General features: G+C 43.7%; 4 protein-coding genes and 1 long non-coding RNA gene across 9 annotated transcripts; 4 read left to right on the top strand and 1 right to left on the bottom strand.

The window, feature by feature from the left end:
- The first annotated feature begins 6313 nt into the window (after positions 1 to 6313).
- On the top strand, positions 6314 to 14944 carry DUSP5 (dual specificity phosphatase 5). Its single transcript, XM_026117507.2, has 4 exons — positions 6314 to 6979; positions 10581 to 10723; positions 11801 to 12020; positions 14282 to 14944. Exons 1-4 carry the CDS (start codon positions 6586 to 6588, stop codon positions 14680 to 14682), a joined length of 1158 nt encoding a protein of 385 aa, XP_025973292.2. The 5' UTR covers positions 6314 to 6585; the 3' UTR covers positions 14683 to 14944.
- Positions 14945 to 23475: 8531 nt separating this feature from the next.
- LOC135328742 (uncharacterized) lies at positions 23476 to 26851 on the bottom strand. The gene is made up of 2 exons (XR_010389765.1): positions 26797 to 26851; positions 23476 to 24994 (listed from the first exon to the last, which is right to left on the bottom strand). It is a non-coding gene; the product is annotated as an uncharacterized LOC135328742 (long non-coding RNA).
- A 2027-nt stretch (positions 26852 to 28878) lies between these two features.
- Positions 28879 to 57031, top strand: SMC3 (structural maintenance of chromosomes 3). The gene is made up of 29 exons (XM_026117466.2): positions 28879 to 29097; positions 32651 to 32726; positions 34519 to 34557; positions 35422 to 35489; positions 35876 to 35947; positions 36150 to 36229; positions 36805 to 36883; positions 38198 to 38315; positions 38867 to 39042; positions 39231 to 39311; positions 39711 to 39875; positions 40360 to 40481; positions 41070 to 41283; positions 42943 to 43046; positions 43258 to 43357; positions 43868 to 44028; positions 45717 to 45858; positions 47090 to 47240; positions 48254 to 48406; positions 50949 to 51100; positions 51540 to 51698; positions 52392 to 52499; positions 52941 to 53049; positions 53722 to 53969; positions 54108 to 54320; positions 55017 to 55208; positions 55377 to 55554; positions 56129 to 56235; positions 56557 to 57031. Exons 1-29 carry the CDS (start codon positions 29083 to 29085, stop codon positions 56626 to 56628), a joined length of 3654 nt encoding a protein of 1217 aa, XP_025973251.1. The 5' UTR covers positions 28879 to 29082; the 3' UTR covers positions 56629 to 57031.
- Positions 57032 to 87679: 30648 nt separating this feature from the next.
- RBM20 (RNA binding motif protein 20) lies at positions 87680 to 190300 on the top strand. Of its 2 annotated transcripts, none has more exons than XM_064514212.1 (14): positions 87680 to 87885; positions 163240 to 164419; positions 166266 to 166327; positions 166485 to 166576; positions 166904 to 166995; positions 169802 to 169945; positions 171249 to 171380; positions 172626 to 172705; positions 173675 to 174359; positions 176248 to 176346; positions 177800 to 178469; positions 180953 to 181072; positions 182089 to 182210; positions 186237 to 190300. In XM_064514212.1, the coding sequence occupies exons 1-14, from the start codon at positions 87752 to 87754 to the stop codon at positions 186345 to 186347; spliced, it is 3723 nt and encodes a 1240-aa protein (XP_064370282.1). In that variant the 5' UTR covers positions 87680 to 87751; the 3' UTR covers positions 186348 to 190300. The 2 variants fall into 2 exon arrangements, with proteins under 2 accessions (XP_064370282.1, XP_025973304.2); XM_026117519.2 differs by lacking the exon at positions 87680 to 87885 and adding an exon at positions 110818 to 111035.
- Positions 190301 to 200654: 10354 nt separating this feature from the next.
- PDCD4 (programmed cell death 4) lies at positions 200655 to 219990 on the top strand. Of its 4 annotated transcripts, none has more exons than XM_026117446.2 (13): positions 200657 to 200818; positions 204510 to 204652; positions 205854 to 205950; positions 209686 to 209985; positions 210528 to 210622; positions 212412 to 212525; positions 212780 to 213001; positions 213273 to 213370; positions 214669 to 214783; positions 215562 to 215669; positions 216729 to 216839; positions 217804 to 217943; positions 219209 to 219990. In XM_026117446.2, the coding sequence occupies exons 3-13, from the start codon at positions 205911 to 205913 to the stop codon at positions 219267 to 219269; spliced, it is 1404 nt and encodes a 467-aa protein (XP_025973231.2). In that variant the 5' UTR covers positions 200657 to 200818; positions 204510 to 204652; positions 205854 to 205910; the 3' UTR covers positions 219270 to 219990. The 4 variants fall into 4 exon arrangements, with proteins under 4 accessions (XP_064370283.1, XP_025973231.2, XP_025973230.2 ...); XM_026117445.2 differs by lacking the exon at positions 200657 to 200818 and adding an exon at positions 203424 to 203564; XM_026117447.2 differs by lacking the exon at positions 200657 to 200818 and adding an exon at positions 203865 to 203884.
- The last annotated feature ends 13229 nt before the right edge of the window (positions 219991 to 233219 follow it).

Genomic DNA, 233219 nt, shown 5'->3' on the forward strand with positions numbered 1-233219 from the left:
GGAGAAGGCAGCCGTCCCAGCCGGCACAGTTCGGTGCACAAAGGGAAATCTGTAACAGGCTGGAAGTGACGGGGAAGTTTTGTTTTGTAAAGATGCTCAAGTGGGCTCTGCCATCAGAAGGATACAAAGTAGAAGCCACATCCTGCCGACTTGGCTAATCCATAAAAGAGCTTTCAGTGTTTTCCCTTGGAGTAAAAGCTTTAAATTTTAATAAGCTGTAGTGTACTTTCACCGGATGTCATAAGCTGATACAAAGTTTAAATGGGGTTAAGTAAGTGGGAGCCTAGGCGAAACAAACATAAGGGATGTAAATTATTTCTTCTCTTTTACAAGTTTATTTCCCTAGGATTATTTGGGGGAAAAAAATGATTGTATTTCAAATGATTTTTTTTCTTCTCTGGATGATTCAGATGTCAGTGGAGGGGGACAGCCCTGGAAGTAACCATAGGGCAACTGGAGCAGAAAGGACAGGCAGTATGTTACATCTATAATGTAATAAATTTTAGGAAAATTACCAAGTCACACACTTGCATGCCTGAATATGATCCACACAAGCCTATAAAGCAAGGATTTGTAAGAAGACTCCTCGCAAGGTCATGCAGTCCATCACTGGCTGCCGGGCAGGATCACTTCTGCATAAGTCTTTCTGGCCCGACTTCTGCTCAGCCTCTTCTGGGAGCCCTCAGAGGGCGGAGAAGCAGCGCCTGCCGCGGCAAGCGAGTCCAGCGCCTGCGGTCGTCACCGCCGAGAAGCTTCCCTGGTGTCGACAGCAGATGTACCTCGCTTCGGTTTGAGCCTGTGACCTCTTGTGTCACCCCTGGTGAAAGAGAAGGACTGTTTTACCTCCTTCCTCTTTGCTGCTCTTTGCTGTATTTGCAGGCTGTTATCGCTTCAGCCTTCTCTAGACAGCCAGCCCCAGCCGTTTCCTCTTTCCCCACCGGCCAGTCCCGCTGCTAGGTACACTGCAGCGGACACAAATATTGCACAGAAAAACAGTGATATAACAGTGATATAAAGTGGTGGTATTCAGAGGACAGATCAAGGCCTAGATCTACTTTTTGTTTGTTTTCTCTTTACAAAGGTTGGCTAAAGCGTTTTTCCGGCATGGGGTGTGTGATGCCGTGCGCCTAACGGGGTAAGGGGGGGAGCTGCTAGCCTGCGTCAGGACCCGCTCGCAGCCCTGGCTGTGCGGTGCCTGGGGACCCCAAGAGCATGCAGAGACTGTGCCTTGCTTTTCTCTACTTCTGGCTGTGCTACAGAAAACAGAGGTGCAGCACTTTTTACTGAGCGTGATGATTTTGTTTGCTTATATCTGTGTAGCCCATCAAAATGACTCAAAAATATTCCAAGCTAAAAGCATGAATTGCTCCATTTTGAGCTTGAGAAGTCAATTCTGCACCCAGGAGCTGTACTTGCTCTCTGTGGAGTGGGCATAGTAACATGCGCTGTGCAGTGGATTATATTTATGTGATTATACCCTCTAGGCAACAACCTGGCGCTTAAGAAATGAGTCAGTCAGAAGGACCAAGGCAAAGAGAATCAGATTTAGCGATGATAAGATTAGCTTCCAAAAGATCTGTGCCAAAGTAACCAGGATTTCTCCAAGATATTCTTGTCCTAATAGTCAATTAGACTGCAGAATAAACAATATCTTATGTCATCTTATGGCTCCCCATAGTCTGCAGAAACAGTAACCGAACAGAACGGGTGCAGATGGGCAGGAATACCAGCGAGGTGCGAGTAAAAACCCAGCCGGGCTGGTGATGACTGCGTTTGTCGGGGAGGATCTGCCTGTGTGGAAGAGGAGCAGGTTCCTGGGAAATATATCTGGGGAAAAGGAAGAGCTGGGACACGAGAAATGCGTGCAGGGGAACAGAAGCAGGAAGAGGAAAGAACAAATGAGAACCGGCAAGTTGATAAAAGAACAAAAGGGCTTTGTCTCACATTAAAGGCAGCTAACTATACGAATAATTTTCCCATGTATGCAATTACTGTAGCTACCCCAGGGATATTATGTGGTTGCAAATAGGAAGACAAGTTCTTTACATTCATAGCTGGTTCTTGCAAGTACTCCATCGGTGTGGCTTGCGATGCTCTGGGCCACGTAAGGCAGGTGAGAGAAATTCAGAATTGACTGTGCAGGTAGCTGCAATCCCTGTTTTAGAAATTGTCTGCCCATCTGTAAACAAAAGTAATCAGCTTGTGGAACGGAAAGAACAGCTTCTGAAGGGAGGCAGGAGGCTTGATTTATTCCTCTCTCAGTGCTGTCAGTGGCTGTTGACAGTCTGTGGCAGTCAGTGGAGTCACGTAGGCATGAGTCAGGTAAAAATCAGACATAAGCCGTATATTCACTTTCAGCCTAATTTTCACAAGTGCTGAGTGCAGACATCTCCCATTTGAGCCATTGCACTGTTCAACTTGACTCTGCCTGTAAGTCAGAAACGCATTTCAGCCCTTACACTTTGAAGTGCTTAACCAGCACAGGGCAGCATCACCGCCTCTGCTTTCCAGAGGAGGAAACTGAGGCACAAAGCGTCTGGGACTCACTCCAGGATTTGCAGTAGCAGAGCTGGGAACATAAACGAAGTCTGAGAGACACCCAGGCCACCAGGAACCTCAATTCAGTTGGTTCTTCCTAACTGCATAGTTTGTGGCATGCAGTTTTGTCTAATTCTTTCAGAAAAGTCACTTATGATTATGAATTTGTTGCAGACTGTAAATTTTAAAATAAAAAAGTGTATGAACTTTTTATTGAAAATGCTTGAGCAGCTACTAATCTTTTTTTTTTAGTGGCAGTTTTCTGGGAAAAAGGTTCGAGTTCAGCAGCAAATCCCATCTCTGGTGCCATCCCACGAGGGGGATGATTGTCATGCCGTGGAGTCTGTTTCAGATACTGCATTTCACCCTCTAGAAAGGGATTTTGACAGTGGGCTACTCCACTGAGACTGAGGCAAACTCATAACATGCAATGTGGTAGTTCATGAGCCGATCTCTTTTGCTGGACTCTGTCAAGTGAGATTAAGTCATGACATTGATGGGATCTGAGCTTTACAATCTCATATTGGTGTTGCTCAGCTGTCCTGAGCCCTGGATATAAATTTATCTCTCTTCCAGCTCACCATTTACCAGCACAAAGTTATCTCACTGCTTGTGCTGCGAGTGTTTTGACATCAACCGCTCCAAAATTAGAAACTGAGGTTATGGAAAACTTAATAACATTTAAGAAATGCGAAGCTGTCTTCTCTGCTGTCTCGTGCTGTGCTTTGTTCCTCGTCTGAAGAAGCCCTGGTGCTTCACAGCCAGCCGGAGGTGCAGGTTTGGGACTGTGCCCCGGCAGGGACACGGTGCAGCTTGAGCCCCCAACTGGCACTCCAGACATTTAGGGCATTCCCTATCTACCGCCTCCCTCGCAGATCCCGTGTGTGACCTTTTCTGCCATCCCCGTGGTCTCTGCAGCCAGAGCTTGGGGCCTTCGCCTCACCTTTGCGTGGCCGAGGCGAAGGCTCAGCTCTTTGGGGCGAAGGGCACCCGTGCAGCACCCAGCACAGGGCGTCCCTCGTCTCAGCTCGGGCAACCCTAGTCCCAGGCACCCGCTTTTGCTGCCAAAGAATGGGCGTTCATTTATCTGCTTAAGCCCTTTCTAAAAGCCCTTTTTGATTTTTACTCTTTCCAAAAGGCAGCATTTTACTCTTTACTCTTTTACCTGTGAGCAGAGGTTCAGCTTTATTCTGCCACTTTTTCCAGCAGGCGCCGGGGCCACCTCTCCTGACCTGCAATGGGAAAGTTTCTCCTTGTGGGACTGGGAACTGGCAGAAACAGGGAGCCTGGAGGAGGTGGGAGGGGGAGAAGGGAAGAGGGGCATAGGTTAAGGGAAATACAGCCCGAGAGAAAAGGCAAGAGAGCAGCTGATGAGAAAACCCTCATAAAAAGCCCAAGACAAAGGAGGAAAGAGCCCGGGAGACGATAGAGGGGAAGCGGGAGGAGGAGCAGCAGGATGCCACAGAACCTGAGTGGGAATGGTGCGAAGTGGCCGCACGGAGGAGGGGAGCTTCCTACCTAACCCAGAGCGGTTTCCAAGTTGCACAACAGTCCCCGTTTACGGGAATCCAGTCCCCCTCTCCCTCCTCGCCGCGAGCACCTGCCGGAGGGAGGAACCGTCTGGGGGCCTCTGGCTGCGGGGGAGAGGGCGCAGTTCAGCGCTGCAGCCCAGACCGCTCCGCCCCGGCTGCTCGTCTCCTTGCACATGCGGCCGAGTTGCTCGGCCGGCGGGCAGAGAAGCAAGGTGCTCCTGCGGCCAGCCCTGCCTGGGCCGCCGGCAGCGTAAGGGAGCATCAATACCACTGTTATTAGTGACGCGGATTTCTTCGAGTCACTCCATTAAGAAACAAAAGCAAAGCTGCAATGTGCTGAAAGGCAGTTGTTTGGCTGTTCAGCATTAGGTCAGCTGCCGATCGGGTCTCCTGGCACCCACCCCGTGCCCGTACGGGGCAAACCTCAGCTCTACCGCACACGGTTTATTTTCTGGGCTGGTAAACGCCACCCTCCTTCAAACTTTTCAGCCAGGGGACCAGGGGGAAAAGCTCCCTTTCGCCCCCCTCCACGTTTTGCTTAGGTTTCCTGAGAGGAAACGGTGCTCTCGCATGCCCGGGCTGCCCCCTCCTTCCCCCGGGAGAGCAGCGCGCCAGCATCTTCCCATCCGCCAGGCCGCGGCGGGCGAGCTCGGCCACCAGCTCACTGCTCTCCTTGCCGGCTTCGGCGGGGGCGAGTCGGCGGGAGCGGGCCGCCGAGGCGCCCCAGTTCCCCTCCCGGGAGGCGGCGGCGGCCCCGGCGCCAGGCCGGGCGGCAGGAAGCGCAGGCTGGGCTCGTGCGGGGCCGCGGCCTTCCGGCGCAGCAGCAGCGCATCCCCCTCCCCTCCGCACGTGCTGCCTCCCCACCTCCCAGCAGAAAAAGGGGGGGACGGGCCGAGAATTGGCCTGCCCAGGGCATAATGTGAAGTGATGGTTTTTGACACCGCTGTGGCAACGCTCCTCATGCCGCAGATCTGGTCACGGCAGGGACCGTGCCGACGCGTGGGACCTCCAGCACAGCAACGCGGATGGGGCCGCGGCCCTGCCAGCTGCCCGCGCGGGGTGGGTGCGGGGAAGGGAAGGAGCCGGGCTGCTGCGGCGGCGGCAGCCAGGTGAAGCCAGCACCCCCACCGCGCCGCGTCTGTGAACATCTGCGCTACCCACAAGCTCTTCTATTTCTGCTCTGTCTCATACCCCGATTGACTCAGAGGAGGGGGAGAGGGGTCAGGCTGGAGGGAGTGATCTGAGGGTTGCAGAGGGTTTGAAAGAGGAAGAGGAGGAGGCGCTGCGAAACTAGCTCTAGGCCTCTTTCCTATCAGCTTGCACGTGTTCCCCGCACGGTCTCTCCTGTGCGGCTGTTTCAGCGGCAGGCAGTCTGAGGCAGGGATGGCGCTTCCTGCCTGTTGTCGAGATGAGCATACTTCCAGGGCACCACCAGAATAAATAACACCCTGCTGTCAGGCAACGCTGCCGTGATCTTTCCCGGTTGTTGCAGCCTGGCTTGGACCTTGTCCTTCTGCCTGTCTTCTTCCAGGATTTTCAGTTCTCTTTTTGGTCCTCCCTCAACTTATGCGCAAGGAAAGGGCAAGTGCCAGATTTCCTAACACCTGTCTGGCCGGCGCGGCGTAGCGAGTCTGTGGTGCCAGGCTCTCCGCGGGTCCCCGGCTCACAACAGCCCAGAAGCAGGCTACAGCGGAGGGATGCAAGTCCCCCACACCAGCCGCGCCAGGAGCTGTTCCGCTGCAGGTGGCCCCCCATCGCTGTCCCCGCCCGTGTAACGCTGACGGACGCTGCCGTGCACCGCGGCGCCCGCTCCGGCGCCTGGCAGCGGGGGCGGGCAGGGCCGCTGGCGCTGAAGCCGCCGAGGCGGGGAGCTGAGCCCCCCGCGCGGCGCGGCCGGAGAGACCTGCCCAGCACTGCCTTCCTCCCTCCCCTCCTCCTCCTCCTCCTCCGCCGGCACGCTTCCCGGCCCCCCGCGCTCGCCGGGCCGGGGAGAGGCGATGACGGGGTGAGTCTCGGGCCGATGACTGGAGAATTTTTGCGGCGTTTTTCAGCTTCCTCTGCCTCCGAGCCTGACTAACGCGGTCCGCGCGGCGCCCCGGCCCCGGCCCCGCCGCGGCCCCCGCCGCGCCGCCGCGCAGGGCGGGGGGATCCCCCGGGGGGCGGTGCGCCCGGAGGCGCGGGGCGGGGGATGCCCATGTTTGGCGCGCGGGCGCGTCACTCGCCTTATTTGGGCAGTGTCGTCAGGGCCCGGCCTCCCATTCATATAAATGCCCCGCGGCGGCGGCCGGGATTCCCTGCCTCGGCGAGCGCGGCGCGTCCCCGCGGAGGTTCGGCCGTCCCGCACCGCGCTCCGCAGCGCGCCCCGCCGCCGCCTCCGGGACGCTGTGCCGCCGGGCGCCGGCCTGCCCTCGCCCCGCGCCGGCTCCGGCTGCGGCTCCGGCTCCTGCCCCGGCCCCGGCGCGGCCGGGAAGCCCCGCTGCCGAGCGGCCCGGAGCGGGCGCGCCTCGCGGCCAGCATGAAAGTCACGTCGCTCGACTGCCGCCAGCTGCGGAAGCTGCTGCGGAAGGAGCCCTCCCGCTGCCTGGTGCTGGACTGCCGGCCCTACCTGTCCTACTCGGCCTCCTGCCTCCGCGGCTCCCTCAACGTCAACCTCAACTCGGTGGTGATGCGGCGCGCCCGCGGCGGGGCCGTGCCCCTGCACTTCGTGGTGCCCGACGCGGCGGCCCGCGCCCGGCTGCTGCCGGGCGCCGAGGGGGCGGCGGAGGCGGCCCGGCTGGCGGCCGTCGTGGTGCTGGACCAGGGCACGGGGCACTGGCAGAAGCTGAAGAAGGACAGCACGGCGCAGATCGTCCTCAACGCCCTGCTGTCCAGCCTGCCGGAGGCCGGCGCCAGGGTCTGCTTCCTGAAAGGTGAGCGGCGGCGGCGGCGGGGCGGCGGAGGGGCTGGAGGGGCGGCCGGGCACGGAGCGGCGAGCCGCGTGTTAAACTGCTTAGCGGTGGCGGAGGGCAGGGAGGCCGCGCCGGGATTTCGTTTCTCGCCCACCCACTGGAGCTAAATCCCGGATAGGCTCTGCGGGCTGAGCCCAAATGCCTTTCCGCTCACCCCCGCCGCGGCTTTAAGAGGCTGATGAAAAGCAAAGAATACCAGGGAAGAAGGACAAAAGTTGCAGATTACCGGGGACGGGGGGGGAGGACAGCGGTGCTGCGCGGGAGGTGGCAGCAGCCGCGACGGATCAGCTGGGCCGCCCGGCCGCGGGGAGCAGCGCCGGGCTCGGCCGCGCCGTCGGGGTGGTCCGTGCTGGGCGCCCGAAACGCGGGGGGAGCGGGGCGAGCAGGGCCGGTGCCTCCCCCGGGGAGGGCGGTTTGTCTCCATCGCGCGTATCGAGGCTGGCGGGGAAAAAGCCTTAGTCGCTACTGGGGCATTGCTGGGGGCATAACCCCCCCCCCCCCGGAACGAGCATCTACAGCCCCTTGACTGCGGGTTTTGGTTTTCCTTTCGTGCGAGGCGGGGATAATAAATCAATAAAAAAGCGCAGCCCGCCCTTCCTGCTGCCCTCCCCTGCCTCCCGCCGGCAGCTCCTTTGTCCTTTTGCCCTCCCCGGTTTCTAGCCGCTCGCCTCCCCCGGCCTCCCCTCTCGGCAGCTGGAGCCGCGAGGGAGCGGCCGGGCCGGACCCCCCCGCCAAACGCGCAGGGGGGGGCGAGCCGCGGCCGCGGGGGGGGCTGCCAAAAAAGCCCCCTCCCCGGCTCTGCGGGGCGCGGGGAGGTCGCAGACGGAGGAGAAAATCAGGCGGTGTTTCCTGAGCAAACTCTGCGTGTTTTGTCACCGGCCAGATTAAGTCACTTTTACTCCTGTGCCCTGTGCCCAGAGCCAGCGCCCCGGCACCAGCCCTGCCGCAGGCACACCCGCGCCGTGCGGGGCCGGGCACCTCCCCAAGGGCCCCGTTAAACCAGGGCCGGAGCAGCGTCTCTCAGGCCGCCCTGGGAAGTGTGCGGCAAGGCAGAGGCTGAGTTCAGCTCTGCTGACTCTCCGCCTGTTCATTTAGCCACAACATCTTCCTCCCCCTAATGCACTGGCCCTGCTCTTTGAAGTGGCGGCTGTGGCCGTGGGCAGTTTATCTGGGGTGGAGTTTCGGCGTAGGCTCTGCTCTTTATCTTCTTGTTTATTGCAAAGCCTCTTACTTGAAAGCCTCTCGATTTGGGGGGTGGGAGGGAACCCTTCCCCTTGCTTAGAGGCTGGAGAGGTTCTTCCTTTTCTGCCGCGGTGCCCTTGTCTCTGCGGGACACGCCGGGGGCTGCAGGATCCGGCCCCGCAGCACCGTTTGCGGTGCCAGGGCCACATGTGGCCCAGCGCAAGACGCCGCAGCAGCGAGCGAGGAAGCCGCAGCGAGGCCTGAGGCGCTGCCGGGAAAGGGGCTCCACAGCCGGGCGGTGCCCGCAGCACGGCCTTCGCTGCCCGGTGCGTGATGGCCCGTGGTGCCCAGCTCTGTTTCTTACTCTGCAAAAGGAGAAAAACTGAGCCCTGGGGCTCCCGGTTACATCCGTGTTGTCCCTCGGGTCGGGAGCTGGGAGAAGCTGGTGGCTCTGGTGGTGGCTGTCCCCGGGAAGCGCAGGGCGGCAGCACGTGAGCAAGGCAAGAATTTGGTATATATTGATTAAAACGAACCCGAACCCGCTCTCAGCGCTATGAGCAAGCCGGTATTTGCAGAAATGACCTCCGGGAAGCCAGGTGGGGAGGGGAGGGGGAAGAGCGGAGCTTGCTGGAGGCCGGGATGCGAAGATGACTCACTGCAAGGATGGCCTGCGAATATCCTGATCCCCAAGGCTCGTGATTAACCGTTCACCAGCTGCCTGCAGAAGCTGCCCCAGAGCCATGAGCCGGCCGCGTCTGTTTGAACACGCGCGCTGATCTGGCTCAGGCAGACTTCTGTGCTCGCTCAGGAGTGAAAGCAGCAACACGGGGCATGAATGGAGATAATGGCTACTTATATAAACTATAGGTGTTTTTCCTATGCGATGGTGGAGGTTGCGGGGACGGGAAGAGAGGGTCAGCTATTCAAAAGAAAGCGATTTAGGAGCCCGGCCCGTCTGGAGAGCTCCTTGTGTTTGCTGGCTTATTCACCCCCGAAGGGTCCTTTCCCGTTCGTCGCGGTGCTGCTCGACGAGCTGCCCGGCAGCCCCGGGCCCGGCGCGGGGACCGGGTGCAGGTCCTGCGCGCCAGACCCCAGTGGAGGCACCTCCCGGCCCCTGTCACGGAAAAATCCTCCCGTTACGTTCGGCGGGCTCTGGGTCAGGCGCGCGGCCGCAGCCCGGGGACCCCGCGGCACGGCGCCGAGTGGGCGAGGGCAGCGCAGCACGCGTCCGCTCCAGCGCTGCGGGGCTGCGGGCCAGCCGAAGTGTCGGAGGCGGCCGTGCCCGGGCAGCCGGCGGAGGCGGACGGCTGCCGCGGCGGCGCCGGAGCCCCCGGCGCTTCCTCTGTGCCGAAGCCGATCCTCGCAGCGGGGCACCTGCGCCGCCGTCGCTTATTGGTGCAAAGCGGTTGCAGACCAGTGAATCACGTTGAAGCGCTGGCTTTCAGAGCCTGGTTTGCTCGAGGGCCGCGCTCCGAAGGGCTATTGAACATAGCTGTTTTAGCCCTTTTGCCGTTCACTTTTGTTGTGAAAAATCACAGGTGACACACGCAGCCCGCAAATGCCCTTTCCAGGCTGCCTGGCTCATTCACATCCCCTTTGTGCGTGCTGCTGTGGGGCACATTCCTCCTCGGGAAAGAGGCGGCAGCTTAGCTGGCGACAAACTTTGAGTAACAATGTAGTAATAGGATTAATTCCTTTTCATTAGCCCTGCGCCGAATGTAACAAATGCAGTACTTAGCTGTGCAGAATAGCTCATGTGGGGCTATTCGGTTGTCAAATGCTGTCACAGGATTTCATTAAGTTTTACAGCTGTTATTTAACAGATCGGTTTCAGTGGGACTGTCTTCATTAACTTGTTGTTTCATGCAGTGTGATGATGAACGACACCTTTGCGAGCATCCCCCTCTTGTGCTTGTGTCCGTTCAAAAATGCAAACACAATTTTTTAGGTTGTCGCAATGCATGTAGTAATGACAGATTTAAAGAGGATGAATACTGTGCATGAAAATCTGTCTCAAATACTGGAGCTAATGCTCATGTATAAAACACAAAGGAGGGAGGTTGGTCCCCACTGTACTGGAGTTAATGTTTGCTAGGCTCCACGGATTTACATTCACTAACAGTTTTAATCAGTATCCATCGGCTTTTAGCAGGTTAATAATTGCCAGCTGTATTGGAGGTTTTCTCTGGGCAACTGTGGCCTGTTAAGCGATGCCGCGTCCCGAAGGGCGCGTTATTCTCCATTAACCCCCGGGCGGCCGAGCGCGATGAGCCGCTACCCGGCTTTATTGTGGGTGCCGCAGCTACGTTTCTCCTCCGCTGTAACGAGGCCGGTTTTTGGAAGTGCAAACGTCTGTATTTCTTTTCCTCTTCTTCCCTAGGGGGATATGAAACCTTTAATTCGCAATATCCTGAGTGCTGCGTGGATGGAAAACTCATTTCCCCGGAGAGAAACGAAACGGAGAGGAACATCGCCAGCCCCTGCGAGCCGCCGCGCGCCGACCACAAGCCGGCGTACGACCAGGTGGGTGCCGGGGCGGCCGGGGCGAGGACTGGTCACCACCTCCTCCCACCGGCCTCACAGGTCGGCCTTGGCAGGAGGAGAAGCCCCATCTACCCCAAAGTCTGTGTGTGCAGCCAGCGCCCCTCACCCGGGCGGCTGGGTCTGGGCTGCGAGGCCGCAGCGGGAGCCGGGGCACCCGGGAGCCCCCTCCGGCGCGGGGGCGGCCAAGCGCCGCGGGGTTTCCACGGGGAAGTCCCGGCCCCGGGGACAGCAGCCCGCGCCGGAGGTGCCGGGGCGCTGGCGTTTCCGGCGCCGGGGAGCCCCCGGGCCGCTGCGGCTCCCGCTGCGGGCGCCTTCCCCGGTGCGGGGGGCCGAGCGGGTTGGGCCGCCAGAGCCGGCAGCGCCAGGGCGCATCATGGAAAGTTACCTGCCGCCTCTGAGACGCTGATGTCAGGTGGCGCCTTCTCTTTTTTTCCCTTTTTTCTTTCTTGCGGTCTTGTCACCCAGCCTTTTCTTGCTTTGAGGAAGGAGGAACTGAGATTACATCTCCGCGAGGTGGGCGGCCCCGCGCGGCGCCGATGACGTGGCCGCAGTGCCGGTGCCGGGGGGCTCGGGGGCGGCGTGGCGGAGGCCGGGTGCCCCCCGGCCCGACGGCAGCACCCGGGGGCTCGGCAGGGTCTCTATGAGTGGGCGCTTGGCTTTGGCCATGGGAGGTGGTCGTGGCGAGGGCTGAGCCCCACGTGGGGAGCTGCAGCTGCCCTTTGGTCCAGCCAGCGGTGCCACCGGGAAGCCCCCGCGGGACCAGCCCTGAGGGGCAGCGCGCTAAAGAAAGGCAGAAACACCCCGTACGCGAGTGGGCTGGCTCTGACTGTGCCTTGCAGATGTGGACAAGCAAATGCGAAGCTTTTTCCTTGCGTAGGCTTTGCCGTGGCAGTGATTCACCGGCCGGTAACACCGGGAGCTAAACGTGTCCCCAGGGAGCAGACGCCCACGCAGGCTCCTCTGCACTTCCCTGTCTGATTCCAGCGCTCGGGGGCAACGCTGCTCTTCAGAAGACCAAGGTGGCCGAGTTACATGCTCCTGCTCCTTCTCTTGCAGGGCGGTCCGGTGGAAATCCTGCCCTTCCTCTACCTCGGCAGCGCCTACCACGCTTCCAAGTGCGAGTTCCTCGCCAACCTGCACATCACGGCCCTGCTCAACGTCTCCCGGAAAAGCTCGGAGTCCTTCAAAGACCAGTACTGCTACAAGTGGATCCCAGTGGAGGACAGCCACACAGCGGACATCAGCTCGCACTTCCAGGAGGCCATCGACTTCATCGGTAGGTGCACCAAATCCCCTGGCAGACTTCCAGAATCGCTGAGGGCTTCCCAAAGGCTGCTTTGGACTTTGGTGGTACCTTCCAGCCGGCACCCCAGAGCGGTGCTCAACCAGGGAGCCTTTGCGATAGAAGAAGACAAGCTCAGAGATGATTCCTGTCTAGGGACAAACCGGCTCAAGTAACCCTGCTGCAGGTGTGCGTGGTGCAGTGGGGTTCAGAGCAACAAAACCCGGGAGTAGCTGATGGCTTTCTCTGGTCTGACCCCTTCAGACAGGGCCACCAGAAATAGTGTCAGGGTAACTGAGTGTCCAGTCGTATGTCGCTGCGTTTAAAATCTTAAAATTCAAATAAGCAAGATGGAAACCAAGGGCCCTAGTGGAAGGGAAAGGCGAGGGCCCCATGGCCACGGGGCAGGCAGGGCAAGTTAGCAAGTCAGCTTTATTTTCTTTTCAAAGCAAGCGTAGGTGTAACTTCAGCACAACGGGGAGCAAAGAGATATGGTTGAATAACATCCAAGTCTATTGATTTTTAAAGGAAAAAAACAAGTCCTTGCTCCTTGGACTCGTATTTCAGGCCCTGTAGAAGGCAGGTGACTGCAGCTTATTGCCCTGCTGAGCTGGGTGTCCTGGAGCCAGGCTAGTGCAAATCCAGCATCTCCCCTTATCGCAGACCTGTTTACATTTCTCCTTTCGATCACGCCAGTGACTCACCCTCTAATTAGATACCCCGCTGCAAAATCGGGAGGCCTGTAGAAAACCCAGGGCCCCGCTTCCCCTCCTGTCCACGCGGGCTCGCACCCCAGCGCCAGCCGGGTCTGCCACTCGCCCGCCACGGCGTGCTGCCACCATGGCCACAGGGCAATTTGGTGCGGTGGAGCGGCCCAGGTGGAGCCGATGTCGAAATCGGTGGGGTGGCTGTGCAAGAGCACGCAGGAGCCACCCAGGACATTAACCCGGTTCCTGCCTCTCAGGAGCCGTCACTCGGCTGGGTTTGAGTCCTTCGACGCTGTAGGCGAAATGGCAAAACGCCTGTTGCCTCAAGGGTGGTCTCTTAGCCCTTTCTCTTCCTGGCAAAGGACTTTTTTCAGTTTTCAGGGAAATGCTAATTCATGGGAGTTTTCTGTCCTGTCCCCATCCCCTTCTGAGAGTCGTTGAGTCACTTGGAAATCTCCCAAAAATTTTGAGGGTGGTTTTAGTTTTCACTTTTTCTCTTGAGATTGGCTGTGTGGTGTGGATGCTGGGGATGACTCAAATCCATGTCTTCCTTATTCTGAACAGCAGTTAAATATAACTGGCCATGGTGGCACCGGCCCCCAGCACACAATCAAAGACAGGCAAACGACAACTTGCTCAGCTCTGTGTCATTTCAGTGCTGTGCAGCAGGCACCGCACTCAGCCCATTGCTCCCTAAATTGGAGCTTGAGCATGTTGCTCAGGGCAAGAGACCAGAGAACATCTATTTTTGCACTGTATTTTTGTGTGGAAAGGACTTATTTTAAGCCCATTCTCTTTAATCTAATAACAATCATTGTGTTGTGTGAGTAACCACAGTGGCTCCTGTTGTGTAAAATGGGTGCTTTGCATAAGCCTTTTATACCCTGACTTAAGTCCAACCCTGCTTTACCCAGGCTGTAATTAGCAGCTGCCTACTGGTCCTTGTGTGCTTTGTGGCGAGGGCTGGGGAGCGAGCCCAGCATCCCACCCGCGGGCGCCCGCCCAGGGCACAGCTCCCGGCACCGCCGCTCGCGGCTAGCCCGCCCAGCAGCCAGCCAGGCTCGCGCTTCGCAGGATAGTGGGGTTTTTGAGCAAAGCTGACGAGGGGAAGCCGGTCCTGCAGCTCTCACCTTTGTGAAATTCCTGACCGCAGGAGGGGTGGCCAGGCTCGGGGCTGCCCTTTGAGCCCCGGGCACAGAAAACGTGGTACAGCAAACGGAAGCGATGCCCAGGCACCTGGTATTTGTCTCACAACGCTCTGAAAAGTGAATTGTTCAAGAGGAGAAATAGGTCGGAGGGACCTGGGGAAAGAGTTTCCTAAAAATGGAAATAGAATGGAATCGGGATCCTCAGATCCTGCAACTCAGGTCCACCTTGGGTTTGGTTTTGTCCCCTTTCTCTTTTCATCTCCACGTTATCCTTGGTACCAAACATAAGAGTGATGGGCTGGCTGCATGCTGCATTGCACCTCCAGCGTTGGGTGTGCATTCATCGGGGACGGAAAGGACACTGCAAAACTGACATCCGCGATGCATGTTTTTTTCCTAGATTATGTCAGGCGAGCAGGGGGCAAGATCCTGGTACACTGTGAAGCTGGGATTTCGCGCTCTCCCACCATCTGCATGGCGTATCTCATGAAAACGAAGAAGCTCCGTCTGGAGGAGGCCTTCGATTACATCAAGCAGCGTCGGAGTCTGATCTCGCCAAACTTTGGTTTCATGGGCCAGTTACTGCAATATGAGTCAGAGATCTTGTCTTCCACTCCCAGCCCCCCTGTTGCCTCGTGCAAAAGAGAAGCTGTGTCTTTCTTTGCAGAAGAACTGACGATAGGCAAAAACTTTGAAGGCTCGTGTTTTGCCTTTCCTACCTCAGTCTTGAGTTCTGTGCCCATCCACTCTCCCGTTCATCAGCTGAAACTTAGCCCAATGACCGCATCTTCATCCTGCTGAGCCCGCCGGGAGCCGGAGCGGATGCAGTCCTCTGATCCTAACTGTGACTCCAACACGAACATTTCATGAACGTGCAATAGAGAAACCTCATGGACTTCGTCTGAGACAGAGCAGTCGTCGTGGGTGATACTGGCTGTACGCATATGCTGACTGTAAGATCTGAGTGCTCTGCATGTGGCAGGCTTTCTGAACTTCTAATGTCCTTTTTTAAAATGACAGAAATGCTTTTCTAGGTTTTTATCCACAGCGTGTGCACCCACTACTGTATTTCCAGATTCCTCTGGAGCAATGATATATCCATTCAGTATGTTCTCAGTGCCCATCTCCTTCCCCTCTTAGTTTTTTAAAAGAACCTTATTTAAAGTTTGAAGCAATAAATGGCAACAGCAGGAAAGAAAGCAAAACGAAAAGCACAACCCTTGAAACTTCAGAGGTGGTGAGAGTCGATATCCGTTTTGCTTTTTCTCCGGCTTTCCTCCCCGCCTTGGTGTTTCATGTTTCAGGGAGCGAACGGCCAGGGCGGGAGGGAGCTCCTTTCCCAGGATACTGTTGCACAGCCGGGTGAAAATCCCCTCTCCCCTGCTCCGTCTTCTGAAGTGTCGGGTATTGCCCACAAGGAAACTCGATGCCAAATTCGGTGGACCGGGGGCCTATTCAGGTGCGGCATTTCCTGTACTCCTGCATTTGCCTTTGTACTGGATGTGCTTTTAACCCAAGCGGGGAGGCTTGAACGCCACTATCAGGCTCCCCTGCTGAGCTATTATCCTCCCATCCGTTATTTAAGGATAGCCCTAGGATACTTGAACGTCTCCACAAGCCTCATCTGAGTTCCTTCCCACCAGATGACACTGCAACTGCTGGATTTGACACCAAAAAACCTGACGAGCGTGGCTCCACGCCGCCCCTGCCTCCTCCCCAGCGTTTCGGACATGCAACGTGCGTGGCCAAGTGGTCTCGTCCCGTGTCTCGTGGCTTGCTCATCGCGTGTGGTCACCCCCCGGCAGCCGCCCCGCGCCAGCGCCGGCTCTCGCCCTCGCCCCGCGTTTGCGTCCGCAGGGAGCTCGGGACGCGCTGCTCTTTGTCCCTTGACCTTTTCATTTTTTTATTTGTAGTATGTGTGGGAAATGGCAATAATTTCCAGGAGATCTCGCGAATGTGGAAGAAAACCTGCGATGGTTTTTATGGAGTGTAAAAATAATAAAAGAGGGGGAAAAAAAAGCTGGGGCGAGGAAGCTCTGTGTGGTGCTTGGCGCAAGCCGGGAGCCCGAGCGGAGCGGGGCGGGCGCAGGGCCGGCAGTGCCGCGGGCTCGGGGCCACCGAGGTGCGCGTCCACGGGGGAGAAGGTGAGGGGGAGGATTTTTCTTTTTTAACCAGAATGACATGAGTCACGGTGGCGTCACTTCCCGGCAGCCGCTTCTGTTTTGATTCACGTATGTTTTATATAAGATTTACCATCTTGCCGAAGATGAAAACCTGCAGCAGGCCCAGCCCCCGCTTCCTCCCGGGCGCACACGCGGCAGGAGACTGCAGCCCCAGCCGGCGACTAAGGCGGCTGCAGACGCCGCCGTGGGTCATGCGAGGGGCCAGGGCCCCCAGAGCAGCCGCCACGCGCTCCCCGCGTGGACCTGCCTCTGGTTGCTGCAGTGCAGAAACCCGTGCAAAGTGCCAGCATCATAATCCGCCCTTCCAAGCCCTCAGATTTTAAAAAAAAAGGTCATGCTGGGTCTTGGAGGGAATTGCATCCCCAGGCAGTCGCGGGGAAAGGCCTCTTGGCCCCTCTTAGTGCCCAGGCCGAAGGGCTGCCGGGCTCACGCTGGGGCGAGGGGCCATGTCCCGGCCTTGGAGACCTGCAGCCTTGGCGAGCAGCAACCAGCCGCCCCCGCTCCAGCAGCGTAAAACACCTCTGCGGTGGGGGGGCAGCACACCGGCTTTGCAGCTAAAGGAGGAGGAGCTGGAGCCCCCCAAAGGGTCAGTGACGTTTCGCGAAGGTGCACAGCAGTGGGCTGAAGGGGTTAGTGGGGGGGCTGCCCCTCTTGCCAGGTTTGGCCATTTAGGTGGGTAGAGACAGCAGCTGGGAAAGACCAAAGCCAGGCGGAGCAGCCAGGCGCTTAGCAGGGAAGGAAGGCAGCTGCCCAGTTTTGGGAGGGGGGCTGTGATGCCTGTCTCTAGCACAAGGTGGCCGTGGTGGTGGTGGTGGTGGTGGTGAGGAGCTTCAGCAGAGGGAGGATTCAGCAAAAGATGTCGGTTCAGGTCCAGAGCCCTGGGGGTAGCCCGAAGAGGGGCTGCTGTCACGCACGGGCACATGAGCGTGCGGTGTGCGCTCCTGCCACGGCGTAACCCGCTGCTCGGGTAGGCGCTGTGCTGGGCCCCAGCCGCAGCTCCTCCGGGCTGTGGGGAGCTCCACGGCACAGCGGGATGTCGACGACCCCGCGGGAGGTGCTCCCACTCGTGCGGAGGCCTGTTTTGCTGTTTCAGAGCTAACGTGAGCCCTTACCCTCCGGCTCAGCTCTCCCCTGGGGCAGCTCAGCAGTCGCCACCTCTCCGAGAAGACCTTGCAGCTGCCAGGAAGGCGCTGCGGACTCCAGAGCTGATGCGAGGGGGGTGAGCGGCACAAACGAGGGTGGCGCTTACCTGGGAGACGGGACGTGCGAGCAGGGACAGGAAACCCCGCCGTCCCCTCCCAGGCAGCAGCACGCACAGCTCCCGCCGCCCAGGAGGCAGAAACAGCCCTGGCAACGTTTTGTGGGCTGTGCTGAGGGAATCCACCCAACTGAGCGTGACGGGGGACTAGGGGGGCCTTTACAGCCCACCTGGGCTTAGGTGTTGGGTAGCTCACACCCAAGGACAAAGTTCAGATCATGGGGCTGGCCATAACCCGAGGTGTGGGGAACGTCAAAGCTGGAGGATAAGGGCTGACAGCATTGACAGTGGATGACCTGGCTGGTCCACGTGCCTGTATCCATCAGCCAGCTAAGCTTGGCAGGGGAGTAGAGAGCTCAGAAAATTCTGATGGATTTGAGGGAAAATAGAGACCCGGCTAGCTGTAACAACAAGGGGAAGGCTTAAAGCAGGATGCTACTAGACATCAGAAAACCAAGTGCAGGAAAGGTACCATGAACGCTGTAACCTCAGGCAAAGCTTTGATTAGAGCTTACCCCTTAGGATACCTGAAGCCAAAGAAGATAAGGGGAATTGTCACAAAAAAGGGGTTTTGCAGGTTCTGCTGCCCATGGTTCAGGGCTGCGTTGGGACCTGAGCACCTCGCTCCACGGACGCTTCTGATGGCGCAGCCCTCGTGTCCCGGGCTCCTTGGTGCCGGGCAGGAGCCGTCTGTGATCCCGGCAGGAGCACGCACCGAGCAGTGCTGGTGCCACGTAGCCTTTGGTCCGTGCTTTTAGCCTTGCGACCAGCAGTCGGGTTGCAAGGGCTGCTGCCTGGCCTTTGTCTCTGCATTGCACAGGCTCCCTTTCCTCCTGCCTCTGAGACCAACCAACCCCTCACAAACCTGCCACAAAGAATAAATGTCTCGGCAAATCAGACTGCAAAGAGAGACGGGGAGTATTTTTTGTCCCTACGTGATACCTGCTCTTTTAGTCCGTGCACTGGCTGGTGGGCTTTGCAGCCTGAGCAGGCAACAAAGATTTTTCCTGTGTTTCTGATGACGGGGTCTTTTAAAAGGCAGAAAATATCTTGTGGCAGAATCTTTTCTCTGAAAGTGCCTAAATGTGTGGTTTGTATATCTTCACTCCAGGCAACACAGACTGCGGATATAGACTTGAACCTGACCGGTAAAATCCGGGTAAAATTCCCCATGCCTGAGCTCTGCTAGGAGTTTACACCACGCTACCCATCCCCAGTCACAATCCCAGAGTGACCCAAATCAGTTATTTTTAACTTCTTGCCTTTTGGTGGAGAACTTTTTTTTTCCAGGAGACAAAGTCTGAATGGAGGAGGTCGTCTGCAGGCATTGTTGTTTGTATGTTAAAAATAACACTTGCCTTGTTGGGAAGTCAAAGGACCAAACCAAACGTGCTGCGCAACATGGTGCAAGTAAATGGAGCACCAGCCGGGATGAATTTGACCTAACAGCTCCACTTTTCGCAGGTTTAAGCTAGTTGGAGAGGAGACACAATGCCGGCTCACTTTCTCTGGGGAGACAAAAAGGCAGGAACCAATATGAAGAGCCACATAGATATGGAAGTAGGATTTTTTTTGGCGTGGGAGGTGTTACCACTGCCACACGTTACGGTTCCTCGGTTTTGTCATATCGTAGGCTTTCACCGAGACATGAGTAAGTTCTCTAAATAAGGAATATGAAAATAGCTTGTGAAATAGCTTGAGTCATCAGAGAAAATCAAATGAAGTTCTGACACCGGGGCCTCAGTTGTAAAGTCCTACTTTGTTTTACAGCTGCGTTGTAAACCGTGGCGTTATTTCAGTCTGCTTATTTCAGCCTCCGAATTCAAAGGGCTCCGACACCGAAGTGGCAGCAGGGCTTACCAGAGAGGTTCAGCTCTCCATCCGCCACAGCGCGACGTCCCTCCCGCCTCCGGGCAGCCCCCGCGGGCACGGCGCGGTTCCCACACACGGCCCCTTCGCCCGCTGCAGCAGACGCACTCAGCACTTGCTTCGCTCTGCCCCGCTGTGGAAGAGGCGCTGCGGCCCCCGCGCTCCCTGCCAGGCACCAGGTCACCCCACGGAAGTCGCTGGCTGTGGCCGGCAGCTCCTGGCAGGACCCCCTGTGCTAGGAGCTGTACAAACCCCGAACACGCTGACAAAGTCCTCAAAAGTCCTTGGCACGACCATCTTCCACAGTCGGCTTTCCCGAGACGCTGCTGTCAGTAAAGTTACTCACGTGAGCAAGCGTCCATTGGACCTGGCTCAGGTCTCCCAAGGGAGATGATAACGTAGTTTTTCATGGGCTCTCTCTTCTCTTTTTTTTTTAATGAATAGTGGTTTATTTCTGTCACACAGAGATACTCCATTTCTGAGACTTCTTTGTAAAGCAGACAGCATTTGATAGTGAGTCATCTCCAGTTATTAAATTGCCCATACATCGCGAGCTGCCTCCAGGCCCTGGTCCAGGCCCTGATCCAAAGCCCGTGGACTTCAATGGGAAGGAGGACTGCTGAATATTGTGGGCTTTGGATCAGGCCCTGGCTGAATCTTGGCTTTAAATCCTCATTTTAAGGAACTGTTTGTTCTAATTGGAACTAAAATTGCTGCTGCACTGAAACGGCAGATAGGACTCGAACTGGAACGCGGGGTAAAGCCGAGTATCTGCTCTAATACCTCCAATCATGTTAAGTCAAGTTAACTGGAAAATCAGCTGACGTGAATCCCAGCACGACCATTAGCTGCTCTCTGGCCGAGCCCTGAGAGGATCGCCAAGCCGAGGCGGATCACTAGCAGGGCACGGAGCTCCAGTGAGCCGGGAGTCTCCCGGAGATGCTTTCAGCCCTCATACCTGTGGTCTCCCTGGCAGCGCTCGCATTGCCCTGCGGCTAACGGAGAGAGCAGGGGTCAGGCCAGCTGGGATCAGCGCTGGAGTCTGCCTCGCGCTCTTCAGGGCGAACGATGTAGTCTGCGCTCAATGTTGCCGGAGGCACAGTTATGTTTGTCAAAAATAAAAGGAAACGAGTGAGACCTCAGCTGACCGAGCTAATCGGATGGGTGCCTTGAGTATAGAGGGCAAAGCGGTGTTTTCCCCAGCACAGCTCCTTTCTCCCACAGAGGATGTTTCTAGTCTGCTGGTACGCAGCAGAGCTTTGCTGCTCATGCAGGAAGCATTTTGCTGCTGCAGCGTACCAGACTTTCCCTCCAAGGAAAGTGTCATCCGTGGCCTCTGCACCCTGCCTCGCATCAGGGAATGATATCGATCTGATTCCGAGAAAGGCTTAAATAAGGCTTTGTTCCTGTGTTTGCAATGCACATTAGACCCGTGCACAAAGGATGTCCTGGGCACAAAACCTCGTTACTGTGAGGTATTTATTATATTCTGTGCTTGTGAAGCCACATTCCATATTATAAGAAAGGGTTTAATTTTTTTCCCCCCAGGATATAATGTTTTACTTAGTTAAAAACAAAACCTGTATGTCAGCCCTTTTGTACACCAGCCGCGGGGTTTAGCAGCCGCTCTGCCGGGAAGCAGCCGATGGTCGCCCGGGGTGGGTGGCAAGAAATCTGCGCGCTACTGACTGCTAAAGCACCGACATGGCTCAGCTTACTAAATCCAGCTGTGAAGAGCAGCTGGTTTTCTGGCAGTCGGCACGACAGCCACAGGCGGACATGCTTGAGAGAACTGATCAGGGGCCACCGGCGGGGAAAAGGGAACAGGGGAGGCTGCGCTGGTCCGCACGCTGCTCAGCGCTGAAGTGGCTCCTGACAGCTGGGATTACTGAAGCCGGCTGGGAAGAGTGCTTGCTTTCCTGGACCGCAGCGAGCACAGCACCAGGCGGGGATGTGCCTTGAACCGCATGCATGGGGAAATCTGGGAGGAAGGGAGCAGCAGGTCTGATCCCCGGCTCGGCAGACGGCGGCTCCTCCGGCTTTCCCAGCAGGCAGAAAGCCGCACAGTGCTGCGGAAAGGTGTCGTGGTGCTCTGCAGCCCATGCCGAGAAGTCGCTGCAGACCAAGGCAATTTGGAAGAGGAGCCTTTTGGTTTTGTACAATTTGCTGCCCAAGGCAGCCTCATTTCAATGACGTCTGAGGGGCAGCACAGCTGAGGGGCCGGTATGAAATAAAGATATACTTCCCACCAGTGATGGGGGTCTGTAAGATCATGCTGAATAAATCAGCAAGACACTTCCTTGGAGAGCTGGAAAAGAGGAGAAGCCACCCGTTAACTGCACTGAGCTGTGAAGCACTGCACCAGCAAAGTCTGTCAGCAAGGATGTCCTGCTGCCACTGGCTCGGTCTGGAAAAAGCCTGAGAAATGCTGAGTGCAAACTGAGCAGCGCCCACAGGGACACAGGTCCGAGGTAACCTCCGGGGTAGTGGTTTTCCTTTCCATGGTAAAGCTAGAGGCTATCTTTGCGTTTGTTTGATCTTCAAAGGCCAGAAGGAAATTTGGCACTTGTTGACGGCCCCCGCAGTCGCAGGTAAGGCCGCTGCAGCTTGGGAAAGTCACGCAGCAGCTGTAAGGGCAGCTCATCTGCTGCAGCGTGGAAACGCCTGGCCAAAGGCCATCGGCCTTTTCTTAGGGCTGATTCTGGAGTTAGAAAATTGCGTCTGCGTGTGGCTTTGCAGGCTACCACCGGCTGGCTCAAAGAGGGAGTGAAATCTAGATGTCATGTGTCAGTCTGGATGTCTATTACTCTGTTGGATGGGTGTTAAGTGGTCAGCCAAAATCATGAAGCGGTTGCAAAGCATCCCTTTGGTTAAGGCTGCCCACTGATGGGTGGCCTCACTAATGATATCACCCACTGTGCAACACCTCTGGGGCCTGGAAAGACACCGCCGATCCCCTTCAGTCCCTCATCCACTCTTTCATGACATCAGAAAATAAGTCTTTCTGCAGCCACGTTTTCAGAAGCAGCAGCCAGTCCCACAGATGGGACGTGTGCATTTGTGTCTGCGTGGCTCTCATGCTGCCAAGACAGTGTTCACTGCTCGCTTGACACAGGCAGCATCTTTGGAAGTAAAATTAACTATTATTAATTCACTTCCTGATCTCCCAGGCCAGCGTTGCTGTCTGAGCTGGCGATCTCTCATCCGGAGTTTGGGATTAGCCAGGTCTTTAGAGGTCAGGCTCGCCTATAATTTATTTTAACAAAACCAGTTGATCTTGTCCTCCTCCGGGCTGTCCCCAAGCAGACCCAGCCCGCTGGCAGCTCTCCGGCACCACCGCTGAAACACTGCGCAGCCCGTCAGAGGCACCGTCCCCGCGCAGGTGTGCTGGCCCCACGCCCCGGGGCCGTGGGGGGCAGGATGTGGCCATGTGGGAAGCAGCTCTGGCGTCCCAGCGTCTGGCTGCCGGGCTGTCTGGGCAGGCGGGCGGCTGGGGCTGGAGCCGCGCGGCTGGGAGCCGCACGCCCGAGAGGCAGCAGAGAGGTTCCCTCTGCCGGGACGCGCCAGGGCTTCGCGGGCGGCGGCGGCCTGTGGGCAGCTCGGCCACTGCTGTGCCCTGTGGGAATGGCAGCTCCGCGGGAAAGGCGGCTCCGCAGGGAAGGTGGCTCCATGGGAACGACGGGCTCTGTGGGAACGGCGAGCGGTGGGACGCCCGACAGGGCTGCGTGGAGCCGCAGGTGTCCCCAACCGCGACGGAGGGGTACCAGCGAGCCCATCCTGCAGTGGGCAGCCTCAACCCAAGGGATATTTTGAAACCCATTCCCTGTGCCAGGCGGTGGGGAGGAGTGCCCTGGGGACGCCAGGAGCCCTAGTCGTGCCTTCACCGCCGGGCTCAGGCCAACGGGCCATGTGCCCTCAAGCACGGGAGCATCCCTTGCTCCAAAAATAGCCCAGCGAGCTGGCCATCGGGCCTTTTCCTTGCCTGTTTTTTTAAAAAAATAGGGTTAAAATGTAGAGCAATCGTTTCTTTCACAAAATTTCCCAATGTAAGAAAGCACTTTGTTTCATAAGAGTGAATAAAAATATGGATTTTTCTATTCTTTCGCAGCTAAAATACGGGCTCTTCCCATTGCATAAATACGAACTTTGCTTCTTTTGGAGGCTTCATCCTGCGCCATCTGCTGGTAGAAACCGTCGCACATGTTTTGAATTATCTCCACGATATTTAATTAATTTCATATTTGTGTAATGGTTTGTTTCATAAAATTAGCGAACCAAATTAAATTATTTCAACCACAACCACATTTTATTCATAAAGAGGCTCTGCTGAGAGCTGACGAGCAGAACAACTACTTTCCCTTAATAAACCTGCAACATATTCATTCGTAATAAAATACATCTTTGCAAAAGCAACCTTTTCCTCTTGTTTATTTGCCGCTGTTGTTTTACCCTCTCGCTCTCCTCTTGTCAAGCATGTTAGCTTTATTAAAATATTGTTTCTTTATGCACGAATACTATAATAGTCAATGATGATTATTTACTTTCACACATGAAAAGGATCATACAGAGCTAGGAAAACACACTTTTTTGAAAAGAAACTGCCTGGCTGTTGCAAGTTGTTTAAAGGGAATATAAACAGCCTGAAAAGAGTACTGACGGCAGTGAAACACCTGGGGTGTTTGGCGGGTCTCCATAATTTGACAGGTTTGTCAGCTACCTGCCCCCGGGAGCCTATAAATGCAGAGCGGCCGCCTGACAAAGAAGAGCTAACAAGCTGCTCACAGCGTGGACCGGAGCCGGCGCGAGGGCCGGGGGCGAAGGAGTGGGTGCCACCTGGCCTCTCCTCCTGCCGAAGGAGTGTGGCCAGCGGCTCAGCACCTTAACGCCGTTGGCTATGCGCTCGCACTTTCCCTGTCGGTCTCCCATGTGCCCCATCGCTACAGCTCAGATGCCACCGCCTGCTGTGGTGCGGCCACAGCCCAGACCTGCAACTACACCCGCTGCCTTATTGAACCCAGCCTTCGAAGGGTCTTGCTGGTTTAGGGCTTCCACTTCTTATTTTTTAGCAGGCAGCTGCTCACCAATGAGGATACAGGCATTTCCACAGCCTCAGGTGTGCAGTGGTCAGACTCATGTGCTGCAAGACAACCAGGGTGACTATAGGCCTGTAGAGAGTAAAAACCACTGGTAACTTTGCTCTGGAGGAAAAAAAAAATAGCTTTCTTGGAAAGGAAAGCTCTTTGGCTTGCACATTTTTCAGAGTAAGTACCCCTGCTCCTGGAAAGCCTGCAGTGTGGAGCACCTCGGCTGGAGCCCATGCCCAGGCCCCCGGAGAAAGAGGACGGGCAGGTTTCTCTCCCTTCGCTTGGTGTAGCTTCCGCTGAGTTCAAAGAGGAAGATGAGGTATTGCCTTACGGGCTTAAGATTAGTGCTTTACACGGGGAATTTAGGAGAACCAGAGGTATCCTCAGCTGTCCCACAGTTACGGTGCTTAATCTCAGGCAAGACACTTTTCCATTGCCTTTGTTTCTCAAGGGAAAAATAGGATCCTCACCCTTTAGGTAGCTGTGTGTTCAGCCCGTCAGCTCGGAGGCAGAGGCCTTGTTCAAATATGGGTAAATACCGGCTGCTGCAGTGTCTAACGTGGAGAGCCCCTGACCTCGGGGCAGCTCTTTAGCTCCCGCTGTAACACCGGCATTAGCAAGAAGGGGCCCCAAGGGTGCCCCCTCACTGCAAGGACTTTGAATGATGAAGCGCCAGTGACTGACGTTGTCAAGGAGCCTAGTGATTCCTGCGATGGTTCCTGCAATAAAAAAATGGTTTTCGATACCTAGGAATTACAACCATTGATGAAGAAAAGCAGTCTGTATGTTTGTTCACAATTGAAAGTGGTAATAGGAGAGACAATATAATCTAAACTTTTTTAATGTTTAAAAAGCTTTTTTCTAAAAGCAAATTAACTATTTGAAAAGAGGAAAAAAATTAGAAACTTTAAATCCCATCTACATGTTCTCATTAAGCTTGATTAAATAGATAACCAATGTATGCTTTATGCTGATGAAGCCATGATGAATTAAAGCAGTGTTCCCACTTTCTCCTTTCTAATGCTAATGTTTAGTTACAGTATATTTATAGAAAAACACTGCTTATAAAATAGGGCCATGGAAAAAAGTATGTAAGCTCTGCAGCACCTATTGAAGAGATGCATTAATGCAAACACCACATGTAGCAAGCACTGATTATGTTTGCAGGTGCTGAATAAAGTATGCTGTTTTACTAGCTGCCTATAGCAGCGGCAGCTTGACAGAATAAAGAAGACACGTTGCCCTTGGGTTGGGTGTATATTTTCAGCGTGGTTGCACTCTGCCAATCCTCTCCCTCAGATGCAAACCTCAGTTAATGCTAATAAAAGCTGTGACAAAACCTGTGTGCAGGGAGATGCAAATATACTTGCAACACCTCCCCGCTCTTTGAAGAAGACTGCTGGTTGCCACATTTTTCCTTAATGAATATGAACGATATTTTTCTAAGCACATGGCACTGGGGCATGCCTTGTGATGAAATATCGATGTGATATGATTTTATTCCTATGAAAAAGTATAGCCTGGTGTCTGTGCACAGCTGTGTACACACAGAAGTCATTTCTGAACTGCAGGAGTTTGCTGTATACTAGCTGTCTGCAAGCGGAAATGAATGTGTGTGTGGATAAAAAAAATCCCAGGTCTGTACTTGTGCCTGTTCATAACACAGAGGTTGACGTACTCATTGCTATGCCTTGGTAACACCGAATGTGGCCCCCAGGTTACGGGGTCTCGGCTCTCGGAGCTTTGATTGGAGCCAGGGTTTTCGCAAGGACTTAGTGCCTGCAGGCACAATAATGTCAGTGCAGCAATCAAGAGAAAAGCAAAATCAAGAGAAAAGCAAAATCTTCCTTGGCTGATGACCTCTCTCATGTTCCTCAATTGCCTCTTCAGGGGAGGAGGCTTAAATCTTAGCTCTGGGATTTTATAATTAAGTGAAAATAAATTTCTAGATCTTCTAGCTACAGAAGAAAGCTTGAAAATGTGACTCAAGGCACCCTATAGCTCTAAAATCAGATGATGAAGAGGAATGCATTTTAAAATTTGTCAATCTTAAAATGTTTCTGTGGTTATTACTGCTGTCAGAAACTAGTTTTGAATGACTCCCCTCCACCTTCACTGTAGTCTCTCAGCTGAGGTCAAACTTCACTGTGTTGTGTGATGCCGACAGTCTCAAACGCATCAAATATCCTACTGTTTCCTCACTCCTGAGTGCTTCACTGTGTGATTTTTCAAAATTACAAGTTTATCTAGAATGTGTATATCCATTTCATTTATTTACCTGTAAAATATTAACACAGCATGGATTTTAATAATTGTTTTTAACCACATGTAGGACTGGTTAAGCATGTGAGGAAAAATGGGGAATTCTACTTCCCTCAATCTTCTCTAAATTCTTGGGTTTTTTTCCCTAGTGAGTCCTCTTGGATGAGTCAGGGAGTTGGGACCTGAAATGGTGCCATCTGTAATTCATCTGTAATTCTTCTTCACAGATAAAGTAAAGACTAAAATCTATCACACATACCAAACCCAGGAAGATGTCCTGAGGCTCCTTGAAATCCTACAATGATAGGAATTCTGAAAAGGCAAATGGAGAAATGGTTTTCTCCAAGTTTGAGCATTTTAAGTAGTACACAACAAAGGAACAGTCAAGCAGGAAATTTTCTTTCCAAAGTTGTTGAGTAGGACAATTCATTAAACACTTGGGCTTTTTAAGCACCGTATTTTCTGAAGAAACAATGGACCGTTTCTTTAGGGGTGTAGGTGAGATCTCTTACAATAGCCTCCTGATGGGCCTTTACTAAAACCATTTCATTAAATGGCAGTTAAGAATGGCGAGGTCCAGGGGAGATTTTCATGGTAAGGAGAGTAATTCACCCACCCATTACTCTAGGAGAGGAAAGAACTAGAAAGCCCTGTTTAAATCTAATTTTTTTAGTGTTAACAGGGTCAGTACAGGCATTCTATTGCATGTATAGAAGTGTTGACTATGTCTGCATTTCGAAGGAGTACTGCCAAACTGAAAATTGCATTTTCTCTAAAATGTTGTGCCCCTACTGTTGTCACAGTAACACCTGAAATTACTGTTACTGAAAGAGATTAAAAGAAAATTAATGTTTCTCTTTCTTCATTTTGTCTATTCTGTGTTTGACAGCTGTTTGTGGACTTGAATATTGGCTCTCTGGGAGATGAATAGGTAGACACAGACTCAAGTGAATCTTTCTTGCTCTATTTTTCTGAGAAAATTGACATTATTCCTGTTACTTAACTCATCCTGAACAGAGATGTACACACGTGGCTTTCCCAAAGCTTTACAAATAAGCTAAACATTGGAGAAGGGACTGAAACTCACAGCTTTCAACCTTGGACTTCCAGCTGCTAGCGGCTGGGTCAGGGAGTGCCGGTGGTGGTGCCAGGGCGCAGGGCAGCGACGGCCACCAGCCACCGTGGGGCTGGGCACGGACACACATGGGGCGATGAGGGCCACCAGCCTCTGTGGGTCTGGGCATGGACATGCATGAGGCGCCTAGGGCCACCAGCTGCTGTGGGTCTGGGCACAGCCATGTGCAGGGCGACAAGGGCCACCAACTGCTGTGGGTCTGGGCATGGACATGCATGAGGCGCCGAGGGCCACCAGCTGCTGTGGGTCTGGGCATGGCCACATGCAGGGCCATGAAGGCCACCAACTGCCATGGGTCTGGGCACAGCCACATATGGGGGGATGAGGGCCACCAGCCACTGTCGGTCTGGGCATGGCCATGTGTGGGGTGGTAAAGGCCACCAGCTGCTGTGGGTCTGGGCATGGCCACATGTGGGATGGTGAGGGCCATGAACTGCTATGGGTCTGGGCATGGACATGCATGAGGTGCCTAGGGCCACCAGCTGCTGTGGGTCTGGGCACAGCCACGTGGGGGAACGAGGGCCACCAGCTGCTGTGGGTCTGGGCACGGCCACGTGTGGGGCCATGAGTGCAACCAGCCGCTGTGGGTCTGGGCACAGCCACGTGGGGGAACGAGGGTCACCAGCTGCCGTGGGTCTGGGCACAGCAACGTGTGGTGCCATGAGGGCCACCAGCCGCCGTGGGTCTGGGCATGGACATGCATGAGGCAACGAGGGCCACTAGCCACTGTGGGTCTGGGCCTGGCCACGTGTGGGGTAGCAAAGGCCACCAGCTGCCACGGGCACGGCCACAGGGGCACTGAAGCGCCGTGCCGGGATGCCGCAGCAGTTCCCTTTCTATCTGTATTCCCCCATGGGGCCCGGGCGCCCCACAGCACCGCATGGCTGCCCCCACCCGACGGCACCCCACGACCGCCCCCCCCCCCCACCGTTCGCCCCACTCCGCTCACACTTGCCTTTGGCGCCCAACCCGCCCCCCAGGGGGAGAAACCATTTTTCCTAACTCCCCGGGGGGAACCTCAGGGCCACCGAGTCGCCCAGTCGCTCTTCTTCTGCCATCACAACCCCTTGAGAAGGCTCAAGAGGTACTTTAGACGCTTGAACACAGGAAATGCTACTGCTTTTCCCGGCGATGTCCCTCTCCGGCGGAGCAGGAGCACCGTCTCCGTTCCGCTCCTCCCCCCCAGACCGCGCTGAGTGGTTGGCGCCGGGACGGGCTGGGGGAGGCTCCGCCGCCATTTTGTTTGTGTGCGGGGCGAGCGGGCGCTGCGCTGCCGAGCCGGGGGCGGCTGCAGGGGCGGGAGGCGGCGGCGGGGGGTCGAGCGGAGCCCTCGTGCTGGGGGAGGCGGTGGGGGCAGGCTGAGCGGCGGCAGGAGGCACCGGGGCGGGAGCCTCCCCATCCGCCGTAGACATGTACATCAAGCAGGTAACGCGCCGGGGACCGAGCCGCCCGCCTTGTGCGGCGCGGGGCTGGGGCCTGGAGCGGCCCGGCCCGGCCTGCCTCGCCCCTCCGGCGGGGCTCCCCCGCTTGCGCCCGGGCGGCAGGGCCGGGCTCGGCCCGCAGGCGGAGCGCGCCGCGGGGCGGCGGGCCCGGCGGCCTGTGCTTGGGGTGCCGCTGGCCGGGGGAGAGGCCGCCGTCCCCCCGCCGGGAGGGGCCCTCGGCGCCGCCGCACGCCCGTCTGCCTCCGGGCTGGCGGGCGCCTCTCCTGCCGCGGCGCCTGCGGGCGGCTTCATTCATTGCCCGTGCGGGGTGGGGAGGGGAGGGAGGCGCTGCCGGACCCCGGCGCTGCCCGCGGCGCCCCCCGGCCGGGGCAGCCCTGCTGTTCCTGGGCCTCCGCGTCGGCTGACCCTGGGCCGGAGGCTCGTCCCCACGCGGGGCTGGTGCACACGGGGCTCCCTCACTGCCGGGAGGCGTCCTCCAGCGCTCAGGGTCGTCTTGTTGTTGTTCGTTTGTTCGTTTTTAGTCTGCGTGTGCGTTGGTGTTGGGAAGCGTGCCTGTATTCAAGGTTTCCACTCAAAAGTGCCTTTTTAAAATGGTTAAAATGATTTAAGTCTTGATTCGAGGCTATCCGAGGCAGTGAAGAAGTTGTAAAGATTCAGGATATGTGGGATGGATGATGTGAGAAGCCATCTAGAAAAATTCTTTTTGGGGAGAAGAATGGTGTGCTGAGTCTGCCTGTATCATAGCTTTGAAGTGTTGCATGGGTATGCAGATGGCAGGAGTTTGTGCCTGTGTAGTAATAACCATGAAATAATGCTTGGGGTTTTTTTTTTTTTTTCCAGCTTTTTGTAGAGACTTTCAGATTACTTTGGGAATAAAGTAGATAAATTACTCTAGCCCAGACAATTTTAGGGTATAGAGATAAACTGGAAAAATACTAGCAATCAACCAAATTTTTTAAAACTCTTCTTTTAATATTCTTTTGAAAACTGTTGAATGGGAAAACAGCATTGTTTGGGCAGTGTTTTTATTCTTTCATAAACCAGCGTGAGTGAATGTAGTTGCCATGGCCTGGAGCGGGTTGCAGGACCAGAGTAAGAGTCCTGCGGCTGTTGTTGCTCCCTGAAAGCCGCTGATGCTGAGGCCGAGCTGGCTGTTCCTGTGAAAGACCCCTCGTGGAGCGGGAGGCAGGCTGGCTCCTGGGGGAAGTGTTTGTGCTCACAGCCGTAATGACTGATCCTGTTCAGTTGGTGCGTTGTCTTAAACTTGCTTATTGCTTGGCCCATTAAATTCTGAAATTCTAAATTATTTCCAAACACAGTTGCTTTGGGTTTAGATTTGGATACAGTGCGGGTACTTCAGTGATTGTAATTGATGGTGATGACTGAGAACTGTATTTCGCCTGCAGAAAAGGGATCACAAACACCTGCAGTTCAGAAAAGATTTAGGTGGACAAAGTACTGCAGAATGTGGCAGAGACTATTTCTTTTTCCAAAATAAAAAATATGGCTGCCGTTGCTTAGATCTGATTTATGATGGTCAAGGATCAATGTTTTTCTGCCTATCCATATCCTTACCCTCATATTCTAATAATGGAATAATTTTGCAAAGAGGGTTTAACCAGGAAAGTGCAGCATCTGGAAGGACGGAGAATGGTTTTTTCCATAAAGGCTAGTCAATGCCTTTAAGTTATATTGTATTTAAAGTTTAATAAACGCAGAGTGTTGGATTTGCTGTTTGGCATGGCATTTTCACACTAACAGTGAAACATTTTAATTTACTAAAGCAAGCAGGTGGCATTTTTGTGATATTCCCTGATTATGAGCTATCAAATAGAGTGGTGGAGAGGAGTGACTAAGATCAAACTTCTCCTGAATGAATGGGCATCTTGTTGTTCTCCCTGTCTCTTATCTGGTAAATTTTATGCATGGAGTTACCTCCCACCAATTTGTTTAGCATATACTACCAGAACATTGCAGAATATAAATGTGAGCCTCAAAATACTTGTTTCTTGAATTGTTCAGATGTAGAGTTAGTGTAGGTGTTTTTTGTAGTAGAGGAAAAGCTTGCTTTAATATGTTTGTAGTACTTTTTCTAGTCCTTTTAGAGTTTTTGTTTTGTTTTGGGGTTTTTTTGCATTTCTCTGGTAGCTAGTATTGTGCTCGTGTTCTAGAATATGGACTGTTTATAAACTTGAAGAAATAAGAGAAGAGGTGGCAGGTTTAGAAATGCAGAAAATGGTGGTACTATAGTGACTTGGCCTTGCAAACAAAATATATTCTAAATCATTTTTTCATTCCTAACTTGAGCAATGATGTTAGGATATATTTCTGAACAAATCTTGTCCCTCATTCTTCACAATAGCTCTCTTGATTAAATATTGTTGGCACTATTTTAACAGCATTTTCCTTCTGGTGGAGAAAAGCTAAGGGAGGAGGACACAAAGATTAAAGATCAATTTTAATCCTGTTGTAAGCAAACATGAAAAACTTTAGGTGGCTGGTGTCTTTCTGATAGATGTCTTGTTAAGTAGAGCAGAGCAAAGCTGTTGTATGTTCTTTCAGAATAGCTTTGATAGCTGGAAAGGGTTGCTTAATGCTGCCGAAAGTTGGATCAGTTTTGCTGCTAGGTAGAGCCAAAGTATTGAGATACAAGCACTCCATATGTTGCGTATTACTTGGCCTGACAAACTTCAGATGACTACTAAATTTAAATAAAGAGTTGAAACTCGACATACTTCTAGGTTAGTTTGCTGCATGGCGCTCTCAATTAAATGTGTAGGTTTGTATATGTCCATTTAGGCAGTGAATTAACTGGAATGAAGATCGCTTCCCCCTCTTCCCCTTTAGGTTGCCAGTATATTGCAAAGAGTAAGCAGTAGTAAACTTTTTCAGTGAAAAAGTAACCTATATATGGTAGATAGGAAAGGAAGATGGAAATTTTATATAGTGTCTCAACTTCAAACTGACACTGGAAAGCCTATTAATATTTAACTTTTTTTCTTGTAGTTGTGTAGTAGAAACAAAATAATTAACTGAGACTTTCTTGAATGTGAAATAGATAAACAGTCTGGTATAACTTTTACAGTCTGTAGCTCCTCTACTTAGAACTTGTAAATTGAATTCTTATGCTGTGCGTGTGTGGATTGTGTTATGAAACTAATTATATTCTGACCCCAGTGCAACATGTGCTTGTTGTTCTGGGGCTTATTTCTTGTATGTAATATTGATATAAATGCATCTTTTCGTGTAGTTTTATACTATTGCAGAGAGACTTTTTTGCAGAATTCTCCCATTGATTATGCTTTGGTCTGGATAAATGTCTCATATGATGTGGTGAGAAAAATGTGTTCTCCTAAAGTAATAATTAGGTGAGGGACAGAGTCTTATGATGCAAGTTACTGCTCTTGAGATGAAAGTTTGAAATAGAAAAAACGTCAGGTGTATTATGAGATTTCATGAAATATTTAGATCCATTATATATTTAAAAACTGTATAAGAACAGCAATAACTGTTTAAATATCTCACTTCTCCATTAGGTAATCATTCAAGGGTTTCGAAGCTACAGAGACCAAACCATTGTGGATCCGTTCAGCTCAAAACACAACGTCATTGGTAAGTTCTGATACTTCTAACACCAGCTACTGTTACATTGTTACATTCAACCTAGAGCCCTTTATGCTTTTTTAATTTTCTTCTTGCCTTTCAATACTGTATTTATATTGTCTACACCTGAAACTTCTTTAAAGTCGTCTGTAACTTGTAGCAAGGTACGTCCTATTTACAGCAAAGTAATGCTAGCATTCAATTTTATTGTGACAACAGTATGCCTGTGTCTTAGTAATTACATGTTGTACACTCCTTCATACATGTAGACCTCTGCATTAGCCAAGTCACATGAAAGGCTATCCTTGCAGGAACAAGGGCAGAGAGCTTTTGTTTGGGGTAGGGTTTTTTATTTTTGTTTTGTTTGCTTTGATCATTTTTGGTAAATAAGCACATTGGCTACCCTAAGCTGGTGCAGAGAAAACCAGTAATGATCCCTCTTTCTCCCAGTTTGGAGGAATTAATTTCTAGAGTGTGAGGTCTTAAGTATAATGCAAGTTTTAAAGTGTAGTTTTATATCTACCTAGTCTAACAGAATGTTGTTCTCTGCCGTTCTCATGCCTCTTCCTCTTTTCGCTCATGGATGCGTACTCCCACCTTTTCATTTTCATTGAATTTAGTGACCGTGCAGCAATTCGATTGAGACTGCTGACCAAACAGAAAACAATCAATTTTAGCCAAAAAAGATTGATAGTCATGGTTTATTCTGAGAATGGAAATATTGTGCATAGTACTTGAACAGCATGTCCCAATATGTTGTGTTACTTTAATGGAAGCTAAAACTTCAACAAGACATAAATTTTTATAAAGGGTGAGGGGGTGGAATCTTGTTTTACCATTGTTTGCCTTTAAAAAAAAAAAGGCAGGGGGCAGCAATTTCATAAGAAACTTGCAGCATGATTTTAATAATGATGCCTTCGTTATTTCTATGATATTTGGGGAAACAATGGGATGTGGAGCAGGGTAAATAACTTGACAACACACACTGCGTGAATGTCAATTGTGGAAGAGATTGGGCTATTGGCAAAGCAGGTTACGTTGCATTGATGCATGGAGTGGTGTTGGGGATGAAGTCTGGTGTGCTGGGAGGCAGTAGGGACAGTGATACTTAATGCAGAGAGCATGTAGCAGGAAGGGATGAAAAACCTAGGATGCTTGTTGGTCTTAGAAGGCAAGCAATTTTAAAGTTAAAGCAAAAGTTGCTGATCTTGAAGACAAGACAGTGCTTCGCTAAAACACATCAGAATGAACACTGCAATGTGTGTTACAATGTATGCAACTGTATATTAATACAGTGCAATTTTTGAAATGTAAAACGATACTTTCAGCTTTTTTTTAAACAAGACTGCTAAATTATTAAGGAGTTTATACAGTGCACAATCAGTCTGAACGTGCAGGCATGTAATATCGTCTGGTTAAATTTAAAAGCTTGATACTGGGACCATAAGGATTGTATTTATGGTCTAGTGTTCTATCCTACCAAGAAATGAGTGTTAAAAATAGAATGATGGAAGCAAATAAGATGGCTTTAACCATTATTCTGACTGTGGAATATTGCTGTAGTTTGTAAGTTATGGTAATGTGTTTGACTGGGGAAGAGATCATTCTGTCTTGTTCACAGGCGGTGACTAAGTGATCCATCTGCTAAGCTCGTCTTGTTCCCTTGAGGTTTTATTTCATCTAGCTGTGTTATGTTTGGGTTCTGCTCTTGCATATATTTATATGCAAACTGTAATGTACATTGCGATGTTAATTTATTTCAACTTGCAGTTTTATGCTTTGTATTGCTTTTAATTTTCAGTGGGAAGAAATGGATCTGGAAAAAGTAACTTTTTCTATGGTGAGTATGGGCTTTATTTACTAGCATTGGGATGTTTGTAATATAGTTGTTTGGTTTTCCTACTGCAAGTTTGTCTACCAAAATTTCTTCCTTAACTAGGAATGACAGGTTGGTCATTAGTTGACAATGGTGAAGGAAAAAGGTCTAAATGCACCTGTTGAATATCCACCTGTTTTTTCCTCAATATTCAGCTTCTCTTATTAAGAGGCTTCTAAGATTTTTTTTTTTTTTTCCAAATGTCAAAGAGTATTTACAAAAGGAAACTGATTCTAGAAGTCACCAAACTTGAAAGCAGATCATAGCACTTGCATTTACTTTAAACATTCTTCTTGCTGGCTAAATTCTAAGCCAGTTCCCTCAAAGCATGGCATAGCTTGCCTAGATACAACCTTTTAACAGTATGATTATGAAGTTTGCGGGGGGTTAGGGCTTCAGTAGAGGAGCAAAGAGGCTAGCCAAAGATGTTAGTAGCCCCTTTGTGATGGTAGTATGTATGAATTTCCACTGTAAGTAAAGTATTTTAGTGTCATTTATGATCTAGCTGTGTGCTGAGCTGTATTTTACAGAAGAAATTTTGCTAGCTTGTGAACACTTGCGTGTGCAGAATTACTAATGCTTAATGTGAACTGGTAGGACAGCAACAATGAGAATTCTTTAAAGAAATTCTAGTGTAAAGCAAGCTGAGTGATCAAGATCCAGCAGGTTAAGGTGTGTGCCTTATTTTTTTCTTTGAAGAAACATTGGAAGGTATTAACAGTGGTGTGAATATGCTATACATAAAAAGTGTGTTTTGAGCTACAGAAACAGCTGAATAGCCTCCATAAAGGAAAGAAAAATCTTGTTTTTGTTGCTATTTTATTACAGCAATTCAGTTTGTCCTCAGTGATGAGTTCAGTCATCTTCGCCCAGAGCAGCGACTGGCTTTGTTGCATGTAAGTGAAGGTGTTTAACAACAAGACAAAAGAATAAGTTGGAGCTTTTGATTGTTACTACAACATTGTCGGATTACTGGAATGTGGATATTCTAAGCCAGTTATTTTGGAAACACCCTTAAACATTTTTTTCCCCATTTTCCTTTGACAAAAGTTGTTACAAAGTAACCTGTTATGCTGTTATGGGTAGTTAATGCATGCCTGTGGATGTCTATCTGAGATTTTCAGAAATAAAAATGTATTTACTGGCTCTTCCGTAGGAGATCTTGAATCTCAAATCTTTGGAAGGAAATGGAAAGTGTGATTGTCAGGGGAAAGGGGAGGTTAATTATTTCAAAATCCTTCTGAAGAGGGGAATCTCTAACCAAAATATTCTCCTTTCTTAGGAAGGTACAGGTCCTCGCGTTATTTCAGCTTTCGTGGAAATTATCTTTGACAATTCAGACAACAGGTTACCAGTAAGTTGAATACAATACTTCAGAAACAGATAGTAATTTTGGGCTCTAATATTTTAGTATTATAAACATCTTCAGTAGAATAACTTTGCTTTTAAGTCAAATCTGATAGAAAGTGCTGTAAGCATTCTGGATTATTTACACATATCTATTGCAAGCAGCTCAATTTATTGGGGTTTGTTTGTTTGTTTTTTCTTTTGTTAAGATTGATAAAGAGGAAGTTTCACTTCGCAGAGTCATTGGAGCCAAAAAAGACCAATATTTCCTAGACAAGAAAATGGTGACGTAGGTGGTACTTTTCCTTACCTGAATGAGCTGAATAATAGTACTGTAAAGTATTCTACTCATACAAAATACTTTTCTGTAGTCTGAAACAAATTAATTGTCATGAGTTTCATTGCAAGCAATAATTTAGTTGTATAATGTACAGTACCAGTAGTTTGACAGCGAAGACATCAATCCTTGTGTAATAGACAGCAGACTTTGAATTTATGGATTAATGCATTCATTAGCATGCTGTTTGGTTGCTTATGTAATATTTTTCAGGGCTTTTTTTAAATGCAGGATTTATCAAAATTTAAGTTGTTTCATATCCTTCCATGTGATATCTTTTACCTGTGTTTGCATTTTGTGCTGCAAAGTGCTTCTTTCTTAATTTCTTTCCAAAGTTAGATAGCTAATTCTAAAATGAAATAAGGAAACAGATAAAAAACTATCAGCAAATAAACTTCTTTGAACGCCATATGCATTGCATACAGTGATCATAAGATTTGATAAATAATTGTGACACTTTACTGTATTTTTGCAGCTGTCACTTGCTGTAAGTTTTTTTCTTAATACATTAAAAATACTACTTTCAGGAAAAACGACGTAATGAATCTTCTTGAAAGTGCTGGATTTTCTCGCAGTAATCCCTACTATATTGTCAAACAAGGAAAGGTAAGATTATTTTTCACAAAGCAAAAAAAATGGCTATCAAGTATTCTGTTTCTTGGAAGAGACAGGTTTTAGTTCTATTGCAAAAGTAAAACAAAACAATCTATTTTAGTTTGAAACAGTTTTCATAGATACTCCTTTTGTAAATGATACTATTACAGTAGTATATGTCGTGAGTAATGGGTTAATGTCTATAATGATATTTGTAAAAGGTTTTTCTTTGCAATTACATGCTTTTGTATTTAAATATAAAAAGCCTTACTTGTTCTGCTTCTTTTAGTGCAAATTCCTAGATTTATGAGTCTTTAAGATGAGACATGAAAGTAATTGTAGAGAATTATAACAGCAAGGCTGAGAATAGTGTGGAGAAAGAATAAGAGCATCTGGATGTGGAGGCACCAAAAGGACCACACAGTAGGGAAAGGGCTCTCGGCATGGCCTGTATCAATGGCACTCAGATTAGCAGGTCTTCAAGACCGCAGCCCTTTCAAAAGACACCCAGATCTGGAAATAGCAGTGATGACTCCTAATGACTCACAGGAGTGGGACAGGATGAAGACACTGATAACTGTTGGCTCCCAAAGGTTCTAGAAAGGCATATTCAAAAAGAGGAATGCAGGACATGTAAGGAGGACTTGGTAGTAGCAATGCTGACTCAGAAATACAGTCTTTTATCAACATAAATATTTCTTTAGAGCTGAAAGTTTATACCTGGAAGACAAAAACTCCAGCTAGAAAATCACTGTGTTTTGTAGTGGGAATTAGTGCATGTGACTTGTACAGCAAGTACAAAATCAAAATATGTATACTGCTTTTCATATTATACAAATTGCAAACCATTATCTACTTCTAGAAGGATACAGCCACTGAAATTCTGTTGAAGGAGAGTGAGTTTGACCTCAGCTTTAATTGTGTGGCTTCTTTAGTGTTGGATTAATGGATGCATAATGGTATGGTGTTAATGGAGATTTTTCAGCTAGGTGGTTTTAGCAGCAGAACTTAAAAGCCCAAGCATGAGTTTCTCTGAACATAAGTTTGAGATGCTGGAGTTTCTTCAGTCTACGAAACACTGGCATCTTGAGTTTCAGCAATAAGTGGTAGCATTTGAAAACCAACAAAAGTGCATTATAAGCAGAATACTAGCTATCCTAAAGTTATTGTGTCATAAGGAGAACAGTATGGTATAAACCAGAAATCTGAATCTTCCTGCCAGAACCTCAGGCGAGCAAGCACAGAGGAAGAAGTACAGTCTTTGATCTGTTGTGGTAATCCATATATCCAGAGCAGGATACTGAAATTGTAAATTTGAATTTTCAGATCAACCAGATGGCCACAGCTCCTGACTCTCAGAGACTGAAGTTATTAAGAGAAGTAGCTGGTACCAGGGTGTATGATGAACGTAAAGAAGAGAGTATTTCACTAATGAAAGAAACAGGTAAAAATAGTTTAAAGAGTAAACGCGTTACATTAGTAAAGTAGTAGTTCTTTAAAGGTTTATGCCTTTTCCAGTAAAAGTAGTTGCTTGACTTACTTAAATAATTCAGAGTATGTTATATTTCCTCCTTGAATTTAAATATCTCAAAAGATTTAATAAATCACTTGATATGTTTGTTTAGTAATAAAGCAACCTTTTTAGCTAGGTTAATAGGATAGCTGGTATGTTCTTCTAAACATGTGGGTGAAATTATCAACTGGCACTGATCCAAAAAAAAATCCAGGCTATTTACTGTTACTTAAACTCTAAAGTTTATGTAATGTCTGTAATTAAGTTTGTGAACCAAGAAAATGCATATTTGTCTCATGTAACGAGTACTAGCAGTTCTGCTATTTGTACTAGGATGGCTTTTTTGGGAAATTCTGGACATTGGTTCTTCTTTGTATGTTAATAATTGTTGATCAATAGTTAACGGCTTAGATTAAGAACCTTTAGAGCTATGGGAATATATTTTAGTGTTTAACAGAAGTTCTGTCTCATCTTTTCTAAAGAGGGCAAGCGAGAGAAGATCAATGAGTTGTTGAAATACATTGAAGAGCGACTGCATACTCTAGAAGAGGAGAAAGAAGAGCTAGCTCAGTACCAGAAATGGGATAAAATGAGGAGGGCATTAGAATACACAATTTATAATCAGGAGCTTAATGAAACTCGGGCTAAGCTTGATGAGGTGAAGTATCTTGTCTACCTACAAAATATAACATGAACTCTCGATCTGCTTTATGCAGACATCTCCTTACCTTCCTTGGTAGAATCTTGTCAATGTCTTTAGCTAACGTAACACATTGTTTTTGTCCTTTTGAAAGTAGAAGTTTACTAAAGTAAACTCTTGCTAATTATACTAGTATTTCCCTACAGCTTTCTGCTAAACGAGAGACAAGTGGAGAGAAATCCCGACAGCTGAGAGATGCACAGCAAGATGCCAGAGATAAAATGGAGGTAAAAATATTTAACAGTGACTCTTTCAAGAGGTTATTTTGTTTATTTTTTTAATGGAATGCACATAATTTAGTTGAGTGTAGTAGTCCTTTTCTTTGGATTGCTTCATTTTTTTGTGTGAACACTTGATCTAAGTCTGAATTCAGACACAGATCCTGGAGTTAATTAACTTGAAATGAGAAGAGTTCCTACATTTTGAGCTTAAGCAGTTAAATTTGAAAACATGTTAAATTCTATTTATGCTTTCAGCCTGTTTGAAAATGGGAAGAATTTATCAGACTTTTTAGTTTATCTTAATGCTCTGTTGTGATCTATTTTCATAGATACTGAACTATACATTGGACTTGACTATGGTATGCATACAGTGTTTAAGATACTATGTGCTTAACATCTGTGTAGGAAATAGAACGGCAAGTTCGAGAACTGAAGACTAAGATTTCGGCAATGAAAGAAGAGAAAGAACAACTTAGTGCTGAAAGACAGGAGCAGATTAAACAGAGGACTAAGTTAGAGCTTAAGGCTAAGGACCTACAGGATGAATTAGCTGGCAACAGTGAACAAAGAGTAAGTAACAATGCGAGGTATAAAGTGTGATAGACACAAGGTAGTATGCTTGTACTGTAAGTTTTCTTTTTAGACAAGAAGAATCCTTTAACAAGAAAGATTCTTTTATTTATCTCATCACACATTGCAAAATCAAGCGCCTACAGTCATCCTGATCTCTTCTTTACTTTGTTCCATGATACAGGAAGTATTGGGAAGGAGGTTTTTCTTTGCAGGGCTCTTAATTTGAACTTGGTTGTCTGACCTCTGCTGACCTTTCTTACTTGCACTGTTTAGCTACACCTTTTCAGGAATGTTTTTGTCATCCCTCTTTGCTGTCCTGATTGTGGCTGAATCCACTGCTGTTAATATGTTCAAGCAGGACAGTATGAGATAAGCAAGTGTTCTGCATTCTCACGATTAAAATCTTTAGAAATGTGCATTTGTCTAATAATATGGTTTCTGGTATTGGCTAACTTTAAATATTACTTTGTTTCACTTTCAGAAAAGACTGTTAAAGGAGAGGCAAAAGCTTCTTGAGAAAATTGAGGAGAAGCAGAAAGAATTAGCAGAAACAGAGCCCAAATTCAACAGTGTAAAAGAGAAAGAAGAGAGAGGAATTGCTAGGTCTGTGTCATTTCACAATGGGGAGTCAAACAATCTTATTGGAACAGTGATGTACAGTACGGTCAGAATTATACTTGCTGCCTGAGAATTGAGTGGCTATATAGATGCACAGGTGGCCTATTGAGATGCCTCTTTTAGTATTAAGGGATTGGAGGAGGAAAAAAAAAATCAATATTCAAGTTACTGTTTAAATCTGACCAGGTAGTATTTTTGCTGCTTGTGGTAGAGGCGGTGAGAAAACTGTAACAAGATTCTTGAGAAACAAAAGCTGAAAGTCTGATATGCCACTAAGGCTAACAAGCAGCAAGAAGAGATATTGAAGGCTTGGAAAATAAGCCTGCCTGACTTAAGGGGAGGGAGAAAAAATGATTCTTGAGCTTAACCAAAAAAACTAGGGATTAGTCTTTTCTCATGATTGTGTAATTTATAACAGATGATCCTTTTTTTCTTTTGTTACTGGTTGATGCTTAAATTTTAGAGCCTAGCTTGACACTTCCTGGCAGTTCTTAAGGTGATTTTTAATGCTTGCTCTAGGTGAATTCAGAATTTATTTACGATGTATCCTATGTCTTCCCCTGCTCAAACTAGACTTGCCCAGGCTACACAGGAAAGAACAGACCTTTATGCGAAACAGGGTCGAGGAAGCCAGTTTACTTCCAAAGAAGAAAGGGATAAGTGGATAAAGAAAGAACTGAAGTCTCTAGATCAAGCCATCAATGACAAGAAGCGACAGATTGCAGCTATACACAAGGATTTAGAGGATACAGAGGCCAATAAGGAGAAGAATTTGGAACAATACAGTGTAAGTTTTCAGATTACTTTTGAGGATATTTTTGAGGTAAAACTGCGAAAGGCAGTTTGTCCAAAATAAGCTTTTATTCGAGTAAGACCTTAGCACCTATTTAAAATGAAGACGAAACACTCTTTTGCATGGGGTCTTTTAAAAGTGTGTTATTGAAAACAGGCCCATAAAAACTCCTTTAGAATTGCCTCAGACTCTTCTTTGCTTTCCTTATGGTACTTCTTTCCCCAAAGTGTCTGGCCTGAATTTTCAGGAAGAGAGACAGAGCTGCCTTGCTCCTATCATAGCCATTCTATATAGATAACATTTGTTATGTTTTATAGCGATGAACACTGGGTGTTTTTCCTGTTTGGGGAATAAAGGAAATAAGAACCAATGTCTTTTAAATTCTGCTGGGAGCACTACATCTTTGCACCACAATTACAGCTGGCTAGGAGTAGGGTCCCAACCAGTATTAGCAGATGCGTCTGAGTCATCTTCATTGGTATTATCTGCATCATTTTGAGAGTTTAACTTCTATGCTCTTAGGAATAGCTCTTACACTGCAAATGTAGTAATACAATCTGAAAACATCGTTCCTGTTAGGAGCTACATAAAGTGAAAATCCCTTGCATTTATGTCAGGAGAGCATCGAGTGCCAATGATGCTACCCTGCGTGTGCCGATGTTCTTAGCCTCTGCTGTGTAATACATCTTTTGAAATCAAGGATCAGCCTGACAAAATCTAGTAACGTAGTTGTAAGAAGAAGAAGGTGTTCTGTTAAAATACGCTGTTTGACTGAGACCTGCATTAGCTTAATTAATGATTCTCCGAGTTGATGGATGAAAGAATTGGCATTTATCACTGGTTGTTTGCTTGTATTGGTATTGTATTGCTCTGTCTCAATTTTTCTATAGAAGTGAAGATGATGTATTTGGAGAAGCCTTGGTTCCTTTATCTTGGCTTTTTCCCTTATTGAATATTGGTTTATGATAAGACTAAAAGAGCTGTTTAGCTTTTTACTGTTGTTCGAGGGGAGGTGGCTTGGGAAAAGTTGATGCAAAGCTTGCAAAGTTAGTGTCGAAAAAACTTAACTGTTTTGAGAGCACATCTAGTCCTCTTGTACACAGATAACTATGAAAATATAATCTGCATGGTAGCCCAAAGCTGCTTAAAGAAATGAAGGGTGCTAATAGTGAGGGGAAGATGATCATGCATTGGCTGGTGCTTAAAAGCACACTTAAGACAGCAGCTGTGTATGTGTATATATTACTGAAGAGCAAGCTAAAATTGTGACTAATAGCAATATGGCGTGGTACTTAAGACTAGTATGTATGTTCTTATCAGATGTTATTTCACAGCATAATTACACTCAGTAGTTACGCATATGATAGTTCTTCTGATTGTTTCTTGCTCTGACTTATGGTGAGCCATTTCATTGTAACACCTAGAAGCACAGGTTTTTTTATTCAACTCTGTGCCTGCCATACAGTCTTACCACTCTGCTTTGCTACTGCTGACTTATAAAGAACTATTCATTCTTAGTGCTTTTGCAGTTTATGTTGCAAATTGGTGGAAAACTGTAGGCATTGCTTTTGAATTTTAAACAGTAATTATAATATTGAATAAAAAGATTATGAACATAGCTGTAGTTTCATAGTGCTGTTTTCTTTGTGTTAGAAACTGGACCAGGATCTTAATGAAGTGAAGGCTCGTGTTGAAGAACTGGACAGAAAATACTATGAAGTGAAAAATAAAAAGGATGAACTACAGAGCGAAAGAAAGTTAGTAATTCATTGAAATATGTCTGAATCTCACTTAAATATGAAGGACCCCAACTGTGTAGTTGTTAACATGGCATGTAGGTATGTTTTTAAATATAGCCATGTATGAACTTCTGCACTTAGCTTCCCATTAGATTAGCAGTCTTTGAAGAAAGAGCTATCTGCAGACTTAATTCACATTTAACATATTTTAATTATTCTTGTTTTGCAGTTACCTATGGAGAGAAGAGAATGCAGAGCAACAGGCTCTTGCTGCAAAGCGAGAAGACCTAGAAAAGAAACAGCAGCTTCTTAGAGCAGCAACAGGAAAGGTAAGACACCTTGTATCTTTCAGAATTCCTTGTAGAAGCTTTTTTTTCCCATTTTTAAAGGGTAAGTCAGTTTTATCTGAAAGATGTGACAGTTACCTCATTTGGTTATAGTCTTAGTGTCATACTATAAATTGGCTCTTATTGTCATAGTACAAATTGGCAAATTACCTCTGAGCTTTATTTTTCAAATATTTATAGTTCTACAGGTATTTTAAAATAAATTTTGTTAGTCAAGTTAAGGCAATTGAAGTGTGAGGAGAGCAGGTAGAAATAGAATACTTATAAATATAATACTTCTTTTGACTTCTTGCTGAAAAAGAATTAACAGACCGTAAAGTGTAGACTATTAAGTAGTTAAAAGTTATATTCCTTAGAGAAAGTCACAGGTTACCCAGTGGGAGCTTGGAAAGAATGAAAGCCAACATTTTTATCAAGTTGAAGATGAAATGGATTTTTTTTTTCCTTTTGATCTTGTAGTTGCAATGGAATAACATGAGATATTTTTAACAGGCCATTTTAAATGGTATAGACAGCATAAACAAAGTTTTGGAGCACTTCCGTCGAAAAGGCATAAACCAGCATGTTCTAAATGGCTATCATGGCATTGTGATGAATAACTTTGAATGTGAACCAGCTTTCTACACTTGCGTTGAAGTTACTGCAGGGAACAGGTAATTGGATACTTTTCAGTGTTATTGTACAGGCTACCGCAGATGCTTTAACCTTACAATTTAATTGCTAGTGCAGATTCCTGTTGTAAGTTTTATTCTCTTAATCTTGAGCTCTTACTCTTTTGTCAAACTTAAGTGCATTCTGTATATCATCATCAAACTTTCACAGTTTTAAGAAGGAGCCAGGACCTCTACCCATTTAAAAATTAATCCTTAATCTCGTCTCCCTCCGCCCGCCCCCAACAAAAAAAAAAGAGCCTCCTGGTGTTTGCCAGGAGATTTGATAAAATTGATTCCTATTGAATAAAGTAGGCAGCACACTGAACAATAAAGAATCCTACAGTAGGCAACTATGATATGAATCAATAGGGATTTTTACTTGCCACACTAGAAGACGTCATGTGTGAAGGTAGACTCCAGACTGTCAGGAACTGCCATTTAAAAGCTGCCTGAGAAATGATGAGTAGTTAATGAGTCTCTGTGTGATGTGTTCTAGAATAGATGCCTGTTAGGTGATCCACTGCTTCCTGTGCTATCGGACATCTCAAATTCACTTAAAATAGCTGTAAGCAGGGCATTTTGCAGTCATGGAGATGACAGCAGCACAGAAAATCATTATCCAGAAAGGAAAGCTGATCTTTTTGCCATTCCCAGTTTTTGATTCCCTTCAGTATTTCTGTTCTAAACTCATGACTAAATAGTGGTTGGTATGAATATTGTTGCCTTTGTATTAAAAATTTGAAGACTTCTCAGACTCCTTTGGATTTGGCTCATTTCTCCGTTTTGTAATCACTGGCTGTACTGTAAACGCTTAGACTGGTTTCACGTTTTGATGACAGTGGTACTTGTAGAGCTCTTCAGGCCTCATCTTCCCATCCCTTGTACTGTGCTGGTACAGATATTTGCTTCTCATGCAGCAAATTGAGGGACTGGTCTGGTGCAGGGCGTGGTGGATGTTGCCGTAGGGGCAGAATGAGGACAGAGGTGACATGATCTGTGCAAACTTTCACAGAAATGGTGATAGAACTACAATTTAACCGCTGTCCCTCTTCTGAAACATTGGTTTCTGTGTGAACAAGGCTTTCAAAATCCTGTTGTGGTTTGGAAAATGCAATTGAACTTGTGAAGGACAGATCACATTTGATTTGATTCTCTGAGACACTATCAGTCATCAAAAGGGAGATTTCTGTGGTCTCCATTTCTGTTGTTTGTACACAGAGGCTTTTATTTTTGCCATGTGCGATGCCATATTTAGAAACAAGCTCTGTAAACAAAGGAGGCTGAATAGTGTGTATGGAGAGCAGAGGTTTTATGCTGGAGCAAAGCAAGCTATGCAAGTACTGAAAAAAACCCTGCACTTACAGAGCTTGTTCTGTGACCGGATGGTACAGTGGTAAAATTCTTAGCTGATTTCATTTGAATGAAAGTGAATAAAATGTTTTTCCATATATATGCAATTGAGTAAAATCTCTTATAGCAACTAAGAAATGGGTAGATCTTAATTTGTAAAATGTGTTTCCAGTTGGTGTTTTCAAAGGTTTAGCAGGGCTTACAACTGAAGAGAAAATGCAACACAGCTTTGTATTGATGTTACTTTAATAGTACCTGCATGCTTAATGTTCCCTATATCAAAATATTGATGTTTTAGCACAGTAAAGTTTTGCTTTGTTCTTCGGCTTGTTAATTAGGTTGTTTTATCACATTGTGGATTCTGATGAGGTCAGTACAAAGATCTTAATGGAATTTAACAAAATGAACCTTCCGGGAGAAGTTACTTTTCTGCCTCTGAACAAGCTGGATGTTAGAGATACTGCTTATCCTGAGACTAATGTGAGTTAGAGTTCACTTTAAACCATTCTGTACTCCCTCCCTAAATACAAAGCCTCATGTTTTGAATTGCGTACTGCTTATTGCCTCCCACTTTCTTTGGTGTTGAATGTGTGTAATTAAATACTATTTTTAATATGTGACTTCCCAATATTAAAAGCTCGTATATGAAAACATTTACTTTCCTACTAGATTTTGTTCCTCCAGAGTTAAACTTTGTATCTTCCAAGTGATACATAGGTGGTAATAAAAGGAAGCAGAATTTTCTTGTAAACTGACAATTATATGAATTAGCAAATTGTAACTTCTTTAAGCTGAAGGGCTGCCATGGACAGAAGGTGAAGATAGTGTCATGTCAGTCACGGACACTTTTGAGAAAGTTATTTGAAATCGGACGTATTTTTGAAATAAAAATAAACCTTTCAGGTACAACAATTTAAAAAGTATCTCTGAAATATATTTCAAGAAAATATCTGCTCTTATTTGAAATTGAGGTAGTGAATTAATTTTATAAATGTAATAGCTTTCTATGATAATCATGCTAGAATAAATTCTTAAAGAGTTAATTTTTAGATAAAAATGAAATAATCACATTTTTCTGGTATACTTATTTTGGGAGAGCTTTACTGGTGAAACTCTTAATGTTTGTTTACTGTTCTTTACAGGAAAAAAATTACAGAGAATATTTTTGTGACCAATTTATGACAGTTTTTAAACTTGCTTCAGTAGCAATTTAATACTCCATTGAGGTTCTTTGCAAACTCCTAATTGACTTAAATGAGTTTAGTTCAGCCTTGATCTTTAAAGCTTAAATTGCAGAAGCTTTCACCTGATTTCTATACAGTTTTTTGTGTTTATTTGGAGAATGTTTAATTAGTGTTTCCTTTTACCTAATTAACAAGCAGCTGTTTATTTCCAAAGTAGTCATTCAGAATACACAATAACTTGGGTTCAGAGTTTGACATCCTGTGTATAAATTATGGTATATACAGTTCTGGAAGTCTTCATTCTAAAAACTTATTGTTTGTGAAGCCAAATGTTAGTCCTCAGTGAATGAGATGCAAATCTCTCCAACTGAAATTTGGAGAATAGAAGTTCTTGTTTAAGCTTGAATGTATATTGTATTTCTACTTTCGATGGATTTTTGGGAGGTGAGGCTCTTGCATTTTGTGTATGAATTAGTTGCAATGCACTTGCCACATTTGTGTCATTGCACTGTTCACTGTCTCTTCAGGATGCTATTCCTATGATCAGCAAACTGAGATACAATCCAAGATTTGACAAAGCCTTCAAACATGTTTTTGGAAAGACACTAATTTGTCGCAGCATGGAGGTATCCACCCAGCTGGCCAGAGCTTTCACTATGGATTGTATTACTCTGGAAGGTAAATATTGCAATTTCGTAAATTTTTTTTAGTGGGGAAAATGGGATTACTGGAGCAAGAGACTCAATCAAGCACGGTCTTTTAGTATTATTGTTTAAAATAATATACCTGACTGAGGTAATCAAGTGCAAACTGTTACAAGTGCAATGCTAAAATACAGAATTTCTTAAGTCACTGAATTTTCATATCTAAAAAGTCAGAAGCCGTGTGTCTCTGTCCTGAGAACTAGAAAGCAGATTAGGTTTTTACTCATGTTTTATCCAGTTTAGCTGGAGCCTGGAGTGTTCATGGTGTGTTTCACCAACTTAAAACAGGATTTAGGGTGCAAATGTGCAGTCTTAATTACCGAGAAGTGCAAGAGCTGAATACTTGCATGTACCACTCACATACTTGCACATTATGTTCTCTGAATTTATTTGTATCTCTTGATAATTGACTATGCTTGGAGAGCAGTCTCCCTGCAGGTTTATTTGGTTTGCTTTTTGTCTCTTAAAGAAGACAATCTGAAAAACTTCCTGAAGGATACTGAGGAGGAAATTATTAATTAGCAATATCTGTGGCTTGTAGAGTATGTTGCTTCTGTAGAATTGCTCAGCCTCTCTTGCTTTTCTCCTTCACAGTAGATGAAAAATGGGTAGGTTTTTTTAACTGGTTAGTGCTGAGCATTTTTGTTTTCCTTCTTCATATAAATAGTTTTTTTCCTGCAAACTGTACAGTTTCAGAAGTTAATAAAAACAAGTTGAACCTAGCTAATGCTGAAAGAGGATGGTAGCAGTCTTGAGCAGTGAAATGTACCTTAAAATGGACTACCAAAATAAACATTTCACTAATTACAAAACATTGTGTAAAGTACTTATTACAAACATAGATGTGATGCCTGACACTGATAAAGCATTTTTGTAAATTAGTTGAAATGTTATGGTTATTCCATAAGCTGTATCACAGAAACTACTCTGAACATTTTGGAGAGTGTATGCTATGCAGTTTATCTTGTCACTTTTTTACATTATTAGGTGATCAAGTCAGCCATCGTGGTGCTTTGACGGGTGGTTATTATGACACAAGAAAGTCTCGTCTTGAATTGCAGAAAGATGTTAGAAAGGCAGAAGAAGAACTTGGTGAACTTGAAGCAAAACTCAATGAAAACTTACGCAGAAACATTGAAAATATCCTTTTGTTGTTCTTGGGAAGGGTTATGATAGAGCTTTCATTTTGCAGTAATGGACAAAACAATAGACTAACATTTTTTTCTTAATATTACAAATCAGCTGTGGCATTTGTTTTGACTGTTGCTTGTGCAACCCCGTTCTGCATAGTACTGTAGCAACTATAGTAACAAAGGAGTCGGCAGTAAAATAAACAAACATTCTCCGTGTGAAAATTGCTGCATAACTAGTACAATAAATAGATTCTAAAACTTAACTATTGTTAATGTGCCAGAATTGAATTCATTTTTTTAATTTAATTTTTAGTTCAATACAAATAGCTAAGAAATAGTGCCTATGTCATTGCACTTACTTTCTGGTACAGGGAAATGTTGACTGACAAATAGTAACTGTACCAGTGGGGGTCTCTAATGGAATAACAGGTGAAAACTGTTCTTAATAAAATCAAGATTTCTCCTTGCTTTTTCCTAAATGAAATAGGAGCATAAGCAGATCTGATACAGCAGTGCCTGTGATGCATCCCATGCAGTATATTGCTTGTGAGAGTGGCTGGCACTGTAGGCTTCAGAAAAAAAGGGTCTATAGTAACCTGTCCCCATTAAAACTTGACCTTGGTCTTTAAAGTTTAGAGATGGGGTTAAACCCCAAACTGGGACTTTCTATTATTTTTAGAGTTTGTAGTAACTATTATGACCAGATATTCTGGCTCTCTGTGTTAATCTTCACTACCTCTTCGGACTTGTGCTATATTTGTAGTATTTCGTTGTCCTGAACTGGTGTTATGTAGCCTATTTACGCTTGTGGGAGTGTGGGGGGGGGGGGGGGAGGAGCACAGTAATGAGGCTCTGAATTCCTTGATAGTCTTTGTCTTATCAGTCTCTTTGCATGAAAGTCCAGTAACTGTTATCTTTTTCTGGAAGCTCTTTCCTGCTGCAGTGTCGTTTTGAGATCATCTGTCTAGAATTTGGAGGGGGGGTATACAGTTTTTTCTCTCCTGTTATCCAGACCATCTTGTCCTTTAGACCTATTCCTGTTTTGTTTTTTGACCTGCAGCTGTGCATTAGAAATGTTCTGAATATCTGCTGCCTTAAGAACATTAAAGCTTGTGCTTAGATCCACAGCAAATTAGCAAAACTCTGAAAGTGTGTAAGTGTCTACCCATGTCTTGTTAAGTCGTGGAAGATTGTTTAAATGCTCCATTGAATCTGACTTAAATTGTCACGTTTGCCAATTGGCTTTACGTGCACCAGGGACAGTGAAGGCACTTTACCTATCTCACCCCTGAACCATGTGAAAGACCCAGTTTGTGTTCGTACCATTAAATATTTAGCAAGTGTGGCATTGCTTGCTTTAAGTCTTTTTTTTTTTTTTTTTTTTTTTTTAATTACAAATGTGTTGGTATATAGAATTTAAGGATCTGTGCAGAAACTAATTTTAAAATGAATGTCAATGTGTTGTCCAGGTGGCCTGCTTTTTATAATTAGTAATGAGAACTTGAATTCCTGCTGCTTGTAATTAAATTCTCCAGTTACCGGGCTGTTAGTGCTTTTGTTGCAAGTGTCACTTAACTTTTGAACAGAACTACTATTTCAGACCTGAGAAACCTTCCTTGCTATCAATTAAATAAAAACTGTCAGATCTGGGGGGTTTATTTGAGAAAGAGTCAGTAGGAGGTGTAGGTAGGGTGCTCATTTAGCTGATGGGAACCCTTCAGCTGCAGTAGAGCTCTGTTGTTACCACAGTGTGACAGTGAGCTTTAGAATGCAATGCAAACAGACCTTAGTCGTGTTGACAGCAAAATTTCAGTCTGTTCCTGATTACTTCATATTCCATCACTGATCCAGTTTTCCCAAAGCATTTTAGTACTTACTGTATTTTATCATGATCTCTGTGCTGGCAAATTATTTAATTCTTAGGGCAGTTAAGTTGATCTAGTGTTAGAATATGTGTTGTAATAAGTACCATGTGATGCTAGCAGTTCAACATAAGTTAAAACTAAGAATCCTGTGCAAGCTCTGCATCATGGCTCAAGCCACTATACCAAAATTAGTATGAAAAATTAATCTCTTGCCTTAGACTTGTGTGAGGGCTAACTGCATTTTTAAAAAATTTTTTTAATTTTTTTTAAAAAAAAATTAAAAAAAAAATTTATTTATAACCATTTTTGTTTGTTTGTTTACTTTTGAACATTTTTGTTTGTTTATTTATTTTTGTGTTAGGCATATATTATTTTGTATTATCTTGGTTTCCCTTACAAGTTCAAACGTATCTTTACATCCTTCTGACTGCCATGTTGTAAAAATAGCAAAATGAAACTTTCCTGGTTTGTTCTTGGTGTTGGTAAGGGTGCTCAGGTTATTTCCATTGACACTTTTTCATTTTCTCCTATATAACTGATTGTTTTGTATTACAATGGCAGCTGAACATGACTGTCTATGAAATTCTGCTATGGGGCCTTATAAGGAGGGAATAAAAGTTGGAATTTCCAGTAGGTATAAATGTCTTTTAAAATATAGAGAGAATTTTCCTTAGCCCAGAGTATGGATTAATAATGAGATTGACCAGCTAATGAACCAAATGCAGCAAATTGAGACACAACAGAGAAAGTTCAAAGCCTCTCGAGACAGTATTTTGTCGGAGATGAAAATGCTGAAGGAGAAAAGGCAGCAGTCTGAAAAGACATTTATGCCTAAGGTATGATTAGAGGATATTGAAAGCTGTTGTTGATTTTATGTTACTGTTTCATGATAAACCTGCATTTTTCTCTTGTTAACATCATAATATGAAAAGATTACTATAAATGTGTACTATCAAGCAAGTATATAGGAGGGAGAATTAAAAGAGGGAAGTCTCCCACTTAAAAACAAGTATTTTATTTTTCCCCTTGGCTTTTCTTCAAAATTTCTTTTTTCCATTTAGAAGGTAACAAGCAAGCTGATAGATGTTTCTAAAGATAGCATTAATAATTAAATATTTGATGAAGATCCAGATAGTTGTCCAAGTGGTATCTCTGTGGGTTTGGGCTTTTTTAGTAAAGATGCTACGCTGAATGCATTTATGTAAGTAGAAAAGTGAAATTCGTCTAAATCTGGAGACAGCTCTGAGGAATGGTTCTGTTTAATCTGTTCCATAGCAACGCAGCTTGCAGAGTTTGGAGGCAAGTTTACATGCTATGGAATCAACTAGAGAATCATTAAAAGCAGAACTGGGGACAGATTTGTTGTCTCAGCTCAGTCTTGAAGATCAGAAACGCGTGGATGCTCTTAATGATGAAATTCGACAACTACAGCAAGTAAGACGAACTCAATGTCATATACTAAATGTGGTGGCTTTCTTTTCAGTATCTTAAAATCTTGTCCTCTCATATGAAAAGTCACTAACGATAAATGTGTTTTGTAATTAAGCAAGTGTTTGACTGGTAGTAGGCAGGCATGTACGAAATCTTCTCATCTGCAAAGTATAATTGTGTATTTTTCTCAAATGCTGATCGATCACATTGCTAGCTGTATTGCTTGAGAATTTGCTATTTTATCTAGGGTTCATCATGGTTTGCCTCCTACTCTTGGATTTTTACAACAGTAAAAACAAATAACTGTGATCTGAAGTGAGTGATGCATTGGGTGGGGAAATAAAACATTTTAAGTATGTGGTAGATGAGAAATACTACTTTTTAAGTATTCTCTTAAAAGCTCTTTTAGTTTTAAGAATTGGATTCAGATGCTAATATAGCTTGACCAAAATTACAGATTTGTATGGTTGATTTTCTGATAGTAGGCAGCTGCAGAAATATTTCTATCTGTTAAAATTAGAATAATGGGCCTAAGGATTATATGATGTTTCCATACACTGAATTCTGTGAAGAGAGATGTGGGGTTTTTTGTTTTTTTGTGTTTTTTTTTCCTTTGCTTAGGGTTTTCTTAACAAGAAAGAAGTTAGTTGTTTGGGAGTCACTTGAGGCCATTAATATGCTTTTTTATTTTTTCAGGAAAACAGACAGCTTTTGAATGAGAGAATTAAACTGGAAGGCATCATCACAAGAGTCGAAACATATCTTAATGAGAATTTGAGAAAACGCTTAGACCAAGTGGAACAAGTAAGGGTTTTATCTTAAAGGCATTTTTTGCAGTCTGTTCTTGATTTATTTCCAGGGCTTTGGCATATTACTCTTTTGATAAATATGCATTTGCTACTGTGTATGTTGCAACTTAAAGGACTTAGATAATCTGATGTTTTTGCTTTTCTTTATCTAGCAGAGTTATATGTTCCACTTGGATTTCAGCACATTATTTTAAGAATGTGAGATTTTGACCAAAAACATACCATCTATACAGAAGCCTGCAGTATTTGTAGAGTTCCACGTTCAATTAGGGCTACAGTAGTGACAAATATGTGTAAAGACTTAATTATAAAACTTTAATAAAACATTTTCAGGCATGTACATGTATCAAGACTGGTGGAAGATAACTTGGTAGCCTGGTTTATACTTCTGTTCCCTTCCATGCTGAAGTTTGATGGCATTCATTTTGTCCTATAGGAACTGAATGAGCTACGAGAAACAGAAGGTGGCACAGTTCTTACTGCCACAACATCAGAACTTGAGGCTATCAACAAACGAGTGAAAGATACGCTGGCACGGTCAGATGGTTGGTAATACCACTTTTTCCAACAAAACTGCTGATTGTTTTGAAAATTCACGCGTACCATGTTTTGGTTTAAAAATGGAGCATAATATGAAAAGCAGTCATCTAATGCAAGTAATATATGGTAGTTATACACCATGTAACAGATTCTTGGAACTTATTCCAAAGTAAATAATACAGGATTTCGTACAAGTCAAACAGAAATGAAGGTTGTCCATGATTGCACATGCATAATTATCCCAGTAAGTATGTATATGTGATAACAGATTTCTGGCTTCAGGACATAGTACTTTTGGAAACAACTTTCTTACAGGCATGATCTTGTATAGTTGTTCTTGGATAGTTGTTCTTGGATTTTGCCTAAACTATCTAATACTAAGTTGCTGCCAAACAGGAAACAGCATCTGTATGGATCACCTATTTTTTTTCTGTTTTCTGTCATGACCTTAGCTTGTTTCTTTGATTTTTAGTCATATACTTATGGAGAAGGTGAAAAGGGGATATTTCAGTTTTTTATCTTAATGTTAACTTTCTAATCACTCTACTTAATAAAAAAAAAAAAAAAATCCAGAGAGGATGTTTTAAGATAGTTGACTGGATAACTGCTGATTTTATGCAGACGTGCAGACTTACACTTTGGGGTTTGTGCTCTCTTTCTTCCCCTCAATATCTCAGATCTGGATAATTCTATTGACAAAACAGAGGCAGGAATTAAAGAGCTTCAAAAAAGCATGGAACGCTGGAAGAACATGGAAAAAGAACATATGGATGCCATTAACCATGACACAAAAGAACTTGAGAAGATGACTAACAGGCAAGGCATGCTCCTCAAGAAGAAAGAGGAATGCATGAAGAAAATCAGAGAGTTGGGTTCACTTCCACAGGAGGCCTTTGAAAAATATCAGACCTTAAGTTTAAAGCAGGTAATAAGTGTCCTTAGCTTTATGCTATAACGAAGCTGGTGATCTGGAGCATTATTATAGGATCACACACGCACATCCTGAGTGTCAAATGTGGCTAGAATTGAAACTCACTCTATGTTAATATTTTTCCCTATGCAGCTATTCCGCAAACTGGAGCAGTGTAATACAGAACTGAAGAAATACAGTCATGTTAATAAAAAAGCTTTAGATCAGTTTGTGAACTTCTCAGAACAGAAGGAAAAACTGATAAAAAGACAAGAGGAGCTGGACAGGGGCTACAAGTCCATCATGGAGCTGATGAATGTACTTGAGCTCAGGAAATATGAAGCTATTCAGCTGACTTTCAAACAGGTAACATTGGTAACAGTTATGAAGAGACTGTGGAGTTCAAATAAAATTGTCCCATTATGTAGCAGCTACACAGGAAAAAAGAGATAGATAAGTAGAGCTATTACATAATGATAGAAGGCTGTATCTTGTAACTTTTTTTCTTTGAATAATGAAAAAGAAACAAGTTAGCATTTTAAATAAGTGCTGACCTTGTGTGTTACCATTCTGGCTTTTGTGTGAACTTTTAGAATACTTCCTTTCTGTTGAATTTCTTTTGTATTATGTACAGCCCTTTCTGGGGAACGTTTGATAACAAACTGTGCTCACAAGTCCATTCTCTGAATTAGGTGAAAGCCATTACTACCGTTAGCATAGGGTCTTACTGCAGTGTATAAAGTATCTTCCTAAAGATCACTTGCATAACTTCTAATCTCATGTTAAATTCACTGAAATCATACTTGCTTTTGCTGCTGTTCTCCATTTTAATTGTTTTCTTTTTTGTGAAAAATCTTGTACTATAAGAGAAGCTGGTTCAAATGTTTTTAGAGTGATTGTTAGGTATGTTTCCAGCTTCTACTTGTGCTTGAACATGAATGCTGATCTCTCTGATTTTGAAGAAAACATGTAGCACGATTATGTAAAAACAGTAATTTTTTCTACTTTGTATTTCACTATGTAGAAATAATATGAATTGCTATTGGCTGTCTTTTTTCTAAGGTGTCAAAAAACTTCAGTGAAGTGTTCCAGAAACTAGTTCCTGGTGGCAAAGCCACATTAGTGATGAAGAAAGGAGATGTGGAAGGCAACCAGTCCCAGGATGAAGGTGAAGGCAGCACTGAGAGTGAAAGGGGATCTGGATCACAGAGCAGTGTGCCATCTGTAGACCAGTTCACTGGAGTTGGCATAAGGGTAAAGAGAAATATTTGTTTCAGTACTCCCTGTAGTCTTTTAGATCAAAATAAATATAGTTCAAATGGTAAAAAGTCAACATTTAATTGATCGTTTTTATTCAGTACAATAGCAAATGATGTTGTGGTTTAATATTTTAGAATCATCTTACTGTTAGCATTTTCTTAGGTATCGTTCACAGGAAAACAGGGTGAAATGAGAGAAATGCAGCAACTTTCTGGTGGGCAGAAATCCTTGGTGGCCTTAGCCCTGATATTTGCTATCCAGAAATGTGATCCAGCTCCATTTTACCTGTTCGATGAAATCGACCAAGCTCTGGATGCTCAGCACAGAAAGGCTGTTTCAGGTAACTGCCTGGTTTAATTCATTTTTAAGCATAAAATAGTGTGGTTGAAGGTGATGGTCTGTCTTCTAATGCCTGCTGGTGTTTCAGTAAGCCTTTCATCGCAGGGGCACCTGTTTAAATAAATATCCCATGTGTGTGTTAAATTAACTTTGTGCCTTTTGAAGGTTTCTGTGAACTTAGTTTTGGGTGAAAGCTCTATCTTAATACACAGTATTTAAAGGGTCTCCTTAATATGTTTCAGTGTAGTGGAAATACTGCCGTTTTTGAAACGTAGTGGTTTGGTTAAGAGCCAACTCTTACTGCATCAAGTTGGAAAAGTGCTTAGTCTATTTTCCCTCATAAAAGCATAATGCACTGATTTGTCAAGTGGTTGGGTTTGTCAGAGTTAATATTGGAACTAAGACCTAAAGCCTAATAAAAACTAGTCACATAGCCATTCTTTTTTTTATTAGTAAGCAAAACCTTTTTTAAACAAGGAATAGCAAAATATTTTGTTTGTCTTTTATATTAAGATTTGTCCTATTCTATTGAAAAGCTGATATTAATAAGGAATTCTTATGTTCTTATCTTTAAGATATGATTATGGAACTAGCTGAACATGCTCAGTTTATTACAACAACTTTTAGGCCTGAACTGCTCGAGTCAGCTGACAAGTTCTATGGTGTAAAATTCAGAAACAAGGTAAATAAGTTTTACTTCTGGTATTTACTGAGAAGTTTATCAAGCTGTGAATTTGAGACTGGACTTTCCATTTGCAAAGAGCTGCAAGGATGCCCTGGCTTATTTTAGTGGTGGATCTCTGGTTATTTTGCAGTCTGGTGTAGAAGTTCTCTCTTTCCTGAAGAAGAATTAAAGGATCTACATCTGTCCCTTGCCATTTGCTTAAATGGAAACCAGACATTTGTTATTGACCCATTGAGTCTTGATGGGAGCCTCTGGGAATAATGCTGTTCTGTTTTGTAGGAAATATTTCTAATCACCGCATACTTCTTCTTCCACCAGGTTAGTCATATTGATGTGATCACAGCAGAAATGGCCAAAGACTTTGTAGAAGATGACACCACGCATGGTTAAACGAAAGTGTACTGACAGCTTGTTTGGAAGATGTGTATAGTGTGATGTTTATGCCAGGGAACTGTAAATTTAATATACAACATATTTAGTCCTTGTTTAAAATAGTTTTTGAACATACATTTTAACCAAAACCCCAAAAGGTTTAGTTTCAAAGGAGCTTGAGTACTCATTTTGTCTCTGTTGCTGTATTTTATAAGATAATTGTTAATGTTACCTTTATACAGTACCTGTAGTTTGAAAGTTTTATTCCCCTCCCTCAAATCTTTTGTAAAGTGTCCTATTGCTGTTTTAAAGCTTTTCAAGAAGTGCTAGCTATTCCTTCCTAATTATAATTTTATCATTTATATTGCCTCACATGTTTTTTTAATAGCTTCAATTAAAATGATTGGTTTTATCGCTGTAATTTGTATATGTTAAGTGCTTGGTTTATGTTGCCTGTCTTTAGGGGATTTCACTGAGATGGAGTAAATGTATTGATCATATTGGAGCTGCTAATTTCAGAAGTATGAGACAAAATTATTGGTTCAAGCTATACTTAATTCTGTTTTTTTCTTTTTGCACATTGTCAATGGCTGTCATAAACTTTGGATAGGGTTTAGATTCATCAGCCAAATGCCAGCTATGGCTCAGCAGAAAATTACCTCAAGTCTGTACTTACACAGATTTATAATATTCTGGTTATTGAATTGAAAAATAGTGTGCAAGTATCAGAAGACACTGAAGTCTCAAAAACCCTAGATTTGTATCAAGACAACTTTCTTCTTTTCCCCAACACTCTGGAATTGCCAAGTCCAGTGTAATAATTCCTCTGTATTCTTTCAGCCTGGCAGACCAGCATTACTTAGGCCAAGTGTCAGTCACCAGTCAAAATAAGAATATTTTCCTGGTGCCAAGCTAGACTTCTGATGTTTAGTGATGGTGTTTAGAATTTCCTGTGCTATTTTGTAAAGCTTAAGGCTTTTCCTTGAACTTTTTATTTCCCATCTCAGATAGTAAAGCAGTTGTAAAAGCAAAAAATCAATTGGTGTTGCAAAAAGGAGCCCTAAAACAGACTTCTGACAGAGAAGAACTTAGGTCTGCATTCCATACTCTTTACTGAAAAAGATTAGTTACTAGCATAAACCTGCAGTAAGTAAACAAATGGTTTTGGAAGTAAGGACTACATTCAGCTGTCATTTATCTTTCCATGTGATCTAGCCTTAGTTGTCTTAACCTTAAACAGTACAGTGAGAAACAATAAACTTGTATACTGCATTTACTCTATAGGGCACTTCCACTGAAAAAGGAGAATAAAGCTGTCTGATAGGTTTTCATCTGCTGCTTAAGCACCTTCGCTCCCCACTGAGAACATTGGTTGGTGCTGCTTACTCCATGTGAGGAGGTGGAGGGGAGGAGGGCATGAATATGTGAGTCTCCTGAGCTGGGAAGTGCAAATAATTATGGGGAAAAGGTAGGATAAGAGAAGAAGACTAAAGTTAGTACAGGGGCAACTTCTCCAGGGAGAGATAGTCATGCAGGAAGTTGCTTCCTGCAATAAATCTTACAGATCAGAAGGAAGAGGATGTCCTGTTTGATAGAGCAAAACTTTCCATTCTTCCTATGGAGTCATTAACTACATAGTAGACTTCCCTCAGTGAAGAGAGGGTAGGGTACAAAACTTGAAACAAAAACTCACAAAGGCAAAATAAATTCTTCCCAATCCTTCTCCCCCCCCCCCCCCCAAAAAAAAACCTTTTAGCATTTAAAGGCACTTTGTATTTGAGAACTCTGAAGGCTTTGAAATGTGTCCTCTGTAGAGAGAGCTCTGACTGGGTTATGTCTTTAGGCTGGCTGCAGAGCGAAGCATTCCTAAATTATTCACAGGTGGAACAAACAAATGAATTCTAAGTCCAAGAATCTAGTCAAACTTGGCAGCTGATGCAACAGATTCATATCCAAGGTTATTGATTTCATGGTATTTGATCCAGTGCATGTAACTAAACATGGTAAGTGCCCATAATCTGTGACCATCAGATACAGAACTTCACTGTAGTTGTAGCAGGCTGCTCTCTCAGTTTACTGGTTAAGCTTGCTAATACCAGGCCATTAGATTGACAGTTGTTAGTTTGAACTGTAGTTCAGTTTGAAGAGATGTACACTTCATAGACAATTAAGTTAACTTCTGTGCTTGATTTGATCAAATTGTGATCCTAATTAGGAGGCAGTAGATATATTTGAGCAGAATCTTTATTTGTACAATGTTAAGCATAATAGGGCCTAGATTTAACTAGATGTAATAGTAACTTCATCTGTGCTAAAAATTTTCCTGTGAGTTAAGTCTGGCAATTTTAAGTCTGTTATCAAGCACAGTAGAAAAGTGGGTAATGATTCTAGCATGCTGGTGAAAAATACACAGCTGAATCCTGGGTTAATACTATACAGAGTAAGAGTAGAAAAGCCCTTAGCCGTCTTTTTCAATCTATTACCTACTAAAGTCTAAGGCTTAGAACTAGTTCCAGAATCATTTTTGTTCAAGGTAAGTTTGTGGGCTTTTTTTTTTTTTTTTTTTTTTTTTTTTTTTTTTTTTTTTTCATGAACTGAAGTGACTACCAATGTAGTTGGGTTTTTTATTTTACTCTATTTTTCTCCTTTGGAAGTGGTATTTCTAGAGAGGCCGCTTTCTAAGTAGATGCTTTGTTCTCTGGCAACACCCCTTCCTTCCTGTGCACTCGCTATCAGCCCTGTGGTGCCCTCTCTGCTGTGCAGCTACACTGCAAAGTGGGGAGGGGGAGATCTAATGGCATCAGTTCCTTGCTCTGGTTCACTGAATAATGGTGCTAGCAGTAGCACTAACATGCGCAGGAATGCAATGGGAGATGATCTTAGGCAGCAGCTCCTGCAGATGTCAAAGCACAGCACTTTGCATGGTGCGACAGATGAGATACTAATACCCTACATTTAGCTTGACTTGTGAAGTACATAAGCCCAAAATTAAAACTAAAGGTGGTCTCAAACAAATGTAAGGTGAGTTATTTATCTACCAAAATATGCACCAGCTCGCTACACTGGAAAGGAAATGGGGAGAGAGGGGGAAACGGATGGAGACAGAGAAGAGGTGCATGGAAGTGGTAGAACCAGATGTTGAGCCATGATATGTGCTGTTTTAAGGGAAGTCCTGGTATAAAGGAGGAGGAATTGCCTGGTAAATTGTCAGTGCATACAAATGAAAGCAGTAATGGGATTTCCCAGGCTGATTTTTGCCATGGCTAATGTCAGGAGTTGCACAAGAAAAATCCAGATTTTGTTGCTGTCTGCCACTACTGATCCACTTCTGCTGCATAAATCTAAATAGTTTTTATGACACGGTCATTGCAAAATGCAGTTGAAATGATATGTTTCCAAGGTATGTGTATTTGTCGTGTTCTTGATGACGGTTCATACCTGATCTCCTCAACTTTGCAGTCTGGAAGTTCTTTTCTGTCTGCCAGGGCACAAAATTCTTGCTGGGGTTTGAAAAGTCAAGCTTTGGTTAGAGTTAGTGTATCCTTCAGTTTCTTCAGATATATCCAATTTTTCCCACTGTAAAGTTTGTTAAGACTAGAAGTTGTAGAAATCCTGCGTGCCCAATGGCACGTGCTCTCTATGTCTAGGAAGCCTGGGCCCTGGCATATTGACTGCAGGGCCTGCCTGGCAACTTCTGTTAGGTGCTCCTCAGAAACACGGTAAGACAGAGCTGGTTGTTCTTTTGGGTCAGTATCAGAAGTACAGTTTCTGATAAGTGTAATGGGAGAGAGAAAGTCACTAGAAGTATGATCTAGAAAGAAAGAATTTAGGAAAGTTGCCATTTTTCATTCTTCTGGTTACTATAATTACCATAAAACAATTGTTGCCTGGATGTGCAAATGGGGGGCAACTTGAAAGCTGGTGTTAATGTAATTGCTGAGTAATACCAATATGGTGGTTCAACCATTTTCATAGCTGTCAATCTGTGGAATTTCATCATCAGCTGAATCTCTAATCACTGGTGATTCATTTTTAATAAATGTCCTTCAAATATTTTGTAAGAGTATCACCTTTTGAGTTTCACTTTATATTTTTAGTATCTTAGGTGTCACAAGGTGTAGTTTGTAGTTTGGGGCAGCAGATGGAGCCAAACTGGACTAAATATGCAAAAATATTTTTTCTTTCTTAAATTAAGATTAAACAGGAGAGTTACAGCTTTTTTGCAAGGTTTTTCTGAGTTCCAGTGGCTATGTTGGTTATGAGGACCCTTAACAAGTACAGAAATATGGAAGATAAATAGTTGCATGTGGGCAAATTATGGAAATAAAAATGATACACCCTCATAAAGATTTGAAAAAGGCTTGAAAAATTGGCTAAAATGTTCTGGATGGGTAGAATTGTGCCATTCCAAAAGAATATGAATAAAATTATGCAGCAGCTCTCCCTCCCCCATCCACCCGACCCAGAAATACACAGTTCAGGTGAAGTCAAACATATCTGGAAAGCTATCACAAAGTATAAAAATCGGGTTCCTTTATGACAAATTACTAGTAATTCTTTCCAGTACACTTCCTGACAAAATAATCATTGTCTTTGCAGCTGAGTCTGTGGGAGTGGATGATTCCTGAAGAAGGGACGAACAGGAGGGAATGGGGCCTCTTCTGTTAGAATTCTGCTATCGAATTGCAGGTGTGGAGTGAGTTATCCTGACTGCTGAAGTCAGCAACTGCTGGGATCCTCTTAGCTGCTCCTGTCAGAGTGTATTTATCCCTAGTCACCCAGGGACACTTCTGAAGAACAGCTGCTTTGCTGTTGGAGCACCAGGTTATATTAGATAATAGCTCTTCACCTGAGAGGGAAATGTCACTCTTTTATGGGCTCTAATGGAGCCCTGCTGGTTTTACGAGCTGAGAGTCTTCAGATACTGTTTCAAAATATTATCCTAGGGAAAGGTAACCTTAGACCCTGGAAAGGTCTTTATTTTCCAGCATCTGTTTTCATTCCTCGTTAGTCACAATGGATGCTTTTATTATCTCCTTAGGTAAAAGTATTTCCAAAAATAAAATCTAAATTTTTTCATCTTACGTAAGTTCATTTGACTAGTGATGCTGCCTGATTTTTCTATTAGGTTTATAAAAGACTCTTTTGTTTGTTTGTTTTTTTTTTGGTAAAAAGCAAACACTTTCAATGTGAGTATAAATGTGTTCGGGCTTGTTTTAGGTGGAGGTATTTTTCACCTCCATCCTGGCATGATGTCTTGTTTCTCCCTAGCTCACTGAGCTCCAACGCAGAGAGAAGGCAGTTGGGCTGAGATACTTAGTTTCAGTTGCTTTGTCTTTGTTCCTTTCGTCTCGCTTTGTCTCATCGATGCCTTTGAGTATGACCACGAGGGGACATCTCCCACAGTGCATGTTAAGCTTGCTCACTTCCAAGTTCAGCTTTTTAATTTTAGTTTTCTCCACTCCCCATTTGTTTTGTCCCAGACATTTCTTATTAATGTAGCAACAATGACTCTCACTTAAAATCAGTGTGCAGTAGTCTTTAAATTCCTCTTGCTGGTTTATGAGCTAAGTGCTAACCATGTTCAAATGGATTACATTTAGCCAATGAGATTTTTATAACCACACTGAGCCAGCATCAGTTTTCAGTGCTACTGAATCAGCAGCCGCTTCATGTTGCATTTCACTTCTAGGAGAATTACATTGTTTTTCTCAGATGCTCCCAGAATTCTACTTGCTAAGGCAAAGAACTACTCATAATTACTTATCAGTCACGTGTCACATTTGCATTTTCTCCTCTGGGTGAAAACATTAGGATGAGAAATGTCAAGCATCAGAACTGGAGAATTTGCATGTCATTTCCCACTATTCTAAAATGTGATTTAAATAAGGCAGAATCTGCATGTAGAAACCACTTCTGCAACCATGCCTTAGAGGAGGTATCAGTAAGATGTTTGTTGGGTTACAAGGAACTCTGTGAAGGTTATCTGTATATACTGTGCTTTAGATAGGAGGCATTCCAGATAGAGTGTACAGTATCTAGTTGCTCCTGACCTCACTAAATGTTATAGGCAGTTACTTCTAGAGCGTGGAGCTCAGGGAAAATCTCCTCTGTCTCTCCAACAGAACTCAAGTTTTCTGCTTAAACTTTAAGGATAAACATATATCCATGCCCTTCAATGTTCAGATCACCCAAAGAACTAAGGTGTTTATCCAGCCAGCTGCATGCAGGCCCTCATAGTGCAGTAGTATTGCTTAAACTATGGGAAAATTGGAGCTTGTAAATGAATTTGTGGTTAGTATCAGAACTTAAACTTGTAAACAATATTGAGTAGCCAGAATCTCTCAGCTCAGCTGTAGCTTGCAATATGGCCTACCTGAGCATAAGCTGTATTCCAATTGCTTTGTAATTACCTGCAGACTGACACAGACTGTACAAACAAAAACTACCCTGACAGCGCTAGGGTTCCTCTATATGTCTGCCACAACAGCTGGGAAGGAATCTTTTATTTTTGCAGGATATACTGATTACCAGTTTGATCTTTTATAAGTACTGTTGCATTCAATATTGTGTCTGAATGGGAACTGAACAGCACCTTGATTGCTTCCTAGATGATGAAAGCATTGTAATGCAGAGGAGTTATTTAGACATGGTTCTTAATGAACAGCTGTTAGTATATAAATAATACTTTAAAAACCAGCACTTTTTAATTGACAAAAAAAGGAAGCCCAAGCACATCAGGGGCGAGGACAGTTCTGGGGTCTTAACTTTTTTCTGGTCACACTTACCCACAATACAAATGTGTAGATTTGTTGCAAGATACAACTTTTAGGGTATCTAGTGGATTGCAATGTTGGTTATTTATCTTGAAAAGATACAAAGTCACCTATTGCTGTTACAGTTACAGCCACTGTCAAGACAGGAGTCTTCTGTGAAGCCTCTCTTTTGTACATGACAATTTTCTGACCACGTTTCAGTAGGTGCCCCAGTATTGCTGGCCCCGGGGACTTTCGGTGAGCCTTACTGGAGGTAGCAAAGGCAGTGGATGAGGTTTAAGCTGATCTTCCTTGATCACAAGGGATTTTTTCTTTGGATTTGTTCTTTGGTTCATTTGGAGAACAAAGTTCCAAGAGAAAAGTGCTCTGGTGGACTAGAGGGTGCTTCTGAGCCCAAGGTTTAAATTGCTCAACCTCTCTTTGCCTGCGTGAATCCTCTTACCCAACAAAGATAGTTATGTTGAAGCTTGTGATGGCTCTGATGCTAAAATAAGAAATTCGGGCAAGTACCTAGCTAGATGGATGGACACACAGCTCTAGAAATTTTTCAGAACCATGGCAATATTCAAATCTCTTACTTAATGTGCACTGTAAAAGGTGCTGTGTTCACAACTGTAGTTAGAGGCTATATGAAAAAGCATTCATGCACAAGGGTCTATATGTCTAGATTAAGTCTGTAAGAAGTCTCTTGTGAATATCAGGGTAAATAAGAGGGAGCCCACATCGTTAGTTGTGTACCTTATTTCAAAAGAGATGAGGAAGTATAGTAAGCTGTAGTAGTGTGAGTTGTGCCAGCCTCTGTGGACCTTTAGCACTTGTCTTCTGTACCAGCAAATCTCCATCTACTGCATAAAGCAGTGTAGGGTCCTAGCTGTTACAAGTTCCGTATCACACCCGGATTAGATGCCCAAGGAAGTGAGTATTTGCTCAGTGTCCAGTGTTTCAAAAAGATTATTTGGGAGATCCATAGATAAAGAGAGACCACAAACTGGGTGAGGAAGGGGGACTTTATATTCGTGAAGTCATGAAAGACTGGTGGGTAGCTGGAGTAAGGAGTGAAAGCAGGGGAAAGTTTTCTTTTTTCCCCTTATTCCTTTTCTCCCCCTTCCTCAAAAGACTGAGGCACTCTCTGGATGAAAAGTCCTACTTAGAAAGCGGGAGCAAAATGTTCCCTGTCAGAATGGGAATCGGCTAGCAATATTCAGCACAGTATAATTCTGCTTTGTCTAACTCCTCATTGTTTTTGAGTTACTGTGTGAAGTGGCTTGGGTTGATTTTTGGAATGTGCAGCAGGGTGAGGGGGAAGCATGAATGGATACAGCTGGCAGAATAAAGCCGGAGAGGAGGCTCCCAGGACAGCAGGGTGTTGTGTTTTTCTTGGCTATGTACAAGTCCAAGAGGAGAAGCTTCTCTGTGGGAGCCCGTGGGGGCTAGATAGCAGCAGGGTATGTTGTGCTGGTTCTCCAAAATACCATCAGCTCTAGATGAGTTCCTGATTCTGGGTTGCTCTGAGATTGGCAGTCAGATAAGGACACTTGATTCTCAAGTGTATTTGCTTTTTAAGTTTCTTTGTAAGAAAGCATCCCTTCCCTTGTCTGATCCTTCCAAGGTCACCTGGCACCAAGGGGAATGGCTGCTCAGTGGATTGCCTTTTCAGATCAATGACAGGAATTTGTGGCATTCTCCATGCCATACGGTCCTAAGGAATCCATGAATGGAGCCCTAGGATGTAAGTGTGAGTTTATACACTGGCTGATTGTAGAGATTGTATTAATAACTCTTTGTTGTGTAGTGCGTAGATGTTGGCCTGTGTGGAGAAAGAGCTAAAGGGCTGTAACCAAGCTTTCTGGTACTTGCTCTGTGACATTCAGCAATTCAATGGCTACTGTTGTCTTTATCTGTGGGGAACTTCATCTGTGCTCACAATACCCCTTGAAGCATTCAGCCTGTGCAACAAACAGCATTACCAATACCACTATGTTTACTTGTTCTCTGTGAATTTCTAGGTGCCAAAATATCTGAGGCAGGATCTAGGACGCTTCGTTATGCTCTTTGTGGAGAAATCAAAGAACACTGTCTGGAAAACTCCCATTTGCTCTGTGCACTGTCCCTCCCAAGCAGCGTCATGGAGCATTGCCAGTTCCTATGAGGTGCTCTGCTTGGTGACTAGACAACTTTATTTAGCAGGACACGCAATCTAGCAGTTTCAATTGGGAGACTATTAAGAGGGAAAAAAAATGATGATGAAAGAGGCTAATTAGGTATATAATATCCAAGGTCACATCCTTGGATAACTTAATATTATTAACATCATCCTGCATGGCAATGCATTGTTTTAAGGGTGCTTATGAATAAAGTCTAATATGTTGTCAGTAGCACACTCCTACATGCATTTCATTTCACTGGGACTTGAATAATCATTTTATGAACCAATTTTGGGAGAGCTGAACACCCTTTATGCTTTGTAGGTTCTCCTGACTTCACCTTTCTAGGGCTATGCACAGTGACAGCAGGCAGCATGGGTGTGTGTGTGGGTGTGTGTATAATGACTTGGCAAGTCTCCACAGTTGTGGAATTTACAGTCATCACTGTGTATGTAATGCTTGGAGCAGCTTTTTTTTTTTTAATTATTTATTTATGGTGGATGATTAATTAGGCCATCTGTCTCTAACGTCTGCTGACCCTTCCCCTTGCTCTCCCCTGTTCTGGTATGTTGGCACATTCACACAGTCAGTCAAGGTCAAGGTCTGGAGCCTGGGTCTGTGACCTTCACTGCTGAGACCATAATGGCTCAGTCCTGAACTTCCTAAGGTAACTCCTCCCGAATGTTGTGCACCCACAGGTCTGAGATGCCACGCAAGGAGGAGGGATCTGTTTACAGCAATATTAAGAATGTGATAGTACAAACTTCCTTCACACACGTAACTACTATTTGAAGAGTTCTTTATTTAGGCCTAAAGTTAAGGAGTAGAGTAGTTTTTCAAAACATGAATGGAACACTTCCTGATAGGCACCAAAAATGGTGGAGGACACTTGAAATCAAATGAATTGAACTTGGGTCTGAAAATGTTAAATGCAGACACACTTAGGAATTACTGAGACAGATGGTAAGTTTGATGAAACAGAACCAGAAAGTCAAGTAAACCTGACCTGGCTTATTTCATTTTGCCACTTGCCTGAAATAAAAACATAAGATACCATCACAAGTATCAGCAGCCAACTAGATATGAAGATTTACCCCTATAAAACAACAAGGTATTAGTAACCAAAGAACTTTGATCCACACCTTTGAGATTAATGGGAATTTTTCCACTGAGTTTACTGGCCTTTGGGTTAAGCACACAGATACAAAAGACCCTTCATAATGGCTCACAGAGAGATCTGTGCAAACACGTGAGGAATCTTTGGGAAGCATTTTTGTAAACAGCTAGATCTTTGTATGAATGTAAGACTGGAAGACATTTATTGCTGTTGGCAGTTGTCACAGGGATATATGAGTGTCTGTGCAGCACTACGGGGAAGGGGCTTTAGTAGCATTGCCAGTGGTATAAAATAATGATTTAAACGATAATTAAAAAAAAGTGAGACTATATGGAAATCATGTTTGTTTTTTTTAATAGAAGGCAGTAGGTTTTTTTTACTTGCTGCCTCCCCTTGGCCTTTGAAGATACATGTAAGCCATGCTTCAAAGCTGTTGTCTGTTTCCAGGAAGGCTAGGAACCTCTTTTTAATTGAAAGCTGAAATTCTCCTGCAGTGGTATGACTCCATCACGTACAGCTAAAAGACAGTACAGAATTCCATGAGGTTTGCATTAACGTGGTGGGAAGAGATTATAACTTAGCTGGAAGAGGAAATGATAGAACAAGATTTAGTGGAGCTGACCAGCAACAAGGAAGGAGGAGGAATTCTTATGTATAGGTAGTACTCTAAGCACAACAGCTGATGACAGACTAGTCATAGGATGTCTGGAGAAGCATACCTCTCTTGCGATACTACATCAGGACCAATTCTGACGAGGGAAATTCATGAACAGTAAATTCTATTCTGAATTAAATTCACGATATTATTTAGGCTAACAGCTTCAAAGAGGAGTTAGTTTCCAGCTGTTTTTTCCTCTGGCTAATTTCAAATGTGTGTTTTTGCACATGCTTTGGCTGCAACACTCAAAGGTTTGCCTTGTGGGCCCAGGCAGTCCTGTTTGGAGGTGAGGCAGCTGAAGAGATTGATGTTGCAGGATGATGATTTCAAATCTAAACATCTGCTCTCACCCCTTGAGGCCACCTTCCTTCAAGGACCCAAGCCTGCCTAGGCTCAACTGCAGTTGCCTACCAACAGACGAGATTGCTGCTGTGTGATGAGGCCCTGCCTAGGCTGCACCAAAAAGTTGGCTTTGGAGCAGTCACAGGCATGGGATTCCCTGTGCCTGCCCATCTCTGCACACACGGCTGCTGTACATTGGGTCTGATGCCCCTCATGTGATCCAGAGCATATATTCACAGGCACTTGCAGGATCACAGTATAGCGGATGAGCAGATCTGCTATGGGAGCAACCTCAGCCTCCTGTCAGAGATGGCACTGACATAGCCTCAGTTTTCCTGCTGCAATTTAGCTTAGAAAGCTCTCGGGCATCTGTGTGACTTCTCATTGTGAAGTAACCTAGAGGCAGAACAAAATGAATGGCCTGCATGTAAACTCAGTAGGAGGGAAAGGGTACTGGGGGGGGGGGGGGGGGGGGGGAGGAAGCCTAAAAAAGCTTCATGTAAATGTTTTCCTGACTTTTCTTCTTATGAGTCTTTGAGCTTGGGCAACTTTTGAGGAGTTCTCAACATATACCACAGCACAGGGAATCTCAGTTTTCAAAAACAGAGATGGGCTTATGAGTTGATATGAAAATGAAACATTCCCTACATTGTTGTTATAATAGTTCCTCTGTCTTAATAATCCCTGAAAGACTGAAGCAGAAAATGGGTTGCTCCTTGTAGAGAAGTTGGCAACCATAAAATTCAGATTACTTTGAGACTTCTGTCCCTCTGACTTCACCAACTGGCAGAAAATTAGATGACATCAAAGGATCACTGGAAAGGGGCTTATTTAATTATAAAAATTATTGGAAATTGTCATATGTGGTGGTAGTGCTAACAGCTGCTTTAATGTCACTTTGCTGCAAAAGAGAGCTGCATTATGCCTGGATAAGGATGTAAAAGCTGAAACTGAACTGCGATAATGGAGATGTAAGTTGAACTTACTCTGGGATATACAATCACTAAATTCCACTGTCTGTACTACACGTGTTAAAGGCTCAAGAGTGCGGGAGTTTGATTTTTTGGGGGGGAGGGGTAGTACTGTTGCAAGGAATTAAATGAATTCTTGAATTAAAAAAATTAGCTTGCTTAAAAGCATTCAGATGAGATACTTATGCAGGTAACAGTCCTGTCCTAACAAAGAGTTAGAAAAACAACTATTTTCTGTATGCGGGGGGGTTGTTTTGTTTTTCATAAGACCTTAAATATCTGTGTTGTCTTTGAGTTTTCTCTGTGCCAACTTGGTATTTAGGAAAAGTACAACCCTTTTTTGAGAACAAAGGTGTGCTCATTCAGAAATGGGAGACCCAACTGCGAGCTGGGTCAGAGATCGCTAAAACATACCTGTTCCAAAGACCTTTGCAATGGGGGTTCATCCTGCCGCGTAAGTTATTCCCTCTACTTGATCCATCTTTCAGTGAAATTGAGGTGTAAAAAGCAGTGATGTATGGCTTTCATAAGTAATTGAAATATGTCTTAGAACCAGACAATTTTGAGTTAAGTTCTTCCGGATAATTAGCTATAGTTATCCTGTTTGAGTCCACAGTGGTGTGAAGGCTTGAATAATAATTTTTACTACATCCACAATATTAATAATATATCTTTTGCAGCTTTGATCTACAGCTGTTATTGATCACTAGAAAATTGTATAGCAATATTTTAATAATTACTTAAAAGTATGTAAGACAGTAAAAATCTTTCCACAGAATCGGAAGTGGACATGAGGGCACAGAGTGACATTTTGGAATGCCAAGAGCTCAGTGTTCAATGGGACCCTCAACACTTCTGTAATTTCTACCCACTGATCAGGGCCATAGGGTTTGGGGAAGGGACGCCAAAGAGGGAAAGTAATTGCAATCACAAATTGGGAAGTTGCAGGCAAACATGTATGAGTTTTGTTGCTAAGGTCTACTTCAGTTTGGCTTACTGGCCCTCCATCTCCTGTGATGCGAGTCCTTACCCTGCAACTACTGGATGCCTTGAGAGAATTTTGGAAAGCAGACAGAGAAAGTATGTCTCTAATGGAGCAACAAGATTCAAGGCAAGGTGTATTTCTGAAGGATTATCAGAGGCCTTGGGCATGCAGTGAGACACAAGGCTGTAGGCCAAGTGCTTTCAACCCCTACCAGTGCAATAATCCATGCAAAGCGTGCTGTCTTATCCATCTAATTGTAGAATTTTCAGAGAAAGAAACTAAGAAATCAGAAATGAAACTCTGTAGGATGTATCAGTAACTGTTCTGAAATGTTGACTTGTTTCCAAACTTTCATATACTCTTTATGACCTAAAAGATCAGCTCTTTTAAAATTTCTTTTAAAGCCAGGTAAGACCTGTGGGGGTTAACAGCTCTCTGCAGTAAAATTTTAACGGTATCCATGGTCCATAAATCATGTTCATTGATGGGAACCTTGATGGTGTATATATGAGAAGGCTAATGGCTTTGGGAGTTGGATGTTTTGTTTGTTTTAATCTTCTTTCCTTTCCAAAATCCACCATAACTGATATCTTCATAATAGCATGAGAAACTATGCCTACTGAAAAATATTTTCATGGATGACCCTGAATAGTTTTAAGGCTAGTCACTCGCTGTTTCTTCTAAAGAGTCATCCATTTACAGGAGCAGAAGTCTTGTCTTGTAGCCCTTGAGCTGGGTTTATGACAGAGGAAAAGATCACTTACTTCATGGCTAGTCTGTCAGGAAAACTATCTGGGAGAGGCGGGAGGGAAAATATGGGTTGAGAAAAGCCTGGGAAGAGGAGTGCCAGCTGGATAGTGTGTTTATAATGAATTTATAGACCAGCCCATCTCTTGCCCTTGCACATAAGATGGATCTCTTTTTAGTATAAAGGTTTTTACTGAAATTCTTTTGGGATATTCAGTGAAGATGCTGAAAAAGCAACTTCCCCTGACTGTACTATACAATCTATTATGTGGAATGGTACAGAACTGAAACAGCCTGTCCAGTGGGAACAGTTTTGTTTTGTGTTATCCTTCCAGCAAGGGTTTATTTGTGTGTGCTGGAAATTGCAATATTAAATTCTCCAGCATGGAAATTCTGTGTGAGGATTATCAGCCTTAGGTTTTCTCAATGTGTTGTAATCCATGCCTCCTGTTTGCACAGGAGTTCTCTGGAGCTTCCACTGCAAAAGTTTTGAAATAGTTGCCTGCAAGTAGGAAATCTGAGCTCTCTGCTGAGGAATAACAGAAAATAATGTCTTCTCTGTTTTACCCATCCTGCTTGCCAATGCCTATTAAAAAACATTTCTCTCACTTCCTTCAAGAAATTGGTTTTAAGCTGTCAAGCTTAAACTAGCTGGTAGCATTGCTCTCAGTGAGTAAAACTGATCAGTTTTCTAAGTTGGCCAGACATAAACCTTGGAAACAAAAGACTTAAGTTTCTTTTGCCTTTTTCTTTTTACAGATTTACACATAAAATATGAGTATAGAATACTGAAGTATTTCAGATATTGAGTGTATTAATTCTCTCTCTTGAGCTGAATCAAGGATGATTGTCTGCAAATGAAGCAGAGGCAACTTCAAGGCTGCTGCCTCCTGGAAGTAGAGCTTCAGTAGCTGCTTGCTGTTGCCACCTGTCTCTTGCTGGATACAGCTCAGCGTATTCAAGGTCAGCCTTTCCCATTCTCTCAGTGCACATGTGTAGTTGTGAGTGCTTGCATCTGATTCCTTGGGACTGAAATCTCAGTCTGGTGCTGAGACCTGTCCAAGGGATGGCAAATGTCTGTTCTTAAAAGAGATCCACCAGATGTTTAGTGTAGTGTGAATATTTGGTCAAGATTATATTTCTTTGGGTTTTATGCAGCAGCCCAGATAGTGCTGTTTTTTAATCATGTGCTCATTTAAATGAGCACACCAAATGCTGCAGTGATGGAAGGCAGTTGTTTATGAATCCGTGGGATATATCACTACCACATGCTGAGGGCCTTTCTACTGGCCTGATCCTGTGAGATGTTCATCACAGTCCAAAAATAAAACTTGCTCACAGTGTGATGTATGGAATAGTCTTACAGGGGAAGGGAGAGTGGGACTGCGTGAAAACTGGAAAATATTACACCGTAGTAGTAGCCTTTCAAATTGCTGCTGGGGCTGCCAGCGGTGATTACAAAGCTTTATAATCCATTATAAAACTCTATTTCATCCTTCCATTATCTTTTGTTAGGAGAAGTCCTTTCTTTTAGTGAATGTCAGGTAGGCTTTGAAGGGTAAAGAGACTGTTTTTGAAAAACAGTTGCTCGCATTTCTGCCTGATTTTCATGGCCTGCATAAAGGTTATATTAATAAACAAATGATTATGTTATAAACAAATGAAATTCCATAACGTGGCTACAAAGACCTAGCATTTCACTGAAATCAGTTTGAGCTACGGCTACCTCTCTTCAGCCTTCCTCTGCTGAGGCTACTATGTTCATGCAATAAAACAATTGGTCACACCTAATTATTGAGGCTGTTCACAAGAGCATACGAAGGACCTAAGTAACAAATGTTTTGAAATGGCTGATCGATTGTTACAAATTTAATTAAGCTGATGCCAGAGCATCTTACCAATGTGCTTTTTATCAAAGCTGGGGAAAGGTTGTTAATTTTAAATTCAATCAAGCCTCTGTGAGGCTCAAGCTTCAACTTTATAACATAAATACTACTTGCATCCAATTAGAATATCCCATTTTTGTTGCTTACACTGGAGTTTTGTATCTCTGAACTTGACTCTTGGAAAGTTACATTTGGACTTGGATGTATGACACTTGTTGTTTGGAGTGACACGCACAAATCCCCATGTACCAGAATGAAAATTCAGCCCTAATCATCAAAGGGAAGTGAGGGCTAAATGAATGTATGTCCTGTGTATCCAATTTCTCCACTGATCATCCAGAGAAAATAAATCACAACGGACGTCCTTCTACTACTTTTTCTTCGTTTAAATAGCTAGAAGGAGCTGTATGTTGAAGTCACACTGGGATTCTCCAGGGAATACTAAAATGAGTTAATACTTGATGATTAAAATGTTTTGACCCCTGTAAAAGCTACTAGATAGGCCTGCTTGGCATGGCAGCACTCCAGTTTTTTGTTTTTGTGATATTACAGGAATCAGAGGGTAAAACTGGAGGAGCACATCTCAACTCAACTAATACACAATTTCACCCATTTCTGGTAAATCGTTTTTCTTGGATTGCAGTCTGAGATATGCTTCCTGTGCATCACTCTCAGCTATTAACCAGCTGTACCAGGATCTCCTGTCATCTTTCCATTATACATCAGGAAAGGCAAAGGTGATTCATAGAGAAGAAATAAAAATAGTGAAAGGCATTGGGGAAAAGAGTAGATTGATCAATGGGAAGATGTTAAATGCCACAAATTGGAGTTAGGTAACCAAGTCGCACTCATTTTTAGTGAGAATGAGATCGCTTACAGGCCCTCATCTCTCTGAAATGTTCCCCTTTAGCCTAAGGCAGTTTAATTTGGAAAGAATTGTTGGAAGAAATTTGATAGGTGTTTAAAATGAGTAGTATAAAAAGCATGCTGTGACAGCAAAGGCAATGCTCTGAGACTTAGAACCCGCTCTAAAGTTAATTCAAATGAATTGGAAAGACTTTTGTTGACTTAAATAAGCTTTGGATGAGCCCTTGGGGGAGAGCTAGGTTCAATACTCAGGTTTACCACAAATTTCTTGAAAGGCTCAGGGCAAGTAACTCAGGGCCATTTGCATAATGGGGCACAGATATTGTAATGGCATTGCACAAAAGGGAAGGCAGCATGAAAGCACCCTGGAAACGGAGCTGAGCTGCTTGGAGCAGGTACTGCGTCAGCTTATCTGCTTCCATGGAGCCTCACGCTTGAGGGCTCTCTTCACAAACGGGGTTACCAGGTGTTAATATAAAACAAATAATAATGATTTGTGGCACTTGTAGTCATAGGATGCTTTTAAGACAAATAATAACATTTTGAAAATGAGGATTAGGCACTTATAGTAAGAACAGCATATGCAGTCAGACTAGCTTGGACAAAATGTCAGGGGCCACCAATCCTCATGTTTCAGAGCATAAACTTACCACCAGCTGGAATAATGAAGCAGATACCTCAGTGGAACAATACGTTACTGTTAGACAATTTACAGTATCATTTACGAAGCACTGTCATCAAGCCATACCTTTTTGTGGATGCTCCCCCGGAAAGGAAGTCTTCCCTCACTGCCTGGGGAGTAGCCAAAGCTCTCAATAACTCATTGAAGTGGGGCCATTTTCCTGATGTGATGGAGGCCTCTGGTGACTGGTGCATCCTCAGACCTCCTGGGCTGGGTTCACTTGGCTGCCCTCACCCCTCATAAGCTCTAGCAATGTTTTTGATGCTGTTGAGAAGGCTTTGCAAGGTACAGGAGCTGGCCAGTGTCTTGTGGGTTGGAGCTTGAGTGTTCCTGCATTTTGCTGGGGTCATTTGCTGGGGCTGCCTGCCTGTCCATGCTGAATCCTGGATCGGAGAGGTCTATTGCATGCCCCCAGTGTGGGTGGTGTGTTCCTGCTGCAATGCTTCACTGCTGCTTGGGCAGGGGCTTTGGGGTGAAGGCCAAATGCCTTTCGAGGCTCTGAAGAGCTGAGGTTCCCCACTTACAAACTGCCACAGCTTTGCCATGAGGTACCCAGGAGATTCCATCCTGGAAGCCCAGACAGTGTCTGGCTCCCTCCACCCATCACCTCCCAACTTCTGCTCCTGTCCTATTTTAGCTGCTCTTGCCCCCTCTCTGGCTCCTGGTCCCACTTCCCTCCTTTTGCACTCTAGGCAATAAGGTGCAAAAAGTGCATCTTTGCACTGCCTCCCTCCTCTCTTCCCCTTCAGCCTTCCAGCAGAGAGGTTGCTGCACACAAGCTGGAGATGTGCTTGTAGTGCCTGGGCCTTTAATCAGCAGCAACAGTCGCAGTTTGGGAAGCCAGGATGAGGGCTGGTAACCTTGGGCTGAACACACTGGGCTCAAGCCGTTACTTGTCTGGGTATTGGTCACCACCAGCTAAGTCACTGATGGCTCAGCCAAGTCAGATGTGCAAAAGGCTGGAGACTGTTCAGACGATTCAAGTAAGCTTTATTAGATAACACTAATAAGGCAGGAAAATTACCAGGAAAAATAAGTTAAGGACATGCAACACAGTTTTCAGTCACAGAGGACAGGGAGAAGAAGCCATCAGTTCCTGAAGGTCTTTGGATCTCTTTGTTAGAGAGGATTTTGTTGCTAGGTAAAAGTTTACTGACACTTTCCTGGATTGCCTGAGCCTACCTAGTGGGGCTGGTGCCAGCATACTTTAATGTATCTGGATTGGCTTTCCAGCCCTGATCGTTCCTGCAGCCCTACATACTTACGTCAATCAAAGTTCAGTCAAAAGTTAGTTAGGGCTTTTGGCTTTCCCTGCCTACATCAACAGCAGAGCAGCAGAGATTTCTTGGAAAATATGGTCAAGGAGGGGATAACTGTATGCTATTATACTGCAATGTTTAATAGACAGTTTGAATACTATGCTCTGTGCCAGTGAGACAGAATTTCTAGGGAGCTCTTTGCCTAACTCTGATGTGTCTCTGGTGATGACTACGTTGAACCTTGGGTAGCCAGGCCAGAAAAGAGATTTAGTGATTTTGCTTCCTTACCTCGTTCCTCATGCATGATGTCTGCAGCTGTGGGTGCTGCAGCCAGTATTAGATGGGCAGCCTTAGTTCATGCTGCCTACAAATCCCATGTCTTTTGCCCATTGGACTTTCTAGGAAGGATCCTTAGCTGACTTGTCGGCTTGGTGTTGATGCAATATATATAATATAAACCATGCTGGACAAACTTTTCTGACCCATTCATACTGAAGAGGGCTGCATACTTGGTTCCATGTTAAGGGACTTGCTTTTTTTTTTTTTTTTTTTTTTTTTTTTTTTTTTTTTCCTTCTTCATTGCTTCATCCCCTCCATAATATGGCCACTTTGCATGGAACAACAAATACAGGAAAGGTCTCCTGCCCTCTTCATGTCTCTCCTCCATAGTATGGAACTGCTCAAGTTTCTTAACAGTTTGGAAAGCTGTTTTTCACAATGTGAAGCAAGCAATATACTCTGCTGTAATTGTGTTCTAGGAAAGGACAGTCATTTTTGCTGGAGACTTTTGAAAAGGTCAGCTGGAAGCAGATAGTGTAGCCAAAGAACTGCTTGTGTTCAACTGCTTGTTGACCAAACCAAAAATCAAACTCCATTTTGTTTTAGCTCGACCTAAAAAACAACTATTATCGGAATATTAGATGAATTAAAGTAAGTTATTTTAAACTTGGATATTCATTCAAAAGGGAAGAAAGAGAGAGAAAGAAAAATAATTTCTGCTCTTGTGGATAGTTTCATTAGAGGTCAGTCCTAGGGAGGAGGGACATACATGTGAATTGAATTCCTACTGCTTTGCCTTTCATGTATTTGAAATAGCTTCAAGAGGAAAAGAGAGACCAGTTCTAGAAACCCAATAGGCTGGTAATTAGGGTGCTTTCCAGAAAGATGGGAGTCTTCAGTTCAAATCCATGCTCTGAATAGGCAGATGAAGAGTTTGAGCTTTCCTGACACTTCTTTTTATTATAAAGAACCTGGTTGTAGTTACTTACAATTTTGTTATAGTGTTCTATTTGTTATATATATTCAGGATAAAAGTCTTCCTTCTGGGTTTATCTCTATCACTGGGTTTTTGTTTATATCGCTGTGGTCCTGAGCACTTTCCTTGCTTCTCCTGAGCATGTGATCTCCCTTGCAATGTCTGTGACCCTGCTTGAAGTTTTAATGTCTCTTTTGAAATTGAGAGGGTAAGGATGAAACTGTGATTTTTGGAAAAATAAACAGTTTCATTCTTCCAGAAATGTTACCTTACCTGTGGGCTGAGTTCAGCATCAACTGATTGATAAGTTCGCCTGTGGCTGCACTGGTTTGTTTTTCCAATTAATCTGCTTACTGGAAAAAACCTGTCTGAAATGTAAACAGCATGTCAAGTTCTGTAGATTAAAAAGCAGTGGAAAGGAGAAAAAAAGAAGAGGAAAGCTGCAATTTTAAAAGTGCTGCTTTTTCTTTTTTTTATAACAGCTCCTCCTGCAAGTGTCCAATTTAAAAAAAAAAAAAAAAAAAAAGAAAGAAAGAAAGAAAGAAAATCTCTGTACTGTAACTACAACCTAATTAATTTCCATATAAACTATAAAGGCTGACGGAGCTTCCACTCCCTAAAACGGATGCTGTGTTGTTTGGTTCAAGGATACTACTGTGACCTTTTCTAGCTTTATAACATAACATATCTGGAAATCAGAAGTAATTTCATAAATCATTTCAGGTATTTCTTTCCTGACTGCAGACTATTTAAATTGTTCCTTGAATTCTGAAACTGAACTAATCCAATGGCTTTGTTTCACTCTGTGTATGGAGTATATGGAAGTATTTGCCTTTCAGATTGTGTGCAGGATGTTTGGATGATTAGTAATGATGTGTTATCACAGCCAAGGGCAGTCTACGTAAAAGCTTTGTGCACTGTGAATGATGGGTGGTTTTATGCCACTTCTTTCACCCTGGGATTACTAGTCATGTTCTCATCACACATCTTTTTTTTAACAGTGGAGGGAAAAGAAGGTGGGTTTGTGAATACATTAAAGAATCTGCCTGTGTTCAGCCAAGATTATTTTTTCTTTGAGCACAGGGTATCCTTTTGTGACAATTTATTTTCCTTTTTGTATGTAAGACATGCCTTCTTCAGGGCTCTTAGTTAAGGAGATATTGCCTATTGGCCAATAAAAATAATAATTTGGGCTTAACCAAGTTTCAGTTAAACTAAGTTTTCCTTAAGCCCCAGTCTGGGGGTTCTTGACCAGAGCTCAATTTAAAACATATTCTATTTGCAAAATTCTGCTGTCCAATAAGGACCTGTGCCTCTAGTGGCTCCTGTGTCTAGGAGAGGGATGAATTTCTTAGAGACATTCCCTGTGTTACCTTCTCACCAGGCAAACCTGGAAAGCCAAAAAGATCCAGAAAACCTTTATTTTCTCTCTCTCTCTCTCAGAAAGCTGCTCAGATGCAAATACTTAAAAACATTCATCTGATCTCTGTTTCTATCTCTCTCTATTAAAATGCTTGTGTTGTCTTCCCTGTTTGACTGTATCTATCCACCAACTTCAGGAACCTCATTATGTGTGTGGTCATGCCATTGCATCAGCACAAACTGTTGTCCATCTTAAAACCTCCAGAACCAGTGCTCTTGTCAGGACTGTGAAGAATTGCTGGAGCCTGCAAACCACGCAGGTTATGTCAGCTTTTGTACTTCATCCATTTCAAGGGATTTTGAGTATTTCATGGCCACTCAGGAGTCTGCTAACTCCTGTAATCATGCAAAATGGGACACCTAGGGTGATCTGATCCCTCTTCTTGCCCCAAAGGTGGCTCATGCTTAAATCATTCCCAACAAATGTTTTGTGCAAACTGGTTTTAAAAGGCCTAGTGTTAGAGTCTTAAATTTGGTATAGCCTCTCCCTTACCATTAGAAAGTTTAACCCGAACTTCTGCTGCTGTGATTCAAGTCTGTGCTTTTCTGTCATCTTCACCCTGCATATAGAAAACAATTCATTCTTTTCTTCTTTAAAGATTACTCATTTGCCTTCAATCTTCTCTTTTCTAGGCTGAACAATATCAGTTCCATCACCTTTTTTTTGTGGGTCTCCTTTTGCAAGCTTTTGATTGGTCCTTTTCTTTCTTCTGGATTACTCAATCCACTTTCTACTTAAAATGCAACTGCCAGACTGGATGTAATATTCTTACTGAGGCCTCATCAGCACCAAAAAAGGGGGGAGGGGGAGGATTACATGATGGACAGACAGAACTCCTATTTATACAGCTCAGGTTGATGAATGCCTTCTTTGCAATGGCATGATATTGTTGACTCATGTTCATCTCCAATCCTCTTTAATACTCCACAGCTCCTTTTCGGAACAACCATTTTCTGTCTAGTCCTTCCCTATCCTGTAGTTTTCCAGATTATGTTTTCCTTCATAACTATAGGACTTTGCACCTGTCCTTGATGAATTGAAATCTCTGTTTTTCAGACTCTCTGTTCCATTCAGATCATTCTGAAAGCTGTTTCCCTGCTCTAATTTGCCAATAGCTCCTTCCCTTGCATGCAGATTTCAGAAGTGTCATCTGTTCTGTTACCTAGATTGTTAGTGAAAATACTGAAGAGTATAGGAACAGGACTTAAGCCTTACAGATTTCCAAAAGATAAGCCCTTCTAGTTTGGCAGGAAACCACCGATAACAGCTGTGAGTGAAGTTTTCCAAGAAGCTCCGCATCCCTCTTCCTGTGGCCTCATGTGGAGTATGTCATTAGTTTTCCTTTGAGAATATCATCCAAGACAGTGAAGCATTTGCTGTTATCTGTGCCCATGGGTTATGCTTTTCAATTAATGTTTCTTTTTATGCCAATAGTTGTCCTTGCTGTTCCTTTTCAATGTCCTTTTTCACAAGATGCAAATAAAGAGAGAGGTAAATTTGCTATTAAACTGAGAAATATCAAAGGAGAAGCCCTCTAGAGGTCAAGTAAAAGCTTTTTGTTCTTATTATTTCCCCATCCCGGATATCAGATGTTTAACTAATCTGACATTTCAAGTTAGTGATGGTTATTTTGCTGTCCATAATTGTCTGTCTCTCAAGACTGCTTTGTGATTTTTTTGCTAAGTTACTTATGTACAGAACCTATTCCTGCAGTCCACAGGAGATTTTTCGGATTCCCAATAGGAACATGACTTTACAAGCAAAGGGTTGTGCCCTTTTAGCTTTTCTAAAGTGAAAGCCAAAGGTTAGCAGCTGTGGTAATTCACTGAAAAAAATTAAGAACTGTAGGTCTATCCATATCCTGACGAAAGCTTAATTTTAGAAGATGACCTCAACAGGTGAGCAGCTCATTTCAGGTAACTCCAGAGTCTTTTGCTTCTGTGAATTAAATGTCAATGCGAATTTCTCTCTTACTCTGAAAATATAGGTTGCAGGAGCTGATTTAGATTCCAGGTCAGCAAGATCATGTTTTCTGCTGGAAACATTCCAGATGATGATAAACCTCATCAAATAACTTTAGGCTCACCACAAATGTTGAGTTAATACCTTAGACCTGCAGGAACATATAGGCTCATCCACCTTATCTAAAGGCCGTGCAAAATGTTTGAAGTCAGTGTAGCATCTACGCAGCACGTGCTGCATGGATTTAGCACATTTTTGCAAGATGTTGTCTCCTCTTTACTGTAGAGCTGGTCTCCTTGCTGTAGGCTGCCTCTCTTTACACCACGATGGGCCAGAATGTCAGTGGTTGCCCCACTCATCTTTTTCACTCAGGGACCGTGGTCCCTTCAAGAAGGTTGTCTCAATGTAATGGCTCAGTGCCACCGTCTGGCATGCAGAACATTCCTGGTTTGTCTCTGGAGATCCACAATGCAAGTGCTGACATGTAACACCACAGCTGTGCATTTTGTCAGCAGACAAGGGGGAATAAACTCTCCCTTGGTCCATCAGGAGGCTCTGGTGTTCATGTTGCACAAGCTTTGCACCTTCCCAGAGTCAGAGCACCTAGGCAGGTCACATCAGCAGTGATCCTCAGCCTCAGACAAGTGGCCTGTCAAAAACTCAGTCCTGCAGAATATCTTTTGCACGTGGGGAGTCCCAGAAATAGATCTGTTTACTGTAGACCAGAACAGTGAGCATCAGTCATTTAAGTAAAGAATATCCTTCCTGACATGGATATGTCTTTCATCCCTGTATACTTTCAGTGATGTGTATCTTTTCTTAAGGTCCACCAAAGCAGAAACTAGATACTATAACTCTGGCAGTAGCCACATGTTTCTGGTCTGTGGATCTAAGAAAATTTTCATCAGGAAAATAATCAATTCATCCCACAGTGCTGAGAAGCCACGGGCTCTTTAGGACTCATTCAACTATCTGTGATCCTTGAGGACTCAGTCTGTGATCTCTGAGGCAGTATCACCTTTGAGATGTCCAGAGGGAGTCACTGGCTGTATACAAATAGATCTGTGGAGCTATAGCAAGCTGTAAAACCAGATGGTTTGTTGAGTGTAAATGAATTCTGTTCTAAAATCCTTGGGGCAGGGATGGGATAACCCAGCCATATATATGCAAGACACCATAAGGCTTTGTAATAGAGGTTTCTATTTCGGATGCTTTTCTGCATATGCCTGTCTTGCAGTCATTGTTGAGCTAGGGTTCCCCTGGTCACCACGAGAGGAATCCGTGGTAACAGTCTATTGAAAAAGAAAGGGGAGGGAAAGACCTCATGCTAAAGTGGTGGTGTCAAAAATGGTGCTGTACCAGGGAAGCCCAAGGAAGAGAGTTTTTCTGAGGCAACACAATCTGAATTTTCTTATAACATTGAAATGTTCTGTGCTGGCTTTTTTTGCTGTGATGTGATGCCCACATGGATTCTGCTGCCTGCTGTACGCCCTTGCCTCCTCTCAGTTTTCATAATCATGAAGGAATGATTTGAGGGATGAGATGATTGGATCTGCTCTGCTCTGGAGATAGGAAGTAATGCAAAGACTTGTAGGATGAAGGCACCATCTCAGTGGGTACAAAAAAATCTGATTTTGTTTCTGCTGAAGATAGCACGCCAAGTACAGAAGCCACATGGACCATACTTCATGAGGAAATATAAGGTTTTCTTGGTAGTTAGTCGCTCTTCGTTCCTGATTTAGAACCCAGGTGTTGTAAAGATTCAGCTTATTTCCTGCTGGTGTTTAGCATCAGTGCAGAAACTATCAAGAATTAGCTGCACATCAAAGTGAAGGGGAGTTTGGTTAGGATGCTAAAATGACTTGCAGCACAGTTTGTCTAGGACTCTTACATGAAATGAATATTTTGTTTGGTTAATAAGGGCCCAACTCTATATGTTGATAAAATTACCATGGGTCCAACGCTAGAAGTTAATAAAATCACTGTGGCCAAACATCAATTATGGCTGCATAAGTTATTCAGTATTTTGGTACTGAACTACTTAGAATTACTTTTAAAAACTGGTTGTCTTCATGTGAGACTTGGAGACCCTACTTCGTATCCTAAATTATGCTGTTTATCCTTCAGTGTCAGTAGTATTCATCTCTATTGAATGGTACTCAGCAGTTTTGCAAAAAGTAGTATTTTTCCATAAGGAAATAAACCATTAAGGATCAGTCTTTGCCTCCAGCTAATGCATATCCTAATGGAATTTCCATGCACAAAAAGAAGAACTGGTATTTAAAAGGTTTAAAAATTAAGCTTTTTAGGGACTGCATAGTATTCCTAGTTTATTATGTTTTAAAAACTAAAAATTGGCAGAGTAAAATCTGTTATAAACATATTAATTATGACTATATTCATTTAAAAGTAAAGGGGTGCTAGCAATTAGCTATTGTCCACAAATTTGGGGATGAAAGGAATAAGTTCTCAATCTAAATGTGCTATTTATTACATGCATTGAAAAGGGAGGGGGGCACAAATGAATAAGCGATATTGTAGATTCTCTTGTGCTTATGGAGTAGTGAATGATGAGAACCAGAAGTGAGGATGACTGGAAACAGACTAGCTAGGCCATGATATGAAATGAAATATGCAACAGTGAAAGCATGGAAAGATAAATTAGGCTCTTAACATGCATGTTTTGGTTATCTCAGAAGTCAAAAGTAACATCAAGGAATTTTTAAAAAGCACAGTTGTTCCTCAGAATAATTTGAAATCTATTTTTTACAATGCCTGCTATGCTTTCTTTTCACTTTTCTTTAAGCAGTTGGCTAATGTAGTTAAAATGGTAAACATTTGTCATTTCTGAAGTCAGAAAGGAGCATGACACAAGCCATTAATGACATAAGCCAGTATTTTGGGATCAAAGAGCATGTGTAAGCATCCTAGGTATGATCAGTTGCACATTCCAATCTTTTCTAAATGTACCACAATATGTGGATTGAGGATTACGTTATCACCAGCTTGAGGTGCTGAGGGGGTGCACAGCTTTTCACAGTTAATGCAAAGGACAACATTAATTTATTGAACATTGCTCTGCATCAGGACCGAACTTTTACAGTATTTGCCTTTCATCAACTGACCACCCCTGGTGTATTAAAAGTCTCAGCTATCCATGGTTGAGTGTCCGTTAGCTCATCTCCAAAGGTTATCCTTTACATCCTGATCTGCTTAAATCTTGAAGGCCCTTGATCATACTGCAGCGGTCAGTCCAGCCTTGAGCTTTATCTTTTTCCTTTCACAGACCTGGAACAATGTTTTCTCTCTTGGTTTGTCATTGTTAAGTTCCTTTTTCTGATTGTTCATGGACAACTGATTATCCTGCTTCCAAGCTAATGTGTTTAGTCAAATTCTTTGGATGATTCTGTTAAACCTATTAAAACATCAGCACTGTGGACTAATATTTTAAAGCACCAGCTCTCCCCTGTATTTTCCTTTCAAACCATTAGGGAACTTTTTATGATGCTTTGAGATGTCAAAAAATTTTTTTGTTTGCTTATATAGCAACCTGCAGCCCTGAGCAAAATTTTAACCGATCCTTTGTTCCCTGAATATTTCTTAACATTGCCATTCCACTGAAATGCAGTCATTACAGTGGAACCAGCGCAGGTGCAGGAAAAGCAATGCAAGAGTAACTGCAAAAAAACCCTGCCACTTGTGGCCACCTGTTTCCATTCACATCCAGTGAAAAGAAATTTGCTGAAAAGGAGCAATGGAGAAGTAATGCTGGCTGAAATCTTCTTTAGGAAGCTGAGAAAGGAGAGGCTGATAACAACAGCTCATAAAAGTGAATAGTGACTTACCCAGAAGGCGGATTTCATGTACCCAAGCACTGGAAATGTCTGCTTCAGCCTTCACCTTCTCCATCCAGGTGGTGCTTGGGAAGAACAACAGACTCCAGGAGCACATAGCAAACTCCAGGAACAGGGTCCAGCATAACCTGGGAAAAGCTAGCGTGCTAATAATCTGAAGCTGCCAGGTCTGAAGTGTTTTTCATCCCTTTTCTTGTTCTGGAATTGTAAACATTTTTCTGCATTAACTGAAGTCAAGAAAAAGAGTGGTTTCCTGCCTCCACAGTGCGTTAAGGAGTACAATGTTGCTGTCATGCTTCCTAGATGAAGTCTTTCATTCCTGCAACTGGATACTTCTGTTACCTCAATCCTATTTAAGACCTGACATCTTATTCTTCATGAAATCATTTTTGTATTTTATGTGATGATGATTTTATTGCTGCTTGTAATACTATCATAACACTAGATCACTTTAAAACACGTTAGAAATATGAAATAAAACTCCTGCACACTGCAATAATAGTAAAAAACATAGTTTATTCTCCACTGTCTCTGGGTACCTTACCCAGTTTGGGAACAAGCTGTTATGCATGCAGAGATGCCTATTTTGGTTGTGCATGTTCCAGCTTGATCAAGCAGGACTTTTCTGCTAAGACATAACACTTACTGACAGGACTGTGTTTCTTCCAGGGCCAGTTTAGGCCCAGAAATACTAGTATTATCCAGGTTTTCCATCTTTCAGTTTTCCACCCCCCCATCTCTCCAGAAAATGGAGGGTTGATTATATATTAATTTCACAGAGGATTACATTCAGGGTATTACATTCACAGGGGATTAAATTTCAGGTCACAGAGAAAGGACCAGGTTCAGGCACGAACCAAAGAAAGGTCTTGCTCGGACTAATACATGCTCGGACTGGAACGCATAAGAAGCATATTGACTTGGTATTTTATTCCTAGATGTGTTCCCTTGCTACTGTATAACTCTATGGCTACTTGAGCTCTTAAGGCAATGAAGGTATGGCTATTTTTGTTATTTGATACTGAACTATTTGAGGACACAATATCCTGTGTGTCTGGCTCCATCACTTTTCTACTTTATGACCCCTTTCTCTTTCCTGGGTTCTGCCTGTGCCCTTGTTAATCTACCCTCCTAAAAAATAAATAGTCTGACTGTGGGTTCATGTATGCCAGAGGGCTGCTGCTGATTTATGCTAATGCAAACTAGAACAGCAGTTAGATCAGGATTTCAGTTTTAGTACACAGATTTCTACACGTGGGAAACCAAAAAAGGCATTGTACAAGGTGGGTTTTATTTTTAATCATGTTTGGATACACGGTAAGCATCTTTATCTCAACCCAAATAGTTAGGAGTGTTTTTTGCATGTGACTTTTATTAACACTCATGACTTAGATACTTTGACAAAGGCAACAATTTTTGCCTTCATAGATCATAATTTTCATAAATTGGACATCGGTAACTCAAAAGTTAGTGCTTTGCCAAGTTCGTTGCCAAAACTGCCACTTGCTAAGGGTTACATTAACACAGATTGCTAGTCTAGCCAAGGGGAAAAAAAAGCGTGGTAATGATTTCTCTGCGTACCTAAATAACTGTGTTGTGTACTAGGAGAATAGGAACCACTTGCATAGCAATTTGCACTTGTGCAGTTCTAGTTCAAGATCCAGACCCTAAAACTATGTTGTTTGGCCCAGCTACTATGTTCTTCCCCTCTCTCATGGCAGTGCTCCAGAAATACTGCAAGGCTTGGACAGAAAACTGTTTATGTTGATTTCTTGAATGAAAGAGTCCATGGACCCTAGTAAGTCTGTGCCTGTTTGCAAGGAGTGATACAGCCACTGGTTATTTCCATGTCAGACAACAGCTACGTGTCTCTGCATCTGCCATGGAGCCTGTGCTAGTGGGTAAGGCAGGGAGCAGCTGCGGGAGGGAACAGGGCAGCAGTGCTCCAGCCACACCAGGGCTCCCGCGTGAAACACCATGGTATGGCAGGAAAGGAGAAAAGGCTTGACCAAAAGCAGACGCGTAGGAGTGAGGACTGTCGCTTTACAGAGAGCGAGTGGAGCAAATCTTGAAAAAGCTTTGAGACTCAGCACTGAGTCTGAATGCCAAGCTCTACACTGTATGTATAAACTGCAGAAATAGTGCCTAATAACACACACTTGATCCATTTTTACAAGTGATTTAATGTAACTGTGTGAAGTAACACATTCTTGTGACTATCCACCTTCTGATCCATGACTCTGCGTTAGTGTTGTGGTTGCTTTTGCTGCTGTCTGAGCCCTGAATCACCATCTTTCACTCCCTCCAATAATTACAGGCAGCAGAAAGCGTCTGCTGCTTGGTCTCTCTGAAAAGGCTTTCTCTGCTGTTGTAACAAAAAGAAAATCTGTGCAGAGCCACTTTTTCTGTGGAAGACCAATGGGCACTTGAGCCTTTCGACCCTCAAAGCCAGCACTGCTTTCTACGCTTTGTTTCCCTGCATTGCCTCACCCGTCTGGGAGATCCTCCCGCCTTTGCTGGTGAGATCGGTAGAGTACAAGCTGCCTTTTAGTTCCACCGTGCTGGCCACCTTGGGGCCCTAGCTGAAAGAGAAAACAAACTTTGCACAATTTTCTTCCTTGGGGAAAAGGATGTGAAGCCCTGCTTTTTGCATTTCTCAGAATATTGTGTGCGTAAATCGATGTGTGTAAGCAAGTACTGATTGCCATTCATCTTTAGAAGGTTCCTCTGGTGTTATGTTACTACTAACCAACTGAGAAATTGAAATACGGCCTGGTTCTCACTGCCTTGCACCTGGTTTAGTGCCTTGCATCTGCAAAGTAAGTGCAAAGTACGTGTTAAATGCAACTGACTCAAAATTTTCCAGTCATTCACTGGTGGTAGTATTTTGTACCCATTTACAAGGTTATACGCTTGTAAATGACTATGCCAGGTGCAGAGGGGAGGAGAATCTGACCTCCTCAAAAGCTAAGCTATCCTCTGAATTAGGATTAATTTTTCAAATAATCCAGGATATTTCTGCTTTCCTCTGTGTGTATGCTCAAGCATGAGCTGCATGTGTGTTGAAGGGAGAGGGGTGTTTGCCACAGAGGCAATGCAAAAGCAAGTACTGAAATGGTCTTTCACTCCGCAAGTCCTCTATATACGAAGCCTGCTACAAAGGAGGTAAGAGGACCTGCAAGGAATGATTTTAAGTATTATTATTTGGTGCAAGGAGAGCAATTTCTGCTCCATCAGTCACTTGAAATGTCTCCCCAAAATATATGCATACCACAGCATCATGCTGCAATTCTAATAGTTAACGCCACACTATTAGAGTAGTGGGTAAAGCGTTGCCGATAGGCCCTGATCCTGCTCTAGGAAGCGGGGAGCCCGAGTTTGACTGATGCTTTATTAAAAGCCCTGCAGGGAATTTGGTTTAGGGATAATTCTGTTACTTGAGAAGCTTTGTATTGCTGGCTGGGGCATACTCTCCTCTCCAGTTTTGTATCAGCTGACGGAGCCTATGTCTGATAAATGACTAATAACATTTCTGCAGAGGTGTTACTGGTTAGGAATTAAAACGATATGCTTGCTTCTCTGTCTTTTTTCCTTTTTTTTTCCTTCTTCTTCCTTCCTTTCCTTCCCTGTCCATGGGATGGGGGAAGCTTTCATGTTCGTAAACCACAGGTGGAGCCGTATGGAAAAGGCCAGGACCGCTCTTTAAAGTGCTGCCTTTGCCTTCCCCAGCGCGGCCGCGTCTCGGGTGCGCAGCGAGCAGGCAGCGGCCCCCGGGCGCCAGGTACGGCCCCAGCGCGGGTCGCGGCGGGGAGGGGGCCGGGGCCGGGGCCGGGGCCGGGGCCGGGCGGGGCGGCCCCGCGCAGGTGCCGCCGAGGGCGGGCGGCGGCGGAGCGCGGTGCCCGGGTGGGGCCGGCGGGGAAGGGACCGGAGGGGGCTCCGGCCGCGCCCCCCCCCCCCCGCCGCCCCCCTCGCCGCCGCCGCCAGCGCAGCGCGTCCCGCAGGCGGGGGCTCCCTGCCCGCTGTCGCCAGCCCGGCGCCGGCGGCGGGGGCGGGGGCGGGGGGGGGGAGCGCGGTTGCCTCCCGGGCCGGTCCTCGCCCCCCCGCGGCGGAGCCTCCCCGCCCTCGCCCCCCCCCCCCCCCGGGCGCCCTCCCCCGGCCGCCGCCCCGCTCCGCGGCCACCCGCTTCGCCCGCCGCCGTGCGCGGGGCCCCCGCATGGTGGCTGCCGCTGCCATGAGCCAGGCGCCGGCCCCCCGCGGCGCCGCCCGGCCCCAGAGCGATGCCCGCAGCGCGGCCCCCGGCCGAGGGATGCCGCCGCCGCCGCCCGGCCTGCCCCAGCTCCTCCGCAAGTAAGAGCCGCCCGCGGGGCCGCCGGGGGCGGGAGGGCGCCGGGCCGGGGCCGCCGCTGCCCCGCCGGGGGTCCCGCGACCCGCCGCAGCCCGCGGAGCGCCCGGCCGCCGCGCCGGCTCTGGGGCTGCCGGGGGGGCGCCGCGGGGCTCCGCTGCGCTGGGAAACGGGGGTGCGGGAGGTCTCTCTCCTCGCCCTTTGCTGCCGCTGCCGCCGCCGCCCCGCGGCGTGTGGGGCCGGCCGGGCCGGCGGGAGCCTCGCTGGGGAGCCGGGAAGCGCCGTGGTCCGGCCCGAGCGAGGGGAGGTCGCGCACGGCCGGCAGCAGCCGCATCTCGGCGGAGTTAGCGCAGAAAGAGCGACCTGCGCGGGCCCGGCAGGCTCGGCCGCGAGGGCGGCAGCAGTAAAATGGATGCTGATGATGTTTTGCTGTCTCATTTTCCATCCCGAAAGAGAAACAAACTACGTGTGCTGCGCAGATGCCGTGGCGTAAGCGGTGTTTTTCTGGATAAATGAGCCTGAAGACAAACTGAACGCTCTGTGCTTAGTACGTGAAGCCTGAGAAACGCATAATTTGCTCTGTGCCGATACAAGAGAGTTGCATGCGCTATATCTCATTTTTCGACCCGTCATAACGTGTTAAAAGCGATAGCGGCTTGTAATAAAGCAGAAAATCTACTAATAAATACCAAGTTTGGGAGCTGCTGGAATTGTCTTCTATTACTTTAAGATCGGCTGCTTGAATTGACCAGTAAAAACAACGCTGGGCGCTGAGCAGCAGTGTAGGTTGAGAAACTTTTTCACATTATGTTCCAGGCCACCAGCAGTATTAAGTTTGTGTTTGGCCGTCAGGCAGAACCCGCGTGTGACAAAGCGCTGCGAAGCGGCCGCAGCCGAGGAGCTGCACCTGGGGCTGCTTTCCTAGGGGAGCCCTTCTCTGGGGCAGACTGGCTTGGCCCTCTCCTCTATTAGCTTGTCAACAAAAAGTAACAGTGTAACTGACAGAGGAAATGCTTTCTGTCGCTTTCCTTGCATTTTCAAAATATGCATGTGTATATATATATTATCTATCTATCTATATGTGCATGTATATTTTAACTTTACAGTGAATTTTGAATGTAAACATTTCAGGTTGGGAGTTGCGTTACCATTCGTAAACACGTATGACACTGGACTTCTGAAGTCGCTATGGAAGGCAGTTCACAAATTTCTTGAAGTTTGGGAGTTTTTGTGTGTTTGCTCTTAAATCAGGCTTTATAACTCAGTCTGTGAAAATGTTAACCATTCTTGTTGTTCATGTTTTTATTCCTAATCGAAAATCAACTTTGACGTTTGCATTGAAACGTTAATGGTGGCTGCATAATTCGGCTGGGTAAATGGAGAGCTACGTGTGAATTATAATGCATCTGGAAGGTAATTTACGCTTATTCAAAATCAGTCTGAACTTTAAAACAGGTGATCATCTCCGAAGATGACCCGTGTTTAATTTTTATCAAGACTTTATACAGACACGTACCATGAGTCAGATAGGTGAAGCTGTCAAGACTGCTTCATGGTTACATTTCTAGCACGGCGCGCCTTATATACAGACGCATCGTATTTTTGCTGGTGATGCCTGACAGCAAATTCTAGGTAGGAAAACGTGAAATGAATCTCCTTGCGGGTCGGTCTTTAAGAAAAGGATTTGAAAGGTGCCATGTTCTGCTGTCCTTTGTCATGGTGATGTTACGCAGAATGGTAAATGCTGAACGTCTCCATCTAAGGTACTGCAACTTGATCGCGCTATTTTGTAAGTGTGCGGCAATGACTTAGCATTTGCCTCTGTATTTACCTCATAATTAATACATCTTCCTTCTGCATTTAACTGGGAAATATGGGCAAATTATGCTTTGCTTTACTGATGTTAACTCAAAATTTTATAGCTTGAATTGGATATTCAATGCATTTGGTGATTTTTCGGAAATTAGGTATTATGAAATAGCCTAAATTGCTGTTCTGAAATTCGGTTTCAGCGTACCAGCAGTATATCATGACTAGCAAAATCCAAAGGCCAAGGGAAGCAGCGATTCTTCCGTCTCGGTACAAAATGAAGTTGTAGTTTCATTACTAGGAAAGGAAACGCTGATAGCAACACCTACTTTTCCAAGGATTTTGATTTTCTTGACTGCCTTTTTAACAATTGCTGTCTTTTAGCTCTGCAAGCTGCAGTAAACAAGCGGCAGTTGTAGAATGTTGATTTTGAGCAATGTAATTCGGAATATAGTGTTTTGCTTAATTGGATATTCCCGTTTCAAAGCTTCTACTTTCATTATATCATTTAAACTTATAAAGCTCTCTGGATCCCTTCCATCTTTCCCCCAATACATTTGTTAGATTTTTTTACAGATGTTAGGAGAAGACCAGTGTAATTTAAAAAACAACTAATTACGTGGGCAGCAGGCAAACTTTTACCGTAAGCATTGAATGTTCCTTAAAGGACTAAAATTTAGCAAAATTGCAGATCTGAAATGTTTTTGGTAGCAGCTACATTCACTGAACTCTTGCAACGCAGATAGCGTATACTGTACTTTAGAGGACCTTAAAATGGTTTTCCATTTTACATTCATAATGGAATTTTAATACTGAAATGTAATCGAATCCCTAGTTTGAAATTCCTTGCTGATACTACTTTTAATACAGTAAGATATATATTGAAGTATGCTATCTACATATTTTTTTCCTCCAAGGGAAAAAGTCACTGCAGTTGATAATAGGGGTCTAAACATAAGCTTTATAGAGTGATTAGAACTTTATACGTAAGCATATTGTAGTGGTGTTTGATCGGAAAATACTTGTTTTCTGAAAGTAAACGCCTTGAAAGTCAAAGCCATTAGGTTGTAGAATTGAGAATGTAGAACGTAGAATTGGGAAACGAAGCCTGAACTTTCTGAGGATGACTTTTAAAAACATACACTTGCATATGAAAAAAGCTGAAAACTGAGACGAAGGAAAAGTGCAATTCTGATAATGGTGTTGGTTAATGTTAATAATCGATTTCTGCTGTGGTTGTGCAGAAAGACTAGAAATACAAGAAAGGGCCTGTTTACCAGCAAGTGTGAAATCGATACCGGAAATCTCTGAAAAGACCTTAAATATGTTGCAAAAAGAAAGTTTTTAATACATTTTTTGCACTGCTGTTTCTTTTTTCTTTAGGAAAGTCTGCTCTTAAGAGAAAAGCTTTGCTTATAATTTGGAAGTGGCATTACAAAATGCAGTTTTTAGGTGACAGCTCAGTGTTTGACAGACTTTATCACCTGCTGTTAGATGGACTGGAATGCATAAGAAGCATGAAAGAGCAAAGACTCCAGGTGTACGATTCATTTCAGTCTGCTGGAGCAAGTAGCTGGAAATAACAGAGACAAGGCTGAGTGGTGGTGGTTGTCTAAACATAATGAGGTTGCATGAAGAATGCTTTCTGCAAAAATTCTCGCTTAAAACATGCCACAAATAAACTCCATAATTATATATATATCCTTGTATGGTTTGATAGTTAGTTGCACACTTTCTGTTCTAATGATTTTTCCAGGGTAATACATACCCAGTGGAAACTGAGCAGTTTTAAACTTCCTATGGTGATGCAGGGGTATATATTTGTTTTACAAATTGAATAAGACATCTTAAAATAATAGGGGAAAAAACAAAGTTAACCTTTTTTATTTTTTCTAAGGGGTTTTGCTATCCCAGCCTGAGATTTCGAACTCCTCTGGAAGGAAGATGGAATTTCCAACATCTGCGCCTGGGTCGTCATCAGTTTGTGCCGGTGCTGGGAGCAGGCAGCAGTGAGCAGGCTGATGCTGGGCGCTTTCAGAGTCCTTTTTTTCCCTGTAGCTGTGAGGAGGAAACTTTGGGGGGAAAAAAAAGTGCCAAAGAATTTTTTAAACATAAATCCATTACGTTTAAACACATGCTTTTCCATTTTTCACTTTGCGTCATTGTGTTTTTATTATCTGTAAAATACGATTTTTTTTTTTCAACTCGAGGTCTCTCAGGAGAGATAAAATACAAAATGTTTCCCATTATATACATTAGTCATGGCAAGTAGCTTGGCATATATGGCAAAGGCAAAACTGATACTTAAAAAGGGGACATTTAGAGAAATGCTGGTTTTACTGTTTCCTTCCTTACTGATCTAGGCTTTCCGTATTTATTTTTTTTTAAAGTACAGCTTCAAAATCTGAATTACTTTTCTATCCGGCAGAGCTCTCAAAACTCATCTGGTTCGCACTGTAACCACTGTAACTTCTCCTGCCTCGGTGGAAATAAAGCAGAAACCGTTGTAGCTGTCTTAGCTGAGAAATGCTAACAAAATGAGGGAGAGGGGCTGAAAAAGCAAACTATGCAATGCAGGCTGCGCAGAACCAGCCAGAAAGCGCGGATCTAAACCCGCGTTACTAAGCTTCTCAGCGTGTTTCACTTTCATTGCCTCTTCATGCCATGGAACAGGCAATGCGGGAATCTCGTTTCCCTCTGAGTTTTCGGTCTCCTTGCTGTGTAATTGTGGAGCTGCTTCTTAGACCTCACCTGCTGCTCGGTTCGGGACTTGGAGATCTCGCACCAAATGGGGGGAAGCACCTCGGAGGTGCTCTGCTTCCAAGTTCGGTTGCTTTCAAAAAGTTAAAAAGTAGCATCAGAGATGATACCTGTCATGGAGTCAGGTACTTAAAATTTATTCTTTCCTCTTAAAATTTCTTTCTTAAATATTTTAAATCACAGTGCCCCACCTGCTTGTGATTATGTGGAAACCAGTCACCATTCCTTTATGAAAGATGTGACCCAAAGCTCAAAGTTGAATTAAACTTTCCTCTCCCCTCGCCCCTTCTTTCTCCTTTGGTCTATTCAAGTGTTGGTAATAAGAGTTCTGAAGCTCTAAAGAGCTCTTACATACACATGTGATCATTACGTAAATGTTCTCTGTTTTAAACAAAAATGACTGAAAGTTTGGGATTTTTATTCTGAAATCTTTTTTTTTTCTTTTAACTGTTTTAAAATCAAAAGCCTACTGGGAGAAGAGCTCAGTAAAATTGCATTTAAGGCTTGTAAGAGGGAGCAAGAGGCACAGGCTGGAGAGGGATCAGAAAAGAGACTTTTAGAAGAACTCCTTTGCATGCAAACATCTCACCTAATCCAGCTTTTATTATCAGTTATCAACCAATTCTGGATGGCCCAGGAACATGAAAATTTTTGTATGGATTTTAGTGGAGGCGTAGATAGCAGCAGTAGTATAAACTTTAGTAAAGAGTGAAGTAAGCCATGCTTCATGACAAGCAACGTAATTAGTGTTTTATGGAACACAACACATGGCCACGAAGCCTTCTTTACTGTAACTAAGTTGCCTGGATCCTGCTCTATTATTGGAAATTTAATACTACTGCTCCCGTCAGTGAGAAGACTGGGAAATCTGGTCCTTTATTTCTGCTCTTACTTGGACCGCTGTCAATTCAGACCTGCCTGCGCGCAGCCGGAAGCCCTTACGTGTGACCTGCCGAGCTAGCGCTGCTCTCTGCCGACTGCCGCAATCCTGCTGACCCCACGTGGAGGCAGCAACCACGGAGACGGCAGAAGCCTCCGTACCTCGTAGTGCGCATCCTTTCTGTGCCTGTCAAAATGGGAAGAGCTGGAGCCTTAAAAATGTGCTTACACTTTAGAGGGCTGCAGAGATTTGTTTAGGAGGGTAACGAATGGGCTCTTTGCGTGAAATAATAATTTTAGTCCCTTTAATATATTATTTGAAAAATAATTTTAGTCCCTTTAATATATTATTTGAAAAAGAATCCGCTGTTTGTAAAGAGTAAGGTGTCTCAGTGTGTTTTTAACTGACTCTCGCGATCTGATTTGCAGCTAGACACTTTATGAGATTGACTTTATTCCTCTGAATATACTCCCCCCTCTTTTTTCCCCTCTTCATCCTTTGTAGCATTTTATAGTTGGTTTAAGGATGTAATTGCTCTGTTAGCCTCTGCCCCTTGATATCCAGCTGCTTTCTCTTTTTCACCCTGATGGCCCATCTCTGTGAAGCTGTCACTTTACACACTGGGTAAAACCAGAAAACCTGCCCCTTTGCATTCTGGAAACTTGTAATATATCTGTCCTGTTCTGACCACTCCAGCCTAGCCCATTTCACAAATGCCTCTTGCCTGTTCAGGACAAAATGCCACATACAAGCATTGCGCATTGTGTTGCAGGAAGAGAGCAAAGGCTGCTTTTGTTACAGGATCGGGATTTATAAGTGGACAGAGACGATTATTTTGTTGCAGGCTTATTGCTTATTTTTTTGTATGCAAACTTGTGAAATGTGACTTTAACCGGTATTTATTAATTATCCAAATACCACATGTTTATTTCATGCATCTGAGGTGCTACAGGGAAGCCAGCTTTGTTGTTAGCTTTCTGCACATGCATGATGGGGGATGAGCTGAACTGGCAATGAGTGGGACCGGGGTGGATTTGCACTGCGCGGCTGCTGCACTGTGTGATGCCATTCCGGCCAGATTTTGCCCTCTACCTCCCAAATATGTCCTCCATCATCTAAGCTGTTGTTTAAAGAAGTGCAGGTGTTGGTAGCAAGCAACCTCTTTGGAGACTGCTCTAAAGATGCTGTGATGCCTGCCCAAGTCTGTGCGTGACATGAATCTGTAGCTTTAATGGGTGTAACGTGGGGCTCATCTTGTGTTAACTGTAAAATCTGTCCGTGTTACATGAAATGTTAATGGTGGCAACTGCTTTAAGAGGCTGAGGGTAATATTCTGCTTCATCACTTTTGGATGTACTTCTTAATAGAAAAAGAAATGGATAGGAAAAGGAAGTGTTTAATTCTTGTTCCCTTGAGCAATCCCTTCTGCGGGCTGCACTGAGTAGAGAAAATGTATTGTGGGCAGGCTGTAAGCCCTGGCTGACCTGCGGTCACCTGCTGCCTTCCCCGGCTTAATGGCTTTTGAGATACCAAAAGCATCTGATGTTCTTTAGTCATAGTTTTCCTCAACTTGGCATAAAACTTGTGCTTTTCTATGCAGTAGGCTGTAGTGTGTTGGAATTCTGGCAATGTAAATGTCTCAAATTTGGTACTGTCAAAAGCTACGGTTTCGTGTGGTGTTTTTTTTTTTTCCCGAGGGGAAGAAGTATGAGTTGATGGTGTTTCTGAGCTAGGGCCAATTCTCAGGATGTGTAGGCTTGGAAATATGCAGAAGCTGCTCTGGCATTTTCACTTATATTTGAATTTTTTTTTAAGAAATAGATTTTAAGTAGCTCTGCAACAAGTGGTTTGACAGCTGAGGTTTCCTTTATCGAGTTAGTAAATACTCTTCTGTGGGCTTTTGCATGTCGGTGCAATAGTAAATAGACCACAGTGTTTCTGCACTAAGAAATATTATTTCTGTCTCTGCTGATTAGCATGTTCTTCCCTTAGACGAAGACATGCTAAGTAATATTCTTAGGTTGCTGACTCGCAGGGTCAGCATTGCACATTGCACAGACCAGCTTCTATTGTTCTCTTTTTGGCTTCAGTTTTTTAAAAAGTGTAAAATAAAATCTGTAAAATATTTATTGAGAACACAATGCTAGTTAATGCTTTTAAAATGTCTTGCAGAATCTGAATGCTTTCCACCCAGCTTTCTGCTCTCCCTGGGAGCAGAGGGAGAGCTGATAACCTCTGCCACGGAGAATTCCCTCCGGTCCCCCCAGCCGTGCGCTGTGTGTGTTTGCATTGTTTGCAGGTCTGGATGCTGCTCCAGCAATTGCCGAAGATTGCCTCCCTTCCCCCACATAAAAAATTTTTGTCAGAGATCATGCACAACTTAGACTGCGGATGGGATTTGAAGAAAAGATGAGTTTTTTTCTGCTAAAACCAGAGAGAGAGATATTAGCAAATTAGACTGAGTTATTTTGAGCCTTAGGCACCTCTTATCTTCCAAGCTCTTCCATTAACACATCTTAACATTCACACCCCTGCTATCCATGTGCTCTGCGCCATCCATTTATGCTCCACTCTTTCTCCACTCAGGCACGTGGCACATTCCTGCAAGGTCACCCACAGCTTTCCGCCGTCCTGACAACCGGCAACCAAACGCCAGGCTCTTTTCTTTATTTACAGCCTCATTCAAGGTCATGGTTTCATCCTGTCGCAGCACTTTCTCCGCATTGTAAGGGCCAGGCTTGCCGTTCTGCTGGCATTTTCTGTTGACTGTTCCTGAAATGGCCCAAGAGGTTTGCCTCCGGTTTCCCTGATAGGTGTTATGGTTAGGAAAGTGTTGTTGATGTGTCCATCCTTGAACGCTTTTGTAAATAACGGAGAAGAATAGTGGTTAACTGGGACGGTGGTTAGATGCCTCTGTTGGCAGAAGGGGCAAACAGGATCACAGAGGAAGTGGTATCGAAAAAGAAAAAAATTCTGTGCTACTTGAATCCAAGTTAGCCCACCCCCACATTTTTGCTCTCTGTGGGACTATTATGTTATTTGAACATACCTTCATTTTCCAGCTCCTGGAGAAGTAAAAAGTGCTCAGTAACTAAATACTTCATATCTGGTAGTAAAATTTGAGTGAATCACATAACGGGGTATCTTTGGTAGGTCAGACTTCTTCCAAAGGACAAGGAATTATTACTGTTCCGTCTAGGTTTAGTTCCCCTTCCCCCCCATTGCAAAGCGTGAATGGATAGGTTCAATTTCCCTCAAAGAAAAAATGAAATGGAAGCGTGTAAGGATTAGAAACTACTTAGTGCATTTGGTTTAGATGGTTAAAGTATATCGGTGTGGAGTAAAGCAACACCTGTCTTATACATCACATAAATATGTTAGGTGTCCAATCCAGTTTATTGTCGGTGATAAATAAGACTTAAATTCCTCTTTGGAAATAGTGTATGAGCCTGATCTTGCAAAGCCTTGTTCATACACATGAGGATTATTTATGCGTGTAAGGCTTTAGGGGATCAGACCCTATCATCTAAATCTGCAAGGCTTCATGAATATTTACTGCCTTTTTTTTTTTTTTTGGTCAGATCACCAGGACTCTAACAGCACTGCTCTGTTTGTAGTCTCCTGGTTTATAGAAGAAATGACCCTTTTCTACTAAGATTTGAACACATCGGAGTAAGACCCCTGCCATTTCTTATTTATCTGACTGTTTAGTATGAAAGATTTTTCTCTTTTGTATGTATTTTCTTTCAGGTGTTGCTTTGGTGCTTCTATAATTTAAAGTTGTGTTTGCTGGAAGTCGGTAGCAGTGTTCCAAGGCTGAGGTCTTGATTGGCAAGTTTTAGCCCTGAGTAAATTTTCACAGCTGATCTATAAATCCCTGACGGACCATTAGGAGCTTCAGAGCAACACTGGCAAGCTCCCCTACAATAATTGTAGTTTTAAGTTTGTTATATTTAGCTTTCTCACCTCTTAGCTGGATGCCAGGGAGACTTCACTGGAAGCACACCATTATATCCTCTCTGTATCTAGTTTTTATTCCAAGCTGGCGGTTTGTACAAATAGCGCAACGTGGGAGGAGGGCTTGCTGGTGGACTCCCAGCGGACGAGGCAGAGACTGTCACAGAACGTGACTTGTGACAACTGGCCCCAGGGCTCAAGTTAGACATTTCAGGAATTGGAGGGGACCTGCAGCACATCACTTCTTGCTCCTTTCCTTCCCCCTGTTCTCAAGAAATAACAGGACAACCCAGAGAGGCAGGAAAAATGTATCCTCAAGCTTAAATGTGACAGAGTTGCATATAAATCTCTGAGACTGAGAGACGGCTCTTAATTTAAAATCCCTGAGGTAATTTTATTTATTTATCTACAGCAAAGTTGGCAGTTGTAAGAGTGACCACCACTCTAAGAAAATAACTGCTTGCTCCAGCACGGGTGACAGCAGTGAGAGCAGCTGGCGGTTTTTTGGGGTATCCTGCTGGTGGTGATAATGGTGTTACTGGAGCAGCTGGAAGCCTGACTTGTAGACCACATCCCCATGCTGGTTGCTCTATCAGTGTGCAATAACACCAGTGCCAGGTGTGCAAATGCAAACAGATGAAGGAAGGCTTTTTCTGATAGGCCTTGGAAAAGGCCAGCCTAACTTGAGAAAGGCAAATTTTGAAGTGACTGCGTTGCATCTTTGTTAAGCTGTGGAGAATGCTTCTCATAAATTAGGACCTCATCCGGAGGCCTAATAAGGTTCCCATCAGTTTCCCTGGATTTTGGATCCTGCTGGGTGGGCTCTGAAAGCAGACTCAGACTTGGCACATTGCTTGGGCAATTAATGAAAATGTTGTGCCTTCCCCCCTGAAATCCAGATTGCTTTGCCAAGGTTGTACTTGCCATTTGGTGGAATCTGGTGCTATTCCCTTGCTTAGGTGAGTGGGAGCGTGTGTGCGTAGGCAAACTTCCAAAACCAGCCTGTTTTACCCAAGTCAGTACACTGATCTCTTTACACAGGAGGATGATTGAAAAAGAAGTATCTCACTTAGGAATTGCTGACCGTGGGACGTTGATGTAAAATTGCACCAACTTGCTGTACATCTGCATGGGGGGTTAACATTTGGAAATTATTTACTGAAACTGTAAATCAGAGACCACTACTTATACATGTAAAAAGTTTACGGTTGAAGCCTAATATGACTCTATAACTAAAGGCAAAACGTGATTGGGGGATAATTGAATCTAGAGTCCTACTGATGGTCGTTGCACTAAAATACGGAGGGAATACAACCACGGAGGACAAGGGGAGAGTTTAGAAGACCTGCTTTTGTTGCAGTGTTAACTCAGGCTGCTACCCTTGCTGCCCCTGCGCCATACTGACGCGCGGCCGAACGGGCCGGGAGCTGCTGCCGGGAGCCGTGCGTGGGTTGGGTTAGTCGGGGCTTGTCAGGAAGGGGAAGCGTGCGACGGAGGCATACCCAGAAAGAGAATCCATCTTTCCTTACGTGGGAAAACCCTATCTGGTTCTCCCCAGCTTCTCGGAAAGAACCAAGGCATGCGGCTGGCATCATGCTGGCCTTGTGTCAAGCACCGTTTTGTGTTTTACCCCTTCTGCAGTTTAGTCTGGGTCTAGCTGGTATCAGCATTTTCTCCTTCAGCTATTAATTAAGGTGAGAATGAAGTTAAAGTTATCTCAAGGTGCAAACTCAGTCATTGCTTTTTATCTTGAGGGAAAAAGGTGCGTACTTACGCGGTTTCGTTTGCTTTTAAGTTGTATGGCGCACGCAATGTGGCATTACCTGGGGGAGCGTGAGCTGCCCTCCAGGCTCCCGGCACTTCTGTATCCTCCATAACTAAAAGGCGTGCGTGTACTTTTTCTTCAAACTTTCCAGTGTATCATAAGAGAAAAAAAAGAATCCCTTAAAATCAGTGCAAAGTTTGTAGATTTTTATTTGGATTATTTAATAACTGCGAGAGGTGACTGGTGGGAAAACTGAAAAAGTCGCAGCTTTTCCTGTGCCGTCATTATTTAACCCTTAACCAGCCAGGGCACTCCGAGCTGGGTGACTTTATGTATACCTGTGGGAGTGCAAGTGATCTCGGGAAACAAAGCAGCGCTTTTTCCTGATCGAAAGCCTGTCTAGACTTATCTCGGGCTAGAGCAGGTTATTAATAGAACATGCTGCATTTCCTTCACATAAAAATACGAAGGGCACTTTGCTGAGAAAAAAATCGTGCTGTGCCTTTCTGTCTTTGGGACCAGCTCATCACCCAGCTAAAATTAAAAGGTGAAGTCAGGCAGTTCTTGCTCTCTATTTTTAAACTGCTTCAGCATATGAATGTGAGTGTTAAATCTTTCTTTAGGCCTCTCTTAACTCAATTACCTACTTATTCAAAATATTCTCTTCTCAAATTGCTTATCTATATTTGTCTCTTTTATAGATGTGCTGGAAAAACATACACTTTTCTTTAGCTATTCAGTGTTTGTTTAATTAGTTTTATGTTCAATTTATAGTTATCAAATTATTTATCAGTGATGGAAGCTTCTAGGTAAGCATTTAAAATCTGTTTTGATCCATTAAAAAGTTAGCAAGTAAATGATTTTTTGCGTATCTGTTAAATCTTTTTCTTTTAGAAAATAGTGTGCTGAGGCCCAGTTAAAAAAAAGTAGTAAAAAAAATTTCAAATGAATATTTTTTTTGCCTTAATAATACAATAGCATATAACAATGGAAAAAAATTGTTTCACTTTTTTGATTTAAATCCTTTGTTCTGTGCAAGCATACTCCCATGTTGTTTTACTTGTAGGGCTTTTCTTTTGTGTCTGGGTGGAAGGGCTGGAGGCCCCAGCACTTGGACTGCTTGTGAACCAGAGGTTTGCTGCTACTTGTGTATTGATTTGAATATATTGATTTCTTCTCCCTGTGTTTCAGTGAATCTGGGGGGGAAAAAAATAAAACAACCAATCAGCCACCTTTGGAGTGAAATCGAGTGCTCTGCACTCACAGAGAGCAGTGATTTTCTCCAGATGCTTGATTTCAGCCTGCAGAGGGTGTACTTGGCTCCTTCTGACTGTCTCCCCACGTAGTGCTGGTGACACACCATCCGATTAACAGCGTGTTGTGAATCCGTCATTGCACCTAGACTTAGGAAGGAAAAAGTGTATCTGTCTGTTCTTTTCCCTGTGACATCTGTCCCTTGGCTGCTTTGCCTGTCAGTTGTTTGTAGCACAGACTGCGACTGTTCCTCCTGTATGCAGGGTGGTGGGACCTCTGCTGAACTGATCCTTTTCGTGATTAAAAGGACACTCTCGAGAGCATGTGTTGCTTCTTTGTCTCTTCTTTTAGGCCTGGCGGTTGATCATAAACATAGTGTAAAATGGTGATATGTGGTCTTTCCTTCTCAGTGTTTTCCCAGTTTCCTTCTTTCTGCCAGTGAGGGCAGCTGAGGTGTCTGAGATCTTTGGCGAGTCTTTCCTGAGGTTTCCCGTCCACTGTTGGAGCAGCGGTCACGCCGTGCAGGCCAGGTCATCTGCGTGGTTTGTTAAGCAGTGTTTTGAAGGCTGGACCAGGTGCTAAGGTTTGTAAGGCGTTTCCTTCAGTGTCCAAATACTCCTGGTGCATGCGTGTGAGAGTGCGGGTTTAGTCCTCCCTTTGGCAGATAAATGAGTAAAGTGCTTGTTGCAGACTGTCTTTAGGGTGGCTGGTACTTGGGGATGGCAGCAAATGTGGTCACATCTCCCTGGGCAAAATCTGCGGGCCATTGGTCTGCACGGGGTCTTTCCACGTATCTCCCTCTCTCTGAAATACCTGAGATTTCATGCGCTTGGGTTTTGGAAGATAGCACGTTTCTACTGCTGCTGAGAAACACGTTGCTCTTCATGGCGTTAAGCAGCAGTATAGTTAGATAGCTAGGCGGTGATGTTAAGTAACACAAACCTGGAGCCACAGTCTTTTGGACTCATCTCGCCATGCTGGTCTTTGCGCCTGGAACCGTTTGCCCGTGAATTTGTTCCAGGCTTCCACCCCCTCATGCCGCCCTCATAAAACTCTTGGAAAACCGTCTGTTCTGTAAATCTCCCTGGCTGGACTGACCGCTCAGCCCCTCTGCTCACTCTGTCCTGTCCCGTTGCCCGGTTTTGGCGTCAGAGTGAAAACTTCGCAGCACAGAGATTTACGTAGGCATTTTATGTCTCGTGAAGTAGCGTGTACACTTCTCGTCTACGAGTGAGTGACACGATTCTTCCAGAACTGAAAAGTGCGTTTTAAGACTTAAATATGGACATGATGTTCACCTAGACAATGGGGTTTTTACGTGGCTGGTTACATTCATAGGTTTTTCTCTTGTCCAACTGCAGACTGTAGGCCGATATTAGAAATGTCACACTGGTGGTTACCCGCTGCCAGCTTTGCCTACATCATCTTTTGCTTTTAGCTGTCAGAATGGTAACTGTTGATTTGTTTTTTTGCAAATGAGCATGGTTACCGTGCTACTTCACTGAAGCAGCAGTAGTAGTGAAACAAGTGCTCAAGTATATGCCTAAATCTTGTCAAAATCAGAGGGTTTTAACTGTTTATGCACTCCTGTGGTTGAAACAGAGCCTGAAGAGCTTGTACTCTGGATTCTCGTGTTATGTTTTTGCCCCTGAAAATGAAGCACCTTACAGCATTAAGCTATCAGAAGGATTCCTAGTCATTGGCAATCAGCCTTTATATGCACCGTAATCCACAGTAGGAAATTTAGACAGCTTTTGATTTAGTAACACTTGTCTACTAAGGGTAAGCGGAAGATCAGTGCGGTAGTTACCTTCAGAATTGGTCAGTTGAAACAAATGAGCTATGTATTTCTAATTCATGCAGTGGGGAAAGGAGAATTTTATGAGTATGGTGTAAATCTAGTGGAGTTGCTAACTGTACTTTTAAACAATCATTTGAGTGTATTACTTAAATGGCCAAATGAACTATTTTGTGGTTGCTACAGCTGTTTTAAAAAATCTCACCAGCTTTGTCTCACTGTAAAGCAGACATTTTAAATTCTCTAATGTCCTTTTCAATAAAGGACAGGATTAAATTACTGGAAAACTAGAAACTGTATCTGGTTTTTAGCAGCTTGAGCATTTATACATTTATTTGAATGCTTTAGAGTTTACATGAACAGATTTATTAGCTGAGCTAGGCATTTTGGTTTAAAAGTACGCTATAAAAATTCTTATGTTTTCTTCATACTGTGGCATTAAAAATGCAGAAGTGTTATGAATCACCTCTAACATTCTGATTCAGGATACTATAACGTACTTCATTTACCATTGTTGCAAGTAGGGATTTTTTCATTGATACCATTTGTTTAGAGTTTAATATAGACCATGGTTGTAAGACTTCCCACTGTAACAACAGACTTCCTGATACAGTGCTTAGTTTTGTTTGTTTGTTTGTTTGTTTTTTATATATAGGAATCATCAATACGAGATGAAGAGAGGTTTTGAGGTGCAGGGCAGAAGACCAGTACTCTGTAATCTATTCGTTCATATTTTGGCTTTGCAGCCTGGTGATCTTAGGGAGGTCTCCCATCCCATCGCATCCCATCCCATCCCACCGCATCTCATCGCATCCCATCCATTTTCTAACCATAGGGTAGAGATAAAGGTGCTTACCAACAGTTTGGTCAAGCACTCCAAAAGACCCAGATGAAAACTTTATGGATGCTGACAATAATTACCCACTAGCTAAGCAGAACAGCACCTTCAATACTGCAGTGGAGATAGCTGCACTCAGACTGTTTAGACTATACTACTGCTATCATTAAGAAAAAGCCACCTTCCGATCTCCCTTTAGAATAAATGCTCTAACCCTCTGTCTTCATTCGTAGGGGACCGAATTGTCAGCAATGTGTCAGTTTTACAAAGGGAGGGGGCGATACGGAGCTGGTGTGAGGCCCACAGGGCGCTTCTTCCAGAATTGCAGATTTGAATTTCAAGGCAGAAAGCAATTGTTAGCATTTATTTAAAAAGAGGTGATTCAGAAATACTAAAAGTATGCCACGTTTTCTGAGGGTGTAAATTTAAATTGGCATCATTTTCACCCAGGTAAGTTATTGGAAAGTTAATACTAATTTAAATGATACGAACCTTTAGAGATTTTGTATTTTAATTCATGCTCATCAGCCACTTAGAAAATTAAGGCATTTATCGACATTTTGAAAGTAAGTTGTTTCTTTGATCAAATCACATGTAGTTTTAATTTTCTTGACTTTCTTTGAGGAGAAAAAATCCTCTATTTCCAAATACAATATATGAAATGTATTTGTTTAAGTGGGTAATAAAACTGAAGAGCCGGGTCATAAAGTGTTGTTCACTAAAATGTGTAAGAATGATACAAAGATCCCTCTCACACGATCTCATAACAAAAACTTAGGAAAAACAGAGAAAATAGCTTTATTGCATAGTATATCATACAGATGGAATAGAAAACATCTCAACATTACTTTAAAAAAAGTAAGTATCTATTTACATGTTTACGGGATGTTTTGATGCATGTGTTTGTGCGCATACACAGTTGTATTTATTTAAGGAACTCCTATTTAGAAAACATTCACCTTTTTAAACTACTGATATTTCTAACCTCTCCCAGCATATAAATGCTCCAGTGTGATCTCCCACACAGCTTCCGTCCTCAGCACAGAGCTGGGCTGGTTTAACAGAGGCTCGTGTGAGAACTGTGTTAGAGTGACGTTGTACGCAGTGAACGGTCTTGTCCAAAAGGTCCCCTGGTTCCTTACCGTGTTATTGAGGCAGTCTGGGTGAAAACGTGGGCGCTGATGTGGTGGAAACTGGCTTTATCTTTTCAGGACCTGGTTTTAAAAACACACAGACCTGCACTCTTGCAAATTCCCTGATGCTTTGGCTTTTCTGTCAGTTGAGAGTTCAGCTAACTGAGTGGCCCATCGCATAATATAACTTTTACAGCAACTTCTGTAAGGTACCTAGCAGGCGCTTGCTATAAATGTGAAAATTCTGATTCTAAATTGTGCTTTAAATTTGTTTTAAAATCAGTCATTTAGATTCACTGTGTTTATACTAAATCCGTGATTGGTTAGCATGACCTGCCTGCTTGCAGGTTGGGACTGTGGAAAAGTTCAGCCGCTGAGAAGGTCGTATAAGCACGACTTGGCATTAGTGTATTTTGGGGCTGTGGATACTACTGCTGTCTGTGTCCTTAGGGGTACTGAAGGCTTGAAAGTAAAACAGGAATGGAGCTGTATGGGAGAGCCAGTACCGAGGTTACCTTTGCTGAGCGCTGTGGATCGCCCCGTCGGGGTCTGGGCTTTGTCTTCCCCAAAAAAGGGTCGTGAGGAGCGTGGCGGGACCTGCCTGCCGGGGCGCTCGCTACGGAGGGGCTGGGCTGTGATGCTCCTCTGCGGCGGGCTGCCGGCCTCCTCTCAGCCCTAGAGCAGGTTGCTCAGAAATGGATCTGAAGTGCTGTCGTATAAACTCCGCTTCCCCTGTCGAAAGCGGCGCTGGTGCCCTGCTGGCGAGGGACGCGTCCGGCTTCCCCTGCAGCGAGAGCGAGCTCCATAGCGCTCGGCATGGGCCAGAAATAACACGCGATGTTGGGCCTTCCTGGCGGGAAGGGGTAACACCAAGGCAGCAGGCACAAAGGCCTCTCTGTATAGTACGAAACACCGTATTTGGTTGCCGAGTTGCTCCCGGGTGCGTTCTGCGGGGAGCGCTTATCCGTGCTGGCTGCGCGCGAGCCGTCGTTTCGTCCCTGCCAGCGCAGGGATAACCTGTAGCCCCTGGGGCTGCCGCGTCCCCGTCGCTGCCAGCCTGCCCTGCCCACGTACTACGTTGCTTGGGGGAGCGACCTTAAATTTCCGTGTCGCCGTCAGGTGCTCGTCTGCTTGTGAATCCCCGGGAGCCCTGAATAGCAGCTGCCAACGTGCCCCGGGGGATCCGCAAACGCCTCGCTGCTCCTGGAAAGCCCAGTCGCAGCGCTGGTTGCCTGAGCAGAGTAATCCGCTGCAAGCATGGGTTTAGCACGGCAATCCGTCAGCGAAGGCTTGCATTGGTATCTAATTGGTTAGGGAAATAAGCTGGAATTTAAATTTGTGCTTAGATATGGTTTTTAATTCAAACAATATCCTACTTAGGATTTCAGTGACATATTTTACAGATCGCTCTTTCTGGGGCTCAGACAGCTACGTTATATGCGAAGACCAGAATCAGGAGGCTTCGCAGTATCAGTGGTTATCCTGTAGCGGTTTTCAGATGGCAGAGCGTGACGTAACCCGTACAGTCGGCTTCGTTTCGCTGCAGCGCAAACCTCCTCGTACCCATTAAGTAACCAAGGCACGTTCGGAAGCCCATCGGGCTGATACAACGCTAGCTGGTTAATCCAGGTGTTCTTTACTACGTTACGAAAACTGCAGATTAACAAATCGCTCATTGGTGAATGAAAGAAGATTGATTACTATTCAAAGCCCTCAGAGAATTAGATACGCAGCCTGGATTAGCTAGCTCAAAGGGTGCTTTCAGTGAATGAACTCCATTTTACTAAGGGCTATAACGTAGCTTACATCTGCTCAGTTTTACCTTTCTCTAGCAACACTTGGCAATTTTGCTCCTTGTTCTTTGGAAAAGTGATGTGAATGTTTGTTTGCCTGTATGTTGTTTGCATTGATCTCAGATTAAACCACGGCACCAGCATCGGCAGTTGTGTGGGCATGATGGCTAAGGTCAAATTAATTGCAGCCTGCATTTGCTCGTAATTCTGCCAGCGGCTGTGCAATAATGTTGTTTACTGACCGGTGCTTTTATTAGGCTGACAGGCCATCATTTGAATGGCAAACCCATCAAATTTAAGTAGGCACTTAGCTCGGGATTTTCTCAGCATTAATTGAAGGCGCCAGGGGTACTGCGCTGGGACAGGTGCAGTTTTGCTGTGCAGAGGCAGGATTTGAGGAGCACATGGGGAACAAAAGCTCCCTGTGCATCCTGGCATCCAGCTGTGTTGGGTTTCTTACTTGAACCCAATGCAAGAAGTCTTTAAGGGAGATTAGGGCTGGGGGTGGGAGGTTTCAGGCTATTGGCAGTTATCCTGTGGGGAGCTGGAGAGTGCGTTTCATAGGCACTGCTGTATCCTGCCCTTTGGCTAAGCCCAGAGAAAAGGGATGAAGAGAAGAATAACAAAAGAGACATAAACCCGAGATATTAGCTGGCTCCTGGAAAGGAGGTGAAAATCTCCTGAGATGGGTTTAGGATCTTGCAATTGCCTTTTTGCCCTGGAGCAGCTGCCTGTAGGCTGCCGCTGGCAGGACGGGGATCGCGGGCTGGCTGAGCCGTCGATCCGCTCCGGCGTGGCGCTGCCTGCGCTGTCTGTGCCTGCTCGGGAAGGGAGGCCTGGACCCGCAGCTGGAAGCACGCTGGAAAGAAGAGCAGTTTCTAACTTAATCGTAGTTTCAGTGGTTTTGCCGTATTTGCCTGTATTTCTGTTTTACCCACTGACTTCCTCATATGGTTTTTATCATACATGGCATTGCTTGGCTGGTAAATGCTTTTCTTTTTGCTTTATCATGTCTCAAGAGAATTCCACAATTCAGTATCAAAATGTCTCCTTGCATGGGAGGAGGGAAAGGAAAGATTTACATGATGCACGTCTCGTTTTACAGTTTCCGGATGGTCTTCAGTTTGGCTGGTCGTAGCGAGCATTTGTTTTTCATAGTCACTCCATGCAGGCTTGTTTATTGACTCAAGCTGTCTCTGCTCACTGCAGTATTGCTGGTGATTAATGTGCTTTGCCATTCTGATTTGTATGGTTTGTCCTGCGCAGCAAAATTAATGACAGAGGCTTTTGGAAAACAGCAGAGAGCTAATTACATTTTTCATTAAATGCTCCTCCGAGTGCACGAGCCAGGCTGTGATGCTTCGGTGTTACACAGCCTGTTTGCCTCTTTCCTCTGCTGCTTTTGCAAAGCGTATGCGGAAAATAGACTCGCCAGTGAAATAAGGGCAGGGAGAGGGGACAGACAGGGGAAAAGAGTCGTGAAAGACTGGCATTTTCAGGCCTCTCTTCCACTGCCCTTCTCCCTTTCCTCCCCTACTCCGTAGCAACTTGCTCTTCTGGTTTTCTTCTGCACAACCTCTGCTGAGGACTCCTGACCTCTCGTGTCCTGGTCTGCCAGAGCCCCAGTTTCTCCTCTACCAAACCTTCCTTTCCTTGGCTCTCACCTTTTTGTCTACGGATTGGCTCCGTCCTCAGCAGCTGAACCTCGTGTTTGGAGCGCACAGGAGAAACGTCCGTCGCTTCTTCCTGCTGCCAAGAAATGCCGTGTAGAGCCGCGGCAGGTTTGACACCTGCAGAAGCTTCTGCTTGGAAATCCAGCCCGTTGGCTTGGTGTAAGAGAGTGGCAGTGGAAACTGGGCATTTGTCTGCCCGAGAAAGGCCAGAGGCTTTCCAAGTTGATAAACGGAGAAAGCTTTCCGTCCTGGAAGCGTAACGTTTATGGAAGAGCCGCGAACGCTCTGGCGATTCAGGGTCGCTCTCTAGCACGACGTGGCCTCTATTGCAAAAGCTGTGACTTTGTGGATGAAAGAGGGAGAGACCGTAGCAGACGGGACGGTGCTGGGAAGGGCTAGGGGCGCCCTGCCTCTGCCTTGGAGAGATGGTGTAAAACCGGTGGAAAAGCGGCCGTGAGGCTTCTCTTGGCGCGATGGAGCGCTGCTGCCCGCACGGGTTTTGTGCTAGCGCAGCACGCAGACCGCCGCGCTCACGGCCGCAAGCGCAAAAGGTCACGATTGGATTTAGCCTCTCCCCATCAGGGCTGCAACGCGTTATTCGTCCTAGAAACTTGAGAAATTTGTTAAGATATTCTGTGTTTGATTTTGATGCATCGGGACAGCTTTTTAAAGGTCCGTAACAGTTTAAAATACAGTATTTTACTCCTCCTATTCTTTTTGTGGTTTTATGATCATATTTTCTAATTGTGAGAAAATGTATCCACAAGTGTAAAAGTTGTCTGTCTAGAAGCAACAGTTATGCATAATATGTTTAAAATACTTCCTTGTAACCATGCAGTTACCAGAGCAATACAAGATCATTTCAGCAGCGGGAGGTTAAAAAATTATTCAGGCACAAGTAGGATTTTTATTGTTGTGAATGCACACCAGTAGGATTTTTATTGTTGTGAATGCGCCTTTAAAAGTCTTATTATTTTTTCCCTCACCTCAGCTCCAATTTCTAATTAATCCTAATTAAGCAATTTTTGCCAATCGGTAGTACTGTACTGTGCTTTGTGGTTGTTTCCTAGGAATGGCAGATCTGGAGGAACACAATGTCAAACAGTAACTTTTATAGGAAAGCTTCAGAGAAAGCCATAAACCGTTTCCATACATAGATCACTTGTTTTACTTGGTTGTTAAACGTCAGGTGATACATATAAGCCTGGTATCTTTTCTTTTTAAAGGTACAGGCTTTTATGAAGCAGCCATCTGGCAAATTGTTCTGCTGTATTTGCAGATGTGCGGCTGTATCTTTTATGCTGAAAAAGACAAATGAAAAAAGTTAAGCAAAACTCAAAGTGCGTATAAAGTACGTACAAAGCGTATGTAATGCGTCAGCATTAAAATAACATGATGTCTCCAGTCTTCTGTGCCACATACGGGGAAAAAAAATGTAATTTTGGCAGAAATCATAGGTTCCCAAAGTATATCACTCATTTTTTTTCCAGCGATAACAGGTAAGACCGAAGACATAATGGGCCGGCTGTCTTGTGTACGGAGACCCTTGCAAGCTGGTTAGGAGGGGAGCGACTGCAGGGGAAAGAAGCAATGGGATGGAACAGCAGCGAGATGGATATCCAGCCCTGGTTATCCATCCGTCAACAGGAACAAACTGTTGCACATCATATAATTTTACTATAAATAAGTGTTTTCTATTTAGATACTGATACATTAAACAAAATAGAGTTTCACATTTGTCCTGGTTATAGCTTTTTCTTGCTTACTAGTCAGTACTTTTCTCCTCTGGCAGGCGAGTGCAAAAAATGTCCCTTTTTGTGCTTCTCCCCCAGATATGTTAAATGCAGAAATTCAAACCTATAGCACAAGTATGATATTCCAAGAGATACTGTTTTTTTTAAAATTAGTCTTTTACAACCTTGTTTATCTATACAGTGCAGAAAGAAAACATGTTTTTGTCCATATTGCATCAAGAGTACTGTGTGATTGAAAAACCCCTTCCATCTTTCAGAAGGAGGACTTTATTTTCCTGGCAGAGGCAGTCCCACGGGGGCTAGGATCCCGGGGGCAGACTGACAGGTCAGATTATTTATCACTTGAAAGCTAAACATACATAACATGAAAGCTATTCAGACATGCCTGAATCTCTGCAGGGCTATTTTGAATTACTTTCCAAGATACAAGCAGGAAAAACCTTAAAACAAATTTTCAAATTCAATGACAAATCTTTGGGTTTTTTAACCTGACTCAAAAATAACTTATTTGAATTTGTGAAGACAAATCTTTTAAATGAGAGCAAATGTAGACTAAGGAACAAATTTCTTGGAATTATGCAAAACTGACCTGCTGATTTAGGATTTTTCCTGTTCTACATGCTGATAATTTGTTTCCAATTTGACTTGTTAATTACTACCAAATAATACCTGTCCTTCCGGTGACTATAAGCTCATCGTTTTTTTTCCTTGATTCCGTGAACATTTTAGTCTCTCTGTAACTTTTTAATATCTTAGAATCCTGCTATGCCTTAAGTTTTCGAAGTCAGATACTTATTGTTTCTTAAAGCTTTCTGTTATTTTCTAGGTTATTGGTAAAATTTTCTGATAGTAAAAATTCTAAACAAAATGCAAACAGGTGATTTTTTTTTCTCCTGTAAAAATAAAAAAATAATCCATCGACATTATTTTAATGGTGGAAATGTCTTTGTACAGAAAGGTATTCTAGTCACAATGCAGAATTCCTAAAACTATTGTGAATTTGGAAGTTGTTTTAAAATTTGGTCTCTGAACCTGAATTTCAAAAACATTTTAGAAATTAAGGTTACTGAATAATCTTGAACAAATTTAATCTGTACTCAGTTTATAGATTCTAAAACTAGAATATACCACTTTTAAATAAAAGCAAAGATTTTTCTCTAAGAAAAAGGTTTCTTATGCAAGATAGACTTAAAATGGAAAAAGTTTTCTTTTATTGTTTTGCAAAGAACTCTACGTGTCTCAACTAAAAAGTATACCAACTTCTGAGATGCTCGATTTTATTAATAAGAAGCTGGTGTGTTTATTTTTTTGTCAGGAAATTCTAAATTTCTGCAGTGGAGCAAGGGAGGTTCTCATACCTGGCTTTTAAAAGTAGATCAAGTGAATTTATTAGTAATGGGTAACATCTGATGGAACCTGCCAGATGATCTTTGGTGTCAATATATTTAGCAGATAATTCAAAGTATTCATCGATAAACTCTGACATAAAGTTAATTTACAGACTGCTCTGAACTTAAATTCTTTTTCAAGCACCTTGTGCCATTTCAGAAGATAAACTTTCAATAGGCCAGTGCTTATCTGCATGCTTCCTGGCTGGCTACGATTTAAGCTCTACTGGCTTGGACAACTCGCGCAGTTGAACCTTGCTAACTCGTGTGAGTGCTCAGCAGGAACATGGGGAATTACTGAATTTTTATCAGTAGGAGAAAAACTCAAAAGCAAAGATAATGAATCACAAAAGGTAGTGTATTCATTTCAATTAATAATATTGGTTTGTTATAATTAATTAGAATAACATTTAATACTGAATTAATAATATGTCTCTCCTAAGTCCATAAAAAATGAAGACCACAGTAGAGTATCTGACTGTTGCATGTGGCTATTAGATCTTTTGTAAAAGCATTTATGCTTCCAATATGCAGTACTACTGTGTAGATTAGCAGAAGGCAGAAAAAGAAGGGTCTGTATGGTTTTGATTTTAATTTTTATTGTGAACGTGATTGTGGCCTCTGTAAAGAAACCATCTGCTTCTGTTGAAAGGATAACGCACAGGCACAAGTGAAAGGACCTCAAGGTATGATTTATTGTTTTTTAATTGTTCCTATTGCCTTTGACCAACATGTTCTTTCTCCAGCGTGACTCAGAGAAGTTGTTGTTGTCAAATGGGTTACAGCAGATTTGGATGCTGTTATACGAGGTGCTTAACAGGGCTTGCAAAACAATTCAGTATGCGATAACTGTGGAAATGTTCTCTGCTGCTTCCAGATGCACACCATCTATTTTTGACTTGGAGGCTGGTTTTTGTCAGGTCAAGGGGTGGGCACTGAAGACCTTATCTTTTTTTTTTCTTCTTCTTTTTTGACAACACGCTGTTATCCTTCCTGGGTCCTTGGGTTGGCTGGTTGATAGCACTGGTATTTAAAACATCTAGATAGGAGAAGTCACTGAACTTCTTTTTCTATTTTTAAGGATGCTCGTTAAGGTTGCTGGCAAAGTGTAGTGACCCTCAAGGGTGAGGTGCAAGACTGGGGAAGGACCCCGCTAGCAGGAGCGAGAGTTCGGAGGAAAGCACACTGCCTCCAGCCCCATGGCTTTGTTACAGACGTGCGCTAAAAGCATAAGTCAGCGTCTAAAAGTTGCATGTGTTAAATATTTTATACATGTCCTCATTGATTGATTGATTGGTTTTATTTAGTAGGTATACTTTCAAGGAAAGTACATTTTATGGCACATTTGGGGAATTTTTAAACTGAAATTTTTCAGATTTTGAGGAGGACCATTGCATTACATAGTATTTTATCTGAAGAAAGCTATTTATGTGCATTTTTTTTTAAGGTTTACCATTAGATAAGCTTCTAAAACTCAATTATACACCCTCATAAAGGTAAGAAACGAAAGGACACCTCCAAATAATGAATACACAGAGCACATCAAAGTCTGTGCAAACCATTAGGACGCACAAGGAACTGCTTGGTCTGTGGTGCAGCCTGGTGCTGGCCAGGTTCACTCACATTGTGTTAAATGAATTTTTTTGTTTAGCCATTTAGTATCCTGATTTAATTCCCACCCCCAGATTCTTGGACCTTGCAGTGATGAAAGAGCAAAGCATGCAAGTGCAGCCTGCTCACTGTGTCTATGGTTGTGAGTTAACAATAACTATATAATTAACAAACTCTGTATGTTTTAATTGGGTTTATTTATATTGGAATTTAAAAATGAGATAATGTAAGCAAACTTCAAGAAATTTAAGAAATCTGCAGCAATAAAGAACACGTAGTTTTCCAGAAGAAATGATAAGTATGACTTAATCTCATGTAAAAATTGTGCACGGCTTCCTAGCTACACCTAGAACTAATAAGTGGAACTTATAATTAATAACATTTTAGATAAATATGATTGATGGTTTTGGCAAAATGGTAGTTTTCCCTCCGCTTTTAATCTTTTTCATATGGTAATAACTCTCCTTCAGTGGTGGGGAGGAGGCAGAGGGAAAGAGAGGAGGCAATTTATTCAATGTAGGTGTTTAACTGATGAATGGCTCCCTAGCTAAAGAGACATTTGCAAAATTTAAGCAGGACCTTAAAGGAGGAAGTGAAAATGCTCAACATACCTATTATCAGAAAAATGAATGTTCCTTAGTGTAGTCAGACGATGTATAAAATGTAATTATTACAAATCTTTAAGGTCATTCTCTCTCTTGAACTTAATCATACTGTGAAGAATATATTATATGAATACTTCCCTCATGCGGCAACATGATATTTTCTTTTTGTTCCATAGTTACTGAATTTTTTATGCCACCAAGTGATATTTTTATGCTTACCCCCATAACCAATCACCAGGTTGTGAGCAATAAGGTAACATCTAACTGAAAAACAAAATTAAGGTGACAAATAGTGTGTATTTGAGCTTGCATTAGTGAAGCCTAGCAGAAGCTAGTATTTAACACCTGTATCTATGTGATCTTATTCAGTGGTCGATGCACAGCTATATATGAGGGAAACATTCTGCTTTGAACAAAGCAGAACTTGAATTCTTTCTTCTTTCAATATAAATTGCCAATTAGAGGAAACATGGTAATCACACTCAAGTCTGGCCATTCATTTGTGAGGTCTTCCCTAGGCGCCTTTAATGCGTTAACTGCTGTATGTCTGAATTTTTGTTGTTTGCAATATCTGTCTCTTGGGGGTTTGTGAAAATTAGCTTAAAATGTTTGCAAGCAGTTTTACAAAATCTCTCTAATGATTACTCAGAATACTTCTGTAGCCAAGAGAAACAAGTGCAACAGGTTTGTATTGAATAAAATAAAAAGTAATAAGAATAGCTGAACAGATATTCTTCGATATAGTACTTATTTATATCAGTATAGATAGTTTCTCAGTTATTGACTCAGTTGAAAAACAGGAACTAGTTTAAAACAGGACAAAACATAGACTGCCTGTAGTTTCTTGGAGATCTGTAGAGTTGCCATATGGAAGCATTTATGTTTGCTTAGTGTCACTCACCGGTCTTGAAACTGTCACAGAAAAAGGGAGAAAGGAAAAAAAAAAAAAAAAAAGAACATAAAAAAGAACTTACTCCTTCAGAGAATGAGCTGCTCTGGTCACAGCCAGATCCTTTGTACCTCTCCAGTTAGGAAAATGGCATTTTTTCTTCAGGCAACTTATCTTCAAAGACTTAAAAAAGCCAAAATGCTCTACTTGGGGAGTAGAAATGATTTAATATCTGCAACACACTGGTATTTTCCATGTTAAAATTTTTCAAGACAACTTTTCAGGTTTGCCAAAACCCAGCTTTTGGGCTGTTTGTATAACAAACAGATAATATGGGTCAGCAGAGTAGTAGAGCAGTGCTGAGCATAATACATTCCTTCGGTGGGTATTTTGTTGTCCTTTCACTCAGAAACAACCTGTATTTCAATATTAATTAGCTAGTTTAACAGTCCATAATTATGATCTTTTGCAATACACATTTGGCTGATACTTTAGCATTACTGTTGCTCTTTGGGTGTTTTGGTTTATTTTCCAAAGCAATGATCCAAGTTTTTCTTCCTTTTAAAACTGATTTTGGAACAAAAACTGTACAAGTTTTTTTAGCAGATTTTACTGCTCATGTCCAATATGATTTGAATATGATGATTCTCAGTAAATGAAGTGGTGAAGAAAATCTAATAATCCTGTTACTAATGCAGCGTTGTGTATCAGTAGACTGGAGTGGCTAAACAGTGAGTTAAATGTTCAAGTCCTGGCAGTGACCTGCTGCGTGTGGCCCGGTAAGCAGACCTGTAAGTGAGTTTAAGCTGCAAAGCGCTCATTTGCAGAATACACGGAGTACCTCCTTGTTGGGACAGGCGAGGTTTGCTTGATATTTTTAAAATACTCTGAGGCCATTGTTAAAGTACCTTAATAGCATCAGGGAATAATTAGTTCTGGAACAGTTCTTTATGTGCATCTTTTTACTCAATGCATATAGTTTTTAGGCACTTAACTAAGCAAATTGTGTGGTTTTAGAAATCCTAATACACCAGTAAATCTATTCTGTCTTATTACCCGCAACGTATAGCAGTGGACATGAACACTTTACTCCCAGGAACATGCTAATACATTTCATATTCCTTTCTGTCTCTTCACTATACATCTACGTAACAATAGGCTTGTACTAAAAAATTAGATTTCTAGACACATGTTCAGCTCTCTCATAATCTTACTAGCAGGCAAAGTTACCAAGGGCCGTTGGTTTGGGGTCTGTTATTCAATCGTACTATTGGAGCTAGAAGATTCTGCTTTACAGTTCTTTCTCCCAGTCTTTGCTTGAGGAAACACATCAGGGAATCCCGATGCTAAGCAAAATAGACTTTAATGGCCAGTATTAAGCTCCGTTGATCAACCCATAGAATGAATAAATGCTGAATTTCTCAATAAAATGAATAAAGAATAGGAATTTTGATTTGTTGAGCAGGAAAATAATTGCATTGCATCCCAAATACTCCTATATGAATAACTTATGTGGGACAATTTGAAGGCCAAGCCCAATTAATTCTCAGCAATGGACTTTAAAACTCAGAGCTGTTAGGTTGGTGCAGATTTGTTCATGTTAGCTTTTTGGGCTGGAGAGAGGCAAACCAAAAATGATCCTAAAAGAAGCCAACCACCAAGCCCATGGAGGTGCTGGTAACCAGGGCTGGAAAGGACCCCTAAAGAGCTGGCAGAATTGCTGGTTTTTGCTTTGTCGCAGGGCTGAGGCAGAGAAACCCCGTTTTCCGTAGCCGGAGCACTTGGACGTCCTCCAGTCCGGCGTGAACAAAGAGCTGCCTGTGAGTGCCCTGGGAGCCCCCACATCTGCTCTGGCAGACAGGCCGCGTGGCAGGGGAAAATCCTCCACATCTGTGACGTGAGCCAGCGGAGTCCGGAGAACACCTGGAATTACTAGACCCGGCGTTTGAAGTTTATCCCAGGAGTTGGTTTCTGATAGATTAAACGCCTTCAGGGGCCAAGTTTCCATGCTCTGTAGGAGTTAAGCGTTAGGACAGATTTCTCACCGGTGGATCTGGATCTTAAAGTCTGAACCCAGTCCTCCTTTGGAATGTAATAGAATAACTTTTCCGAGCTTTTTTTTAATTAGCCTTTTTTTTTTTGGTGCACAAAAACATCTGGTTTTAGCTGTCCTTAAAAAAATTTCATCCGTTTCAGTGTCCACTCAGAATTTCACAAGCAAACACATACAATTTACGCCTTCCTTTTTGTTAATTGATTTAAGGTGATTTCATTAGTATAAATATCCAGTGAAACAGAAAACAATAAAAACCACACAAACAGCTTGTTTAAGGAAAGCTCATTATGTTTTTGAAAAAAGCATTACAAATAGCTGTGCATTTTACATAAAACCTGAAGGTGTTTCCTCTGATCAATGTGCAATGAAAACAGACCCAGTATGTAATATTATCAACCAGCTTTTAAAAAATTAATTCAACAATTATTCAGATAACTGGTTGACTAATAAAAAGGAAATTATTTTAATGGACAATTTGTGAATGGAAAACTGTGTCTAAACAATTATTTGTATTTTAGGGCAGTCATAACAGAAAAGTGTGTACTGTTGTAGAATGAAGCTTACAGTGATCTTTATTGCTGGAATTTTAAAGCTCACATAACTGAGATAGGAAGGTTGGCAACTGTAACTGTAATTGTGTGTTTGTGAAATTAGTGGATGGGTATGTTAATGACTACTTTCTGTATTCACCAGTCATCATTTATGATAGTATGACTGAATTTTAAAACATGCTTTTGAAACTGTTTTATGGTTTTAATATTGGAATAAACTGCCCACTAGGAGGTTATGCAGTGCAGGTACATGGGCAGCTCTGTGTTGTTATTTCATGTTTATGGTAGATGCCAAATGTTGAGGATGTTCATGTTTTTTTTCAGTCAGCCAGGTTTCTGCTGCTATTTAATGAGAACAAGTTTGAATGAAGTATTACGAACTGAACATTTTGAAAGTCATCTCTAATTAGTAAAAATAAAGTTTCAGTTTCATTTCTTGTATAATTCTATTTCCTTAAAAAAAATCTTAAAGTTGCTATAAACTAAGATAGACCTAATGCATCAGCTGTGTTGGTTACCCCCTTTTTAACAGAGACCTCTGTGAAATACTGAAACTGTAGCTCTAGCTCTAGCTGCTTCAGAAGTTCAAATAAAGATGGACTGATGTTTGAAGAGTTACTTATACATTTAAGGAATAGAGAGCATTTTAAATGGAGAAGAGGATGAAGTGAGGTGGTGGGAAGAAAATCCTGGTGATAGCACATTCATGTTAATCTGGGTCACAGCCTGCCTTCACTCTTTCTTCTGACAGTCTTAACACTGTATAATCCTCCACAATTTAAAACAGGGTATACATTGTTTTTTTTTTTTTCCTGAGAAGTAAGTTATCTGGTAGAAAAAAATGAGTAACAGTTGGGGGGAAAAATCTGTATATAGAAGAAGTTTTTCAGATTACATGGGAAAGTGTGTCATATTTGCTCTAACTTTTAAAACCATTTTCCATTGCTGTACTGCTTGGCAGTCTATTAAATATTAAGGAATTTTGAATGTCAGTATTGCTGTTCTGGGCGCTGTGGACTGCACACACAAGCTGCTGCTCATCTTGTTGGAAGAAAATACAATAAAAATTCCCCTAGATTTTGTCTCCTGTAGCAGAAACATTATCATATATATTTAAAAGCTATCTCTTTCTTTGATAATGGTCTAGAAGTAAATGAATTGTTTCTATTAAAATTTCTTTTGAAAAATAGTAATTAATAGCCCAGTGCTAGGCTCAGATTGGTGGTTTTTCCTTTTATCCTTTTTAGTAAAATATTTTCAAAGTAATTTTGGGTTTTTTTAGTAGCTTCTACGAGGCACAGTGTAACAAAATTATAGGAAAGATGAAGGACCTGGTGACATTGCCTCATGGGAAGGGAAGACAATGGCTCTCCCGCCCAGGGCATTTCATCAAAGCGTGATAGTAGCTAAGACGTTAGATAAATTCCATTTCTCTTAAGTGAATAAAGTGTATTAAAATCAATGCTAGCAACGAAGTACGTTTCTTTGAAATCCTAAATAACCTCAGTATTATATGATATCCAGTGGGTACAGGAAACGAATGTAAAAGCATTTTGATGTTATAATTAATGTCAATCTAGTACAGCAGTTGAAAAATATGAGCGTTTCCTGTCAGCCAAACAATTCTTTGATGTGTTCAGCATGAGATTTTCTTGGATATATACAAAAGTTTATTACATACATATCATTAATTGTCATTAACATATGTATTATAATCCACAAGTCAACTAATAACTTTGTTTAACTCTTACAGTGTGTTTTAACATTGCCAATTTGCTTTCTAATATAAAAGGTATTGCAGGCATTCTTTTTTTGAAATTGTAAATGATTATTTAAAAAGCTGTTTTTCTTTGCGTGCATTTAGGTATCTTGGAATTTGATTTTTCTTTTAACTGTGAAGCTGTTTCTATCCTTTATAGAGTCACAGCTTGGGTTTCTTAGATTAGGGGAATGTGCTCTCCATACAAAAATAAGTTAGAGTATGATATATACCCTTTAAAATGGACTGGGGATACAAAATCATCACAAATACCAAGAATTCCCTCTTTAGATAAATGCATGTACAATCTCATCTTTCTTACCTGGATGGTGATTTTTTGGAGATGAGTTTGAGAGGCTTGAACCAAACTACTTTTTCTGAAGAACAGAGTTCGTATTAGATACCTTTTGATTTTATCCAAACTGATTCTTTGTGTTTTCTTTTCACATATTTTTACAGCAATGTAAAATAAAAATACCTGGGAAATATCTGGTACCATCCTAATGATTCGAATATAGCTAGAGGCTGAAATTGCAGAGAAAGCAGTAATCTGCTATTACAATGTAAGGACTAATTCGCGGTGTACAGAAAGGTGTGAGGCTGTGGTCCTCCTGTCCCACGAGGTTTGGGACAGGAGCAGCCGGTCGGCGCTGGGAGGAGGACGGGCAGTCGGGATGCGCCCGCTGCATCGCCGGGTCCCCGAGGGGTGTCCGGGCCATTCCCATAGGCGCTGCGTGGATCTAGCAGGAGCGGCTGTCTCCACCTCAAAGACTTTGTTAAGGATTAAAGGGCTTTAGCATGGATTGGGTGCTTTCGCTGCTCCGAGTGTTGGAAAACGCAGCCTTGGCTTAAGCGGGTCGAGTTCACGGCGCAGTCTGAAAGATGAGCTGCCCGAAGTTGCCGTAGTACTCTGAATTAAATAACGTGAGTCAAAACACAGCAAAGATAAAGAGCAAAGGAGCAGAGTGACACTAACAAGGAAAATGAGTGCACAGGACAGCTCTGCACGTACTCGGATTGCTTTGAGACAATAGTGAGCAATTTAATAATAATTTGCCAATACATATTTGGCTGCCAGTAAAGTTCTACAAAGTTGTGCATCCCTTTGCATTGACGTACTGATTAAAAATAGAACATATCACACACGCTCATGTGAATGAACTGGGATACTCCCTGTGTGCAGTTTAAAAGATCAGTATTATAATTAAAACCATAGAAAACACAGGTGCAGAGAACATAAATAAGATTGCACATGCTTTAGTCATTCCATATCATGAACTGTTTAATTATCCTTCTTCTCTGCTTGTAACTGAATATAGCAAAACCAGGCTTGTGTTTATGAACCGCAATGAGTGATATTTCTTATGAGATGCCTTGATGAGATTCCCGTATCATGTGACACGCTTGACCAAAAGTCACTTTCTTACCTCTGTGCCTGTCAAGAGCAGTCGACTTTGTCACAGCTTGATGACAGATGAGACTGGGGTGCTGCACACGGCAGTCGGCTTTGTGCAAACACATAGCAAAGAATGGGGATTGCAGCAGACGGTTAAGGAGACTGGTTGTCTTTAAATGAGCGTGAAGAGCACTGATGTGGGTCACTAGTGGTGACAGTCAGCTCTGAGGAAAGCTCCCCTGCCCGGATGCTTCAGTGGGAATAGGGAAAGACCTTCCACGTTCAGGCCACGGTTTTGAGCATAGGCCCTGCCGGTAATACCTGAACTTGGGCATTTTTGGTGCCTCCTGCAGGGCAAACTGATAGGTCTGATTTTGAGTCCTAGTGACGGAGCATCTGCATGACAAAGTGTGTGTTGTAATTAGCATCCTGGTCACGGGCCTCAGCAAAGGGAGACTGAGCTAGCCGAACCCCTAGAAGGAGTCAGCCTTCTCGGCTGTGGGAGCTGATGGGATTCGCTTGATTTGCTTCTGGCCGTATCAGTGCTGTTTGGTGCCTCGGTAGGACACGAGCGTCCAGGCTCGCTGTTTCCCAGTAGCCCGGGGATCTCCGTGTTTCAGCCTTGCAGGACAGCCAGGCTTTATGTGCTGGTCTCAGTGGCCTTGAGAGGGCTGTGTTTGCTTCTGAAGTTGCCTCTTGCCGCCTCGTTGGGCAGTTCTCCGTGATTTCTGGGGAAAGTGTGCTGGAAAGGGAATATGAAAGAACCACAAAGGATGAAACCCCTGTAGAAACAGGAGGAGTTTTGAAGTCAGTGTTGGAAGCACACTTAACACGCTGTTTACTAATTAAGGGCGACATTTAAGAAATAATAATAGCAAAAAAAAAAAAAAAAAGTAGGCCTGTCATCTCAAAAGTAGGCCTGTCATCTCAAAGAGGAGAAACATCACCTCTGCTGGAAGTTCATGGCGTGGAAGCAGCTTATGGGTTTTTATGTGCTTTTGTCAGATGGGGAGGAGCTGGGTGTATTCAGGTCAGCGCTGGGCAGAGGGAGGTTGTTAAAGGCCGCGCCACCATGTTGGTGGGAGAAGGAATGGGACATCTCCACCTTTGATGGGGTCGTCACTTCTGGGTCCTTGAAGTGACAGTGGGGCTAGTTGATTTCTTCCAGAAACTTCTGGACTCCAAGAATAATTTTAAAGGTGATTATAGTGGGCTGTATCGTTTACACAAGTCATTTATCACTAACACTTTCAATGTTGTCACGTGTGTGTGTGTGTATGTGTATGTTCAGAGCATCAGGTTCAAAAGATAAACTCTGCCAGCGATGTGGACTTAATCGGACCTTCTTGTAAGAGGGTAGTCCCTCCTCCTTGGCGCCTTCCTCCGGCTGCTTTCGTAAAAGAAAAAGCAAATGCCCACGTTATCCATTTCTTTGTCTTCCTCTGCACAGGCTATGCAGGACTTTTTATATGAAAAGGGAGCAGATTTTATTACAGCCCTCTGCTTAAACCTCTGACAGCAATCTGATTTTTGCTCATAAGCATTTTCTGTCATTAAAGACTTGGCTTGCGATTAGGGTAATGATGGGAATAACAAGGATTTTGGTCCCTGTTGATAGTCAGCAACGCACCTAAGTAAGGGTGTCTCTCCACCAGGCCTCACGTCACGTGGATTAGGAAGTTTGAGAGTGGTGGTGGGTCCTGCCCGCTGCCGGTTCCCGCAGCCGGTGCCCTGGACGTGTCAGCACCGTGCCATGGGCAGATGGAAACCTTGCGGTAAATACGCACAGTTATGGTTTAAGCGAAGAAGCTGTGGGAAAGGAAATACATTAATCCATTGCGGCTGTTTTTTCTTTCAAGTAAGCCTCTGTAATAAATTGCAAGTTTTCCCTGGACTTATACTTCATATTTCCAGATTCCTTTCTTGACTGGGGGAGGGAGCAGAGGAGAAGTTGATCCGAACCATAAAAATATTAAAATACAGAAGCAACTGAAAATTAAATTAGGTTGTGCATGTGGAAAGAAATCCTCTCCCATATGGTCTGTCTTGTAAACACACTTCAGGAAGTCCTGCTCTCGTAGACCATAAAATACTCACTGTGCGCAGAAGTGGGTCATTTGTTTAGGTGGTGGTGTGGACGCGGTGTTTAGGAAGTGCTTTAAAGACAGAAAAGTGAATCCCTGAACCTGGGAAGAGCTCAGCTCGATGGACAATTGAATGTGGGCTTGTTTAAAAGTAAACTAAACATTTGGCCTTTAACTCTTTGGGCTTTGGATATTTTCTTTCCACATATTCAGAAATTTCAAGTCTGATCCTCTTGGGATTTTTGCAGCGTTACAAACATTTAGTATATACTTACTCTGGCCAAAAAGGAGAGGGTATTGAATGTTTTGTGAAACACTTTTTTTATCCAAGGCTGTTAATATAATTTTGCAATTTAGGTAAAAACAATTAAGTATGAATAAAAATCCTTTTCTTGCTCGGATGTCTAATTCTCATGTTGAGTCTCATGTTATCATTTTGCCTGTTTTCCAGTTGTTATCATTTTGTATCCTAGAAGGACCAGATACCCCAAAAAGGCAATTTCCTGTGTCAAAAGATGCAGAGAAAAATAATGCATTTTTCCCCCATTTCCTCTGCTTCCTGAGTTTTAAATCACCCTTAAGATGCATGATGACATTACTCCTTACTTTTAAAAGTGCTGGGGCACTTGCCCGGCGTGGTAGCAGTGTAGGGTGCCCTGTTGTTCCATTCAGTGCATCTATATGGTTGTACGGGGAGGGTTTTAGTCTTCTGCTCTTCCCAAATACCACAGCTGCCGTCGCAGTGTGTGACGCTTGGAGCTAGCTCGCCCCTTTGATGTTGGCTTTGTTGATGTTGCTGCAGGAGCAAGCGACAAGCGTCTGTGAGCTGAGGACATGGGGTAACAGGAGCTTAAACTTTCTCTGCAAATGTTCTGTTAAAATTGAATAAAATCCGTGCTTGAAGATGGAATAAAAGCTGTAGAGCCTGCACATGCAGCTGAGCTCAGAGGTGGGCTCAGATCCAAGCCTCACGTGTTCACAAGCCGTGCCAATTAGTTTTGGTCCTTGTTGGGATAGGTGAATCCATGGCAGAGCTCTGTGATGTTACATATGCACCTCTCTCTCGTGCTCAAGCCAGTTTATTTTAAGCTAGCCTGAAGTATCTCTGTGCTGCACCATAGTGGGTAATGTATGCAAAGTCATGTATTTCAGTGGTATCAGTTGCAGAATAACTGCTCTGTCTAATGGAAACCTGATAGAAAAAAAGAAAAAAGAAAAGATAAATAGAAGTAAATAATGTAAATCTCTAGCAAAATTATTGCTGACTCTTAAATATTGGTCTCTTGCTTTTCAGAAAGTTTGTGGAAGCTGAAAATACTCTAGGAAGAGATGGCTATCTTAGCTGAGTTAAATGTGGCCTGTGTGGGTTCTGCTGTGGCAGTAATTTCATATGCTCCAAAGAGCTTGTTGATCTTCTTACAAGGGTTGGATGTGAACAAAGTCAGGGCAGAAGCTGCTGTGAAGTATGTATCATACAGCCAAGTCATGCACAGTGAAATCGATAAACCCACATGTAACTCATGCATTTGTGCTGCAGGCCTCTGCTCATTGGTTAAATGTTATTTTTATCAGTGGTGTTGAGCTCTACTTATATATGCATAATCAGTTTTGCTAACTTTCTGCTGAGTCTGCACCATTGAAAGCATATTAAATAACTGCAAACGTTGCCTTAATAAGCTTACACTCGGAAAGCTGTGCTGGTTAATGTCACTGAAGTATCCCATGTGCGGAATAGCTTGAAGCCCAACTCTCAAGTGTCCTTAGAGAAGAGTGCCTTCCAGAGGAAAATGGTGTGCTGGCTAGTGCTAGCTCTGACGGGGATGGGTCACCTAATTCCCTTGTGAAGGAGAAATTATAGCTCTGTAAATAGGAGGGAATGCAGATGTTTTCCGTGTTCAGATCTGCTCCTCAGATAATGCCGTGCTGTGCACCGTGCTGTGCACCATGTGTGCGCCGTGCCGCGTGGATCCCACGAGCCTCGGAGGGGGGTCTCTCCAGCCAGACGCTGCCACATTCCCGAGCTGTGGCGACATGGATGGCCATCACAGCCTTTCTCCTTCATGCTTCTTTTCTTGAGCTCTACCCATGCCGGATACATAAGTACGTTAGGAATGAAGCATTTACAAACTAATTTTTCTTCCTGCTGATTTTCTAGTGTAGGGTTTTTTTGTGTGTGTGTGCATGAACTGTTGTTAGATAAAAAGTGCAATTTCTTGTTAGCCAGCAGGGCTAACAAGAGGGACAGCAGTCTGAAGTCTCATTAACCTTTTTGCAACATTCTGCTCCCACAGTTTTTGCAGGTCCCCAAATCTCTGGTCTTACAAAGTATTAAAGGATATCCCAAATTCACCACTGATTTTTCCCATGGTCAGATGCATTTTGAAATGCACTCCACAAAAGTACCCATCAGCTTGTTGTTTTGTTGCTTGATATCTCCACCCTACCAGACAAGGAGAGAAGTCTCTTTGACCTCAAGAAAATAGACTTCTGTTTCCCTCAAAGAACAGTCTAATGTTTCAGGGGGGCAGTAAGCCTCGATCTGGGCCTTTGTTGGAGTACTTGACGAGCAGCATACCTGGTGGCAGTGTCTGTTGGTTATGCTGAGACTAGGAGGAAAAATAATACTATGTTCCTAAGGGTAATTCAACATAAGAGAAGAGAACAAATTCATCAGTTGGGGAAAAAAGTCCTCAAATTCTGTTGAATTTTGGAAAATAAGATTCAACTTAATGACTTTAAAATATTTTTAGAGGACCTTTTATTGCTTCAGGGGAAAGGCGCATAGCAATCTTACAGCAGCTGTCTTTTTGATAAATGTCCCTACATAGAGTAACAGAGCCTGTGACATTCCTGTTACCCCCTCTTGATAATCTGAAAATCTTCTGTGCTGAATTGTCTTGCTCCAGGGCAGTAACATAGGAATGTCAGATAAATTCTGTTTCATTCCCTGGTGGATACATTAGCCAGCAAGTTATACAACAAGCCTGTGCAAGTTGAAAGTGGTACATCAAGATCTAATGAGATGTCTTCCCAAGGGATCAGAAAATTAGGAGTGTGTTCTTGATGTTGTGAAAAGATATAGATGACTGGAAGAATGGAGACTGACTCATGACATGATTATGTTGTTTAAGAAGGAAATCTTAGACTAATCTCAAAGCCCACTCTTTTGATCAGAAGGAGTATTGGTAAGCCCATTGTTTAATCCCTGTATGTTATCAGAGCACCAGCTCTGCTGCATTTGAATTGAAAAACTTCATCTTTCTTGGTGTTTGGTTTTCTAAGGACTCTAAAATTGAGAGGTTTACTTGGAGTACGCCTAAATTTGGGGCCTCGCTATGTGACAGAGTAACCCTCCAAGTCTGGGGACCTTATGCTGTAATGTTTCCCAAGATACAGCTTGCTTCTGCCACAGAAGCTTTCCCTAATTTCATCAGATTTCACTGCTTTTTTGTGTGCACGTGTGGGAATCACGCTCTCATTATGATCACACCTCAAAGGCTGCAAGAGCTCAGCACATCCACCTGCATAGAGCTGGATCCCCTTCGTCTTTGGCAGAGCAATTTGAAAGCTTAAAAAAGAGTTTAGGGGAGAGCATAGGTAGGAATCTGATGTGCAAGAAATACCGATTACCCTACATGTGCACAGATCATACTGCTAAAAGGACATCTAGTCTGTGCATCAGGTGAGCTGGATAGCCTGAGAAAACATACAGTAGCCAATTGAACCACCTTTGTAACCAGCTGATTTCAGGTCCTCAGTGTCGGTCTGGGGATTGACATGGTTTAGCATGTTTATTAGAGAGCTCAAAGTAGAAGTGTGTGCTTGTAAAATTTGCTGATGACATGCTGTCGGGAGGCACTGAAAATCTGGAGAACCAAGATGAAGTTAATAAACCTGTAGAGAGAAGAGAGAGAGAAATGGGAAGCAATGCAGTAGTCATGCGCTTACAGACTAACATCGAGAATTTTTGCTATAAATTAGGGCTCATTGGTTGCAGGTACTGGGGGAGGAAACAGACCAAGGAAACACTGGCTTATTGTAGGATAGCTGTGACCCATCCATGATACAGGGCTGAAACCCAACATAACTGTTGTGCTGCATGAGAGAAGTGTTTGTGCCATTGTGCATGAAACAGGTAAGACCCATTTAGGATATTCTCTAGTTCTGTTACCTCTGTTTGGCCCAGATAAACTTTAACTGAAGCACAGGGGGAGTGGAGGCTCTGGGTCAAGGAAAGGGTTTGTGTAAGGTGGGCCTGTTCAACCTAGCAACAACTTTCTCAAAAGGGATTGAAAGAGGGTTTGATCATTGTTTTTTGGTGTTGTTTGTGTGCATTATGTTATATGAATTTCATGCTTTAGAACTTGCATTGACCTCCTGTAGTTCTGGAAAAGACTTCTTCCTTTCTGAGTTTTTAGTCTTCCTTTGAAGAACTGACCTCTGGTGACAAACATGGCAGATTTGATCCTCCGTAAGTGAATGTTCCTATTCATTACATTGCTTAAATAGTATCTTCACCAATCTAAGGAAATTAACGGAATGTGCTCTGTTATTTCTTGTGATGCATCTCATCTAGGAAAGTGCATTAGCACTGAATCTCTCTCTCTTACGGTGAAGTGCTGGGAAGTCCTCCTGCGATGGTGGCCCAGCTCTTCAGCCGGTTGGTGGAGTGCGCTGCAATGTTAAGTGACCTTTGTTCTGAACTGATGCTATGGAGCTCAGGGGAAGTGCAGCAGCTCATTCCAGCAGTAAATCTAGCATCGTTAAGTTCAATTACATGTATTTTGTCTAAATAGCATTTGAAACCAGGCTGAAGTTTGTGCTCCGGGTGACTCAGTAGTGTGAGTTAATTCTACACCACTTGATAAATGAAATCTTGTTTCTTAAAGTGTCCTTCAATTCAAGCTGATTTGACTGAAACATGGATTTTGAGGATATTTAACTTTATCAATAAGAAGTTGAATGTGACCTGCAGAAACTTAATCTGCTTGTGGCTTGAAAGATTTTTTAAGAAAATCAAGACGTGGCTTTGCAGAGCACTTAAAACTCCGTAGCTCAAAAGTATGTGAAAATGACGTGTGATTATTGTTGTTGCTCAACCTGAAGTGCTTGCCGAAGAGCAGAGAGCTATAATTTTCATGCAAGAGGGAAACAATAAGCCATTAATATATTGATTGTCCCAACTACTAATACGTGTAAACATCAGATCATTTCAAGTGGCATATGCACGTGTGTATATGAATGTACATAATAATTTAAAGCCTCCCATGTTCCGTTCCAAGATAAGATTGTTATAATACGCTAGACTTGGCACAGAACACTAAATCATTCGGAAGATAAAGCTAAGAGCAGAATGGGTCAGCTTGCTTTTTTAAGCAGTGTCCTGTTACGAAAAAACACAGCCTGTATTGTGCAACCTAAACTAATGGCCTTCTTGCTTGCCAGTGTTTAAGATGCAGAATTTCTGACTGTCTGTTTTTCTCTCAAATGATCCAAGAAGGAGCTTCCTGCTTGAAAGAGAGGGGCTGGACCAGATGATGTCCAGAGGTCCCTTCCAGCCGCAGCTACGCTGTGGTTCTGTGAACGAGGCACCACCTCTGGGTGTATCGCCGTGTTGCCCTGGGATCTTTGCAGTTGGCTTGAACTCTTTGGCTCAGGCGGAGGAGCTTTGTGCAGAGAAGCTGCAGTTCCTGACAGCTTCAGCAGCACTTGCCCGAGTTTGCAGGGCTTCCAGCGTCCCGCCACAGAGCAGGAGCCAAGCCCTGGCTGCGGTCAGGGCTTCAGGTTCCTGCTGCTGCTCACGCGAGACTTGGGCTCAGTCTGGCCAGCTCTCCCGGGGCTTGCCAGATTTGCTCCTTGGTGGTAGAGACCCAGAAGCTTAAGCCTGGAGACTGCAGACTAGTAGTCTGGCAGGAAACCCCAGGACACCTGCCACCATCGTGCCCACTACTTTTGCACAGAATATTTTGATTGCAAATGAATCAAGGACTCAGGTCTCGGACAACACTTTCTAAGGCATCTGCTGATGACGAAAAGACCTGAATAATTTCCATGAAAACAAACAGAAATCTTTCTCTTGACTTCAGCAAGTTTGGGATAACATCAGAACAGCTGTTTTTAATTGCCTTGAGTCTGTCCTAAGGAATGATGTTTGAGAGGTCATGGTAATTATTTACATAGCAAATATTTATTTACTGTGTAAAATTTACATTAGTATTTATCTGAGCGTAACAAGTGATACATACCAAGCCTGGGTTCTCTGGACATTAATTGCTGAAGAATTGTATCCACACAAATAACAAATGAGAATTCATCAAGATTATTATTATATGTTGAACTGGAGTTGGTGAAGAACGAGGTGATCGTTCTGTTTTGGAAGTCCAGTTCCACGTATTTCTGTTTTCTGTGCTTAGAGAATGGATTCCAGGCAAGGTTGTTACCTGATTTAGATGCAAGGTGATGTATGCTTTATTTAATGCGAATTCATTATGAAGAGAAGACAAAAGGAATCTAAATAGTCTGTCTTCAACAAGTCAAATTCTGTTCATTACACTTGTAAAGAAGAGATCAAAATTATTGCTTTTATTTCTAACAGCAGTTGGTCATACAGAAATGTTATGTTGTTCCCAACTCCAGGCAATCCAAAATCTATTCATAACCTTCATGTGTCTTTATTTGTTGATGGTTGACATTATCTGTTGACTATAGAGGAAACCAAACATGATGATGAATCTAGGCTTGCCATATTTGTAGAGTGGTAGCCAATACGAAAATGGAAGAAGAGAATTACCTTAATTTGACAAAACACAGGAGTGGAGGAAACAGTTGTGTATTATTACTGGATTGAACCACAGAGCAGCTTTTCTGGGCTGAAATGCAGCTGCTGTTTAATAGAGCACAAAAGATCCACCAGGGCTTGGAGCGACTGAGCCCTGATCCTGGAAATCACTTCCTATGATGAAATTCTTGTGTTTTCCCAAAGCCCAGCTGTATTAGGGAACTGCTGCTCTTGATAGCCTCCGTCAGGCTCCTTCCCAAAGCAGTCAGCAGGGAAGAGGCAGACCAAGGAGAGCTCTTTGAGACTATTTTATGAGTTTGCAGTAGGGACACAGGGAGATGATGATGGAGAACAAGTAAACTAATATAAGCATAACTGGTAATAAAGGCAGTAGAGATTATGTTTGAAAACACTGTGCAAAATAAATGGCTTTGCATTTTGTATCTGAACATTTCACAGGGATTTAAAATTATCTGCAGGCAAAATTTGAGATGAAATAATAATATCGACATGGATAAAATGTAAAGTAGCAGATAGACAGTCATGTATTTAGTTTTCAGGTTTGGGTTCTTGACTTCTTTCCATCCGTCTTCTGCAGATGGGCTTGTTTTGTTTTCCACATAATTTATCCACTGCCTTTGGGAGGTTTCCCTGGGATGTTTTGGCTCTGTTCATGTAACTGGTACTTCCCACTTGACACTCTGAGCAGCGTGAAAAGCTTGTAAATCTCAGGTCAGCAATTCCACTGTATGTTTCTGTAGGCATAAGGATTAAAAGTCATACTTGAGAAGCACCATAAAGGTCACTGCTGTCCTGTTTGCTCAGGAGCTTTAGGACTAACTGAGAAGGGTTAAATCTATTTGTCTCTTGGACAGCAATAAACAGTTGTCACTGATAATAAATTATCTAAACTGCAGGTGGTCTTTGGTAATGACAAATGCAAGCTTTATGACCTATGTTCGAGCTAGTAAACACTTCAGTGCATCTCTGTGCTATCTTGGCTAAAAATAACCCCTAACCCCAGTGAAATCTACTTTAAGGATTTCTGTGCTTAAATAACATTTGTGTTGTACTGTGTGTACTGCAAGCAGAGAATGAGTAAGGGGGAGAGATCAAAATAGGTTAAATAATTATGAAGAATAAGAAAAGTCTAGGAGAACCATCACTGCAGCAGTCACGTGCAAAGGCCGATGGTTAACAGTACAGAGATCTGTTTATATTTGTTCCTTAAAATGATGGTGGTACTAGAAGCAAAGAAACAATTTACTTCACTGTCACATCTGTAAAATCTCAATCAACAAGGCTGTCTTCTGGTTTAAGTCATTTCTCAGTGTTTAAATTCTTTTTATGCTGCAGGTTAGTCATTTTTCTGTGATCGTGATTTTAATTAACAATTAGAAATCTTACAAATGTTGTTTGTGGTTACTAATTGTAGTTTAAAGACAAAGAAAAGCAACAAGCCTTGAAACGGGTAAGCAGTTTTCCTTTCAGGGATGTTTCAGGGAAGTTGCAGTCGTCTGTCGTGTGCATTTGCTTCAAGCAATCTCTGGATAAGCCTAAAGGAATAACGGAACACCTTCACTTCAGAGCACTGCTTATTTAACTTAGAGAAGGCTTAATGAAAGTTATGTGAGTGAACCTCCTGTTTGGTTAATCACGTCTGCTAAACTGATTTGTTTGAGAAAATATCAGTGTTGTGGTTCTGCTTACAGTGGATTTGCCCAATCTCTCTGTCTTCCCTCTCCTTCCTCACCTGTCAAATGTATATTACACTCACAATACTCCACAGGCTAAAACTGTAAAATATAATTAAGTGATATTATTAAAGGACCTTGGAATTCTTGAATAAAGAAAAAACTTTGCAGGTGATGGAAACACCATAGGTTTAGTTTTGAGGAGGCAAGACCAGCAATACAAATCTTAAATGTTGGAAATCCAGATCAAATTGATTACCTTTAATGATACAGCAATACAGTTAGGAGCAATACAGCAAAAAGTTAGTTCTTTATGTTTCCATGATACCTGCCCAAACCTACATCTTTTGCCTTGGCTACTAGGCACTAAGGCAGTATGAACTATTTTGCCTGGAGTCCACGTTATTATTTCCCTGGAAAGTGCTGTCCGCAGGCAAGGAAGGATGCTTGCAAGAGGAGTAGGGCTCGCTTCCATCCTCCTTCGGGGACACGGGGAGGCTGCCGCTCTGGCCGTGGAGGGAGCAGAAAGGAAGGGAAAAGGGTTTTAGAAACCCCGGCTTGGGGAAACGCCGAGAGCTTTTCCCAACAACGTTTCTGTTTCATTTGCAGTCTTCATTCTGAATTAAATTCTCGCAGAGTGCCTGGCCTAACCACTCTGGCTCTGTAGCCACCAGATTTACACTCGTGCCTGGGAGCAAGGTACCATGCTGTGCCGTTTACTGGGCAGCATATAGGGTGCCAGTGGCTGTTGACAGGTATGTGGTGCAGTGCCCTGTGGATTTCAGTAATCTGTATGTGCGTTTGTCCACAGACATTATATCATTATATCACAAAAGCAGGAAACACAACAGATACTACTTTGGGTAGAGTTTGTTTCATTGGGTTGCTCCTGCTTTACTGTGCCTTTCCTGAAAGCCGGTCTGCAGGCCGGCTCTAAGACAGGCTGCATGTGTTCTAGGTGTTGAACTGCTTGTGAATGGGTTTAAAATAACTGAAAGCAAAGAGGGGAAGTATACTGTTTCTCTTGTAGTGTTGGACATAGAGAATTTTTGATCGGGGTTATTTAGGCTGAATGCTAGTGCTACAGATTAATTTCTATTCCTGTAACTGCTTTTAGTAGAGGAATGAAGAGAAAGCGAACGGGTTCTTTGCATTCTTTCTTGGCTTCAGGCTCGGATTTGTGCTTTTTTAGTCTACCGATTCAGCTTCTTCACTATGCTCTGCAGCTTCTAGCAATCGCCCGCTGCTCTTGTGCGAATGCACAGTCCAGTTCTGCTGGCCTTGTGGGCTCCTGGGAAGCTAAAAACAGCTTGCCCATCCATGTAAGTGTTACACACCGTGAATTGCCAAGGGGCAAGTGAATCTCTTTTTGCATCTGTTTCTGTGAAAGGTTTGATGTTCCAGGTTATTTTTATCCTGCACTGATTGCCAAAAATATGATGTAATTTCCTAACTTGCTGCCTTATGACTACTTGCTGATACTATTCCACTTCGCAAATAGCATGAATGAAATACAAACTTCATACACCTAAAAGAAAACTTCTCTCATCTGCTTCTCCCACCTGTCGTCTCCCTATACCCGTAGACGACGATGCTGCCATTGCTGGCTTTAGAGATCATGTGGCCGGTTGCTCCTCCAAGGACAGTTTTCATGTGTATCAGGTTGTAAGAAATACAAGATGTCTTTTTTCTTTTCTGCAGATATATATAACGTTCTGGTTCCGGGTTCAGATATATCCCAAGATGCTGGCGCATGTCATTTTACCCATCGTACATATTTATTATGCATATCATACATGCATACTTATCACACATATTTGTGCATATGTATTTCCTTTTGTCCAATAGCCTTGTGTTTCTTGCATTTAGAGGGGCAAGTTTAAATCCACCGCGCTTGTAAAAACACTAATTTTATGGTTTATTGCTGTGTGGCATGTGCACAGTAGGCTAAGTTGATTGGTAACACCAGGGTTTCCCGTGAAGCTGGTGGGATTGACAGCCACAGCTTGACCTCGGAGACAGACGGGAATCTGCTGTGTCTGCAGGCGCTGCTGCCCAGCGGGGCTGCAGGCTGCAGCCATGTGAGCGGCAGCCACGGAGCGCGGGCCGGCCCCGAGCCCCGTGCCCGGGAACCGGCGGGGAGCGCAGGATGAACACAGCTTTCCTTGCAGGCCTTTTACTGTTGGGCTTCTTGGCTTGTCGCTCTGGAGAGCTAGTGTAAAGATGTTAATGTTGAGAGAAGCTGCATTAGTGTGGAAGGGAGTATTTTTGCAACAGTCCTATTTGAAGGTGAGGAGCACGATCTAGATATATTTCTCTTTTGCTTCCTGCTGTTTTCCTATATAACATGTATCAAGCCTCGTTTCCCCTGTGAAGAGTAGGCCTGTCTCTACTTCACATCTGCTATGGACTCAGTTGCTGAGTAAATGCCAGGAAAACTGTTGTCATTTAATCTTGCTTGTCTGGGACACCTATAGCTTCCTGCCGTGAGACGGGCTGGGCCCGGGGCCGGGTGGCTGGACAGGCGGGTCGGTGATGGTGGCTGGTGGTGTGTCCTGCCAGCCGCTGCAGAGGGTCTGGGACCTAAATGCCCTCAGTTTCCCATCATCCCAGACAAGTGCTCCTGTCGGTCCAAGGAAACTGGTTTTGTGACTCAAAGCTGGCTAGCGTAGTCAGGCTGAAATCCTCGCTTTAAGCTTTTCAGGTGCTTCCCGATATTCTGATATTCTAGGCACCAACTCTGCGTTCACAAACGCAACCGTAAGTGCATTGGAAATAGCTTACGCAGCGAGCAACATGCAACACCTGTGTGCCTGCTGTTGGGTCGAGAACATACGTTTCGAGTCACTATGGCCGAAGAGCACTGAGATAGGCTGCTACTCTTCGCTTTTAAGTCAAGCCAAATTTCCACTCATTACAATGAATGCTTCTCCCATTTTTAGATTGTTTTAAGGTACTGCAGGGCACGTGCTCTGTGAATGTAAGCCACGCAAATAGGTTATGATGGCAGCATTGTGCACGGCATCTCCCAGGAAAAAATGCTTCCCAGAGTGCTTCGATTGTAATTAATATGATGAAGGCTTCCCTTACTCTTCTGCTTCTTTTTGAGATAGGTATCTATAAGCGGCATTTTTTCCAGCTCAAAATAAGAAGGGTTTTGATTCACGCCTGTCTCTCATCTGTAAGAGCACATTAAAAAAATCATTCTCTGCATTATCTTGTTAGCAGGAGTTGCTCTCTGCCATCTCCCAATCTACCTTAAATACATATTTTCCTTTCCATTACATGTACTTTGTTCAGCTTTTGCTTTCCACCAATTTTCAGTCAAAACACGGATCATTTCTGCAGGAAAATGTATGTTTAAAATCTTTTTATTCTCCTCCTTTTCTATAACATACAGATGCAGTCACTGTAATTATGTGACTGTGTGGTATGATTAAGTTATTTACCTTTATGTATTAACACCCACCTTTAGTTCTGGAAGCCTGTTTTAGTCACTCCATCTGATTTTCGGTTTGTGTATTGGGCTTTCCTACCTTTCTGCTTATATCCACATAGGATGCCTGTAGATGTAGCTAGGAATAAAACCTGTTTTTTTCTTCTTACTTGTGGTATATAACCAAAAGACAGCTGTCAGTAGAGAGGAAGAAAAATACTAGGCAGCTTATAAACAGTTTCCTGATAAGTCAACAAAACTCACCCTAATTTTGCACAGCACAAACAAGTCATTGAGAGGATGTAAATACGGCCTGTGTGCTCGCTGTACGGCTGCATACAAGGAAGTCGTTCCCTGCGGAAGGGCATGGGGGGGGGGGGAATTCCCCAAGGTCGTCAAGACCGAAGGGATTTTCCTGAGTACAGCTTAGGACGATGTTGCAGGGAGATGCAGAGCTCTGCACACAGCAGCCGATAGCGCAGAGCCTGGGAGGCAGACCTTGCCTGGCCACTGTAAGGAACAGGTCTGAAGGCACTGAGTTAACATTTAATTTATGAGATTGTGCCAGATTGCTAAGGCAAAGGTGCAAACTTGAGCTCAGCTTGTTGTGAACAAATTGGTCCCATATTACAAAATACGTGAAAAAGAAATTGCTCACATGCCCCTGGTGGGTTCTTGGAAGACAAGGAGAAGGGAATTGGTATTTGCAGTAATTTTAAGAAATGTTGTGTATTGCTGGAACCTTGGGGAGCTGTTTGCATGGCAGGGATTATAAAAATTACAGGATACTTGACCGGTTGAACTGGTGCCAAGTCAGGTTATCTGGGTTTGAACGGTAGCTTTGAGCGCTAGGTACAGCTCTTGTAAGGAAGTTTACCCAGCCTTGATGGGATCAAATTCACCTCTGCATAAGCTAGGTCTCTATCCATCACACTTTTTAGTCCCTGCCTTTCACTGTGGTGCCATTCATTTCTCATGCTTTCAAATGCACTGTTTGTTTATGTGCTTCTGGTGCAACGCAGTTTGCTACAGGTCGTGCTCTGAAACTTCCCTATCTGCTTATGTGTCCGTCCATATTCTTAGAAAGGACAAGCATGAAAAAAGAAATAATGCTGTATGTTGCAGTATTAAGGAATGAATCAGTAACTCATATCCACCAAGTCTTGGCTGCATAAGGATTAATTTGGTAACCAAGTTCTGGAAAAGAATCCGTTACAGGTCATTGAATCAAAGCAGAGACCAGGGAACTAGCCCCTTGTATGGCAATGGGGGGAAGAAAAGAAAAGAGGATATGGAGTATTTAAAAATGGGACATGCAATATACTGGAGGTGTGGTGCAGCCACTAGTAGCACACTAATAGCATTGCTATAAACAGATAAGCATCTTTTAATACGCGGGATACTGCACACAATGCCAGCTGAATCCATTTGCGGTGTTGCTAACAGGGGTGCAGATGAACTGATCAAGGGAATGAAATGTGGTGGTGGCCTAGGGACTGGTGAGCACCACCTACTTGCAGAGGCAAATGCCAGCTCATGTGGGTGCCACGCAGACTTGGCGTTTCAGAGAGGTTAAATTTCCTCACTCTGGGGAAAACATGAGAGCAAAGTTGATTGAAAGGAAAAAAATCAGAAATGCATGAATTAAACTAGGATTTTGTTAAGATGCGCTTACAAGAGAGCTATTGCAACCCCCCTCTACCACTCCCCAAATAACTGATAACCAAGAGGGGGTCAAACCCCTTTCTGATTGGGAAGTTAAAGTCAGCAGGATAAATCCATGGTTGATGGAAAAATGTGAATGTTTCACGAGCAGGACAGTGCTGGTAAGGAGGGAGAGCCAGTACCGAATAGGATGTGAGGTTGCTAGTATTGATGCAAAAAAGGCAGAACTGTTCAATAAATATTTCATTTTCCAGTAAATACTTCATTTGCTATTTGGAAAGGATCAGGATAACATACTCATACTGTGTGGGGCTGATTTGATACTTTGAAGTTAATATTTAATGAGGATATGATAAAGTTTATCCTAGTAAAGCTGCATTAAAAATGAACCAGCCTGGTTAGCTGCACCAGAGAATCCTAAGAGAGTTGGATCCAAACGTCCAAAAAGACTTTTGTTGTGTTAGTTTCAAAAATTTTGGAATTTGGAACTAATTCCAGCCTGTAGAAAAGGTGGCAACTGTTGGAAAAGGGTGATTGGGATGGTCCGTGTAGCTGTAGTGTGGCTAGCCTGATACCAGTATGGGACAAAGTAACAGCAACGTTTAGGATGGACACAGTTGGTAAAGACTGAATTGGCAAAAGCTTAAAGGTAGAAGTGTAATTATTTCAGTCAGCACAATCTTTTGGTAAACGGAGTTTGCTGAGTAGTTTATTCTTTGAGATTTGAGATTTTGTGTGGTAAAGGTAGGTGGATAGATAATAAGGTTTTGTTTTTGCAAGGTGCTTTGCTTTGTACCTCCTCATGTTTTGATTTTTAGAAGAAACATATTATCAGTACAGCAACTCCTGACTGAATTAAAAAAATCTTAAGGAAATGTCCGAAAGCCATTGTCAGCAGTGAATTTCCTTTGAATATGGATCTTTTTAGTGGGATACTGCAGAGACTTGGAAACAATCTCATACAGCATTTTTGCCACCAGTTTGGAGTAAATCTAGATGATGTTTACTAGTGGCATAAAGATTACACTTTATAGGACTGTAATTTCAATTCAGGAAACTTTAATTTATCCAATAGGGAGGCAGGAGAGGATTAGAAAGTGAGAAGTGGCATAAGGAAATGGGTGTAAGTCTCTCGTTATTCCCATCTGGTTTGCTCTTTCCCCTATTTTGTTTTCTGCTTCACGAGCAAATATTTTCTCCCAAATCCTGTTTCTGTTCCTTTTTAAGTCATCCAAAATAGCTCCATCGCCAGTAGTCAGAACTGAATACCAGCTCTTCAGGCCACAGCACAGGATGCTGTTGTGCTGTCAATATTATATCCGAGACAGGTTGGGGGTGACCCCAATTTTTCTGTCTTCCCAGAACCAAACGAGCACAGGACGAGGAAGGCTGAGATACTTGCCAGTTCGGGTTAGCCGATTTCCCGACTCTCAGACAGCGGCAAACCTGCAGTGATTTGTTGTTGCCATAAATAGAATTATCCGCACGGGAGCGAGCCGCCGCGGATGGGGTGTGATTATAAAGGTCACAAGTCTGCGAGTTTGTCTGGATCGTGTGTGTTCAGCATTTACGGCTCAGAGACTTGTCTATAGTTTCCCCTCAGGCCCGAGATCTTTAAGTGCTGTGAGGGCATTTGTTTTGGGCAAGTGGATGTCACATAAATACTGCATACGACTCAGCTGTCATGTGTGGTCTTTGATATTGAGGAGGCTCCTAACGGCGTGTGAAGAGATGCTTATCTAGCTCATTTTGTTCATACTGAAAGATTAGCTCCTCTAAACTGAGTGTGTGTGCATGTCACTGCTAGGATTTTTGCTTTCTTTTCCTGAACACTTTATCCTACAGTAAGAGTGGAGCAAACGCTGCTCTGTAGTAAGTGTGTAAATATAATACCATGGTACAGAACTTCATTGACTTGTAGTGGCTGGGGCAGAAATCCACCAAAGAATTTCAGTACTGCTTATTCTGAAAGCAATAAAAGTGGTTATTTGAGTTATTCCACTGGCTTAAACCCGTGAGTCACCCACTGAACATTCAACACTTGCTTCAGTGGCCTTGGAAGAAGTCATGAGTAAGCAAATAATCACAAGATTTTTATTGAAGCGTACTGCAGTTATTTCTTTGGCAAGTTTTCAGCTGTAATCATAGGCAGTAATGCTGCTCAGAAGACACTGGAATGTCTTGTGAGGGGATTTTCTAAAAGTTCAACAATGAAGTCTTAGGTTTATGGGACTAACGGGATTCTCAGTTCAACGTTGATTCGGAAGGGGGATAAGTGTGTGCTCCCCATGCATACGTAAGCTGTGAAAGACGAGATCACTGTTAGCAAGGTCCCTCTGTACTTTGGGTGAAGCTGGTTACATAGAGCTGAATGGGAATCTTGGCCTGAAATTGTGCCGGAGGAACAGAGGAGCTTGTACTTTTATTGGGAATGTGGATGTTGTGAAGTAGCGTGAACCCAAAGGGCTTGGCCCAGGGGATGGGAGGTGAAACCTTCCCTATCAATTGACCAGACAGGTAAGTTTTGATATAGACCTCTGAGAGCTTTCACAGGTGCAATCTCCATGCTCTTATAAGGGTTCTTGAAAAAAATTAAGATAAAATCTTTCTCATACCCCACTTCTCAACAGGGTCTTAATTTGTAGGGTTCAAGCAAGCTCCTCCTGTTGTTTCTTGTGACAATGCGGTGAACATCTGAAAGAAGAAAAGAAGGCAAGGGTGTCTAATGCAGTGGAAGGGAGTGGCTTGGAGCGTAAGTTGTGCAGGCTTAGGTGGTGACGGTGCAAGTCCCCTGACCTTCAGAGAGCTTTACAGGGTTACAAAGGCACTCTCAGGAGTTCCTCAAAATGGGTGAAGCTATTTGTGAGGACCATGTACTGCCAGTGCTACCATGTCCATGGGTCTTCTACACACATTAACATAATCTTGAGCATGTAGCATTTTTAATGTATTTCATATATGTGACTCTTGCCTAACAATGTGTGTATTGTATGTGTAGCTGTTTATAGTTACGTAAAGATATCCATGTATGTGCACATATTTAATCTATGGGACTTCTTTACCATTCATTTCCAATCCATTTCTCCAGTTCCTTAGAGGTACTTCTCATAATTTTGGTTGCTTGCTTTCACGTACATTAAGAAGCATTATGAAGAAGAACTTTTAAAATAAATTTCAGTATTTAAAACCGTTTCTGTATAGAACCTTTGTAAAGGTCACTTTATCTGTACACATCCTCTTGGTATTAACTTTAAGTAAGTTCAGCTCTTTCACATCTTCAAAGACCTCTTATTACGAGAGCTCCTGCAGTTGTTGCCCTGGCTGACATTAGGTGACTTCTGAAAATGTATGTCATTTCCCTGTCCCTTGATAATTCCTTCTTAATTTCTGCTTCTGGGCTCAAGCATATCCAACTTGTGTCCAAGACCAGGTATTATGTTGCATCCAGCCCATCCATGTGGCAGCTGATATTCTAGTGTTAATAGTAGTGTTAATAGATAGCTTTTTTCCCCCCTCCTTTTCTGTTTCTACAGTGAATTGCTGCTAGGTCTCACTGATGGGCCCCTAAGGAGTAGAAAAGGTTAAATATGCATATGGAATATTTCAAAGTAACAAGAAAAAAATGAGTTTGAAACATTGCTCATTTGAAGAGAAGTTGTATTGTTTGTAAGCGCTTTCACTCACCGCGTGCAAGTCCCATGCCTGGGCACAGGGGGCACAAGGGCAGTATTGTTTGCAAGTCACAGCATAAATCACTGTCCTTAATCATCCAACACTCTGGAGCAATGCAGAGGGAATTGCAATGTTGCAGGCAAATTGCTTTTTGCAAGCAATTTAGCTGCTGCTCATGAGGAACGGAACAGCCAGCTATTTGTCTGACTGACTTTTGCATAAATGAAGCATGGTCAGAAGACATTTCTGCTGGGGTTTTGAGTCCTGATCACTTCACACTTCCACACTGCGCTGTGCAGAATGCCAGGATACTGATCTTGAACGCTAGCCCAATTCCCAGAGGGCCGCAGCTCCAGTGCTGGACGGACGCAAGTTATGAGACTCTACAGATGGTTGCAAGGTGGTTTAAAGGCACTTTTTGCAGTGTGAGAGCTGGCAGCAAAATTATTTTGGAATGCAGCCTGTAAGAGAAATGTGATATCAAACAGATTTTTTTATATACTATTAGAAGGTAATACAATATTTGCCTGATTTAATCAATATCATCCAATTTAAAGAGAAATCGTCTTGTGGTTTCTCATTGCTTTTTATGAGTGTCTGAAACACAAAAAGGCACAACAGTGTGCTCAGCAATAAGCTTCGTTCATACACTTGATAGTGTGTGAGCAGATAGAGAAGTCATTTAAAAGACCAACTTTCCCACTGGCATGAGTGATACAATTTCACTGAAGTTACGGTCACTTAACCAATAGTTAGCTTGATCCAAAAGCTGATCTAGCAAACCCTAGTTCATTTTGGGCCTGCCCCAAAGACCAGCCAGGGAACTGGAAATGCTTCCTGCAATTCATCAGTGTTCTGGGTCAAATCCTTTATGACAGTCATTTTCTGAGCTTGTTTTTTATGGTTTCATGTGATCTGTAGATTGCTGGGAGCTGCCATTCACGGAGGTGGCATGATTTAGCAGTGCAGCTTTCCAGAACCAGGACAGGGAGCACCTGAGAGTTTGAAACAGCATTTGTGGGATTAGAGGGTAGATGATGAGCCTTTAGGAATTTAAGTAAGTGAAATTCACGGCTTTGCAAAGGATCGGCAGGGAGAGGATGCTTGCTTTTTTTGTGTGGCAGAAAAATGAATTCTAGATAAAATTCTGTGTCCAAAGTGTTGGCCAAATCATAAGCTGCAACTTGCCTGTCTTTCTAGTAACGCTATTTGACATACTGTCAGCAACACCAAGTATGCTTTTCTCCCTTCCTCAGCCTGTATGTGTCAACACATTTACAGCTGTGATTAAGAATCCTCTGTTTTAAATTTCATACGTTTCTGGATTATATTACGCTGAAATAAGCCAGTCTTCATCTGGTAAATGCTAAACTGCATGTACATCCCAGTGCTCTTCTGTAACGAAAGAGTTTTGAGAACGGACCATGCGTGAAATAAAATCATAGACGTGCACGCCCAGGGAAGAGGCTGAGGAGAGGGCTGGGGATGGGCGCAGCGGGGCCGGAGCTTCCTCGGACGTAGGCTGGCGAGTGCCCTCGGCCTGCCGGGGAATCCGTGCAGCGCTGGCGTGAGCCTGGGAGGGTTCCTGCATCTGACACATGAAGATTTAGTGCCATCTACCGTGCAGCTGGACACTTGTTATGCATAACACATTAAAAAAAAAAAAAAAAAAAGGGTTAGTGCATGTTGTTTGGAAGGGTGATACTGGTTAGAATTTAAGTTTCTTATCCCAAAGAGCCAGTGGCGTTTTGAAGCTCTGCTTCGGCAGCCGCGGGACGCTTTCGCAAGGGAGAAGCCGCTGTGTTGTTTTGCGCGTGCGACCGAGCAGAGGAGCACAGCCCTCGGCTCTGGCATGCCGGGCGGGAGCTGTCGGCGCTGTGGGTTTCTGCAAAGGTCGATCACCTGCCGCTCTTGGTAAGGCGTCTGGGTTTTTAGCTTTATAAGGTAGGTTGTTATTTAATCTTGAAAAACCTGCTGCGAGTGGTATCTTTTAGCAGACTTCTTACTACTGTTAATTCCAAAAAGACTCCTTCCCAGCCGTAGGAGTTCCTTGAAACTTCCCCGTGTTTGTCTTTTGAGATAAGAGGTAACTTACTGGGTGGGAAAGAGCTAAAAAGTGTCTCAGGACTGTTGCAAGGGAGGAAAACCTGGAAAGTAGATCTTGTCCTCCTGCACGTAAGGAAGAGCCTTTTGAATTTCTCTCTCACACGTTTTATCGTGATACATGATTTGTTACTGCGGCATAAACCCCTGCTCAGCACCAAACTGAACGGGCTGCTGAGCGCTTGCGTCCGCCGCCGGGGCAGCAGGTCCCTCCGGAGGGGCCGCGACCAGGGCCGCGGCCGGCCCCCGGCACCGCTGAGCTCCTGGGCCAGCTGCCTTCTCCCCAAACCTGCTCCGCCTCCCACCAGCACAGGCTTCTGCTCAGACTGGGAAGGCGCGGGGGGCCGTCAGGATCTCCGTGCGGCCGCTGAGGTCGCAGCAGCCCCCCGGAGAGGCTGGCAGGGAGAGAGGAGCCAGCGGGCGTTCAGCAGCCAGCGCTGCCATTCGCACTTCATTTTGGGTTCCTCTATTTATCGTGTTTTAAGCTTTTGCCTGACAAGTCCTTGTGATCTAAGAGAGAAGTGAAATGACCCTCCAGTATTAATGCATCTTTTCTTTATATCTACATCATGCTTAGGTGGCTTAAAAGCCATCGTGTTCCCCAAAGGGGAAGTTGCAGTAAAAAAACCAAAGAACTTGGGCTGTTATTGTGAAATCCATGCACCCTCCTGTTCTTCTGTCCTCATGCCTTGATATTTTGGGGTGCAGTGTTATTTGGGATCAGACTATAAAACATAGTTTTAGAGAGAGAAAATGAAACGTAGCTTTATATTCCTGCAGTGAAATGGCGAGAATCACTTAGGGAGGAATCGGGAAGGGCTCTACCTTTTGCTTCTTGCAATATTGTAATTTCTTCTGAAAATTTTTTATGGGTAGGCTTGCAAAAGACTCAGTGCCTTGCAGCATTTGGGCGGAATGAGGAGCTGTAACTTTCTGTTGTTTCATATTCTTCTGCTGTATAGGATCTGCAGTGCTGGTCTTGTTACAACTGTGTCTTTTTACAGCTTGACTACGTCTGTTTTTACATGTTCTACTGCAAAGCTGCCGTAAATTCTGACAGCGGTACCACCGAGTTTATCAGGAAGGAAAACAAACAAGACCGTGGCACGAAAGAAGATTCCTTTCTCGCACTTCCAAGATGCTGTTAGGAAATTTCTGTGTAGACTGTATGAAAGAATCACACCTGTGTCCTCTCACCCTTCCTACCATCTTATATTATCGTTCATCTAGCAGTTTGCTGCAATCAGGTATGATTTCCACAAGGATAAAAATGTCCATTTCCTAAGTGAGGCTGTTCCCCTTTTCTGCACAGTGTAGTACAGTGTGGCTGTGCTATTTGTAGTCCAGGAAAAATCTGTCACTCAACTTCTGATGTGTGGGATGGTCAGATGGTTAGGTTAGTTTAATTTCTCCTCTTTCATTATCGCTTTTCTAGATAGATTGCTCCCAAGGACCATATACAAAGCATGTGAACAAAAATCCCACTCTTCCTACAGAACAGATCCTGTGCGACTAGTGACGTATTCAGAGCTTCATGAAGGATGATGTGAACCGATAGATTTTCTCACATGCTTTTAAGAGTGTGTCATATTTAAGGCTCAGCTGCGTCATGTTTAAGGCTTTTCTCTATGGCACTGGAGTTTGCAGTATGAAACTGTGCAGCAGCTCTTACGTTATTATTACAGTGTGCTCCTGGCCTGTCAAAGGAACAGCCTGGGGTGCCTATTGCACTGTAAATAAGTCCTTCAGGTGATATTAGGGCTCGTGCATTTTCAGGTTTGAAGTGAACAAGAGATGCCAGAAATACTTGTTCCAGGACACTGTATAATTTTTGCTGGACTACTCCTGGTGCTGCTGAAATTTGACAGATATTTTCAATGGCATTCTGGATTTTCACATTCAAAACAGTCATGTGAAATGCATTTTCTTTCGGGGGAAGCCTCCGGCACAAGAGCCCTGCGCTCATCTCTGCTTCGCAGCCGTGCGCCCTGCTGCTGCAGAACCTGCAGTTCCCTGGAGCATATTGGGTGTTGCAGCATCCAGATGTAGGAGGGGAACAAGGATTCCGTCCCCGGTGGAATTTGGCTTTTTGGCAAGCGCCAGAGACAGACAGGTGTGGGCAACTTCGGAGCTGGCTTTAGGTCTGTCACTTGATAGGGCTGCTAATGAGCTGTTTTATGCTTCCTCGCTGTAGTGGATGACGTCGTAATTCCGAGGACGCTCTCGGGTTTCCTTTGGGGAGCATTGTCCGCCCTTCCTCAAGAGATCCTGCCAGCTTCTTTCACGGGGCTGTGCTTAGTCTTTTCTGATGCTCGCACAGAGCTGCTCTCTCAGTAAAACTGAGTGCCCACCCAGGTGCTGGTATGCTTCAGCGTGATGCGCTGCATTATTTCCTTCGTGCCTCATGGGAAGGAATCCCATGGCATAACGTCCTGCAGAGCAAGGCGAGCAGGCCCCGAGCGCGGGGCAGGGCTGTGCACTGCAAGTGGCAAAAGGCCCTTCTCACGTCAGATGTGCAGCTCTGCAGCGAGCCTCTCCCAGGGTTTACCAGGGCAGATTTGGAGGTATGAAAATTTTATAACTGCAAGCGGCATGCATAGCTGAAAACACGCCAGGGAGCGATTCAAGGCATACTGATTGGGTTCGACCAGTTTATAGAGTGACTATGACTTGCAGTTTATTTTGAATATATATTTGAGAAACGAATTAAAATGAGGAGATCTTTCTTTCTGGAAACATATATTTTAAAATATTTAAAATTAAAACTCTAGGTAAATTAGTTTGGTGTAATTCTGGGAGAATCATGACTGCTTTAATTGATTTTATCCTATCACTGTTGTATAAGGTGTTTATGTGCCAGTTTGGGACTAAATCTTGTGTTGTAAATGCACTGAGGCCTCTGTGTGAACAGTAACAGCATCTGCTCAGATCTCTAATATGTTAGAGCAGATTCCCAGCAGAGGCTGAGCCTGTACTGCTGACATGAAAAAGGGGGTTGTCTTTGGCCCAGACGAGCGGTTGACCAGGAACACGGCCTGCAGAGCTTCCAGTACTCACCTGTATTTCCCAGCAAGTTGAAAGCCATGGCAAAAACATACTGTACATTAACTATTTCTTATTTTTACACAGTGTTTGAAAACCTGACCAAATTGCCTTCATCTCTGAAGTCTGGCTTTAGAAATAAATCCTAGCATTTGCACCTAGGAAAATTTTACAATCATTTTCTTCTTCATTTTTTACTCTTATATGCAATAGCTTTTTTTTAAGCAGATGCCCAACAACTTTCAAGGCAATAAACAGTGGTGTTTTGTTTGTAACTTTATACTTTGGGGCAAAGAAAAATGTTTAGTAGAAAGGTTCAAAGGTCTGAACTCCCTCTTTAGTGCATGCAGATATTGGTTAGAATTTTGTTCTGCGAGTAAATAGTTTTCAGCTAGAAGAAAGGAACATCCACTTTACCAGCAATAACCCAAATACGCCTGTGTTTCCAACAGAGTTCCCCAAGTGTCTTCTGTGTATTTGTTTACAACAGCTTTTAGTATGCTTAAAGGCTTTTCATATGCTCTTTCAAAGAAAGTAATTATGCTCGGATAGCATTCTTCCTTCACAAGATTGCCTGCATCTACTGGAAAGTGTAGTCCAGATTCTCTTGCAATTGCAAGCTAAGATCAACAATATATAAAGGCGAATGAACAGAAGGAATCTATCTTCAGTATAATCCACCTCTTGATATATACTAGAATTTTAAAATTATATATGAAATATATTTATTAAATATATCAGAGGAGTTCTCCACTGCTCCTCTTCTCAGTTCATTATTACTCATCCAGTTGCTTTCAGGCACTGGGAAGAAAGGAAATATTGGGAGGGGAGACTTGAAGACAGAGAAAAGGGGTCCTCGCTCCCAACTCCGAGGCCCATCCACGTGCAAGGAGCAAGGTGGACGGGTGGGCAGGTGTGCCACGAGCTGGTAAAATGGAGTGAAACCAGCACTGCTAGTGCTGTGAAGGGTTGGAAGGTGATGACTGAGAGCATCACCTTTATGCCCTGGGAATTGCTGAAGCATTTGAGGAGGGAGGGACATACGTGCGGGAGGTCTGTCCTGGGTTGAATGGGGTGGGGTGGTGCGAACGGTGGGACGTCCCATTGCTTGGGGCAGGAGATGCATGCTGGATTTCTAGCTGTGACTTGGAAGGAAGGAGCCGTGGATAGAGAAGCAGCAAAATATGGCTATGGGAGGCTGGAGGGGAGAGGAGAGGACCCCTATGGACGGACGGGTAGAGAAGAGGGGAAGCAGGCAGGAGGAGCACCAAGAGCAGGGCAAGTCGTAAAAGACTTGTGGTCAGACATGGTCCAACAGAAGTGTGAGAACTTGCCAGGAGGCCAAGGGAGATCAGCAGCAAATTGATCTAAGCTGGTATGTTGTTTGTTGAAGCTGCTTTTGGATCATTTGGGGAATACAGGCATCAGCTTGATTCTGTTTTCTGTTTTCTCTCGTAGTGTCATATTCAGCTTTAACCACCCCTTGCACAGCATGAATCAATTCATCTGTTGTTTTCACTAGATCCAGAGAAAGACAAGGAGGCAGGTGCATCTTTTTTGTGTTGTTTGTTTAAACTCTGAAATCAAAACCGTATTGAGGAGGGTGGTTATTTTTAAGTGAACGCTCGGGTTTGCTACATTCTGAAGTCAAACGTCCCCATCTAGTGGTTATTTCACCTTCATTCACATAGTGCCGATTCGGAGAGGAGGATGCCTTGCGTGCGTGCACACCCCTAGTCATAAATCCCATTATCTCAGTTTTTTCCTTGTAGATGTCTTACACTTCTAGGAATACAGAATAAAAATACATAACAATTCTCAAAAAGGAAAATCGGCATTTTGTTTTGCTTATGATTTCTATGCAGAAAATTACACTGCTACTGTGTTAAAGGGAATTATTTTACTATTGCTTCTGACACACCAAGTTCACATGAAAATGTTTGTCACTGTGAGCGTATATAGACTGAGAAAACAAAGTGTTCGTTAACAACAAAATAATAAAAAGATTAGGTTATCAAGCAGGTAACAGGTTACCACCCAAAGAGGAGGGTGAATTTTTTCAAAACCCCTCTTTTGGGCATTTCTGAATGCTCGGGGTGCAAAAGCACAGGCACTTCTGTTATGTGAAGGCAAATTCTCCTGCCAGGTTAGATATGGCGAAACACCTAGTTTCTGCTTCTCCCAACCCCGCTGGCGGTCAGCAGCGGGAGGGCAGCAGCCCGTCGCGCACCCGGCTCTCCCTTCCTTCCCTTGCTCTCAGCACGCCTTTTAAGCCCTCTTTGCTTCGTGATAAAATCCTTGGAGGTGGAGGTAATATTTTCAACTGTTAAATAATTAGTTTAGGCCTAATTTACATATATAGGACTGTATAGGATATATAGGAATATATGGGAATATATATACATATATACATATATACATATGTATATTACATATATAGGAATGTATAGGACTGTAATAGTATCCGTGTGAAGGGCGCTTTGTTGAAGGCATTAATCCTGTGGGCAAAGAAAATCTCGTGGGGATTTGTCTGCGGGAGCAGAGCCGGAGTTAGGGGTTTCTCCTCGTTCTACATCTTTTAATTCCTTTTTCTTCTCTTCTTGAAGGCCCTTTCGATTTGTCTATGGAGCTACATTTGCAGGGATTGCAAGATAACTTGTTTGATCATTCTCCCTTCCCTGAACTAAATCTACTTGAGAGCCAGTTAGCATTTGCTTTTCCACGAGAGCCAGTGAGCCATTTGCTTTATCCCAGGTAGCGACTTGCTATATTTCCACCTTCCTCAAACAAGTGCTTTTAACATGTTTCTTAAAAAGTCGTTTTTCATCAGCTCTCTTTGGTGGAAGTGTTGTATGTACCGAGATGCTTTCTGTTCCCTGTGCAGCAGCAGAACTGGTTTCACATGATTAAGAATCTTTTTATAAGCTGTTGGTAGCCAGAAAGCCTTTGGGGGGCAGTATCAGCCAGGGAACCTCAATTGCGGACCTAAATGCAAAAGTCTAGGTAGGAATTAAGATTTGTAATGACTTTTTTCTTTATAAGGGAGAATGAATCAGTTTGTATTTAAAGAGCCTTTGTTATAACTAACCAAAAGATGCACTACATTAAAACAGGCTTGTAGTTGCAGGTAAGCTTCATGAGTCTGAGCACATTTCTTTTTTCCTATGCAGAATTTTAACCAAAAACGGAGAGGATTCCCTCTGATTTTTCTACCATTTCACTACATTTGGACCATAAAAAGTCAGTAAGAAAGTAAATCAGCTTTCTGAATATTTCGGATTTAGGAAGGGGATTACTACCCCTATAGTTACTACCAAAACAGCTGAATGTTTTGAAGGACTTGGAAGTAAACAGTCAGCTGGGGTTTCATTGCTGTGTTGATGTAAAAGGAATTAATCTGAAGCTCCAGAGCTCAGACCTTGCCTTCTGTTTGCACCAGGATGGTGACCTTTTTTTGCTCAAATTTCTTTAAAAGTGCTGTTCTTTATGTTCACGTTGTAAGCTTACACAGGCAATCATGCAAGCTACAGGCAAATTTTAACTTGTCCATGGTACCCTTCACACACCCCATCTGAATGGGAACGTTTTGCGTGGTACCAAAAGAAGTCCCTGATCATCTTGCTTCTATCTTGCTTTCAAATGCACCGGATGCTGCTGCTTGTTTAAGCTTAGTCACGTCTGGGGGAATGTCAGAAGTTTGCATCACATGAGCTGCTCCTCACATTTCCCAGCCCATACCAGCATGTTCTCCTATGGATAAGTGGAGCAGAGATGGTATTAGAATGGCTCATCCTATACATAAGCATTGATATTTAAACCCCAGGCTTATTCCTGTGGTTTTCTTCCAGCATTTCACATTTACATTCAGCTGCTCTGTGTGAAAATCTTCCTTTTTTTCTCCTAATATTTGTTTCTCGGACGGAAGAACATATTCTAACTAACCACCTTGCTTGCATTCTTGTTGACGTTTTCATTTTTTGCTCAGCCCCCCAAGTTACCACCTTTGGGCAGCTTTGGTTCTGCCTTTAGCTTCATTTAAAATGCCCTGATCCTCTCCCCTGTGTGACGTATCTGTGGAGGCAGAGCTGCCCGTCTCCCCTTCCCTCCCGCGGGACCCGGAGGTGGAGGGCCGTCCGCGTGCCCTCGCTCGTGCCTGCGCCAAGTCCACAGCCCTCCTAGGAGGAGCGCGCCGAGGCCACGCGAGAGGGGAAGCGCCTGGGACCACCTGGCTTCGTTCCCTGGCGCCTCCTGCCTTAGTAGTGCCTGTGACAAACAGGCAGCCGCAGAACCTGGAGATGCTCCAGACTCTGCAGATCTTTGAGCCTTTCCTCCTCAGCCCGGTTTCCCGCGGCGCTCAGGCGCTGTGGTGTGTGCCGTGCCAGCAAGGCGAGCGCTGGAGGGAGGGAGCCAAGGGGAGCCCAAGGCAGACAGCGCTAACGCAAGGGTTTTTCTACTCAGGACGAACCTCTGCTCAGTGTGTCTGACTGCTCCACCTCAAGGGGAAGGGGCTGGCTGGGTTCCCAGGGCCTCTGATCCTGTTCAAGAGCCAAAAACTGATTGGCGTTGCTTCGCCAGGCGTTGAGGGTGCACTTGGTTCACCCTGCTGCCCCGGTGCCTCTGCCGCGGTGAGGCCGAGGTTGGGTGCTCCGCGCATGCCCATGTAGGGCAGGGTGAAACTATCTTGACGACACGGACTAATCCAGGAGGCATGCGAAGGGGCAGCAGAACGTGACGCTCACATGCAGCGTGGCAGACGGCCCTCGGGACTGGCTGTCTCCATCGCACCCCTCAGGACAGACACACAACATGGAACAGAGCAAATTCTTTCCTGTGTCCCTCAGCACACTCCAGCAGAGCTCCTGAGGGCCGGGGTGGCAGCTGTGCCACCTCCTGGGCCCCCTCTATTCCTGAGCAGAAAACTTGGGAATCTTTCCTGTGCTGCAAATTCGTAACAGCTCTGCAATCCTTAGCCTTAATTTGCATACGGTCTGTGTTAGATGGACATTGCCAAGCAGGACAAGGGGTCTTGCAGTCAACACCATCCTGCGCTAGCGAAAGCCTATATCACACATCCATATTTTCCAGATGTACGGCCAAATGGGACAAAATCCAACTAAGTACAGGGCTACCGAGTCTTCATTAAAAACATCTAGGTAGCCCTCTTAGGTTATCCAATATATCATAATGTGGTAGTGGGCAGAAGAGCTTAGTGTGTAAAGTATTCTCAGTCACACTGTACTGATGAAGAGGAACCCACTCCAAGAATGGAAGTACCAGCTTTCCCTTTGATAGATAAATCAGGGGCTGAAAACATTTGGGACTGTTGCTGGTACAGAGGCCACAGGCCAGAGCAGATTCAGAGGATCTGACTGAAGGCTTATTTAATCTGGTGAGAGAGACTTCAAGACTGATCCATTGGGCTGTGGGATTTTAGGCAATCCAGGATTCTGGCAAAAAACAAGGCATCTGTGGAATCTGCTCAAGATCTCTTTATCGTTGTACTTAACTCCTCTTTTATCTTCCGCTGCCATCCCATGCACCAGATTGTTTTCCTGTGTGGTAATGAACCACTGTATTCATTGTGGGCTACAATACAACTACCAGCAGAAATGGCAGAAAAGAAGGAAAAAGAACATTGAAGCAGGTAACTGCCTTCTGGCTGTGGGTGGAAATGGGTCATTAGTAGTGAGAGAGGTTAGTATTTATCTACAATAAAAGGTCTTCAGCTGTGGTCCATGTTGCACACAATGGGCTGTTGGGAGTTCACTGGCCTTATTCAAAATCTACTTATTTTCACTGCTAAATCACATTTTCCAAGGAGCTAAAACACTTTTTAAGTATTTGACTAGTGTAGTATTGAATAAGCTGTAGAGAAAGCATGAGTGCTGGCTAGAAGAGCAAATCCTGCACCTTTCCTTTGGGCAATTCAGTGGTTAGCACTTGCTTGTAGCCTCAACCTGGTAGATTTTATAGCTAGGAAGGACCATTAAGTAATCTAGTCTGATGTTAGGTATAATGCAGAGATCTCATCCAGTGACACTTGGAGGTTGCTTTGATCCTCACAAAACCGTTTTTTTTATAGTTCCTCACAGCAACCCTGATCCCGGAGAGGAGGAGTGGTTGACCCTGAGCCATGGCAGCAGTACATTGTAGCTTAGTATTTTTTATTGACGGTTAGATTCAATACTGCCAAACTTGGAAGCCTTCCTTTTTACAGACATTTGGGCAATTAACTTAAAAGCAAGTTAGAAACACTGATATGGGCCTAGTTTAATGTCTAAGAGCAGTTATAATCCTAGAAGACCACGATAAGGTTTGTCACTGTTTCTCGATGTCATATTAAAAAGTATTTATGAACTTTGAGTTGCTTTGCTAGTGGTCCTCCAAAAAGTTTGATGTCCAGGCACCCAAAAATTTTGGAATCACAGTTTTATGGAGTATTTCTAGTCTTTAATTTAGTGCAAGAGATATGGGAGTACAAGACAGATGTTCATTTTTCCTGTCTGTCATAAGCAAGCTGGATAAGAAACTGCCTGCTTCCAGTTCCACTAAGGAAGCTGGTTTGCTCTTCTGACCGAATCAGGCTATAAGGCTGACTGCAGAAAGACTGTAGCTGTTTTTCTTTTTCTTTTTAATAATCTGTTTGAATATTACTATATGGAGGAGGATAAGAGCTCAAGAGGGAGCATGGCAGGTGCTGGCAAGAGCAGAACAAATATACGTGAAGTTTTCTGCATTAGATATGAAGACAGCTTCTTTCTCTCTTCTTTCTTGGGGGAAGAAAATACTGCTCTGTTACTGTTTATTTAATTATAAAAGTTGAGATGGGTTGAGCAAACCTAACTGCAGCCGAAAGACAAATATGAATTTACTTCTTTAAAGCAATGTGATGGATTGGTGTGGAAATACAGACATTTTTATAGTGGGTCCAACCACGGTTTTGTCTGTATGCCACAATCCCATTTCTTAGAGCCTTGCAGAAAGCATGACTATAACGCTCATTTTTGTGGCATACAAAGAGACATTTCTTCCTACCCCCACCATGTAGATGGCAGTTTATGCCAAGAAGTTTTCAGGCTCGTGTTCAAACCAGCCTTGAGGGTATGGTATTTATTCAAGAATCTTATCCAAGTGGGGATGCTCCCATTATTTGGATATCTACATCCATTGTTTTTTTAATCTGCCATAATAAATACTCAAATTGATCTGTCATATCCCTGCTTGGCTTTGCTGTTTAGCGTTGATGCATCTGAGTTTCAGGATGTTTTCCAAATGACGTACTCAGGTTTTTCATAACAATAATACTATGATCCAGAAGCTCCATGGATAGGGACAGAATCTGCATTTGGCTTTTGTGTTCTCTTTAAAAAGATTTTTAAATGCATTAGAAGCTATAAGAGTCCAGGGAATATGCAAGGCAATTTATATGAAATGATTGATCCCTAAATCAGAAAATCATGCTGAAGCAATCCCCAAGTAGAGAATTTGTGAGCAAAATTTCCTGAAAAGCTTATAGGACTTCATCAGATGTATTATTGCCTTTGACTAAACGATTTCTCTCCACGTGTGCCATCTGCTGAGTTACAATTTATTCTCAGCTGCATGACTTCATTTTTGCATTTTTTTCATTATACAAATGGTCTGAATGATTTTTTTTTTCTTACCCTCACTATTATTCAAAGTGTGCCAGTGGACCCTTCTAGTCTCACCAGCCTGTGGAAGCATCACGTTACCTTAGAGGGCATGCTGGGCAGTCAGGAGACCTTGCGTGTGGAAATTGAGACTAGAACTAGAACATAATTCTCCTCTGAAAGCAGCAACAAGGCTCCCAGTTGAAATTCAACAAGTTGAGAGGCTGATGCCTATGTCTGATCTCTCTCTCAACTGGCTTTACTTCCAAAAATAACATTTATTTTTGGTCACTTTTAATTAAGGCAGCAAAAAGACCGGAGAGGCACATTATAATGAATTTTCACTGTTTTATTTTGAATGGCAGGCCTTTTCTCAAGGGGAATAAGGACCAGCCTCTGACTTCTTTGGTTTCTTGTTTTCCAGTGCAGCAGATGGAGAAGGAGAGGACATTCCTTGGGGATGAGATTTGCCCCATTGCCAGGAATGCAGTTGTTTTGGGGCAGGATCTTTTCCTGGGTGTGAAGCGAAATGCGAGTATTTGATGACAGATGAAAATGTAGTTTAGGGAAAACCGTAGAGCTGCGAGAGTGAATCTTTGCCCTCTGTGGAGAGATCTGAGAGTGTGCAGCCTGCATACTCGGTAGCATTTTCTAAAAACAAATTGCCTCTGCTACTTGCCTTACTTCCCTTCATTGCTGGCCTGTTCTGACTTGGTGGAAAAATGCAGTTACGTCTGCTGACATTGTAAAGTTGTGGACTGGGACATAGCAAAGCCGGCCCGGGCTTGCCTGTGCCGCCGACTGGCTCGGCAGCTGGAAATGGGGAGCAACCTGCAGCCTTGGGTCCCGAGCCGTAGGCAGGCAGCGGTAAGGATTAGCTCGTTCCTGGCCGGAAAGGTCTCAACGCAGTTCCCAGGCTGAACTTGCCATACGTGTTTCACGTGATTGTGCTGGGCTTCATGTGAAATGGAGAATTGAGATTGAAATGGAAGTTGATTTGTGTTTCTTCATCCTGTTCAATATAATTCAGAAGCAGGGGACAGCACGAGGACGCCCGTTCCCGAAGGGACATGCAGCAGGCTTTGGCACAGCCGTGTAGGTTTTACTCGTTCTCTCTCCTTCCCTAGGTTTTTCCGCTGTTTCCTGCTGGGAGTTGCATGTGTGAAGGACCACCCTTGGAGCACCCGCTAAGTGCCTTTCCCCTTTCAGTCACAGTCTTTGCCATCTCTTAAAGATATAGCTCCTTATTTGTGGAAAAGCCAGAAATATAAACAGTAGTTTTTGCCTTTGGAGTGGTGGGGAGGCGACACTCGAACAAAGAAAGAGAGAAGGCAGGAGAGCATGTTAGAGGACCTGCGCAGACACACCTCAGGACTCCGCCGTGTGTGGGTGGGAAGTATTGTAGAATTACGTTTTTTTTTAAAGGTAAGCTGTGAGCGTTTACAGGACCATTTAGTCTGTGGGTTGCGTCCGTGCAAAGTAGTTTGGGAAATGGCATCTTATGCAGAAAAATCTTGTCACGTATTGAAATGCCTTTGCTGTTGCAAAGGGTTTCTAGACCAACGCTAGCGCTAAAAGAAAGTTTAACGAACTTTTCCTCTTTCCCACGAGGTTAATTGAGCGGCTAGCTGAACAGCTGGAGAGAGAGTGATCTGACTGGCTGAAGAGTCTAATATACCCTAGGCAGAAACAGGCATATTTGGCTTATCTTGGGAGAACAGCTCATTTATTTCTTAATTGAAGTGTATACGCTATAGTATGTCCTGCCATTTAGCAGAGAAGGGATGTTAATCTTTGAATAGCGTGAAACGTGGGAAAGAGCAATAATTTTGACGTCCGAATGTAAACTATAAAATATTTTGGTTTAGAAAAGGGGCAAAGCTTGTTCTTTGACGACTTTGCCTTTACGAGGATGGAACGGCACGGAGAAAAGACCCGCCGAGAGAACCGCTCGGGTGAGAGCGGGCGTTGGAGACGGGGGTTTCTCCGTGGCCCGTGGCCCGCTGCCCTTGTTCTGGAACCGGAGCCGAGCCTGCGGCACGGCATTCGCGCACCTCTGGGGTGCTGGATCAGCCCTGCGCAGTGAATTTCCCTCCACAGAGTGTCTACGGGTGCTTTCTGAGAAGGCAGATAGCCATGGTTTTAGCAATAATGTATGTACTTTCTTGCCTCAAAACGCCAAGTGTGGTTGGAAGGCGGCAAGTCTTCTGAACCCGGGTGGAGAGCTCAGGAGTCAGAGCAGCATGTGTGTCTCAGTGAAATAAGGAATCGTGTGAGAACGTGGATGGATGAAGAAGTTGTTAAAGCTTTATACAGGGCATGCTTGCTTGGGCTGTAAAAAGCAGTTGCTCTTGGTCTTTGTTAGCATGTCTCGTTTTTTCCACAGTTTGCCTAGTTAGGCTGTGACCCGCTCCTCAGTGGGATCCCGCGGTGGGAAACGGCGCAGAAGCAGCTCTGGGCGCTGGTACAGCAAGAGACGGCGAGCATGCGGCATAAACACCCACCGATGTTGTTCGCCATCCTGGCGCGCCCCGTGTAGCACGGCAAGGACGGCTCCCGGAGCCCGCGTGACCCACCTCGCAGCCCTCGCTTTGGGGCGGTTTTTTCATTCCCCAAGTTGCGGCTTTGTGAAAGGAGGCCCGTGAGCGGGCGGCACGCAGGCACCCGGCACCTGGCACCCGGCGGGGAGGCGCACGACGGAGGCCGCCAGCGGCTTCCCATGCCACTGGCCCCGGCAGCCCCCGCCGTGGCCTGAAGGTAAGGCCGCGTGGTGCCCTCCACCTCTTCCTCCTGTCCCGAATGGCGACGGCGTTTAATCTGCGAGCGGAGGGTGGTATTTTGAAGTTCAGTGCTGAAAGGCAGCTCTTTCCGTAACAGAGCAGAAGTGCGTGGGTCTAGCTGCAACAGTTAACTTTGATTTTATATTAACAATTTGACCTGCTTTGTGCAATCACTTCTGCTAGCGCTTAGCTTTCTGCACACCACAGCTTTAAAAGACGCTCTGTACTGAATTATATCCTATTGATTTTCCATGGTTAACCACCCCATAATAAGCCTTTTGGGTTGCCCGAGTAGACAAAAAGCAGAATTATATTAACGTTGTTTACAACCAGTGGGCATGGAGCTATTTCCAAAACCTAAAAGAAGTTAAAATGCCAAGATATATGAAAGGTGGTTGAATTTGGAAATGCTATCAGTGAATAGAGTTCCTTGAAATAAAAAAAAGATCAGGGCAACATTATTAATGGTAAAAAATATTTCTATAACTGGTACTGTGTATTTCAGAGGTGGTATTTTGCCTTCAGAAATGAAGTCTGGGACATAAATAATATATAATATTGAAGAAAATCACCATCTTTTTTTTTTTAATTTTGTGGTCACAATTTTGTTAGGCAACTTTTTGCAGAGGAGGGAAAACTGCATGCGAGTCCCAGGCTGTTCTGAGATTAGAGGCTGCCTCAGTCACCCAAGTTAGTCACCCAAGTCACCCGTTAGACGTAATGTCTAACGCGCAGGCCGGCAGGAAGAAATAAAACCTGTTTTTTCCCTAGCTATATAGGTCGCTCGTGTTCACAGTGAGACTACAGCTGCTGAGTAGAAACAGACTTTAAAGTGAAAATAGGCCAAAGCAGCAAAACCAAGAGTGAATGGGGAGTGAGGCACGGCGCAGCCCGACAGCGGCGGCTCTCCGTGTGCGCGGGCGGTTTGATGCTCGGAGCCAGGGCGATCGTTCGTGGAGCGCGGGGAGGGGTTAATACCTTCAGCTTGTTCCTTCCTCGCAGCTGCCACATGCAGTTCTCTGAAACCTGAGGTTTTTCATTAAAAAGTGATTCTTATTTTCCAATCTAATCAATTTTACAGTGCAGAGCTCAGTGCGTATTAACTGTCAGTTACTGCTACTTAATACTGAAGGCAGACAAAGAGGGAAAATAAAATAATCGACGTTATTCAATACAAAGTGTCTCTCTCCATTTCGTTTCCTTTGTGGAAAATGCTGTTGGTCCTTATTCAAGATTTAAGCACTGGCCTGTGTTGTGTTTTGTTTCGAAAGGTTGCTTGAGTGGCATTTTATTATTCAAGACAATAAATTAAACTCCTCGAAGCCGGAGAGTTCCCGTAATTCTGGTCCAGTCTCTTTTCTGCCAGAAGGAACACGCTGAGGTCTGATTCATACCAACTGTTGCTTTTTAACTTAAAAAAAATAAATAAAACTGCCTCTATATCTTTGGAGGCCCATTAAAAGTTCTTTAGCGTAGAAACTGGGATACATTCAATAAAAAGTGAATAACATTCATTGCAAAATAGACACTGAAAACTTCTAGAGCAAAATGTGCCGCATATTACTTCCGTGTAACCGTACCGATATTGTGGCTTAGGATTAAAGTCTGATTTCAAAGAGATCATGTAAAGAGTGTGTTCCTCTTTGATGTTTCATGTTTAAATTAAACATAACCAAAAAGGGACATGGGAGCATTGCTCTTGCTCCGCTGAAACCAGGAACGCTTTGCAGCACGCTTTAGTAACAGCAGAATTAGAGCAGTGTTTCATAAGGTTCATGTATAATGTATGGATACCAGTAATATGTGCAGGTGTGTAAACAATAGGAATTTATAACATTTATATACTTTTAAAATATACATTAAAGGAAAACTGAAAAAGAGGCCTAAGTATACAGTTAAGTAATATATGTCATAGGAAAACCACAGCAGTTTTGATTTTCTAATTAAAATTCTGATTTTTTTAAAAAAAGACGACCTTTCTTATTGCTCCAGATTTCTTACTTTTCTTTTAAGTATTTAAAGACAAAATAAATCCCATTGGCCACTTTTGATAGGAGTTATTCCAGCATATCGCCTCGTGCGCTGCTGTGCTGCGGTGGTTAGTAATGCACATCATTTAAACAACTTTTAGAGGAACTGGGTGATCCTAGATTAATTACGAAATAATTGGGATGCTCCTTGGTGACTGGTAGTCCTGAGCTGGCACTTTTGAGCTGGCCTAGGGTGCAAATGAAAGAGCTCAGATTTATCCACGCGGTTTGTGTAGCCTGGGCCATTCTCACTGCGGACGCTGACTAGTATTCGCCTAGAGACTTAAATGACTAATATGATTTTTTTTTATTGAATTTTCAAGTGTGTCACTGGGATGAATATTTAGAAACAAATGGATAAAAGGCTGGATTGTAATATTTTAGTTTTCTTCCTCGAGCGGCAATCTTTTCTCTGAACCCAAAGGAAGCTACTTTAGAAATAAAAATCCTTCCTAGCACTTCAGTCTTTCTACAGTTATGTCATTTTCCTGTCTGCGAACTGAAGCTATTACCTTTGTAAAAGTGCTTTTATACTGTCTTATATTAGTGTGAAACAGTAATAGATATGGCTTATTCAGATGAGGAATTATCTGCCTACCACATCATGCTTTCTCCTTCCAGCGCATAACTGAGCAGTGCTGTGCCTCCGGGCACCGCGCGGCATCGGCACCGGCAGGCGCGTTATTTTCGTGGTGGTTAGCAATGCCACGCGGGAAGTGCGTGAGCGAAGGTGCAGTGAGATCTTACTGTAATGTCTTTTCTAGTAAGTCCTGTATATGCCAAGGATTATTTTTTGGTCTGCATTTGTCCTTTGTGACGGTGTAAAAAGCCTTGGACGGGCTTCTGCCTTCGGTCTCCTGTTTCGTTTTCTTTAAAGGCTGCAGTGTCCTGTTTTCCCCTAGATTAGGCTGGGGTTTGCAGGCAGTGCTGCTCGGCGCCCACGCTAGGAGGGCGGCCGGGAGCAGCCCGGGAGCAGCCCAGGAGCAGGGCAGGTGCGGGGGCTGCGGCACTGCCCAGCTCGGTGCCACTGCCCCACGCCAAGACCCGTCCCGGTGCCATTGGTCTATCCGGTGGGTCGCATTACCCCCTGCCTGGCTTCCTCTCCCACTTTTGCCCTCCCCGAATGCGTCCCGCGCTCCGGGGCCCTCGGCCGCCTGCTTGGCAGCGGCAGTGCTCAGGGCAGACGTGGCCGGCAGCTGCGTGACCCTCGGTGCAGGCTTAGCGTGTCAGGCACGTTCCTGCGTGGCCTTAATCCTGCTGTGGCCCATCATCAGAAACCCGCAACGTGTTAAATGTCATGGAGCAAAATGAAAATCATCACCTGTGACCTCGGTTTTAGGTATTATAGTCTTCTTTCTGTAGACTATGTCCTCTGCTTAAGAGGAGTCAGACTTTGCCTGACCAAGTGTTTATGGGGAGATGCATTAAATGAGGGAAAGCAGAAATAAGCCCAACATACAGCCTGGAATTACATGCAGTGTAAGAAACATACTTCCAAGGTAATTGGTATACTAAATAATAGGGAGATGAAGCGTGAAGGCTGCTGTGGACTTGGGCTACCTGTTTTTGTTGTTCTCGTGTGGTAAACTGGGTTGCTGTCCATGGCACTGCCATCAGCATTTGAAAGTTAGTAGATCAAAAAGAAACAAATGTTGCCATAAAGAACCCAAAATACATGGCTGATTTTAAACAACAATCCAGACATCAGCTCCCAGAACTGCGTAACAGGAGTCCTTAGTAAGAAATCTCACCAGAGATGATCCAGGCACCTATTCTTGCAGCTGCAAGTGGGACAGCTGCTTTTTTTTTAGCAGAAGTGATTGTCAGGGAGAAAAGGATCTGGTCTCTTCAGCTCAAAATCCAGACCAGTGGGGTGGAAGGGATGTCCTTGGGTTACTGGTGTTTTAAGAGAGAGTGGAAGGGCATAGCACGCACCCATTCTTGGGAACTGCCTTAAATCTATTTGACACTTTCATTGATGACTTGGGTGGATGAAGCATCCATTAACTCTGCAGATAGTGCCAAGAGCAGAGGACTTACAAGTACTTTGGAGGCAGCGTAGGAATACAGGCTAATCCTGACAAACTGGATCCAAAATCACCTGGTTGCACCACTGATGAGGCCAATATGAAACACTGGTTAAAAATCCATTGGGCAGTCGAAATGAGAAAAGCCTGTGCCAGCCTTTGCTGTGGGAAGTCAGAGGAGACGACCTCCAGGGCTCCCTCCCTGGTGCCCTCTCTGCGGTCCTCGGGTGGGCAGTAGCTCTGCGGGAAAGGGGCTGGGCGTAACAGTGGCCCTCACGGTTGTGCTGCTATGGAAAAAGGCAATCGCATGGGACATTATGGACAAGTGCAATACCTGAGACGTGCAGAAAGAAAGACTGAAGGAGCTGGGATGGTTTTAGAGAAGACATGGTAGCAGCTGCAGGAGGACAAGAGGAGCGGGTCACGGTGTGCACTGAGAGGGTGGCACAAGGCGACTGGCTTAAACTGCTAGCAGAGATTGGGAATAGACATTAGGAACAACTTCCTAAGAGTCAGGAGAGCTGAGCAATGAATTGTCCCTGCACGGTGTGAAATCTCCACCCAGGAGGGTCTAAAGAGCCGATTACGCAAATGGGTCTGGAGTTCTGCTTCACCCAGCCCCTGGAGCTGCTCCAGGCATCCTCCTGAGACTACTTCTGGTTTTATTTCTGTGACCACAGCCACTGTCCGACACAGAGCTGCTGTGTTCGCCTCTTTACCTTGTCCCTTTGCCGATGGCAGCTGCCTGGCGTCTCTGCACGTGAGCAAGGGCAGAGACGGGTTGGCTGGAAGTCTCAGATGAGCAGAAAGGACTCTCGGTAGGAGCCAGGCGCTTCACGCTTCCATCAGTTTGGTAAACTTCGAGCTTAGCAGCTTTGTGATAACATTTTACATTTCATCTTCCAGCTGACTCTCAGGTTGGGTGGTTGTCCAGATAATAGAGTTTATCATTGCCAAACATATACAAAACTCTCTTGGCAAAGTATGTGTATACATTGGCTGGGGTTTTGTTTCCCTCCCTCAGTAGTATAATGGAGGGCTTTAAAAACCATTATTTGGGATAAGAAGGGTTTTACTTCCAGCTTATAAATGTATTAAAGTAGCTTAAGATTTTTAGTGCTCCCCATCATTAGCTGGATTTACTGTGAAACATGATCTTTTTTTTTAATCAATTCTAGCCAGAACACAGTAAAAAAAAATGGTTCTGCTGCAGATGATTTCAGAGCTTAAATTATAAAGGCTATAATTTATATAATTATATAAAATATAAAGGTATATTTTTCTCTTTTCATCAGACTTTCCAACTTTTTCCGACCTAGAAAGTCATTTCACTGAAACCAAAGAAAATACTTCTTGTGGAGCTGCAGAGAAAGAGAATACTCATTTAGTGTCAGCCACATACAGTGCAGCGGTATAGGAAAGGGTTCCTATGTTCGGTTTGTAACCAACAAACAATCTTTATTGACCTAAGTGCTGATTCCAGAAGCAAAAATGAATTTTACAGCCTGTATTCTTACTGTGATCAGCAAAACAGTGTAACATAAAATATTGTTCCAATAATTAATCTATTCTAACAAAGGCATATATTGTTGAGATTGCTGAACTTTGTGTCTTTACTTACACCAGTGTTTGAAATACAGCTTTGCAGTTCCCTTAATTCAAGGGGCCAAATTCTGTCCTCACATACAGTTAACCCCACTGCAGTACAGTAAAATAGTGCTTTTTTATTTGAGGGCTAGGCTTACCCCTGGTACCTTATTAGCTTCATCTGTATAGCAATTGATAAATTGATATATTTTTACGTTTTTGATTTGCTCTTTTCGTACCGCAGCAATTGGTCTGAATGGGTTTAGAGACTGCAGCCCCGTGTGTTTTGAATAAATGGTGTGTTACAGGGAAGGGCTGCTCACACTTCTGCATAACAGACTATGATTGATTTTGTGCTTGGGTAATTAGAAAATGGTTCTCTTTGATGTGTTCAAGAGTCCTGAAAGAAAAATGCAGAGTTTTCTGTGTTAGGTAACCTGGTTTAGGAAAGGTTTTAGTGGATGAAAACCAGCATGCAAACAAATACAGTATCATCAATCTAATAGGAGCAGTATGCTAATGCAGAGTAGTCAGACACTTAGAATACTTAAGTAGCTCAAGAGCCTCAGCCATTTTAATTCAAAAATGGGCAGAGTAATAGAGACATCTTGGGAAAAAGTGCACATTTTGAAACTTTTCGGAATGAAAAATATGAAAAAATTTATCTTTCAAAGATTTGGATGGGAAGATGTAATTATATGTGGGGGGGGGATGCAAAATCTTGGAAGTCATGCAAGTTTCACGCAGAAAGCAAAAACACAAATTCTGCACAGCTTTGAATTAGGCTGGGGTTTTTTTGATGTATTCAAACTCATACTCTATACAGCATTTCAAATATTTGTGTATATAAATACTTCCTAAATAACTAGTAGCAACTAAGATCATATCTTTCTTAGTTTTTTTTTATTTCGTGATTCTGGAAGGTGCCAGGCAACACTTTAAAACCCTAAATTTTGTCCGTCGAAACTCGAGCTCCAGGTTATCTGTCTGCTCTAATAGACATGTTTTGTGTTCAGCCTTTTCATCGCTCTCGTAGACAGGATTACTCCAATAATCCAGCAGTCTAGATGCTTTACCTCGGCCGCTGTGTGTTACTCGCTGTACTTGGATGCTAAAAGCATAATAAGGATTATGGGTAGCAGATGGCTGAACTGATTTATAGCAATATGGCTCTGCCAGCGCTTGCCTTTTCCTCTCGAGCATTGTGATATTTGAGGTATTTCTTCGACTGTTTGCTCCCAGAGCCAGGCAAAAATGTGTTTGGTTGGTGCAAATCCTCACGGAAACGGCGCACGAGGCCCCCGCGCCAGGCGCTGCTGCCGCTCTCACTCGCTGCCCCCGTGGGAGCTCGCTCGTGGGGCTGGCAGGGACCCTCCTCGTTGTGCGGTGACACACTTACCCAAGCGGCGTTTTGTGCTTTTGGAGACAGATGTGCCTTGCAGTCGCTAGTGGAAGTTAAACGTTAAATATGAAACCCACTCATTTTCTCTTAGTCATACTTGGGACTTAAGCAGATGTTTTTCTAATTTGTGGTTTTCAAATGCAGCATGCTGACAAGACATTTATCATTGACTACAGCTTTATCCATGCAGTTTAGCAAATTGGCCAATTATTAGCAGTGCGTGTTGCATGGCAGCTGATGCATAGCTCCTGCTGTTTCGAAAGGCCTAAATTGAAACTTAATACATTTTTACAACATAAATTATTTGAGCTTTGGACCACATTCCTGTTATTCGGCCGTACTCTTGCGCTCGTTTTAACCACGAGTGCCATTTGTAGCGCGTCGAGCAGCTGTGGCGTCTGTTAGCAGAGGCTCCTGGTGGCGGCGAAAGCGACGGCTGACGTTTTTCTGGTGGGGGCATGAGGATGGCCGGTGGGATGCCCAGGGTGGGCTGTGCGAGCCCCGGCAGCGCACGCCGGCGGCTTCCGCGGCTGCAGCACTGCCAGCGCAAGCAGGGTGGTGCAGCTGCCGGGAAGCGGCGGTTGCCTGACATTTTCCATTAGAAGATTTCACTTGCTTATAACTTTGCTAGACTTTACCCATTTGGGATGAATTTTTCTTCTGTTGTATGTCCACAGGCAGCTTGTGGAGGGTGGGGGGTGAACTGGGGAGATATCCCTGCTATTCCCAGGGGCTCTTCCCAAAGCCAGGAACCACTGTATGCCAGAAACCATCATCTCCTATTTTCCCAGTTTGGGAATTCAAGCAGGCAATGCAGTCCTTACGTATTCATCCCATTTAAGAGTCTTGAAGAAGAACGCTCAGTGCACCTCTGGTTTCTAGAAAGTATAAAGACCTTGATTTTTGACCAGCTGACCCTGTAGAAATTTTGTCTTACGTTCCAGCTGAACCGTGAAGATGTTTCAAGACGGTTTGTTCATCATTCTAGTTACTGCCATTTCTGTTTCTGAAATAGCTGAACGAGTCTCTGATACAAATATTTTTCCTCATGCTTCTAAAATTAGTTTTTGCTCTAGCTTCTGCCAAATCATTTGCTTTTTTTCCTTCTCTGTATTGCCCTCCACATAATAGGGAGGCTGTTTACTTTTTTACAAGAATGGACTGCCGTGAACATTAATTAAATGAGAATTGGAAACAGTTAAAATAATTATGAGTGTGATGTATCGTATCCTCCTAAATATGTAAGGTGTGAAGTACTTATTGGATTGGCTTTACATTCCCATTTTGTGTTCGTTTCTTCTGTGGGAAAAGGGTGACCCTTGTTCTTAATGGACATGATGGTAACCTCACAAAATCAGATGTCTCAGCAGGGAGATCGAAGGTTGCATGAATCAGAGACAGAGAAAAAACCTTAGATGTGGGGATGGGCGGGGATGACTTGTGTTGCCCCTGTTCCTGTTCTGTGTGTTAGGCTGGATCCAGAGATCTTAAGGGTTAGTGAAGGATGAAATGGAGACTTCAAGAGATCCTTTTAAATCAAAATGTTATAGGAAGACAAATAAGTCAAAGATACGGCAGCAGATGCTTAAGCAAAGAGGATGGGTTAAGGCTCTGCTTTTAATCACCATCTTGCTTTTCCTGGGTTGAGGTAAGCTAGATCTCCAAAAGTGGCTGTTTATCCCATGCCACGCTTCAGGAGGAAGCAAGCACAGTTAAAATTTAGGTTAATTTAGCTAACCCATGTCCCGATCCTTTCTAGTGCTGCCAAGCTCCTGGAGAAGACTCCGTTCTCTGTCAGCACCCCGAACCCGCTGCTTCCTTCCCCTGCAAGTCTTCAGCTCGCCCAGCTCCAGGCTCAGCTTACGCTGCACAGGCTAAAATTGGCCCAGACAGCAGTGACCAACAACCCAGCAGCTGCCACCGTCCTCAATCAGGTCCTCTCCAAAGTGGCTATGTCTCAGCCGCTCTTTAACCAGCTAAGACATCCTTCTGTGATAAACGCTGCTCAGGGCCACGCCGCAGGACCGCCACCAGGTCCTGGGATCGCTAACGCCAGGTTTCCGTCCAGCGGGCTGGGTTTTCCAGCGCAGAGCCCAGCGCTAGCAGCGCCAGGAGGGAGCCTGGGGGCCGTCGGGAACGTCCCAGCCCAAGCCGCGGGCGCTATCGTCATGAACCCCTTCGGAGGCGTGATGGCTCCCGCTTCCAGCCAGCAGGCTGTGGTGCTGGGGCTGAACAAGGCGGGCCATTCCTCCGCGGCCGGCGGGTTTTATGAGTACGGCAAGCAGAACGTCCCTGCCCCTCAGGTGTACGCTGCGGACGCGGATCAATCCAGCCAGCACGGCTTCCTGGCTGGCGGGCCGCATCCTGTCACCTCCTCTGCAGGGGTCCACTATGAGGGTCATTTTGGCCCTTCGAGCCAGCCCAAGCATGACAGCCAGCCCGGCTTCCAGAAGGACGTCTACGGTACGAGTGCGAAAGGCCAGCGTGCGGCGGCACTGGCTTTCCCCAGCGAGCTGCACACGAATTCCCATCAGAAAGGAGACCCAGGCTCCGTCTTACATGGCACAGGTACAAACAACCAGTGGGAAAATATCCCTAATTTCGCCAGCCAAAACAAGCCTGACCTCATGCCCAGTGACAGCATGTGGCCATCAACAAGTCAGCAGTATGAAATAAGAAACGAGCTCTACAACCCTGAAGAACCGACACCTGACACAAAGTTTAGTGCTGCCGCTCCCCCCGCGTTTAGCAGGCTCAACAGTAGTAAACAGAGTTTTAGCAGTTCTCGGCTGAGGCAGAATGAGGAACTGAGCACCAATACGCCCGATCTGCCCATGCGATCGCTGCAGCCTCACGAGCTGAACGACTTCCACGGCATAGCCCCGCTCCACTTCCCGCACGTCTGTGCCATATGCGACAAAAAAACCTTTGATCTGAAGGTGAGTGATTTTAATGTGCTCGGAAGCATGGTCTGAAAAGTGATTCAGTTAATGGGCTTTGAAGGGGCACTACCCTGTCCGTGTGTCCGGTGATTTATTTGACTGCCTATCCGACCTACTGGGCTCCTAACATAGCAATGCTCGCAAGCCGAGCGCTGCCACCCCTGCAGCCCCCGTGTCGATCGTCAGCCCAGACACCCAGATGGGAGCATAAACAGGATTTTGTAGGCCTGGCTTAGAGCGCTGTGTATCTGTCCCGTGGCAATTACTGAAGCTTCAAGATCTGTTTTTGTTCCGCATTTTGCTGTGAAAATATGAAAGAGAGTGTGTGCATGTGTGGCAGTCCGTTGCTGAGAGATTATGGTACTGGCGTGAGAAATGCGAGATCCAGGCTCAAGTTGTTACTCATCTCTGATCACTCCAAATCGAGCAGGGGAGGAGCTTGAACTTGATCTTCCACTTCTCAAGCCAGTGCTGTGACTGCACATCTGCAGTTTCATCTGGTTCTCCGTTTGACCTTGTGTTTCTAATCCTAAAGCTTTCCTAATAAAAGTCTCATGGAAACGGTTTGCTTCAACAAAATAGCACGTTTTGGTAAAACGACTCTGTTGGGATGTCCTCCTATGGAAGTAGGAGTAGCCCTGAGAAAAATGCGGGATTCAGGGGTCCTCAGTAACTTTGTCAGGGAAGCTCAAGCTACTAAGCACGCGTAGTGCAAACCGTGATCCCAGTTCTCCTCCATCGCTGGCCCCTCCTGCTTTTTCTGACCATGTTCACACCATCCCAGGAGCACCAAATTCAAGCTCACACTTGAGAAGAAACTTCCCGCGTGTCCGGAGAGCCTGTGCACAGGATCACGTCGTAGGTCAGGTCTGGAGAGAGCCAGGTGGCCCTTCAAGCCCCGCCGCCGTCGTGGGCTCTGGGGGTGGCTCTGCCCTCCCGGGAGCCCGGCTGAACGTGGCTTGTGGGCTTTTCATATCACACGGCAGGGCTGGTACCTCATGCACAGGCATGTGTTTTCATGCTGACGGTGGCCTGACAAAAGCGTGTTATACTAACCTGTATGTGGGAAGGAAGGAAGCCAGCAAATGAAACAGTGCCTGATACTTATAATCCTATATCTGATATTGGAACTGGATATTTATTAGCTGGGCTGTGCGTACACCTTCTAGCTATGGGATGTTTCCATGTATTTGGCTCTTCTGTGTTTCCCTTTTACTTTTTGAGCAGCTGCTTGCAAAATTGTTTGTCATGGTGACTGCTGCAGCGGCATGAACTATGCCTGCTCAGGGCAGGCTGGACTGTTTTGTCATGAGGCATTTTAAAAGTGGGAGGAATGTCATGGTGAGGCTCCCTTGCTCTGTTTGTTGGTGTCTGATACACTGACTCATTTGGTTCATAGAAGTGTAAAAAAAAAAAGAAAAGAAAAAGCTAGATGCATTTCCTTTACAAGCGCTCCTTATCAATTGAAATGGATAGGGGCTATCCTGGCTGCCCTATGTGCTGAGCACCCTTTTATGGACGTTAAAGGAATTGAGGATGCTCAGTGCCTTGCAGGATGAGCTCTTCAGCTAGCATAAATTAGCTGATTTAATAGAAATAAACATTGGTTTAACAACCACTACAGAGAAGATCTGCTTTTGTAAAGCAACTGACAGTTGAACCTACAAATAATGAATTTGTAAATGTATTGGGTGAAAGCGTACTTGGCTCCAGCATCTTTCAGTTTGATGTTCAAAATGTCAGTACTCTTTTTAGAATAAGGTAAGCTGAATGGAGAAGCAGTCGCTTGTAAATTTGTCTCAGGATTATTTCCTTTGCTCATCATCTCTTTGTTTCAACGTAGGACTGGGATCAGCACACTAAGGGAACTCTTCACATCCAAAAATGTATGGCTTTTTCAGATAAGTAAGTATTACTTTAGAGGCAACCTTCCAACTGAATTTCTAATGAAGCATCCCTTATTTCAGTGGCTTTACACCAGGGACTTACTGTCTAATAATTAAGTTTCTAATATTTATGGCACGTAATGCATGTTCCTAAAGTTCTTCTTTTTCTTTTTCAGCACTGGTATCCGGTGCGTATTAAGTTCAGCAGAAGGAACATTGCATTTATCTCCAAATAATGCATCAGTTTTCAACCCATCTAGTATCGAAGGTGAATGGTTGCATGTGCAATAACTAAAAAGCCTTTTTTTAATTAAAAGAAAAGTCAGTCTTTGGGGGAAAAGTGTACATATTAAATAAAATATGGTAAGAGCTTTCAAGGTAAACAGTTAGTAGAAGATTTGCACAGAGACTAAAAGGCAAGACTATGCCTTTTAAAGTGGGAATTTATTTTTCTTTCAAACAACAAAGCAGTGTATAATTTGGTTCCGAAACTAGAAAATGAAGTCTTACATAAATAGAGCGTTTCCTATTGACCATATTAATGCAGCTGATATGAGTCAAGATTTTCACAAAATGTGTGTAATCCATTATTTAGATTATCCACCAAATGTCGGCTCATCTTTTATCACTACATCAGCAAGATCTTTTGGCCAGCCAGCTCCTACATTTTCGTCTCTTCCATCAGGGGTAAGAGTGAGTATGTAAACCATCTGACCTCCCTGTTTACATCCTTGTAGAAGCCACTTTCTGCCACTTGAATTAAAAATATATCCGTTTTAGGCTTCCTTTTAGACAATAATATAAACGTTCAGGTTATTTTTTAAATTTACCTACAATTGTTCTATGCTTTTGGTGTGGGTCAAATAAGAAGTTCATTGTGGATGTTCTTCCATGCTGAATGCCGTTTGCTTGTTAGGAGAGACTGAGGGGGATAGGCTGCTGTGTGTTTACCCATGAGTTTTATCCCTCATTTTCTGAGACTTTTTGACCCGGGGGGTCAACTTCAGCTTGAAATAAAGATTTGGGTTAGTTTTCACTTTTTCAGAGTATCAATCCCAGTGAGCAACCTGTCATCTGTCCGGTTATTTATTTTGCAGCAATTGTTTTCTGCCGGGGTCTTTCTCCCAGGTAGCAATAACGGCATAGGCAGCGGCTGCAGCTCTCTAACCGTTATTTGCTTGGGGCTCCCAGTTCAATTAAGGATGCTTCATTATGTTGGACTAGCTTTTTCTTATTTTTTTTTTAGCGTGTTATTTATGTTATCATCTGCCCCTTCGGTTTGCTTCGGTGTACAGCTGCCCATGTTTTCGGTTGATGAGCCCCCCCAGCGTTGGACGCAGGCCCCCAGCTGTGCGTCCCCTCTGGTGTGTGCTTGCGTTACTGCCCAGCGAGCAGAAAGCGCCAGGCAGAAACTGCCATTAAAAGTGGTCCTTACCCTGAGGGAGCAGAGGGCTTAGAAAAGAGCAGAAATCACAAGAAGAAGAGCTCCTCATACACCTAGTGGAAGCACAGAGATGTTAGGGTTAAAATGAGGCTCAGGATATACTGGAAATGTACAATGAATGCTGGAGACACCCAGGACTCACGTCAGGGTGTCTGTGGAAGAGCAGCTGTGACCCAGCAGGTCACATTTTCACCTCGCTGCTTTTGTGTGCATCTTGCCGTGGCCTCCGGCATCCCGGAAACCGGGGCCAACTGGGGACCTGGTGTCGCTGCAGTTGGCACCAGGCATCCTTTACAGAAATGTCACCCAGGTTTGTTCAGTCCGGTCAGTCTGTTCTCCGCTGCTTTGCTGTGACGGGGTGTTTGCAGGGGCTTTCGCGCCTGCCTGGTGCAGCAGGCGTGAGCGGAGGGGGCCAAGGGCCGAGCAGCCGCCTCCAGGTCAGAGGCGGAGCGGTGGCGGCTGCGCAGGAATGGTCCTTTTCATCAAGTCTGTCAAGCTGGCAACAAATGACATTACTGCTAATGCCAGTATCGTTTCTCCTTAGAATCTGTCACTATTTATCATTGAAGCTGCCTGCAGAAGTCCTCCTCCTGAATGACCTGCCGTACTATGAGAGAGAGAGCTAATAGCTTTTGATTTTTCTGGGCACTGTAAATCCCCTTGTTCTTCGGAAGCTCACTGGGGAGACAGGGAGCTATGTTAGAGGTGTTAAGGTTGAGTTTACCAGCTGTCATTCACCCCACAACCCCGGTGGTTTGTAATTTATTACACCTTTGCACGGTAGTATTCACTTTCAGCTAAGCCACTGCCATTTAACGGAGCAGTGGGAGATTATACTTGACCCTGTGTGTATCATAAACAAAGTATTCAGATTTCTGGAAGAGCTTGCTACATGCTATCTGTTTGCAAATAACTCTATCCCTCTACAAAAGGCAAACAGAAGTGCTACAAACCTTCACTCAGGCACGGAGGGCCATTGGCTTTGCAGGGATGGGACTGTGAGTTTTCTTATTACCTTTAGAAAAGATTCATGCAAAGATCAAGAAAGGGATAAAGAGTCTGAACAGCAAGAAAGCAAGAAATGGTAAAAAAAAAAAAAAGATATAACAAAAAATACCAAATCGAAGGGATGAAATATTATGGCAAACTGTATGAGGTGCATTTCTGTGTTATGCATCAAAAAATTTGTTCAAAAAATTATTTTCGTAGTAGTTGCCCAACTGCACTAGCAAGACTCTGTAGAAATTGATTGCAAAGAAGGTTAACTTATTATCTTGTTAAAACTTATACTCTGTACCCAACACGTAACAGCTCCTTTCACTTACTGAGTGCGGACATGGAAGGTGGGTATTCCTTTCCTGGCTGTTATTTACAGCTGTAATTAATGAATGGATCCAGTTTAACTTCAATCAGCTGACAAGATTTTTGCCTGGTATAGCTCACCCATTCCTGTAGTGTGTGTGTCTGGCCGCTTCCTAATCATGAATTATTGCAGTTTTACAGCACACCATTTTAATTTAAGTCATTGCCAGTTTTGGGGAGGTGGTAACATCTCACAGTGATCTGATTTAATGCACTGCTGAATGTTTGTCAAAACAGCAGCTAAATCTTTCTCATCTTATATGTGCTTAGCATACCATCTCTGAACAAGTGTAACAAAACAAAGAAAAGGAAATATATTTAGGTAGAGAACAGAAGAAGGGCTTGAATTCAGCTCCTGTTATCCTGAACACTTCTGTAGTTATCTTTTTGTGGAAATACCATTAATCCTGTTGGAGCTAGAGCCTCTCTTCTAGAAATCCTGCCTCGACTTTGTCATGGCCAGGGACAGAGACTCCATTGCAAGCTGTACTTCAGTTAAAGATGCAAATGGAAAGGGATCTGTTTAAACTAGGATGTTAAACTATAAGATTTTAAAGAAGGATATTTGTCCTTAATAACAAGTAGGCAGAGCAGAACAGAAAATTTCTTTTTTTGCAGAAATGCAAGGTCTTACTGAGTAGCTGGAATATCTAAGATAAAAATGTAATTTTGATTTTTTTTTCCCAGTTTCCCCAGAGGAAATCTGCACTGGGTCGAGTGGTTCACATCTGCAACCTCCCCGAGGGAAGCTGCACGGAGAATGATGTCATTAACCTGGGCCTTCCATTTGGGAAAGTCACCAACTACATCCTCATGAAGTCTACTAACCAGGTGTGGCACCTCGGGGCCGCGGGCACTGACGGGCAGATCTGTGGGGAAGATCTCTTTGTAACAGAAACGTGAGGATATGAAGCCTGCCCTTAAAGTTTAAAAAAAGCTGTTCAGTGAAGGAGATGGTGGCATAAACATGCCCACTGTCCTGCTAGGCATGCTTAAAAAAAATCTCTCGGTTAAGAAGAGAAATGTTGTAAAAACATACTTTTTTTTCTTTTAATTTGAAAAACATGAATAACTTTGCTGCCTTCTCCGAGTCACTTGTTAAGGTTATTTTCAGACTTCCGTGGTTCTTGCTTTCTCACCCATCGTTGTAGAGCTGCGCTAGGCCTGGAAGAATCACTTCTACCCTGTTCTGACGCAGCTGTCCCGCACCAGGCTGAACTGTTGTTGCAGCCAAGGCAGATCGGGCAGCGGTGTGAGCAGGGGCGAGCAGCAGAGCCTCCAGGGCACGGCTGCGCTGCGTGAGCAGGAGCACACGTGCTAGAGGAGGGCTACGGCCAGCTCGCCCGCTTAATCTGCACCAGGCTATGGTAGAGCTCTTTCTTCCAGGAGATTTTAGACCCCAAGAGGTTAAGTCTACTAGCAGTGGCAGTTGGAAAATCTTCTCTCCTGTACTCGCAGCAGGCAGAACGGATGGATGTGGAATTCACTCCAGTGGGAAACATGTGAGATCCCAGCATGTTTCCAAACGCTGTCAATACACAGCTGCGAGTTTTCGTTGGTCAGTTAAACCAAAGTCGCATCAAACACAACTTTCCTGTAAATAAAAGTGCTGGTTAACAGCATTCAGATTTTTTATTCTTTTTGGCTTTTGTTGCTCTGGCTCCTCACGTTCTGGTAGTCTGCTTTTCTCTGGATACTTGGTGGCTCTGCGAAGTGCAGCCGGCAGCCTCGGGAGCAGCGTGTGCTGCAGCGTGGCAGCTCTGCACCCTGGCAGCAGCCCACCACGAGCGCAAGGACCAGTGGCGAAGCTGGGAACAGGTGATGTTTTCATCTGTCAAGAAAGATTAGATTCCAGTCATTGAGACTTTAACTGAACTGGCTTCTTCAATCTGTGCTTTTAAGTTGCATATCAGCTTTCATAGCTGGGCTGACACCACTATTTTTAGTTAAAAGGAGGGTGAGCAGAGGATTGTGTATTATTTTAGTTCCAGGGCCGAAAAGCTACCTAGGTCTGTACTACCAGCAAATTTTACTTAAGAAGAATCCAAATGAAAATTGTTGACCTGCCTTTTCTCTCTTATACTCTGTATTTTTAATACGTAGTAGATTTTAAAGCTCTCCCCTTTTGTGCTAGGCCTTTCTGGAAATGGCTTACAGTGAAGCAGCACAAGCCATGGTGCAGTACTACAAAGAAAAACCTGCTATGATAAATGATGACAAATTACTTATTAGGATGTCTAAAAGATACAAGGAATTGCAGCTGAAGGTAAGGTCAGATTCCTGAGTTACCATGGCATGTCCATAAGAACACATCTAAGAATCTTTGCTGAACACTGTTTTCTAATGAATGCTTTAATATTTTGGAAAAAGAAATGAAGAAAGGTAAATTAATCAATGTATGTTAATGATCTTATATACTTAGCTGCTTGTTGTTGTTCTAAATTTCAACTATTTGAAGAGATCCCATTTTCTCTGGTTCTCTCATATCATTATTTCAAAATTCCCTTCCAGGCCTCCTTCTGAGCAGGCTCCCCGCATTGCTTGTCTAGCAAAGGTCTAAAACACAGCCAAGTGCGAAGTACTATAGGTCAGCAAAAGTAAGGGGGTCCCATCCTTCTAGAGAGGCATCAAGCCTGATGCAGTGCTTTTCACTACTTGCATGCTTGAGCTGTTAATACAATTTCCATGCCTGGCAGAGGTGGCAGCGCTAAGCATCACACTGATTGTTTGTTCTTTGTTTTTCTTGTGAATGAGCAAGAAGTAACTGAACTACCTGAAAAGCAAGATGTTTTACAGAGACTCAGAAGAGAGCAATATTTGGTCTTTGGACTTTCTGTAGAGTGTGACACTTGTGATGTGAACACCTGTGTGATCTCCAAAAATCAGTGCTCTTGAAAGCATATTTATGGGAGCTTATGTACTGTCATATATGATGCTATGGGAATAATGTTTCTCATGAAGACCTGGAGTGGAGCTGGTGATGCAGACCTGAAAGGCTTCATATTATATTACCCAACACATCATGAGGTTGTTTTATAAAATAACCCTGTAGTGCTCCAAGTAAAGAGGTTAAGAGCCCTTTTGTGAGTCTTGAGGAAAAATAAATAACTCAGATAATCAGCTTTCACCCTTGGAAAAAATCTCTGTCTCTCCTGTATGCATATAAGAATTTAAGGAGACTTAAAGGGGTTGCCAAAAGTCTGTAAACTGGGGCAGTCTTTCTTACTGTGGTATTGTGAGGCATTCAGATGTATGGTAGTGGAGACTATAGAAGTATGCGGAGACCGTGCTGCAGTGTAACAGAGGAGATTTTCCATTTGTACCATTTTACTGCTTTGATTATTTTGTTGAGATACGAGTTGTAGAAAAGACTGTAATGAGAACACCAAATCCAAATATTTCTCAGTAGTATAATGAAATGATGCGTGGATGCTGTTTCTTACAGGACGCATCACCTAAAATAGCTTGGAGAGTAGTGCAGCATGCTAAACATTGCCTTTGTCTTGCTTAGAAACCAGGTAAGAACGTGGCTGCTATCATCCAGGACATCCACTCGCAGAGGGAGAGGGACCTGCTCCGGGAAGCGGACAGGTAACTCTCTGCAATGCCAGTCCTGCCTGCTGGTTTCCCTGGCTTGATCTGGCGTATTCCCTGCTCTCTGGACCTGGGGCCGCAAGTCTGGGCAATGCAGAAAGTTTCTGCATAGTTTGGGATTGGGACTCGGATAAGTCTGTAAGCCTGCAAGGAGAATAAGCTTTGTCTCTGTGCTTCCCTCTCCATCTTATTTTCTCTCTTATTTTGGATTTATTTTCAAATCACTGAAAAGATACAAGTGGGTACAATAGTAGGTGCAGGACCTAGGTAATAAGATCAGATTGAAACTGTGCATGTTATGAAAACAAATGAAATATTTTACTCATTGCTCTTTACCAGTTACTGCTACTGATGATGATTACTATTATTCAGAAAATTTACATGGCATTTGAAGAACACACAAATCAAGCTATTCCCCTCCTCTCCCCCTTGAGCGAGATGCATAAAGGCTAGGGGTGCTGGAAGACCTAGAGGGGTGGCGCCAGTTCAGATCAAAATGTATTTGGGTATATTTCTGATCAGACTGGCTTCCATTTGTAGTTTCTGGACCTTCCAGGAGAAATGGAGAGGAATCACAATCTTAAAACGCCTCTTTTTAAACAGGTGACCTGTGTCACTTTTGCCTCGGAGATGCTCCGGATGATTGAGCAGGCCGTCATTGTAAGGCTACTCACATATTATCAGTTTTTAATGCTAAACCCCTACGAGAGGTTTTTAGGAATGAATGAATGAATATATTCTTGAGAGATCTGTGGGGATTTGGTTAAGCTCTGTGGCTATGAGTAGGGCACTGCCTTTTCTCCTGCTCACTGTGCTGCAAGCCATGCAGTGCACGTATGTGAAAGGCCGGGGGTGTTAAAGGGGTCTTCCCCGATGGTCGCAGGTACACGTGTATCAGTGCCGTTCCCTGTGTGTGGATCACAGGGGGTCAGACAGAGTCACAGCTGCCTTCTCCCTCTGCAACAGGTATGGCACAGAGAGACCCCGCTCTCGCAGCCCCATCAGCCGCTCCCTGTCGCCCAGATCCCACACTCCCAGCTTTACCTCCTGCAGTTCACCCCACAGCCCACTGGGAACCAGCAGGACAGACTGGGGAAATGGCAGAGAGCCGTGGGATCAGTCCCCCTATTCAAGAAGGGAAGAGGAAAGAGACAGCAGAGAATGGCGAGAGAATGGGGACGAGAAGAGGGATAGGACTGACACGTGGGTACATGAGAGGAAACATTATTCCCGACAGCTGGACAAGTTTGATTTGGATGAACGGATTGAAGGAGGCAGAGGGCACAGAGAAAAATATTTAAGGAGTGGTTCCCCTGGCTCCCTTCACCCTTTATCTGGCTACAAGAGCAGGGAAGATGACTATTACAGAAAAGCCTCTAAATCAAAATCCGACAAGTTTCAAAGGCAGCTGCAGGAGTTGCCTGGGAGATCTAAGAGAAAGGAAGAGGCAAAGTTAAGGGAGCGGAGACATTCTTACAGTGAGGAGGCTGCGAGGGAGGAGACGGCTGAACAGAAGCACAGCAAAGCATCTGAGGGCTCCAGGCAAAAACTCAGTGATAAGAATAAAGTTAAGAAGGCTGACAGAGACCAAGAGGAAGATGCTGCTGCTGAAGGCAATGATGTGAAGGAAACCAAACCTCCTGAGAATGAGGTAAATAGAGATCCCAAACTGTATGTATGAAGAAGGTAAATGTTGAAATAGTGTATTTTCTGAAGTATTTTAGACCAGTTATTATCAGTGTGGTGCTGGGGACATGCAATGTTTTACCATTATGGAATCAGGGAATATATTCCTAAAAGAGATCTTGGGAGGTCATGTCATCCACCTCTTTGTGCCAGTCTGTGCAGATCTCTTACGGCATTCCTATGTTGGGTACCTGGACGTCATCTTCTCGTTTCATGCACAGAGCCTCCAGGTAACCAGTAAGGAAATGGGGACGGACAACTGAAAACAAAACCAAATGAAAATCTACTGCTTGCATGCAGGTTGTATATGTAGGGATAAGTTGGCCCACAGCTCTCTCTTCCAAGCCTGTGTGTTTCCCCCTCCAGCTGCTCTCTCTGCATCTATCACCTCCTTTCCCCTGCCTGTGATGTGGAGCAAATTATCTGGGAATGTAGTGGTACTTTACAGGGATAGGAAATATTTGTAGGAAAATACAGGGAATTGGTTGTTATACTGCCAAAATGGGGAGCAAACTTTTAAATCCAATGTAACACATTTTATTTTGGTCAGCTCAGCAGAGCAGCTGGTATCTAGTAATTGTATGTTCCCACCCTCAACAGCACAGTGAAGGGAGTGGTGGAAGAGACCCCTTGGCAGAAGCATTGGATCAGCTTACCCGTAAAGCTATGAGATGTCTGGGATAAAACTCGCAGTTGGTGAAGTAACAGTGTCTGTCACTTCCCAGGTTCTCCTCTGGGAAGGAGTGGAGAGGGAATGGTTCGGGGATGCCTCATTCACTCAGTCCCAGCACAGCCCATGCTCACGTCCCCACTTTACAGGGATCTTGTTACTGGCTTATGGCCACCTTGCCTCCCCCAGGCCCTCCTGGGGATACGCTCCCTCCATCCGCCCACAGGGACGCTGGCACAGGAGGCTGCGGAGCTGCTAAGCTGACTGGGGTCAATCTCTCGCTTGTGACTTTGTTTTTCCAGGGCTGTCTTCAGTTGTCTTTGGTTGACCTTGCATTCTTTCTTCTCGTGCGGGGGGAAAGCTTGGTAGAAATCTCTAGATCACGTAACTCAGCTAGTCTCTGTAACAGGCAGTGACACTATCTTGTGCCATAGACGTGTCTGTACCACCTTTTGTCATCTTTCTCTTTTGGTTGGTATTTCACTGTGATGGATGGCTCCTTGGGAGGATATTTCTCTCTTATGTACAGAAATGTCAGACCAAGCTTCCCGAATCACCAGTGTTGCACACTGCTCTGTATATTTTTCAATTCATTTTGAATTGGCATTGTTAAAGGCACACCTCTCTGGGGACTAGTGCTAACAATTTAATAGGGAGTTATAGGGACTCCTCTTAAACTCACACTTTTGCTCCTTCCCTCTTTTACCAAGTGTTAGGTAATACTGTGATTTTGTTCTTCCGAAGTATGAACTCTGCAAGTAGTTGCATTCTCGACTGATCCAACATTAATAAACAAAACAACTGAGGTCTTTTGCAGAGTTTTAACAGTGCTGCTCTCCTAACCATGTCCAAGCCAACATAACAGATGTGGGTAGAGAACAGGAGCGGAGGCTGGAAATTTTAATGAATTCATATTCTTCCCCACCTGTCTTCCAGCCAATTCTGTGATATAAATTACATCTCTCTAATTTTGTTTCAATTTCTTTTTCTTAATTCTTATTTGTGCAGCTTTGCTAATGGAATCCAATTCTTGGGTCTTTTCCCACAGTCCAGTTGACTTGCATAAACTTTAGAAATAAAGAATGTGACCTTGTGAGTCACTTTGCTTCCATAGACCCAGAATAGAAACATAATAGAGCACCACTGTGTGTTGCTATACATGTATATGTTGTATTTATTTTAGCTTGGAAAAAAGGAGCAAGTTCCAGAGAAGAGCCCACCTTCAGCTAATAAACAAGAAAAAGAATCTGGAGAGATTCTGGAAAACACGAGAAAGGAGAAGGTTAGTTACACATTGTTGATTTACCTTCCACAATAAAATGAGTGAAAACCCAGATTTGGTAGCACATTTTCCTAACTGAAATATTAAATCCCCAATGAAAGTTATGTAGACAGTTTACAGAAGGGGGTTGTCTAAAATAACTTGCCTTATCTTGACCTCTTCTTTAAGGAGACCTCTTCTTTTTCTGAACTCCCCAGAGCTCTTTTTTTAGTTGCTCTTTGCCCATGTACATTGCTTCACATGCATAGCCCTTGGCACTGGCAACTGTAAGTAATGTATGCCCAAATGAACTGTGTAACTTTGCAAACTGTGCCCAAAATAGGAGACATGGTCACTTAGCAGAGAAAGAGGAGATTAACGATGAAAACTTTTCAGAATATCGGCCCTAAATAGACTATAAATAATAGCTTCTTTTGATTGTTTCTGTTTTTAATTAGATTATGTCTTTATAGCACCCCTGCTGCAGCATCACAGTAAGGCACAGCAATGTCCTTGGAATTCCTCCAGCTTCATATCTCTAGGGTCATGGATTGATGGTCAGATATGGAAGCTATTGATATCTCTTGCTGTAGAAAACTGATCTCCTGGCAAGAATGGTGTCAACTCCCAGAGTTTTCGTGCTGTTTTAGGATTCTAGGAGGGGAAGTGTGGGAATGGCCACACAGAAGGAGAATACAGATTATTAATAGATTATGTGCAAATGATGATTCTGGGAGTTGAAATCTAAACTGCACCAAGTGTGTATTGAAAGTTACATATACCTTACAATTCTAATTCTTCTGAAATCCAGTATTAGTGTCTGAGAATCCTAAGTCTATGACTGCATGTATGAGGTATTTCAGATTATAAACCTTTGAGTATAACTGTAAAACTGATTTTTCTCAAGGTCTAGGCCAACCTCTACCAACACAGTCCCTGGCAGAGGGCTCTTGCTGGTGGAAGGAAATGACTACAGAAGGTAGCCACATTTTCTCAGTCACTGCAGGAAATTAAAGGACTAATCCAGCAAAGTAAAAGCTACAATGGCTAGACTGGGGTTCAGTATATTCTCATTGTGGTGCCTGTTTCTGGTCACCTTGGGATGGAGGTAGAGAAAGGGGAGAGGGTAATTTCCTTGGGGTCACGCAGCAGAGTATGACTAGTGTGGCAGGTTGTGCCTTGTTCTGCTGTTTACAGGAAAGCAGGAAGTGGGAGACTAGAGAGACGTTATTCCCCAAGGCAGTTACAGGATCTCCCTAAAGTGAAGCTTATATGATTATTTTTAAAAGATTGCTTGTTATTGTAAGGTTAAAAATCATAGAACCAAGGCATGTTGTTCTTTGGAACTAGACTAGAAGAGGGATTAGGCATGACCAGTTCAAAAGTTTTCCTGGTTACTGATGTTCAAAGCCCACTTTTAACAATGATGATCTATAATCACTGATTTCTCAAATTTTTTACATTTTTGTGACAGGAAAGAGACTGGGAGAGTGGAAGTGAGATAGAAGGTGAGACCTGGTATCCTGCTAACATGGAGGAATTAGTGACAGTAGATGAAGTAGGAGAAGATGATCTAATTATGGAGCCTGATATCACTGAGCTTGAAGAAATAGTACCTGTTGATCAAAAAAATAAAGCCATCTCAGAAATGTGTCCCTGTATGTCAACCACATTAGAACTGAAAAATGATCATAGCCACTTAACCAGGAATGAAGACAAATTTGCCCATAAAGCTTTAGAAACAAACTTCAGATCAGCAAAGGGCAGTGTAGCTTCTTCTGGTGGCTGTCAGGATGATGAGGATGATGGTAATGATGATGCGGTTACTGAAGCATCAAGCCTAAATCTGGACCCTGAGCAGAAACCAGAGGAATCGCAAGAAGACCAACCTGCTAAGGAGTCTGATCACCAGCAGAAGGAAGAAAAAATTGATAAAAGCTCTGACGTTCATTTAGAGCCTGAAGATCGCCATATACCTTCTGTTCAGCTGAAAGAAGAGACTCTCCAGCTCCCTGACACATTCATAGATGATTACAAACAGATGGGATCACAAGGAGCTGAGAATAGAGAAGTTATGGAAATGCTTGTTAAAAATGCTGGTGAAGAAACAAGACATGGAAGCCAAGAGTGTTCAGAGGCCAAGGGTAACTACTGTTTTTTTCTTTTCAGCCTGCAGAGAGCCTTACATGTTTTCTCTGACAGTAGATTGAAATCTATTGCTAACCAGAATAAATGTTGCTAATAGGATCAAGACTTGTCCTTGGAGAAGCTCAGTAAAAGAACCCCACTGCCATTCACCAAGCTAAATCATTAGAGGCTTTTAGCTGAATAGTGTAAAGGAAATATGATAAGCAGCTTGCAAGCTTTCTGCAAGGCATATGATACTATAATTGTCAAATCAAGGTTCACATGAGTTTAGCTGAAGTCTTTCAGTGCCCTGCTAAATTTATTTTGAATTGTCAATGAAATGAGTGACAGTCTCTGAAGGTCAGCGGAGAGGTATCTCTAATGTCTGGCTGGCTCCTAGTCAAGGTAGGTATTCTTACGCACTGTACAGAAGTGTTAGCAACATGGAAATCATTTGTAGATTATTACTTCTTGGTCCCTCTTCACACAAATACATGCTTTTTGTCAGGACTTGCCCTATCTTCTGTTATCTACCACATGCTGCCTTTAATATAACTGATATGACATGCTGTGAGATAGAGCCAATGAATGTAATTGTAGCTGCCTATTAGTATTTTTGCTGTCAGAAAAAAAGTCTTGAGTGTCTAAAATTCACCTCAGTTCCCTGTCACTCCTTCAAATGAAACACAAGTAAATGGACTGGGTATAATGACAGAAAGTGGAAAACAGCATATACCATGTTGGCCAGGAATGCTCTTTTTTGGTTGTTATTGTAGCTTGTGTGATGGAGAATTCATGAACAGAAGTTCCTGGAAATTTCCTGAGAGTGCCATTTTCCACCGGAAAATGCAAAAACATTTAACGTAAATGTCTCACTTTGAACAAACTTCTTCTACCAGGACAGGTTTGAAACTCACTTGGTTTTCAAAACTCACCTGTCTAGCCTGAAGACAGCTTGCCAAGCTTTGCACCTTTGGAGATAACACTGCCTTGTGAATTCCTCGGGACTGGGGACCACAAAGTTTCCAGGCTTTTGGGCCAGCTGGCTCTCCTGGCCCACTTCACGGGCAGTCAGCTGACATGAAAGCTCAGTATCCCAAGAGACAGTAACTTGGGCATTTTCAGCATCTAAGCTTCCAAATTCCTGGCAGGGAACCTGGAAACTCCAGGGGAGCTTGTGCTTCCCAGACATCTGCCTGGACTTGACATCTGGGATCCTCAGTGCGAGGCAGGGTCTTTGGGCTCTAGGCTCTCCGCTAATGCACCTATCAGCCCTAGAAATCAACTTAAGCAGGACTTAAGTTGCAACAAAGGCCCTGGGTATCCTGTGAACACCCATCTGACACTCACGGGTTTTCCAGGATCTGTTCTGCAGAGTTGGAAACCTGCAGTGGGCTTAAAGTTAACTTGAAAGCCAACCGGTCAGGATTTTTTATTATTTTCTTTTAAATCATGTACTAGGCATATTTAAAACAATGGAGAGAATTTCATTCTCATAGCCAGAAATTACAGATCTTTGAACTACAGGCTTGAAAGGCAGGAAGGGTTTGGTTTGGGCAAAAATGTATTTGTTTTATGAGAAAACATATCCCTCATCTAGGTGAAATTTGCAAAGCAAGAGGAATTTTGTCAGGGTAAGGAAACCAGTTCTTTGCTGTAAGAACTGAAGATTGGGAATCAGACCAATTTATTTGTAATTCTGTTGCTCTGTGATAGCGACTTTCTCTTTTTTGCTAATAAAAGCAATTCACATAGTCAGAGGGGAGAATGTCCGTCATTCTAACTGGCTTTATCCTTCTCAGCAAATCAATTCATTGTTTTCCATACCTTGAATCTCCTGCCTGTCTGTTAATTTTCATCAGCAGTGACCAAACACCCCATCCCTACTGGCCACAAACAAAAATCTTTGAGGAACCAAAAGCCGTAAAGCAGAAACCATCCCTTAGGGAGCTGAAGATGGGAGCAGAGTGCCCCATGGCAGTGGTCCCTCAGGGGTCCTGCCAGAGGGAGGTTTGCTCTGCATATGCAGCTAGCTCCGGATGCACTTGGGTGATTTGCCTTCAGCAGGTCCTCCTGGCTCCCCGCTTTCTCAGCAGCCCTGTTTTAGGGCAGCTCTGTCTCTGGTCGCATAGCACAGCCCTGCCACAGAGCTCCGTTTGAGCCGTATGTGGCTGTGGAGCTGCGGTCTGACTGTGCTTGTGCCAGAGGCCTGTATAATATTATAGATCCTTTGAGAGTTTAAAATGTAAAAAGAAAAAAACATAATGGCCATGCAATTAGGAATAGAGAAAGGATCTACTGGGAGAAATAGGGGTGTGTGCATCAGTGTAGTATAGCTGTTGTGAGTTGCACTGAGTAGGCATTTTGTTTGAATAGAAAAGCATTTTTCCAGATGTTATTTAATTTATTGCTCCACCCAGAAAGTATTTCCAAGAAGTTTACAAATGTCTCTTTAAAGTAATAAACTGTTTTCATTCAACACATTTATTCATTTGTTAAGCAAATTCCAGGTACCTGGAAATGAGACCTCTTGACTACCCGGAGGTAGACTCGAAGCGAACCCATTCTCCGCCAGGCTGGGAACAAGAGGATGTGTTCACAGAACTCAGCATTCCCCTAGGTATGGTCCGACCCGCGGTCTCCGTCGGCAGGAGATGCCGCCCACTGCGGTATCTAGAAATTACAACAAGATGTCACCTTCAGGCTACTTGCCAGGTTTATTTCTCAGCTCGAATGTGAGGAGAATGAAGAGACAGGGTGGACAGAAGAGCAGTAGCCGTTGGAAGAACCGGGCTTTCAGTTCTAGATCATTATTAATGAATGAATTCCAGATAAATGGCATAAGGTAGCATTAATATCAGTATGAGATGAAATACGCTGCCTTGAACCGAACTTCTTTGCCTCTAACCTGAGCATGATGCAGGGGACATAGGCAGTAACAAAGAAGCAGGATAAATCAGCCTGCCGGAGCACTGGTAGCCCCAGTTGCTTTGGCTGCTGTTAACACTTTGGGACCGCAGGGCAGGCACACGCACATCCCTACAGCAACACCTGGGTAGCAGCTCTGGCAAAGTCAAGGAATGTTGAGGGTGGGAGGATCATTCAGTAAATTCTCCAGAAATTAGAGAGTTTTAAGTCTAAGACATATGGTATGGACAATACTTAGTAGTTTAAAAGTCTTTGTCATAAAAGTGTTGGTTATACTTTTTAGCATAACCAAAAGTATTGGTTATACTGTGTGAACACTGATCATGAGTAAAACACCTGGGAGAGCTACATCTTTAAGGATAATTTGCCTAACCTAAGCATGAATTTGCCACTAATAAGTACTATAGCTATTCCAGCCCTTGAAGTTACACAGTGAAGTTTCCAGTCAATATTAGGTGAGAGAAGGTACATTTTTAAATATGTATATCTAAGAGAGGAGACGTGTAAAGTGTATTTGCAATGCACATGATTTTAAACTGCGGGTCAGTATTGCAAAATGAGGTAAATCAAAGAAGAGAATCTGATGTTCACAGTCTTCAGATCTATGTCACTTAACTAAACAGCATCTTTTTTCTTTAACAGGAAGTTTGTTGTTGGGGGGGAAGGGTTTCAACTGCCATCCTGATGTAATTCAAAATCTCTCTGTAGGTGTGGAATTTGTGGTGCCCAGAACTGGGTTTTACTGTAAGCTCTGTGGACTCTTCTACACAAATGAAGAGACAGCAAAGACAAGTCACTGCAGAAGTACTGTTCACTACAGAAATCTTCAGGTAAAAACAGTCTTGAAACTAGCTGACAACTAGCTATTGGGGTGGATTGCGTTCAAGTTCCATGGTGCTGTAAAAAAACTACTTTTTATGCTGTGTACAGAATTTAAAAGAAGTTAAGTATACATAAGCAAAACATTGCAGTAGTTGTGAATAGTAGCACACTAATCTCTCACTCCTGGGTCCCTGAAATCAACTTATGGATCATAAATAAAATGGGGCCAGGAGATCATTTTATCATTTCATTTATATTTCGTCCTTGTCACCAGCACAGCGTGCAACTTGGACCATTTAATTCTCTGTTCTTGAGAGTTCCAGACATTGGTGTCGCTGGGATTGAGCCCAGCAGCCTTTCTCATTCCTTAATTTCATTACCATTAAACATGCCACTTCTTTAATGAGGCTTATAGTTTTATTTCTGCATTCATGTGAATTTCTGTAGCATGTTTCATCACACAGTATTACATGACACACGGGTATCCAGGGCATTTCCTGTGACCAGCTGAAATCTCCTCTCTCTGCTACAGAGCAGCACAGCGCAGAGCACCACTAGTGAATAATTTCTGTAAGGATATGCAGAAGAGTGTAATTTCTTGTGTAATTACTTGTATGGTTTCAATAAACCTATGCCACCATATTTGAAAATAGCACACAGAGACCATGAGCACTTGCAGCTAAAAGAAAAAAACCCTGCCCTGATCACTTTGCAGATGCACGGTTGATAGTATCAGTCATTGCTGTTCATGACAGCATGAGCCTTAACTGCCCCGAGTGGAGGACTCCTCAGAAGAGGCAGCCTTGCCTCTCACCTCCTCGAGTCCCTGCCTGTGTGCAGGGCTGTGGACACTGCAGAAGACAGATTTACTAGCAATGCCTTTGGCATTTGCACACTTTCAGCAAAAGGCATAGAAGAAGGCTGCCCCTTCTCTCTCTGCTCCTTCCCCCTGCTCATCGTAAACATTGGAGCTCTGTTTCTCATCAAGCAATAGCCATCTTTCCCTAGCTGGCTAATAGGTATTAACTTTTCTGTGAATAGTTTTCTTTAAGTGACAGAAAGTCAAATAATTTCTCTGGGAGAATTTTCTTCTTGACTTTCCTGAAGTTACTTAGCTCTAATCATACAAAGGCCTTTGGCGTTTAAAGATTTTGCCTGCAGAGCTGCTGTTTGCTAGTAATGGATCTTCCAAGTGTAAGCCTGAAGAACAGGTGCCTTATTTGCACGTCTTTTTTGTGTTTCATACAAGAAAATCCAGAGGGATTCACCAAAGGTAGCAGCACTGAGTGCAGGCCACATGTCCCATGTGAGTCTGTCCCAAATAAATTTATGGTGCTTAGGGAGAGATTGCCAGTCTACCCCCTGCCACGGCAATTGGCACTGTAGAAGAGGCCTTTTTTCATTTTCTAAGTTACTTTGTCAAAGTCATGGAAAAAATGTCCAATTAAAACTAAGTCAGCATGGAAAAACCTTTTTTCTCACCTTTAAGACATTTCCCATGAGCACTGTGGTAGATTTCTAAAACTGACTTGAGATAAAAGCAGAGACCACAAGACCGGATAAAATTAAATCTGTCAAATATGGTAATGAAAACACTCTGTTCTGTGGAGCTGTAGCTCTTATCTTACTAAACTGAGGAATTTAACCGTCTGATAAATAACCATCCAACTTTTATCTCTTCAAGTGGAAACACAGCAAATTTTAAATAATTGTTCTGCATTACTAGAACCCTTCTTGTTGTAGTACTGCTCATTTATGCACTCTGCAATAAACTTCAGTCTTCTCCTATGCTGAAGCAATTTAATGAGTGTACCCACCAATTTAAGAGCTATGAAATCTAATTTTCACCATATCATAACCTGCTGCAGCCTGTGTCTTCCTGTTGTCATGTCTACATGACAAATATCATTGGCCAGTGACAATAACATTGTCCCAGGTGCTCTCATGGCTGTGAGTCTTTGTGTTTGATTTCCTACATGTTGTTTTTCACATGATCTCCTTGGCACCACATCCAAATAGAAGACCAGTGTTTGGAATTTTACACAAACTGAACAGTTTGTTTACTAGATTTCTTCCAAAAGCCTCATTTCCATAAAGATGAGGATTTTGTCTTGAAGTAGAACAGTCAACTTCATCTGTGTATGGTGCCTCTTGAAGAATAACAATCACTGGAAAAAACTTCAACTGTTTCTTCACCAGCCTGGTAGACTTCTTCCAATTTTCCATTCTCTTCAGCGTAACAAATAATTTCCCAGGTGGTATTTGTATTTACAGATCCACTGCATTTTCAGTGCCGCAAAAATCCATCATTTGGCCATCCCTCCCACCACTACTACAAAAAGCTTTCAGATTCACCTAGTGTAAGCTACCCTTGGGCAAATCAGTGCAGCATTTTATTTTGTTTTCCTCTGGCTTTATGTAGTTTTCATCAAAAACTACATCAAAAAAGAAAAATATTTCTTCCTTTACTGCCATTTTATTATAATCTGAATTTCTGGTTTGTGAACTTCAAAACTGGTGATTACATTACCCATGATAGCTGACACCAAAGGTGATGGCCACACCCTTTATTAACTTTGAAAACCTCAGTCTTATTTTGATGGGTAATTATTAAAAAACAAAAAGCATGGGTTATCTGATCCACTGACAAGTGTTAGTGATTTATTACAGTTCATGGAGTACGGAACACTCCTCCCAACCTTTACGGTTTTTATATCTCTGTATGCTACAGTAACATTTACTCTGGCCTTCAGCCACGTGGAATTTTGTACTCTAGGATCAAGATTAAGAGTTCTGTAATTTCCATAGCCAAATCTCTCTATTCAGAGTAGCAGGGGTGCAGCCATCATTTTGTCACAGTTATGCCTACCTTGTACCTTTACTGAGTTCCTTTCAGATGTACCTCTTTCCTCCAAAACTCGTATTTACCTGAGACAACCTGTTCTAGCACACCAAGAAAGGCCCTAGTTTCTTTACAGCTGTTCCTCATTCCACCTCTTCCGCATGGATGCCAAAGAGTAAACTCCACTTGGGGGAGTCCTGCAACTAGACAGTGTTTTGCAGTGACTTGAGATGGCCTTTTCAAAGCAAACCAGAATGCTTAAACAGCTGGAAAGGAGAGTTTTAGAATCCTGATAACACTCAGGTCAGTTATTCTTGCATGTGGGGTGTGTCTGTAACAATGGGTACAAGTCATTAATAAGACCATCTCTCCATTGTTATATGGGTATTTCCCATGAGTGTCTCTAGACCAGGTGCTGGTGAAGAAGCTTCTTCGATTCTGTTCCTATGCCAGTTGACCTTGAATAAACACTTCGTGCACCATTTTCAGACACACACCAGTTCATCTTCCATTTTGTGTGCACCTCTGCCAACTAAGAATACTGCCAGAAGGTTCAAGGCCTCACCGGCCAGTTCTGTATTTTCAAATCACCTTGGGTATTTAGAGGTTTGAAATGCTTTATCTTAAAGCAACACAATGTATGTAAATACTCAAGCCAGATTGCTAAATTGTGTTAATTATTACTGAATTTGATTCTTCCCTTAAAATGCTCTCATGCACATGGTGCATGTCTGAAAATGTAACGTATATGCTTTAAACTATGACTCAGAAACTCCATCTACTCTGCCACACTAGTTTTATCCTAGCATAATTCAGTTGACTTAATGGTGTTAGTCCTTGCCCTATAGTGTATGGGAGTAGTAAGTAGTCAGTTTATGTTTGCCAGGAGAAAAGGTGAGGTCTAGCTACACAGATTGATGAGGAATCATGGTGATGGTCCTCCTGGTTCTGTCACCAATTTCCCTTATGGCACAGATTTAATCACTGAACTTCTTAGGCTCTCTGTGTATTAGGGTAGTTTGCCTAACACAGCTACAATACCTGTCTTGACTTTTCTCCAAAATGGGGCTTCTACGTGTTTTCTTCCCCTGTGAGGTGCTGGGAGAGTGTAAGAACTCTGAAGAGGTGTAAGCATCCTGTGTTGAGTTTCTCCAGCTTTTGTACAGATGCTTTGTTTTTGATGTGATTGCAGAAGTATCTATCCCAGCTTGCAGAAGAGAGCCTGAAAATGAATGAAGAAGGCAGCACTCTGCACCAGGATGACGCTGGAATCGTTCCTCACTTTGAGAAGAAAAAACTGTGATGTGGATGAACTGGAAGAGCTATAATGAGTGAATGCTGATACTTCTTTTTTTATTTCTATGGTATAACTGTCAATTTGCACTGTACAGAGGAGGGGAAATAAAGAGCATGTTCCATGCATCTATGCCCAGAGTGCCATTAAAAACCAAAATGCCTGAAACAGTTTCCCACGGTGAAGCAATGCTGGCATATCTGTAACAAGTGGAGCAATTCTTTCTCACACTGTGAGCTGGGAGTGGTTTCCTAGATTAAATCAGAATTCTCAGGGATTCTTAAAGTTTTAATTCTGATGTGACACGTCAGATCAGGCAGAGTATTTAGAAGGACTCAGCATCCTCCAGTAGACGCTGGAAGGAAAGGAAATGTGACTATAAATAGTCTTTAATGTTGCTTAAAATATTTTCAGACACTCATTACCCCAATGAGAAGTAGGATTTGCATAGGACACCTAAAACCATTGTGCTAAACCTAATCAGTAGATGGCATAATGTAAACCCGGTTGGCATCCATCTCCATGTCTTAGAGCTTGGAGAAATGACAAATATCTGTGTCATTGGGCATTGACTGCACTTCCTGTTATATGAATGCAGAGGGAGCCACAGTCTGTGTCCCAGCGAGCTCATAGCCTGAACCCAGCACAGCGAGAACATTCACATGCGTGTGCTGGCAGCTGACCTGCGCCGGTTCTCAACATTTTCCGTGGTGTGATCAAGATGTTCTCCATTTGTCCTCGTGTTTAGAACTCTTCTTGATCACTCTAGAGAGTGCTAACTTTGAGTGTTACAGACTTGAAACTCCCACAAGAGTCTTTTAAAGCGCCACATGTTTGGACCATGCTACTTGTAGACATATTTAGTCAAGATGTTTGCTTTTGGAGTCTTCTTGTTTTTTGTTTTTTTTTTTCCCAAACTTGTTTTTCCTCAATTTGGCAACCTTGAATTTTCCTGGTCTGTATGGAAAGATGCCAGACTTTTCATATTGTTTTTGTATTTTACTTCCCAGAATTTTTTAGGCAAATACAACAACTGATGGCTCACAGAATACTGCACTGAGAACACAGGATGCACCAGCAGCTCTGGCATTATTATGAGCTATTGTTTCTGCACAGTTGTTGCTTAGTATTTTGCAAACTGCCTTTGAAATGCACTGTACAAGTTTCTGGTTCACTTCAATAGGGCTTTGTGTAGTAAAGTGAATACGTATGCAAACCATTGCCAGAATTGATCCTGGAGTTATGCTTTTATAAAAAGCGCCATGCAATCTAGACAGATGGGGATTTGCAGACATTTTTCTATTCTTTGCCTGACTCTAATATTCATCACAGTAAGTTCTGCACAAATTGCTGGTGTTAGATGTCCTGTTTAGATGTTGTGTGGAGGAAATAGTTTTCCAGGAGATTCTAGCCATCCCTAAGAATGACATGGGTGTCAAAAAATATTGCACAGTGACTAAATTGCCAAAATTGCCTTCACCAAAGTATTTGGCCCATTATTACCTGTGCCAGCAGCCATACTCTTTTTCCGAAATACCTCTTAGCCGGGCAGTGTCTCCCCTGGGTGCCCGGTGTTGTTGTGTTAGACTCTGTTCCAATTCACGGCCTGTGTTTTCCATTCATTTTTACCAGAGGTGGGTTCAGATTTCATAGCTGGAAACCACATTTCTCACAAGTTCAGGGATTCTTTGCATCCCAAATTCAGACATGGCCCATTTGAAAGAAAGGGGGAAATGAAAAGCATTACAGCATAAATCCTCCTTTGTCCAGACTTGAAATATGTTAAAATTTGGGCCAATCTGCCCTTTAAAACAGCTTTTTTTGGTTTTCCCCATGTAAAAAAAATTGCAAAACAAGTTATTCTTCCTTCAAGGGTTGGGTTTTATTTTGATTGTTTTTCACACTGCAGTGAAATATGAGCACAAAGCGAGAGCTTGTATTACAGAGTATATGATTACGAAAATGGCAGTAAAAATTGTGCAATTGTCTTTTAAAGCACAGCTCTCAAGGTGGTCATGTATCGTCTGAATATGAAGTTCCCTTCATGCCCATCAGCACAATCTGAGCATAAGGGAAGGAAATCACTCCAAATGCAAGCATCCAATTTTTGAAGCCTACCCTGCTATCAAACTGGGTCTCTCACTTGCCTAATGGGAGTTTGTTAGACCACGTGGTTAAGCTTAATTGGATCTGAGACATGGCTGACTATATATCAAAGTCATATGCTTCCAGCAGCTTTATCCCCAGCTAACCTCAAGTGAGAAAAGTATCACTGTTATTATTCTTTATTTTTATTGCAGTAGAAGCTACGGGTCCACTGCCTTTATTATAGGCACAAATCCACAACAAAGACTTTCCCAGGACAAAGAGCTTTAAATCAGCCTTTTAGAAAACAGACAACAGGTGGATACAAGCAGGCAGGGAAAGCAATAGGTAACCATGAGATTTTGACTGGGAGCAGCAGAATTATTAAAAGGAGTGTTTGCCCAGGGGCTCATTTTTGGATTTAAGGGAGATGATTCAAACTACTTCCCTCCTCCTCAAATTCTGACACCAGAGTCACTCCCATCATTCACAACTCACACATTTAACCTCCTTTTTTTCCTGACCAGTTGTATTGGACATGCAAAATCTCTTCTTTACAGTATGGGCCTTGGTATCCTGCAGACCCTGGTTGAGATATGCTCACCTCAGTTTCAGCCTCCATCCTGGTCTGCAAAAGCTGGAGTCTTGACCAAGGCTCACCAGGAATTGTCCAGGCTCCAGATAGCTTGTTTGGGTCATCAGTCCCTTGCTTGCCACTGAGGAAGCCAGAAGCTCCAGGTGGCATCTCTTCTGTATGGAGAGTCCTCTTCTGGAAGCAGGTGACTCAAGTGGGTGATGCAGGTGCAGTGCCTAGTCCCATAAATGTGATCAGATCCAGACATTTGTAGAGGAGATCTGGATTCCCCATTCTTTTGGGCTCTCTCCTGGCATGACAGCATTCTGCACAATCTTGGGTACAGCCACACAGGCAGCTCTCCTTCTGAGAAGGTCCTTTCTCCCCTTAAAAATCCAACATTTTAAAGCAGTTAAAAGCAATCCCAAGTCTTGACTAATTCCTAACAATCCCTATGGTCTGTTTTCAGCCTGATGCACTTTGAGATTTCAGAGGAAATCTTCCCCCGCCTCGCACAACGGGCCATCATGCAATACTGACAGGCACTCAACTCCTCAGCTTCTCTCTACTACCTATTCTGCTGAGGAAGAACACCACTGTAGGCAGCCACTTAACTTTCTCAGCTTGTGTAAAAATGTGTTGTTTCTTTCAATTTATTATATTCAAAATCTTTACTTTTCCTAGTTGGCATAATTCATCATCACTATAATATATGCTGTTTATTAATACATATTTATATTTTATATATATATATATATAGCACAAAGCAGGCTCAGGTCTAGCCAAAAAAATATTGATATTTTAAAAAGAGCTTCCTTAATATATAGAAATCATTTCAACACATCTCAACCAAAGATTGCACTTTTTGAATAGGGACTATGTTTTTCATCTGTGTAAAATTTGTATCAATCTCAAATAGTCTTTAATGTCAATTTGCAACTTACTTTCTTTGAGGTAAAAATAAAAAAAAAAAACTCTTGCCCCATAAGGTTTGCCAAAGTTTCATGTTGGCTTTAACACTAAATTAGTGTTAGGCTGGTTATATTCAGGGTTTTTCTATTCTCTGAGGATTAAGGCTGTGATTTGTTGAATTATACTTGAACTGGACCAGATAAACTATTTATTGAGCTTATATAATCTCATTAATTTAAGTTTTGGCTTGTAAACAGTTGGAATTTGTAGTACTCGTCTAATTATATAGGACCTGTCACCAATATTAACTGATCTGTGTAACTGATTGCAAAGTGTTTCAATTTGTGTTTCTTAAAAAGAAAGATTTTAATAAAGAGAATTATAAAGCATATATATTGGCAGGCGATTGTCCCAGCAACAACACGCTTCTAACTTTCCAGGGGAGCTATTAAAAAACAAAACAAATAAAAGCTAGTTTGGGGGACAGGATGGAAGCAGGAGGCCAAAATGTTTGGTTTTAAATGTAATTTCTAAAAGCTGTGATTCTTACCATGTAATTCCTGCTGCAAGGGTGATTGCAGTCTTCTGGTACAGGAGTTGTAATGAACGCAGTCAGCGTTTGACTCTGTCATTATTAATAATTGTTACTACCCGCTCCTGTTCCTCTACACATGTCCTCATTTCCCTTTTTCTCTTTATTTCCAAATGGATTGGGCAAGCTGTTGGTCCTCACTGGCTCTTCTCTGTCTCCAACTAGATTTTCTTTTCATCCTTCTGAAACCACTATAAAGTATTACCAAAACTACTGTCCCCAGCAGAGCCGAGTACCCCTTCCCCACCAGACCTCAGCCGAAGCTCTCCTGTTTGCCCCCGTGCACCACTTCCCCTCTCGCCCTTGCCCTTCCTGACACGCTCTCCCTTTATCTTTGCTGATTTTTCTTCTTTTCCTCAGACCATCCTCCCCGTTTCCCTCCTGGCTCCTTTCTCACAGGCAGTTCTTCCCTCCGGCTCACCTAAAACACCAGCAATCGGAGCTCCCTGCGAGTAAACACCCAACCCAGGTAGGGTGATGTAAAGAAGTATCTGTATTAAATATTTATAGACTGCCATGAGGACAAAAGCAGAGAGGAGACTTAGCCACAAGCTTTGATGAAGTCACCCAGTGGAAAACACTAGGAGGAAAACTGCGACAGGGCAAACTGGTGTGGGCAGGACAGCGAGGGAAACAAGGGAGATCTGCCCTCTCCTGGACAGCAGGTTGTCCCTCGGCGCTCGCTGTGGGCACCGCGCCGCTCCCGCTTGGGAAGGAAGAGCCGGAAAGGATGCAGAAGGAGAGAGCTTGACTTTCAAGCCTGATTTCTGTGTTTTCAGCAAAGAAATGTCAGCTAGTGTAAACACGAGCTTGGAAAGCAAACGACTTCTGTCAGTCTAGTTTATTTGTTACTGGGTTGGCACTAACTGCACTGGCAGTGGAAGCATTTTGGCAGTATAATGAGCTTTGACTGGCCAAGTACTTCTGCAAAGGCTTCCAAGTTTAAGCAAGGCCTGAGCTGGCAAAATGAGTTGGTGCAGTGGCTGGATTCCTTCTCACCTGTGTGAGCCGCTGTCGTCGGAGAAACGGCCCTGTTGCCGCTAAAAATGAGTTAGCTTGTGGCTTTCCATGCTCCCCCCAGCGCTCCCAGTAGCCATGGCTGCCTGGGCGGCTCAAGGGCAGCTTGGTCTGTCTCACTGCAGGCAGGAGCTCCAAAAACAGCTCCTGCGCTGCAGTCTGGCAGCTGGAAAAGTGGACATCCAGCTCCAGGTATGGAAACCAGTGACAGCAAGGTCAGGTCTGGGAAGAAGGTGAGAGTATGTTTGTGTGCAAGGGAGGGGAAAGGCCGCCATCAAAGACTGCATTAAGCTTCCTACCATGAGCTGAGGGAGTGAAAGTCTATCATTCCTCACTGAGTGGCTGGGGAAATGAGTCACAGGCGGAAAAAAATGGAACTCATGTTTTCTGACTGTTCAGGTCTTTAAACTGGTGCTTTGGCCTCTTTTAAGTAAGTGTTTTGCAGCTAAGGTGCACATGTAGTGTATTTTAAGCACAAATGGTTTCAGTTCTTCTGCCCCAGATGCTGTGAAACCTTCATATGTGCGATTCTGTTGCATCTCGTTGCAGCTAGGAATCTGTCTTGCTCTAAAAATTGGGAAAATTAATTTTGTGATTTTGCATCATATATCCATAATAAAGAAACACAAATTGTGTTATTCAAAGTGTAATGAGCTTTCTGATCAGGATTTTGCCATGCTTAAATTTCTTGGCAGAAAGGGAAGCTCTCAGGTTTGAAAGACTTCGAAACTGAACACAAGTCCACATCTAAATACCAGTTTTGCCATTTTACATAAAGCTGTGATTGACCTCTTTTTGATAGCCAGGTTATCACCGAGTGATCCTGTCTGATCTGGCACTGCAAGCAAGGTCAAGCCTGTCCAAAAATGGGAGACCTCCATGGGAAAGGTGACCAGCAAGGGCAGGGCTGTGCAGGAAACCAGAGCTGGTGCTGTCTCCTCTGAAGCAATACTACGGTGGTACCTGGCCTGCAGCTCAGCTGTCCTAACACAAACCAGGCTGGGCTTACTGGAGACTCATTGCAGCACGCCCTGGTTGATGCTGCTGCAAAGGTGGTTACGGATGGCTGGACAAATCTCGTTTTGAGAGGATATAAATGTGGGATTGGGGTTACCTAGCCTGGCTAAGGGGGGCTATCAGCAAATCAGCGTCCCTTCCTCTGCTTTTTAGTGTTATTAAGTCTGGGACTCCGCAGTGTTTGTCCAGGTGGCAGTGAAGGGTTGCCTGAAAGAACAGGTTTGACTTTACTTGCTTTTCTATGCCTGTCTCCACCAATCTCTGCTTATCTGTGTCAATACGTTGAGCATTCCTCATGTGTTTGACCTGTCTGATGCAATGCTGCAGCTTTAAGCCATGGGAATACATGGTATTTATTTTTGGAGAAAAAATCCCCATGTTGTTGAGAACAGTGGGGAACGGACAAGCTCCATGGATTTTTCATACACACTCTAGGCAGTCCTGTAGCTAAGCTGGGTAATGCAGTGGTGAAACAAAAAGTGTCCTTTCACCCTTGCAGAAAAGAAATATCCATAAGAATTAGCCTCCTCACTGCAGGGCAAAACTTTCACATGAGAGCCTGGCCTTATGGGCACGGACAGCAGAAAGCCCTGAGTTTCTCTGAAGCTGGGAATCCATTCCTCCTTACGTGATATTTCACATGTCCCCTTTGCCTGACTTCAGTGGCACTAAGGTGATTTACAGCACTGAAAATCTGCCCCTAATCTTTCTGAAACATACTGTCTCGTGGTAACATAATATATTCACAGCACCATGGAAACGTGGTGCTTGTGAGCTACTCCCCAGATGATGAAGTGAAACAAGCAGAGGTAGTTTTCATCTCTTTCTTCCTCTCTCCCCCCTGTTACTGCTGACACCACTGAGGCACAGGAGGACCCTGGCAGAAGTCATAGGGGCTGGGAGGCAGGCGGGGGCACTGCTGGGCCAGCAAGGCCCATTTTGTATGTTATGGAGGCGTTTTTCTGAGGGCTCATCTGCACACAATTGCATCAGCCTACTTAAGGGTGAGATTATGAATCAGATAGGCTGATTAAAGTTGATGAGCTCTTGTTCCAGTTTACACCAGGCTTATTCTGGTTAAACTACAGTCTGTCAGGAGCAAGGTTTAGCTACCTGAAGAAAACTTACTTTAAACAGACATAGGAGTGTACATCAGTTTTTAATTAGCTGGTTCAAATCTGAACAAGTGTATTGCTCATAGTGGGCATGTTCAGAAGCTTTTTGGAGACTAGAGAGCTCCACAGGGCAGGCTGAATCCAGCCCATGAAAGGTTTAAATAATTGCCAGGCAGAATTCATGGGCCAATATTCCTTATGCTAAGACTGTAAGTGTTAGCAGGACAGCTTTGGGTTGGGAGGCAGCTTTCCTATCTTGATTTCTTCCCAGAGCCTCAGAAACCAAGGTTCCCAATTATAAGCTGTCTTCCCCTTACTCCTGAGACTTGTTTGAGGACATATATATTAGTTCCACCTTCTTTAAACACAGTCTTTGTGTCTTTAGAGGGCACAGGAAGCCGGTTTTGTTTGTGGGTTTCTTCTTTGGCTTGGCTGTGTTTGCACTGCAGCTAGTTTATCTTTGGCAGATAGCAATGTGTTCTTGGCAGCAAACTTTCACCTTGAGCTCAGGGGGCGTTGCCACGCAATGTTTTGCACACCTGTGATGGGAAATTGGAAAAAATTTGCCTGTTTGTATCACTACTGAGATGTTAAAACTGGTTTTCCAACAGTGCTATTGGTGAGTACTTAATAGACCTCCTGACTCCCAAGACCTGGGCATGTTGGAAGGCAGCATGTGTGCGTGTGTGTGTGCATGTGCATGCATGAGCAAAACCTGCACTGCCTTGCATGCATTTTATCGTTTAGCAGCTGGCAATCTGACATCACCAGCATTACAATCCTTACAATTACAATAGTAAATTTTTTGGTGTGTACCCAGGCTGAGTTTCTAACCTCTTTACCTAGCCTGTTCACTCTTCCTTCCCCTCACACTGTACCTGTAGATATCAACTATGGTGGCAAGCTTGCTGATCCAGACACCAGGACCTGTGTTTCCAGATGTTCCCTTGCCAGAAAGTGCAGAGTTTCTGGAAACAAGGCAGACCCCTAACAGGCATTAAGATTAATACTCCTATGTGAGTAGTCATAGGTTGCTAAAACAATCTTTTCCCACAGCTTTTCTCGTGTCAGCATTTCTAGAGCTCCAACATACTGCGGCTGCTATTATTATGGAAGGATTCATGAATGGCTGCAAAGTTCAAAGACACACTGGCAACCCCAAGGACCAAAAAGACAGGAGTCAGTCCAAGCCCTGCTCCCTTTCCCAAGAAGGAGAAGTTTGCCAGCTATTTCTTTTCCCAACTTTGTTGTTGTTGTTGTTATTAGCCAGTGAACTTTGGGATCTCTTTATTCACCTCCCAGTTTTTCAGCATTTAAGTTGCACTAGTTTCATGTTTTCAAATCTTTCATCCACAACCTTGAGGGCTAGGAACATACTTTGTTTATAAATGAAAGCTACAATTCTCCTGTTCCAAGGATCTGGGATTTTAGGATATATTTCCCAAAGCACAAAAGTCCTGATAAAATCACAGATGTTGCCAGGAGTGCACAGAGTATCCTCTGTTTTGGAAGAGGAGGCGTTGGACTGCAGTCAGCTGCAGGCACCAGCTCTAGCTACTGTTGTTTTAGTGAGTCAAATAAAAATAACATCGTGGTTAAACACAAGCTCTCCGGGCCTAACTAAAGATGACAACCTCATCTCTTTCTAGCCGCAGTGCTACACAAAAGAGCTCCTTTTGTAATCCTCCAGATTAATTTTCACATTCAAGATTTTTGCCCCAGAAGGAGCCTACACCCTTGGGAATGTACTTTGGGGAGTGTAAAGCCCTCCCTGCGATGCAGAGCTGGCTGGTTCCAGCCAGGCACCTCCTGTGACATGTGGCTGCCTGTTTCCAACTGGGAGCATTTCAGCTTAAGTGATCTTCACTTTTTCTCTCTCTTTTCTCTTAACTGTTGCTTTAATTGCAGCTTCATGCCACCTTTCACGTAGCCCCCTCAGCTTGCATCAGACTCCTATTGTCTGTGCTGTAAACACAGCTGCTTAAACCCCCTCCCCCAAATGCCCCTGCTTTCCAGAAAGCGCCTATCTGCAAGGACCAGGTGCCACTCTTGAGTTTGCAGCTTTTTGTTGGGTCATGGGCTCAGGTCAGATTCCTGTTTAAACCAGGATGAGGTCAAAACGGAGACAAACTCAGGAAAATCCTCCACTTCAGCAGAGCCTAATGCTCACTGGCTGCATGCTGGTGACTTCGCAGTGCCCCAGCCTCCCTGAGACTGAAGGGCAATGCAGAGTGGAGCAAATGATTAGCATTATTAAAAATACTTTGCAATTATACAGCGTCTTTTCATCTAAAGATTTCAAAGCTTCGTAGCACTCACACAAAGTTACTTATTATCCCCGGCATTTAGCAGAGTCAGGAAATGAAGGAAAGCAGCTAAGTGACTTGCCTTAGGTCATGCAGTAAGTCTGCGTCCGAGGTGGGAACTCAGCCCCGAACTGCTGACTCTACGCTCATGCCCTAACGCAAGGCCGCACCTCTCCTCCTGCTGCGCCAAGCCATCTCCTTCGGGAGCACAGAGGAAGCAGTCGCCCTGCTCAGAGGGTCCGTACAGCCTGGGCAACGCTCAGGAGGCACCTGGTACTGCTGCCCGGGAGCTGCTTTGCGGCTCGGAGCAGCACTGGTGGTTCCTAAGCCCGTCTGCCCCAGAGAAGCCCCACGCAGACAGCCGAGGTCGTGTTGCAGGCTCTGTCATGCTGGAGGTTTTAATCTGCCTTGGCAGACGGCACTGCGTGGCAAGGCCGTGGCAGCCAGTGGCCGCTGCTCGTAGGGCAGGCCCCCGAGGGCAAGGCCTGGTGCGGTCTGCTGGGCGTGCATTTATCCCAGCCTTGCAGTCGCCAGGCTGAACACCACTGCTTCAGCCCCCAGCTTCCAGCATGCTCCCTCCAGCCAGCGCTGTCCATATGCACATGGGGAGACTACAAAGACCTTCCTTTACAGGGGACATTTCCAGAGAGTCACTTCAGCGTTCATACCCCAGAACAAACTATCCGGGGAGGATCAGGAATGGTTTTGACTACATCACTGCAGCCAGATAGCAGAATTCGCAGGAACAGCCAGGCTGCTACCCACCTGCTAGCCAAGTCCCAACAACAGCGAGGGTGCAGCAATGCAGACGCCAGTCCAGGTGGTCCAAGCTTTCCAAGGAACCTACATATACATGTAGGCACCTGCAAGGAGATCAGAAATACTCTTCTAAAATGTTATGCTCTTTGGCTGGCTCAGCTGGCTGTGCTGAGATGGGTGCACAAGGTGCCAAATCTACGTGGCTTGCAGCAACAGAGCTGAGAAACTGAAGCCCTTCTACACTGTCACATCTCTAACTTTCAGTTCAGTTTTGAGACTGTGTGTCAGTATGGAGGAAGGCAAGAAGAAGGGATTGAAGAGGAAAAGACATAAGAGGGCAAGAGAGCAAAGCAGAAGAGAAAGATGGTGACAAGAGATGTGCAGACAAAAATCACCATGAGAAGGCCTTAGTTGAGTTTCCTGGCCCCGCTGAAATAAAATGCCTTTTTGGTGAATAACCACAAAAGGTGACCTGCGCAGTTATATTTTTATGGTAACAATTTTTTTCTAAAAAGAACAACTAATTACATCTGCTCTTTCTTTCTGTTTTGCCTATTTTTACCCTAGAAATATCAGGAAAGTCCACTTTTGTCTTCCCAATTTTTTTCTGGAAAACTCAAGATCCTTCTGGTTTTCTAATGATAAACCCTGCTTAAAGCATTATAGCCCTGTGGTCAAGGCAGGTGTGACTGACACAGCTTCAGATTTCCAAGGGGCACATTTAAACAAATCAATATAGTCAGCTTTCCTTAAGAGCTGGGGAATTTATACATAGAAGAGGCTGTCTAAATTTTATTGGGATAAAACTCCAGGACTGGCAATAAACTGCCAGTGGCAATAAACTGCCAGTTAATTAAGTCTAAGTTCCCTCTGGATAAAATGCAAGCAAGGGGAAAATCTTGAAGGAAGATGCTGCAGTTGAATCAATCGCAACCTCAGAAAGGATATTGAGAATAAAAAGTGATTAAAAGGAACTGTTTTAAAAAAGCAAAATGATCGATTGGTTAAAAAAGCTGTCTCATAAGTCAGGCAGATTTCAGTCTTCTAAAGGATATTAATACGAATGGGAAAATACTTTTCCTGGATGCATATAGCTGAAGAAAATAGGCAAAGAAAAAGAGAGGTTACTATATAGTAAGGATGGGATAGAGGCTAGTGTTAAATTAGGTATGTGCAAAATCCAAATTCCTACTTTGCCTTAACTTTCACTGAGGGTGAGGATGTTAATCACAAGGCTGAAGATGAGAGGGATAATGGAATGGGGATATGGAAACGAGCACAACCAGAATAGAAGCAAATCTCAAGGAGCCTTCCTGCACTGAAGGCAGAGGAACGGGATAATCCGCATGCCAGAGCTCTGGAAGAACTAGCCCTAATGTCTTTACCAGATCCCTCCATTCAGGGACAGAACAGCAAGCATGGGCCTTATACACAAGAAGCGAGAAGGAACGGATCTGGACAAGAACAGGCATGAAAGTTTCAACTTAATAGTATATGGAAGGCTTCTCAAAAAATTGTGAAGGAAAGGATGGTTAAAGAGAGGGAGGCAAATGGCATGAGATTAAATGGGTTTATCAAATCCATTTATCTTTCTTGGATAAGGTAAGTGATTTGCTTAGTGAAGGAAATGGGGTGGATCTCACCTATCTGGACTTTAGTTACACATTTCATGTGGTGCCAGCTGGAAAGTTCTTAGGTAAAGGGAGAAGTCATTTAGCACAAGGGTTAAATTCAGTAAAGACCTGCTGTGAGAGCAGTGCAGGAAAGACTTAGTTTAGAAGAAAGTTCTTGGGGGACTGTTGAAAGATCACTCTTGGAGATCTAGCATAGTGCTTTTGTAGATGAGCTTGGCACAAGTGTTAGTGAAGAACTGGTGAAACTGCTGATGACAGAAAATATGAGGCAACCTCAAGAAAAAGCAGGCCTGAGAATGATATACAGAAAAAAATGGCCAACTGCAAGACAGAGATCAGCAGAAAGGGAAAGTCAAAGGCACAAATGATTAAACCCTTTGATAGCAGCTGGTTGGCAGCTCACGCTTCAATCACAGAATAACTGAGTTGCCAACAGGATGGAAACAAGAAAAAAGCTATACACAGTCCTAGCATGCTACAGGAAAGGTGCAGACGAGGGCTGCAGTGATGGCTGGGGAATGGAAGGAGAAGCTACCTTGTGGGATTTTGCAAAGTGAACACGGAGAGCAACAGGATTTCTCTCTGTAAATACATCATGGAAGTATCTCCCAGGAAGCAGATACTTTATCTAATGATGCTAAAGGCCAGTGCTGGTACAGAATAAAGGATCAAAAAGAGGTATTGGACATTTTGATTAGAAGACTGTTACTAACTGTTTGACTATCTGGTTCAGGAACAAGCCGCCCAGTTGTACTCGTGTATGCAAAACACTAAATTACTTTGAGGACAGAACTTGATAAGTTTATGAAAAGGATTATTATCACATGGTGCCTGCGATAGGAGACCCAGTGGCCCAGAAGTTCCTGCCAGTCCTATGCACATAGGTAAATATTTTGTAACCCTCTGTGAATATAAAAATAGAGGTGTGCTTGTACACACAGAAAAGCAGGCACATGATTTATTAATTACATATATATCACAGGACCTCAGCTTGTCAAACAGTAATTACAAGGCAATAACACACCTTGTTATAATAAATAAATCCCTAAGATTTTCTCCCACAGTAAACCAGGTAAAGAGGACAATTATTCTGAGGTTAAGACAGTATTAAGTGTTTCTGATTATTAGCTTTTAAATGAACTCACTGTCTGGAATTCTATCCAGCCAAATGAAGTACTCCATTCTCCTGCACATTTGACAAGTTCAGCCCTTTCCAGGAAAATGTCTTTTCAGAGGCATGACTGCCTTTTGTTAAGGCAAGAACGAACAGATGACAACTGTAACACAAAGGAGATGTGCCTGTATCAGCTTTACAAAGCAAACCCAATTTTAAACTTTCTGCCAGGAGGGTGTACTCAGAAATAGGAAGAGGGAAGTCGCTAGCAAGTCTGGGGAAGACAAGCAAGAGACAGACATAGCGAGAAGCAAGCTGTGATTTGGGAAAGTTTTTTGTCCAAAGCCATTTCAATGAGTGGCACCTCAGTTCTCCCGCTCAGGCCAACCTGAGCCTCCCATCCCACAGAGATGCCCACCCTCGTTGAGCGCCGTGCATGCAGGTCTGCAGTGCAGCCCAGTCCAAAGTTTGTGGAGGGAACCGTGGGAAGATGTTCAAAAGCAACTCAAATTACTGAGCATTAAAAAAACAAAGGCAGTTTTTAGTATCCTTTCAACCTGGAGCTGACGCTGACTGATGAGACTGCTGTGCTTGCAGTTCATTTGGTGAATGCACCTTGAGGCCAGTGCAGAAGATGCAAAATAAAAGTACTTTGAGGGAAAAGAAACCGGAAGGCCAAGAGATAGGCAATTGAACAGAGCAGACTGATTTAACAGATATGGTACGTTTTTTTGGTGTCTGCATTATGTGTGGAAATGTATACTCTAAGTGACACAGTAACAGACTAGATGGTGATCAAACAGAACTGCTGAGGTGTCAGGATCACAGATGCTGCCTTTTGAAAATATCTAAAACAGAAAGTAAAACGCTGAAAAATCTACCGTGGGGAGTACAGTGAAAATGCTCTATGACATTTCTAACCATTTCTTTCTGCTTTTTACTGGTCTCTCTGGTGCTGGAGGTCTGATGACCTAAGCGAGTAACAACAGCCACAGTTCAAATAAACCTTGATGAAAAGCAAAGGCTGGTAGCAAACCGGCCGGGGCAGCCTGGAGGCAGGCGGTGTTTGTTGTGTGCCAGACACTGGATGGGGGGGAAGGGCTGCTCCAGCGTTTTGGGGAGCTTCAGCCAATGGCTTCCTCCCCTGGGTGCTCTGGGAGGGCTTGGCCAGCGTGTGAGAAAGGGAGGGGAGAGTTTGAAAACAACCCAGCAGGCTCTAAGGAAGGAAGAAGGCTGGGAAGCGACCCGCTCGCCTCCGTCCAAGCGTTTTGCTCCAGGTGACCAGCGGCGCTGGGGGTGGAGGCGCGAGCGGAGCCGCTCGGCGTGGGTCAGCGCGGCGGAGGCCCGGGGCGCAGGTAACCGTGGGCCGCAGGCGTCGGGGGCCGCTGCAGAGCGGCACAGCTCGTGCGGGGCGCGCTGAACGGAGAATCCGCTGGAAGCTGTCAGAAGAGGGGTTTTCTAAGAATAACTGAACTTGGTCTGAATGATAAATGGGAGAGGAGGAGGGAAATTGTGCTGTTCTGCTTCTATGGGGAATTTGGCAGTACGTTTGCTATCAATATAGCTGGGGGAGGGAGGGAGATAGGGAGGGAAGGAGCAACTCCGTACAGCCCAGGGACTGATAACGTGATTCGGTTGTGTCCTTTACATGTTACAGGTCGTTTTGAGGCTAGAAAGGCAGAAAGAGGTGGTATCTTTTATTAGATTGGCTGACAGAGTGAGAAAATACAAAGAACCTTTCATGCACATCAGCCCTTTTTCAGGTCACTGTTTTAGAAATCAGAAAGCACATACAGTCAAATCTAGATGAGATTTTCAGTGGTTGATATCCAAGCTGCTAAGAGACATTTAGCATAAGAAAGAAAAAAAATGCAGCCTTTTCTTGTCTGGAGGTGCGCTCGATGGTTCAGGGAATTTCTTTTTTTCTTTTTTTTTTTTTTGATTAATGACCCCACTTTTGGTCCTCTTGGAAATGACCCAGTGCTCAGTTTTACCAGAAAATCCTCCAGCAATTTTCCGCAGTGCTTTAAAATATTTAGTAACAATTGGCATGATGCACGGATGTGGTATTTTGTTGTATATTCTCATGTGCGGATCCTTTTTACTGTTTCAATCTGGTATCTCTGCCATCTCTCCTCACTGCAAAATCGCTTTAATGTCACTGTGGTGTTTTGCCTTGCGCATGCTAATCAGTGGAGGTGCAAAAAGCAAACTGGAAATTATTTTTTGATTGATGGGAAAACAACATCTTTCAAGGGTGCCTCTAGGTTGCACGTGAAAATAGTCTTGTATGAACATGCTGAACCTCCCTGACTAGAAAATGTCTGGAACTTAGTGTCTTCATGAACAAGAAAGATTTTCTATTATTTGTCTGATGGGGGAAGTGGTTTTTTTCATCACTAAAATACAGCAGTCAAAGAGGATGGCTGTGTAAAAATATTATGCTGCACAGGCTTTTTAGTAGAATATCATTTGTTGCTTTCATTCTTAAACCTGCTTGATGATTCATGCAGAGCCAGACCAATAAATTAGTTTAGAGGCTCTAATACAAGGAAAGTTTGGCTCTTAATTCAGTCAAATCTATACTAATTCAGAGTGGAATTACAGTGGAGTAATATGTAAAGATACTATAAAAGTAATATGTAAAGATACTATAAAAGTCAAGTCGTAATGTATCAATTGAGGGGGATTCGCTTGCTGGTAGCTGAAAATTCCTGCAATGCAGAAGTACTAAAGCAGAATTGATCTACGTTTTATTCCCTCATAGCACTGAACTGCTATTGCTTAGGCTTTCAGAAGTGGGAAATTAGAGGGAAAATAGGGGATTAGCTGAGGTTCAGGAGACACTGCGAATGGGGGCAAAATATCTGACAATGAAATGGGGCTATCATTTCTAATTAGGTGTCCTTAGGCAGTGTACATAGAATAAATAGGGTAAGTGTAAAGTAATGTAAAGTGGAAAATTTGGAGGGCTTTGGATGGATATGCGTGGTTCAGCTATCCACCCTAAACATGCGCTGTGTTAAGAGTTTTAGCAACGGAGAAGACTGGCTGCAGCATCTGTTACCTGCCAGCTGCCCTGAGATGAATGGGTCCTGTCTGCCAGCTCTGGGGCAGCTGTGGTGTCCTCCCGCCAGGACCCCTGAACTGCCGTCCTGTGACACTGCAGACAGGGAGCAGGTACACGAGTCCTGTGTGAAGAGGAAAAAAAAGAAGATCCGAAACCCTGGTGTTGGTCTAGAATAACATAAAGAAGAAGTAATATATATTTGCCTGCAGAAAATGTAGTGATTTCTAATTAAAGGAGTAGGGCACGGTGCTGAACAGCCGTCAGGAAGAGCTGTCAGAGGCTCCACAGCTACGTTTGTCACCAGCTCTTGTGCAGGACCATCTTCTTGGAGAGCTTATGTCACCCACCCTGCAAAACACCCATCCATCCCTTCCCTTGCTCAGGGTGCAACTGCACTCCCCCATTGCAGGTTTTGCCCTTTCAGATCTGATCTAAAACCTGTTAAAGGTATTGCTAATTGACACTGATGAGCCCCTGAAACGTTAGCAGTCAGGAGATAACGAAGAAGTGCAGCTTTACGAGTGGGTTGGGGCAACTAATGGTAAGTTAGATGGGAAAATGTAACTGGCTGGCCTGCTAGGTGTGCGCTACCCCAAAGGCCACTGCTCCGTCCACCTGCACGGGCCATATACATAGCTGTACTCCGGCCAATTGGCCGGACACCCGCGCAGCCGCCCGCGGCAGCAAATGGCGCCCGGCCTCTCCGTAGCAGGTCGCGCCCGGGGGGGATGGGGAAACCCGCTCCCCCGTGGGGCCTCCCCTCCCCGCACGAATGGTTCCTTCCCGCTCCCCCCTGCCCACGCGGCTGAGATGGTTTCGCCCCCCCCCCCGCTCTCCCTTCCCTTTCCTGAGGGCTGAGCCCCCCCAACCTCCCCGCCGGCCCCACCCACCGGCATCCCCGCCTGCGGATTGGCTGCGGCGGCGGGAGGGAGCCAGCCAATCGGTGGCGGCCGCTGGGGCCCGTGTCGCTGGGGGGAAGAAAACACAAACAAGCAGGGCAGCGGCGCGGCGGGACCGCGCGGGTGCCGCCGGTAACGGTCTGGGGCGGGCGGCGCGGCGCGGTTGGCCCCCTCCCTCCTTCCCATCCTCCTTCCCATCCCGGTGGGGGGCGGCTGCCGAGGCGGGCAAGGAGCGGTGGGAGCGGGTCCCTCCGGGCGCCCCCGGCTGCCCCGGGAGTGGCGGCCGCGCTGCTCCGCGCCGCGTGGGTCAGCGGCAGAGCGTGGGGCGCGGCGGGGCCGGGGGCCTGCGGGTCGCAGCCGTGCGGGGGGCAGCCCGCGGGGCCAACGGCCGCGGCACCTGCGCGCTCGCCATCTTGTCGCGAGGCGCAGCATGCGGCTGTGCGTCTTTACTGGTGGGTTTCAGCGGCTTGGGAAGTGCTCGGGTCTTCCGAACCGTTTCGTGTCACTGATTCGTCTTAAGGTCTCTTGCCGCATTCTTTTTCTCTAGGCACTTAAATTTACTTCTGTCCGTTTGGTCCAGTTTTGACTCTTCTGACATAGGCTTTGGGTTTATTTATTCTGTTGGTTTTTAATGCGTGTTTTCAGATCTTTTTCTGTGGTTGATCGGTAATAGTGTAGTGCAGCTTAGCAAAATACGAAGTGGTATTTTTGGATACAGAGATAAGTACCAGCATTCTGAAGTCTGAGCAGGCCCTTTAACTTGAACTAACAAGAGTCTAGGCTGGGAGAGTGCACTTTTAAACTGAGCATATGTCTCCTGATCGGTATAACAGTATAAACTGTAAAGCTCGGTTGTCCCATCATCCTTGTTATGTGCAAAGCAGGGTGGATCTCAAGACAGCAGATGAAAGTTGTGTTGTTTTTTTGTGTAGCTGTAGGTGGAGAATTGCAGTTAGTCCTATATGGAAGAAGGTGTCCCTTCACCCAGAGGTTAAACTTGATTATTGATGATGAAATACTTTCTTTTGGTTATTATGTAATACATTTTATTTTGTCCTTTGTCATCTTTTTTTAAAGAAGTGGACAACTGATGGAACATTCCGCTGGGAAGAATAAAACTGTTCTTACATGGTAGTTTGCTCAGCCTAGACTGAGATCCATACAGGGAAAGCTCTTTAAACAACAGTGACTCAGAACGCTTGGACTCCTGAATGACTGAGGTAATTTAGAAGACCTTTACCTAAAAAATGGTGTGGGGCAGGGAGGACTTTGTATTACACAAAGTCGTTAACTGTTTGGAATTAGGGTTGACATTAGGAAATACAAGATTATGACAGCTTGATACTGTGTCCTAAACCAGAATTTCTTCACTTTCATCCACTTGTGCTGAATCATTTGCAGTTAATAGGTCTGTGGTATAGTGGACAGAAGGGGGGAGAACAAGGGAAGAGAAGAAAAGCAGAAGGGACTGATGTCGTTTGATGTCACAATCTTGCCACTCATCAGTAAGCTGTTTTCAGGGCAGCAATAGATGAGAAAGGGAAAGAAGAGCCACTGAATTATCATGGCACAGAGACATATACCAGTAGTATTCACAAGACCACAAAGTGATTCACGTAAACATTGCAGGTAAAAAGCGTGTGATGAATGCTGGAGCCACTATATTTTTTTGTGTACATAAAGGAAAGGTGGATGATGCCATCACAGCATTGACCTGTGGTGGTCTGTAGAACAGCAGCTGCTAGGAAGAGAGGGAGAAAGAGTAGCAGAAAAAGAGGAGTTTCCAGCTTTATCCCTTGCTGATTGAGTGATGGGTATAAAGAGGGTTTGGAGTGTCCAGAAGCATGGATGTGAGAGCTTGACAGCTATACATACATAAGCAGTAAAATGTAAGGACTGTGTCCTTGAGGGGAGGAACAAAAATATGTGTCTTCTGAGGGTTTGTCTGAACTTGATAAAGTAGTACCATATTATCAGTATAGTTAAACCTGAAGAACATTTCTCTTGTGGTTTCAAATATAACATTGATATTGTATGCTTATATAGATAATTCCTTTGCAGAAGAGGACAGTCTAAGCTGATAGAAGTGACTTTTATCAACAAAACTGCTCACAGAGGGCTTTTACCCATAAAATAACGGCTTTCATCCTGGTGCCTCCCTTATAAGCAACAGAACTGGTACTGCAAAGACACTGAGGTCTTGTTCTCGATGTCATAATTTTGCACTATTAATTATGACATCTAGATAGATGCGTTTAAGGGTGGTGCTGTCTAATGTTACATTTTTTGCCTTCCCAAGGAACTTTGCAGTGATTACAGTTAGTTAATTACATATTTCGTGAGTGAAGCTTTTGCAGCTTTTTACTCCTTAGGATTTAGTCCAGTGCTTGCTTTCCTCTAATCTTCTCCATTTCTGTTTAGGCCTTGAGAGGAAAACGTTAAGACTTTGCATTTTGCTGTCAGTTCAGTTAAGCAACTATGGAAATAGAAAACAAGCACGTTTATGTTAACCCTGCAGGTAAGTGATATATTTAGTATTTTGTACTTAAAATTGCTTGGCTGGCCTGAAGTGTTCTCTGTTTTAAGTTGTATTGCCTGGGGTTTGGTTTTGCTTTAAGAGTAAATTAAAAAGTAAAATGCATAGGTGCATTTGAGAGGGACATATTCTGCTTTTATGTAGCTGTTTAGCTTAAAATTAGAGGAAGAAAATGATGAAAGATTTGACTGGAAGTAGGCTGGAATGGGAAAACTTCATTCAATATGAGTTAGAGACCTCCCCGAAATTGACTGTTTTGTCCATATCGCAAATGTAGTTTCTAACGCAGTGGTGTTACTGCAGTATCATGTTTTTATGTCTTCTAAAGGTTGTAATGATTTGCACTGACCTTCTTATACCGAAGAGTTGTTGTGGGCTTCTGATACTTTAATTTTTTTTTAATGAAAAACATGTTAGGAGATTATGTAATGTGATTGAAGTTGCAACATCCTGTAGATGAACTGTTATTTTAATATTACTACCAGAACTTAATTAAATACTGTGAAAGATGCATTGCTTCTCAACATTTTAGAGTTACATTTGGATAAAGATGCGAGACTGCTGCATGTCTAAATTCACCTAATTTGGCCAAATAAAATTTATGTGTAGATAAGTATTTGCTGAATGCTCTTTTTGTTATTTAAAGTAGCTTTATATAAGCACAGATTTTAAGTGTGCCTGCTAGGCATTACAGGAGGTTAGTAAGGTTGATTTGGATAACTTCAATATATAGCAAGCAAAGCCTTAAAGTTTTTAGAACGCTATTCCTGCTTATATGTGCTTATATATATGTCATACGAGGTAAAAACATGAAACTGAAAGGAGATCAGCCTCGTTTTATATGTACTTTTGATTTTATGGAACTACTGATTTTATAAACTTTTCAAAATAAAAACATGCTGTAAAGGAATAATTTGAAGCTCTTCTTAACATCTTGATGTGATTTTGTGGTAGAAGACAGCAGTTTAGAATGTATGCATGCATCAGTGGCATACACATCAAAACTAGTATAAACATTTAATATATTTGTTCAGCATAGCATGGTAACTAATAGTGGAGGGCCAGCTGGTCACAGTATTATGTAGAAGGAGTCAGGTTTCAGGTGGAAGTAGTAGTCTTATATTAAAAAGATTAGTAATGCAGTGAGAAATACTGAGTCTTATGGTTGGGATGTTTCCTGTGGAGGACTTCCTTTAGTCTCACACTCTAGATCAGGATTGTTTAAGGAGGTTGAACGATGCCTCCCCCTTTTTTCCTTAGTAGTCAGATTCAGGACTATCGTGTGTTAATTAATCCTAGAACAGTTTCTTTGAAAACTGAGAGAAAAGTGGTCATTGAAGAATGTAGGTCCTGGACAGCCAGACTGCAGGTCTAACCTCGAGAAATTAAGATTGGGTGTGAAGAAGAATTTTAATTCAGTTGTTCTCTGAGATGAGCTGATCATGCTGATGGATGAGTGAAGGAAACCCGTTCTGTTTGGTTTAGCTTCCCCTCCCTTCCGCTAGGGTTAGGCAAATCTATCCTTATTTTATTAAAATATTAGACAAACTGAGAAAGCTTGTTGTGGGAATTCTTTTCTGGACATGATGCATACTTTATTTTGCTTGCTGCATACTTTATTTTGCTTGCTGCAAGCGTAAAAGGAATGCTTTGTGGGAGTAATTAGTGGAAAGATGAAGCTTAGACTAGAATGACTGCATTACTGTTCAACTGCAGTATTCGCATCTGTGAACACGAATATCTAAATGTTACTTCTTTGATCATAAAGAAGGCAGTTGCATTAAGCTTTCTTCATTCTTTAGTGTAGTATCCGCTTTGATACTGGTAAGCGCTTTGAGGTTGGAAATGTTTCATTAGTGCACTTTGTTTTCAAAACTTTTCATGAACCTGTTTTGATTTGGAAAAAAACATAGTTCTGAGAAATATGGCTAATTGAACACTGTTAATCACCATGTATAGAAATGGTGAGATAATACATTTCAGCGAAGTTCAAATACAAATTTAAAATACTCTTCATGTTCTGAGCTGATGCTGTGAACTTTTTTGTAAAGTAGGCTTGGTACGACTGGAAAAGCATCTTCTGTGTGCCTCACCAATGTGCTTGCCAGGACTGGGGCTGTAGGTTTTTCTTAGACTCTACTGAATCAACAGGAAAAGAAGGGCTTTATAACAGAGAACTTAAGGCTTTTGCCTTTACGCATGTTTGTTCTAATTTGCAAGACTTTCCAGGGTATTAACTGGAATGTAAAATAGGTTCTCATTTTTTTTCATGGGTTAAGAAAGAGGAAGAAGAAATTCTAAAGGCTGTTTTAATAAGTCTGCTTAATCATTGAGTTTGTGTGGAAAAGATCATAACTTTGTGAAGTAAGAGCTTAAGGTCCAAATTTTAGATGTGTATTAGCTTCCTAAAAGAGTGAAAATTATTGCACTTCTGAGTGCCCTGAGATATTCACAGATTCTTAAGTTGTGAGAGGTGGGTTTGGGGGATGGGGAGAGGGATGATATTTTTACAGTGTAGGAAGAAGGTTTTAATAGGTAATTAGCTTTGTTTCATTTTATTTATGGTAGGGCTGGGGAATAAACAGCAATTTTAGAGGCTTGACATAGCCCACAATAAAGGACTATGTCTTTTCTGGGCCTGTAAAAGGAATATAGTTGGTGTGGGGGGTGTTTTTGTTTTCTTTTTAAGAAGATAGCCCTAGTGAAATTTAGAATAAACATTTGTTACAATTATTCTAATCTTATTCATTGTATGAACTGGTGTTTGGACTTTGCTAGGTAAGTAAGCACTTAGGGTTTACTAAAAATGGCAGACTGAAAAACACTGGAGGCTTCATCTTGCAGGATACTGGGGTATCATAGGAGGTTGAGGTGGAATTGTCACATCAGGACTTGGAGTCTTGGGCCTTATTTGTTGTCCTGTCTGACTCATTCGTTTCTGTCCCTCTCTCATCCCTGTCTCCTCCTTCTTAAGGCTAGAAAGAATCAATCCTGTTTAATCTCCTGATTTGGAGGGTGGGAACCTAGTAAAAGGGAATGATCACATTTTTTGAAAATACTTTTTTTTTTTTTTTTTTAATGAGTCTTTGTTACCAAACTTTCTGGGCTATGTATTGAACTGCATTTTTTTCATAGCTTTACTAACAAGAGAAAACAGAGTGCACTTGTGCATGTATTCCTATGAGTCTAAATCATTGCTTTCCCAGCGGGTGGTCTGTTAAAAATCCTCAAATGAGAGGAATGTTGGTTGATGATTTAGGAGATTAATTTCACTTTGGTGAATAATCTGTTAACATTAGTGAGTTCTTACAGAACTTCCTGCATTGGCAGTTCTGTTTGTTTCTAAATCAAGAGATGAGTGGGTGGCATGATAACTAGGCACTTAGATCTTAAGCACTTAGGAATTCTGATAGATTGTTTAACAGGGGTGCAGTTTTCTGTGGTTTACCTGTTTGTAAATGGTCTATTTGCTTTGCCTCTCTTGACCTGTGCTCTGTTTAGGTTGTGGATAACCTGTGTTGGGGAATAAGGAACTCCTTATTACTGTGATGTGTAGACATATTAAACAATCAAGTCTGCCTTAAAACTGTTGGAAGTGAAAGAGAGTTCTATTTAATTTTAGTGTTGTAATCCATTTTAAATACACAATGGTTTTGGTAGTTTGACAGAAGATTGTTTAAAACAATAAATAAGATTTTTACTGTCTCTCTTTCTAAGAACTCGATAATCTAAGTGATGCTCCATTTTCTGGTGATGAAGAAAATGGTGGGTCTGAGGAACGAAAGACTGAAATCAATGGAAATTGGATTCCTGCAACTTCAATTACTGAAGCTAAAATAAATGCTAGAGCAAAAAGACGATTGCGGAAAAATTCTTCTCGAGATTCTGGGAGAGGAGACTCAGTTAGTGACAATGGAGAGACACTGAAGACTGGAGTTGTTGTACCAACAAGCCCAAAGGGGAAAGTCCTGGACAGGCGATCCCGGTCTGGAAAGGGAAGGGGTCTACCAAAGAAAGGTAGGTGTAGCCTAGCAAAGAAAGTACCATAGATTCTGTCCAAAAACATAGCATTTTTTCCCCATTGGGAATCATTTTTGTAAACAGCAATCTCTGTGCAGGCACTTGGTTCTTTATGTTAGGTACAGCAATAGCAGATAACAGTCTTAGACAGAATTTTGTATATGTATTGTTAGTTAACTTTTGTCTTTAAGGTATGTACCTTTTTAATACACAGATTTGAACTGTTGTGGTGGAGGTGATTCACAGGACTATTACTAATGCAAACTGAAAACATGGTTATATTTGAAATCACAGTTGTGTCAGCCTTCGGTTGTTCTTGTGTTGCTTTGCACTGCTATTATCTTACTGGAAAGAGATTAAACACTAAATGCTAAAGTGAGAACGTGTCATACAAACACTTCTGCCCTTCTCAGTATATACCCTGAGAAGTAAGAGATGGGCACAAGCTGTGATATGTTGCCTTTGAGTAAGGGATTGTTGTGTTCAGTTAAAAGTATTCTTTGTAAGCTAGCTGTTCTTACTGTCCTGTGTTTTGCCAGGTGGAGCAGGTGGTAAAGGAGTTTGGGGAACACCAGGTCAAGTGTATGATTTGGAAGAAGTAGATATTAAGGATCCTAATTATGATGATGACCAGGTAGGCAAATACCTTCGTGCAGCGTGCATTTTGGTTTCCTTTATTCAATACAATTGCTGTGATGTTCGTAGTAATGAAAGTGTGGCCTTGAGAGTTATGTGAAGGTTGGCTTGGCCATGCTAAGTACTCATTTTTATGTTCAAGAATGGATTATTGACTAGTTAAAGAAGACTGCTGTATGAGTGTGGTAGTGTAACATTCACAGATCTTACCTCAAGCTTATTTCCTCTTTCTTTGCCCCACTAGGCAGCACCCTTTTTGAAGGTGTGTTCCTTTAGTGCTGTTTCTCATGGAGGTGAATGTTGCAATGCTTCTCTAAACTGCAAATCAGCACCATGTTAAAAATGCAGGAGACTTTCTCACAATGGGAGATTTTTGGTCTTGGTGAAAAAATCTCTTACAGATTTTTCTCTTCCCTCTTCTCCCATCCCTCCCCACATCTTATGTTTTCGTTGTATAAACACACTCAATTAGTGCAAGGTTGATAGCCTGGATTTTTTTCGTTACATATTAATTTAGGATTTGTTGTGGAAGGTTGCCCCTCGCAACCATTTTGTTGGCAGGGGTCAGGGCAAGGGGAGTAAAGCTCACTGGGCAAGTGATACCTCATAAACTTAAATTCTTGAGGAAAGGAGAATTACAAACACTGATTGCTGAAGTCTCTAAGATCAATACATTTGTGAGACCATAAGCAAATTTTGTGTAACTTCAGCAGAGTGATGATGGTGTCCTTCGAGCAGAGACTGTAGCCATAGCTGCTAAGAGGGTGAATGTGGGTACATCAGAACGTTGCCTTCAGAATCATTTTTTAATTCAAAGAATTACCTTAGCAGAGGTAGCTATTGAAAATGAAGCTGATGATTGCATAAAAGAAAGTTGAATAAATATTCCATGGGACTTCTGCATGATTAGCTTTACTGAGGTTGTAAACAGAGGCTGACGTGGTGGAAGAAGAGGCATTTTGCCTTCTCCTTTAATTCTTGGTCATGGGAAGCTGCTTTTGAAAAAGTATTAGTTGGAAACTTCTTTGCTTAGATTTCTTTTGATCTGTAGTATTGCTCTGAATGTTACTACTGTACTCTGTGAGGAGTGGGGAACTGAATTATGGTGGGAGATGTGGCTGTGCTGGAACTCTTGTCTTACACGTAGTGCTCTACAGGACCAGGTTATACAGGGAACGCTTGCTGTGTGATTCTTTTTCCCCTTAGGGAATGTTTTCACTCACAAATACCCTGGAAATGCCTTTTCTCTGTCATGCAGATATGTACATGCTAGTGCCTGCCTGGTCATGCAGTCACTAGGGAAGGGGGAAAATGGGCTTGCTGTCAGGGACTGGAATGCAGCTTACAGAGAAAGATGCTAGAAGTTTAACCTTACACTGTGGCACAGCTACATCTGCTGAGCTGGCACAGGAGTTTCTGTTGCCCTCCTTTCAGTACATAGTACATAGGTACTTGATCTCTGCGTTCATGCAGCGTCAGCAGAATCCTAGGAGTACACTGTGGAGTGCTTACCATAATGTAACAGTAAATTCAGCTTTCTAGTTGAATTCAGCTAACAGTAAATTCAAACTGTAAGGAGCATGACGTTTAGCCAGCTTTACTGACTTTGCACGCTTCAATAGATTATTTCTCTACAGTTACTTTCTGATAGAATCTTGACTGCCAGGGGCATGCATAAAGCATTAATGATTTAGAAGATATTTTCATGCTAGTAAAACTCTGTAAGATCTAAGAAGATACAATATTGTTTACAAAAGTGTATATGTTTTTGTTGCCTTTTAAAATAGGAGAACTGTGTCTATGAAACAGTAGTTTTGCCTCTGGATGAAAGAGCATTTGAGAAAACTTTAACACCAATCATACAGGAATATTTTGAACATGGAGATACTAATGAAGTTTCGGTATGTCACATTTGTTTGTTTATTTTAGGAGGCAGCCCTGTAGTGTACATGGGAGTCCAACAGCTAGCTATTAATGAATATATAAAGATATTGGCAAGGAATGTGCAATTAGAACACCTAAATAGTTGCTTCTGCTCATGCAGTAAAGATAAAGATATATGCACGTGTGTGTGTGTGTGTGTGTGTGTGAATATATAAAATGTCATAGTTTTATATATTTACAAAATCTGTTTTGTTTTTCAAATCTTATGTAGGAAATGCTAAAGGATTTAAACCTCGGTGAAATGAAATACAGTCTGCCAGTGTTGGCTGTTTCCTTGGCTTTAGAGGGGAAGGCTAGTCACAGGGAAATGACATCCAAGCTTCTTTCTGACCTTTGTGGGACAGTAGTAAGCAAAACTGATGTGGAAAAATCATTTGATAGACTACTTAAAGATCTACCTGAATTGGTTCTGGATTCTCCCAAAGCACCACAGGTATATCTGAAACTTCTTCTGCTTGTATTTGAAAGTTTTTTCTTATTAATTGTGGTTAAAACTGATCAAGTAGACTGAAATAGACTCTGTGTTTGAAAAATATGCGTGGATTGTCCTGCTGTCTCTAATTCCCTATCCAGTTTCTCAGGCTGTGTTTTTACTTTGAGATGACTCATTTAATAAATGAAACCTGAAAACCAAGTATCTTAAATTGTCTATTTAGAACTGCTTTGAAATTCAAGATTTAAAAAATGCCTCTGTTTTGTTGCAGTTGATGGGCCAGTTTATTGCGAGAGCTGTTGGAGATGGGATTTTAAGCAGTACTTACATAGATGGCTACAAAGGCACTGTGGATTGCACCCAAGCTCGGTAATTTACTTGCTTTCTATAGTTCTGGTTTTCAGTTTCAAAGGCCAAGCAAATAGAACAGAAATTTGGGACTTTAGGATAAACTATGTGGTTCTTTATTAATTCTTCGTAATTTAAAATGAACTGAAAGAAATGCACAGAGAGTGTCTGCCACAGGAAAAAAAAAAAAAAAAAAAGAAAAGCCAGAGTGACTCAGATCAGAGGAGAAATATTGTAAGTGCTTGAAGAGTATGCTAATACATTTGAGTTTAGTCAGTCAGGTTTGTTGTCCAGCTTATGTTTAATTTAAAAAAAAGAGCTGAAACAAGAAGGGACTATAGAAGGTTTTGTCTTAGAAAAAGCTTTAATGTGACTAACGAGTAAATGGACAACTGCTGTAAATATGGTATGATATTCTATGCTATTTGCAGTGGTTATAGTTGGATACTTTAAAAAAGGAGGTCAGTGCTTAGTTGTCTAACTTGAGGGTTCAAGTTGTGAAAATTATCAGTAATATAAATGTCTCATGCAATTTTAAGCATTTTAGCCTGCACAGTGCACATCTGGGATGCTTGCCTGTCTTTGCTATTTCTTGGACAGTGTTTGCTGCTTGGTAATTCTGGCTTCTGCATAGAGTAGTTGTTACTGTCTAGCCCTATCATGAGCAGTGGGACACAACTATTCCTCCTTTAGTTGAATGGTACTTAATTGGATCTGAGATTTTTTTTTTTCCTGACCCTAATTCCTTTTTTCGTTTTCTCAATGAATTGACAAGCTTCCTTAATTCACCCTATCTCCTTACCACTTTGGAAAGCAAATATGTAGTTGCATTTTGACTTAAATTCCCAAGGTTTCACAGCTCTTTAGATGGAAACAGAAAGTAATGTTTCAGCAGAGAAGCCGTTCTTTAGCTCAGAAGCAATTCAAGCCTTGAAATTCACATGCCAAGCTGCATGCTTGGCAGAGCCCAAATAGAATTCATCTCTGCATAAGAATATATTAAGTTCTCTCATAAAAATGTTTCAGGTTCTGCACTGATGACTGAGATCTGCTGTCATTGTGGGACTTATCTGTCCTGAGCATGGTACAAACAGAAGTGTAAAATTGGTGGAAAGAGAACTTGGGGAGCTAGCTTGCTGGCTTCTCGATCGAGATGTCTGCATGGAGTTACTAATCATGAAGTCCTCCCAGAGATCTGGTCACTTGTGACTTCAGCATGAGCACTGTGCCTAAAAAGGAATGGAAGTGGGAAAGTAGATGTTACAGATTTTCCTTCAAGTTTTGTAATAACTTCCTGAAACACAAACTTTGCTTTCTAGAGCTGCACTTGACCGAGCTACTGTGTTGCTGAGTATGACAAAAGGTGGAAAGCGTATAGACAACGTGTGGGGGTCAGGAGGTGGCCAGCAGTCTGTGAAACACCTTGTGAAAGAGGTAGCTGACTTGTACAAACTCTTGAGAGTTTACTGTTTGTCTAAGCTTATGTTTGGGATGGAGCAGAGAGATGCATATATCCTGTAACAAAATGTGTGTCAGTGTGTTTTTGTATTATATAAAGTAGTTTTTAAAAACTGATGTAGATTGTTGTATTTACTGAAACGGATGCCTGTATTGCCTTCTCAGTGCTGAGAACACACTGGCAATACAGAATATGAACTAGTATACACTTATTACTGCTTACAGCTTTAAGAGTTTACAATCCAAAAGGTAGCGTAATAGAAGAGCCAAGGTATCTAGAAGAGCTGGCAGCATGAGTTTGGTTTTTGGCATCATTGATTAAAAACACAGTAGAAACAAAATTGGAGGAAGAATCAAGAAAGCTCAGCGATCCATACTAAGAAGCAGGGAAAGGTTTAAAGGAAACAGTCACGTTATAATTTCTAGGTTGTGAGCATAACAGATGAGGAGGAAAAGTTCAGGGGAGAAAAACTTGATCATAGCCATGTTAACTTTTCATGGTGATGGGAATCTTATCAAGCAGCATTTCTAGTGCTTGTGTATCTATTACACTATGGGTAAGTATTTGGCTTACACTGTGTTTCACATTGCTGATAGCACTCAATTTAATGCCATTTATTTAAAAAAAAAAATAGCTTCAAGTTTTGGGAAATAATTTGCTGCTAGGTGAGTTGCAGATTATCAAAACAGTTAACAGCTTTCAAATTTTTATATCTAATTAGCATCTTTTTTCTATTATTTTAAAATTCAATAGATTGATATGTTACTGAAGGAATATTTGCTTTCTGGAGATGTACTGGAAGCTGAACGTTGCCTTCAGGAGCTGGAAGTACCCCATTTCCACCATGAACTTGTATATGAAGTAAGGAGAAATTGGAGTCCCTTTAATGATTGTCAGTAACAAAAGCAGACTTTGTTTTGTTTTGATGTGGGTGTGTAAATAATGTAACTTGAATCTGAAGCTCAGGTTGCAAGTTCTGATGTTATTTGAATAACTAAAGTGAAGTTAATGGTTTGTGTACTCATTTGTGCAACAATTTGTGCAACAAGTAAACTACTGGTCCCTCTGGGAAGATCCAGAATTAAATTTTGTTTGTTGGGTAAATAGGTGCATTCAGATGGTTAGAGATTACTGAAACAGTAGACCTCCCCCCCCACCCCCCGCTAAGGAATAGCAGCAAAAAACATGCTTTGTTTTTGTGTTTATTTCCTTTTAGTTGCAAACTTACTACAACAGATTTCAGACATCTGGATATTCTAAACTGTATGGTTTTTTTTAAAGTTACACAGCTTGCTTTGCATGGTGGAATTGTTCCATCTAGTACATTTGTAAAAGCTTTGAGTATATGAGAGAAAGATGTTATTTTGCTGCATCTGGAAGATTGTTCTTATTTGTATTCTTTTTACCTACTAAATGAAGAAGTGCTTCTTTACCATTAAAGCTGGACACCCACAAACTAAAACAGTGTAAATTTTCTGAGTAAATGACTCCATTTAGCAAATTTATTGGGAATACAAAAAAGCTTTTTGCTTGTTGGAGTTTGTGGAGATTGGTAGATTTTAAACTTCTTTCTGATTTTTCTAAGATCACAGATGAAAATTAATTTCATAAAATTAATTTCCATCTATAATGTAGCAACTATATGAATATGGTTATGTATCTCAAATCAGGCCATGCTCTTTACTCTGTCTTCTCCTTTCTCATTGCTTGTATCCTTATTCGAGCAATTTTCCATCAGTCTTTCTTTTCAAATAAGAATATATTGGAATTGAGAGTCCTTACAACAAATGGACTTACCTCCCCAGAAAATGCATAATACTGCATCTGTTGTTGTTCATTTTTGCACTTTATATGCTTACACAAGATATGCTTAAACCACTGTTGTCTTTTTATTTAAAAGGCTTGCATAATTTGTTTCAGGCAGTGGTGATGGTTTTGGAGTCAACTGGAGAAAAGACTTTTAAAATGATACTGGATTTGTTGAAATCTCTCTGGGGGTCTTCTGTCATTACTATGGATCAAATGAAGAGGGTAAGTGTGTCATTTGGAGAATATTGTGTAAGGTCTCCCAAAATTTGTGTAGTTTTTACCTTTTCTTAAGGTAAAAACTTGGCAGGCCATTGTTCCTGCTGCACTCACTCCCTCTTCCCCCACATCCCATACAAGAAAACTGTCACTGATGTATACAGTATGTAACAATACTTGCCATGTACTGGAGGAAATACAAATGAATTCTGAGCAGTAGCTCATTGTAGAACTGAGGGGTGCTGAATTTTTAAACTTTCTGTTGAAGAATTTCAATTGATCCTATGCAATTAAGTGATTAAAAACTAATCATTGTAAATGCTACAGTATAGCTTCATTTTTTCTAAAAAATTATTTTTCTTTTTAACCAGTAATTCTTCATAATTGAAGTATGAGACCCACTTAATTAGAAATATCAACTAGAACAGTATATAGAAGCAAATATTTTACTAAATTAGCATAATTCGTGACTTTGCTTCCAGCTATGAACACTGGACAGTTGTGCTATCCTGGGGCAAACTGGGTACCAGACTAAGACTCGTGACAAACTTTCCCCAATCATCCTGCTGGAGGGAAGTGATGAAGTCATCTCTGGTTGGCACAAATATTTCCCTTGCTGCATAGTGGTGGAGATTTGCGGCCTGTATTTTTTTTTTGCCTGGCAGAAATAGTAAGTTTTCTTCCATGCGATAGCCACCAGGCTAAAACACAGGTTCTGTACTGCCTGATTTTATAATTTTTTGGGGGAGTCTTAAAGTTCTGCTAGTGTTTTTATGTCTGTAAGCAGTTGTGTAATACCATGATATTGGCTGGTATTATACCTTGTTTTCCTGCTAACTTGCAGCTCCTCTGGTTTAGGTTTGTTGAAAGTGTTTATAGTATATGTAAAATTACATGAAAATTTATCCTACAAAAAATGGTAGTGAAACCATAGAATAACCACATCATTATTTGAATTGTTATGCTGCAGGGCTATGAACGAGTTTACTGTGAAATCCCAGATATTAACCTGGATGTGCCACACTCCTATTCTGTGCTTGAGCGGTTTGTAGAGGAATGCTTTCAGGCTGGAATAATTTCCAAACCACTGAGAGACCTCTGTCCTTCAAGGTACTTGTTTTATTACAGACAGGTGAAGGCACAGCTTTTTATCCTCACTGTAGGTAACGGAAAGGAGGATCTTGTGACCTGGGTATTGTAGATTGCAATTGGAAGCTAAGGAGGATGGAAGAATAGGGGTTGGACTGGGAAAGAGTTTATTGTAAAGGTGCATTGATCTGAAACCTGTTACATGGAGACTGCAATAAATAGTTGAGGAAAGTAAGCCTCCGGAGAGTCTCAGGCAGCATGCCTGTCCACTTTCCAGAGGAGGAAGACCGGCTGCTTCTCTGTTTTGTTAATTTGCTTGGCAGAGATCAGCACAGTCCTGAGATGGAAGATTTGTGCATCCCAGTGACCTATGTAGTGACAGTGGGAAACCAGACCACCATTTGTAATTTGCTTTTGAAAAAAAATTGTTTAAATAAACATATTAAAATGCATTAATAGAGTCCTAAAATCAGATTAGATTGATTACATAAGAGGGAATAGGCCATTTACATGGTATAAGCTCTAAATACCTAATCCTTTACTATCTGTCCGTCCTGTGGTTTTAGTGTTGTTTTGTTATTGTTTACTTATTCATAGCATAAATAATGATGTCTGATCTGCAAGTACTCAGTATTCTGTTTTCTCCTTACTGGTCACTATAGATCCATAAATTCTACTTCCTGTGGGGAATAAACACAGTTTCATTAAATTTGATGTTAAAAATATTTTTAACAATTTTGTGTGTCAGGAATTCTATTTGTTAGACAAATTTTTTCCAGTTTGGGTGTCCTGTTAGACTTACACATTATCATTTTCCCAGCTGGCAATTGGTTTAGGTTTTGAAATTTTTGCGACTTTATCAAAGACAGCCTCTATTTGTGGATTTTGGACTTAAAGATATACACAAGCTCAATTTTATAATATTAAATGTTTTGCAAGCCTTGGGTGTGTGAGGGTTGAAAATCATGTCTGCAACAAAAAGCATGATTATACTTCAGTACTAGTAAATACACTGAGATGCATTTTTGACTTGCATACTTCTGCTTTAGTTAGAAAATGCCACTTCTAGGCCTTCAAGCCAGCATTTTTTGCATGTCTTAATGTTAAAAGGTTGGCAAAGCAGAAAATATTTGAAAACTCAACTTTTGAAAAGCTTCCTACAAACACACCTATATGTATTTAAATATTGACTCCCAAGGCCAATTGAAGATTTTCAGTAATAGATAAGAAAATACAACTGATGCTACTTTGAGCTTCCTAAAAAGATACCCTCTATTTTCTTACAGAGGCAGAAAGCGTTTTGTGAGCGAAGGAGATGGAGGTCGTCTTAAACTAGAAAGTTACTGAATGTGAAAACCAACTGCTGAAGCCTTAAAAGTTAAAAGGGAAAAACATATATATATATGTACACACACACACGCATGCATATATATATATGTGTCTGTGTATATATGTGTACATATACACACACACTTTTGGAGTGTGTATGTATGTGTGTATGTATACACACACATACATAATACACAAACATTGCTTAGCACAGTTCATATTTTTTAAAGCACATGTTTTGGGTACAAATCATTTTTTAAATAGTTTTATAAATTTCAGGAAGAAAACTTTCTTTGGGCATGTAGTAGAACAACTGGCCACTCTGCTGTGGTCGTGCCTTCAAATAAGCTATCTTTTTATAAGTGCCATATGTTTATGACCTAATCATTCCACGTTTGCCTCAATGTCTAACTGCCCCTCTTTCTTTCAAGGACAGTGTTTTCATCATAAAAGCACTGGTTTATACAGAGCTTTACAGAAGGGTCAAGTTATGCTGCTGTGACCCCATTTTCATTGCTGCTGAAGAAATACTATGCTTTGGGAGGAAAAATAGTTGTTTCTTTGTTTTAAAGAGCCCAAGAAAATGGGGTTGGGTCATAAATTCATCTGTTCCAGGGGAGAGAACATTGGTAGGTTTTAGATTTTCTAGCTACCACTTACCAAACTGCTTTTTTTTTCTCTATGTAACTGGAAAAGTGAAAAGTTCTACTAGAACATATTAAAGTATTTTTTTTTTTTGTGAAGCTGTCTGTTCTGCCTCCTCTTTGTTAAAAAAAAAAAAAAGTTTAAAAAGATTGGATCTCTAAACTTTGTGTAATGGAACTTTCCCTTTAACACCACCTTTTTGTATTACAGCATACAGAAGAGCATTGACTGATTAAACAGAGGGTAAATATTTATCAGAAGTGTTTTCAAAAACAAAGGGGGCTTACATGGGTGTATCCAGGCTGGGGCTATGCTAACATACTGTGCACAGCGCAGCTCCGTTCTCCAGGCCAGGACGAACAGGGGCAGGACTCTTTTCCAGCACCACGCTGTAGCGCACACCGCCCCCCGCGTTTCGGCTCTGGGGGGGCGACACCAGGGGCAGCAGCAGCTCTCCAGGGCGGCGGGGCGAGACGCGCGGAGGCAGCGCGCAGCCGGGGACGCGGCGGAGGGGGCAGGGAGGGCCCGGGGCGCGGACACCCCCACCCGCGCCGAGCAGCGAGCGGCCCCGGGCGCGGCCCTAGGGCCGTGCCGCCTCCTTCGGCCGCGCCGCCTCCAGCGCCGCGCGCTGCAGCTTCTCCAGCTTCTCCAGCGACACCGACTTGAGCGGCAGCAGCTTGGGCTTGCACAGCACCAGGGCGGGCGCGTCCTCCACCGACACCTGCCCTGCAGCGGGAGACAAGCGCCGCCCGTGAGCGCCGCGCCCGGGCCGCCCCCGCCGCCCGCCAGCGCCGCCGTCCCCGCCGCCCGGGCCAACGGTACCTTGCTTGGGCAGCACCTCCCGGAACGCGGCCTTCCCCTCCGGCATGGCGGCGGCGCGCAGGCGCAGTGCCGGCAGCGCCGCCCACGGGCATGCGCAGGGCTGAGCGGGCGGGGCGGCCAGCGGGGAGAAAACTACACTTCCCAGCAAGCGCTGCGCGGAGGCGCCCGGCACGCAAGGGGCCCGGGCCGGTCCCCACGCCCCTAGTGTATGCTGGGGATTGTAGTTCTTGTAAGGGAGGGCTGACGGCGGGCGGCCAGGGGCTTGCCCAGGGGCACGCCGGGAATTGTAGTCGCTGCGGCGCGGGGCGCGGCGCGGGGAGCCGCTGCCCCCTGTGCCCGGGCAGCCCCGGGCGCCGTGGCGGAGCCATCCCGGCCGGCGCGGGCATGGCGCCGGCGCAGCCCCTCGGGGTGCCCGCGGCGAGCAGGGCAGCGGCGCCGCCGGGCCGGGCCGGGCGCCCTTCCCCTGCCGCCGCCGCCCGCGCTCGTCATCCGCTCCGCTTTTGTGTTTTCTTAATAAAATCCCGACGGCGGCCGTCCAGCAGACGGGCTGCGCCAGGGCTTACGTGCTCTGGCGGTTGTTCTTAGGCAGCGCCTCAGGATTTGTAATGTAAATTGTGCTGCTGTTTAAAGCGTAAACAGTAGTAAAAGGGGGTGTGTTTCGAATGCTGGGGGTGTAAATGCAGCAGAACCAGATTTGCCGGCGCTCCTCGGGTCCTCGCGCACATGAGCAACGCAGCTGCACGTTGGACGCTTTTCCGGCCTTCCCGGGGACTCGGACAGCTTGCTTGGGCACGGGCCGTGGGTAAAAGCAGGGATGGATGAAATAAAGCACAAGCTATGTTCAGCGATGCAAAATGAGAGAGAAAGTGGTTTTTGCTAATCGTTCTTTCCTGTTCTGCCCTGCTGTGGCTGGTCGCATCTTTCCCCCCATAGCCCAGACCCCCTGTAGCCCACGGACCCGTCGGCTGTGGTATCCAAGACGTTCTCGGGTTTTCAGCGAAGCCTGCGGTAAAACGTTCACTTCCAGTAAGCAACACCTCTCCGATAGCTATTTAAAGCCTGTGTCTGCATTGTTCCCGGACGATTTCCTTTTTCCTCTAAGGCAACCTGCAGTAGGAAGCTGCGGGTCCCTCAGGTAGCCCACTGCCGCGTCACTTGAAGTCTTTCCTGCCTGTGACATGTGAGGCCGCAGAGCAACCTGCAGCGCCCGGGAGCGTGTGTCCCGCTTCCTGCCTTTTGTGCGCTCCGCCAAAGACAACACTTGAGTTTGGCCCGGGACAGCACGAAAGTGAGCCCGTTTCTGCTGTGATTCACATATTCCACTTTCAGGTCAGAAGATTGGCACTGATGAGGCTATAAAATGGTTGTGCTTTCTTGGGACAGCCTTCTCTACCCTTTGAAGTCTACAGACGTGTTCCCACTGATTTCAATGGAAAAAGCTTCCTCTTTCGCCTGGTGTGCTCGCTGGTGCACCAACTAGTGTGTCCTACTGCTTGGAGGTGACAAGGACTGGGCACTGATTGTGGCTGTTTGTAGATGAGGGCGTTTTACACAGTACATGCGATTTACAAATCAATAATTTGGTGGTTTGGTTTTTTTTAACTGATCCAGTCAGCATCTTAGCTGTAACTGCAAAAGACAGCAGTAGTTTTTGCAAGATGCCAATTATGAATGCAAATCTTGCTCCGCGAGACCAGCAGTTATTCCTGTGAAAACAAATACGGCCTGCAGAGCAACAGAAGATTAACTGGAAGCAAGACATTGAAATCAAATTGCCAGGCTAGGCTTTCTTGACAGTGTCCTTCAGAGTGTAGATGACCACCTGGAGTCCAGCCTTATGTGAGGCCTGGCACTTACAGCAACCAGAGCCCATCTCAGCCATGCAGGGAATCACTTTCCAACACAGTTTTCCTGCCAGCAGGGTTTGTTTGCTTGGTGATGAGAAACAATGGTCAACTCAGTTTGTTCTTTGAGCGTTTTAGTGATTGAGAAGTGGCATCTGGCACTGTGCTAAATCCATTTTCTTAGCTAGCCAAATGCCAACTTGGCAGCCTATCTAGAAAGCTGATAGCACTGAGACAGGGGTGATTGTGGGGATTGTTTTCAGCAGTTTCTAGTGAGTCTGTTTTTGCACCTCTTTGACACCTTTTTCCCTTGGCAAAAAACATAGTTACCATCTGCAGGACTGGAAGGACTGGACGAGAGAGAGGAGAGAGGCATGGGTGTAGCATTGAGCTTAAAAATGTGCTATTTTGCACCTTCTATCTGAGGATTTCAGAGTGCCTCAAAGATGGTAATGGGCTTAGCTTTGAGCTAGCCTAGGATTCATTCACTAGAGCCGTGTTAACTGTAGTTGGCAAAAGGGGAAAACGTGGCACAGAGAACCTGACTCCAACCTTGTGTTGGAAGAGGAACAACAAGAGATGAGTTTCCCACTTTCATATGAAGGACCCAATCTTCTATTTTGCCAAGAAAAATGTAGTCATATACCATTTTTTGCAATTTTCTGCCTGTGAGCTGTGTTCTTCAACATACACTCATTTCTCTTATGAGCCTTTCCGGTTGCCAGAAATAGCTAGAAAGCTGAAATACTTTGCCCAAACCCCTTGATCTGGGAAATGCCCCATGCATTCGGAGTGAGACAGTCGCTGTGTCATCTTGGTGCTACCCCCGGTGCCTGGGGAAGTCAGACCCTGGCTGCCCTCACGGATACGCAGCACCCCAGTCATGCCCGCACTGCCTGCTGCTCCTAGTCTCTAGACTGGACCTTCAAATAAAACCTGCTGATGTTTCTCAGAGGGCGAGCGTAGTGTGCGAGACGGGGAAAACGCACGTTAGGTTCCATCCTTATGTTACTGATCTCACAAACAAGTTATTCTCGTACGCTGCAGAACGCCCCACAACCACAAAACCAGCAATAACTTTATAAATGATAAGCTTGTTTTCCTCCTCCTCCTCCTCCCAGATATTCTCAGTACGGCAGACAGCAGAGATGAGCATTGCTGGAATCCAGAGAGTTTCATAATGTGGCAGCTGCTTGCTGAAAGCCCTGCAGACACAAAACAACATTTATTTTAAGTCTTGAGAAACATTTTCTCCTACCAAGTGTAAGAAAAAAGGATTTAGGTGAAGCAATATTGCCAGTCCCATAGGTTTATGAGGCTTGTTTTTTTCTGTCTTTACACGTTTTAAGTGCTTTTTATTTTTACTCTGCCTTTTGAGTCTTTCAAGTTCATGTTTTCCATTTTTTGGGTGGTGGTGGTGAGGTTTTTTTCGTACAAGAAAATCTGGAATCAGGTCATTACTTTAAAAACAAAACCCTTATTGAGAGTACCATATAAACACATAACTCCAGACATGGGATGTTTAAAAATAAAGCCGGTTTCATGAGAATTGCCCATCTTGAGGGTGCTTTTCTGTTCTAAGTAAACACCTTGTTGACAGTTCTAAGAAGCTTTTAATAACACCTGATCTGTGTCTGCTTTCCAAGCAGATCTCTTGCTTCCTGTCTTTTCTAAATATCTAGAACTCTTCACCTCTATAATTGCTGATGAGGCCAGAAATGCAGTGCCACAGCATGACTTTGTGACATGCATTGAATAGCACATAACACGCTTTCAAAAATACATGTGGAGTTTTGTTTTTTTCACGCATTTGTCCCCCTAAGCTGCTGACTAGGACCATAGGACACAGGCCATGAAGAAGAAGGTTGTGCTGGGTGAGGTAGCAGGGGAGGGGGGACAGACAGCATCGGGTGGCTTCCTCAGCTGTTCCTGTGAGGACACCTCACAGGTGTCCTCAGAGCCTGAAGACAGCTTGAAATTAAAAACAGTCCTTGTTTTTTAAAGGGAGTTGATAGATGAGTGGATTTATTTGAGTTCAATTTGATAAATATACTTATCTTAAAATCTGTTGCTATTCTGATGCAGCGATACTTTCAAGCTGTACACATCAAGGCAAGAATAAAAGGTGGAAGGAGAAGTCCTTACTCAGTGTGCAGATTTGTGTTTCACTGCTGCATTCGGGCCAAGTGCCTGGAACTATATTGTCCAAGGGACACAGAAGCAGCTTTTTGACTGGCTGCTCCTTCTGTTCTCCCTCTATCAATAATGTCCGGTAAATGCCGCGATCTGACGGCCTGTCTTAGCGTTATGCGTAACTCCCATTCCGGGCTCCCAAGCCAGACGCTCTAGACTGGCGTTTCTAGGAGCTTACTGCTCTACTTGTGTGGTTTGAATCGCTTAAGTCTTTGGCCTTGTGCCGTGAAGTGCCAGCAGAGGCATGCTGTAATTGCCCGTAAATGCACCGTCTGTCATATTATTGTTTAATTATTCCAGCTTCTCAGCACCACACACTGCTTAGTGTCTCTCCTGCTATCTTTATTTAATTGAGCGGAAAAAATCTGAGACTTGTGCTTCACTTACGTCACTTTGTATTTATCCAGTATCGCTGGATCCTACTTTGAAGTCCCAGCTTTCGTATGCAGAAGCCAGCCTTTTATATAGTCAATAATGTCAATATTTGGAGCATATGTTAGAAACAGAATCAATATTTTAACACATGGTAAACTCAGGCCATAAATCTCTTAACACAGTGAAATGATTGTATTATTATCCTTTGAAACACCCCTCCTCCCCCTGGGAAACAAGGAGGGGAAAGAAAACTCGTGAATAACCAAGTCCTTGTTCGTACAATGCAGGACTGTTCCTAGCTTGTCACTTTGTCTGTGTCACTTCTTTCTTTTCTGTCTACCAACCCTCCCTTTTCTTTTGTATTAAATGCATTCATCTTCGAGATCCTTCATTCCCTAGCCCATCGCTACTGATGTTTTAGTTTATTACAGGGGTGTCAGCTCTTTCCTGAGATCACCTTGTGATGACCAGTTCCACCGTCCACTTCTTACCCTTTCAAATACCTCTGTGCTTTCTCCCCTGCTTGCGAGGAACCTCTTATTAATGTGTGTTAAGAGAAAAAAAAAGTTTTTCACAGCTGTCTCCAACACTCTCCTTCCCTGTGTGGCCTACACAAAGCTGACTGCACATCAGCGGCTTTTCTTTCCCCATGATTCCCCTGTCTATGACAAGTGCATGTCATTTTTCTGGTCTTACATTTAGCTTACAGGCTCTCTGAGTCAGAACAATCTTTTTGTACATCACCTAGCCTGTAAGAGCAAGATCAGGCTGCTGTGCATTACCACAGCAATAATAAACATTAAGGTTGTTAGCACTCACTCCGTCCTAGTTTTCATGTCTCTAGGCAGAAGGAGTTTCATGATGTCCTTTTGGAAAATCATTCCACACCTGAACAGATCTAGTTTTTCAGGATTTTTTTTCATGAATCCTCAACTGAAATGTTCCTTTACAGGTGGACTTCATATAATGCCCTGACTGAGCCAGCATCATTGTTGGGGTTGTACTTTTGGCTTCCCATAAGTGAACTGGAAGATTATTCATTTTGTATTATTTTCTGGTTTGACTGATTTTTCATCCATCTCTTTCCTGCAGGAAAGAGCAATTTATATAATGACTTCACTATGGAACTGACTTCGGGCCTGACTGCTGTGTGTCACCATTCAGGAAATCCATCCCTGGCTCCAGAGGAACACTCAGTCCCTGCTGAGAGCCTGGAGGAGGGGGAGAGAATCCATAGCAGAGCTGCAGCTATTAAGACCAACAGGCAAATGTTTTATTCAAGCTCAATTTCCCTTCCTGTATACCTTTTACGTAAAAATTATCTCTTTAAAAGAATTTGAATTTGGGTTGTTTTCGGTCAGAGTGTGCAATTGATTTTTTCTTTCTTTCTTTCTTTCTTTTTCTTTTTTTTCCTGGGGACTCTCCTGTTCTGCTGAACTGCATGTTTTCCACATTTCAGACAGTGGAGTCTGCAACAGTGACAAGCTGGAATCCGGAGTAAAACTGCTTTTGCCTGTGGCCTTGGTTAACCCATGGGCAATGCTGCTTGCCTGGGCATGGGGCAGCTGGCTTTTTTACACAGCTCAGCATGGATGTGCTGCCACTCCCAGCCACTTTTAGGACAGAGTTGAGTTGGTTATAGTAACCTTAAGCAAAACAAGCAATAAAATTGCTCTGCCTTTCTGGGGCCACCACTCCCAGAGACCTTTCCCCTTTCTTGGCTACTGTGGGAGCCTCTTTCCTTCTGCTTCACACCTTTATCAGCTAAAAATGATAAGAGTACAGAGCTGCGGGCTCCGGACCGCCCTCTTTGAAGGAGAGGCTGCCCGGCTACGCCGTTGTGCCTGCTGGGAGATCACAGGGGCTGATGGGGAAGCAGAAGCCTGCCCCTCTTTCGTCTAGAGCAGAGGCAGGATGGAGCCTTTATGAAGTTCAGCACAGAAAAATTTAGGTGACTTTTATACTAGCGTTCCTACATACCAGTCAGCCTGGTACTAATCTTCATGGACCTTTGAAGGCATGATGCAGCATGCTGGGTAAATGAAATCCAAGCCACACCATGCCAGGTCATTGGTGCCAGCCCGTTTGGGAAGCCTGGCGCGGGAGGCAGAGGTACGCTGGCAGGAGAGGGCAGGTCCCACGCGCAGGCACGCAGCCCTACGGCGCCCAGGGAGCGTCGGGCACTGAGAGCAAACGGGCAGTGTGCAGGGAGCTGGTGAACCCACAGCCACGTTAGGCTTGAAAGCACTTTCCTGGGGAGCAAGTGGCTTTTCCCAGGGAACGGTCAAATCCCCAGGGTCCCCATGAGGTCACTGGAAAAAGTGATGTCTGCAGAGTATGAGTCAGAGCGCTTAAGCATAGGTTTATCTCTATGGACTACAGGGGAAGCGTAACACCTCTGGGGGCTTAAACTAGCTTTTGTGAAAACCCAGCCTCTCTTGCTTCTTAGTTTTGGCAGTTAATCTCATCTTGGACCCACTGCCTAGGAAATTCAGGTGCTGCAGACCCAAGCTAAGAAAAGCTGGTGCACTGGAGAGTTTTGTGTTGGACCCTGCTTTGTCCTTTTGGGTTATCCTGGCATGTCAGCAAGTATCAGAAGAATGAAATGAAGCTGAGAAAGGTTGGTTTCTCTGCAAATAGCCGGGCTAGAGCTGGAATAATCGGCATCTGTTTCTGTTTAACTCAGTTTTCATTCCAGCCTTTCCCCTTTCAAAGTACAGATAACTGAAGCCTTCAATTTGCCCTGTCTTTCACTGTAGAGAAAAGTAGGAATTTCTAACAGCTGATACTATCCTGTCTAGAATAACTACACTAAAAAAATACGTTTATTTTCTGTTGTGAGTAAAAACCTCTTGCTTGTTTTTATTGTTTGCAATGTTGACTTTGAAAGATAAACTGTTTGAACTGGTTGACTCTCAGTTTGTATAACTGAAGATTAACTTCCTTGCTAACCTATGGCTTTGCAGTTTTCTTTTGCACTAAATAAATTGAAGGACTACTAACCCTGGGGCAGTTAGGACACAGCACATACTTGAAAAAGTTTGTGTGCATGATAGTAAATAAGAAAAACTAGTATCTCATGCATGGCATTTTGGTTGTGCTGTTCCAGAGTTGATGTGTCCTGTTTTTCCACCTAGAACAGCCCCTGTAGGACCTAGGAAGCGTGTTTAAAAACATGCCAAGGGCCTGACACACACAGGTATGTTGCTAATGAGTTGAAAACTAAAGCTGGCAGGACCAGATTTTTTTTCTTTTTTCAGATGATAGTTTTACAACCCTAACTCATGCTGCCCAGTTTTGACAACACAGGCACCTTAAACAAACTCTGTCGTTCTCTCATACATATTTACTTTGTAGAGCCAACAGGAGCAAAAAACAAAAAGAATTTCTTGTCACTCAAGTAAGCAGATCGGACTCTGAATGTACAAAAGGAACAGATGGTAAAAATAGCAACATCTTACTATACCATAGTCCTTCAATAGAGAACCACATTTTGAGGTTCCCCTTCTTCCTTCTTCGTATTGCAACAGCATCTCACCCTCAGCAGAAGTTTTTGCGATGGTGGGTTAGTCTGTGTTCTCAGTGTGGTAAATCTTGTCGGCCACTGTCTTGGAGTATTAGCTCCTGGAAGCTGCCATAGGCTCTGAATGTCTATGCTTCCTCAAGATGTGGTTTCTCTGCCCTGCCCAGCTCAGCTCCTGAGCAGTACCAACTCTTGCCGGCCTCCCCGGGAGTTTTTGTACACCTGTGACCAAAGCAGTGGAGCCGAGATTACAGGCAAGGTGAAGACAGAAAAGCAGTGACAAAGGCACAGGCTATTTTCAGGTTTGGCATGATGCTTGCAAAATGAAATGGGCTTTGTTGTGCCACCCGCCATCGAAGCACACTTCCCTTCCACAGAGCAACCGAGCGTGCTGCAGCCCTCCATGCAAGGCTGAAACGAAACTTCTGGTAAAGTGATGATTCAAGAGAAGGGAAGGGAATAAAATAGGGCAGGAAGGTCTGGCTAGACTGAGGGGCAGATGAGAGGGAGATAAAACCTAGGACTGGGAATGTGGATGTCTGAGACCTGATAGCAGGAGCTTGAGGTTCACAAAGAAACTGAAACTGGGAATTAGAGGAGTTTTATGTTGAGACTGGCTATGCAAGGAACTGGCAGCAGGGGAGGGACAGAAGACACAGCAGAACTGAGGAATTGAGTTTGCTGGGACGAAGACACTAGAAAAAAGAGACAGGAAAGTCATTGAGAATAGAAAGTTAGACAAAGAACCGGACAAAGGAGATTGAACTTGGACCCGGTGAGGGGAACAGCAGCTGGAGGCACTCTCGGAGGTAAAGAAAGGAGTGACAGAGTAGGTAAGGAGCAGGTGATCAAAGCCTGGAAGTAGAGATTTGGCAGACGCAAAAAGGAAGGAAACCGAGTACTGTGTGAGAGGTGTAGGAAGCCGCCCCACACAGGACTGAGCAAAAGGGAAAACTAGTGGAAAGGGGCACGGCGGGGTGTGCTCCTGAGGACATCCTTACTCCCAGGGCTGGAAGGGGGACAGAGCTTTCCTGAGGCTGACCCCTCACTTCTCACCAGTGAGTAATCACCAACCCAGCTTGCAAGGAGTTTGTCTCTTGTGCCCCCCACCCTGCTCCCTTGTGTAGAAATGGCGAGAATTTAGTGTCCTTGGACAAGACGGCAGCTGCTGCATGCCCGAGGGAGGTGAGAGGACTCTCTTCTAGTTAGATGACAAAAATTTTACAATTTAGAGGAGGTAACGAAAAGGCCAGATGAGAAGGCCATGAGAGAAAGGCTCAATTCATTAGTCCGTCAGCCGCTAAGCTAAGAAAAGGCAAGGGAGGCTATTATATTAGAGGTATACAAATCCAGTTGAAGATGATTCTGAAGTTGCTGGACTGATCTTGTGGTCAGCTTAGGCAAGCTTAACTAATTAATTGTTTTATTTTAGTTCATTGTGTAAGAGCTGGCTCCTAGTAAATCACACTGCTTTGTAGAAACATGCTTGAAACAACTGTGTAAATACTAAATAGCCTTAGGAATGGTCTTATAAATCCACTGAATAATCCAAATTCCAACGCTCATCCCCCTCCGCTGCTGGTCTAGATAGAAGGTAACAGTCCTTTATTGTTATCTGTTTCTCTTTTAGTGAGAAGGGCAGAGGTCTGGGTCAGCATTCTTGATAACCCATGGAAGTGCTGTGATGCCACATGATCCTGCACTGATGGTTTTCCTTTTTAACAGCACATAAAACACCACACATATTGAAGGAAGATTACTGAGGCTGCAAAGTCAAGCATTTAAAAGTTAGGCAATGTCCAAATGAAAGTTGCCTGTGAAACCTTAATTCAGATCCTGTATGCACGTAGATTATGAAATGCTCTTTAATTGTTTCGCATGCTGTTCATCTCAGTTTGAATGGCAGTAATTCAAGATCCTTTCACAATTTTATAGGTTTTCTAAGGAGATGGAGACAGAGAAACTTCTGACTTACTGTCTGTGGATATATCTTTAAGGAAAGGTATGCAGTCAGGATACCACAAGGTTCAAAATATGGGCCTGTCTGTGTAGCCTCTTGATGCTGAAAAAAGGCCATTAACTAAAACTTCTAAGAGAAGTGAGTATTATACTTGTCTTCTGCACCGGATCAGGCATGTGACACTGAAGATATGGGGAGAAATTGTGCTGATAGAGGCTGAGATTAGGATGGAACTAAGCTACCCAACATCCAGTATGAGGGTATAAAATTAACTACTCCGTTTGTGCAGATTAAAAACAAATCTTGCATGTATGAATTCTGCCTTTGCAAAAATGTCTGTTAGTTTTGATTGTTGGCACAAGTATTAGGGTAGTATTGGTCTAATCTCATATGACATATTTAAGGAATTGCAAGAGAAGAGTGGAGTTATCAGTGTGAAATTAGTTGGCTGATTCCCTGCCTAGTGACAATTGTCCTGCTCTGCTTTATTTCAGCTTTTCAGTTTTGTTTCATCATGCAAAGAGCTAAACAAGCTTCTTGGCTATAACATTTTATTAGATTTCAAAACCTGTTTTTGAAAGTGAAACGTAGAAACGGAAGTAAAATCTCTAACAGACGCAAAGTACACATAGCATCTCTGCTTTGTACATACTTCTCCAATCTGAAATGCAAGAGGGCTGTGGCACTTTGCACAAAAGGGGCCTTTGAAATGTAAAGGAGCCGAACAGAGTCAACAAAACATACAGATTCTCCTTGTGCATGGTGAAAACACACTATGATCTTTTAATGCAGAAGATAGCACTATATGTAGAAATCTGTGTATGCTTAAATAAACTGCACAAGAAAAATATTCTTTCAAATTTTAAGCTTTTCAAGGCAAAGAATATATCTGCATTTATCTTGTAAGGGACTGGTGTACTGCTGGCACTCAATTGTTACTGAGTAATAACAACAAATAAATACCCACTCGCTGTAAGTAATATTGTCCCGAGGAAATTATACCTGATATATTGGTTTCTAACCTGTGACCCAAGATGCTGAAAAGCTAATTCTGCTTTTAACACCATCCAGCATTACTAGTGAAAAAGCATGTAACCAGATTGAAAAGTCTAATTTTCCAAAGAATCACACAAAAGAAACTGGCAGAACCAAGATAATCAAATGTGAATAGCCTTATTGAACTGAAACTGGCCTTGATGGCTGCCAAAAATTGTGAAAAACTGATGGAAATGGTGGATACCTAAATCTGATAACCTGATGTAGGAAATAGCTCCCAAATGTATTCATGGTTTTGATTCTGCTGAGATGGCTATTGTTCCTATTAAACGCAAGACTTTAGTAGGACCAGTCTAGATCCACGACTACTGAGATCAATTAACAGACTCCCACTAGCTTTAATGTGTTTGAGAAAATTAAAGTTAAGCTACTACTGCTGTAAAGAATCCAGCTGGGCTTGAAAGGGGAAGTGATTGCAACTGCCTGAGAATTTAACATTATAAACCCTTCTTAACAAAATAACAAAAGATCAGTTATAATATGCCATCAAAGAACTAGCTTTTAAATCCCATCTAAAATCAAATGACTAGGGATAGCAGATGTTCCGTCACGCTCCAGAATATTTGTCTACTCCCAGGGATAGTAGCCACTTTCTGAATGGCCACTGCCCCTTCTTGCAGCTCCCGTATATTCCTTTTAAGGGTAGCCTGATCTTGCTTAGCCTGTGATATCTTCTATACAAAGAATACAAAGCTCATTGGCGCAAGGTTACAGGGATTGCCAACCAGGGATAGTCCCAGTTTGGTTGCAAAACCAAGGATTAGAACATAGCATTCTTCTGGTCCATCTCTTTCATAATGTTTTGCAGTGCAATATGTCTCAGTAATTAAAAGTGACCAGCAACAAGAAGGTAGTCAACCAATATATGTACAATAGTAAGAAAGTTTCTTTTAATTGTTCATTATATTAGAATTTCTGATCATGTTTATCCTGGAAGGCAAACTCTTCAGTTAAATTGCTACACTGGTGGGAAAATATTTCCTATTTGTTGTAATATTATAATGAACTGCAATCAGCAACTGACTGAAGCTTAGTTATGGACGCTCCTAGTCATTCAGGGAAATCTTAATAAATTTAATCTGTGTCAAAGCAGCTACACAAATGGAAAGTTTCAGCAGGATGTGTGGCCTGGGGACCATGTGGTCTCAGATGTGAATCAGAGAAGGGGTTACACGCTCAGACTGCTCAAATTGGACGGTGCCAAACAGTTGCACTTGCAAACAGCAAGTGGTTGTTGCAGAGACGGCATGTTCATGACTGCAGTCAGCTTTCACCGTGAGGCTGCATCGGACCTTTGGGACAAGCGGCAGAGGAAAGCTGCTGCTGTAGCAGGAGCCCTGTCTGAGTGCTGTTTGCTGCCGCTTCAGCTTTAGAAAACACATATAGCTTGTGAATAACCACGCGAGGTAAGCAAACGTCTGGCAGTGTCATCAATTTTGGAGAGGAAACGAGTCAGAAAACTAGTTAAAAACTCTGAAAACTCGGCATATCTCGGGGAGGAGATGACAGCAGTATTCTTGCCAGCACCAGAAGTTGCGACGTGAAGGCCC

This window comes from Dromaius novaehollandiae, chromosome 6 (genome assembly GCF_036370855.1).
Source record: "Dromaius novaehollandiae isolate bDroNov1 chromosome 6, bDroNov1.hap1, whole genome shotgun sequence".
NCBI lineage: Eukaryota > Metazoa > Chordata > Aves > Casuariiformes > Dromaiidae > Dromaius > Dromaius novaehollandiae.

What these genes read in the sequence shown, in the direction of transcription:
- DUSP5 (XM_026117507.2), top strand. Translation starts at nt 6,586, where the DNA reads ATGAAAGTCACGTCGCTCGACTGCCGCCAGCTGCGGAAGCTGCTGCGG. An exon ending in CAGGGTCTGCTTCCTGAAAG is followed by an intron (nt 6,980 to 10,580) that starts GTGAGCGGCGGC and finishes CTTCTTCCCTAG; the next exon opens with GGGGATATGAAACCTTTAAT. An exon ending in ACAAGCCGGCGTACGACCAG is followed by an intron (nt 10,724 to 11,800) that starts GTGGGTGCCGGG and finishes CTTCTCTTGCAG; the next exon opens with GGCGGTCCGGTGGAAATCCT.
- SMC3 (XM_026117466.2), top strand. An exon ending in ATGCCAGAGATAAAATGGAG is followed by an intron (nt 39,312 to 39,710) that starts GTAAAAATATTT and finishes ACATCTGTGTAG; the next exon opens with GAAATAGAACGGCAAGTTCG. An exon ending in GAAGAGAGAGGAATTGCTAG is followed by an intron (nt 40,482 to 41,069) that starts GTCTGTGTCATT and finishes TGCTCAAACTAG; the next exon opens with ACTTGCCCAGGCTACACAGG.
- RBM20 (XM_064514212.1), top strand. Translation starts at nt 87,752, where the DNA reads ATGGTGGCTGCCGCTGCCATGAGCCAGGCGCCGGCCCCCCGCGGCGCC. An exon ending in TCATGAAGTCTACTAACCAG is followed by an intron (nt 169,946 to 171,248) that starts GTGTGGCACCTC and finishes CTTTTGTGCTAG; the next exon opens with GCCTTTCTGGAAATGGCTTA. An exon ending in AAAACACGAGAAAGGAGAAG is followed by an intron (nt 176,347 to 177,799) that starts GTTAGTTACACA and finishes TTTTTGTGACAG; the next exon opens with GAAAGAGACTGGGAGAGTGG.
- PDCD4 (XM_026117446.2), top strand. Translation starts at nt 205,911, where the DNA reads ATGGAAATAGAAAACAAGCACGTTTATGTTAACCCTGCAG. An exon ending in AAGGGGTCTACCAAAGAAAG is followed by an intron (nt 209,986 to 210,527) that starts GTAGGTGTAGCC and finishes GTGTTTTGCCAG; the next exon opens with GTGGAGCAGGTGGTAAAGGA. An exon ending in CTAATTATGATGATGACCAG is followed by an intron (nt 210,623 to 212,411) that starts GTAGGCAAATAC and finishes CTTTTAAAATAG; the next exon opens with GAGAACTGTGTCTATGAAAC.